At 40.1% G+C, this 288,358-nt stretch overlaps 4 protein-coding genes, 1 long non-coding RNA gene and 1 other non-coding gene across 10 annotated transcripts; 3 read left to right on the top strand and 3 right to left on the bottom strand.

Annotated features, from left to right (window-relative positions):
• Window positions 1-14,928: 14,928 nt before the first annotated feature.
• Window positions 14,929-56,055, top strand: BLMH (bleomycin hydrolase). Its single transcript, XM_037162869.2, has 12 exons — window positions 14,929-15,242; window positions 15,494-15,691; window positions 20,001-20,110; window positions 20,924-21,065; window positions 21,655-21,743; window positions 23,095-23,187; window positions 33,571-33,726; window positions 34,613-34,771; window positions 34,887-34,954; window positions 36,413-36,530; window positions 39,517-39,586; window positions 55,108-56,055. Exons 1-12 carry the CDS (start codon window positions 15,230-15,232, stop codon window positions 55,257-55,259), a joined length of 1,368 nt encoding a protein of 455 aa, XP_037018764.2. The 5' UTR covers window positions 14,929-15,229; the 3' UTR covers window positions 55,260-56,055.
• Window positions 56,056-69,245: 13,190 nt separating this feature from the next.
• On the bottom strand, window positions 69,246-70,769 carry LOC119062036 (uncharacterized). The gene is made up of 3 exons (XR_008391099.1): window positions 70,466-70,769; window positions 70,242-70,309; window positions 69,246-69,825 (listed from the first exon to the last, which is right to left on the bottom strand). It is a non-coding gene; the product is annotated as an uncharacterized LOC119062036 (long non-coding RNA).
• A 2,707-nt stretch (window positions 70,770-73,476) lies between these two features.
• Window positions 73,477-114,675, top strand: SLC6A4 (solute carrier family 6 member 4). 3 transcript variants are annotated; one of them, XM_037162917.2, is made up of 14 exons: window positions 73,477-73,580; window positions 95,310-95,760; window positions 97,632-97,766; window positions 98,218-98,437; window positions 99,215-99,353; window positions 99,908-100,042; window positions 100,405-100,508; window positions 101,824-101,951; window positions 102,182-102,294; window positions 103,017-103,148; window positions 104,216-104,315; window positions 105,775-105,875; window positions 109,384-109,551; window positions 113,463-114,675. In XM_037162917.2, exons 2-14 carry the CDS (start codon window positions 95,418-95,420, stop codon window positions 113,535-113,537), a joined length of 1,893 nt encoding a protein of 630 aa, XP_037018812.2. In that variant the 5' UTR covers window positions 73,477-73,580; window positions 95,310-95,417; the 3' UTR covers window positions 113,538-114,675. The 3 variants fall into 3 exon arrangements, with proteins under 3 accessions (XP_037018812.2, XP_037018811.2, XP_053518668.1); XM_037162916.2 differs by having other exon boundaries at window positions 95,307-95,760; XM_053662693.1 differs by lacking the exon at window positions 73,477-73,580 and adding an exon at window positions 88,168-88,284 and having other exon boundaries at window positions 95,307-95,760.
• A 6,489-nt stretch (window positions 114,676-121,164) lies between these two features.
• On the top strand, window positions 121,165-121,288 carry LOC119062077 (small nucleolar RNA SNORA28). Its single transcript, XR_005084909.2, has one exon. It is a non-coding gene; the product is annotated as a small nucleolar RNA SNORA28 (small nucleolar RNA).
• Window positions 121,289-124,246: 2,958 nt separating this feature from the next.
• On the bottom strand, window positions 124,247-152,344 carry NSRP1 (nuclear speckle splicing regulatory protein 1). 3 transcript variants are annotated; one of them, XM_037162844.2, is made up of 7 exons: window positions 152,294-152,344; window positions 151,027-151,117; window positions 135,355-135,411; window positions 130,036-130,164; window positions 128,952-129,159; window positions 127,678-127,786; window positions 124,247-125,784 (listed from the first exon to the last, which is right to left on the bottom strand). In XM_037162844.2, exons 1-7 carry the CDS (start codon window positions 152,311-152,313, stop codon window positions 124,734-124,736), a joined length of 1,665 nt encoding a protein of 554 aa, XP_037018739.2. In that variant the 5' UTR covers window positions 152,314-152,344; the 3' UTR covers window positions 124,247-124,733. The 3 variants fall into 3 exon arrangements, with proteins under 3 accessions (XP_037018739.2, XP_037018740.2, XP_037018738.2); XM_037162845.2 differs by lacking the exon at window positions 152,294-152,344 and adding an exon at window positions 151,827-151,914 and having other exon boundaries at window positions 124,251-125,784; XM_037162843.2 differs by lacking the exon at window positions 152,294-152,344 and adding an exon at window positions 151,634-151,794 and having other exon boundaries at window positions 124,251-125,784.
• Window positions 152,345-162,465: 10,121 nt separating this feature from the next.
• Window positions 162,466-280,148, bottom strand: EFCAB5 (EF-hand calcium binding domain 5). Its single transcript, XM_037162780.2, has 25 exons — window positions 280,128-280,148; window positions 278,580-278,639; window positions 277,281-277,365; window positions 269,185-269,761; window positions 250,351-250,507; window positions 245,769-245,817; window positions 243,665-243,671; window positions 241,059-241,122; window positions 221,795-221,950; window positions 211,691-211,790; window positions 210,004-210,382; window positions 209,360-209,889; window positions 207,872-207,949; window positions 207,675-207,764; window positions 203,647-203,861; window positions 201,737-201,893; window positions 193,682-193,971; window positions 192,011-192,180; window positions 191,286-191,514; window positions 182,539-182,691; window positions 177,576-177,679; window positions 175,296-175,549; window positions 173,802-174,088; window positions 173,341-173,437; window positions 162,466-162,659 (listed from the first exon to the last, which is right to left on the bottom strand). Exons 1-25 carry the CDS (start codon window positions 280,146-280,148, stop codon window positions 162,466-162,468), a joined length of 4,503 nt encoding a protein of 1,500 aa, XP_037018675.2.
• Window positions 280,149-288,358: the final 8,210 nt, after the last annotated feature.

Below are 288,358 nucleotides of genomic sequence, written 5' to 3'. Positions count from 1 at the left end.
CTTAAGTGCATGCTGCCTTTCTTATTTAATATAAGAAATCAGGGTCTGAGGGTTTTCAAGGAACAACATTGCCCCTTCCCCCCCACCCAGTCCTAAATAGACACCACTGCTTTCATCGACTTTCAGGGTGAGATGCCTGTTATCTTTTTTTAGTCTTCCATGTACCCTGTGAGTGTGTTCAGTTTTACTTCTGTCTGATGAATTATTCTTTTTGGAAAAAGGAAGACAGAAAAATTAAATTTAAAAACATAAGTTGAGAAGGAAAACTGAAAATTTGATAAGAAAACATTACAAAGGGTGTGTGTACATTGGAAAAGGCAGATTTGAGTCACTAGCTTCTGCATGTTAACTTTATTCTGAGATTCTTATGCTTTGTCTCAAGAAAAGCTCCAGAAAAGAGAACAAGAATGCTATAATTATTATATTTAAGTATTTGCTTCAAATATTAAAATCATAGTTCAAAAACAAAATAAAAGAATTTTAAAGAAAATTGTGGGGACTTCCGCCAAGATGGAGACGTAGGTGGAGGAACCACCTTGCCTCTGTGCACAACCAAATCTAAGAACAACTATTTTTAACAGCAGTCACAACCAAGCCACACGGAAAATCGACAATACGGAGTCCAAAGGACAACTAGATACTCAGCTGGACCGGTACGAGGAGCGAGGCCAGCAGCGGAGCAGGTTAGCAAGAAAAAATTCCAGGGGTGGTGCGCAGTGCACGCAGGCAACCGAGGGCGCTGATCGGGAGCGAGCTAGCTACGGGAGCGCACAGGGAAGAGGCGCGGCGGTCGGTCGGTCACACGCATTTACCTGCGGAGAAACCAGTGAGAAGGGAAGCCGGCGCTGGGCAGCAGGCTTGGCGCGTGGAGTGACTGGACGGGCTGGGCTAGCGGAGAGGACCGCCATTGCTCCCTCTCTGACCACGCCCCCACACACAGCGTCACAAACCAGCGACCTGGGTCTCCCCGTCCTGGTAAACAACTAAGGCTTCGATCCGCTTACTTAACAGCACGAATAGACCAAAAATGGCTCTAGGACAACTCAGAGCCCCAGAACCGATAGATCTAAGTGATGAAGAAATAGCCAGTCTTTCAGATGCACAGTTCAAAACACTGGTTCTCAGGATCCTTACAGAACTGGTTGATTTTAGTCACAAATTAGAGAAACATATGGAAGCTAAACTAATTGAAATGAATGGTGATACAAAGGAAGCCAATAGTAATGGAAAGAAAATTGGGACTCAAATCAAGGGAGTGGACCAGAAGGAAGAAAAAAATGATCAAATAGAAAAGAATGAAGAAATAAGAATTCAGAAAAATGAGGAGAAGCTTAGCAACCTCCAGGACATCTTTAAACGTTCCAACATCCGAATTATAGGGGGTACCAGAAGGGGGGAAAGGAACAGCCACCAGTGGAAAACTTATTTGAACAAATAATAAAGGAGAATTTCCCCAATCTGGCAAAGGAAATAGACTTCCAGGAAGTCCAGGAAGCTCAGAGAGTCCCAAAGAAGGTGGACCCAAGGAGGAACACACCAAGGCACATCATCATTACATTAGCCAAGATTAAAATGAAAGAGAGAATTCTAGAAGCAGAAGAGATGAGGAGACAGTCACCTACAAAGGACTTCCCATCAGACTGTCAGCTGATTTCTCAAAAGAGACCTAACAGGCAAGAAGGGGCTGGAAAGAGGTATTCCAAGTCATGAAATCCAAAGGCCTACAACCAAGATTGCTCTATCCAGCAAAACTTTCATTTAGAATGGAAGGACAGATAAAGTGCTTCTCAGATAAGGTCAACTTCAAGGAGTTCATCATCACCAAGCCCTTATTATAGGAAATGTTAAAGGAACTTATCTAAGAAAAGAAGATAAAAAAGATGAACGGTGAAAGGACAGCAAACTCACAGTTATTAACAACCACACCTAAAATGAAAGCAAACTAAAAGGACAGCTAGATCAGGAGCAGAACCATAGAAATGAAGATCTCATGGAGGGTTAGCAACAGGGGAGTGGGAGGAGAAGGGGGAAGAAGGTACAGAAAATAAGTAGCATAGACGGTAGGTAGAAAATAGATAGTGGGGCAAGAATAGTAGGGGAAATATAGAATCTAAAGAACTTGAGACACATGGTCATAAACTAAAGGGGGGAATGGTGGGAGTGGGGGTGCAGGGTGGAGGGGAATGAAGGGGGGAATAGAACAACTGTAATGGCATAATCAATAAAATTTTTTTAAAAAATTTAATTAAAAAATACTTAAACAGAAACAAACTAAGCAAACAACTTCAACAGGAACAGAACCACAGAAATGGAGATCACATGGAGGGTTAGCAACAGGGGAGTGGGAGGAGGAGAAGAGGGGAGAAGGTACAGAAAATAAGTAGCATAGACAGTAGATAGAAAATAGATAGGGGGGAGGGTAAGAATAGTAGGGGAAATACAGAATCTAAAGAATTTGAGACACGTGCTCATAAACTAAAGGGGGAAATGGTGGGGGAGGGGTATGCAGGGTGGAGGGGAATGGAGGGGGGAATAGAGCAAATGTAATGGCATAATCAATAAAAAAAGTTAAAAAAAAAAAAAGAAAATTGTGGGTTTGTTCATTGCAGCTTTAAGTAAAGCCAGTCTAAAGCATTCCTGGAAGGAAACTGGGCATGTGGTCTCCAGTGGTATTTCATTATTCTTTCCTCAAAAGTCCAGTTTCTCCTTAAGCGTCTCTATCATTTCCTCTTCCATTTGCCCTTCTTTTCCTTTTATCTTCTTTTCGATCCTTCTCTAATTCCACAGAATTTAGGTTTTGGTGAGCATGGGTTCAAAGAGAAGCATTTTCAGAGTAGCCCAACCAGGACCTCCTGTGGCTAGCTTCTCATATCTGTTTCAGAACCTCACTGTGCTGTTCACAGGGATGTGCTGTTCACAGGGATGTGCTGTTCACAGGGATGTGCTGTTCACAGGGATCTTTCTTTCTCCCTGGGAAAGAAAAATGGAGGCAGTTTCCCCACCTGTTTCAGAGTATGATCTCAACCCCTCAGTGGGCACAGCCAGCTTTCTGTGTTTGGGCCCTGCCCTTTTACTTTTTAGTTCCCAAACAGAGACTGGCTGCTTTCCCATCTTTGCATAAGCCATTACTAGCATGCCTTTCTTCAGTCCTTATCACTTAACAAAGTTCTAATTGTCCCCGACTCAAGATCTGTCATCTGCTCCAAGAAGCTTTCCCTAAAGCTCCCGGTCTGACTTAGATATTCCTCTTCCATGCTCCACATCACACTGCACAAACCTCTACCAGAACATAATGCTTAGGGTTAGGGTTCAGGTCATTCACCTCCAAAATATATGCCATCTTCATCTGCTTCTTTCAACTCCGCTGCCGCCTTCTTGATCCAGGTTGCCACTCACCTTTCGCCTGGAGAACTACAGTCCCCTAACAAGCCTCTTGCTTACATTCCTGTCTCTCCCCAGTTTACCATTTACACTGCCGCCAGAGTGATCTTTTTAAGGAAAAATATTTCAATTATACAATAATATAGATAATGTATAAATGATGTGTAACAAATAAAATAAACACCCATGTGCCCTTCACTGTTTAAGGTATAAAATATTGCCAATACTTTGAAGCTGATTGTGCCTCTTCCCCAAAGATAAATACTATCTTGAATTTAACATTTAATATGCTCTTGCTTTTTTAAAATTTCATTTTCCACATATATATATAACTGTAAATGACACATTGTTTAAATTTCCTTGTTTTTGAACTTTAAAAATGGCTGCATGCCATTTGTGGTGCAATTTTCTTTTTGCTCTCAACCTTTTATTTCTGAAATGTATCCATTTTGATTTCCACTTCAGTGTACTATTCCATTATATGACTATGTCATAATTCATGCAAATTCCTGTTGATAAACTTGTGGATGTTTTCTAGCCTGCATGCAGTCATCAACAATGCTAAAATAATCAGTCTTGACTCTGACTCCTAGCACAATGCACAAAATTCCTCTAGGGCAGAGCTAACTGAACTTAGAGTGATGATGAAAATGTTCTATATCTGTGCTGTTCAATACAGTGGCCACATGTACTTACTGAGCCCTTGAAATGTGACTACTACAATCGAGAAAGTAAAATTTTAATTTTATTTAATTTTACTTATTTTGAATGTAAATGGCCACAGTAGCTAGTGACTACTAAATTGGTCAGAGCAGCTTTAGAATATATATCCAGGAGTAAAGTTGCTACCTTGTAGATTATGTAAATCTTCAACTTCACAAAATATTGACAAATGTTTTCTAAGGTACTAATTTTAATTTACACTCCCACAAGCAATATATAAAAATCCTCAATAGTACTTTTTAATATCTGCTTTTAAAATGTTTGCCTATCTAGATATAAAGTGACATCTTATCACAATTTTATTTTGCATTTTCATCATTATTGTATATTTACCAGTCATACTTTCATTTTGTGAAATGCCTATTTAGGTATTTTTCCCCCATTTCTCTATCAGGTTGTGTTTTTCCTATTTACATTTAGGAGTTCTTTATATTTTTAATGTTATTTTTCTAATTAAATGTGTTGCAAATATCTGCACTATATGCTTAAAAACATAAATCAGATCATGCCCCTTCACTCCTTCCCATTGCACCTGGAATAACATCTAAACTCCTTACTAAGGTCCAGCGAACATTATGGTTGACTCTCAACATCCAGCCCACTCCCCCTCCGCAAATCCCGACCCTTCTATTTGCACTCAGGAGGAGCAGTGCAATTTGGGGAACTGATTACTGCAGTGGAAATGACTGATATGGGGGTAATCCCATTACCCTAGCCAATGATTGGTTTAGGAAAAGGCATGTGACTTCATTTTGGACAATAAAATTCATGAAAAAATTTACTGATAGCGTTTCAGCAAAATAGTCTTCACTCTTAAGAGGGGTGAGAAAAAGCCAGACTTTTTCCCACTGGGCTTGAAGGAGGAAGCATGAGGACAAGGATTCCAAGGAGGGCGCTAATGCTGTGGGTGGCAGATCCCACTGCCATAGAGGAGCTGGGTTCTTTATGACCTTGTTGGGCCCTGCTTGTTCCTATCCTGAGGTCCTTGCACTTGCTTTCCCCTCTTCTTGCACCTTTATCCCACTGATCCTCATTTGGCCAGATCTGTATTGGCTTTCAGTCTCAGCCCCAAAGGTCTCTTCCTCAGAGGAGCTTTTTATACCACCGCTCTCTCTGGCCAGTCAGTAATGTATTACACTGCTTTAGTTTCTTTATACCACGATTGAAATTACCTGCATACATTTGTTTGTGATGTGTCTCCCCCTTATCTCCAATAAGGATATCGCAGGAGTGAGGGGTCCTAGTCCCACACTAGGATCCCCAGTCCAGGATTCCAGTACCAGAAAGATAAGACTCCGTAACTGTAAAAACCAGGAGGGATCGAGGCGGTGGCAGACAGAAACTTCTGGAGTCCCAGGCAGTTCCTCTTAAAGGGCATACATATGAACTTGCTCAGACTCCCCCCTCCGAGTTCCATCACTAGGGCAGCAGTTTAAAAGGTACCAGAGTCACACGGGGAGGAACTGAAGTGTCTGACATCAGGGTGAGAACTGGGGGTGGAAGGTTTTTCTCAGAAAGAAGTGCTGACAGAGGCCATTGTTTTTTTTCCTGAGCCCTTTCTGCCCAGAACCACAGGGCCAACAGGAAGGGGCCATATCTGAACCTCCAACAGTTTGGCTCATGCTGTTCCCCCCACCCCAGTGATTCTCTGAGGCTCTGCCTCACCCAATTTGCAGGCCACCCAAGCTGTTTCCATTGACTTTTCCCATACAAATGGCTTGTCTTGGCTTATGCTTCAGATTTTCCTAAATTCTCTCAAACAAGCAGCATCTGGCCTTGAGCCCCATACCTCTTGCTAAATGGCTCCAGGCTCAGGACTAGCAGCAGCTGGCCTTGGTTCACAGCCTGGCCTTGCTTGGGCACCTCTAAGCTCATCTGTAGATCACTTTGTAACTTATGCTGGGTGGCCCTGGACAGAACATAAGTTGTGGCTGACCTTGCAATATACCTTCTGGGAGGCCTCAGAGCCTGCCCACCCAGGGGACAGCTACAGGCTGTGTTGGAGCACCACCACCCAAACACATCCACAAGTGACATACTCAAGAGGTGGACTCAGTGGGCATCAGAGCCTTTCTGAAGTAAGTCCTGCTTTGTGGAGTGGGCTCCTCCACAGCTGATCTTCCTTGGTGGTCAGAGGTAAGTGGTCAGTGGTCACAGCCAATCACTGCAGCTCACTGGCCTGAGTAAATCCTTTCTATTGATCTATCACAGCAATCAGTGGTCAACTACAAGAGGAGGGTATACGCAGCCTACGTGGTGGGTGCACCTCAACTAACCAGCTTGGGTGATAGGGGAAGCTGTGTCATTGGACCCTACCAGACACCTACTACATTAGGCCACTCTATCAAGCTAGGGAGTCATAGCAGCTCTACCTAACACATCGAAACAAACACAGAGAGGCTGCCAAATTGAGGAAACAAAGAAACATGGCCCAAAGGGAATAACAGAACAAAACTCCAGAAAAAGAACTAAACAAAATGGAGACAAGCAATCTAACAGATGTAGAGTTAAAAACACTGGTTATAACCACGCTCATATAGGAAATTAGTGAGAACCTCAACAGCATACAAAAGATACAGTCAGAAACAAAGGATACACTAATTGAAATAGAGAACAATTTACAGGGAATCAGTAGTAGAGTGGGTGAAGCTGAGAAACAAATCAGCAATTTGGAACATAAGGAAGCAAAAAACAATCAGTCAGAACAACACAAAGAAAAAACAATCCAAAAAATGAGAATAATATAAGGAGCCTCTGGGAAATTTTTAAGCATCCCAACATTTGCATCATAGGGGTGCTGAAAGGAGAAGAGAAAGAGCAAGAAATTGAAAATCTATTTGAAAAAACAACAACTGAAAACTTCTCTAACTTGGTGAAGGAAATAGACATACAAATCCATGAAGCACAGAGAGTCCCAAACAAGATGGACCCAAAGAGGCCCACCCCAGGACACAGCATAATTAAAATGCCAAAGAAAGAATCTTAAAAGCAGCAAGAGAAAAGCAGTCAATTATCTCCAGGGAGCCCACATAAGACTGTCAGCTGGTTTCTTCTAAGAAACTTTGCAGTCTATAAGGGATTAGCAAGAAATATTCAAAGTGAAGAAAAAAAGGACCTACAACCAAGATGACTAGCCAGCAAAGCTATCCTTTAGAATCGAAGGACAGGTAGAGCTTCCCAGACAAGGAAAAGCTAAATGAGTACATCATTACCAAACCAGTATTATATGAAAGGTTAAAGGATCTTCTTGAATAAGGAGAAGAAGAGGAAGAGTAGGAGGAGAAGAAAAAAGAAGAAGAAGAAGAAGAGGAAGAAGAAGAAGAGGGAGAGGAGGAGGTAGAGGAGGGGGAGGAAGAAGAAGAAGGAGATAAAAACTATGTACAATAAAATGGCAATAAATACATATCTATTAATAATTCAATTAAAAAACAAAATAAACAAGCAGAAACAGAAACATAGATACAGAGAATGTTTTGATGGTTGCCATATGAGGGAACGTTTTGATGGCTAGGGAGATGGGTGGAAAAGGTGAAGGGATTAAGATACAAGTTGGTTGTTATAAATAGTCATGGGGATATAAAGTACAGCATAGGGAATATAGTAGACAAAGAATATATATGCATGACCCATGGACATGGACAATGGTGTGGGGAAGGCAAGAGGGAGTGGGGGGCATCTGGGTAAAGGGGGACAAAAGGGGAAAAATTGGGACTGAAATAGTATAAACAATAAAGTATAATTTAAGTTAAAAAGTGCATATTGTTCAAAGAGCTCCATAATCAGACTATAAACCATCTTTTCAACCTTATTTCTCATTCCTATATGTCCTCTTCCCCCTGCCATTTACTCTATACTCTTGCCACACCAAGTTCCAGTGCAGTTGAATTTTATGCAAAGGATACATTGATGAAAATTTTATACAACATTAAAAACATCCATAAGTCAACACTATTTAGCAATAGTATTTAGCAAGACTATTTGGTGATGAACATAAATTTATTGCAGAAAAGTAGAATTTTACCAGCTGAAATGGCCCCGCCATGTAGCAACAACATAAACGGTTTCTAATTCACCGAGCTTCCAGCGGCTTTGAAAGTGTGCAACTCCCGACGAATGTTAAGCATGCTGAAGGCTTCAATTCACGAGCTTCAAATTTCATGCATATTGTAAGGTGTTATTAATACCTGATCATGAGCAGTTTCAAATTTGCATAATTCAAATACTCATAAAACTTGACCAGATTTTCTCGTTGTGCCTGAGTCATACTCAAGGCCATTCATACCTCTTTGACTATGCATGTGCTGTTTCCTCTACCTGGCATGCTCTGTGAGTTGCTAGCACCAAGAACAATAAATGGAAAAAAGTCCTATCTAGAGATAGAAATGATAATTGCTGGTATAACAATGTCATTCTAGAACACTGGGAAATGCTTTTTTTTTGTAATTTAATTTTTTAAATATATTTTATTGATTATGCTATTACAGTTGTCCCATTCCCCCCTCCTTTATTCCCCTCCGCCCTGCACACCCCCTCCCACCCCCTTTCCCCCCCTTTAGTTCATGTCCATGGGTCATACATATAAGTTCTTTGGCTTCTACATTTCCTATACTATTCTTACTGTCCCTCTGTCTATTTTTTACCTACCATTTATGCTACTTATTTTCTATACCTTTTCCCCATTTCTCCCCCACCCACTCCCCTGTTGATAACCCTCCCTGTGATCTCCATTTCTGTGGTTCTGTTCCTGTTCTACTTGTTTGCTTAGTTTGCTTTTGTTTTTGTTTTAGGTGTGGTTGTTAATGATTGTGAGTTTGCTGTCATTTTACTGTTCATACATTTTATCTTCTTTTTCTTAGATAAATCCCTTTAACATTTCATATAATAAGGGCTTGGTGATGATGAACTCCTCCAACTTGACCTTATCTAGAAAACACTTTATCTGCCCTTCCATTCTAAATGAAAGTTTTGCTGGATAGAGCAATCTTGGATGTAGGTCCTTGCCTTTCATGACTTGGAATACTTCTTTCCAGCCCCTTCTTGCCTGTAACGTCTCTTTTGAGAAATCAGCTGACAGTCTGATGTGAGAACTTCTTTGTAAGTGGCTGTCCCCTTATCTCTTGCTGCTTCTAGGATTCTCTCCTTCATTTTAATCTTGGCTAATGTAATGATGATGTGCCTTGGTGTGTTCCTCCTTGGGTCCAATTTCTTTGGGACTCTCTGAGCTTCCTGGATTTCCTGGAAGTCTATTTCCTTTGCCAGATTGGGGAAGTTCTATTTCATTATTTGTTCAAATAAGTGTTCCACTTGTTGCTCTTCCTCTTCCCCTTCTGGTACACCTATAATTCGGATGTTGGAATGTTTAAAGATGCCCTGGAGGTTCCTAAGCCTTTTCTCATTTTTTTTTGAATTATTGTTTCTTCATTCTTTTCTGTTTGGTTGTTTCTTACTTCTTTCTGGTCTACTCCATTGATTTGAGTCCCAGCTTCTTTCCATCGCTATTGGTTCCCTGTGTATTTTGCTTCATTTCACTTAGTGTAGCCTTCATATGTTCCTGTAATTTGTGACTAAAATCAACCAGTTCTGTGAGCATCCTGATCACCAGTGTTTTGAACTGTGCCTGTGCCTCTGATAAGTTGGCTATCTCTTTGTCACCTAGTTGTATTTTTTTCTGGAGCTTTGATCTGTTCTTTCATTTGGGCCTTTTTTTTTTTTTTTTTTTATCTCCGCACACCTGCTATATGTAAGGGATGGAGCCTTAGGTATTCACCAGGGTGGGGCAACCCAGATCTCTGTGTTGTGGCACTATGTGTGGGTGGGGTCTGAAGGGGAACAGTGTTGCTTTCTCCACTCTGCCAAATTTCAGTCACTGACCCTGCTACCTACAAGCAAATTGGGCCTGATTCCTGGATGGGTGGGTTTGTGTACATTCTAGGACCCTGTGGGTCTCTGCAATGGACTCTCTTGTGAGGCTGGGAGTTTCTCCTGCTGGCTCAAACCCCACAGGTATTTTCAATCAGTGATTTGAGGCTTTATTTCCCCTCGCTGTGGCCCTGAGTTGTGAGGTCTGTCTCACTCCCCAGGTGTTCCTCCCAGTTTATTGGAACATGAATGTGGGACTGCCTGTTCCACCAGCTGCTGCCTTGCCCACCCCAGTTCTCCACTGCTGCTTTGATGTGAGTCTTTTCTGCCCAGCTGCCCATCTCCACCCCTCCTACCAGTCTGGGTGGATGTTTCTTCTTTATCTCCTTTGTTGTTAGACTTTTATACAGTTCGATTTTCTGTCCATTATGGTTGGTTTTGTTTTAAAATTGTTGTTGTCCTTTTTTTTAGTTGTTCAAGGAGGCACAGTGTGTCTACACCTCCATCTTTGCCGGAAGTCCTGGGAAATGCTCTTAAAAAAAAACCCGTCATAATTTACAATGAATGTTGAATACATTGAAACTCTCAAAATCTGAATTTGCAGTTCTCTAAGCAGAGGGAGACACAGGATAGGTGAAGCCCACAGGAAGTATAAGAATGTCAGGGAAGGTTTGAGAAGTCCTGAAGCTGCCAGTGACCAACACTCAGATGGATGTATGCCACGTTCTGGAAGAAACTTATGGTGAAGGGATGGAAGCTTCTCTGGGCCCAGCAAGTCCCAGGATTCAGTATCTGAAAGCCTTAGTGGAGTCAGCTCCTGCCGGCTTTGTTTATTCCAGATGGGCAGGAATGATGGGGTTAAGGGTGGTGTAAGGGTGGAGAAAGAGAGGTAGTCCTCCCAAACCCCACCTAAGTTACTCTACATCAGGGGTTGAGAAACTCAAGTATCCACAGACAAAAAAATGCATTCAGCAAGCTAGACATAAAGAAAAGTACAAGTGCCCCACTGACCTGTCCACCCACCCCCGCCAGGGCCTCTTGCACCCCTTAAGGCAGGAGTGGCCACTGTGAGGACGACCTGATATCCTGAGGTGGTCCTAACCTGTTTTATTGTGAGGTGTTTTTTTTTCCACTTTGATGGAGAAAGGACTATCATGAAGAAACAACAATGTTTTCTTTTAATTTAATGTTGACTGATTTTAGAGAGAGAAGAAAGGAGAAGGAGACAGATTTGTTGTTCCATTTATTTATTCATTCATTGATTCTTGTATGTGCCCTGACCAGAGGTTGAACCTGGAACCCTGGCATTTTGGGTCGACACGCTAACCAAGTGGCTACTTGGCCAGGGCAGAAACAGTATTTTCAAGAGAAGCCAGCAACCCAGATTTGTATTTACAACCCAGTTGTAAATATTGGCTGAAAATTTTAAAACACCTCACAGGCCAAACAGCACAGCTAGGTGAATTTGGCCCAGCAGGACACCAACGTATGACCTGAAATTTCCTATCACGTCTGGTGAAATGTCAGGAGGCTTTTTGACCAAAGCAAATTTCAGAATTAATTGGGGCACAACTTAAACACAAGTACGTTTTATAGAATTGCAGAATTTTTGTGTTAGAGTCCAGTCCGGATTGCCCCCCAACATAAAAATCTGGGGTTTTCCATCAAAGTGGAAACAGTTGGCTAGCACAGGTCAGAGACTGTGGGCAGCAAAGGAGGGAAGACTGCGAGTTGGGACCAGCCCTGTTCCCTGAAACTGGGGGCAGCCCATGGGAGCAGCAGCATTATCTGCAATGGCAGGTGAAGATGCTTCACAGGACTTATAAAGATTTCTTCTCTATTATTGTGGATCTCATACTAGAATTAAGTTTCTGGCTGCTCTGTTTCATGAGGTGTCACAGGGCCCAACAACATTGCTTCTGGATGGAGTCAGATCCTAAGAATTCTATTCTTGGAGAAATGTCTTCCTGGGTAGGTCATTTGGGGTGGACCTACTGAGGAATCAGTTTCTTTCTCCACCTCTTCTTTGTGTCCACACGGGGACTGAGTTGCTAGGTGGAAAGCTAGTAGTACTAAGGGTGCCACCCTGACAATGAGGGCAGAGCGAGAGAACTGCTGAGTTGGCGATAAGCAGCTCTGGTAATGGTGTGAGGAAATGTACTCTATGGCACGTACAGAGTAGCAGTAGGTGTAAAACTAGTCTCCTCCACCTTCCGCAGTGATTCCATCCCTCCTCCTCTCCTGGGCTTTTATTTTAGCAATATAGTTAATGGCATATATTTAATCTCTCATCTGTCCTGGTTTCTGCATTTTGTCCTCTAGATAGACACTTGTTTTCCTTTTCTTCTGAAACAGTTTACCTGATATTTCCTTTCCTTTCAATTTACTAGTGTGGCTTCTGCCTACTCTGCCCTTCCACTGAAGTTGCCCCCTTTAAGGTCACCTCTCACGCAGTTTGCCAAACTCAATCTTATTTTACTGAAGCTTTCAGGCCCATTCACCATCTTCTCCTTGCTTCCTGAGATTCCAGGACATAACTCTCCAGGCCTTCTCCTACCTCCCTGATGCTGTATCTTTTTCTGTGGGCTCCTTTGTCTTCACCCCATCTTTAAAGGTTACTGTTTTCAGAGCTAATACTACCCCCAAATGACATCTTTGTAAGAAGTAGGTAATAGTGCACCATATGGACTGGGCACAGACCTGGGCCTGGGTGCATGGCTTGGCAAGCAAAGCTTGAACTGAAGTTCAGGCCCCATTCACCCCACTCAGCCTGGCACCCTTGTGCCATGAACTCCCTGTGTAACTGCATGCTGCCTCCAAGGCTGCTATTCTTCATCCACGTCTCTTTTTTGTTTTATTCCCTTTCCCTCTTCAAACTTGTTGCTTTCATTGTCCCAAGACCTCTGTGTCCTATTTGATCTCTAGACATCTTTTAATTGGCCTCCTGGACTTTTCCCGGGTGTCCTGTGAGAACTCCAAACTTGCCAAGGCCCAAACTGAATTATCTGCTCACTCACATACTACCAAACATCTATTTTCCTGTATTCCTTTTCTTGGTGGATGATCTCATTACCTATCCTCTCGTTCAGCTGAAAACTTCCAAATTATCTGGCCTCTCCCCCTTCCACAGTTCAAGGCTTTTGTCATCTCCCAAATGGACTACTGGAATAGCCTTCTAAGTAGTTTCTCTATCTCCAGAATCTTTCCCCTCCAAATCATCCCACTACTGCTAGGTTTCTTTATTTACACAGAACTGAGCATATTCTCCTTCGTTTAAAAACTTACTTGGCTTCTAATTAACCATATGATAAAATCCAAATGCTTAGGCATGGCATATAAAATCCTTCACATCCTGACCCAAACCTACCTTTCCAGTCCTACACCTTGCCCCTGATCTCAAAACCTTTGTTGCTCTCAACCACATCAGACTATGATGCAGTTTCTTGAACATGATTTCACCATGTACTTTAATTCCTCTGTGCCTTTGCTGGTGCCTTATACACCTTTCCTCTGCCTCCCCTCCTTTAAAAGCCTATTCACTGTTGAAGATTATGCTAATTTGTCACTTCTTTTCTCAGGCACATTTGGCCTTAGTTAACAGCTCTCTCCTTACTGTTTCTATAGCACTACTGTTATGCTAGTACAGGTTGTCCAAAGTGATTTTTGCATCTTTCTCATTATGTTGTGAGTTTCTTAAGGGCATGATTAAGCTTTGTTAGTCTCCATACCACCAGCGGCTTGCCTGGTATCTGGTATATGACAGATATTGAATAAAATGTTGAGCTGAATTGAGCAGAATGCTTGGACATCATTCTGTGAAAGGATCAATGAAGTTTTTCAGCACAGTTTCAGCCTGTTCCTTTTCTTCAGACATCAGAAGACTCAATAGGACAGTTAACAGGCCCTGACTGTTGGAGATATTTGTTAAGTCACATCCCCAAACTTTAACTAGGTCTCTCTGGGGACATAGAGACTGTGATTTCTCAAATGAATGATTGGGGTCTGAGTGTGGATTTTCCCAGATATTGGAGTTCCTTAGAACCAGTGATTATTTTCAAACCAGGATCTAGATTTTAGGTTCCAGAGAAGACTCTCACTGTTTCAATGATAAGGAAGATATATTTGTATCTGTTTTATCACCTAAGGGTCCCATCCTAACATCTCACTAAGGATTGAGATGCTAGAGCGGGCAAAGGAATATAAAAGGACTAAACATCCCAAAACCTTGTAAAAACAGCTGAGTTATCTTGACAGCCTGGGAGGAGGGTGGGGCGGGGCTCCTGCAGGTTTTGTACAGCGTCTGGCAAAACAACTTGTCTGCAAAACAGCTTGTCTGCAAAATAGCATTGATGCTTAACACTGACCTCTGACACTTCCTTTAGTTGAACCTCACAGTGCCTGCTGGGCTAGGTAGGTGATAGTTACCAACTCCAGGAAGGCCTGAATGGGTCGTTTTCTTGAAATTAGCAGATGCTTATTTGTAAAACCATGGTAGTTATCTTCTAAGAGGGTGGGAAGGAGCTTGGTACCCATTTCCCCTCAAATACAAGCACTTGGTTCTTCCTAGAATCCAAGCAACAAGTTGCCAATGAAATTGCAGAGATGGGTCAGCAAAGGACGCCCCTACATAGGGAGGGACTTGGGTACATTTTTGGGGGGGCGAGTCAACCCGTCTTAAGCCATGCCTGTGCTTAATTTGCGGCCCCTCAGCTCCGCCCTGTCGCCCCCTCTTGGCTTCTGAAAAGGCATAATAGAGTCAATTCCCCAAAGCTAAGGTGTTCGGACTCTGCGCATCCATAGCACCCCTCAGGCTCCGCACTCGGAGCCGGGCAGGTCCGGCTAGGGCGCACTGGTGGCCTGAGCTGGGTCCCAGTTGGCAGAGAGCGAGGTCACCGCCCGGGGACTGTGGGCAGCGGAGAGAGGCTGCGGGGGTGGAGGGTCCTCTGGAGCCGCCCGGGACGCGGGCGCGGGCAGGACAGAGCCTGGCATCGAGCCCGCCCCCGGATACCCTCGGGTCAGCCGGGCCAGACGGGCCGCCGGCCCTGCTGGCGCTGACTCAGCAACGCGAGGGAGGGAGTTTTGTCCCTCCACGGACCCCGTTTCTCTAGGACTCAGCCCTCCGCTGCCTCCCCACCCGTTTCCTCTTTCCGGCGCTCAGCGTACGAGAGGCAGGTCGGGACTTTTAGGCAGCGACCCACGGAGCCACCCGGGCACTCACCAGAGGTCCCCGAGCACTACCGTTCCCCAGCCGGACAGCGCGGGCGCCATGAACAGCGTGGGTGAGACACCGTTCTTCCCTGCCGGTGCCCGGCAGCGGGGCAGGGCCGGGGCAGGAGCCGGGGGTATGGGGGAGATGGAGCTCCCTGCCGCCCAGGGAGCGGCCTTAGGGAAGACAGCATCTTGGGGATGGACCACTGCCATGGTCATTTCAGGATGCCTTGATGGAAGTAGAGAGCCAGGGTGCGGGAGTCCCGGACCAGCCTTCTGCAGCCTCTTGTTGGTGTTACCATCCCATTTGGTCTTCCAACAGGACTGAATGCAGAGAAGGTATCGGGTCTGATTCAGAAACTGAATTCCGACCCTCAGTTCGTACTGGCCCAGAATGTCGGGACCACCCACGACCTGCTGGACATCTCTCTGAAGAGGGCTACGGTACAAGGCAGTCAGCATGTGTTCCAGCACGTTGTACCTCAGGAAGGGAAGCCGGTCACCAACCAGAAGTTCTCAGGTGAACTCTTAAAACTTCTTGCACACTTTACTGGACCTTCCTGACAATGTCCCATTTTAAGAATGGCCTTAGGGGAGCAGAGGTTTGTATTGAACGAACTGGTAGAAAACTCCTGGAGAACAGGAATAGGTAAAGGCAAGTTCAAGAACATTACTTTGTGACTTGTTTTGGTGCTCTGTGGCTTGTTACTGCATTTTATTTGAGCACTAAAGTGACAAGTGCATGGTCATCTGTTTGAATGTAATTCACTGGACTCTGTGCTGAAGTTAAGTGATTTCATGCCCATGTCTTGGAGCTATATACGCTCCTGGTACAAAACAGACCATGCAAAAAATGTTCATTTCCTAGAGGATGCCTCCCAATTGCCTTGAAGGCCATAAACAGTGTATAGAATGGAAAAGACACAATGTAGTCACATCAACATGTCATAGAATATTATTTTTATATGTCCTTGGTTGCATCTTGAGAAAATGTTGGCTCAGTTACCACCAATAGAACAGTTTGTAATATAGGGCACACTTCGGTTCTCCTGTCTTACTGGTCAGGAGCTCTTGTTTTCTTGTCTGTTATCCTAGCCCTGCTGTCAGAAAAACAGCGACAGTGAAAGGAATCTAAATGAGGAGGACATTCTCACAGCAAAATTGTACTAATAAGACATTTTTAAAATATCCCTATCAGAAGATATGTTTATATTGATTTAGAGAGAGAGGAAGGGAGAGAGAAACATTGATCAATTGCCTCCTGCATGTGCCCTGACCAGGAATCAAACCCGCAGCCTTTCGGTGCACGGGATGATACTCCAACAGAGCTACCCAGCCAGGACCCAAAAGGACCTTTATTTTAAAATATTTATTTGTTTCTTAGAGAGAGGGGAAGGGAGGAAGGGAAACATTGATTGGCTACCTCTTTCACACTCTGTGACCAGGGACCGAACCTGAAATGCAGGTGTATGCCCTGACCTAGAATCAAACGGGTGACCCTTCACCCTGTGGGATGACCCCCAGTGAACTAAGCCACACTGGCCAGGGCTCGAAGGACTTTTTAAAGTCTATCCATTTTAAAACTACTCCCAGTCTATTATTTTGACAGACAGCAGATCAGTGCTTGCTTGGAGCTAGTCAGAACTCCAACTGTGCATTTAACATGGTTATATTTTATTATATGTAAATTATACCTTAGTAAAGTTGATTTTTAAATTTTAAGGAAAAAATAATGACCTTGTAATAATTAATATTTTGCTGCAGTCGAAAGTGCATGGGGTGGTGTGTACCATCAAGCTGCAAATTATATAGTTAGTAATGTCACAGTGGCCCTACGTAGTTTAGATTGCAGTAACCTCTTAGGGAAAAACCAGGGAATGTTCATTTGGAAGCGATCAGGTCTTATATATTCTGTAGTGTTACTTTTATTTACTAAGTTTGCTTTTGTTTTTGTTTTATATCATCAAACAAAATTATATAAATAGTACATCAACTATGTAGTTTATTTTCATACAGTTTTTAAAAAAGATTTTATCTATGTATTTTTAGAGAGGGGAAGGGAGGGAGGAAGAGATGGAGAAAAATATCAGTGTGTGGTTGCTTCTTGTGTGCCCCCTACTGGAGACCTGGCCTGCAACCCAGGCATGTGCCCTGACTGGGAATCGAACCAGTGACCCTTTGGTTCGCAGGCCTGCACTCAGTCCACTGAGCCACACCAGCCAGGGCTTCATACAGTTTTTACATTAACAGTTCATACAGATTCTTGCTAGTGGGAAATAATGTAGTAGATACGAGAGAGGTGGCATAGAGATAAACCCAAGGTAAAGGTGAAGTCTGCCAAATCATTAATAACTTTCAGAAGACACTATAGTTACTTATTTTTCTTGTTGTAAACTTACCGTTGTTCACTGGAGAGTATTTGCAAAATACTGACATGTAAATATTTTTTCTGTCAGGTTTTATTGTGTGTGTGTGTGTGTGTGTGTGAGAGAGAGAGAGAGAGAGAGAGACAGAGAAATATGGGTGGATGCCTTAAATATTGTTAGGTGACCTACCTACCTTTTCTACTTATGAATATATTGTAAACATATTTCATGTCAGTAAAAGTTATGCCCAAATGGAAGTCATTTTTTTCCTCTGAATTTTTCTTCCAAAGAGAGGTAATCTATATTTGAGGCCTTACAAAGACTCTCGTAATGAGCACTCTCAGTAATTTATTTTGAAGTAAAATATCATTTGGCAAAGATATTCTGAAATAACCTCAATTCATGCCAGTTTTGGATGCTTATAAAGATCCATTGATTGAATCATTTTTTTAAAAGATTTTATTCATTTATTTTTAGAGGGGAAGGGAAGGAGAGAGGGAGAGAAATATCAATGTATGGTTGCCTCTCATGTGTCCCCCACTGGGAACTGGCCTGCAACCCAGGCATGTGCCCTGACTGGGAATGGAAGCGTCATCGTCTGGTTCGCAGGTCCGTGCTCAATCCACTGAGCTACACCAGCCAGGGCTGAATCAGTTTTTTAAAAAGCAAAAAATCTGCACACAGTGTATTCCTGGGTGTTGTAAATAGGCCTTCTAAAATAGAATTGCTCATGTCAGTGCAGGAAACAGTGACATCATAGTTTGTGATTGTCCACTTTCAAGGCAGATGAAGAATGGGAATGTATAGTTGAGGAATGGCGTAAAATGTTCAGGGATAGCATCGTGCGTGGATTCAAACACTGCTAGACATATCTGATGGGAGGAAAATGATGTATGCTGATTGAAAGTGTATCTAATCATGGCGAAGGTTCTGATGCCACAATGCATATGAAGCATATTTTAATTGTCATTGGGGGGAGGGGGATTGACTTCATTAGTGTTACCTTATACTAAAGCATACACAGTATATTCCAGAAAAAGAGTAGAGTCTTTTTAAAGCTTTACCACATATTGCCAAATTGCCCTCAGATGTTTAGTACCTGTTTGCTGTCCAGAGTGTATGATAATGCTGCCTTGCCAATATTGGACATTAAAATTAAAAAAATAGTGTTTTCCCACATAACAGATATCTTATAATGAATTAAAAAATTTTTTTTGTCTTGACTGGTGTGGCTTAGCTGCTTGGGTGATGTCCCACAAAGTGAAAGGTCGCCGGTGTAATTCCCAGTCAGGGCACATGGCTGGGTTGCAGGTTTGGTCCCTGGTTGGGGTTCTTACAAGAGGCAACCAATTGCTGTTTCTCTTTTACATCAGTGTTTTTGTCCTTTTCTTTCTCCCTCCCTTCCCCCACTTTAAAAATAAATAAATAAAAATCTTTAAAAAAATTTTTTTTTGTGGTTGCCACTGTATCTTTATGGCCATTAAATTATCTATGACCTCTGCTCATGTTTCTCAGTCAGTATTTCTTTTTACTTTCTTTTCAGTTTTTTGACCAAGCTCTGGCTAGTTTTATTTAAAATGTTGCATAATTTACTTTTCATGCTTCTAATGGTATCAGAATCACCGGGATCAATGATAGCCAATGTGCATATTCTATAGTATTTTCCGCACATTACTCCCAGTTCAGTATTCATTGCCACTTTAGTGATGGACACCAGTCTTGGCCAACATGGCATAGTACTCTGTCTCAGATTTCTTAAGACTGGACAGTTGTTGGCAAAGATGACCAGTTTAGCTTTGCCCTAGCTGATCAATTTCAGAGTCTGCTTGAAAGCCAAAAGCAAGTACTTTCCCCTGTTCATAACAAGTTGGAGCCTCAAGAGGATCGACCCCAGTGACTTTTGTCTTCTTTTGTAGCTACTGTCTTCTTAACTGCAGGACAGCCCTCAACCAAGAGCAGCTGTCAGGATGGCCAGGGAGCAAGAAAACTCTCTTATTAGTAGTATTTCCAATGTGGTTTTCTTTTTTTTAATTTTTAAAAATTTCTTGATTTTTGGAGAGAGAGAAACATTGATTTGTTGTTCCACTTACTCATGCATTCATTGGTTGCTTATTGTTACGTGCCCCGTCCAGATTGCGAACCTGCAACCTGAGCATATTAGCATGATGCTCTGACCAGCTGAGCTACCTGGCCAGGGCCTAATGGGATTTTCTTAGGTGGTTTGTAATAGATTACTTATGTGATATGTAAAGAGGTTATTTTTTATGTGTAAAGAATATTATACCTTTGCATGTATATAGTGCAAATAGTAATTATTACTTTTCTTGTTTTTTAAAAGTATTTCTGCTTTTTCTGATTTAGTCTTAAATTATCCAAGATCTTGTCATGGGTTCATTGTTGGGAAATACAGTGTAACCTGTGGGAACACTCATCATCATTTCTTGGTTTGCTTTGTTGTTTCAGGACGATGCTGGATCTTTTCTTCCCTAAATGTTATGAGACTTCCATTCATGAAAAAATTAAATATTGAAGAATTTGAGTTTAGTCAATCATACCTCTTCTTCTGGGACAAGGTATGGGACTGATCGTGAAAGATTTTCTTTGTTTCACTATCAACCTTAAGAGGGACTGTCTCTTCATTTCTTGCGTTTCAAGTTGCATCTTACCTCCATTTTATAGATGTGACACCCTTTGTTCTGATTTCCAGAGTATCAAAAATTGACTTTTTCAAAGGCATAACTGCCTTTGGTTGGTAGGTGTCCATGTTTTGCAATGAAACAAATCTGTTGACTAACCCTACTGCCCCCTTGTTTCTTTCTTAACTGATTTAAAATTTTTAATTTTGTTTTTAATAATTTTTCCCTTTAGCACCTTTATTTAGGTCATTTGGTCTTTCTAGGACCTAATTCTGCTTCTCTGGGTAATACTTGACTGAAACCAGTAAATAATTTTACTCCATTTTTTAAATCTTAAAAATGTATGTTTTGTGAGTGTCCATTAGATGTTTATTGATTGAAGGCTTTAAATAACAGATTTTATTTCAAAATAAAGCAATGCCTTGTTTTGGATAAACTGTTGGAATGTGTATACACAGATATAAGAAGAAACTTTAAATATTTTTATGAGGCCAGATACTGATATTTAGTTACCTACTTTAGTTTAAAAATACCTATTATGTGCACATGAAACTAATATAATGTTATGTCAATTATGCCTCGATAAAAAAGGTAAAAAAAAAAAAAGCCCACTGGGAACTATTATGTCAATTATATTCCATTTTTTAAAAAAAGCAAACCTACTGTATGGGGTCTATAGTAATTCCAAGATTGCTGTTTTGTTGATGATGCAATTAAGGGTATTAATTTTATTTAACTTCTCTACTCTAGGTTGAGCGCTGTTACTACTTCTTAAATGCTTTTGTGGACACAGCCCAGAAAAAGGAGCCCGAGGATGGAAGGCTGGTGCAGTATTTGCTTACAAATCCTGCAAATGATGGTGGACAATGGGATATGCTTGTCAATATTGTTGGTAAGAGCCTTTCCCTGATGGAAATGAAGCAGGATGATTAACAAGGCTCTATAGTTAGGGACAGGCCTTGTCTTTGATGGGTAGGCACAGAGTAGAATTGGTCTCCCAGAAGGTTATGTAGTTAGCTCTAAGAACCTTACTCCCACACTCTCATCTATAAAGTACCTTTCCTAAGTGGGAGGTAAGGAGATAGGTACTGTGAAGGATGGATTGGAGAAGAAAACGTTGTATTTGCTAGAACTAATGTTCTATTAAAAAAAGCTTTTCTCTTGATGTAATTAAGAAACAGTGAAACTTCCAACTGTTTGAAAATGTCCTCATTTTCAAAAGGGTTGTCTTTTGGGAAAACCTCACTGAGCACTTTACAAAGTGTGATAGATAAAAAAGAATAGAATTCGTTCTATGGTAGATGGATAAATATGGAGACTAACCTGTTTAATTTTATGAAGCATAAGATTGTTAAGTTTTCCAAGGCCAACAAAATATGGCTTTGTTTTTAAAGCAATAGTTATTTTTGCCAGGATTTCTAATGCTAGAGTGCTAGAGTTTACTTTTACCTTATTGAACCCTAAAATTTATTTTCTTTTAGAAAAATATGGTGTTGTTCCTAAGAAGTGCTTCCCTGAATCTCATACAACAGAGGCGACCAGAAGGATGAATGATATTCTGAATCACAAGGTACAACATATGGAGCAGGGTGGGCTTGAATTTACTGAACTTACCTTAAAACTTCTAACTGATTTTCCAAGGGGATTTCTGCACATTTCAGTGTACACAGTTTGTGTACAAGATAGCTAACCAGTGTCTCACAAAAGCAATGTAGCTATGTAGTAACTAAAAAAATAATTGAGATTAGGGTATGTTTTTTCTTTTTAAAAATCTTCCATTTTTATTTCTATTGATTTTAATATTTTTTTCTGAGTACTCAAGAAAGAAAGTCTTATGTTTAATTAATATGGGACAGAAGCACACTGGGTACCATGCCTCTCACCTCTCACTTGGTTCTAGTGGGAATGGGCTAGACAGTTTTACGTACTGGTAAAAAAAACAACAACAAAAAAAACCCTACTTGTGAGATTTCCTTAAAGAGTACGCCGACTTCAGAGGCTTCCCCAAACCACATCAGTGTAGTTTATTCATACACTAACGATTTGATGTAGTCACTGAACTGCTTTTTATTGCTTCATTCATCTTAATAAATCATTGTCTCCTTTCTGCATAACCCATTTCCCAAGGAGAATTATAAATCCCATAGAGATGCTGCTTTGCCAGCCAGACATCTTTTTTGAGAACTGGGAGTTGCCAGAATTTGCTCTCCTGATCTTCAAGGGTAAATTGGATCTGTCATTCTTGGGAGAAAGATGACATTTTAAAGTAAACTAGATGTGTTTCTCCGATTAGAAGTAGGTTACTTTCTACCTAGGAAATACTGGGGATTCTTATCCACAGGCTAAAAGATCATTAACAGTATAGCCTTGGGTTCCATTTCAGATGGAAGCAAAATCCTCTTCAGCATTGTAGTTAGATTTCAGGCTCACCTTTGTTTTGGGCATCTCTAAAAATTGAAAACAACAAAAATGAAAGCTATATTGCAGGGGTTGCCCCAGCTGTGGTCATAATGGTTTGGCAGAGAAGTAGACAACCAGGAAAATTCTAAATAACAATCTGTGAGAGTGATTTAATGGCATAATCATCTTAAGTCTGCTTTTTCTAAGCGTCATGAACATTATGGAATCAGATGTTTTCCTCACACCCAGGCAGGTACTGTCACAAAGAGGACCGTCCCAGAGCAGGAGCTCTTCATCCAGTCTGTTTCTGGAATAGTCCATGTGTTTTGTTTTTTATGGAAGGTGTTTTTAGCTATATGTTCTGATAGACTGGTTGGAGAAAAACACATTTGCTTTTATGAACTTTGCCCTGGGCCTTGGCTGAGTTATACTTCAAAATAGAACTAGCATTGGTCTGTTAGGCTCATTTGCAGTCGAATTTGGTAAATGTTGTGGTGCTAATGACTGACTTTCTGCTGTAGTTGAGAGAATTCTGTATACGCCTGCGGAACCTGGTTCACAGTGGAGCGACCAGAGGAGAAATCTCAGATGTGCAGGATGCCATGATGGAGGAGGTAATGATAATTATTCGGACTTTTCGTGATCCTTCTAAAGATCTCTCAGAATATTCCCATCTCAGTTAAACCAGTCAGGGGGTATAGTCATTGCACTAAATGTTGAATTGAATTGAAACTTACTTATTTCACAGCTGTGAAAACTGAGGTATAAACTTTGTATTTTAGCATGGGGCTTGTACATCCCATCTTCTGATTACCAGTTTAGTAGTCTATGTAATTCACTCTTTTATTCATCTCATAAATGTTGAACACCTTCTGGGAGTTTGACACTAGGGATACAAACATAAGAAGACAGTCTCCTCTCAAGGAGCTCAGTCCCTTGGGGGAAAAGAAACACATGGATAATTATAAATCCCACAATAGAGATGTATAAAGAAGGATTTGGTGGTCATAGAGATCAGAGTGACTAATTCACTTCAGCTGACTGTTTCATGTGGCAGGTATTTGAACCAGTTCTTGAAAGAATAGTAGGAATTTGCCAGATGGATAGTAGGGAAGACCATTCTAGACAAAAGGAATAGTATGAACAAAGGTGGAAGAGAGTAGTGTAGCTGAACCATAAATTTTCTGAGTGTGATTGGTAAGCAAATTAAACTAGAAAGGCAGAAATGTGAAGGATCTCAGGAGATCCTGAGACTTTTGTCTTTATTCTGTAAGAATAAAAATAGGAAAGTATTGGTGGTTATATCAGTTCAAATAACCTATGTATAATACAATTGATGGTTATATCAGAAAACATTTTGGAAAACCCAAAATGCATTAAGCAAATTTAAGGTGGTAATATTTATTATAAAAGCATTTAAGAATATAACTTAATACCATCCATAATCCAGAAGAATATGCATGAACCTCTGAAACTGCTTCAAGAAAAGAATAAATATTTCCTTGTTTCATCTAGTGGACTCTTAACTAGGAGTTATAGGAGCTCAAATAACAATTTCCTCTTACTTCAGTAGACAACACTCATATTTTCCTTTGAAGTTTAGAGAGGAAGTACAGTGTATTTGAAAGCATGGTGTGGAGTCAGACTGTCTGAGTTCTAGTCTCATTACTTACCAGCCATGTGACCTGAGTCAGGTACCTTACGCTCTCAAGTCTCAGTTTATTTAAATGCATAGCCCATGCTTAACACAGTAGCTGTTAATCTGAAGTATTTGTTGAATGGGTTAATGCAGAGACTTCATTTTGTCAAATGCATTTAAATTATCTCATACTTAAATCTTTTTTTAAATTTTATATATTTTTAAGATTTTATTTACTTATTTTTAGAGAGAGCAGAAGGGAAGGAGAAACAGAGATAGAGAAACATCAATCAGTTGCCTCTTACACATCCCCAACTGAGGACCTGGCCAGCAACCCAGGCATGTGCCCTGACTGGGAATTGAACCAGCAACCCGGTTTGCAGGCCCCAACTCAATTCACTGAGCTACAACAGCCAGGGCTTAACTATTTTTAAATGTTCTCATTTTGGAGCAGTATCTGGGTGTAGTAGGAAAAAATTGTTGGACAGACGTGGGTTTCAATTTGGGTTCTGTCATTTAACAGCTCTGTGATCTTGGGTAAGATACTTAACCTAAGAATTCAGTTTGGGACTTAAAATATATTCCCCATTGGATTTTTGTGGGAATCAAATAAATATTAAATAGAATGCAAGGCATGGTTTCTGGCACATAGTAGTTGTTCAGTAAATGCTGGTTTTCTTTCTGCTTGGAATGATTTCTCTTCTTGAGGTCATATCTCTTGCATAATTTGCTTTCCTTCATGATTATAATGAGATGGTAGGCTTAGTAAAGTTGAAGTTTCTATAAATAGTTATGGAAAAGGACCCAGATAATACTTCTTGCAAATCATAAGCCTCCTACTGGCTTTTGATGTTTGCTTTAATGATCTTTTAAAGGAGATGTCTTAAGATCTACTCCTGGCCATTAGGGTTGGCTGGTGTGTTTCACATATCTTTCCTCCCTTACTCCTACCTTGGAAAAATAGTAAGACATCATCATACCAAATCCTGAGTATGGACGTTTTTAGGGTTATTTATTTAATGGTTCTGCCTAAACTGTTGACTATGGAATTCTGCATGGTAGGTTTTTAGATTTTACAGTCCTCTAAGAGACTCCTCTTCATTGAACCTGACTCTGGTAATGAGAAGTGTGGCTGTGGTTTTAAAGCCACAGATTGCTACCTATGCTGTGCTTAGCCTTGTGGGTATATCAAAATGATGACTTACCAGCAGCCACGAAGCTTGGAAAGCTTTGAATAAAAGGGGTTTATGCTTAAGGCCTTTTTTCTGAGGGAAGAGAATTACAGGTTGCTTGATGGGATGACAGACAAGTCAGATTTGTTTTAGAAACTTGTTGTCACCTCTGTTGCAATGTTTTCTCAGTGCATCTATTCTTTCCCTCAGCCTCCAGGTGCCCTGAGGATGATTAATGTACTCTCTACCAAAACTCTGTTAAAAACCACACGTAAAACAAAGACTAGAAATCATATCTGTCAGTGCCATGAAAAGAGACAGGAAGCCATTATTCTTTGCTTAGGAAATTCTGTAGTGGTGGCTCTCAGCTCTGAAAAACATTATATGGTTCTGGACTTGCTCCAGACCTACAAAATTGATTTTCTTGAAAAAGCCAAGTTATCTATATTTCTATTTTAAAGACTTCTTTGATTAAAAACTTTTTAAATAAGGGCCCTGGCTGGTGTAGCTCAGTGGATTGAGTGTGGGCCTGCGAACCAAAGGATCGAGGTTCGATTCCCAGTCAGGGCACATGCCTGGGTTGCAGGCCAATTCCCAGCAGGGGGCGCATGAGAGGTAACCACGCATTGATATTTCTCTCTCCTTCTCTGCCCCTCTAAAGATAAATAAATAAAATATTTTTAAAAGCTTTTTAAATATCAAAAATATAAAAAGACATACAATAAAAAGTCTTTTTTCCACCCTGTTCTCCATCCCACACACCCCAAATTAGTTTTATTAGTTTGTTATTATATTAGCAGTTAGTTGCCCTTCCAGAGATCTTTTTTTACAATCAAATCCAAGTGTATATTATTTCCCCCTCTTTTTGGGTACAGATATTAGTCTGTTATTCATATTCTGTACAATGCTGTTTTAAATTTAACAATATATCTTGAAAATCTTTCCATATCGATACATAAAAAACTACATTAAAAAAATATTTGCATGGTATTTCATTGTCTGGATACACCATTCTTAATTTAACTTTTGATGGACATTCTGGTTATTTTCAAACTTATTTTTTAAAAACTGCAGCCCTAGCCGGGTAGCCCAGTTGGTTAGAGCATCGTCCCGACGCGCCACGGTTGTGGGTTTGATCCCCAGTCAGGGCACATATAGGGAGCAACCAATGAATGCATAATAAGTGCAACAACAAATCGATGTTTCTCTGTCTGTCCCCCTTCTATCTCTTCTAAAATCAATCAGTAATTTTTTTTAAAAAACAAAAACAAAAAAATCTCATACGTTCATCATTTTTCATATGTATGTATATACTTATTGGTTATATCTCTACCAGTAGAAGTTTTTATTGACTGTATTGGGGTTACATTGGTTAATAAAATTATACAGGTTTCAAGTGTACAATTCCGTAACACATCATCCGTATATTGTATTGTATGTTCACCACCCAAAGTTTCGTCTCCTCTCATCATTTATCCCCCCTTTAGCCTCATCTCTTTGGGCGAGGTTTGGCCTGGCCAAAAGTTTGTCCCTCCTCTCTAAAGTATTATATTTTCAGACCCTGCTACACTACTTTGCTTTGGAGAGCAGGCACCTTCAGAATGATATGGCCAACACATTGGTGGCTTAACCGCTTTGAATTTCCTCTGGTTTCATCTGGCTTTGTAATGCAACTGCTTTCAGGAGGCTGTAGCCCCACAGCTAATAATTAGTAAAATGAACATATACAGCTAGCTCAAAGATTATCATTTTCTATAAGGAAAAAAGTCTTATATCGATCTTTCACATTGGAAAAGAGCTAAAAAGGATCTTTTCATCATTTTCAGCTATGAAATGGCAAAGAACCTACAGTCATTTGGGGGGAAAGCACTGGAAGAACAGTGATGACATGGTCCTTTCTCTCAGGGACTCTACAACATACAAGTAAATAAGCAAGAAACCATCTGTGACATGTATTCTGAAAACCATAAAATAGCGTGACTGATAGGGCGGTCAAGAAAGGCCTTTCTGAGGTCAAGTCTAAGCTGAGAAGGATCCAGCTACGTAAAGGTCTGGGCCCAGCACACCAGACAGAGGGGACAGTAAGTACAAAAGTCCTAACTGAGAGAAACCCTGGTATTTTTGAGGAATAGAACGGAGGCAGTGTGACTTGAGCCTGGAAAGAAGGTGGAAGTGGCTGGCATAGATCTTGTAGAGGAAGAGAGAACCAGCTTATACAGGGCCTGCAGGCCATGAGAAAGTTGCGTTTTATACTAAGTGGGGTAACCATGGGAAGGGGGTTTAAGCTGAAGAGTGATGTGGCTTCATTTTTGTTTTTAAAAAATTCCCTGTGGGCGGTTTGAAAATGGATTGTAAAGCAACAGGAGAGGAAGTGGGGAGACCAGTTAGGAGGCTGTCGTGGTTGTATAGATGAGACAGTATCATGGTTTGGATCAGGTTTGTGCAGGGGACAAGGAAAAGGAAAGAATTGGTGATGTCGGGAGGTCTTGAAGTGGGGGGCCTTTGGATGTGAGGGAAGGCTTTTGGGGGTTGGGCCGTATGAGGGATCTAGGGTGTGGAAAGGGGTATGTGAGAGGGGGAACTAATCATTGAAGAAGCAGAGTGTGGGAGAGTGAAGGAAGAGATGCTGTCTAAAGTAGGGCTTTCAGACTTGAGTGTGTGCGTGAGTACCCTGGCGGTCCTGTTAACGTGCGGATTCGGTAGTTCTGGGGGGTGGCGACAGCGGCTGTATCTCTGACTATTTCTGTGATTCGAACACCACTCTGCAGTAGCCTCAAGGTCATCATTTGACTGTTAGCATCTCTGTGGAGCTCCCTATGTAAGCTCATTTTCTGTAACAACAGAAGGGCACATGCTTCTTTACTGTACCTTTTCATGTGTTTTCTGTGCCTGAAAATATATTTAATGCCTTCAGAAAGTATCTCCCTAACTGCTTTTGCAAGCACAGGTTTATTTTATTTTATTTTTCTTGTTTTTTAAACAGATCCTTGCCTTTCTTTCATTCCCCACCAGAAAGCAGCAGAGAATTTTCTTCCCTTCTTTCCCCGTTCTCTCTGCGTGTCTGTAGTCACCAAGGTCCCTACTCCTTCCCTCTTCTAACTAGCTCATTATCATCAGCACTAAACTTTCTTCAAAGTTCACTGTTTTCTGTGACCACTTTTGTGTACTAGTGGCCATTCTGTTCTGTGATCAATAGATCATTTTGCCTTTGAGCCTAGTTTCTCCATCAATAAGACTAAGAAGTTGGGATAGATAATTTCTTAAGGACACTGTAGCTTTGCATTTGCATACTAGAAGTAACTAGTATATCTCCAGTGTTTTAGACCTTACTGTACACTCTCAGTAACCCAGTATTGTGTCTGCCTGTGGCTGGCTTTAAACTCTCACTCTTCTAAGTATCTATGACTGCTTGTCAACTATTCTATCCTGCCGTTCTCCTCTCACTTGCTGTCTGTCTGCTAGTTAGCCACGGGTGTGGATACTGATTCAGTCCCACGTGCTTCGTCTTGAAATTGGGAGCTGCAGACTCTTTCCCCGTGTCCCGTGTCTCAGGCGTTCTGTGTCCTTTTCCTTTTTTTCATTCCCTTTCGTCATTCTGTTATTTACCAGCATTCAGTTCTGTACAGTGACTTGGTGTATTCAGTGTCTGGTGTCATTTGTGTTCTGAATGCCAAGGGCATCTTTAGGAGAAGCAGGAGACATTCCCAAGTTGCCCACTAGAGAGCAGACTTGGATATACAAAGCTCACTGCCGATTTTGTGCCTTTGGGAACAGGGAGTGTTATTTCAGAACAGCATGGTCTATTATCAAGAAAATATAGTATCAGGGACCCTGGAATTATACTTTGGAGGTTTTTTTTTATTAGAGTTTATTTAACTATCATTAATTGGCTTGGAGCCAAATATCCTTTCCAAGTGTTACAACCTGACTTGAACGTGAATGATTATGGATGTAAAACAATGCAGTGTGTCTCAAATCACAGTTTTACTAAAATCTAAGAGGAAGGGATGTGATCCTTATCCTCATTTATCCCCTATATGCACCCTTGGTAAAAATTCACGTTTGTAAAACATGCAGGAGGGTATAATATTTGTCCCACAAAAGGATTCACTGCAGAGTTCCTTTAGACAGCAAAACATGCAGCTCTGCTCTGCACCTTCTGGGGGAGAAGGAGGCAGCGGTCCAACACTTACTTTACGTGCGGAGTCCAGTGCGCACTAAGGTGCTATGTAAATTACAGCCTAAGACATTCGTATTTATATTTAGAATGTGTTTACAAGTAAACAGAAATTCATGTTGGTGTCTTAATCTGCACTGCACCTGGGCCTGGCCTCTTCCTTTTTGGGTCAGGGCCTGGCTGAGCTGGGAAAACCGCCCTTGGATGACGGACAATTGATCCAATCCCACAGATATATGTTCATACACATGTGACAACAATTACTAGTCGAAAATACATATCATTTAAATCTATAAAACTTTCCTCATCCCACACTGGCAGCTCAGTTGGTTGGAGCATCATCCCGCACACCAAAAAGTGTCAGGGGGATCACACACACAAACAGGCCCGGGTTGCAGGTTCAGTCCCTGGTCAGGGCACCTGCGGGAGACAGCTGACCGATGTTTCTCTCTCTCCCTTACTCTCTCTCCAAAAGTCAATAAACACGTCCTCAGGTGTGGCAGCTTTCCTCATCTCATTGTCATTGTCTTGACCATAGTTACCAGTGGCAATGTCCTCGTGAGGAAGTTGCCGTTTGTGGCCTTGGTGCTGTGTAGATACAAAACGACTCTCCGGTGCAAGTGAATGAATCCCAGAGCTCACTGATCCATGGCGAGAGCAGCTCAGTTACAGTTGCTGACGTGGTGCCCTGCCTCTTCTTTTTTGTGCTAGGAATCACCTTGACAATGATATAACGCTGACAGAGATGGTTAAGGCAGTTCAGAGTCATAAAACACACAGTAAATCCTAGAAAAGGAAGATTCTGTCTCGGAAACCAGAGCATAAAAGAAAATGGCAAGCATAACTTCTGTAAGCTAGTCTGCCTTTGTTAAAAGACAGTAGAATCAAGGTCTGTCTTCCATAATAACACGTGAATGATGAGTCCCTTCATCCTTACAGTCCCAACATCGTAGGTGGGCCTTCCCTTGTGCCTGCTCTTAGGGTACCTGTGATTAGGTTCAGGTCATCCTCTGATATCTGTCATCCTGCCCTTGTTGAGATCACAGGGAAATAGCCCATAGAATTAGGAGGACATTATTTAGAAGATGAAATAGTTCCACTGCTCCAAGAACGACTACAACACACATAGGATTGGTTACCCTAATCCTACTGTATTCTTCTGGAAATTTAGAAAGACGTAGTTGGGCAGTCAACTTCATCCAGTCCAGAATTTGCCATTGTATAAGATTCTAATGCGTGAAATGAGAAAAAACAATGACTTTGAGAGCCATTGTTCTTCCCTTAACTAGAGGAAAAAGGGGGAAATGGCCTTAATTATAAATGGAATTGATAAGTGATGTTTTGCTATAATCGGCCTGTGGCAGGTGTGACTCCATCAGTCAGAAATGGACTGGAACCCTGACTGGTATGGCTCAGTTGGGTGTTGTCCCACAAAGAGAAAGGTCGCTGGTTCAGTTCCTGGTCTGGGCACATGCCTGGGTCACCATCAGAATGGTTTTGAAGAATGCAGTGCCCAATTTGACTCCTAAATTCAAATTTCACACCAGTCACTGGAGAAGAACTTTTGATTTAAGAAAATAATTTTTAATGTGGTTCTTACAGGGTTCATTGGGGTGTGTCTAAGACCCAGATCTTGTTCTTAATAGATTAAGCCCAGCAAGGGAGACATTAGAGAGACGTAAATGGCACTGTGGAGTTAAATGTTAAATTCTTATGCCAGAAGTATTCAGAAAGGGGAACAGTCAGTATGAGCTTGAACATTTAGTGAAAACTTTGTGGAGGAGAGGCATCTTGCACTGAGCTTTAGAGCATGGGATGGGGATTGGGATCTGAGGACCACAGGAGACAGGGTTACGAAGGCGACAGTGAGCTGAGGGCATGGAGCAGACGCAGTAAGGAGAAACACAGACCCGACTGGAGTTCAGAGTCCTTCTTGGGGGTAAGGTTGGGAGACGATACTAAGAACCTTTAAAGTCCGACCTTGCCTATCAGGGAAATGCAAATTAGAGCCATTACATACCCACCAAAAAAGTGAAATTACAATGCCAGGTATTGGCAAGAATGCAGAACACCCGAAACTCTCTTATTTTGCTGGTGAGTATGTAAATTCCTTCAGCCTCCTTGAAAACTGGTTAGAAGTGTTAGCAGCATTATTGGTAACAACTCCAAACAGAAGACAGTTCACGCATTCATCAGTAGGAGAGTAGCAAAATTGTAATATATTTACACTATGGAATAATAAGCAGCAATAAAGAACAAATTACTGATATAGCACCATGAGTGAACCTTACAGCATCATGTCAACAAAGGAAGCTAGATACAAAAGAGAGTGTGCTGTAAGATTCCATTTATACAAAGTGAAAGAACAGGCAAAGCTGGTCAGTGTTTATAAAAGAATGATGTTTACCCTGAGGGAGGTTTGGGTTATTAACGGCAGAGGGGCCAGGGGACCTCTGGAGGCCTGTTGCTGTTCTAGATAGATACTGACCCGAGTGGTGGATACATGGGTGTATATGTATGTGAAAATTGAATTGAGCTGTATACGTAAGGTTATATGTACCGAATGTAAGTTATGCCTATGTAAAAAGAAAAGAAAGGTTAAAAAAATAAATCAGGTCATAAGAGTTTGGATTTGTTGTGGAACGTGATAAGGAAGTATTAATGACTCTTCAACAGGAAAGCAACTTAAAGAAAGTGGTGCTTCTAAAATTAGCTCTGGCTGGTGTGGTTCAGCGGATTGAGTGCCGTCCTGTGAACCCAAAGGTCTCTGGCTCAATTCCCAGGCAGGGCACATGCCTGGATAGCAGGCCAGGTCCTCACTGGGGGTGTGCCAGAGGCAGCTGGTCAATGTTTCTCTCCCTCTCTTTCTCCCTCCTTTCCCCTATCTCTAAAAATAAATAAGTAATTTTAAAAAATGATCCTGTAGTGAGGTGGAGAATGGAACAGTGTTCACATCAGCTATTATACCCAGGTCAGGTACAGTGCCAGATATTGTAGGAGACATAAAATATCCAGAATTCTTAATATCTCTTAAGTCTTGATTTCCTTTGAAAAAAAGAAAAAAGGAGGGGAAATTATACCTTAAAAGAGTGTTATGAGAATTAAGTGAACCTAGCCAGGTTTACAGTACCTAGCACAAACTAGGTCCACGTAATAAGTATCAGATTCATTTCTCTCTACTGTAATGACATGTACAGATGCGCGGTACAAATAATGCAGGGGCTGAGTGATGTAAGCGGACCACAGTGGCGACGGGTGAGAGAGAAGGGGCAGATCATAGCGTTGTATATTTTTTAAGATATAGCAAATTTGATGTAGAGGAGGAAGTACTTTCTATACTCTAACCGTGTAGGGTATGTCTCTGTATTTCTGTTTTTGTCTTTTTATAAGAGAAAACTAATATAAAAGGGTGCCCTTGGATTGTTATGATGCTGCCTTGAAGGTGTTGTGACATGGTCAGAAAATACGTTATGGTCTCACAACCCGAAAAATGGCACCTTATGGCTCACTAAAAGTCCATTCTTGTTCTAATAATACTTTTAACAGACATTGTCATCCAACTGAAACGTTAGTGACATTTCTCTTAGTGGAGTCCCTGAATCAAAGCAAAGCCTAGAATAAAGGGGAGGAAATCCATTTATGAAATACATGCCACATATTTCAAGTATCATATATTGATATTTGAAATGTCACCAGCAGAGTAGCAACCCAGGTCTTGTTGTGTATCAGTGTGAAGCAGCTTTTTGTCTAAGGAAGTTGAATTTGCAGGGCAAGCACTGAGTACTAATATTTCAGAATTATATTGTTCAGAGCATTTATTTAAGAATTCAGACGTTGGCTGATAGTAAATCCTGGACACCAACCTTCCAATCTTGGGACAGTATCAGATTTCCTGTGAAATTTCTGGCTTGAATTTAGCCACTGATTTCTTGTTTCCCAAGTTTGAGGAAAATGAAAAGGTAAGTAACATTTTCCCCCAGCCATCACCCACCTGTCTCCTTTCTTCCAGATATTCCGAGTGGTGTGCATTTGTTTGGGAAATCCACCGGAGACGTTCACCTGGGAGTATCGAGACAAAGATAAAAACTATCACAAGATCGGCCCCATAACTCCCTTGGAGTTTTACCGGGACCATGTCAAGCCTCTCTTCAACATGGAAAATAAGGTTGGAGACTGGCACCGGCAGCCCCTGGCTGTTTACTCTCACATGCCCTTTGTCTACAGGGGAGGGTGTAAGACTCCTGGGTTGACATGCGAGATCATCAGACTAGAATCGAAACAGACTTCCCCTCCCCCTCTTCCTCTGAGGTATTTTGTGGACCTAATAATAAAGTTGAGCACATCAGGGTCCCCAGTGCCTCTTTGCTGAGGCTTTTCTAACTGTAGGCTAGCAGTCAGTTTAATTCCCACATGCTTCTCTGAGTTTGAGCTCAGAGTGATTCCAGGTGCAAAGACATTAAAAACGTACTGGATGTTTCTCACTGCGGTTTCAGAGTTCCACAGAAATGTACCCCCCACCCTGGGGACTCTCGTAGCAGGAGCAGTGTCCCTTCCTTGTTTTTCCTGCTCTCTTCCGGTCTTCTCCACTGCCCAGCGAGATGACCAGAGTCCCCCCTCCTTTATTGTCGTTTTGACCCTCTTATCAGCAAATGGCTTTGTTTCATGCTTGGAATCCCATCTCAGTTGAGGTATTGCTGGCTGTTGAGCCCATGTTATAACTTGAGAGCAGGGGTCTTGTAGTGATGGGATCTCCCGTGTGCCTTACTCAGTGCATGCAGTTCTTCAGAATTACTTTGGGGGGTAATTCTTGCCAGTAGGAAAGATGCAGCACCCAAATGTGTCCATCACACTAATCGGAACGTGCGAGGACCTCTGCCACTGACTTTGCCACCTTTTATTTCTTTGTTATTCAGCAGTGTGTCTGTAATGCTTCTTCTTGTAGGCAGAGGTGGTGAGCTTTGATGCAGACACGTGAACTTAGAGGGGAGGCATGTGTCTTGCTTGGCATTCCTGGTTTTATGTTCTAATCAACATGTTCTTGACCTCAATAGGTTTGTTTAGTGAATGACCCTCGGCCCCAGCACAAGTACAACAAAGTCTACACGGTGGAATACCTAGGCAATATGGTTGGAGGGAGAAAAACTCTCTATAACAACCAACCCATTGACTTCTTGAAGAAGATGGCTGCTGCCTCCATCAGAGATGGAGAGGTTGGTAGTGTTTCTGTGTCTTCTGCGTCGGGGTTAAAGCCTCTTCTTCCGGTTCTTCAGTGTAATAGGGAGATAGGGTTTATGTTGACTTTCTTGCTCTTTCCTCTATTTCTAGGCCGTGTGGTTTGGCTGTGATATTGGAAAACACTTCAATAGCAAGATGGGCCTCAGTGACATGAATATGTGAGTGCAAGAAATTGAAAATAGAAAGTCGTTTGTGGGTTGTTGCTGTTGGAATGCGCTCTTGGTATGAAATGGCTCCGCTGAGGTTCACCCAGAGTAAGGTTGGCCTGAGGGTGGGTCTTTTTCTTTCCATCTTGGAGAGTTTAAAGACTCTAAATGAAGACTTTGCATACTTTTACGTGCTCCAACCTGGGAAGTCAAGATCATACTTTATGTATGCATTGAAACTGTTGGGTGTTCCTAAAAAGCCGTCCTATATGAAAAAGGCACTTTTAAAAATAACTGATTACTGTGTAAATCTGTTCAGACATTTGGGAGTGTAATGTTTTCCAGACCTCTTATGTGCCATTTGGTCCTTCTGAATTTCTTCTCTTGCTTTGATGACTTATATGTAGTTTTTTAATTTACTGATTTTAGAGAGAGAGGAAGACAAGCATCGATTTGTTGTTCCACTTATTTATACATTTATTCATTGAATCTTGTATGTGCTGTGACTAGGGATCGAACCCCTAATTTTAGCGTATGGGGATGATGCTCTAACCCGCTGAGCAACCCAGCCAGAGTAATGACTTATATATTCTTTGTCTTTTTGACAGCTAGAACTAATTTACATATACACTTTAAAACATTCCTCCTGGTTTTTGATGACAATGAAGGTTTATTTGTGAATAAAATTATATAAGATTTCTTGACTATTAAAATGTACCACTTTAGAGTTAAAGTAATTGTTACTTGTAGGAAGTTGAGTGAATAACTGAACAGTGAACAAGAGAAAAGAAATCTGCTAAAAGAGAGAATTCATGATTAAAAAAATATTTTACTTATTTATTTTAGAGAGAGGGGAAGGGAGGGAGAAAGAGAGGGAGTGAAACATCAGTGTGTGGTTGCCTCTAGCACACCCCATGCTGGGGACCTGGCCTGCAACCCAGGCATGTGCCCTGACTGGGAATCAAACCAGCGATGCTTTGGTTCGCAAGCCTGCACTCAATCCACTGAGCTACACCAGCCAGGGCTTGATTTTTTAACTTTGGAAATATTCTCCATTATTTTTTATATTATTTAGTGAAATTTCACAGTCAGCAATGGTCTAAATGAATTCAGAAACTGGGCACTTGTACCAGCTTTAAAGAAACCATTTCTGATAGCAGTCAAAAGCTTTTTTAAAAGTTTTCTTGCCAAAATGACAGTCCAAGCTCCTCCTGTCAGCCTCTCACTACAGGGATTTTATGTTTAATCACTTCGTGTTTTCTTGAGTGTTCTTGTGGCACATGGAGAAGAGAATGCCGCCGACAGACTAAGTTCTGCATGTGCCCAGTTCTCTGGAGAGCTACAGCCCATGTGTATTTGAGCTATGGGGCCCCTTTGGCTTCTTCTGTTTTTTTTTCCATCCAGAAGCTGTCTTTACCCCTTGATTGTACTGTCTTTATTCTGTATTTTCTTCTTCTTTTTTTTTTACAGCTATGACTATGAGTTAGTGTTTGGTGTCTCCCTGAAGAACATGAATAAAGCAGAGAGGTTGACTTTTGGTGAGTCACTTATGACCCACGCCATGGCCTTCACTGCAGTCTCAGAGAAGGTACGACCCTCTCAGCATGCCCGGCACACGGTTTCCACAGAGGGAGCTCCCTTCTCCGGCAGCCTCTTTGTCTGTCCGAGCTGCATTCAGAGCGTATATGAGTTTGGTTAACAGCTTCCAAGCAAGACACTGTAGGTGCATCACTGGAGGTTTGGCCGCATACACACAGGCAATAAAAACAGCAACTTTCCACGGGGAGCAGCACCGGTCAGCAGGGAGTAAGGAAGGAACTGCTTTTCTGTAACTTTGGAAGTTCTTGGTGTGAAGAGAGGTCGGCAAGGGAACCTGAGAGAAGATAACTTCTGTTGAGTAAGGAATTTAAGTGTGTCCCGAAAGTGTTCATGTCTTGATAACATGTTCAAACTCACCTTCCTTTCATTCGTCGTTCAGATTCTTCTGCAGTAGAATGTCCAACAGCAGTTTGTGGACTGCGTGCCCATCCGCTACTGGATTTACACAGAGCTTCAGGAAATTGCATGTAAAGTATTTTGAATTTCCTGTGAAATACTCTGAATAATAATATCACTGTTTCTAGGACACACTGTCAGAAACCACAGCTGAAACTTTATCTTTCATGAATAAGCCTCCCCAGCTCTGGGCTGCAGAAGAGATGTTTTACATTCGTGCTCAGGGATCATGAGGAAAAAGACTTCAAACTACTGAAATTTTTCACTACCACAAGCAAAAATGTTCTTTTTCTAGCCTGTCCAATTCAGGGAAAGAAAGTCACAGAATAACTAACCTGACATTAAAAGAAACTTTTAATAAAATACCATAAATCAAATAAAATACTGAAGTAAATCAAGTAGAGTAAAATACTACTAAAATGCTACATTGTTTATATTTATATGTTTGGACCTACTAAATTCAGTGGATTTGTAACTAAAGTTTCTTAAATTAGGGTTAAATTTTTTAATTTTTAGGGAACTGTTAAGAAACAAACTAAAAACCTTATCATTTCTAAGAAAGGTTTGGCTTTTTATCACTTTCCATCTCTTATATTCATTTTTTTTCAGAATTAATAATCATGCACACTTATTAAATAAAATCACGTTGAAAGACAAATACCATATGATCTCACCTTTAACAGGGAGCTAAACAACAAAACAAACAAGCAAGCAAAATATAACCAAAGACACTGAAATAGAGAACAGGTAGACAGTGACCAAAGGGGAGAGGGGAGGGAATTTTAGGGGAAAAGGGGAAGGATTTACAGGAACTAGTGTAAAGGACACACGGACAACAACTAAGGGGGGTGGAGATGGCGGGGAGGTGGGGAGCACTGGGGGGGCTGGGATGGGAGTAAAAGACAGAAAACTGTACTTGAACAACAATTAAATAAATAATTAAAAGAGAGAGAAAAGAATAGACTCCCCACAAAGCTTAATAGGAAAACCTGGGGAAAAAATTTTAAAATAATAAATAAATAAATAAAATCATGCATGCCATGTCATATTCTCTGGAACTTTCATTCTTTGATCATTTTTTCCTCAGGAGAAGGGAGCTACCTTACATGTTAATAGTATAAAGCAAAATTTATATTATCACAGCTGGAATTTTATAGTGAGATTTTTCTCTTCCTTCCAGTTTGAGTGTTTGACCACTGAACCTAGCTTGCACTGCAGTTGAATAATAACGTCAGTCGCTGTATTCTGGGATATTCTTACTGCTGCTTCCTTGGGACCCCTGTAAGGGCGGTCCAGATTTTATTCTGTATGTGTAGATGACAGAGAACATCTTGCTCTAGGTCACGCAGGAATTCATTGGCAAAGGAAAGAAGAGGAAGCATTTTCAGATTTACTGTAATAAATGACCATAGGTAATACAGATTCTGACAGCGTTGTTTAACTGGAGAGTAAAGATGGACTGTAATGGGAGGAGCAGAAAACCAAAACCAGCATTTGCTAGGCTAGTCTTAGAATGCTCAGTGATGGAGTTTTGAAGGTATCTGGGACTCAGATAAGGGGTAGTACAGATAAGAGTGTTTGAAATTGTGGGTTTGGTTGTTGGCTATTTCTCAGACTGAAAATTACTGAGATCCAAGAAAACTGCCAAGAATAGAGTCAAATCCCATGTAGATGAGACTCACGTCGTTATATACAAGTGGGAGCTGACAGATGCAGTCATTAGGAGATAGTACGGGAGCCAGCTCTCTTCTCATGCTACGAAGATTTAAGTTGTTTTGACAGCAGCGAATGCCCTGGCTGAACATGAAAGAGAAAAGTCTTTCCTTGAATGAAACCTTCCTTTTGTCCCTCTGTGCCAGTACAGGGCAGCCTATAAATGGAGGTTTTCATGATGCGTATCATTGTTCCTTTAAAAGGATGAAAATTGAGCCTATTTGATTAAGGAAGATAGAAGGGAGAGGACAGTAGTACTGCCTGGGATTTGTTGAAAATAGTCTTTTTGCTTTCACTTTGCCATTCAGTCTCTATTGGGTTAAACTCAGTATTACCTAACTGAGTCAGTAAATCACACATTTGGAGAGTACTGATGCTTGGTTCTCCTAAGCAAGAAATTCAGCCGTATGATGAGAATGTGTTTTTGCTCTTAAACTTTGACCAGACTTCAGAATCATTTCTAAAATAAATACATTGAGATGCCTTTGCAAAGAATGCTGATCAATTAATAGCAAGAGGCTTGGCTTCAAATGGTGTTTACTGCTTTTAGTAATTTAATACTTTGTTTTTCTTAGGCAAGAAGCACTTTAATATGCTTATTTTTCTGTATGGACTGGAGGGTAAAGGAGAAAACAGTATGATTGCTTTGTTAGGTCCATTGCATTTTTACCCCAGGAGCTTTAAACACTTCTGTTGGAGTCTCCCTTTAGCTGCAGCAGAAGCCGCATGGCCTGGTCAGACCTGGAGGCATATGTCCTGGCTGTGTTGAGAAGGCTGTTTCTTCTGAGTGGCTGAAGAAAAGCCAAGATTAGCATGACGCATCAGCAATAGTTTCCAACTGTCCCCTCTTACCCACTCTTTTGCAGGATGATCAGGATGGCGCATTCGTGAAATGGAGAGTGGAGAATTCATGGGGTGAAGACCATGGCCACAAAGGTGAGCTGAAGCTGGTAATACCAGCTCAGGGTGCCTTGAGTCTGCTCTGCTCTCTGCCTCAAGAGATATGGGTAGAAAGCTGCCCTAGTGTGGAGCATTTTTCAGTAATTTATCCCATTGGATAGACTATTTCAGAGAAAAATCTGAGGATCTAGTTTGCTGCCAGGATCCCTGTGACCAAAATAGTGTGCCTGAATCCCCTGAGTTGACGCTGAGACCAGTGTCTGCTGGCATTCGTTCCAAACTGTGCTGACCCTCCTAGACCTCTTGTACCAGAACACCCTGGCCCGTGAGAAGGTTGAGTGCCCTTTGCAGGACACTTGCTCTATAGCATTTGGTGCATTTTCATCTCCTGCACTAACTCTCTAGAAAGTCAGCGTCTCTGAGCGGGAAAATGGGATTGGCAAGAAACTTCACACATTTACTGGAGACTCCAGGAGTTGTAAAGCATGTAGAGTAAGAGAATGCTGTGGTTACTGTTTAGAACTGTGTTATTCTGACAATCGAAACCCAGTCAGAAGTCATAAATAAGTGATAATAATTAGACTTTAAAAAACTCACAGGTAGGAAAATGAAATATGTAGATAAACAAGAAGAAGAAAATAAAAATCTAATAATCTTACCACCCATGGATCACCATTAACTGATTAGGGTATTTTTTTTTTCTTGCAAAATTTTGAGACCATATATTTAAAGACTATTTTGCATAGTAGATAAAAAGCCTTTTAAGGAGGCTTTATGTTTTAATTTTTAAGGTTTCAACCCAATAGTGGTGCTGCTGTAGAATATCATGCATGTGTTTGCATGGGCTCATGGCATTTGTAGCGGTTCTTTCTCAGATTTCCTATCCCTCACTTTTAGCCAGTGGTTCTGGCTGGGAAAGACACACTGGCCACAACTTACTACACAGGATGGAAGACGGTGGGGGAAACAGGCGGGGAGGCCAGAGGTAGATGCCTAGGCACTTGGAATCAAGCTTCCATATACATTTCCCTGAGCGGTAATCTGCCAGAAATTTTCTTCAAAAAAAAAAAAAAAAGGAAAAGAAAATGGAGATTACAGCAACTCTTTGCCTGCCGCCTCCCTCAATGTTCAGAACAGTGATCTTTCCAACTGTGTTCCCAGAACCCCCAGACTTGCAAGGGAAAAGCTGGTGAAGGATGGAGGAGGAGTGTGGAGGTTGGGAAGTGAGCAGGTGGGCCTGCAGCAGTTTATATTTGAAAACTTCTGTCTTAGAGGAGCCTGTTAACCTGAGTTTTGATCTTGACATTATGCCGTGATTGAGCAGCACAGGTCTACAGATGGTGGCCCAAACTTGGAGGCCTAGAATCTGTCATTCCGAGTCTTTTCATCTCCCCATGAAATGATCATTGGTGGGTGTTGGCTAACCATCCCTGGCATCTGCCGTGCAACTCAGCAGCCCAGTGTTTATATGTAAACAAATACAAGTGCTATTAGTGCATTTCTGTTCGTCATAAGGTGGTTGTATGTCCCCTTTCTGTGATTTCTGTTACTGTTCTGTGATTACATGGTGCTTCTTAAATTACTGCTAATGTATTAGAAGGCAACATATTTTTCAGTTGGTGATTTCTTATAAGATGAATTTCATTCTGAGATAAATGCATGTTGGAATCACGTAGAGAGGGTTATAAACCTTAAAACTAGCAGAAAGTTTAAAAAGAGACAATTTACAGTTTACTTATATCTGTAAATTGATGATAGTTAAATGAATGCAAGGGAATAGTATATCTTAAACTGGAAGAATTTCCAATTTGTAGCGTTTTAAAATATAAGATAATCCCTGGCTGGCATGGGTCAGTGGATTGAAGGCTGGATTGCAAAGCAAAGGGTCGCCAGTTCGATTCCCAGTCAGGACATATGCCTGGGTTGTGGGCCAGGCCTCTAGTAGGGGGCATGTGAGAGGCAACCACACATTGATGTTTCTCTCCCTCCCTTCCCCTCTCTCTAAAAAATAAAATAAATAAAGTCTTTAAAAAAACTCCTGTTGGTAGCTTGTTTAATTTTTGGTCTAATTTGGTCCCTGTAGTTGGGTTTGTTATCATAGAAATTAGTGTCTAAGAAATGAACTGAAGTCATGGTTTGTTTAGATGGGCCTGGATTACTTGGCTTGCTTCCGTGACATTTTTCTGTCTTCATTTGTCACTGAGTTTGATGATAACATTGCTGTCCATTTAAGAGAGGATAAACACTTGTAAAGGCAGGCAAATGCTCAGTGTTCTGGGTAGTGTGAGTTACTGTTTTTATTACAGTACTTCGAACAGAAATGCCTACTCTTAAAGAGAATTTTGGCGTCTGCTACTTTTTTGTTTTATTCAGCTGTACCTCTCTACTCTGACTCAATACTGAGGGTGTGCAGGTTTTGCTTTTGCTGACTTACTCATTGTTACTACAGTCGTCCCTCTGTCACCACGGGGGGATTGGTTCCAGGACCCCCCTGAATACCCAAATCTGCAGACTTGAAAGTCCCTTATATAAAATGGTGTATTTATATCTAACCCACATACATCCTCCCCTATACTTTAAATCATCTCTAGATGCTTATATACATAATACAATGTAAATAATTTACTAATAGTTGTTCTACTATTGTTTAGGGAATAATGGTAAGAAGTAAAGTCTGTACGTGTTCCATACAGACACAACCATTGTACACCTAACTATATAATTTACGTCAGCAACAACATAACTTTCCCCTGAATGTTTCTGATGTGCGGTTGGTTGAATTCATAGGTGTGGAACCTGCGGATGCAAAAGGCCAGATATTGAGAGAGCGGGAGTCTTGATCCCAATGATCTGTGTGTAATCCTTCCTAATGAAATCTGCAGCTGTCCAGTTCAGATTAAAGTAACTTGTTTTGTTTTTCTGAATAACTGGAGTGCCTGAGATTATACAGAGCTTCAGCAGAAAGCCAAAAGATAAAGTGACCTGAGTGGAGGTAGGGAATAGTTCATTCATAGCCAAAATAAACTATTCTCATGTATTTCTTGGTAATGAAGATTTAACAGGACAGAAGGAAAGAAAACATGATCTATAACCTAACTGGCATACTTGGCCTGACCTTAAGAGAATGCGTACTATGTTATTTCGCTGGCGATGTGTGTTTATCCCAGCAGGGCCCTCCTTCCTGTCTGTCATCCTGGTGAGTACTGGCTGGCGCGGCTGAGGCAGAGCCTCTGCGTTTCTCTCAGAGACCTGACAGTCTTACACAGCATCGCTGGGGTTTTGTTTCTACAGATAACATTGTTAATAGTTTGTTACTATTCTCCTCGGGATTGCTGCCTGTTAAGATGGATGGTTTCTGAGAAAGCAGTGTTAATGATACAAACGGAGGTAAAGAGAGCCGAGATACACAGGCAGCAGGTACACGGGCAGGGGCCTTTGCCCTCTGCCTGGGCTTGGGCTTTAGTCTTCCCCCGTTGGTCATGTTCATGGCCATAACTTGATTACTTCACAAAATGAACAAAGACTCCTTCTGATCACAAAAGACATAAAAGGAGATTATTAATTCTTGTCTTGCTGAGCCCTTTGGATTACTTCATGTTGGTGAATTCATGTTCCTTAGCTGGACTGAAAATTGGATGCACATCTAACACGTCGTAAACCCCACATGGCTTTCTTCTCCCCCCACTTCTGGAAATACTTGACTCTGCATTTCTAACTTGTTTATGAATCATGTCAGAAACAGATTTTGAATTGGATGAAGGAACAGACCTTGGAACTTGTTACGTTGTCTTTCATTTTGAAAGGTTTATAAGCTTATTAGAGTAAATAGTTTGTAAAATTCAGTCTGAGAAGAATATAATCTTTAAACAAAGATGACCCTAGTCTGATACTAGAGCCTATTTTTTTTTAAAAATTTTTAAAATATATTTTATTGATTATGCCATTACAGTTCTATTTCCCCCCTTCAGTCCCCTCCACCCTGCACCCCCCACCCCCACCATTCCCCCCCTTTAGTTTATGACCACATGTCTCAAGTTCTTTAGATTCTATATTTCCCCTGCTATTCTTACCCTCCCCCTATCTTCTACCTACCGTCTATGCTACTTATTTTCTGTACCTTCTCCCCCCTTCTCCTTCTCCCACTCCCCTGTTGCTAACCCTCCTGGAGATCTTCATTTCTATGGTTCACTCCTGATCTAGCTGTCCTCTTAGTTTGCTTTTGTTTTAATTGTGGTTGTTGATAACTGTGAACAACTGTGAAACAACTGTGGTTGTTTGCTGCCCTTTCAGTGTTCATCTTTTTTATCTTCTTTTTCTTAGGTAAGTCCCTTTAACATTTCATATAATAAGGGCTTGGTGATGATGAACTCCTTGAATTTGATCTTTTCTGAGAAGCACTTTGTCTGTCCTTCCATTCTAAATGAAAACTTTGCTGGGTAGAGCAATCTTGGTTGTAGGTCTTTGGTTTTCATGACTTGGAATACCTCTTTCCAGCCCCTTCTTGCCTGTAAGGTCTCATGAGAAATCAGCTGACAGTCTGATGGGAACTCCTTTGTAGGTGACAGTCCCCTTATCTCTTGCTGCTTCTAGAATTCTCTCCTTCATTTGAATCTTGGCTAATGTAATTATGATGTGCCTTGGTATGTTCCTTCTTGGGTCCAACTTCTTTGGGACTCTTTGAGCTTCCTGGATTTCCTGGAAGTTTATTGCCTTTGCCAGATTGGGGAATTTCTCTTTTATTATTTGTTCAAATAAGTTTTCCACTGGTGGCTGTTCCTCTTCTCCTTCTGGTACCCCTATAATTTGGATGTTGGAATGTTTAAAGATGCCCTGGAAGTTCCTAAGCCTCTCCTCATTTTTTTGAATTCTTGTCTTTTCATCCTTGTCTGGTCATTTTTTTTCCTCTTTCTGGTCTACTCCCTTGATTTGAGTCCCAGTTTCCTTTCTATTACTATTGATTTCCTGTGCATTTCCATTAATTTCAATTAGTTTAGCCTTCATGTGTTCCTCTAATTTGTGACTAAAATCAACCAGTTCTGTGAGCATCCTGATCACCAGTGTTTTGAACTGTGCATCTGAAAGTTTGGCTATTTCTTCATCGCTTAGATTTATTGGCTCTGGGGCTCTGAGTTGTTCTTGAGCCATGTTTTGATCTGTTCATGCCTGTTACTGACGAGGAGGTGTTCACCAGGGCCGGGCCACCTGGGTCGCTGGTTTGTGACACTTATGTGGGGGTGGGTTAGAGAGAGGCCACCCAGGTCACTGGTTTGTGATGCTGTACGTGGGGGCGGGGTCAGAGAGGGACAATGGCGGTCCCCTCTGCCACTTTCGGGCACTGGGTCCTGCACGGTCTGTCTTACCACTTCGCTCCTTCACTGGTTTATCTGCACTCCACTGTGTGACTTTGGTCAGCCCTCAGTGAGTCCACCGCCTTGTACCCTCAGTGGGTCCACCCGCTTCTCCACACCTGGGATCCGCCCACTGCTGCTGGCACACCTGGGTTGCACACCCAGGTTGGTCTGGTGGATCTTTCCTGCCCGACCCCACTCTGCTGCTGGCTCTGCCCCTCTTACTGGTTTGGCTGAAGGGTTCGTTGTTGTCAGACTTCCGTGTAGTTCAGTTTTCTGTGGTTTGGCTGCATTTTTGTTGCTAAAACTTTGTTGTTTTTAAACTTGGTTGTGTGAAAAGGCGCAGTGCTTCTACCTACGCCTCCATCTTGGTGGAAGTCCCTAGAGCCTATTTTCTTAACCACTAAAATGTGCTTCTCTGTTCTAGAAGGGGCTCTTAAAGCACCATTTGGCTGGGAACGTGAATAAGAAAGAAGGGCTAGGTTTGTGTCTGAACTTAGCACATTGTGAGTTGGGTGAGTGAAAAACTGTATGGAGTCATCCCAAATTCCCCAGAATTATTTTGCAAGTGTTGCTTTATGTTTTGCTTTTTGTGTGTGTGTGTGTGTGTGAATGCCGCTTTGTAGGGTTTTTTCCTTATTTTTTTTTATCTTGGACAATTTCAGGTATATATAAAGGATATATGGTACTAAGGGTACCCCCCTTCACATGGGCCCAGCACACAGCTTCAGTAGTTACCAACATTCTGTTGTGCATATAACAAAGTGGCTTTGGTTGTTGATAAATTAAAGTCTTACACGGTCTCCCCAGTGAGCCAGTCTTCCCATGGAACTTCTCTGTGACTGGTTCGCATAGTCACGAGATGGTGCTGCAGTCCTCGTGTCTGATACGGCACAGGTCTGAATTACCATAACACCGCTCTTAATGCTTGTTTACTCTGGTTTCTTAATGTGCTAAATAACAACTTTTTTACAGAAAAAGCCATACTGACTTTTTGGCCAACCTAATCTATTACTTAAAGATAACTGATTATTTACAGATCTGTTTGAGATTCAGTTTTGGATTTCTAGCACAAATAATATAAATTATAGGCAATATTGAGCTGAACTTGGTAAAACAAGAGAAAATTATATGAGCTAAAAGCAGAGGCTTCTGATTTCGTAGAAAAGGGCAAGGTACAAATTTGTTATGTCCCCTCAGGGCTTTCCTGTCTCTGCAGGCTCAGGAAAAGCGCTGCTACCATCCCATGTGGGTGTCTGAGTTCTTACAGAGGGCCCTCTCCTCCTCCCTTTCTGTCACCCAAGGGCCTGCACGACGGGGATAAAAATAGTGCACTTGACTACTAGAACAGGAAGCGTGTGCTCTGAGATTGACCGCTGCTTTCTTACCAAATGGCGTGACCAGGAGAGGCTGCTCTTTGTGAGAGGGGGACAAGCTGTGGGGCAGAGGCCTTAGGACCAGGCCTCAGTTTCAGGGAGGTCCCTTCACGTTTATCAGAGACTTTTGTATGTGTACTTGCTTTCTCCTGCAGAGAGGATCTGTTGTTTTCACCGGATTGTTCCCATCTGTGCTCACATTGGTTGGAGAAGGATAGGGGTTTTGAAGCACAGACCTGGAGCTAAACTTCCTCAGTTCGCATCCTGGCAGTCCCCTCTTTGGTCCGTGTGGCCCTGGTCATGACATTGAACCCATCTAAGCCTTAGTGTGCCCAGCTGTAAAGTGGAGATAATCACTGTACCCACCTCCGTTGTTGGGAGAGCCACACGGGGCATAGAAGTGGTGCTCAGACATGCCGGCCGGCATTGTCACTGTGGTTCATGTACCTGGAGGCAGATGAGGGCGGGAGAACAGTAACGTGGGCTCCTCGGCCTTTCCCTCCTGGAGGAGTGCCGTCCGACTTACCTGTTTGTAGCTTCGCATCTCTAAGAATTCAGGACCCCCATGTGACCATTGCGCTGCATCACGGTTCACTGGAGGGATGACTTGTCCTGTGAGCTTGGTGTCATAAGAGGAGCAGAGGAGGCGGCTAAACTGAGTGCCGAGGGAAAACCGTTAGCGTTAGCCACACCTCACGTTGGTTATTGGGGTGCGGGGAACCGTGCATGGACGGTGGTGAAACGACTGTCTCCGACCGGCGGAGGAATTTACACTCACTCACCCGGACGCAGGCGGGGACTTGAAGAGGGCTGCGATGCGGCCGGCGACATCCATGGCGCACTCCTCGGGGCTGGAGACACAGGACAAAGAGTTGGAGGGAAGTGAAAGCAGAGGTGATTACTCCAGGAAGGCAGATGACGGAGGGAGGAAGGACCGGGGAGGGCTCCCTGAGTGGGAGACAACAGGAAGACGTTAAAGCTGAGGTTATTGGAACAGGCGAGGAGCTGGAAGCCCAGGGACTGGGTGGGTGGTGTCAGGGGGGGCTGGTGGTTAAGTGGTTCTGTAGCAGAGCAGTCAAGTCATGAGTCAAGGAAAAAGGCTTTGGGGTTGGATTTTAAGGCAGTTTTTGGAAATTTTCAGAGGGGTCAGGGTGGAAGCCCATTAGCAGTGTCTTTGTACTTCATTCCTTCAAATGCTGGGGGAGCTGGCGATGGAAACTGGGACAACTGCAGCTGTAAATCTTGCCCCATAGGTGTTAGTAATGCATTGTAAGAACAGATATGTAAAGCATAAACACAAGGATAAGTACAAAATAATATAAGGGATAAACTGCGAGGGAAATGGTGAGTGACCGGAATGTGAAGGCTCCTTAGCAGTTCACCAGTGGTGAGTGGAGTTTTGGGAAAGACGTGTGAGTTGTGCCTTTCGTTTTGGAGAGGAAGTGGCCAGCCAGTGCAGAAGTGGTGTCTGAGGGGTAAGGCCAAGAAAGCATGTGGCCTGCCATGCGTGGAGCTCTTGAGGAAAGATCCAGAAGCGGGCTGTGCCTGAAACAAGTAGGAGTAGTGGTAGTTTGGATGTCAGAAGGCATTGCATGTCTGCCGGAAAACAGAACCTTGGGTGACACCTAAATTCTCCTCTCCTGTCCGGCAGCAAGACCCTTGCTGAACCGCGTACTCGCAGACGTGCCTGGGTCGCACTCACTGGTGCAGGGAAAGGAAAGCAGACTGGTTGGAGGCTTGTCCTCCCTCCCTCAGCCCAGGTGGACGGGCTTCTTCTGTGCTCCATGGCGGAGGACACTGCCTCAGGAAGCGTGGGCTTCTGCTCACCGAATTTCACTGTGATTTGATGGGTTAGAAATACAGCCCACAAACTGAGACAATGCTCTTTCCCTACCACACTTTGCATTCTGCCTTTTTCCTAGTAGATTTATCAGGGAAATGGTATCTTCTCTAGTTTTTTTTTTTTTTTTTTTCGTAGACCACAGTTAATATCCAGCTATAAGGGTAATAACCCTTTTCTTCACAGCAAAAGGTTCAGAAGCATGAATGTGTCCTCACCACGTACTTCGGTATTTACTCTGGAGAAAAAAGAACCCTCTTCTCAGATCACTGTCCAAATGTCTGTCTCATAAATGGGGATTTTTTTAAAAGATTGTTTGTTTTTACACAGAGGGGAAAGGAGACAGAGAGGTTGAGACAAATCAGTGTGTCGTTGCCTACTGTGTGCCCCCTAGTGGGGACCTGACCCACAACCCAAGCATGTGCCCTGACTAGGAATCGAACTGGCACTTAATCTACTGAGCTACACCAGCCAGGGCTCATAGTGGTGGTTTTGGTTCTCTTCTGGTTGTGGATTTTTTTTAGGAGGGAGGGAGTAAACATCCAACCTATGCTGTTCTCCCTTCTTCTAAATACATGCATTTAGAATACATGGCATCTCTTTGATTTAAAGATACGAAAGGTCTCATAAATGGGCCCTACAAAAACTGGGCACATGACTGTTGACATGTGATGTGTGAGCTGATGAAATTGGTTGCAAGCAGCTCGGTGCCTCAGCCAGGTTACATGCTGTTACCTGTTGCTAAAGTCGTTAACCCTGCCTCTTTGCTGTTGAGTGCTCTGTGGGAGGAAGACCTGGATTTCTGTGTGGGCTTTACTTTTGGCTGCGAGACTTCAGACAACTCACGCCAACCCTGCCTGCCTGGTAATGATGCTGTCAGGGTTAAAGTCAAAACAAGGACAGCAGATGTGAAATTGTATTGGCAAGTGTCACCTCCCCACAGATTTTTATGGGGGTGTGTGGTTGCTTTTAAAGTATAATTCATTTAGTAAATAATAAAATTACATTGTTTTAAAATCAAAATGTGAAAAAGCATGTAAAGAGGAATCCTGTATCCATCTCTGTCACTTCCCCCCTCTTCTTGGAGGTAACCATTCCTGTTTTTTTATCTTACATCTCTCCAGCGTTTGTTAGTGCACCAAAGATAGCGTATCTTGTACCCTGCTCTGCATCTTCTTTTCGCTTCACTTAACGATATGTCTTGGAATTTCCTGATCAATATGTTTGCACATCAGCTCAGCTTCATTACCTTCCATTGTCTGTATGTACCATAGTTTACTTAACCAGTTCCTATACTGATAGAACTTGGGTTGTTTCCAGTCTTTTGCTGATACAAACAATATTGCTGTGAATTAATATATGTACAATGCTTAGAACAGAACCTGACACACAGTAAGAGCTAAATAGCCCTGGCTGATGTGGCTCAGTGGATTGAGCGTGGGCCTGTGAACTAGAGGGTCTCCAGGTCAGTTCCCAGTCAGGGCACATGCCTCGGTTGCAGGCTGAGTCCCCTGTAGGGGGTACACTAGAGGCAACCACACATAGATGTTTCTCTCTCCCTCCCTCCCCCTCTCTATAAAAATAAGTAAATAAAATCTTTAAAAAAAGAAATAGTGCCTGACACATAGAACTAAATAAATATGAGTTATTATTGTGCATAAATAAATATACAGTATATAATTCATGTCATGTGCATGCAAGTGCTACGTATCTGCAGGGTGAAGTCCCAAAATGGCCTTACTTGGTGAGAAGGGTAAATATATGTATTTGAAATTTTTCTAGAATTTCTCTAGTGCCAAATTCCATGCTATAGGGATTGTGTTATTTTGCACAGTTGCAACCAACTCTCTATATCAGCGATTTTCAGCCAGTGTACTGCAAGAACTTTTAAAACATGCGTGTTCCGCAGCACACTGGTTGACTGTTTAGTGTCAAGATTGCATGTTTTAAAATTTTTGCAGCACACAGGTTGAAAGTCGCTGCTCTGTGTAAATGTGTGGCATTAGGGCGTGCTCTACAGTGACATGGTGGGTACCTAGCAGAAGTGGCTGATGCATTGTCACTGCTGAGTCATCCATTAACATTGTGTGTGTTCCTGATTGGGACTAGACTGTGTCAAGGCCTCAGTGAGTGATGGGTTTTTCACTGAGACTGTATTTCTAATGCTTTCTTACCGCTCAGCCTACTTTTTTCTTACTTATTTTTTCATTATAATGGCAGAAAAATGTTTACATAATACCAAATTTGGAAGCTAGAAAGGAAAAGACTGATAAGCTTGATTTCATAAAAAAGAAATTTTAGTAGACTAGAAAATATCATAAACTAAATTAGAAGGGAAATTATATAATGGGGGAAATGTTTGCAACCATTGTTATAATTGATAAATATTTAGTTTACTATTAATGATTACTGTGAAAAAGGCAAACACACCAGTTAAAAACAGGCATAAGCCCCAAGCAAGCATTTTACAGAAGGAAACTGTGAGTAGCAAGCAGACTTACATGCACAAGAGGACGCTGGACCCAGAGAGAATGTTGTAATTCTATATACCAAGTACCGATGAGGATATAAGGAAATTAAAAGATAATTAAGGATGTAACAAATATTTAGTTGCAAAAGTATTTGCCACAGGTTGTTCCTAAGCATGAACAGACGGTCCGGTTTCCAGCAGCAGCGGAGTGGCGGAATGCGTTCCGTTTGGCCATGCGAATTCAGCACTTTAAAATTATCACATGAACAGACGTGCTGCTTTTATGTCGGTATGAAAAGAGCATCATTGGAAGACTGCATGTTTAGTAGTTTGTAACAGAGGAGGATGTGTGATAGCTTGTTTTTACTAAATGTATGCAATCTGTATGTAGACACTATCCAAGATGTATGTGAAATTGGAAGAGGGCTTATCCCGAGGTGGTGAGTCGTTCGTGGGCAGGTTCAGAATTTCTGTTTGTCCTCTCCTCCCACCCACCTCTTGCTCCTGCTCCTTGTCTTTCTCCCTCTCCTGTGTTTCCAAGATATTTTATAATGAGTGTGAATTATCTGGGTATCTCTAAGGACTCAGAAAAGCAATATAACATTTTAGAAATTCAGGGAGGAATCACCTACCCTATGATATAAAATTTTCATTTTTTCATGATTTCCCCCTGTATATCTCAGTTTGTAACATAGTTGTAATAATATAGGATACACCATTTTTCGGTGCTGTACTTTTATTGCTTTTTAACTTTTTCCCATTACTACATAGTCTTCACAAGTTTCATTTCAAATGACTGAAACCTCTCTCCAAACTCCAGTTCTCACCGCAGGGGAAAGCCCGGCAGTGACGAGATGGGGCCTCAGCCCCATGCCCTGAGTACGCGCAGCCAGGCAGACCCGGCAGAGCAGAACAGATGGCTTGACTTTCTCACACCCTTCCTTAAAAACAGCAGCAAAAATTAACCACAAATAGCTTGTTGGTGAGGAGAAGTGCTTCATAGAACAAAGTCAGAAAAAAATATAACATACCTTAATTCATAAATGCTGACATACTTCTCACCTTCATCTAGGTTTAGCTCTCTGGTAGGATTCAGAAAACTAGTTTTCTCTGGTAAAGTGGCCCTGAAGCCCTCTGGCCGTTAGAAAAAGGGCGTTCCCCAGGGAAAAAAGAAAAATCTGCTGCAGGGATCCCAAGGTTAGACTTTCCCGTAAACTAACCCACTGGAAGCTGTTATGTCATTGAGTGAATTTGGCCTAACACTGTAGAGCTCCACTCACAGACACTGTTTTCCCTGTGTGGACCGATAGTGCCCTTGCTGGGAACAAATACAGAAGCAGCCCAGTTTCTTGGAGGGTCTGTGTGCTTGTTTGGTTTCTTTCTCATTGTGTGTACACAAGATATTAAAACCGAAACAAAATTTAATTTCACCTTAGTCCCTAAAGCTGACTTGCTTTATTCATTTACCTGTGTGTTTGCCTCAATGTAACCTTGGGATCCAGGCACAGATTTTCCCTTTCTTCCCCTTTTTCCTTAGGGAACGTCTTTTTCTAATGGCCAGAAGGCTTAGAAGCTGCAACTTTCCTTAAGTCAAAATGGCCACATCCTAGCTGCCTAGTGGGTGCTCTGCTGCTCCCTTGGGTGCCAGACATACTGATCCCAATCTTCTCAGTCAAACTCCAGGACACGCAGTATCAACTGTTACAGCAGCCACAAGTTCATTATCTACCCGGAGTGCAATTACTTTGCAGCCCTCAAGACCGTGGGCTGTGGGCCCCCAAGATCTCATATCCTGAAGAGAGAGACTAATCATGGCAGGTCCTCTTGGCAGGGACACCAAAAGGGTGGATTGCGATCGATAGGAGTTTTAATTTGTGAGGACTTAATCTGATCTGCTTTTGGAACAAGATGCGTAGATGTACTTATTGTCCATTTTCTCTGTGTATTCTTTGAAGACTCATTTGATTCTGTGACGATAGTATTGTCATAAGGGCACAGAGCTTTATTACATGAGTCTGCCTCTGTCCTTCACCTGCCTGGCTGTCCAGTGCTATGCCGAGGATTTATTCAGCCTGCATTGCGGTGAAGGGAAGGATGACTAATGTCTCAAATGGTGTGGTGTTAGTAACCAGTCTCTTGCCCACTGGAAGTTCCTTTTTGGGAAGGTGGATTCTGTGTTTCTTAGGATGCAGCGAGAAGTGGAGCAGGTTGGCCCTTCCGGTGACCAGGCTTTGGTTGCTGGACCTCAGTGGCAGTGCTGTGGGTGGTGGTCAGTAAGGGCCAGGTCCTGACCGACCAGCACAGCAAAGCCGGTCGCAGAATTCCGCATAATCGAGACAAACCACAGACGGCACAGGCTGCAGTGTTCGTCTCTCCTTCCCTGTGTCTCCTGCTGGACAGGAGGCTGGCATCAGGGGACAAGGCGGCACCCCCTTGCCTGCTGGGCCAGAGCCCTCGAGCACTTCTCCGGGGCATTTTCTTTTGAGGGTGAGTGTGCGGGGCCTCATCAGGATGCGCAGGCTTTGCCCTCTGTCGGCGGTGAGGCGTGGGATTGGGCGTAGATGACCTCAGCAAAGCAGTTGTGTTTTCAGGTTAAATGATGTCCTCTGTCACACCACTTAGCTTACAAAATTAGACTCACCATCATGTTGCTTTTAATTATTTAAAACGGTCTTGCTTTTAGAGCAGCAGTTCTCTGAGGACCCCTGTGGATCACTGGGACCCTTTTAGGGGGTCTGCAAGGTCTTCCGTTCCCCAGCGAATGTCTGTCTGAGGTCAGGTTTTCTCTGTCTGCTTCAGCCAGGACAACAGCTTGCAATGGACTGAGCACAGAAGGCGGATACCGGAATTCATCCGTCTGCTGTGAAGCCAGACATTAAGTTGTAAAACAGTACCACTTTTCTAACTAAAGTTTATTTTGTTTTGGAAGATAAAATTATTTTTTCCTAAAAAATACATTATTTATACTCTTGTTTTTATGTTTTTAATTCTTATTTTTATAAGCATTAATATTTTAAACTATTTTAAGTTTTATTATGGTAAATGTCAGAACTTACAACCCACAGAAACAGCTTTTCGGTTCTCCACGTACAGTGTCGGCCCTGGGCCGAGAGTTTGAGACCGCCGCCCCAGGGGACCCCTTCGGAGGAGGACCCTCATCTCCTCCCTTCCCCTTGGTCCTGTGTCAGAAGAAATGATACAGTGCAGACCTAGATTTGCACAAACACTTCCAGAGAAAATTGGCTCATGTCTGGTGTGCGGGAGGTGCCAGGCAGTGTGAGGGGTGGTGCCGATCGGCAGTTCCTGCGCGTCCTCGACGTGCAGGTGCGTGTGGTGCCCTGTGGAGGCGCGTTTGTGCTCTAGGCCTGCTCCCTGGCCCAGACTTGTTTTGTTGTTGTTGTTTTTTAAGACTTTATTTACTAATTTTTAGAGAAAGGGGAAGGAGGAAGAGAGGGAGAGAAACATCAATGTGTAGTTGCCTTTCATGCGTCCCCCACTGGGGACCTGACCTGCAACCCAGGCATGTGCCCTCACTGGGAATCGAACCAGCAACCCTTTGGTGCGCAGGCTGGCGCTCAGTCCACTGAGCCACACCAGCCAGGGCCCAGTCTTTTAGTACCCACACTGGAGTCTCGGGTGAAGCACTTTTCCCACTGGTCAAGTTTGTTAGAAGTATCTTCTTGAAGGGGAATTTGTGTTGTCCCAGTGGAGCCTGAGATACAGGTTGATCTTCCTGAAAGGAGCGGGCAGGTTTTTAGGAAGGGCACCTAACGACACCTGAGCTCTCAGCTGAGCTCTCAGCCTGGGACAGTAGCTCGCTGTCTCTGCAGCCCTGCCCCCTGGAGAGACCCGTGCACTGGGGAAGGGAGGAGGAGCAGCTCAGGCTTCCAGTCCTGCCTGCCCCTTACGGGGAAGGTCTCCTCCTCAGAAAGCAAGGACTGTGTTACCGTTTGATCCACGCAGTGTCATCTGCAATGAGTGTCTACCTGGGAATGATGACCGGCCCCTCAGGACTCCCCTAGCAGCTCATTTGTTCGGGGATAGAGAGGAAGGCAGGAGAACGGCCAGTGATGCTGAGCCGGTGGGTAGGGTAAGAATGGAACTGGTGTGCTTGCCCTTCTGACCCTAGAGATTAATCCCCTCAGCGTGGCTGCATGAACAAGGGCATTTCCCCTGCCTTCTCGGGTCCTCCGCTCCCCTCAGGGAGCAGCCTGGACAGTGCGACGGCACTGGATCTGCTCACAGCCTTGGGTCCAAGGCCCAGCTCCGAACTCACCTGTGTGGCTGGGCACGTTGCTTAGTTACTCTGAGCCCCAGGTTTCTAATTGGTAAAAATATAGCCGTGCCTGTCCTGTCTGCTTCACAGAGTTGCTGATAAGACCTAGATTAGATGGGATTGTACATGAGAAAGTGAAAAACATGAACAAACACTAGTTTGGTAAAAGGCTTCTCAATGGCCAGTAGGGTTTCTGCTCTTTACCCCTTGCCCTCTGGACTCATGAGGCTTCCATTCCTCCCTCCAGGTTACCTGTGCATGACCGATGAATGGTTTTCTGAATATGTCTACGAAGTGGTGGTGGACAAGAAGCATGTCCCCGAAGAGGTGCTAGCTGTGTTCGAGCAGGAACCCATTGTCCTGCCAGCCTGGGACCCCATGGGGGCTTTGGCCAAGTGATAGCCTCCAGTTTTTTCCTCCTCCCGTGGCTGCAAAGGACAGATCCAGGAACTGAAGCCAAAGTTAAACATGCGACTGTGTGTTCCCACAGGACACAGTCAGACTCTTGGATTTCTCCTCCAGGAACCTCTCGGGGAAATGTGCTTTATGTCGAAACAAAATATTCTTAAAGAAAATAAAAGGGAAAGACCAGGTCACAATATCTATTCTCCTCACCTCCAGCAGCTCAGGATTGCTCAGCGTTTCAATCAGATGTAACCGCTATTCTCAACTCTGTCAAAAAGGTGTGGTTGGGTGTCTGTTTTAATAAGATGGGAAGGGATGAGCCATCGAGGGCTATGGAAGGAAAATAGACCTAATGCTCCTTGTTCCTAGAGCAGCGTTGGGGGAGGGTCACCCTAGGATTCATGCAATCCAAGCCGCACGCTGCCCAACAGCCGCTGTCCTTCCTGGACGATAGTCACTGAATTCGGCTTTTCCAGGTGATTTTATGTGCCTCTCACAGCCCAGGAGTAGGAGGTCGATCAGTTCCAACCTGATTTCTCCCTGTCGTTCTGAACTGGCGGGGAGCACAGCTCTGCTTGAGTTGGGGTTACGTAGAGACTTAGAGAAACTTGAGTGAGAGAACAGCCAAAACCCATGATCTGAATTATAATTATTAGGAGGCACTTTGGCCAAATGGTTCGATTTCTGCCTCTGGAATTGGGAGCTGGGTGGGCAGGAAAAGATGATACCAATTCTTTCTGACAAATAGATGGTGCTGAGAAGCTTTTAAATAAAACACTTTGCTAAATGAGAGTAAGTTGGCTTATTTGATCTAAGAAGTGTTTCTTTATTTAGCTACAAAGGAAGGCAACCAGGTGACTCATGTTCTGCAAAGTGAGAAAGAGCCAGATGGTTCAGGGCTTTCCTGCTTCTGCTTGTCTCTGGGCTGTGATCCTTCCAGCCTGGACCGATCCTCCCTGCCGGCGGCAGAGCGCTTCCACACACTATAATTAGGAGTGCGTGTGTCCCTCCAATTAACCACTTTCTAATCCTCACCCGAGGATATGTTTGCTTGTTTTTTTGTTTGTTCGTTAGTTTGAATAAGTTTTAGAGAGAGGGAAAGAGAGAGAGGAAAAAACCCCATCAATCCATTGCCTCCCTCAGGCGCCCCAACTGGGAATCGAGTCTGCAGCCTTCCCGTGCACAGGACAACACGCCCGCCCGCTGAAACAGCCGGCCAGGACAGCCACTGACCCAGATCCGGGGTCCCTACCAGGGGGGAAGGGTTCAGCTGCAGAGTGTGCTGGAGATTGTTTATTTTACTGAGATTTTCTCTGGAAGCCAGTAAGTGTAGCTCCCTGGTCAATATTTCCATAGGTGCCTGAGCCCCCTACCTTTCTGACTGTCCGGGAACCTTCTCAGTCCTGGCAGGGGGTGTTGTCTAACAGCACTGTCCAAGATAACATTAGATGAAGGCTCCGGCTGTAACCACAGTGTTACAGGACTCTAGTGATCCTGTCCCAAGCAGGAAAATTCAGTCAGTTTCTAGACACATCATGGCAAAACCTTAGAACACATCTTAGAAGCATCCAAGAAGAAAAGACAGATTACCTCCAAAGAAAAGACAGTTACATTGATAACTAAGTTCTCAACAACTATATAAACCAGAAGACAATGAAATATATCTTTGAAGTGCTATGAAAAGTTAACTGTAAACCTACAAGTCTACACTCAATGAAACGGTCAAGAACAAGGATGAAATGAAAGACATTTTTATTCAAAAACTGTTGGCAGGCTCTCCGGAGCACACCCATGCCTTTCCCGACCCCCTGCTTTCCCCAGGGCACACTCCTTCCACCCCCCAAACCAGACCTCTGCTCCTTTCTTCTCTCAAGGCTTCTCCCCCCCCCCCGCAACCTCCTCTGCCTCCCTCTTTCTGTCTCCCTCTCCCCCTCTCCTGCTCTGCCCCCTAAGCTCCAAGGTAACTTGCTTCCTGAACCCATTTTTTCTACAGCTCACTTTTTCTACCTCTGACTTTCTAAATAAAATTTTTCTTATAATTTGGGCAAAAAACTAATAACTTGCCCAAACAAAAGGGGAACAATCCCATATGGAAGGTCTGAAAAAAGTGATAAATACATGTATCATCTCAACAAAGTGACTGTGGGTGAATCCTTTAGAGTTTAAAACAAGATAAAACTAAAATATGTGATAATAGGTAATTAGATGATTGGAATAAACATTCTCATGGCCTTATGCCATTTAGCAAGAAAAGTATATTGATTAAATTTTAACTTTGGTATGTTTATTATATGTGCTAAAAATTTCTAGATTAACTACCGAAAAGTAGAGGATGTAGTTTCCAAGCAAGATTGATGCACAGAAAGACATGGTAGGGGAGAGAAAGAAAAACGCAGGACAAATAAGAGTGTCTAAAACAAGGTAGTAGAAATAATCTAAATGTGTCAATAAATTGTGTGTGTGTGTGTGTGTGTGTGTGAATGGGTTACATGTTTCAGAAAAAAGCTAAAATATCAAACTGGGTTTTTAAAAGAGATTTAGCCGTAAGTTGAGAAGAGACATTAGCAATTGAGGGTATAATGAAGGATAAGAAAGATATATTGGCATAAACTAACCAAATTAAATCTGTTGTAACTATGCTAATGACCAACAAAATTAAGACCGCTATGAATAGCCCAACAGACTAATTCTAGGGTATGTTATTCACAGCCTTCCTTGAGTTGTACCACACAGTGGTCCTGGAAATAAGCTTTCAAAAAGCATGACTTGAGATAATCACTACATAGTTATATGTTTATTCGACTCTCCAGAAAAAATATAAAGATATTTAGTATGCCCTGACTGGTGTAGCTCAGTGGTTTGAGTTCGCGCTGTGAACCAAAGGGTCGCCAGTTCTATTTCCAGTCAGGGCACATGCCTGGGTTGCAGGCCCAGTCCTCAGTAGGGAGTGCTCAAGAGGTAACCACACATTGATGTTTCTCTCTTTCTCTTTCTCTTCCTCTCTCTCTAAAAATGAATGAATAAAATGTTAAAAAAAAGAACAACAATAAAATAGGTATATTTTATTTTTTTTAAAAAGGTACTTAGAAGTAATAGTTATCAAAAAAAAGGTACTTAGTATGTATCTACTGATGTTACCTCAGAATACATAAAACTAAAACAACTACATGGAAAAATAGGTATTTTAATATCATAATGGAAGATTTTAACATCTGTTATTGAAAGATCAAGAAGGTGAGTATAGAAGGATGCAGCCTTGAGAGAGCAAGGTGTTGAGCCAGGACAGAATATGGAACTGGATGACCCGGGAAAGCCAATGGAAAGAAGGTGGGGAAGGAAACAGAGCCTCCTGAAATGATACTACAACTAAGTAGATGCACCTATAGTTTTAATTCAAGCCATGCATCATCAGCATAATCTTTCAATACCCTTAGTCTGTATTAGAAGTCTTGCGCATTGAGCTGGACTGCTGTCAGTAGAGAGATGATGGTCTGATATTAACAATGATCCTCTTGATTATCGTTAACTGAACTTTCTGCTCCTTCTTGAGCCCATCTTCCCTCACCTGCTCCCTGCCTCTTGTTTCTCTTCCATGTTGGAATCTCAGTTTGAGCTTTCTTCAGTTAAAAATTTAAGGCATTCTGGAAGAACTTCCAGCCAAGATGAAAGGGGTAGGTAGATGACACACTTTGCCTCCTTGCACAACCAAAAGAAGAACAACAACAAATTTAAAAACAAAATATAACCAGAACTGCCAGAAAATTGAACTGTATGGAAGTCTGACAACTAAGGAGTTAAAGAAGAAACATTCACCCAGGTAGGTTAGAGGGGCAGAGACAGGCAGCTGGGGCAGAGAGGACACTCGGCAAATGGTGGCTGGAGGACTGGGGTGGGCCAGGTGGCGGCTGGTGGACCAGGCAGTCCCACATTTGCGTGCAGATAAACTGGAAGGAACAACTGGGGAGCAAGACAGACTGCAAAACCCAGGGGCTGCAAAACCTAGGGTTTCAGCACGGGGCAATAAAGCCTCAAAATCTCCAACTGAAAAAACCTGTGAGGGTTGTAGCAGTAGGAGAGACCCCCAGCCTCACAGGAGAGTTCATTGGAGAGACCCACAGTGTCCTAGAACAAACACAAAACCACCCACCTGGGAATCAGCACCAGAAGGGCCCAGTTTGCTTGTGGGTAGTGGGGGCTGTGACAGAAAGCTGCTGAGAGCCAAAGCAAGCAGCTTTGTTCCCTCTCGGACCCTGCTCCCACATACAGTGCCACAATACAGTGACATGGCTTGCTCCACCCTAGCAAATACCTAAGGCTCCACCCCTTATTACATAGTAGGTGCACCAAGACAAGAAAAATGGCCCAAATGAAAGAACAGATTAAAGTTCCAGAAAAAAATACAACTAAGCAATGAAGAGACAGCCAACCTATGAGATGCACAGTTCAAAACACTGATAATCAGAATGCTCACAGAATTGGTTGAGTACAGTCACAAAATAGAAGGAAAAGTGAAGGCTATAAAAAGTGAAATAAAGGGAAATGTACAGGGAACCAACAGTGAAGTGAAAGAAACTGAGTCTCAAATCAATGGTTTGGAGCAGAAGGAAGAAACATTTAACCAGAAAAGAATGAAGAAACAAGAATTCAAAAAAATGAGGAGAGGCTGAGGAACCTCTGGGACAACTTTAAATGTTCCAACATCCAAATCATAGAGGTGTCAGAAGGAGAAGAGGAAGAGCAAGAAATTGAAAATTTATTTGAAAACATAATAAAGAACTTCCCCAATCTGACAGAGGAAATAGACTTCCAGGAAATCCAGGAAGTTCTGAGTCCTAAAGAAGTTGGACCCAAGGAGGAACATACTAAGGCACATCATAATTACATTACCCAAGATTAAAATGAAGAAGAGAATCCTAGAAGCAGCAAGAGATAAGGGGACAGTCACCTACAAAGGGGTTCCCATCAGACTGTCAGCTGATTTCTCAAAAGAGACCTTACAGGCAAGAAGGGGCTGGAAAGAAGTATTCCAAGTCATGAAAGGCAAGGACCTACAACCAAGATTGCTCTATCCAGCAAAGCTTTCATTTAGAATGAAAGGGCAGATAAAGCACTTCTCAGATAAGGTCAAGTTAAAGAAGTTCATCATCACCAAGCCCTTATTTATGAAATCTTAAAGGGACTTATCTAAGAAAAAGAAGATGATTGAAAATATGAACAGTAAAATGACAACTCAGAAATATCAACAACTCAAACTAAAAAAACAAAACAAAACTAAGCAAACAACTAGAACAGGAACAGAATCACAGAAATGGAGATCACATGGAGGGTCATCAGCAGGGAGGGAGAGGGGGGATGATGGTGGAAAAAGCACAGGAAATAAGAAACATAAATGGTAGGTAAAAAATAGACAGGGTAAGTTAAGGATAGCATAGCAAATGGAGAAGCCAAAGAACTTACATGTACGACCCATGGACGTGAACTAAGGTCGGGGAATGATGCTAAAGGGGAGTACAGGGCAGAGGGGGATACAGGGTAGAAAAAAGGGACAACTGTAATAGCATAATCAATAAAATGTGTTTAAAGTGGTGAGTATGTAAAAGATTTAAACATTGAACAGTTTGGGTATAATGGACATCAATGGAACACTGTGTCTAACAACTGCAGTCTTTTCAAACACATGGCATTTTTTTCAAAAATTGACCACGTACTGGGCAATAGAGTGAATCTCAACAAATTCCAGGGATTTTTATGCAGTGCAAACTACAGTGCAATGAAATTAGAAAACAAAATTAGAAGATAACTGGAAGACCTATATATGTTCAGAAATGAACTCATAGGTCCAAGAAGAAATGATAAAGAAAATACAGCCCTGGCCAGCGTGGCTCAGCTGGAGCATTGTACCGAACACTAAAGGCTGGGGGTTTGATTCCCAGGCAGGACACATGCCTAGCCTGGGAGTTCCATCCCCAGCTGGTATGCATATGGTAGGCAGCCAATCGATGTTTCCATCTTACATCAATATTTCTATTTCCTTCCTCTCTCTTGAAAATCAGTAAACATTTTTTAAAAATTTAATATGAACAATAATAAATATACTATGTATCAAAGTGACAGGGACAGCTAAAGTAGTAAATTTTATTTCTTATATCTATTAAATGTAAAAAAGACTGAAAATTGAGCTAAGCAAGTGTTTCAAGAACACAGAACAGCAAAATGAACTTAAAGAAAATAGGTAATAAGAAAGGTTTGCAGAAATTAAACAGGATCAACAAAGCTACAGATTAGGTCTTTTTTTAAAAGGAAGTAAATGAACAGATCATTGGCAGGACTGATTTTTAAAAAGACAAAAATTTCAAAGGATACAACTATAGATGCAGATACTTGAAAAATAGGAGACACTCTGCTTGTCAAAAGTGACAATAAATTGGTTTGTTTAGAAGATAAATGCATAACTGGGCAAGAGCAGGAGAGAAGAAGCCAGGAGCTGGAAAGCAGGTAGAAGCGTTGAAAGATTTAGCAGAGCTGAAAAAGTTGAATTCCGAGCCAGTGATAAAGCCAATTTGCAGTACATAATCCCCCCAAAAGCTCAGATAGGATAGTGCCAGGTAGCCTTACTCTGGAAACTGGAAAGGATGGGAGGGGTACTGAAGGGTTGAATGTCTGTTGGAGCCACTCCCAACTTTGCGAAGCCATGTTACTCCCTCTGCTGTTCAGTAGCCAACTCAAGATTTATTTTCTTTTTTTTTTTTTTTTTACTATTCTTCTAGGTTTATTTCTGTGCCTCTACACACTTAATTACAAAACTGTGAGCCTAGTGATTACTCTTTCATAATCCTTTTTATATAACTTATGAGTGTTTCATGCATGTCTTTAAATATTCTTGAAGAACATGATTTCTAATATTGCAATGTGTTCTACCATATGGCTGCTCTCAAACTGTATTACAAAGCCACTGTAATCAAAACAGCCTGGTACTGGCATAAAAACAGGCACCTAGACCAATGGAACAGAACAGAGAGCCCAGAAATCAACCCAACCCTCTACAGTCAATTAATATTCGACAAAGGGGGCAGTAACATAAAATGGAGTAAAAATAGCCTCTTCAACAAATGGTGTTGGGAGAACTGGACAGCTACGTGCAAAAAAATGAAACTTGAGCACCAACTTACACCATACACCAAAATAAATTCAAGGTGGATAAAAGACTTAAATATAAGCCATGACACCATTAAAGTCCTAGAGGAGAACATTGGCAAGAAAATCTCAGATATTCCACGCAGCAACATTTTTACGGATATGTCCCCTAGAGCAAGGAATATAAAGGAAAGAATAAACAAATGGGATCTCATCAAAATAAAAAGCTTCTGCATGGCTAAAGAAAACAGTATTAAATTAAAAAGACAACCAACTGTATGGGAAAACATATTTGCCAATGATACCTCAGACAAAGGTTTAATCTCCAAAATATACAAAGAACTTACACGACTCCACTCTAGGAAGACATCGAACCCAATTGAAAAATGGGAAAAGGACTTGAACAGACACTTCTCTAAAGAGGACATACAGAATATCCAGAGACACATGAAGAGATGCTCAATATCGTTAGCTATCAGAGAGATGCAAATTAAAACCACAATGAGATACCACTTTACACCAGTCAGGATGGCTATAATAGACAAAGCAACAAACAACAAATGTTGGAGAGGGTGTGGGGAAAAGGGGACCTTAGTTCACTGTTGGTGGGAGTGCAGACTGGTACAACCATTATGGAAAACAGTATGGAATTTTCTCAGAAAAATAAAAATTGACCTGCCTTTTGACCCAGCAATTCCACTGCTAGGATTATACCCCAAGAATCCTAAAACATCAATTTCAAAGAACCTATGCACCACAATGTTCATAGCAGCACAATTTACAATAGCCAAGAGTTGGAAGCAACCTAGGTGCCCATCAGTAAACGAATGGATCAAAAAATTGTGGTACATATACACAATGGAATTCTATGCAGCAGAGAGAAAGAAGGAGCTACTGCCTTTCACAACAACATGGATGGAACTGGAAAGCATTATGCTGAGTGAAATAGGCCAGGCATTGAAGGACAAATACCATATGATCTCACCTTTGACAGGAAGCTAAAAAATAAAACGAACAAGCAAACAGAATAAAAACAAAGACACTGAAATAGAGATCAAGATTTATTTTCAAGAGGGAAAAATCTACGGTCCGGAGGGCAGAAACCTCACTGAGGGTGAGGATTTGCATTATGATCATTCTCTGTCATAGTGGACTTCCAGAAATCTAATACCCAGAAGATTGAGTGTTTTCTCTGGGAAATCTCAATTAGCCCAAGAGGAAATATGCAAAGAACCATTTTATGGCATAAAGAGTTATTTTGTGAGGCTGGTATGACCCTCACATAGACAGCAACAGAAAAAAATATACATGCACATCTCACCCATAAACATAGATGCAAAAGTCCTAAACCAAATGTGAAATATATAAAAAGCTAATTTTCATAACCAAATATTTTATAAAAGCTATTTTCCCAATAAAATTAGGATCCAATGGGGAGAAACAAAAAATGCTGGGTGTGTCTTCTCTCCTGAAGATAAAGGGAAATGGGTCAAAGTTTTTGCCAGAGATCTGAACTGGCAGAATAATATTTGGGTGACTGGTTGAGCTCAGAAATGGGCAGACATGAACTGTCTTCTGTAATTCTTTGGAATAACTCTCTGACCTCCAGAAAGTCCTGGCCAGCCCCAGGACTCCTCTGGAGATGTGTGGAGTCACGATGACACTGCCCTTCCACGCAGCCAGGACCTATGATGAGGCATGCCTTCAGGATGTGGTTGCTCTGGCTTGCCCTTAAAGAACAGCTTAATTCCAATTTGCTGTTGGCAGGGGCAGGGCACTTGCTTTTTAACTCCCATTCCTCCAGGTGTGTGTGTGTGTGTGTGTGTGTGTGTGTGTGTGTGGGGGGGTGCGCATTGTTCCTGGCTATGGCCACAGTCCTTGGTTAAGTTGGGTTTTCCTTTAAGTGACTCCAGATGAACACCCTCCCATTTAGGACATCTTGTTCAGAAACAGGAAGCCGATTGCTCCTCCCTGGAGTCTGTGATACAGTTCATTGAAAACTGGCCACAGACGGGCCAGAGTTGTTTTGTTTCCTCTTCCAAACACCAGGCCCTTTACACATTCCCACAAAGGGAAAGGGAGGGAGGGAACGAATGTTCTGTTCGTTCTTCAGGAACAGGGGTGTGTGAAGGTGGGAAGCCCTTCTGTACTCCTCTTTCTTGGTACGGTTGGAATACTACTTGCTCTCTCTCTTCTGTAGAAAAACTACAGTTTGGCATCTCCTCTTGAAGTGGATGGAGTGGGCTCTGAAGCCATCTCTCTGGCTACCCCATGGCAGTTTTCCTTTATTTTTAATAATCAGCTGCTGCACAGAATGATAGGGTAGCTGGCAGGGTGGGCATATGGTACAAGGTCCCAGAGTGTGCTTGACTTGCGACTGCAGCCTCCCTGCTCTCACCTGGCTGGGACCTCATAGGTTACCTCGTCAACACCTCTCCAAGTCAGACAAGTCCTTTACCTTGCTCTGGGACGCATTCGGTGACCGGAGCACACAGCTTCTCCCGCTGGTGGTCCCCACCCACTTCTCCACCCTCATCTTCCTCACTTTACCTTCCTGTTCACTCTGCTCCAGCCAACCAGCTTGTCCCTTAGACACAGCAGGTGTACCCCCCACCTCCTTGCTGTCCCCTCTCCTCATGGCTTTGCTTGGCTAGCTCTGTGTAATTTGGGTCGTGGCTGGCCCATCAGGGCTGTCTTAATTACCTTATCTAAGAAGCTGCCATCTTTCCTGGTGGCTCCACCACCTCCACACCTGTCACTTGCTCTCCATACTAGCCTGGGCCTTTTTTCCCCCACCTTTTTGGGCTTTTCACTTTTTTAAAAGATTTTATTTAAAATTGAGCAACTTCCGCCAAGATGGAGGCATAGATGGAGATGCCATGCTTCCTCACACAACCAAGTTTAGAGACAACTAAATAATAGCAACAGAAAACACAGCCAGAACACAGAAAATTGAACTTTTCGGAAGTCTGATAACAACAAATTCTTCAGCCTGACCTGTAAGGGGCAAAACCAGCAGCTGGTGGAGCGGGGTTGCACAGGAGGACTCGGTCAGACGGACTCAGGTACATGGAATCCAGGTGCAGGGTTGGACCTGGTGGGCAACTCAGTGAGCGACCGCGGGGAAACAGCGAGGGAGCAGGGCTGCGGGTTGACTGTGGTCGCGCATTCTTGTGTGGGTAGACAAGCAAGGGAGTGGGCGATTGGACCTGGACCCAGCAGCCCCAGCGGCAAGCTGAGGCGGAGGGCGCCGCCATTTCCCCGCTCTAACCCCGCCTCCACATACAGCGTCATAATCCAGCGACCTAAGTGGCCCTGCTCCAGTGAACGACCTAAGGTTCTGCTCTTCACCCAGCTGCGAGAAACAGCAGAGGGGGATGCCATTTCCCCGCTCTGACCCCGCCTCGACATATAGAGTCACAACCCAGTGACCTGGGAGTCCAAGGCTCCGCTCCTCATACTTAACAGGCGCAAACAGACCAAAAATGGCTCAAGAAGATCTCAAAGCCCCAGAGCCTATAAATCTAAGCAATGAAGAAATTGCAAAACTCTCAGATGCACAGTTTAAAACACTGGTGATCAGGATCCTCACAGAACTGGTTGATTATAGCCACAAATTAGACAAACATATGAAGGCGAAACTAATTGAAATGAATGGAATTGCACAGGAAACCAATAGTAATGGAAAGGAAACTGGGACTCAAATCAAGAGTGGACCAGAAGGAAGAAAAAAATGACCAAACAGAAAAATATGAAGAAACAAGAATTCAAAAAAATAAGGAGAGGCTTAGGAACATTCAGTACATCTTTAAACGCTCCAACATCCAAATTATAGGGGTACCAGAAGGGGAAGAGGAACAGCCACCAGTGGAAAACTTATTTGAACAAATAATAAAAGAGAAGTTCCCCAATCTGGCAAAGGCAATAGACTTCCAGGAAATCCAGGAAGCTCAGAGAGTCCCCAAGAAGTTGGACCCAAGAAGGAACATACCAAGGCACATCATATTATATTAGCCAAGATTAAAATGAAGGAGAGAATCCTAGAAGCAGCAAGAGATAAGGGGACAGTCACCTACAAAGGGGTTCCCATCAGACTGTCAGCGGATTTCTCAGAAGAGACCTTACAGGCCAGAAGGGGCTGGAAAGAAGTATTCCAAGTCATGAAAGGCAAGGACCTACATCCAAGATTACTCTATCCAGCAAAACTTTCATTTAGAATGGAGGGACAGATAAAGTGCTTCTCAGATAAGATCAAATTCAAGGAGTTCATCATCACCAAGCCCTTATTATATGAAATGTTAAAGGGACTTACCTAAGAAAAAGAAGTTAAAAAAAAACATGAACAGTGAAAGGACAACAAACTCACAGTTATTAACGACCACACCTAAAACAAAAGCAAACTAAAAGGACAGCTAGATCAGGAGTAGAAACATAGAAATGAAGATCTCCAGGAGGGTTAGCAACAGGGGAGTGGGAGAATGAGAAGGGGGGAGAAGGTACAGAAAATAAGTAGCATAGACAGTAGGTAGAAAATAGATGGGGGGGGCAAGAATAGCATGGGAAATATAGAATCTAAAGAACTTGAGATACATGGTCATAAACTAAAGGGGGGGTAATGGTGGGGACGGGGGGGTAGGGTGGAGGGGAATGAAGGGGAGAATAGAACAACTGTAACAGCATAATCAATAAAAAATAAATTAAAATAAAAAACAAATACAAATTGAAACAAAGATAAAAAAGATTTTATTTATTTGTTTTTTAGAGCAAGGGGAAGGGAGGAAGCAAGAGAGGGGAGAAACACTGCTGTGCAATTGGTTGCCTCTCACATGCCCCCAACCGGGGACCTAGCCCACAGCCAGGCACGTGCCCTGACTGGAGATCAAAACAGCGAGCTTTCGCTTAGCTGGATGATGCCCAACCCACTGAGCCCACTGGAATAACTCTCTGGCCACACCTACCAGGGCCTTGACTATCACCTTCTGAAATTATCTTCTTTATTTATACGTTTATGTATATTTTCCCCAAAGTCGATGCTCCCTGTCTGTTCCTCAGTGGCAGGGTTTTATCTTGCTCACCACTTTATTCACACATAAATGGTAAATGCAGTTGGCTGAGTGGCTGAAAATGCCCTATATTCTGACAGCTATTCTCAATGAAAAGTTTATACATAGATCCAAAGTCTGCTTCCCCATACCTTGCTCAGCAGGGATGAGTGGAACCAAGACAAAGCCCCCATGACCTTATTTCAATGTTTAGCAGCAAGGTCTAGATTTTGTCAAGGTGACTGGCACTGGGGCAGTCGAAGAGGGAGGGGAAACACAGAGGTTTGCTTCTTTTCTCACTCTGTGCACCTTTCTTGTTTGAAACCAGCCCAGCATGGCGGGAAGCCCAGGGCCTTCAGACTCAGGCAGACAGGCCGACTGTGCCACCCGGAGCCTGTGTCAGTGGGGACAAGTCACTGGACCTCTCTGGGCTCGGTCTCCATGCCACTTGTACCAAAAACCATACTTAAATGTATTAAACTTGAGAACTCACAGCTTGAAAAAGAGGAAATCTATCATTTATTTTTAATAACATTTACAGCAAAATACAGCCAAAGCATTGATACTGCCTATTACCCATATGGTGGCAAAAGTACAGAAGAGAATGCAGTAATGTACCTTGTAGATGCTCAAAAAATGGTAGATTTTATTAATAACCTGTTCACAGAGCTCCTCCAACATGCCCAGTATCGTACTAGTATGGAGGGTGAAAATGATTCCCTGCTCTCCAGAAGTTTACCATTTAGGTGGGAAAATAAGATGGACATACTCGAGCCAGTTGAAAAAGAAGGTGACTTGTGATGAGCAAGGTCTTCTAGTTAAGTGCCGTGACAGTTACGAAAGGGCTTGAAGTCGAAGGACAAGAAGGGCTGACTGGTTGTAAACTGACTTCTAACCACAGGGACCACAAATGTCAAAGACTAGTCAGATTCACGCGCGTCAAAGATGAAGGTCATCAGCTCATCAAAAACAGACTACGGGAAAACCTCCCTATTTGGGGAGGCACGAAGTTATCTGGAAGCTCCGGGGCTGGGCAGAGGGGCAGAGCGGAAGTGAGTGTGCTGTAGTCAAGCTCACAAAACAAAAACTGGCAGTAGAGGTGCGAGGGAGCGGGTGACTTCAACGGCCGGAAGCAGGGGCCTTGTGTTTGGAAAGTAATTTTCCCTCTTGATCAGGCTCCGAGCAAGCCCTGGACTTCGCCTCTTGGTTCACAGCACCCTTGCTAGTAAATGAGAGAAAATATTTCCCTCTTTCTCCAAGGTAAAAAAATTTTTTTACAACAGTGCTGAGTAATTTGGCCTCGTTTGGGAAGGAAACACGCCTGTGCTGTGCCCCTGAGGACTTCAGAGCGCCTCCCTGCTTTGCGATAAGCTTAGGGCCTCCCAGAGTGTCTTCCTGTGTCCATTTTGGTTTTTGCTTTTATAACTTGAAAAAATACTGCTTTTCTGAAAAAGTTTTATAAAATTATCAGCTACTCATGGCAGATATATAAGGAGAAGGGTATACGATGAAAAGGCAGGCTCCCTCCCCCACTCACGCCCTTTCGCTCCAAGGCTCTGACTATTCCCAGTGTCTTCTGTGAACCCAGAGGCTGCGGTACACACAGCGGCCTGTCTCTCTGCATGCCCCACCCCAGACTGGAGGAGAGCTTGTTCTGTGTTTTTCCTTTTTCTCAGTGGACAACAAATCTTGTGAATCTCCCCAAATCAGCCCAGGTAACACTGCCTCACTCTTTTTTTTTTTAAGAAATGAAGTTTTTTTAATGTTTTAAAAAATATTTTATTTATTTTTAGAGAGAGGGGAAGGGAAGGAGAAAGAGTGGGAGAGAAACATCAATGTGTGGTTGCCTCTCATGTGTCCCCTGTTGGGAACTGGCCTGAAACCCAGGCATGTGCCCTGACTGGGAATCAAACCAGCCACCCTTTGCTTCACAGGCCCGTGCTCAATCCACTGAGCTACACCATGCCTCACTCTTTTGCACAACTGTGTGGTACTCCATTGTTGGATAGGCCATGATTTGCCTACCAGTCCCCAGGGCCCTGGTTTTTATGGCACCGAGTCTGTTAAGAGTAAAAGGCACTTTTTTAGCCATTTATTGCCAATATGCATGTTTGTGGGACCTGCCGTGTGCTGACACAGTGACAGGTGTTAAGACAGGGAGACACACAAAGCCCGTCCCCCAGAAACTCAGAGCCTGGTGCAGGGGGCGGGCATTTGGGAGACGCCAAGGGGCCACGACAGGTGGGCGTGTACACGGGGCCTGGGAGCCCTTCTGGTGCTCTGTGCTCTCCTGGCTTCCACTTCTCTGCCGGGGCAGAAAGTGCAAACAGCCATCCTTCAGGACGTGGCCCAGCTAAGGGTATTTACAGTTCAAGGAAAGAATCCTGTAGGAAGAAAGTAAAAATTAAAAAACCCTGGCTCACAGACATTACAGATAGAGCCTGGGGTACTCACAATACCTATAAAATTGGGGGGGGGGCAGGTTTGTTTAGCAAACGCAGTAGGAACATAAGAATGGGAAAGAAGGTGACCAAAGACACAGCTAGTCTACGTGCAAATGTTTTCTGTGCTCCTCAGGGCTGAGCCCCTCAGGCCTGAGCCTGACCCAGCCTCTCCTTCCTCTCCCTACCCTGAGCATGTCCCCCTCCTGACAGCCCTAAGGGGGCTCTCCCTCCCATTTCCTGTGCCTTGTGCCATCTGAATCAGAGATGGCCTGTCACATGGAGGCTCTCCTGTGGACCTCCCTGGGGACAACCCCGGGGCTCACAGTGGCAGCAAACCCTGCCCCGAGGTACCATACTCTGTTCCTGGATGAGCGGGAGTGAAGTCACCAAGAGTTTGTCACCTCCCATACGGGCAGGGGAGTGCCTGGAAGGAATGGGGCAGGAAGACACTGTAAGCACTGGGAATGCTGAGGAAAAGCCCACAGGGTGGGGCAGCCTTGCCTTGCATTATCATGTAAACAGAGCTGAGGAAGGACAGACAGACAGGCCCAGGGCTTCCAGAGGGAGAGGCTTGACTCACACGGCTAGTCCTGGCCTGGCTCCACAGGGGAACAGTGCTGGGCCTTGAGACACCCAGGAAGCGGGTCTTCTTGGTGGCGGTGTTTCGTGTGGTGAGGGGGAGAGGGCGGGAGGGGGCACGGTGGGGATCTAAGCATTAAATGTGCTCTTTATCTCTCAAAGCCAAAGACTGTTGGCAGCCGCATAGCAAGCTGAGGCCCTGCTACTTCTGGGCAAGAATTAGTGCAGCAAAGAGACATACTTGCTGAGCTATGGTCTCCTGGTGCGTCTCTTCACCCAGTTCCCCAGGTTCGCGGCATCTTGGACAGCTAGCTCTATCGCCTCCCCGCCCCCTCCCCCCCACCGGCCAGTCAATGAGCTCCAAGGCTGCCTTCTGGTTCCCAACTTCTGTTTCTCCCCTTTTGTGCTGGGGCTTCCTTCTCACAACTGTACTCACGTCTAAGGCACCCTCCTGCCTCCAACTGCTGCTCTACCCGCAACCCCGTACCTCTCATCCAAGTGGATCAAGCCATTGGCCCCTTCCCTGAGCACGCCCTTCTGCGTGCCTCTGCCTCCCCCGAGCAGCACTGCCCCTCTCCTGACTCCTGCCAGCAGTGGGCTTCCTCGGTACCTGGCACAGAGTAGGTGCTCAGGTCAGGAAGGAGCTACGGCAGAGGTGGACAGCTGGGAAGAGCTGCCCTTGTGGGCAGTAGGTGATGACATCTGTCCACACGCCCTGATTTGGTGGTGAGGATGGGCAGTCAAGTAGAGCTCGACACGCAGTGAGAATAGGCGCCACACTGAGGACCTTCCCCAGCGAGGAGGTCGGAGGTCCGGGTGCTGGAGGATGGCAGGGCGGATGGTGATGCACAGGGGAAGTGAGACAGGGGAGGGGTGGCTTGAGGGAGGAGAGACGCCAGACTGCTGAGGCAAAGGTGGGGCAGCTGAAGCTACAGTAAGTGGTGTCTGTGGGTGGCACCCTCAGGGACAAGAGGGAAAGAAAGCAGAGGAATAAGGAGAGGATGGACCCTCTGGGACAATTTCGTGTGAACCGTGCAAGGGAGGCAGTGAGAAATGAGGCAAAGGTCCAGTCTCTGCAATCCTCCTGTGGTTTTCTGGCTGTGCCTCTCAGCCTAGGAGCAAAAGGGCAGAAGACTGGCCTGGGGTGCTCCAAGGCCAAGGAGAGAGGCTAGGCGGGAAGTCTCCCTGGAGAGAAGAGGCCTCTTGGCGTTATTGCCGCCGTCATCCCCATCACTCTAGCCCTGTGGGTGCTGCCCCCATTTTTACAAAGCCTATTTTACAGAAAAGGGACCCGAATGCCATACAGGCTGAGATTGAGGATCTTACCTGGTGTGGGAACGACCGCACACAGACAGTACTGGCTCAGAGCTGGGATTTGATCCGGCTGGTGGGACTTCCCTCCTCCAGGCACCCGCACTGAAGAAAGCGGTTCCAAGAGGGGCCCTGGGAGGGTGGGCAGGAGTAAGTACTAGGATCTAGAAAGAAGACCAGGAATGGGGGCGTCGACAGTTCGTGAGACTGTGGAATGCTGTTAAAAAGTCATGTTCAGCCAGCGTGGAGAACAGACTGGGTGGAAACAAGAGCCTTAACCGAAGACTCGCCAGAGGAGCCTGCGTGCTCTCCCCTTGCAATCGCCACCCTGATGTCTAGGTGGCACCAAAACCTCACACTGATCCCTCCCAGGCTGGGGAGCCGGCCCACACCCGGGACAGAGTAGTTCCAACCTGGTCTTCGCAGACGGCTGCCCAGCTCGGCTGGGGTGCGAGTTCAGCTCTCCGGGAGCTGATCCTCCAAGTGCACACTGGTCATTGCCATTTCCTCTCTGCCTGCTGCTCTGCTAGGTCCCCGCCTCCTCTGGAGACAGGCCGGGGCTCCTCGCCGCTGCAGGGCCGTCCCCGAGCAAGCACTGCGCCCGTTCTTTTCAAATGCAAAAAAGAAAATTACCGAAAAGACAATGCAATGTGAATTTCCTTTTTAAGCTTAAGTTTTAAAAAATTTATCAAAGTAATTCATTCACAGGGTTCAAAACAATAGGCTCCCGTTGAACCCCTTTGGATATTTAAAATACTATGGCAACTCATCCACTCCACGCCATAAACATGAACGTTTTCGCAGCTCACCACCCATACAGGACGGGGCAAAAGTAAGCTTACAATTGTAAGTACAGGACACACAGAGTTTACTCTTGTATTATTTATTAATCACTGATTTTTTTTTTTCTCTACGAACAACCGTAAATCTACTTTCGCCCCACCCTGTATATCTGTTCTTGACTGCTTTGGACTGTGGCTGGTTCACAAAGTTGGAAAAGAATTCATTCATTCATTCCGCAAGTATTTACTGGCAGCCCCCGGGCTGGGCACCGCTGAGCACCGTCGGAGGCACTAAGGAAGGCGGGGCGTTAAACAAGGCCCCTCGGGCTGAGGCCAGCTGTCGAGCCGGACTCGCCCAGGGAGTGCCAGGTGCTGTTAAGTCCTAGGAAGAAAAATAGGGCAGGTTTCTTTCGGAAGGGGGTGGTGGGGTGTCAGTGGTCAAGACCAATCGCTGGGAGGCAGTGCCGCGGCGCAGAAATTCGTAGGGGAGGAACGATACCTGTCAGCCGTGGAGCGGCCCCTGTCGCCCCTGCAAGGTTCGAGAGCTGCAAAGTTGGGGTTCTCGGCTCTGCTCGGCCTGCTGCCGGCCCCTCCCTCACCGCCCCAGGCTTTCTCTCTTCCTAGAGCACCATCTCTCTTAGGGGAGGAGAGAGAGTGAGTGTGTGTCGGGGGAGGGGTCCTCCACCCGCCCGGCCCCCGCCCCCTCTTTCCACTTACCTCCGCCCTGCAGCCCCCTCCCCCAGTGAGCGCTCCCAGGAAGGTCCCCCCACCCCCCGGAGGAAGGCCGAGCCGAGGTCGTAGGGAAACGTGAAGTTTGTGCGGCTCAAAATGACGCAAAAATTCTTGAAGAGCTCTTTGGCGGCGGTTATCTAGAGATCAGACCATGTGAGGGGCCGAGGGTACAAATACGGCCGCTTGGGCGCAGATCCCGCACAGGCGGCGGTCGCCCCCGGTGCCTCGAGGGCGCGAGGGTCGCCCCGCCTCGGTGAGCCCGGGACCAGCCTCCCCACGGACTCCCCGCAGGTGGGTCCGCTTTCCTCCTTGCTTCTAACCCACACTTCTTTCCAGAACTTCACCCCCGTCTGCCGCCGCGGGCGCCGGCCGGGGCGTCTGTGCGCCTGGGCGGTGGGCGTCCGGATCCGCGGCCGCGCTCCGAGGAGAACGAGCGCGGACCCCAGTCCGTCCGGCCGCCGGGAGGGACAGGCGACCGCGGAGCGGGCGAGCGGGCTCCGGGGGCTCCCTGGTCTGTCGCACGCGCGGGCTTTGCGGTGCAGAGGGCGAGAGGAAGACCCTGCAAAGCGCTGTCCTGCGCTTCGGGAAAAGTTGCTTTAGCTTTTGTTTGATCCCGACTCCCTGCTGTCGCGTGTCGGGGGCTTTGTGCACAGGCGTTTCTGCGGGGAGAGCTGGGGCTGACCAACAAGCCTAACTAGAGAAGTGTCTGAGTGACACCGGAGTGGGACGAGGCTCCGCGCGCTCGGCCCGTGTTCCCCGCGGAGCCGCCGCGCGCCCGGCAGCCTCGCCGGCCGGTCAGAATCTGCGCGGACGCGGGCGCCGGCCCGCTCGTTCTCGCGGCCGCAGCGTGCGGCCGTCGGCGGCGTGAAAAGTGTGTGCGTGCAAATCTGTTTTTGAAAACGCTCTTTGGAGCTGAAGAACACTAAGGATCACATTTCCCTTTGTTCTGGGTCTTTTGCGGCATAAATGTCTTTTTCAGTTGGGGTTTTGAAGAATTTGAGAAGGGTGGGATTTCTAAGTCAGACATAACAAAGGCTTGTGTGTATGTATTTTTAGGGTCAGTTTGGTCCGGAATAAAATGAACTCGGTCAATGAATTATTTATGAGCCTACTAGCTTTCATCATAGTAAGATGAGAGCAAGTCCTTAACATGTTTTGCCTTCAGTTGCAGGGGAAAGTGTCTGAGAAAGCAACATGGGACATGTGTTTTACGAAGCGGAGGAGCACTATGGGCAGTGCTGGTGTTCGGCTTTCTAGGAGCCCAGGGAAACGCACGCCTTGGTTTTCCCTCCCATCACTTTCTTTTGTGCGGAGCCACTGATGCCCAAGGGTTCAAGCCTGGGGTAGAGGCAGGTTCTTCCGGCTGGTGCAAATTGAATCAGCCTTGTGCCGCATGGATTTTTCTGGTTTCCATTGAACCTGAATGAGAGCAGATTGAGACTGCTTCACAATTCATCAAAAGTCCCCTCCACACCCTGGTGATCGATCTAGGACATTTCGGAGGCGTAATACCAGCACAGATATTCAAACTCATTTTTTTCAATCTCCTTGCTTAAGAAATACATATACAAGGGGTGGGTGGTGAGGTGGGAGTAAGGGTGGAATATGTTGGAACTTAAATGATCAAAACCCTCAGAAGTTCCTCTCTGGAGGATTCTGAGTTGTCCCAGCATTTTGATGAAAGTCAGAGAGGCGTGTCAGAAAGTGTCACCCATGGGCGAGATGGCTTCGGAATGGGGTGCCTGGCTGGAGGGGGGTTGTCTCTTACATCAGGCTTACAAAAACTCTGTGGGTGACCCCCCCCCCCCCCCAGAGAAACGCAGGTAATTCCAGAAGTTAAGCCAGTAAGTGTCAGTTCCTTCTTTATACTCGTGGAATGGCACAACTTGAGAGAACAAAGGCAGGGCTGTCTGAAGAAGTTTAATTTGAATTAAGCTTAGTGAATCAACAGGATATAGTCAGGACTTGGCTTTTTAAATAAAGATGCCTAGATGGCCAAAGGGGAAATGCAGTCATTTTTCTGTCACTTTAAGAAATCAACTCATACCTTTGTAATTCTGGGTCACAGAGCAGTTCCTCTGGGTCTCTTGGGCCTCGGTTCTAAGTGAGGAGGAGCCAGGGTCCTGCATAACAGGGCACCCTAGTCCCTGGACTCATTCTGTGACTGGGACTCTAACCTTTCTGCTTTAAGCAAATACAAGTCGAAATGATGGGGCAAAACGCCTGAGGGCCAGGACTCTCTACTCAGATGTTGCCATCAAATCAGGGTCCTCTGGGGACCTCGTGGATTTCACTCTAAGGCAGAGGCTTTGCACACTCAGACACACGCAAGTCGAGTTCTGCACCTCCATCGTGTCCAACCAATAGGCCCAACTTCCCCCACTCCCTCAGTCCCCTTTGCAAGATGCCCAGGGTGTGGCGCAGTGGAAATGGCCCCCAGCCAGGGCAGATGCGGGCTGTGTGGTTTTCCTTCCAAGCACTGGGCTGTCGCCAGTTGGCCACACTGCCCTGAGGCTTGCACAGACCAGGCTGGGCGGTGCAGGCGGAGGCCTGAGGACGGCCCCGTTCTCGTGCCTGGGGCACGTGATGCTGACAGCTGCTCCCGTGGGTCAAGGTGCTGCCACCCCAACCCTGGACCAAGGGAACTTGTCAGTTTCTGTGTTTAACTGGATAAAAGAGCACCCTAAGGAGGGTAAGCTATCATCTTTCTGGGAGGGACCGAGGTAGAAAACAGATGGAACTAGCCTTTAAAAGAAACTCGACAGAAAGGATTTTCCCTGGGCAGAGGGGTGAGCAACTTTTCTTTCCCTGTTTTTAAAAATATTTTATTTATGTATTTTTAGAGAGAGGGGAAGGGAAGGAGAAAGAGAGAAACATCAATGTGTGGTTGCCTCTCATGCGCCCCCTACTGGTGACCTGGCCAACAACCCAAGCATGTGCCCTGACTGGGAATCAAACCAGCGACCCTTTGGTTTGCAGGCGGGCGCTCAAATCCACTGAGTCACACCAGCCAGTAAGACACACTTTCGGCTGACACAGACCCCTTATTTCCCAGGCAGAAACGGGTCCACCCTCAGAAATGGTCTCTGAGTTGCCCTGCTATGAAGGGGGCATTGCCTCCAGCCTGACCTGTGTGCCTTCTCCCTGACTGGAAAGGTGAATGCTCGTTTACTGAATGTCAACAGCACGTTGTTAAACCCAAGTGTTTTCTCAACCCCTTGTCTACTGGGGTGACAGAATGAGTCGAGATGAGGCAAGTCTGACCGCCTCATTTTCTTCTTTCCTTTGGCTTCCCTGGCTGGAAGCTGGCAGCAGCCCCCTCACTGTCACCCCAACCCTGGACCAAGGATGGGTACTTGTTAGTAGGTCTTTAAACCATCAGCTTTTAAAAAGCCACAACCAGAGAGCCCCCTGTTAACCCCAGAAACCTCTGGGCCGCAGAGTGAGAGATGAACCCCAGCAACGTGGAGACATGGAGGTGACGTCCCAGGGCCAGCTCAGTGGCAGGGGGCGTGGGGAAAGTGTCCTGGGACCCTGAGGCACGGTTCTTCTTCCGTTCTTTGTGTCAACATTTGACATAGGGAGGGAAGGGGTGAGAAGGGGTTGGGGACAATGTTAGTGGCAGAGAGAGAGCCCGTTGTGTGCTCTGGGAGAAGCCAGAGCTGGAGGCTGGTGGTGGGTTCGGCAGGAGGGAGCAAGTTAGTGGGCCTTTCCCCTCTTGTGTTTTTATGTGGTCTTTCCGGGCATATTCAAGGAAAAAAGAACATTCCATTTCCTTTGTTACTGAGCTGCTGAATGAAAACAGAATAAACAGAGTCTTTTGCTCTAAGAAGCTCCCTCAATGGAGGGAGGGGCAGAGCTGGGGGTGGCGTTGGAGGGGTCTGCTCCAGCCCGGGAGGTCTCGGCCAGGCCTGGAACCTGAGTCTCCTGCATGCCATTCTTTTTTTTCTTCCCTGGGTGTGTTGTTTTTAACTGCTAATCTAGTTAGTTGGCTCTTTCCCTTGTCTCAGAGGAAAAGAGCTGGGGCAGGGAGGAAAGGGGAGGGAAGGGCCTAGGGGCAGAGAGGAGATAGGCTGTTCTGGGCTGTTCTGGGCACTCCACGCACAGCCAGCGGAGGTGTGACCTGTGGAGGTTTCTCAGCTCCTCTGAGGGCCAGGATTATTTTTCTCCCCCCAATTTTTAATTTTGAAAAATTTCAACTGAAAAGGCAGAGAAACGGTCCAGTGACCCCCTCACCCAGATTCACCAGTTGTTAGCATTTTGTTACATTTGTGCACGCAGTCTCTCTCTAATTCTACACACATCTAAGTTTTGCATGTGTGATGTATACATGATATGATACACTGTGCATATTACATGACATCATATAGTAATTGTATAATTTACGTATGTATATAATTTTGGGGTTGAACCTTGGAGAATTTGCAAACATCCAAGTACTTCTCCAGAACTACTTCAGCCTGTGTCTGCTAAGAACAAGGACATTTTCCTAATAACCAAGCTGCATTATTATCACATTTGGGAAAGTTAACTTTGATAAAGTATAGTATTGGCTACACAGGCCATATTCAAATTTCCCCCATTATTTCAATGATACTCTTTTTAGCTTTGAGGGTTACTTTTTGAGACTAGAAACTCCTAGAGATTGGGAGCCATCCCTTGCCCTTATTTCAGTGTATCTGGCAACTGGATCGGTACTGGGTCACGACGAACTGCTTTCTCACGAATGTCCCCAAACTGCATGTGTGACTCCTTGTAAAGCACATTTCAGAACTTCTTGACCTAAGAGTATAGGCACCCTCAGTTCAAGCAACCACGCTTAAATCACAAACATCTTGTAGCTGAAGAGGTGGCCAGAGGTGGCCTCCATCGCCCTGTCTGTCCTGCTGCCTGACCCCATCTCTCCCCCAACTTCGCTTTGCCACCCAGAGAAGCGGACCCCGTTCCCCTTCTCTCCTGTTCACTGCCCGGGTTTTATTTAATTGCTCCTCAAATCCCTTTCTCCTCCTCTTCTCTCTCCTGCCTCACTCAGCAGCCACAAGTAATTCCACCCTTACTTCATAACACTCTTTCCCTGGGGCTGTTTTTTTTCTCCCTCCTTCCTCCTCCCTCCGCTTCCCCGCTCTTGGCTGCCTTTGTGAGTCTAATCCTGTTTGTTTCATATGAAAGTCTCTTAGTAACATACCTATAGTGAGGAAAAGAAAATCTGTGTTTGGAAATGCTCCTATGTTTTTTAATCTCGATTTTTATTTATTGCATAAATTGCATTATGACAATAATAAAGGAGTGTTGAGAAGGTGTAAGTGACCCTCCTTACCTTGCCTAATCTAACCCATCACTGCTGGAGTTTCCCAGGTCTCTGCCCCAGCTCGTCCACAATGAAACGTACCATGGCGGCAGAGTAAAAGCAGTTTTGTTTTTTGCAAAGTTAAATTGTGAAGTTAAGTGTATTTCTAAAGCTCTTTCTTTTAAGTTATATTTTATTGTTTATACTATTACAGTTGTCCCAATTTTTCCACCTTTGTCCCCCTCCACCCAGACAACACGGATTCCCTCAGCCAATCCCCATACGGTGGTCCATGTCCATGGTCATGCATATATGTTCTCTGACTGGTCTGTTCCCTACGCTGTACTTCACATCCCCGTGACTATTCTGTAACTACCAATTTATACTTCTTAATCTCTTCGTCTTTTTGCCCATCCCCCCACTCCCCTCCCCTCTGGCAACCATCAAAACATTCTCTGTATCTATGATTCAGTTCTGCTTTGTTCGTTTATTTTGGTTTTTAGATTCAATTATTGACAGATATGTATTTATTGTCATTTTATCATTCATAGTTGGGTTTTTCTGTTTTTTTTTTTATTTAGTTATTTAATTGTTGTTCAAGTACAGTTTTCTGTTTTTTACTCCCATCCAAGCCCATCCCCCCTCCCGTGCTCCCCACCTCCCTCCCATTTCCACCCCCCCTAGTTTTTGTCCATGTGTCCCTCATACTAGTTCCTGTAAATCCTTCATTCATAGTTTTGGTCTTTTTCTTCTCCCTCCTCCTTCTCTTCCTCTTCTCCTTCTCGTTCTTCCTCAAGAAGACCCTTTAACATTTTGTAATACCGGTTTGAGAGTGATGTACTCATTTAGCTTTTTCTTGCCTGGGAAGCTCTTTACCTGTCCTTCAATTCTAAAGGATAGCTTTGCTGGGTAGAGTCATCTTGGTTTAGGCCCTTGCTTTCATCACTTTGAATATTTCTTGCCAGTCCCTTCTAGCCTGCAAAGTTTCTTAGGAGAAATCAGCTGCCGGTTTTATGGAGGCTCCCATGTAGGTGACTGACTGCTTTACTCTTGTGGCTTTTAAGATTCTTTGTCTTTAACCTTTGGCATTTTAATTTTGATATGTTCTGGGGTGGTCCTCTTTGGGTCCATCTTGTTTGGGACTCTCTATGCTTCATGGGCTTGTATGTCTATTTCCTTCACCAAGTTAGGGAAGTTTTTAGTCATTGTTTTTTCAAATAGGTTTTCAATTTCTTGCTCTTTCTCTCCTACTTCTGGCACCCCTATGAAGCAAATGTTGGATTTTTTAAAGTTGTCTGACAGGCTGCTTACACTATTCTCAATTTTTTTTGGATTCTTTTTTCTTCTTGCTGTTTTGTATGGTTGTTTTTGCTTCCTTATGTTCCAAATCATTGATTTCATTCTTGGCTTCGTCCACTCTACTTCAAGTATTGTTTCCCTGTAAATCATTCCTTATTTCAATTAGTGTATCCTTTGTTTCTGACTGGATCTTTTTTATGCTGTTGAGGTCCCCACTAATTTCCTATATGAGTATTCTTATAACCAGTGTTTTGAAGTCTACATCTGTTAGATTGCTTATCTCCATTTTGTTTAGTTGTGTTTTTTTTTTCTGGAGTTTCATTATGTTCTTTCATTTAGGGCATGTTTCTTTGTCTCCTCATTTTGGCACCCTTTCTGTGTTTGTGTCTATGTATTAGGCAGAGTTGCTACATCTCCCAGGCTTGATAGAGTGGCCTGCCTAATGCAGTATGTGTTCTGTAGGGTCCAGTGGCACAGCCTCCTCTATCACCCAAGCTGGGAATTCAAGGCACACCAACTGTGTAGACTGTGTACACCCTCCTATTGTAGTTGAGCCTTGATTGCTGTTGCCATGTCCAAGGCCAGCCACTATCTGTGTTCTGTTTGTGGTCACACAGCATTAGCTACAGGGTGATCTGCAGATGGTTGCTACTTGTGCTGGGCTTGGAGGTTCCTAGGAAAGACCAAGCTGTGAATCAAGGCTGGCCACTGCTAGTGCCAGCCTTGAGGCCACTACCAAGAATGATGGGACTATCTGAAGTCAGATGCTGCTTGTTTGAGAGAATTTAGGAAAATCTGAAGCATGGACCAAGACAGGCCTTTTGTATGGAAAAGCCTGGAAACCACTTGGGTGAACCTGAAAGTTGAATGGGGAGGAGCCTCAGAGAATCACCAGGGCAAACAGTGTGAGCCAGGTTGGTGGAGTCTTTTTGGAGGGAGGGCTCAGAAAAGGAACAATGGCCTCTGCCAGCACTTCAGTCTGGGGGAAAACTGCTCCACAGCTCTCACCCTGAAATAATTCAGTTCCTCTCTGTATGTCTCTGATACCTTTCAGTCTGCCGTCCCCATGCTGGAACTCATAGCAAAGTGGAGTAAGTTTGTGCACGGGCCCTTTAAAAGGAACTACCTGGGATTCCAGCAGTTTCTACCTTCTGCGGTCTTAATCCCCGCTGGGTCTGCAGCAAGAAATTATGGAGATTTATATTCCCGGCACTGGAACCCTGGGCTGAGAGCCCAGGTGTGAGTCTGGGTCCTCTCGTTCCTGAGCTATCCCTCCTGATTTTTATCCACCACATATGGGTGTGGGGCCAGCTCTTTCTGTGTCTCCTCCCCTCCTGCCAGTCTCGGTGAGATTTCTTCCTTAATTTCGTAGTTGTGGGACTTCTGGCGGTTCTGAATAACGGTTGTTCTGTAATTTTGATGTGATTGTGTGAGGACGTGAGCTGTGTTTATCTATGCTGCCGTCTTGACTGGAAGTTCAACTTCTAAAGCTCTTTAAAGGTGCCTAAAAGACACCTCCAGGGAATCCATATAAGAGTCTCTATGCTTCCTCGTCTTTCTGTCCTTCAATTTAGTTTCCTTCAAGAACCAGAAAGAGCCCTGACTGATGTGGCTCAGTTGGTCAGGTGTTGTCCCATGAAGCAAAGGGTCGCTGGTTCATTCCCAGTCAGGGCACATGCCTGGTTGTGTGTTTGGTCCCCAACAGGGGTTGTGCCCCCTTTCATATCAGTGCTTCTTTCCTTCTTTTTCTCCCTCCCTTCTTCTCTTTCTAAAAACAAATAAATATTTTTTAAAGAACCAGAAAGAATGTTAAAATAAATAAATAGCTCCTAATCGGCTTTGCTGTCAACCTGTCCCTTTTGTAGTAGGTAACAACGCTGTGTTCTACAGCACACATTTTAGATAATGTTGTATTTTTATGGTTAAACTCAGGTTCTTTAAACTAGCTTAGGAGGCTAACCACCATTTACAACCTTTATTTCTGTGCGTAAAATATGTAAGTTCTAAGCAAGCAGCTCACAAGATAGACATTCGGAACATAGACTGTTGATGGGTGTGTCCACTGGTATTTGTCTCAAAAATCTAAAAAGCACACCTGTGCTCTTTTTTAATCCGAGATGTGTCAGACTTTTCCAGTCCATAGTCCATTAAAATTACTGTTGGTGACAGTCTTCCCTCCACCCCCAAGATGCACGGCAGATCCTTCTGGTGCATGAGAACAGGAGGGGCAGAACCCCGAGAATGGGACCCCGAGGAAGAAAGAGGAGTGTCCCACTTGAGGCTCAAACCTGCCGGCTTGGCATCTGTGCTGGCTGGGAGCTGTGCCGTGTACATGTCGGTTCAGCGAGTATCAAGCACAGAGATGTATAAGCCATGGCCCCTGCTTCCAGGGGAATGCAAAGCCAATGTATGCAAAACAAACAAACAAACAAACAAACAAACTATAATGATACATGAAAACCAGTGATGAATGATGGAGCAGACAGAGATCATCTTGGACTGTGGTGGTGAAAGGAAGCTTCATGGAGAGGGGTGGATAGAAACTTTAGCCAGGCCCCCTCACAGGATGGGCCCTGTTGGAGGGAGTGAGGTGTGGAGTGAGGGTGCTTGCTGGCCCACCTGCCCCTGAGAACCTGGACTGCTTGTGAAAATTCAGTACTGACATGAATCTCTTGAATTAAACTCTCCGGGTAGCAGCCCAGAAATCTGCTGTTTACAAGTTTCCCAGTAGCTCCAAGCCACTGACTGAGAGGAGCCAGCACAGACCAGTGAGTTCCAGTGGAAAGGGATAGAGGCCCCAGCTTCTGACTCAAGCTGCCTGCTTGTTGTGCATGGGGCCGAGAATCACTGAGCCTTGTGGGCCTCTGTTTCCCTGCCTGGAGGGCTAAATAGAAAAGTAGAATTGGTTCCTTTGCACGGTGGCGTAGTGACCATCAACTCACTGAGTTAAGTATTTGTCATACTTTTTAAAAATATATTTTATTTATTTATGTTTAGAGAGACCGGAAGGGAGGGAGAAAGAAAGGGGGAGACATATCAATGTGTGGTTGCCTCTTGCACACCCCCAGTTAGGGACCTGGCCTGCAACCCAGGCATGTGCCCTGACTGGGAATCAAACCAGTGACCTTTTGGTTTGCAGGCCGGTGCTCAATCCACTGAGCCACACCAGCCAAGGCAGCTTGTCATACTTTTATTTAATTTCTACAACTGGTCTATAAAAGACCCCATAAATGGTCTTTTATACACAAGAAAATGGAAGCTCAGAGAGGTTAAGCAACCTTGCCAGAGTCACATAGCCAGTAAGGGGTGCATCTGGGATTCCAGTGCAGATCTGTGAAGCAGGAGAGCTGTGGGGTATGGGCACACAGGAAATAGGAAGCGATACCTCAGGATTTGGCTGTTTGTGTTCACTAGAGGATACACTAGAGGGCTATTCATGCCCATCGAGGCCAAACCCATTTCTTTTTATGAAAGTCAAAATGAATAATCCATTGTACTTTTGACCAGCCTCGATAGGTCACTCCCACTGGTGGGAGTGATCTCAAACCCACCACCGAGGGCTGAGCCTCTAGACTTCACACTCTGTGTAGAAAGAAGCTTGAGCTGTCTTCTTCCAGGCGGCAGAAGTTCTGGACAGAGACCCTTTTTCTTTCTCACAATAACAAGCCCAAAGGGCCCTGGGGATTTTAGTCTATTAATTCCTCTCCAAAAAATTAAACTGCCTGACTGTCTCAAATAAGGAATTTTTTGGATAAAGAGATGGCTGGGTTCATGGAGGTCATTTCTACTTATGTCCAAAAACAAGCAGATTTTCTTTACTCCATTCATATCTTGAAATCTCCTTATTTTGTTTGAAAGGTGAGCAGGGAGTCCCCGTGGCTTCCGACCTACGACACACACGGCCAAGAGCTCAGTAGTCAAAACCAGACATTTCCATTGTACCCTGTACCGTGCCATCCGTTAGCACTCATAAGAATACTAGCTACTACTTCACAATGACAGCTACTTTAGAATTATAGCTATTCCTTGATTCTTTCATGTCGAATGTTTAAGTTCAGAAGTTTTCATTTTGGTCTTGTCTTTAAAAGAAAGTCCCTTCCACAAATTCGAACCCCTTTCTTACACTGCGGTGCTTGTGGGTCAGAATCAACTTAATTCAGGAATTTATGACAGAAGCTGGACAAGAAATACCAAAAAAGAAAGAGTTTTAAAATCTCAGGGCGCCCTGGGTGGGTTGCTCAGTTGGTTGCAGAGTTGTCCCATACACCAAAAGGTGGCGGGTTCAATCCCTGGTCAGGGCATACGCCTAGGCTGCAGCTTTGATCCCCAGATGAGGCGCGTATGGGGGAGGTAGCCCGTCGATGTCTTTGACATCGATGTTTCTCTCTCTCTCACCCTAAAATCAATAAACACATCCTCGAGTGAGGATTTTAAGAAAAAGAAAACAGCAACCACCTGAGGGCTAGACGTGCCACGTCCTGGTTTCAGAGACCTGGGCCCGCAGAGGAAGGCACCACAGCATGGAGAGCAGCACCAGCCTCTCCCTCTTCAAGCAGCCTGCTGTTTTTCCCACCAGGTCTTGGCCTTGGACCTGAACACCAGGAAGGCAGGACTGTGCCTGCCTTGTCTCCAAGAACCTAGCACGTAGCGGGCAAACCTCACATCGCTGCCCGGTTAGGGTAGATCCGTGGCAGAATGCTGGGTTTGGTGTTTACCGTTTTAGTTGGTGCCTGGCCTCTGTAATGCAAGGCTTCCTGTCACCCTTGGTAGGTATGTGTCTTGGGACTTTCAGACTCCCTCCTAATAGTGAATGCAAATTGCCACTTGGCTATATGACCTGTAATTAACCTTATCTCAGTGGTAGACCCATAATTTGTGGTGGGCTTTTTTTGTTTGTTTTTGAAATGGAAATTGAGCATCCTGAGAAATGAACTCACTTTGATCTCCATGTGTGAAGTCAAAGTCCAACATTTCTGTAGTGTTTCTGCTTAGATTGTGCTGATGAGCGCCAAACAGACACAAAGGGACAGGCATTTTCAAACAACTGGGTGGTTACCTGACTAATCATTGTAATGGTAATTACATGCTTGTTCAGGTACTGGTTCCCCTGGCTACAGAGGCAGGGTTTGGGGAAAGAAGAATGGAGGTTTGATCAGAAGTTTAAATAGAAACGATGCTTTTTACTAAGGGAGGTGGGGACAAAGTAGTGCACTCCTTGGGCTGAGAGGAAGGAGTATGAATAAATAGGAAGTCGACTGTCAGCCCATCAACTGCACCTCGGCTGCCTCTGGTGTTCAGGGGCTGGGGGGGAGGCTCCTGCCTGTCAAGCTGTCGTCCCACCCAGGAGCTGGGTCACGTGGCACCTCCCAGCCCTGTTCCTGCTCTGCTTGTCCCTGTGTATCCTGGGACCACGGCACATATTCAAGGTGCAAAGGAAGGCTTCTGGGGCTTTTTCCGGCCACGGAGAAACTCAAAGGCTGCTTGGTGGAGGTCATGGCTGTCCTATTGACCCTGTTTGCAATCTCTCTACCCAGAAGAATAAAAATATCTTTTAAAGAAGAAAGCTTGCAAGAGAGCATTCTTGGAAACCAACCGGAACCACTCTAACTTCTCTATTCCTGAGCCCCTTGCTCTCCATCACTGTCATCTACCCACTGGGGAAAGCTAGTCAGTGCTTGGTAGAATCGGGGACCTGGGCAAGGAGCTGGGATCCACAGGCAGCATCCTGCCGGCAGAAGGGGTTCCAGGCCAGGCCATCTGCCCATGGCTGACCGATTAGGAACTGAGTGACAGAGGCCTGGGAGCGAATTGGAGAAAAGATGTGCCTCTCTGCCAGTTTGGTGGCTTCAAGTGGCAGTGACTTCTGTGTTTGCAGCCCAGGTTCTATGGTCAGGGCAGGAGCACAGTAGGATAACCCCTGAAAGCAGAGCTGGATGGAGAAAGGCCAGCCTCTGGGGAGAAGCAACCTGAAGTGACAAATTGGCTAAGGGATGCTCTTAACATGTTTTCTTACAGCTCAGGCCATTTCAGCCTGCTGGTAGTTGTGTGTGGTTTTGTTTTAAGAGTGCTGGGGATATTTCAGGAATCCAGGCCTTTGTAGTGCTCAGAACAAAAACAGGGAATAGTGTATATTCTTGTCGTAGCTGCTCGTGACAGGTGCCAAGAAACCAAGCTCAGATGCCGTGGGGGCTGAGCCCCTAAGGGTCCTCGTGAACACACATTGTCTCCCAAAAGTTCACCGACACGCACAGTTTCCAGCTTCCCTGCAGAAGACCCTGGGGAGAAAGTCAGTGAAACTTAGAACAAATCAGCTGACCCCTGCAGCAGGAAGGTGACGAGTCGCCGGTGTGGCAGAGTGCCACTGTGTCCTCGGAGGGGACGATGTTTTCCTTCCACAGGCCATGGTGGGTGTGCCGGAGGACGGTTAGGTGAGGCTTTGAGCTTCAATTTAAAGGAGAGGAAAGTTGTGTCCGACAGATATGAAGAAAAAATTTTTGAGTATAATTTTGAAGGTAGAGAAACAAAGATCAGGCCAGGGGACCTCAGCCAGGGGCAGGCTCTGTCGCTGAGTGCCATCTGGGACTCATCGTAAAGCTCCTTATCTCTGCCATCTGGTCTTCCAGTTCTCGGGTGTTTAGTGTGGCGAGCATGTTGCTGATAGAGGCCTTCTTCAGACAACACCGCCAGGGACAGCCACGTGCAGGTGGCATTTAGCTGTATATTTAAACATATTGACGTCTCATAAAATTCCTTGGCCTCACAGCTTCTTAGAGTGAGTGTGAGGATATGTAGTTATTTTAAAACTTCATCGAGTCTAGTTGAGGTCCCGGGGAAGGGGGGAGAAGGGAGAGACTGGATAGCAGTGTAAACAGGGGAAGAAGGGGGGTTTATCGAGACTGTTCTTTGCAGAAGTTTGTATTCTTCTATGAGTGGTGTTTGTATCCCTGTGCCCAGGACAGGTGGGGGCCAAACAGCTGGGTGGAGGAACCCAGGACACCTACTTTACCTCATTACATGCACACGCACTATCTCCATAGCGCCAGTTTCTGTCTTGTTGCTGTAATATTTTTGGCAACAATAAATTCCTTAAACATTTTTATTTTCTGTTGTACAGAAAACAGAACCCAGCAGACATAAAACTCCACTTAGCTGTGTCCCCCAGTGTTCGCGTCTCAGCCCTGCCGATATCTGTGTGCGCGGTCATCAGTATGGATCTACTACTTCGTGTTCCAGTTTTTCACTCATCACATGCTTGTCCCTACATTGCCGTGTGTGGATAGTTCAGTCGTGCTCACTAAAAGCCCAGAGTAGGTAGGACGCATACACTGCCCTCTGTATTAAGCGACCCATTCCTAGCCATCCTCCCAGTTGGGTTTGCAAGGGTAGGATAAACCTTTGCACCATGACTAGGGGTGGCAATTATCCCTGGGTGTCTTTTGCTAGAAAGGTATATGATCTGAGCTAAGCAGAAACGTGCTTCAAATTCCAAACTGTTTGCAGAGTCTGAAAAGGTCAGGCCCAGAAGAAATGAAGTTAGCCGGAAGGTTTTGGTTGTTTACTACTTTGTAATAGGCCATAGGTTTAAAGTCCAAAGGGGCTCGGCTTTCTACCCCACGTTTGACATCTCAGACCTCAGTCCAGAGGAGAGAAAGCTGAGCTGGCTTCCCTGCACCTTTGCCCACGGCAGTGATAAGCTGGGGGCAGAGGGTGGGCTGGGGAGGGTGGCCCTGCCCTCCTCACTTGTGGGGACAGACATACCAGCCGTGCCTGCATCTGTAACCACTGAGCTCCTTTCCCTGGCTCTTTTTCCATGGATGAGAGGTACCCTGCTGCCCCTATTGCAAAATAACAAGTGGATTACCACAGGAGCTGCTGGGAGTGCCAAGAAGAATGAATGGAGAGCAGCAGCGCTGTGTGAGACCCAGTGGGACTTGCAGAGATGTAATGGGAACAAAGAAAGGAGAAGCACAGATTGACTGGACACAGACAGAAGCAGCTAGAAAGTGCTCAAAGGCTTCTAAGAGCTGGATGACAGGGACAGTGAAAAAGTCTGCAGCTCGGGAGCTGGGCTGCCTCAGAAAGGATGGTCTTTTCACTTCTATCATTTGCTTATTTCCTCTTTAAGTCACATCTATAGTTTACATAAAATGTACTTTAAGTGTGCAGCTTAAATGATGGAGAGAACTGTTCTTATCTACTTGCAAGCTGGAACTGCCTCTTCATTTATTATTCTTTTCCCAGCACAGCATCCAGGACAGAGTAAGTCCTCTGGGAAGCCCAGGTGAAGTGAGCACTCTTCTTACGTTCTCCTGAGTTACTGGTAAACTCCAGCAGGAGATTCCAGTCCTAAAGTGAAGCAAATACCTTGTTCGTAAATGAAGCCTCTGCAGGACCTTGGTGGTTTGCCGTGTATTTTTATTTCTTTTATTTTTCAAGTTAATTGATTGAGGTTTGAAAGATGTAGTTGATTTTATTGACTCTCAGACAGAAAATAGGATGTCTCACATTAACAGATGCATTTATAATTTTATTAACTTATGTAGTTTAAAGTGTATGATGAGCAGATCCAAGATGGCAGCAGAGTAGGTGGATGTTACACTCACCTCCTCCCAGGACCCAGCTGGAATTACAACTAAGTTATAGAGCAATCAACCTGAATAACAAGTTGAAGACTAGCTAAAGAGAAGTCTTGTAACCAGGGGTTTATGGAAGAAGCCACATCAAGCCTGGTAGGGAGGGCAGAGATGTGGAAAGGGCTGGCCCCACTCCCATGAGCAGCTGAGTTAAGGAGGCATAGCACAGCTGCAGAGGTTCCCCTGAGAAGTCTGGGGTCTCAACCCCAAGCTGGTCTCCTCCCAGCCCAGAGTACCAGAGCCTGGAAGAGGTGCCCACATGACATCTAGCTGTGAAAGTCAGAGGGGATTCTCTTCGCCAGGGAGAGACAGGAGTCTGGTAGAGACACAGGCATCTTCTTAAAGGGCCAATGCACAAACTCTTGTTTGCGGCCATTCACTCTGGGCTCTGGTGGAGGAAGGATGAGCAGACTAGAGTCATGTGAGGGCAACTGGGGTTTGTGGTTCTGTGGAGAGAACTAAAGAGACAGCTGCCATGATATGTTTGCTAAATCCCTCTCCCACATCACGGATGCCATCTTTCTTGGGTGGAACATTCCCCTCCAAACAGCATCAGCCTGGGGAATGCAACAGCCCCACCCTCCCGGCTTCCTGTTGCCCCTCCCTGCAGAGCTTGTGCCCTGCTGGAAGGGCCAGAGGGTCGAGGTCTGGGCAGACTCAGGGGGTAGTCAGTGACTGAGTCCTACGGCTTTGGGGTGAGGGCATTTCCTCCTTTCCTGTGAACCTGACTGGTGCCTCCCCCTCACAGGCGATCTGCTAGCTCCACTCTCTAGGCTCCTGGCGGCCCCATCCTCCCAACACCTGGTGGCTGCACCCTTCCAAAGTCTGAGCTGTGCCCTGGACAGACTCAGTTGTGTGGCTCTGGGATGGGGCCACTCCCCCCACTGTTTCTCAAGCCTGACCAGTACATGCCACTTATGGGAGATCCACTAGCCCATTTTCCTGACTCCCAGCAGTCCTGCCCTGCTGAGATCATGTCCTTGGCAGAATCTGGGACAAACTGAGGTGTGTGGACAGGGACCATTTCCCCCTCACCCTACATGCCCGAGCATTGCAGAACCCTCTCTTTACTCAGCCAAATCTTGGTCTGTCTGGGCCTCATAAACTCTGTTGGTCTTACCCTGGCAACATTCTAAAATCCCACCCCATCACAAAGGTGTGCAGGCACCCAGAGAGTGGCAGTTAGATTTGGTATACCCTGGGACATTTGCTAAGTGGCCTCAGACCCAGTATTGGCACCAAGTTTTGACCTGTAACAATCTGGTAAACACCAGTCACCCTTACCTAGTGGCTCACTAAGAACCTTCCTCATGCAACTCAAGTACCACCAGAGGCTCTTCCAGTGACTGAGCCTAACAGGCAGCTACAGGTAGAGACAGGAGGAAGGGGAATCTCAGAAGGCCTTGGGAATTTTTTTTTATCTTTAGAGGGGAAGGGAAGGAGAGAGGGAGAGAAACATCAATCAATGGTTGCCTCCCATGTGTCCCCTGCTGGGAACTGGCCTACAACCCAGACATGTGCCCTGACTGGGAATTGAACCTCGATACTCTGGTTCGCAGGCCTGCGCTCAATCCATTGAGCTACACCAGCCAGGGCTCAGGCCTTGGGACTTTTGTTGACCTGGCTCTGGGCCTGGGGCTGGTAAAAGCTGGCAAAAGCTGGCCTAGGTGTAGAGCTTGGTCCTTCCTGTGTACACACAGGTCTGTAGAAGCAACCACAAACTGTGGATCACTTTGGAGCTCCAAACAGGTTGTATAGGGCTAGTTACAGACAGTGTCTGACTTTGGCTGGCCTCAGAGTCCCTGTCCAGAGGCTCCAGAATCAATGCACCCAGTGGTCAGCTTCCGAAAACATCAGAGCAGGATCCAAACAGCTTCACAAGCAGCATATCGAAAGGGAGATGTTAGCAGGTACCAGACCCTGCAGAGGCAAATTCTGTTTCATGATGTCAGCACCTGCATAGCAGCTCATACTGTGGTCAGGGTTGATCCTCAGAGTCAGCCAGTCTGAGGGTTGATCCCATGAATGAGAGATCCAATAATAGTCAAGACTCAATTAAAATAGGAGGGCCCACATAACTCACACAAGGGACATTCCTAGAGTGCTCAGCTCAGCTGATCGAAGATACTGTGCCACTGGGTCCCCCAGGACAACTACTATATAAGGCCACCCTACCAAGACTGGGAGTCATAGAAGATCTACCTAACACATAGAAACAAACACAGAAAGGCAGCCAAATTGGGGAGACAGAGAAACATTCCCCAAATGAAAGAACAGGAGAAGTCTCTGGAATAAAGCTAAATGAAGTAGAGGCAAATAATTGATCAGATATACAACTCAAAAAGTAGTTATAAGGATGTTCAAGGAACTTAGGAAGAACCACAACAGTGTGAAAAAGGATACGGAAACCACAAAAACAAATGAGTCAGAAATGAAGAATATAATATCCGAAAGAAAGAATACACTGGAAGGAATAAACAGTGGTTGGGTGAAGCAGAGAATCGAATTGGTAATTTGGAAGACAGGGTAGCAGACGAGAACACCCAATCAGAACAAAGAAAAAAAGAATTAAAAAATTCTGGGTAGTTTAAGGGATCTTTGGAACAGCATGAAGCATAACAATAACCTTATCATAGGGGTACCAGAGGAAGAAGTAAAAGAGCAAGGAATTGAGAACCTGTTTCAAGAACTAATTAGCACCCTGGCTGGGTATGTCACTTGGTTGGAGCATTGTCCCAATATGCCAAAGTCGTGAGCTTGATCTCCAGTTGGGCACTTACAAGAAGCAACCAGAGAACACAAATATGTAGAATAACAAGTCAATGTCTCTTTTTTTCTTTCTCTCATCCTTCTCCCCTCCCCTCCCCCCAAAATCAATTTCGTTAAAAAGGAACTAATGACTGAAGACTCCCCTAACCTGGTGAAGGAAAAACAGCGAGTCTAGGAAGTACAGAGAGTCCCAAACAAGATGAACTCAAAGAATCCCACACCAAGACACGTCAAAATTAAAATGGCAAAGATTAAAGACAAAGAGAGAATCTTAAAAGCAATAAGGGAAAGATAGTGAGTTACCTACAAGGGAGCTCCCATAAAACTAACAGCTGACTTCTCAATAGAAACCTTCCAGGCCAGAAGGAATTGGCAAGAAATATTCAAAGTGATGAAAAGCAAGGACCTACAACTAAGACTACTTTACTCAACAAGGCTATCATTTAAAATTGAAGGAGAAATAAAGAACTTCTCAGACAAGAAAAAAGCTAAAGGAATTTTTTATCACCAAACCAGTACCATTAGAAATGTTAAAGGGCCCTCTTTAAGAATAAGAGGAAGTAGACAAAAAAGAACAACATAGTTAAAAGAATAAAATGGTGAAATATGTACTTATCAGTAATCACTTTAAATGTGAATGGCTTAAATGCTTCAATCAAAAGATATAAAGTAACTGAATGGATAAGAAAACAAGACCCTTGTATATACTGTTCTCAGGAGACCCACCTCAGAACTAAAGATGTACACAGACTAAGAGAAAAGGGATGAGGGAAGATATTCATGCAGATAGAAAGGGAAAAAAAGCTGGGATAGCAATATTTTATCTGACAAAATAGACTTTAAAACAAAGGGTATAGTAAGAGACAAAGATGGATACTACATAATGATAAAGTGAGCAATCCAATAAGAGAATATAATCCTTGTAAACATTTATGCACCCAACAGAGGAGCACCTAACTATGTGCAACAAATCTTGATGGACATAATAGGAGAAATTGTAGTATAGTCACAGCAGAAATACACACAAAAAAAGTCTAACAATGCAAAAGACCAATGAAAGAAAAAGCTGTTTTTTTAAAAAGATAAATAAGATTGACAAAACTTTAACCAGACTCATTAATTTAAAAAAAAGGGGGGGGCAAATAAATAAAATCAGAAAGAGGAAAAGTAGCAACTGACACCACAGAAATACAAAGTAAGAAAATGTTATAAACAACTATATGCCAATAAATTGGACAATCTGGAAGAAATAAATAAATTCCTAGAAACATACAATCTTCTAAAACTTTTCAATCAGGAAGAATCAGAAAATCCAAATAGACTGATTACAATTAATGAAATTGAATCAGTAATCAAAAACCTCTCGACAAACAAAAGTCCTGGACTGGATAGCTGCACAGGATAATTTTACCAAACATTCTAAGAACTATCACTTATCCTTCTCAAACTATTCCAAAGTGTTCAAGGGGGAAAGAAGACTCCCAAGCTTATTTTATGAGGCCAGCATTATCCTAAACCAAAAACCAGATAAAAATACTACAAAAAAGAAAAAAAGGAAATTATAGGCCAATATATCCCTGATGAACATAGATGCTAAAATCCTCAATAAAGTAGTAGCAAACATGATCCAGCAACACATTAAAAAGCTCATACACAATGATCAAGTGGGATTTATTCTGGGGATACAAGGTTGGTGTAATATTTACAGATCAATCAATGTGATATATCACATAAACACAATGAAGAATAGAAATCATGATCATATTAATAGGTGCAGAAAAAGCACTTGATAAAAGCCAGCACTCATTTATGATAAAAATTCTCAGCAAAGTGGGAACAGAGGAAACATACTTCAATGTAATAAAGGCCAAATGTGACAAACCCACAGGCAATATCATTTCATACTCAATAAGCAAAAACTAAAAGCATGTCCCTTAAGATCGGGAACAAGACAGGAATGTCAATTTTTAGCACTTTTATTCACTAGTACTAGAAATCCTAGCCACAACAATCAGGCAAGAACAGGAAATAAAAGGCATTCAAACTGGAAAGAAGTAAAACTGTCATTATTTGTGGATGATATGAACCCTATTTAGAGAACCCTAAATGTTCCACAAAAAAACTACTAGAACTGAGAAGTATTTAGTAAAGGAGCAGGATACAAAATAAGTATCTATAAACCAGTTGCATTTTATACACCAATAATTAACTATCAGAAAGGGAAACTAAGAAAACAATTTTATTTACAATGGCATCAAAAATAAAATAAAATACCTAGGAATAAATTTATCCAAGGATGTAAAAAATCTGTACTCAGAAAATTATAAAACTGAATTAAAAAACTGGAGAAGATACAAATAAGTGGAAGCACATACTGTGTTCATGAATAGGAAGAATTAACATCATTAAAATATCCATACTCCCCACAGCAATCTGTGGATTCAACACAATTCTTATCAAAATACCAATAGCATATCTCATAAAACTAGAACAAATATTCCCAAAATTTATATGGAACCACAGAGGACCTCAAATAACCTCAACAATCTTTAGAAAAAAATACAAAATTGGAGGCATCGCACTACCTGATGTCAAACTATACTACAAGGTTATAGTAATCAAAACATCTTGGTACCAGTATAAAAACAGACATTAGATTAACGAAACAATAGAAAGCCCAGGAATAAACCCACAACTTTATGGTCAATTAATATTTTACAAAGGAGACAAGAATATACAATGGGGTAAAGATAGTCTATTCAATAAATGATGTTGGGAAAATTGGACCGATAACATGCAAAAGAAGCAAACTAGACCACCTTCTTACACCATACATAAAAATAAACTCAGAATGGATTAAAGACAAATGTTAGACTCGAGACCATGAAAATCCTAGAAGAAAATATGGGTAATCAAATCTCAGGCATTTATTGTAGCAATACTTTTTCTGACATATCTCCTCAGGCAATGGAAACAAACAAAAAAATAAGTAAATGGGACTACATCAAACTAAAAAGGGTTTGCACAGCAAAGGAGACCATCAACAAAATTAAAAGACAACTCACTGGATGGGAGAACATATTCACCAAGGATATATCTGATAAGGGTTAATATCCAAAATTCATAAAGAACTTACACAACACAACGCCCCCCCCCAAAAAAAGCACAACCCAATTAAAAAATGGGCAAAAGGCCTGAATAGACAATTTTCCAAAGAGGATATACAGATGGCCAATAGACATATAAAAAATGCTCAATGTCACTAATCATCAGAGTAATGCAAATTAAAACCATAATGAGCCCTGGCTGGTATGGCTCAGTGGATTGAGTGCCAGCCTGCAAACCAGAGGGTCACTGGTTTGATTCCCAGTCAGGGTGCATGCCTGGGTTGAGGGCCAAGTCCCCAGTGGAGAATGCTCAAGAGGCAACTACACATTGATGTTTCTCTTTCTCCCTCCCTTCCCTAGTCTAAAAATAAATAAATAGAATCTTAAAAACAAAAATAGAACTGCCTTATGACCCAGCCATTCCACTTCTGACATGTATCCAAAGAAACCCAAAACACTAATTTGAAAGAAATACATGCACCCCATATACCCCTATGTTCATTGCAGGGTTATTTACAATCACTGAGATTTGGAAGCAGCCCAAATGCCTATCAGTAGAGTGGATAAAACAACTATGGGACATTTACACAGTGGAATACTTCTTGGCTGTCAAAAAGAAGGCAATCTTACCCTTTGCAACAGCATAGATGAACCCAGAGAGCATTATGCTAAGTGAAGTAAGCCAGTCAGAGAAAGACAAATATATGATTTCACTCATATGTGGACTCTAATGAATAAAATAAACTAACAAACCAAATAGAAACAGACTCAGAACAGATTGACAATTGTCAGGAGGGAAGGAGTAAATGGGGGTCTGGGTAAAAAGTGAAGAGATTAAGCAAAAAAAAAAGATGTATGATGAATTAATACCAAAACCAAATTAAAATGCCTAATTTAATTCTCTCTCTGTGTGCCTTTCCAGCAGAGCCCTCCACCCCATCAATGTAAAGCTGAGGACCCCACAGGTTGTGCACCAGAAAATCGGTTCTGGTCCTCGGCAGATGTGCGTCAGTACCAGCTACTAGAGAGCAGGATGGAGACCACACCTATAAATTCCCAGAAGGAGCTGTCAGTGTGTGAGGATGGAGAAGACTGTCAGGAAAATGGAGTTCTACAGAAGGGTGTCCCCGCCCCTGGGGATAAGGCGGAGTCCGGCCAGATCTCCAATGGGTACTCGGCAGTTCCGAGCCCCAGTGCAGGAGATGACACTCAGCACTCCATCCCGGCTGCCACCACCGCCCTAGTGGCTGAGGTTCACCAAGTGGAACGGGAGACCTGGGGCAAGAAGATGGATTTCCTCTTGTCAGTCATTGGCTATGCTGTGGACCTGGGCAATGTCTGGCGCTTTCCCTACATATGTTACCAGAATGGAGGGGGTCAGTATCTCGGGCCACGAGCAGGGGCTGTGATCTGGGTGGTCTGTAGAGGCTCTTAGGAGGCCAGAGGATAAGTGTATCTTTTCTATCTTGTTTAACTGGTAAGAGTTTGGGAACAAGTTGATTGCTTAGACTTAGAAGCTTATCTAAACAACAAAAAAATCTCCAGTTAGCCAACACTTGTAGTCTGCTTGTCTGAGGCTCTCTGGGCTATGAAGCTGGATGAACTCTCCCAAACCTGGCCACAGCAGATTTTCAACATCACCTGTGTGTTATCCAAGCTCCACCCTCCACCCAGCGAGATGTGGGGATGACCACAGCACTGGGCTGGCTTCTTCACTCCTGCTGGGAGGTCCTGCTCAGAAGAGTCGGAGAGGGTTGATCTGTGTAAGGAAGAATTGGGAGGTAGCTTTAGAGTCCAGGCTCTCCTAACCTTTGGACCTGTGTGAGATCAAAGAAGGGTTTTAACTCAGGTCCAGAGTCGGGGTTTTTTTTAAAAACTTTTATTTATTGATTTTAGAGAGAGAGTAAGGGAGAGAGAGAAACATTGATTTGTTGTTACTCACTTGTGCATTCATTGGATGATTCTTGTATGTGCCCTGACCAAGGACAGAACCTGTAACTTTGGTGTGTTTGGACAATGCTCTAACCAACTGAGCTACCTGGCCACTGTCCATATGCAGCCACAAAGATAGTTCTTGTTCCCAGGGCAGGAAGGGGAGCCCAGCGCTCCCTGCCTGGGAGGAGTGGAGGTTGGAATCACCTTCTCTGCAGTGTGAGAGGACTCACCTCTAGCCTGAGCATTACTTAAGGGGCCAGGTCACCTGTGCCACTTCCCCTGTACTCATTCCCTGCGGCGAAGCCAGGCAAGCAAACCCTTTGGACAAATGCCCCCCTGGCAATACAACATGGTTCTTAATCTCCATCCAGGTATCCCCCCAGTGATTGTAAGATAGGTGGGACCTTTCTGAGTTGCACTGGCTTCAGATTCCTAGGTTCAAAGCACTTCATGGGAAGGAAAGTTTGGGAAAAATCAAGTCAACCCATTCTTTGGACTAAAACTCAGGCTGCAGATGACCGATGTTTAACGTGGCATCAGCCGCGAAAGCCAGGCGACACCAGCATTGCCAGAGATGCAGGAGCTCCACCCTTTCTCAGTCTGACAAAGCACTCTGTCCAGCCACCCCTGCAAAAGTGACTCAGGAGGGAGCCTTCTGGCTTGGTGGAATTATGGGAAGTAGCTAAATATCGATAATCAAGTGTCTGGAGTCAGGGATAATACTGATGGGCAGAGACACCAATTCAGTGACTTACAGATAGATTATCACAGCTATTCAACAGGCTGACATGGGAGATCGGTCCCAAATGCTGGTACACATACTGGTTTCATCAGAATCACCTGGAGAGCCTAATTTTTTTCTCTTCTACCCCTACCTGGAGCCTCTGCTTCAGGAAGGCTGGCTGTGTGGGTGTTTTTAAACCTACCAGTGATTATGAGGGGTAGCTCTTCTCAAGTCCGTGATTTTACAGGGGAGGAGATACTCAGAAAGGGGATGCGGCCCAGGGTCCAGCAGGCGGTTAGAAGCGGAACCGGTCCCAGTGCCTGCCCTGTGGACTCGCACACCCGCTTTCGTTCAGGTTCTCTGCCTCCTCCAAACCTCACTTTGGCCCTGGAGCTGTGCCTCCTCCTACTTCTGGCAAGCACCACTGCCGGGGGGCCCAGTGTGAGGCCACACAGCATAAGGTGGCTTCATGGCACTCCCGCGTCAGGTGGCTCTGTGATTCTCAGTGTGGCCCCTGGTGTGTGGGTCAGTGGGCCCTCCCTGGGATAGATGCCGGCCGCGAGTAAAATTGTCTTTCATCTGCCCCAGGGGCGTTCCTCCTCCCCTACACCATCATGACCATTTTCGGGGGGATCCCGCTCTTCTATATGGAGCTCGCGCTGGGCCAGTACCACCGAAACGGATGCATTTCCATATGGAGGAAAATCTGCCCGATTTTCAAAGGTAACTGAGAGGCCTGAGTGGGTGGGTAGACGGTGGGTTTTCGGGGAAGTGGTGATTTCCATCCATGGCAGGGGATGTGGGGAGCTGGGGACCCCCCGGAATTAGTCAGGCCTTCTGTGACCCTGGGAGATAACTCGAGTACAGTGATTAAGTTTTTGACTGTTCACGTGGTGTAAGTATGTCAAAGGGAAACAGAATAAAGGGCAATTTAAACTAAATAGGAAAAGATGTAAAGCATTAACGGCACACACACACATTTTCTGAAACACCTAACCTTGCAAATTCGGATAACTCACCACGTTGCCACCTTTCCGCTGCCCGCTGGAGCCTTTGGGGAACAAAGCCAGTGGCAGCCCCTTCCCCTCTCCCAGCCGCAGCCCCCGCCAGGGCCGTGTCAGTCTTTCTCCGTAGGGCTGCCGTTCACTCCTGGCCCCCCTCGCCCCTGTCCCAGGGATCGGGTACGCCATCTGCATCATCGCCTTTTACATCGCCTCCTACTACAACACCATCATGGCCTGGGCGCTCTACTACCTCCTCTCCTCCTTCACCGACCGGCTGCCCTGGACCAGCTGCGAGAACTCCTGGAACACTGGCAACTGCACCAACTACTTCTCTGAAGGCAACATCACCTGGACACTCCACTCCACCTCCCCTGCGGAGGAATTTTACACGTAAGTGCCTAGAAGTGAGGGGTGGTCTGTTGAGGGCAGGCCACACCCCCAGCGTTTGGCTTCTTTGGAGGGAGGCCCAGCAGGGACGGTGGGAGCCGGACGTGGAGCTGAGGGACTCTGCCTTGAATGCGTCATCCCTGGCCCTCCGGACCATCTGGTCCTTTCCAGTGTGTCACGCCAGGATGATCCCTACCTTCACATTTCAAAATTACTCCCCTACTTCGAAACTGCCCTTCCTCCTGGGCCCTCCTCTCAGCTGGGTCACAGAAGCAAAGCCTCTGACCTCTTCGACAGTTTGAAACTGTTCACGTGGTTCCTGGTTTTATATGCTCACCTCATGTGGGAGCTACCCTTTGAAAGAAGATGCCTGCAGTGGGATGTATTCTTTAATGCTGGAATTTCAGGCAATGGCAGCCCAAAGGGAGTGCTCGTTTGGGTGGGAAAGGGGCCCACTGCCCACGCAGACAAATCCTCATGTCCTCCCAAGCCAGTCATGTCCGTCAGGTTTCCTGGTTGGCCAGGTCCGGGCCAGGTCTGAGCCAGGACAAATCTGCTTCTGGGCTGAGCATGTTTCCCAGGTTGGTCCGCTGAAGGTGCCGGCCTCTCCTTCAGGACAGGCAGAGCCAGTCCCAGCCCTGGCTGAGGCTTAGTGACTACATGGTGCCTGCAGTGTGGTGGCCACTGTTTCCCTTGGCGCCCTCCTGCAGGTGTGACCGGCAGTGCACCCTGCTCAGGGTTTGGACCATCTCACGGGCCTCTCCTTCTCTTTCGCCCCAGGCGCCACGTGCTGCAGATCCACCGGTCTAAGGGACTCCAGGACCTGGGGGGCATCAGCTGGCAGCTTGCCCTCTGCATCATGCTGATCTTCACTGTGATCTACTTTAGCATCTGGAAAGGTGTCAAAACATCTGGCAAGGTGAGGAGGACTCTGCTGACCCAGGCCAGGGGGCCCCAGAGCATCTCAATCTCAGACTCAGTGGCCCAGACGACTGCAGACAGACAGAGGGACAGTGTTTCCTTCTATACCGGACTCATTCCATGATACTCAGTCTCTCCTCACCAAATCTGGTAGAAAGTTCTAAAATGGGCCAATCCTAAGAACGAGTACATGATGTTTTTTTTAATTCCTTTTTAAAAAAAACCCACTGGTAATGTCACAGTCAATAATGATGGCAATAATTTATTGAAAGCCCTTTGAGGACCGTGTGCAGTGCTTTGTGTGCACTGGCTAGTTGTTCCCTGCTAGGTACGTCCCCCACTCACCGGAGGGGAGTGGGTTTAGAGACAGCTGGTGTCAGCAAGCGGTGAGTCAGACCCCTGGCTGGTTCTAAAGGCTGTGCTCTTTCCGCCACACCACCCTGCCCCCTAAAATTGCAGGGAAAAGGAAGGTGGATCTCCTTCCTGGGAGGTTTCCAAAAATAATGAACACCAGATTCCCCGTGGCGACAACCTGGTTTTCCTCGCTCACAGGTGGTGTGGGTGACTGCCACCTTCCCTTACATCATCCTTCTGGTCCTGCTGGTAAGGGGCGCCACCCTCCCCGGAGCCTGGAGGGGTATTCTCTACTACTTGAAACCCAACTGGCAGAAACTGCTGGAGACGGGGGTAAGGCGATGAGGGAAACGATGTGCACCCGTCTGTCCTTTTACCAAGTGAAGCTAGTCCTCTGAATAGGCTAGTGGCAACAACTAAACTTTGAGTGCCATGGCAGGTCTTGTGACAATGCTTTAAATCAGAAATGCCAGCATGAAAAGTACAGTTGAGGTCACTGGGTCAGTCAATGCCTACACGATGGGAAGAGAAATCGCATTTGCTTGCACTCGGTATGGGGCCGCCCCTGGGATGAGCCTTGAGAGCTGTCTCTCTGTGTCTGCACACAGCCACCCAGAGGTGTGAGCACGCGGGCCCTGCTGGCACCCGGCATCCGCCCAGGTCTTGGCCCTCACCCTCCCTCTGCTGTGTTCCAGGTGTGGGTGGATGCTGCCGCTCAGATCTTCTTCTCTCTTGGTCCTGGCTTTGGGGTCCTGCTGGCTTTTGCTAGCTACAACAAATTCAACAACAACTGTTATCAGTGAGTACCAGGGCACCCTCTCCCCAGGTAAAGCTTAAAGGCGGGTTGTAAGTGAGTTGGTCTAGAGGAAGGCTGGGCTCCGGCCATGTTACCCTGTGACCCTCAGGGGTGCCACCGGTCCCTGACCAGTTCACCCATGGGCAGAGCCTCACCTGGGCCACTCAGGGGTTGAGAGTGGCCCCAGGCCAATTCTGTTTTGTGACAGTCTCTGTATATTTAAAAAAACTAGCCCTGGCTGCTGTGACTCAGTGGATTGAGTGCTGGCTTGTGAACCGAAAGGTCACTGGCTCAATTCCCAGTCAGGGCACATGCCTGGGTTGCAGGCCGGATCCTGGCTGAGGCCATGTGAGAGGCAACCAATTGATGTATCTCTCAAACATTGATGTTTCTCTCCCTCTCTTTCTCCTTCCCTTCCCCTCTCTTTAAAAATGAATAAGTAAAATCTTTTAAAAAAACATTGAAGTTCTCCAAATAAAATATGCAAGGATTTTTTTGATAAGCATTGAGAAAGAAAAATTAAGTAGGAAAATTTAAAGCAGGCTTTACAAAAGTTGCAATAGACACTAAGTGTTTAGACTTGTATTCAACACAACTATAATGTGATAATTTGTGTATGTATATGTACACAAAATATATAATGATTAAACTATTTTGATCAACACAAAATGCCATAATTTTTGTGGCGAAAATCTCATTGCAGAAGTGTTGACAAAACAGAGTGATTTAGGTGTCACTCGTCATCTTTAGAGCTTTGTTTTAATGTTCCATCACAGATGGCAAGGTGCAGCAATGGAAGTAAGCTGCTCGTAAGATAGTTACAGAAGTTTTTTTTTTTAAATTCACATGCAGTGTGGCCCTAAGCAATGTGGCTTTCTGTGGGGACACCAGCCGGAAGTCCTGTGGCGAGTTCTGTTCAAAGTGTCAGGATATCCCTGTGGCAGTGTTGTAACCTCATTTGCATGAAATGTCAAAAGTCTAAATCTGAGGATTTCACCAGCATGAGACCAAGGCCCGCTGCTGGCTCCCACCCCAGCCCAGGCCACGCTGCAGAGCAAGCTGGTGAGAGGCCTGTGCTGGCTCACAACAGGCCCATACTCAACACCACACCCCCCGCGCCATGAGGATGCCAGCTTGTGTGTCTCAGGCTGATGCAATTCATTTGAGAGGCCAGGCACAGGGAGGAGGAGAAAGGGACACCAGGACTAGCTTAGAGTCCCTGTGAGCTCAGCCTGTTCCCCCTGCCTCAGCAGGAGACAGATGCCCCTTAGACCCCTGACTTGCAAATGACTCTGCTCCCTGGGGTTTTCTGCTCCAGAGACGCCCTGGTGACCAGCACGGTGAACTGCCTGACGAGCTTCGTTTCAGGATTTGTCATTTTCACGGTGCTTGGTTATATGGCCGAGATGAGGAAGGAGGATGTGTCCGAGGTGGCCAAAGATGCAGGTAGGCCCTAGGTTCTGTTTCAGTCCCTTGTTCCCACTGAGTTGCTTTGCTGCTCTTTGGATGTTTCCAATATCTAACATTGGGATAATTTCTAAGTGTTTCTTTAAAAAATTTCAAAGATTTTAGAGAACTGTAATGCCTTGGAGATCTTGGCCCTTTCCAGGTGTTTAGGCCGTGGTGCTCGGGCCTCGAGTACACTGTGGGCTCCTCCTCTCTCCCCTCTGTCTCAGGCCCCAGCCTCCTCTTCATCACATATGCAGAAGCCATAGCCAACATGCCGGCGTCCACCTTCTTCTCCATCATCTTCTTCTTGATGCTGATCACGCTGGGCTTGGATAGCACGGTGAGTGAATGGGGGAGGGAAAGCTACTTCTGGGAGGAGGAAGTGTGGGAGGGAGAGGAGGGGGAGGAGGAAGGAGAGAAGAAAGAGGAATTTGTGCCCCTTCCCTCTGGCCACCCTGGGCGGCGTTGGCCACTCCCCACTGGTGCTCCCCCAGCCCCTTGTTCATGCCTCGTCAACTGCACGTGCCACCGTCCAGCACCTGAGAGAGCCGCTAATGAATTAATGGGGTAATGACTGTGTGTACATACCCAGGCACAGGCCAGGGCCTCTGCATATGGCCACTGTTCGTATTGTGCACTGTCCCTTGAGCGGATGACAGCACCTCAAATGTCTCGCTCTCATGTCTCAGTGCCCTGCCACCCAGCATTCACCTCAGCGTCTGGCACTTAGTGTGGAAGGAGTCTCAGCTTGGAGGTGGCCTTTCTGGTGCAACCAAAGCCTCCCCAAGAGACCTCACCTGGAAAAGCCCTGTCCGTGTGCTCTAGTTTCTTTCCTTCATGATCTGTAGGGATTGGTTCTAAATGACAGTGTAAACAGGAAAAGGTATTCCCAGTGAGGGCTGGTGAGTAGGAGGAACAGGTCTCCCAGTGAGGGCTGGTGAGTAGGTCAGCTTGACTGGTCACTGGACAATCTTAGCCCCTCCCTCTTGCTCACTGTCCTGGAAGGTAGGTAACAGGTTTGTCCCAAAGCCTCCCCTGCGACCATTTGTGTGACCCTCTCAGTTTGCAGGCTTGGAGGGGGTGATCACAGCTGTGCTGGATGAGTTTCCGCACACCTGGTCCAAGCGCCGGGAGTTGTTCGTGCTCTGTGTGGTCGTTGCCTGCTTCTTCGGGTCCCTGGTCACCCTGACTTTCGTGAGTACCACAACCCTCAGCCTTGAGTCAGCCTCCCTGGGGGCAACAGAATGTACAGGAAGCCATTCCTTTCCTTCCGTCCCACAAGGTGCTCTGGCTTTGGGGTCAAAGGGAGGGCTTAGAAAAAGTTTGTCATCAAGGATAAAAAGAAAAAGTTGTTTCTGGGGGCATCTGTCTGTAGACTTTCTGTGAGGCATCTGAAGGCTCTTTACATTTTACAGTAGATTCAATTCAATTTCAGGTTTGACGGAATGTCTGGAGAAAAACTAAAGGTTGCTTTTCCAGTTTAATTCCAGTCCTCGGGGCTGCATTCTTGACAACATCGCATCAGATAGGACCCGCAGAAACCTGGGCTATGTCCTGACTCGAGGCAGATGTTGCAGATACGCCTCTTTGAGCCGTGACGCCAGTGTCTGTGAAGCTTCAGGAGGGTGCGGGGCCTCTGAGTAGGACCCAAGGGATTTGGGGGTTAGGACAGAAGACCGAACTGATCAGTGCGCTTGGTGGGTCTGGTGTTGTGCACGGTCCTAGATTCAGTCTTTAGGGACCAGGGTTCTCCAAGGTGGAGTGAGTACACAGCTGGTTTTTAGTAAATTGAGTAAAGTTGAACATAGATCAAGGCCCACTTGAGTTTGTCTCTTACAACTTGGTGGGCAGCCCTGGCTCTGTGGCCCAGTTGGTTGGGGCATCATCCGATACACCAAAAGTTGCAGGTTCGATCCCCAGTCAGGGTGTGTACAGGAGGTACCCAACTGATATGTCTCCTGCTCTCTCTAAAATAAATAAGCATGTCCTTGGGTGAGGATTAAAAACAAACAAACAACTTAGTGCAGAGAGGAAGCAAGACAAGGAGAGTGCCCCTTGAGAAAGGAAGAGGCCTCAGAAGCGGTGGGATCTGGCCCGTCCTAAGAAGGCCAGTCTAAGAGGCAGGCTTTCAGATACTTCAGTGGGGCCCAAAGTGGGATTTTTCCAGAATTATCCTTAGTTTAAAAGCTTCTTTTGGCCCCTATGGTAGAGAGGAGACATGCCCCAGAGGGCCCTTATCCGGGTGGTGGTCTCATTTGCAGGGAGGGGCCTATGTGGTGAAGCTGCTGGAGGAATACGCCACGGGGCCGGCTGTGCTCACCGTGGTGCTGATAGAAGCAGTCGCCGTGTGCTGGTTCTATGGTAAGACACCTCCCCCACCCCCTTGGTCCTTTCCACAGACAGCAGCCCGTAGCCACCAGGAAAGAGAAGGACTGACTTCAGGAAAGGGCAGGGTGTGTCACCTCCCGGAGGGCCTGTAAGGGAAGCTCAGCTTAGTGCCTTCTTTGGAAACATGTCATTGTCTCCTCTGCACTCTACACCACGGATTGCTCAGTGCCTTGGGAAGGCGTGTTTTCCTTCCCAGTTTAAATGTTTCCCCAGTGGAGACAGGCTGAAGCGGTTCCCTTTAGCTCCTCCATGGTGGAGGCTTAAGACCCTGACTGGCTCTAAGAATTGGACCGAATGCAAAGAACTGGTGCACAGTGACTGTGTCTGCAGAGTGGACTGTATCCTCCTGTTCTATAGAGTGGCCCTCAGTTTACGTTTCATAAGCAAGAGCTCCCTCCAGAGCCCTGAGGCAGAGTTTAGGAGCTATGTTCTAGGGCAGAGGCAAGACTGTGCCTGTTTGGATTGTCTGCCCAGGAAAAGCCCGCTCTGACCCTGGGATGGAATCTGATAAGGATGAAACCACCAGGAGCTCAGAGAGTGAGCTGACGCGGGTCTGTGGGCAGGGGTCCCAGGAGCCCCTGGGTGGGGGTGGGAGGGGTGGGGAGGACACAGGCAGCTGAAGTGACAACCAGGTTCTGAGATGGCTGTCTTCATCTTTAAAATCAAGAAATGATTACTTCATACTGAAAAATGTGTTTTTCCCTAGTTTCTATGAAAATTAAACAGCGTTAGCATGTTTGTCGTTATGCATAATGTGAAGAAGAGGCCCCCATATTTTGAGTGGCACATGAGTCCAGTTTTTTAAAATGAAGTCCTCCCCGGCTCCTCAGCGATTCAGATGACAAAGTTCAAGTGTGTGGCTCACTAGAGACCTACCCCAGGTGTTGCTGGACGCTCTCAGGGAGCGAGCGCAGAGCAGCCCTCCTGCCCCTTCTCAGTTCCTCACCAGAGTCTGCTTCTCCCTTCTATGTCAGTTACTTTTATAGAAGAACCTTGACTGTGAACAGGACACTGATTAGGCCGCACTATGGTTAAAATTTTCTCTTGGGAAGTTTTCCATACATGGTTATATGGTCAAAGTCAGTCTCTGTCGAGCGGGTCTATCATTTCTAAACAAAATTTAACTTTTTTTTTCTGCAGTACCAATAAAATAAAGTGTACGTTGAGATCTTAGAAAGGCAGTGTGGGCACCAAGAGGGAGCTTCGGGTCCCTCCCCAAATGTCCACCTACTTGCCCACTGTATAGACAGAACATTGCTTGCTATGAAATGCAGTTCTGTGACAAGCTCCCTGTCCCACGGTCAGAGCAGATTGGCGCCCTGAACCCCCTCCATGAGAACTTTCAGAGCTGACCCTTTCTCTGAGAATCAAGGGATCGGACAATCCCTGTCCCCTCACAGTCCATCAGTCTTTCTCTTCCGGATCATTTTAGGCGTCACTCAGTTCTGCAGCGACGTGAAGGAAATGCTGGGCTTCAGCCCTGGGTGGTTTTGGAGGATCTGCTGGGTGGCCGTCAGCCCCCTGTTTCTCCTGGTGAGTTGCCATTTCCCTTCTCCTTCTGGCCCTGGAGAAAGATCCACTCAAACACTATAAAAGATAAATTTAATTGAAGTATAACATACACACAGAAAAGAGCACAAATCCATGAAATTTTATAAATAGAACATAGTTTTGTACCCAAAACTAAGAAACAAAAACACAACAGAAGCCCCGCTGTGTCCCCCTCAGTTACTGCCCCTGTCCCCGCCACGGTTAACCACTCTTCTAACTTCTGACACCATAACGTCTGGGCTTGAGTTACCTTATTGCTTACTCTCCTGTCCAGTGATAAGGATAAATAACATTTATTGAACATTAAGTGCCAGGCCAGACTCAGTGTAAAACTTAATCCTCAGTTCTAATACACTGTTTACAGTTAAGGAAATTGAGGCTTAGAGATGTGAAGTAAAGGGCCCCACATCACATGACCAGAACCTTTGAAGGCCCAGGAAAAATTCACTGCACTGCTTAGGGCAGGGTCCTAGTGATAATCCTGTGTCCATTTTCTTAAAGATGCCCCAGGCAAAGGCCCTCAAGCGTGACCTGAATCAAAAGTAGAATCCATTTACTGCCAGAAGACCGGGGTGAGAAAGTTCAGCTGCGAGGGGGGCCCATCCACCCAGCTGTGTTCAGTGTTTCATTGCTGCACGTGCCCCTGCGTTCCCTCCCGGTGTCCCCCTGAGGGACATGTTTGCCCAAAGATGGAAACGCCCTGCTAACATCCCAAGTGCGCTTGGAGATGCCTGGGGTGAAGTGACGCTGTGCACATCAGCAGGGACCATGTCTTGCCCTTCCATTTATCTGTGCTTTCATTTTTATGGGGGCAGGGGCGTGCTTTTGATCTTGGAGAGGCAGAAACTTCATAGACTTCCTCCAGTCTAGCTCCAGCCCGTGAGGAGTGTCGGGCCGTCCCTGTGCCTTAGATCATCTCTGCCTTTGGCACCCAGCCGTGCCTTCCCCTTTTTGAAAGCAGCCCTTTTGGTGATGTTTGACTTTCTCAGGGCAGCCCTTTATTTTTTGTACTTTTTATAGCACACGTTAATCTACGAGATGAGTGATAGGCTCACCTTGCCTTTGCAATGCTGCATGTGCCTCCCCAGAATTCCTCCTTGACTTGCTTTCCTTCCCCAGGACTGCGGAGGTTTCCAAAACCAAAGCCAGCCCGAGCCCAGGAAGCCTCAGGGCCCGGTGCCGTAGTGTGGGTGCTGGGCTCCAGCGTCCCCCCAATTCTCGACCCAGTAGTTCCTTATTACCTTGTCAACTCCCTGTTGCTTTTAGATAAATTAAAAGCATATATATTTTTAAGTCTAGAAATTTTAGTTGTTTTCAATGAGCGGGTTGGTCTAAATCACCTCGCCTGCCATTATTAGAAGCAGAAGCCCTGACGTAAATGGGTTATTAATTGATATTATTACCAGTGCTTCTCCGTAATCTACTTAAATCCTTTTATGTGTTTTTCAAAGGAAGGAGAGAAGCACTGGATTAGTTCCTTGAGGGAAGTGTCCTGTTTGTCTCCCGCACACACAGGCTGAAATTCAGGAGAGGCACCCAAGGCACTCAGCGCAGGCATCAAATTTAAGGGGGCGCCCAAAATCTCAGTAATCAAGAGAAAACCTATTTTATTGCGATGTTTTAAAAACCAAATTAATGCAGAAAATATTCCTGATGAACGCAATGTCAACATTTTAAACAGGGACAGGATCTGACGCTGTACCTCACCCACCTTACCCTACTTGGGCCCCGTCGGAGTCTGTCTTTTTACCACGTTGCACTCAAATATTATTTGTCTCGGTTACCGAAGTTTTGCCTCCCACCCCTTGGGAAGTGTTGGGCCTGGGCCGAGTGCCTCACAGGTCTCACCCCGGTCCTGGCTCCAGGCCTTTACTGTTCTCATTTCTGCAAACTGCTGCTTGCCTGGCAGACTGGGTGAGCTCTTGCTGGGCAGTCAGTGAGGTTTGGTGCCCAGCAAAACCCAGGCACAGGTCTGGTTCATGCACGTTACTCATAATTCTTGTGATGTTCCCTTTACTCACTTCCCCTAAAGGCAAGTGCTCTGGGTCACACTGTAGAGGGGGTAAGTCTGTCTCCCGCTTCTGGGTTTACTTAACAGATGCCCTGCTCTGGGCTTTTTATGGCTGCTTTAGGTAAACAATGAGTAGCCTACTAAAAATATTCTTTTTCACCGAAGCCAAGTTACAAAAAAAGAAAATATTGTGTATGAGCAAGGAGAGGCTGGGGCACGCAAAGGGGGTGCCTGACACAACCCTTACTGGCCTTGATGAGAGTCTGGGGCCTCCCTGAATCGTGCCGGGTTTCATGCCCAGCATCAGGATGAGACGCAGGGATGGCTCCTAACCAGACTCTTTTCCCTGTTCCCAAACTATCTTCCTTGGTAGTTGGTGTGGGAGTGGGGAGAGTAAGTCCAGAGAAAGGGCTGTGGTTGGCTGGTCTCCTGTTTTGAAAGCTGCCCCCTGGACTTAGGGTAACACCGCTCAGAAGATGGATGTGTGTTTATTATTAATAATAGTGTCTCATTTTATTACCTGCAGACAAAGAAAAAAAAGATATAAATAGATGTTTAACCACACAAATAATTTACATTACTGTCTTCTTCATGACCATGAAATAAAATTAAATGAAATCAAGAGCAATAACTGTTTCAGCGCAGTGGTTACTAGGCAAAAACCGATATTTACGCTCTCTCTGGAAACCAAACTGAAAGAAGAAAACTCATAAACTGTGTGTTTGGGAGCACACCGTGGAATTTTTCTTGGTCAAAATTTTCACTGAATATTCAAGTAAACAATGTAGTAAACTGCTTTTCCCTTCCTTTTCTTTCATTACAAGGGCCTGTGGCAGGTGGTCATGCCTTGCTGAGCCGCCTCATGGCACAGCCGTCCTTGTTGAAACCCCAGGCCAAGGTGCTTAATGGAGAGAGCAGAGGGCCCAGGGCAGGGCACAGAAGGAACACATGCCCCACAGCCCGAGTCTTCCTCAGGTCTTGAGAACCTTATTATCTCTCCTGGTCTTAGGTACCTTTCCTCTGACAATCACAGCTCAGGAATGCAGGCAGAAATGAAAGCAGAGAAATAGGAAGCCCTAGGCTTGTCAGGGGCTGGGGTGAGGCCCCCCTCCCCCCACTTCTGATAAGAGGGGCCCAAACCACTTCTGATGAAAGTCAATCCCTCTCCCTTTGCCCTGAAGAGGGTGCTGTGGCTTCTTTAAATAGCATTCTGAGGTCTTTGCATCCCCACTGCAGAAGTTGAGGTGGGAGGTAGGGAGGAAAAATCAAAATAAACATCTGGCTATTTTACTTTTTGCAGATAATCAGGCACAGAAATCAGTGAATTTTGTGTGCCAGAGTTGAATTTAAGATATGTCACATTTTGGGAATTTCCCAGAAGTATCTTAGCTTTACATACGGTGTTCATGATATCAGAACTGTCTCGAGCTGCTCAGATATCGTTAAGATTTCTGATGTTTCTTGGAACTTCTGTTTTAGTTCATCATTTGCAGCTTTTTGATGAGCCCGCCACAGCTGCGACTTTTCCAGTACACGTATCCTCACTGGAGTGTCATCCTGGGTTACTGCATAGGGACCTCGTCTTTCATCTGCATCCCCACCTACATCACGTACCGGCTGCTCATCACTCCGGGGACACTGAAGGAAGTATGTGCTAGTGTGTGTGTGCGTGTCTTCAGACTGCTCACTGTTTTGGGAGAAAAGGGGTCCCTTGTTATGTGCTTTTCACAGGAGATAAAAGTCCACCACACGAAACTCACCTTATATATTTCCAGAACATACACCAGGGAGATCTCTACAGGCCGTCACCGTCATCTTAAGGCATTTCCCATAATCCTCTAGTACAGCGGCGAAGGAGCGCGCTGGTCATCTGGAACCGTGGGGTGTGCGTAGCATCCCAAACTTACCAGATAACTAACTCATCAAGTCGGTGGTGCCTGGGGTCCGGCACAAATCTTGATCTAATTGGAGGTTATGGTGGAAAATGTCCATGGTCATCTTTCTAACAGCAATGTAATGAGGGTTATTTTGAAAATCACCGTGAAATAGGATGTTGCAATAATATAGTTTTAGCTCAAGTCATTGGAGTAGAAAATCAAGGTGCCATTATAGCAAGACTCATTTCAGCAATGAATAATGAGCTATAAAATTTTTAATAACAGAAACTTACAATTGGTGTAAAACTTTTTATATTTTTCAAAGCATCTTCATGGACATGACCCCATTTTGTTATCAAAATAGCTCGTGAGCAGATGGGCAGGTATTGTTGCAGACACAGACACTGAGGATGGGAATGATGCTCCAAGTGTCCTTATCTCAGTGACTGGTCCAAGGACACTCAGTACAGGGAGGCTTTGAATCTAAGTCTGCTGATTCCTGGGCCAAAGCCCTTTTGCTTTAGGTGCCATTCCCCTTTTATTCTCAGTTTCCATTAGTAGTTTATTAGTGTAGCAGTTGGTGCTAGAAGTTAGGGAGAGATGAGTTGCCATTTTTAGAAATCCACACCCGAGGACATATCAATTGATTTATTGATTTTAGAGAGAGAGAGAGACAGATAGACAGATACAGTGGTGTGAGAGAAACAACATTAATGGGTTGCCTCCTGTATGCATCCTGACTGGGGATCGAACCCATGATCTTTTGGTGTACAGGATGACACTCTGACCAACTGAGCCCCCGGCCATAAAAAAAAAAAAGGGCGAATTGCCATTTTTTATGCTGTGTTGCTAGAATTAGGAGTTCAGGTCACTTTAAAGTATGTGACCTGAACACTGGGCACTTTTGTAGCAAACTTGTTCAAAAGGGAAGAATGGTATTTTGGGAAAGCTAGAAGGGACCATACTCTCTAATGACCTGAGAACTGAGACGGGCTGGTCTGTGGACTCGTAGAAGCAAAACTCAAACATGAGACCAACACACTCATCTTCCTACAACATTTTGTAAGAGACGTGAAACAAGAAAATGTGAGGCAATGGAGCATCAGCTTTTCCTGAGAACTTAGTTCATTTCTTTTTCCAGACAGGAAAACTGAATGCTAGGTGAACAGAATCTGCAAGGAGTTACTAATTTCCCACACTCAAACCAGTCCTGTCACCACCTCATTTGTCCCAAAGGGCCTTGAACTCTGGAGTTGCCTGAAACACATGCTCAGACATTGAGTCATTGAATTTGTTTCTTCAGGTTGTCCTTCAGGCAGTCAGGATAGTCCACTGGTTCTACCATCACCAATCGGGAGGCCAGGGTCAGGGGTAGGAACTCAGATTAATAAATGCCAGTATTCTTTGGTCACAGACTGTACCTCAAATCATGGTCATTTTTCTTGCAAATTCTGCCTGCTGGCCATGAGGAAATACCACACAAAGGTGCATCATTCACAGCTCAGATCCATTACTAACCGCGGTCAGGCTGATTGTGGGCCATCGTGATGCAGCCAGCCAAGGAGGACGAGGAGGGAAAAGACCTGGTCAGCTATGGCAATTGCTCACCTTCCCTGGACTGCAGTGTCTACATCTTTAAGATGTGTTGTTGGACTGGGTTAACATTTCCCAAATGTTAACGTGGTGTGAAGGGCAGTAGTTCCATAGAATAGCAACAGGCAGTGCTGCTGGAAGAAAAGTTTATGAGCAAGTTAAATATGTTTCTTTACTGTGGCACTTAAAAGCCTTAATATGCCCATGTGTGTGCTTAATCTCCAAGAGGGTTAAAGCATGCCATGTTTTCTGCCAAGAACATTGAGGGACTGTACTTCTTCCGGGAGTACCATACTTGCTGGTCTGTAACATGCTATGAGGGAGGGAGGCCTCACATGAAATTTTGATAAGGTTTAAAAAAAAGACTAAAAGAAAGGTCAGTTTCTTAACTCTTTGGGCCCTGGCCACACAAAGTTGGAGTCTGGGGAGTGAGCCACCACTTGCCACCTGGGATTTGGAGGGTATCATATTCACCTGCAGCCTGGAAGTCTCAACTCAGGCCCTTCACAGAAGTCCCTGGTCCTCTGCACAAAGATCCAGGTCCCTAATAAGGAAGCATCCAACAGTGATCCATTTCTTAGATTATCATCTTGCAGGAGGCCAGGGCCGGGAAATTTTAAGACCAATAATAGTCTGGCAACTGAAATGTGGCCAAAATGTGAAAACGAAGGGGGAACCAGCAGGTAGAGGGGCAGCAGAATGGGTGGGTGGGGGCCAGGGCACAAAAACCAAGTAAGTGTTCTACTTTACAATGTGGTACATCGTGGACCCTGACTCCACCGCACCCCTTAGTGCTCTCTTCTCCTTCCCAACACTTAGACTAGTTACTTAGAATGCTGAGTCCAGTTCCCAATTAGCAAGATGTAATTCTGTGCAATCAGCTCCCATATTCTATCCAATCAGCTTACATAATTCTGTGTGATCAGGTTACACATTTCATCTGTGGGGAAGGATGGTTTGTGAAAAGTTGCTTTCTATGACTTACACACGTCAACTCCTTTTAAATGGGTTTCCAGTGTGAGAGTACAGTGCTTGAATACTAAGGTCATCAGGAACACAACATGTAAAACTTTGTGAATTTCATTAACTATAAGAATGGCACTTTTTGAATTCCACAGGCCCTGTGCCTTAAAGAAGAACAAACTTCCAGAACGAGGAAATAAAAAAGGACTAGCCTGCTTTTCTAATCCCAAATTAAAAGAGCACTTACTAGAGCTTCACCTAAAAGCAGTAAATTAAAAGATGCGTTCAGATCCAATTTTGCCTGCTTACCACATGGACAGACTTTGCCGTCCAAGACCTTACAAAGCAACTGAAAGATTTTTCTAAGCCTCTGCAGTGCTGCTGCTTTTCCTTCTCAGCATCTGGAGCTGCTTCATGTCACCTTGATGCTTTTACAATGCGGACTATACATTTCATACACAATCCCGAGCGTAGTTCAGATCTGTCTTAACACGTCTGCGAGCCTCAGCTGTTTCTAATGTAAAAATTCTCACCCTTTTCCCTGTGATGAGTATTACATCAGCATGAGATCAGGAGTGATTTCAATGCTCGCATCTTTTTAAGTGTAATTATGTGATGATTTGCACCCTTGTATGAACTTGCAATGCACCTCAACAGGTGGATTCATTAAGTCAGTAACATCCTGGCTCTTCCGTGGCTGATGGCACACACACTGTCCCTGCAGCGTGTATGCAGGCCTGAGGGGAGGGTGCCAGAATCCAGCACCCCTTCTGCTCCCCAAGCCCTACTGGCCACAGGAAACCTCCTCCTTCCACAGGAAAACATGAGTTTTCCCACCTCATCAAAGGCACGTGATAGGCCAGCAGAGGTTCTATTGAAGTTTCCTCATTTTCTCCCGTTAGTGATACAATGACTTGCATAATTAGTTTATAGATGCTTATGGTTCCTGAATATTAAATTTTAATTCACACTTGAGAATGAATTGGTAATTCTTAAGGAAAGTCAATAAGACAATTTCAATTTACTATTAATGCTATTTTGAACTTTTAATATTAATGTTGAAATACTTTTCCAATATTGTTAAATTATAAGCATGTTTGTAACACCCTATTTCCTTCCCAACAGCGTATTATTAAAAGTATCACTCCAGAAACACAAACAGAAATTCCCTGTGGGGACATCCGCTTGAAGGCCATTTAAAACCTTCAACCAGAGGAAAACAGCTCCCCAAACCTCCTCCTCCAGTTCTGACAAGTCACGCCTCGCCTTCTCCCTCTGTCAACAAGTTTGCAGCTAAGCCTGACCATGGAAAGGCCGTCTTCACAGGGACAGAGTCCCAAAAGACTATGGTGCCCAGACTCCTAAGGCTCCCAGCCACGTCTTTCTGTGAAATCTCCTGGACATTTACCATGTTAGACTCTGATGCAGCTGAACTGGACTAGTTTGGATGTGTGAGCATGTGTATGGAGGTGATTAAAAGCACCATATAATCAGTTAGGATTTAGTTTAGAATCAAGTCTGTGAACAGCTCCTATATCATTTCTCATGATGATCATTGGTATCTGATATGTTTCCTTCTAAATTTTTCATTGTTCATGGATGCATAAACTGTGTAGGAATAAACAGGGGTGCTGTCTTGCTAGCCACATATTTTCTGAGTAGCATAGAATTCTGTAGCTGGATCTACTACAACTCTATAACCCATGTGCTACTGTGGAGTCAGGAGAGGAAGGTATAAGAAACGTGTACATGTGAGTATATGTGTGTACTGTTTCAGTGTATGCTTATCTTTATTCCAATACTTTGAGTCTATTATAAACTATATGGATTTCTCCTAATTTTTCTTACGTTAATCAATTCGACCTACTCAAATGTGTATGTATGTTATTATTTGAAAAGTATAATTACTACCACATGCTCTGCCACCTTCTCCTTTTCCAGGGACACTACTTGGGCCCACACACCTTGCCTTGTGGGCCAGCCTTCTGAACTTTATTCTCATCTTCTAGTCTCTCTCTGCTAAACATTTAGTATAGTGTTCCACAGGCAAATCTGGTTTATTTCATTAGTCACTGTGGCTTGACCATGAACTACTTTGAAGGTGGATATTGACAAATGCATCTTCAGTGTTCAGTTGGCCAATTTAAGCTCTGTAGACTTCAAATGGCTTGAGTCTAACAGTAGAGGTCACTTTGCTTTGTGAAGAAAGGATGAATCCAATTCTCATATACAAGGTACATAGATTTGGAACCCTGACCTAAGCCAAGGTCATCCTCAATCAGAAAGTGATTAGACAGTCTAGTACCCTAGTGCCTTAAGTGAACACTCATCCTCCCCCCCCCCCCCCCCAGCCCCTTGACCCTTCCTGGTTGACTGCCAGAACTGTGAGCCCTCCGGATAATTTTCAAGACTGAGTCTAAGTAAGGCTGATGGGAGAAGGATCAGTTAAATGAATAACCTTTCAAGTTCCACATATAGCCTTTAATACAAATCAAGTAAATTTGACCTTCAGTGGCTTATGGCTCCCAGATGCATAGTCAGAGAAGCAAATTTTACCTTGTGTGAGATTTCCTTATCAAAATCTTAAGGGGAATAAAGCCTAGTCAATGATAAAACAACTCAGTTACCTAGTTCCATATCACCTGAGTCCTATATAGAAATCAAACTCAATTCTAACAACCTTAGAGAAAGAAGATCCATATAGTAGAGGTCTGGTTTTATTTGTTTATAGTTCTTCCTCCCGTGGCCCCCTCCCCCAGCAATCTTCCCTGGCCTCCTTGTCTTCCCCTACAACCTTCTGTTTCTGATACTTTGTTTTTCCAGCAGGATTTTTTTCTCCTTACAGAGGATAGTGGCCGAGTTTCCAAAACATTACAGGAAAAGAGGAGGGGGATTGAAAAATACTCCGTATTGACCTGCCTTCATTATCTTCCCTCTTTTATTCCTTCTTGCTTCCTCATTTCCATTCTCTTTGCTTTCTAACATGGGTACAGGTTATATAAGGGGCAGCATAATCAGTGTCAATAGCTTTGCAAATTTTAAAACTTGATCTGGATATGGATTCTCACCATCCCACACACACTTATTCTCCAAAGATATTTCTTAAAAATCATCTTTTCAAACAGAATTTAAAAACAAAAAACAGATTTAGATTTTTGCCAATATAGGTATTAAGGGGGTTATATACTTGTTTTCAGAGTTTTTCACCTGGCTGGTTTAGCTCAGTGGATTGAGAACGGGCCTGTGAACCACACGATCGCGGATCAATTCCCAGTCAGGGCACATGCTTGGGTTGCAGGCCGGTTCCCTGCAGGCCAGTTCCCAGCAGGGGATGCACGAAAGGCAACCATACATTGATGTTTCTCTCCCTCTCTCCTTCCCCTCTAATGATAAATAAATAAAATCTTAAAAAAAATAAGTAAAAGTTTTTCAAATTTCACTAGACTTAAAAAAAAAACCCTAAATATCTGTTCTGCATAGTTTGCATTTACCTGGCTCCTATTTATCAATACTACGTGGGCTTTTTAAAAGATTTTATTTATTTTTAGAGAGAGATGGCGGGACATGGCCATCTTTCTTTTAGAGAGAGAAACATTGATGTGGGACAGAAACATTGATTATTTGCCTCTCACACGCCCCCAACTGGGGACCTGACCCTCAACCCCGGCATATGCCCTGACCTAGAATCAAACTGGAGAACTTCTGGCTTGCAGGACCACACCCAACCCACTGAGCCACACCAGTCAGGGATACATGGGTTTTTTTTCTTTCTAAAGAAAGACTTAAGAGTAGGTAGACGGACTTGAAAATAATCTTCTAAGACGTTTACATCTAATGTAGCATTTACATAAAAGTAAAAATAAAAGTAGAATTGAGTTGTAAAGTTACTTAAGTACTGAAGTTAATTTTTTTCTGTTTTTGTTAGTAAGAAATAGACAAGACACAAGACAAAGGAATGGGGGTGATTCACTTGATTGAGGTTATTTCCTATGTTGATGTGCAATGAAGTGCAAAGGATTAAATTCCCTTCCAGGAAACATATAACCCATTTACAACTCAGTCCATTTGTTACATGGAACACATATAACTCATAACCTAAATTCATTTCCATAGCTGCCCCATCTAGAGATGGATGCAAAGATGCTGACAAATCCAAAGTCAATAGAATAGCTCTCAAATCAAATAATGAAATCTCAAAATAAGGCCAAAAGTTACTCTGAGTCACTCCCTCTCCAGCCTCTTTACTAAACTGGTTAATTTGGTGTCGCCGATCTCAAAATTTAAGTGAGTTTCCACCCAACTCACATGCCCACCCCTCAAAAGGGAGATTCTTCTCCTATAATTAGAATTGTATTCTTTCTGATAAGTAGGAAAGACTGACCTGATTTTTCTGTCTGTTCTATAACTGCTTTGGAGTTCACTGCCAAAGCACAGGTTAAAACTATGTAATGCAATGTCTTAACCGTGCTGTTCTCAGACATCTTAGACAATGCTTAGTTACCCAATGGCACCAGCCAAGCCTGGTTCCTTTCTCAGCATGCCTCTTTACTCATAAGTCAACAGCTGGTGCTTAAGATACCATTAAACACAGTAGTGATCAGAGGGCACTTTCACCATCTCCCCCCTCCTTTCTTCTGTTAGGGACCAGTGGAGAAGAGGAGCAGTAGGTTCCTCACAGAAACTATGCTACAACCTGTCATCCCCATCGGTGATGTAATAAAAGCAAAACAGTCATGCTTAGTGAGAAGAAGTTGTGTATTTTAAAGTCATCATGGAGGTCACACATTTAAAATGCAAGGAGAGTTACAAAAGAGGCTCTAAATTAGGAAGGTGAGTTTAGATAATACTTACTCGAGAAACATGTAAGAATGAAATTTTCTTGAGAGAATGAAATTTATAAATCCAAATACTGTGAAAAAAGAGTGTTAAGACCAGGAATATCCCTATGCTGTAGAGTGCTTTTCTGGTCTACTTGAAACAGTCTGAATTTTTCCTTCAATATTAGAGATAGGTCAATGATATTTATTAAAATTTGTTGTTTAGTGGTTTAGTTCCATGGAAGGACTATTTTAAAGCTCTAATTTTTTAATGCTTTTGTAGTATCACCCTTTTCCCTCATCACTGAACTTTCTCTAAATTTTAATGAGAGAACAATATTTGAATGTTGAGATAACAACATTAGAGGCAGAAACACAAACCTGCTGACCAATCAAATTTCTCTGCTCTTCTTAGGATCTGGAAATTTCTAACGAAAGATGAACTTAAGTTTTATTCCTTTACTAGAAAAAATAACACTCCTTTCTATTGGTTTAGTAGGCATTTCCCATACTTAACAAGGTAAGTATTTTAGGATGAGATTGTAAATATGTCTGTCCCTTTGTTCCACAGTTACAATCTACTCAGTATTATTCCAATAGTAGATGTTTCAAAACAACTAACCTTTCAAGAGGAGAGTCTGTTTTGGGAAATGACTCACAACATATTTCAACTGGAATTTCAGGTGGTATTTATCTTACCAACACATCACAAAATCTACATCAAACTGCTGCCCTATCACAAATGCAAGTTTTTGAGGAGTTAACATCGAAATTTCCTTAGAGCATTTGCTAACTTTACAAAAAGGCATTTTGAAAGATTTTTTATTCAAACTCCAGTATTAGAGGTATATCTTAAGAAAACTTGACATATGAAAAACGCATATTTTAAAAGATAAAATTGGGGACTTTAAAAAAGAATTTGCAGTTATTTCTCCAATGGCATTTAAAATATGATTTGATCTACAAAACACTTTTCGGGATACTTTGTGTTGTACAATGAAGTGCTTCAAATTCTAGATTATGGTCAGTCGAATCATATACATGGTATTTCTTTTCCCTCATTTTACTTTCTTCTTTCACAATACTTACAGCTAAGAATAAGTAATGTATTTTGCCATGTATAACGCACATCCACACTTTTGGCCCAAACTTTCAGAGAAAAAAATCTTTTAATTTTTAATTCAATGTTTAATTTATATTTAGAAACACAACCAATTTATTGTATTCTAGGGTATTAATTTGCATACAGATATCATTATGGCTTTCTAGAGTCATACTTTTAACACATAAGCATAAATAAAAGAATTAAAAACATTTATATAGATATGGAACTAGTACTAACCATGTATAATGCTCTTATTTTCCCTCAAAAATTTGGGCAAAAAAAGTGTGCATTATACACAGCAAAATATGGTGTATTTCTTCCAGTATTTCCCTCTGTCAATAGTGGTGGGATAAAAATCACCAATGTTATTTTTACATGAAACATTTTATTTTTAAAATTCAGAATTGAACATGTCTGATTTGTATAAAAGTAGAGTCCCTTTTTAATGCATAGAACACCCCTATATTCATTTATGCAGCAATTAAGTCATAAGTGCTCCTGGTTAGATTTCGAGACTTCAGTAAATGCCTTGTGTGGTGAACTCTTACTGTAATACCTCTTAACATCTTAATACACAGATTTGTTCAGTCTCATTTAAAAACAAATTTCTGAACGCTTGTGGTTAAAATAAAAATCTTAATTTTAACTGCATATTGTTAAAATATTCAGGATCCCCCAAAATATCACTGCAAGTCACTTGCAAATATTTAGATAAAAACTACCTAGAATTAGAGATATTAAATTCCAGTAAAGCTAAATAATGACAGTTTTTGCAATCTGTGCAGAGCTTTAACTTACAATGTGCTTTCATGTATATCATTTTATTTGACTCCCAGGGCTCTGGGTGACAAGTGTTATTTCCCCAATTTACAGATGAGGAGCCTGACGCTCAGAGGTGTTAAGTGATTTGCCCAGGTTCACACAGCTACAAAGTTCCAAAACAGGTCTAGGTTTTCTGTTTGCTGGACAAAGGTTATTGCATGTCTATCTTTAAACTCATCGCCTATAAAAGCCTAAATATACAGATCCTAAATTCGAAAAAAGAAAATCACGAGAGATATGTTCTCAACAGACAAGGGCATACATTCTCCTACATAACCACAACATGATCATAAAAATCAAGAAAATAATTTGATACATTACTACCATCTAACCTCAGACCCCATTCAATGTCCTTCTAGCAAAAGGATCCATTCCAAAATCATACTTTTCATTTAGTTTCATGTCTTGTTTCCTTGAGTCTAGAGGTTTCCCAGTCTTTCCTTGACATTCATGAACTTGACACTTCAGATTACAGGCCAGTTATTTTGTTGAATGCCCTATTCGATTTGAGGATTGATTCCTCATGATTAAACTGTGTATTTTGGGCAGAAATATGATGGGAATTAGGTGTTTGCACTGCATTCTATCAGGTGGAACACAGTTTGACTTGTCCCTGTAGTGCCGTTAACTAGAATCACGTAAGGTAGTTTTTGCCAGGCTTTCCCTGTATTCGTTTTTTTGAAAATAATTAGCATTTTGAAAGGAGGGACTACTGTGAGACTACTCAAATATCCTGTTCTTTTTTACATTATTAATTTCAATGCTCACACTGTCCCATATTTAGCCAGTGAGAGTCCTTTAAATCTGGATTTTGTGTCCTTTTGACATTTCCAATTCTTGGAAAATTCCTTACCTCTGGAATGAGGGATTACAGTAACATCTTACATTTTCCCTGCCACAGCTACTCCTCCAAACAGCCCCGATTCCTTTTCATGAACAATGTATTTAGAAACCAAGATGTAGGTGCTAGGTATGCTCATTGCTATTGGAGTATCATTGATACCAAATCCTCTCACTGGACAGAATTGAAGTGTGTGTGTGTGTGTGTGTGTGTGTGTGTGTGTTATCTACACATTTGCATCTACAATTATTTCTCTATCATGAAAACTATGCCTCAGTTGGTTGGAGTATCGTCCTCTGTAAACTTCAAAGTTTATAGGTTCAATTCCCAGTAAGGGGCACATGCCTGCATTGCACTTTCAGTCCCCTGTTGGGGCTAACAAGCAGTCAATGGATGTTCCTCTTTCCCTCCCTTCCCCCTGCCTCCTCTCCCTAAAAACAAACAAACAAACAAAAAATCCTGCTTATTCCAGTGCAGGGTCTTGGGTGGCTGACGCCTATCCCAGCAGCTCAAGGCAGAAGTGGGGAACCAACCCTGGACAGGATGCTGTTTCATTGAAGGGTACACACTCATACACACTCACACTCATTCAGACTGGAGGAACTGCAGACACACCAACTCACCTAATATGCACATCTTTGGGATGCAGCAGGAAACTGGAGTACAGAGAAAACCCACAGACATGGAGAACTGCAAACCACAGAGTGGCTTTCGCCAGAAATAAATTTTTTCCCTCATCAATGGTATAGCAAAACAACAGAATGAAACATTAGTCAAAGACCTGCTGTACTAGTTTATCTGCCACCAGCAGCACATCTGGCTTAGAATTGCTCCATCATCTCAACACTTGGTATTGTAAATCTAAACATTTCTGCTATTCCTGGTGGATGTATAATGGCACTCATTGTGGATTTAATTTGAACAAATTTTTATTTACTATTTACTATCCATATGGAAAAAAATCTTTATTATATCACACACAATAATTCATTCCAAGCTGCACGGCAGATCTAAACGTAAAAAAGAGACAATAATGCTTCTAGAGTGTTGTCCAGAACTTTCTGCAATGATAAAAATGTTCTGGATCTGCATCTTCCTTTAGAGTAGCTGCTGGCTATGTGTGGCTGTTGAGCATTTCAAATGTGTCTAGTGTATTGAGAAAATGGTCAATTTTATTTAACTTTTAAGTTTAACTTGATCAAAATTAAAGATTTCTGTTCATTAAAAGATACCATTAATTGCAAGCAACACTCTGTGGCAGAAGATCAAAACTGTCTGACACAATCTGAGCTTGCTATAGCAACAAAGTTCAACCTATTGCAGCGTTCTCGCTTCTGAGACAAGCTGTTTAGTGTTTTTTAAAAAAGATACCATTAAGACAGCGCAAAGATAAATGATCTCTATCCATAAATACATAAAGAATCAGTATAGGTGAAACAGACTCTTTAAAAGGACCTTTATACAAATGCTAATAAATATGATAGCCATTAAGAGAACTACAAATAAAACTGTATCACTCCACCCACCAGAATGGCTAAAGCTAAAAGACAAGATGACAAAAGATAAATAACAGGTATAAGGAAGAATGTGAAGCAACTGGAATTCTCATACATTGAGTATACTTTGGTACAATTTTGTAAACTGACCATGTCTACTAAAGCCAAAGCATACCCTCTGGATTAGCAATCCATTCTTAGGAGCCACCCAATAAAAACATCCATTCATACATACCAGAAGACAAGTACAAGATTAATCCTAAACAGGAAATAAACTCCACATCCACCAATAGTAGATGGACAAATACTAAGCAATCTAGAAAATAAACAAAAGTCTATGGTGTGGTCAACAGTGGGGGGCAGGGGAAGGGTGAGGAGGGGTTTGAGGGGAGTTTCAGTGTAAACTACATATTCATGGTACATGCACTTTATTTATGCATGTTACACTATTCTTAAAAGATTAAGAATGTTCTGGCCCTGGCTGGTGTGGCTCAGTGGAGTAAGTGCTGGACTGGAAACAAAGGTCACTGATTTTATTCCTGGTCAGGGCACACGCCTGGATTGCAGGCCAGGTCCCCAATTGGGGATGTGTGAGAGGTTACCAACCCATGTTTCTGTCCCTCCCTTCCCTTCTAAAAAGATAAAACTTAAAAAAAAATGTTCTGTAACTTGGCACAGACTTATATATGTACCCTTGGTGTACTGAATAGAGCTTTTCAGCTATGGTGGCAGAATTCCAATTCAAATTGGCCCAAGAGAAAGCAGGAAAGCATTATTAGTTTAAGTATCTAAAAAATATATATGCCCCATTAGAACCAGAGATTCAAAAGCAATCATTAGGTCTTTATCTTTCTCTCATTTCTGCTTTCTTTTGTGTGGGCTTTATTCTGTCAAGCAGTTGGACACTCATTCTCCCGTGCAACTAGAGACTTACCTCATCTTCACTACTGACTGGCAATACTAATGAAAAACGTCTTTTCAACTCTGACAAATCTCAGAACTGGCCTGAGTCATACTTTTCCTGGAGCCTATGCGGCCCCATTTGAATCACTAGACTATGAGTAGTGAAGGGGTACTTTCCCAAGGGAAATCAAGGTACTGTGCCCAGAAAAGGGTTGGACAAGTGCAAGAGAGGCAAAAACATTTGTGTATCTGGGGAAGCAGACAGAAGAAACCCTTAATTTGCAGCTCCTCCCTATGTCAAACTTAGTTAATGAAAGTAATAGTTAACCATTGAACACAGGGGTGACGGGGTTAGGAGCACCAACCTCCTGTATAGTCAAAAGCCTGTGTATAACTTTGATTCCTCCCAAATTTTACTAGTAGCCTAATGTTGAGTGACCAGAAGCTTTACCAATAACACAAATGGTCAATTAACACCTATTTGTATGTGGCTCAGGGGACTGAGCACTGTCTGTGAACTGAAAGGTTGCCAGTTTGATTCCAGTCAGGGCACCTGCCTGGGTTGTGGGCCAGGTCCCTAGTTGGGGGCGAGGGAGAGGCAACCCATGGATATGCCTCCTGCACATTATTGTTTCTCTCCCTGTCTTCCTCCTTTTCCCTCTTTCTAAAGATAAATAAAAAATCTTAAGAAAAAAAAGAGAAAAAACAGGTTTATAGTATTTATTTATTTAAAAATTTTTATTTATTTATCTTTTGAGGGGAAGGGAAGGAGAGAGGTAGAGAAACACCAATGTATGGTTGCCTCTGTGCTTCCCCTGCTGGGAACTGGCCTGCAACCCAAGCATGTGCCCTGAGTGGGAACTGAACTGCAGTTGTTTGGTTTGCAAGCCCATGCTCAATCCACTGAGCTGCGCCAGCCAGGGCTACAGTATTTATTGAAAAAAATCTATATAAAATTGGACCCATGCAATTCAAACCTGTGTGGTTCAAGGGTCAACTGTACATAGTTTGTCCTAGCTAAAGCATCCAAGCTGCAGCTTTAGAAGTCTCTGAACCACACTGGGAGAGGCTAATCAACAGCTTCTTACCAGATCTCTTAGATCACGGTCTCTCCCTATTAGACTATCTCTTGCAACCATGGTTAAATCAATCTTTCCAACATATGGCTCTAGTTATAACTCTAACAATGGAACCAAATTTAGCCTGTTAACTCATGGTCTTCCATGATCTCACCCTGTTTCATAGTTCATTGTACCATACTATTTACTCTCTATGCATGATGAATCAGTGCTTTTTAAGTATTTGTCACTGTCACTGATCTATTTTAAAGTATTAGGAAGTCATATTAATGTGTCAGTCAAGAGATACAAGCATTAGCTTTGTTACTTGTCCTTTCTGGCTCTAAAGGTATACTATTATACATTTATTTGTAAGTGCTAAATTTGATCCTTAATATAACTTTTTCCTAAAAGTCAATATTCTTATTAAACTAAGTTTATCCTAAAAATAAAACGTGGTTAACTCAAAGTAAGTATGAGATAAATAGCACTTCCTTAATGGGGAAGACCTGTTATAGAACTATTTTCTCCATACCATTGATATATTTCCCACAAATAAATTATATATAGCATTTCATTTCAATGGTTTCAAAGACTTAGGACAGAGATTATAATTTTAGTTTGACACATAAATGGAAGTTGTAATAAACTGTATTATATTTTTTAGCATATATAAAACAAGACATGTTCATAAATAGGCCACCGGGATCTTTAGCTAACTTCATCCAGGCTAAAAATCTCCATGTTTTCACACTTGGCTAAAACTGATTTATGTATACAACCAATTTACTAACTTGTGAGGGTCTCAGAATTAAAGTGATTTTTAATTAAAAAAAGGAATTATGGCATAAATGACATTAGTTTTAAAATAAGACCATGAACTAAAAGTTCAAACATATCACTATTTTTATTTTCATTTAAGCCAAGTATGCCTGAGCTAAAGTTAGACAACATGTATATCTATCCATATTTCATACTAATACAAATTTCAAAACATAAAGTATAATGATATTCTGTACATTCAAATCCACTTACTTTTATCTGAAACAGTATTTATAAAACAAATAGGTCCTGCAACAAAACTACCATTAGGAAAGTTATTTAAATTATTTTTTAATGGTTATAGTGGAGCTAATTTTCCTCATAAAGTACCTCCTAGGATTTAGGACTCTTTAGGTTGCTTGAATACAACCAAGAATGTGATACTGATTAGTATTATATATCAGTTTAGTCAAATATCTGAAATAAAAGGAGTGACTTTTGACTTAACCCTAAACCAAAAATGAACCTTGAAAATATAGTTTACCACTTCTAACACACTCCTTTATGTGTCCACACAGCATGTTCCAGGAAGTCAATCTTCTTCTTTCTCAATGTATGTCTTTGCATTAACCCGTGCCATCTGCCTGGCCAAGTACCTGTCTCTAGCTGACATTACAGTTTCTTCATTGCTCCGTTTTGCAAACTTGCTCAGTGTCTCATGCAGTCTCTCTTGTTCTTTGCCAGTATCTTGGCATTCCTCTGTGACTCTGTGTTTTGTTCCCACTGATGTTTCACAACTAGAGAGTTTCTCTGAGTTTGTCTCTTTGTCCTTTTCCATGTTTCTCATTTTATTGGATCTTTCCTGGTCAGGAAACTTATCTTTTGCTCTAGATTTCGGGCTGCTTTCCTTTCTGTCTCGCTTCCTTTCTGAAGAGTGAACACCTGCTTCTCGTTTTTCTCTATCTCTGTTTTCATATCTTTCTTTCCTTGCTTTCATATGTTCTTCCTTTTCTTTGCTTTTCTCTTCCTTCTCTCCTCCTTTCTCACTGTGTTGGTCATGATCATTTCGTTGCCTATCTCTTTCTTGTTCTCTTGTGGGATATCTCTCTCTGTCTTTCTCCCTTTTCCATTCTCTGTCATTTCTTTCTCTTTGGTCTCTTCCCCTCAGTTTATCTTCTTGTTCATGTCTCTTCCAATGGGCATCTCTATGACCCGCCTCTCTGTGCCTATGGGAATCTTTCTTTTCTTTTCGGTAATCACGGTCAGTGTAGTAGTTCTCTTGGTCCCTGGATTGTCTCTCTTGGTGCTTATCTTCCCTTTTCTCATGTCCCCTTGACTTGGAACTTTTTGTGTGGCTTTTGGTATCATGTTCTCTTTCTTCGCTAGATGACCGTGAATGAGTGTGATTCTTGTGATGCCTGGAGTCATTCTCAGAGGTCTCTATGTTCTTTTCCCTTCTGCACTTCACTTTATTACTTCTTTCCATTTCATTGTCCTCGCTGTCATTATCGAAGTCACTATCTGCATCTGGGTTTTCCTCTACTTTCACAACAGTTTGGAGAATGCATTTTTCAAGTGGTATTCTGTTCTCTGAACTTACTTCATCAGAATAACCCCTTGACTTCTCTTCCTTTATCCCAGACCTTAAAAAAATCATAAATGGCACATTATCATTTATAGTAAGCATATAAAGTGTTTATATAATTTCCCTCAATATTTAAATCAATAAAATTATAATTAGATAAGCTTCCTGATCATCAAGATGTAAAAAGGTGCTAATGTCTATTTACTTTGTAAACATCTGCATAACCAGCATTTTCTAATCATTCAGAATATTTTCAATATTGGTAGAAGTTAAGAAAATGAACCCTTCTGTATTAGATTACTGGAACCTTCAGGCAGGGGTCTGTGATAAGCATAGATGAAGAATAACCAGCAAAAGAAAAATACATTCTGGACCTTAGTAGCACTTTCACAACGTGGAGTTTAAGTAGTGGCTCTTTAATAAATTTTTATTTTTCTTTCTATAAAAATTAAGAGTCATGTTAATAGATAAAGATAAATTTTTCCCACAGCAAAATGGTGGCAAAAATCTAATTCTAAATCTCACTTAATAAACCCTATATGATTAAAAAGGCATCAGCCTCTAGATATACTCCTTAGCACCTATCACAGCAAAATGGAAATATGTGAATCCATCCAATTATTACAACCAGCAACACTAAAATTGTTTACGTCATCTACATTTTCCCAGCTGATACGTGTGGTTCATTTATTTATATTATTCACACACTCATCACTTACTAATCACACTAATAGAACAACTATGGTTCTATAGAAATTGCTAGTACAACTGTCTTGGCTAAATAAATCACTAACAATTAGGAATTCTTTAGACTCTGAGAAGTGCCACTACTAAATGACATAGAGTTTCATGGCTGGCCTCACAACTACTCCAGATGAAACTCTAACAGAAACATTAATTTTCTGTTCAAAATCTCAATCTTCAAATGTACCTTCTTAGACTCATAAATTTCATCATTTTTAAAATCAATAGTTAGCAGTCGGAGTTGGGGAAGTATAAAACTAATCCCCTCTCTTTTATTTTTTTAGAGAGAGGTGAAGAAGGAAGAAAGAGAGGAAGGGAAACATCAATGTGTGGGAGAAACATCAACTGGTTGCCTCTTGCACACCCCCAACTGGGGATCTGTCCTGCAACCCAGGCATGTGCTCTGACCAGAAATTGAACCAGTGACCTTTCAGTTCACAGGCCCATGCTCAATCCACTGAGCTACACCAGCCAGGACTAAACCTAATTCCCTTTTTTAATCCTTAATTCCATTCTCCTGACTCTCCCCTTCACCTAGGAACCCAAGACTCAGATCCTCTTAGCTAGATGCTTCTGTTTCCAAAAAGGTTACTTAAATATAAGTTTAGGATTAATTCTCCCTTTTACTTTTACCTATATACTTATGGCATAATCATTTCACCATTCTTATTTAATATCTTATAATTTTACTTAAAATCCTCTAATCCTTTCTATACTAGTACTAATAAAAATGTCTACATAAATGGTAATGTCCATATCTGTGCTAATGTGGTAGCCACTAGCAAAATGTAGAAACTGAGTACTTGAAATGTGGCTGTTGTGACCAAATTTTATATTTATTATTAAGCAGCCACAAGTGAATAGTGGCTTCTTATTGAATAGCGCATCTCTAGCCCTTGATATATGAATTTTACATTTTATGGAGGCTGAGTTCTAGTTATAAAAGTAAACCACATCTCTTTTTATATACTACCTAACTATGTATGTAAAATTACTACAGAATAAAGACAATCTAAACTAAATCTTAAGATTTTTAAATTAAGAAACTAAATTCCCAGGCATTCCTTCAATTAGGTCAGGTTTGGCCGATAAAACAATATGCAATGCTGCGATCCTCTCTGGAAGAGTTAATGAGTATTAACTCGTGATCTGTAAACCACAGATCATGAATATCTTTTTTCTCATTACTCTGCATGCCACATCTTACCTAGCTTCACGAAAGCTGCATGTAGGTACTTCCTCTTCACCAACTGCTTGATTTAATAGATGCCTATAAAATCCACTGAGGTCTTTCTGCTTGGTTACATCCAAACGTGCTAAGAGAAGGAAAGCAAAAGTGAGAATTTATTCAAAAGGCAAAAATGCAGTTCAGTTTACAGATATAGAATATATAACATATACTGTGTATAAACTATTCTTTTAAGATTTTATTTATTTATTATCAGAGAGCGAAGGGAAGAAAAACATCGAGGTGTGGTTACCTCTTAAGTGCCCCCAACTGGGGACCTAGCCAGTAACCCAGGCATGTGACCTAGACTGGGAATTGAACCGGTGACCCTTTAGCTCGCAGGACAGCACTCAATCCACTGAACTACACCAGTCAGGGCTCGAGTAAACTACTCTTTAGACCAAGAGTTGGCAAATGATAGCCTGTAGGCCAATTTTAGCTGCTGCCTGTCTTTGTAAATAAATTTTTATTGAAAGGTAGCCCCGTTCATTTGTTTATGCATTGTCTAGGGGTGCTTTTGTGTTACAAAGGCAGAGTTGAGAGATCACATAGTACACAAAGCCTAAAATGTTATCTGCTCCTTTCCGGAAAGCCTGCTGACTAGTACTCCAGATGAACACAGAGTATAGGCACAGACCAAGTCTTACAGATTTGATTTTCTTCCACTTAAAGTTGATGAGCCCTTGCCACTTAAGCTGTTTATAAGTACATATTTTACTTAAATCTTGAGAAACGACCATGAGCAGAAAGCACTGAGGCAAAGCACTAACTACAATTTTGTTTGGCCTCTGCACCTTTTTGTTTTTTCTTGAATTACTGTTATTCTTTTTCTAAATGTCCAGTTGATGCTCCTTGGGTGATGTTACTCTAGTTTTCTCATCCCAGAAAATATAAGTAGGATTTAAATCTCAGACATATACTGCTCTGACATATTATGACTTATGTACAATGTTTTTATATTGGAATCATTTTCCACGGCAATGACTTGTAATGAACACAGTTTTAAGCAACCAAACAAGGTCTAACGGAAAAGTCCAATAGAAGTACTAGTTACTAAGAATGCAATTGTTTTTACTAAAAATATCCTCTCTTTTATAATACAACATAATACTCTATTTTGTACCTTCAATTCCTATACATAAATTATGATCACAACATTTATAATCTAAAAGTTCAGTGACAGAGCAAATGGCTAACCACAGGGCAGAATTTTGCTGCCTGTTTCCTTCTACCCTCTCCCTCTTCCATTTCACCTTCAAGTGCAGCAGCCCTCTTTTCTCTTTCCTCCTCTTCAGCTCTCTCTTGCAGTTTTTTCTTATAAGCAGATGTCACAAATGCTTCTTTATCATCAAACTCTCCCTTTTCCATTTCTCGTTCTCTCTGTATTTTCTTTTCCATTCTTTTTTCTTGTTCCTTTTTTCTGATCTCAACTGCTTTTAGTAAGTTGTGAATATACTTGGGCTAGGGGGAAAATACGTTTATTTAAGACAGAGTTAAAGATAATAATTGTTAATACTCTATTTTTTACCATGAATTGATTAATACAGAAATGTCTAGTAAAAATAGGTATGTTTGTCATCTCAGACACTAATATAAATTTATTAGCCAAACTGAACCTAAAATTCTTTCCATAAAAATGTAAGATAAGATATTCAAAATGTTTATTATTATTTTTTAAAACATCAAGCTAAGTTAAGTAATTTTCCCACTGTTTTTCTCACCATTTATAATGGTATCACCTTAACACTTCTGTAACAGGTAAGTGAATCAAAAAGGTCCCTACTCATTTTTCACATTAGTTGAAATAAGATTTAAAACAATAGCTTTAATATAATTTTATACCACATTTTATTTGTAGATACTGTAAAATGCAAAGATCCTTAAAAATCAGTGTGTGTTTGTGAAAGAGTAAGAGTGATGGAAAATCTGAACTTATTTTAATTCCCCTTACCCTTAATTGTTTTCAAACTAAAAATCTTATCATGATGTGTGCAGATGATTCAGTTACCAGGTAGGAAGCCATAAAAAATGAGACGATGGCAAAATACAAATAAACACAAACAAGAGAACAAAAACTTCCCAAGAAAAAGTTTTCACAATATTATTTACAAAGGCTTTAAAGCAAAAACCAAACCTTATAAAATTATTAGATAATTCACTTGTTCCCGTTCGAATACTAAATGTTGGGCTTCCTGGGTTCTATTCTATTTGGAGCTAAGGGCACCTCACACTTCAAATACCAGAAAGCTTTTTCCCAAATCATCTTCACGCTGAAGTAAGATTAAGATATATAATGCAGGTCAGGGTCAAAGAAAGTTTGTATTTTCTGCTACAAACCTTTCGGTCTTTTCCCAAAAGCAATTTGGGATTACTTTCTTCCTTTTTTTTCTGCATTTCATCATAAATACTGTCATATTCATATACAGTGGAATCTTCTGCAAGGGCCTTCTGGATTTCCAGTTTGGTCTTAAAAAAAAAATTAAACATGTTTCAAGATATGAACTAGCTGACAGCACAAAAAAGTTTAAATAATTTTCTTGAGACAGGATCATAAATCAGAAATATATCATAAAAATTATACCAATCACATTTTAACACAAAAAAATAAGAACATGAGTTCTGAGCATGGCTGCCTCAGTTTGAATCCTGGCTCTATACTTCCTAGCCACTTCAGCTAAGTTTGTTTATCACTTTGTGCCTCAGTTTTCCTCAACTAAAAAATTGAGAACTGCATCTATCCTCAAAGTTGTGATAATTAAGTAACAATAAACTTAAACCACTAAGAATGGAGCATCACAGAGAGTAAGTGTTCAATAAACATTAGCTATTATTATTTAATCATCTGACCATAAATAATATTATCCACATCCACAGGTCAAAAAGTCCAAGGTTTAATGTAGACACATCTTAGTTTTAGATGTCTATAGTAAATTACATATTAAGCTTTCATATTATTTTTTAGGCAAGTGGATTTACCAAATAAAATGTTCCGTTTTCAAATGGTAAGAAGTAGTTTTTTAAAAGCTTCCGTCGTATCAGAAAAATGGGGATATTTTATAATTAATATTTTTGCAATATAAAGTCCTCTGCCTTTGTACATCATGTTCCCTCTATGAACTGTTCCTCCTCTTGTTTTCAGGCCATCAAAATCTTATCTAGAACTTCAACTCCTGCTTTTAAAAAAACTATTTTTCAATTCCAATTGATATACAATGACATATTAGTTTCAGGTATACAATATAGTTATTAGACATTTATGTCCTTTATGAAATGATCATCCCAATATGTCTAGAACCCATCTGACATCATACATAGTTATTACAGCATATCGACTATATTCTCTATGCTGTACTTTACATACTTGTGACTATTTTTATAATTGGCAATTTGTACTTCTTAATCCCTTTCACCTTTTCCACCAACGCCCCCCATGACTCTTCTCATCTGGTGACCCATCAGTTTGTGGGTTTTTATCCAAAAAAATCCAAAACACTAATATGAAATGATATAAGCACCCCTAGTTCACTGAAGCATTATTTATGATAGTCAAAATACGGAAGCAACTTAAGTGTCCATCAATAGATGAATAGGCAAAAAGGATAGGGAATAATTACTTAGCAGTAAAAGAACAAAATCTTGCCATGTGCCACAACATGGATGAACCCAGAGGGTGTTATTTTAAGTGAAGTAAGTCAGACTGCGAAAGAAATACCGTATTTTCACTTTGTGGAATCTAATTAAAAAATAATAAACAAAGCAGAAACAAACTCAACCCCTACCTCTTTTCTTTTTTACGATTTTATTTATTTTTAGAAAGAGGCGAAGGGAGGCAGAAAGAAATGGAAAGAAGTATCAATTGGTTGCTTCTCACATGCCCCCAAATGGGGACCTGGCCTGCAACCCAGGCATGTGCCCTAACTGGGAATCAAAGGAGTGACCTTTTGATTCACAGACTGGCACTCAATCCATTGAATCACACCAGCTAGGGCATCCTACCTTTTTTTTTTCTTCTTAAATATTGACACCATTACAACTGTCCTCTACTTCCCCCTTTTGCCCCCTCCACCCAGCTCCCACTCTGGCTTTCATCACAATGTTGTCTGTGTTCATGTGCTATGCATGTTTTTTTGCTAATCTCTTCTAGTCTCCCTTACCCACCTCTCCTCTGAGATCTGTCAGTCTATTCCATGTACCCATGCCTCTGGTTTTATTTTGTTATAACCCCTACCTCTTAAATGAGGACATCTCTGAGGACTTTCACCCACAAGGATCTCTTTCTTTTGAACTCTGATGGCACATTCTATGCTGCAATTATTTAGCTGCAATATAATATCCTTGATGTTATTATTTCCTGTTTCACAAATCTCAGTCTCTTGTCCCAGTTTAAAAGTTCCTGAGGTACACATTACACATTTTCACTTTTTAATTGCTATATTGCCTATTGCATGTAGAATATAAGAGGGCTTTTTAAGTAATGGGCTGATATAATTATTCAAAGAATAGGCCTGACATTCTCAAGTTTTTACAAAACAATGATTAGGCTCTAGAATAATGTACACACTAACTTAAATATTTTTTCTGGAATACTGTTTAGGACATTAAAACATTTTTAATTTTTCTATTTTCAACATTTACTTTAATCTCAGAAGAACAATGATTCCTCCCACCTACATGGTGAATTAGCACTGCTATTCCCTCCCCAAAACCAATCTGGAGAACTCAAAGGAAAACACGGAGTTTAAGAAATAACAACTAAAAAAAAACCTCAGAAAAACCCCCCAAAACCAGGGGAAAAAGGACACTAAAATGTTTTAAATTGATAACATGCTTTTATATTTTTGGGAGTGGCCAGAGAGCACTTGTATGGATTTGTTATTAATTTCAGTCTTAAAATATATAAAGCAAAAAAACTTGAACAACAATATAGGGAAAAGTCCACAACTACAAGGCAACCATAGAGGCAAGTCCACAACTACAGTAGAGGATTATTTTTTTAGTACAGGGTTTTAACATATGCCTCTCAGTAATTAATAGAACAAACAAAAAAAATCAGTATAAATATATATGAATTAACACAACTGGCCCAATGAAAACATACAGAACATTTTTCAAGCACAGTAAGTTTATAAAAACTTTACTGGACCATAAAGTTAATCTCAACACATTTTAAAGATATGAAATAATACAATACATGATCTTGGAGCACAAAGAAATCATGTCAGAAATCATTAAAACAAAGGTAACCCTAAAACCCCTGTTATGTTTAGAATTAAGTTCTAAATAACCCGTGGGTCAAAAAAGCAATCATAATGCAAACCAGAAAATATTCTTAACTGAATAACAAAAATACTTTATCAAAATTTGTGAGATGCAGCTATATTAGAGCTTAAAGTAAAATGTATAGCTTTAAATATATGTATTAGAAAAAAAGGGCTGAAAAACAAGAGAGGTATGCACACACCTCAAAAAGTTAGATAAAATAACAAAATGAACCCAAAGAAGGAGGAAAACCCTAATTTGTGAAGGCAGAAATTAATGAAGTAGAAACAAACTTGTAAAACATGTTTATCGTTAGTTCATTAAGATCCACAGACTGCGTAATTACAGGGTAAGATAGGGAAAATTACAGGCCAATCTCATAATGCACAACTCCTCAACATACCCTTTAGTAAACCAAATGGAACAATATATAAACAGGATAATACCTTATGTCTATTTTGGGTTTATACTATTTATGTAAAGTTATGATGATTGACTTTCTAAAGTTAAACTGACCTTACTTTATTGGTAGAAATACAACATTGTCATGAAATATGATCCTTTTAATATAGTACATTCATGATTAAATAAAGAGTAACAAAAGTTCAAATCAAAATCAGAAAGTCATTCCTTAACTTGGTAAGACGCTATCTACCAAAGACCTATAACAAATTTTATATAGAATGATGATGTATTAAAAGTTTTCCCAGTGAAACAGGGATAAGGTTGTTTTGTCATCATCAGTTGCACACTTAAGGGTCTGACAAAAGAAAAGAATATAAAGAAAGAAAAAGTGGTCTATTAGATAAGTAAGTACATTGCTTCTAAGAGTATTCTCTTAGATTTAGTAAATGCAATCAAACTAGTATTCTTCATGGTAAATAGCCTGGGAATAAAGCAGAAGAGGGGGAACACACAAGTGGGGAATAAGGTGGAAAGTACATAGCAAAGGTAGATCAAGGCAGCAGCAGGCAGGTAAGCAGTATAGAAACAGTAGCAGTTATTTCCAATTTCAAAGCAAACTATGGAAAAGTCCCATGAAATAAAAAAAGTGAACAAGCCAGAGTTAAGAATAAATTTTGATTTTGGATTTATGCTTTAGGTAAGAAAAAGCAGGACAAAAATATCAAAAGAACACTGAAAAACAAGATACCTATACAACCTTTGAGAAGTTACCAGACACTCTGGAACTAATTCCCCCATCTATATAGTAAAGAAGTCAAACTTGATGGTCTCTCTCAAATTCTGCTGAGCTCTAAAATTTGGATTCAAACCAAAAATTTATGTTAAAGGATCATGTTTTTTTAAATGACGTTTTTATGCCCCACTATGAAACTAAGATATAATATTAAAATAATAACTAAATACACAATTCTGTGCCCACTCCCCAAGAAGGCAATAAAACACAGTGGTTAAAAGTTTGGGCTCTGCAATTTCACTGCCTGTGTTGGAACACACCTTGACCATTTACTAAATATGAGACCTCATGAAAGTCACATAAATCCTTTTTGCTTCATTTTTTTCAACTACAAAATGGGGATTATAAAAGCATCTAATTACAGAATTGTTGTAAGAATTAGTTAATTCTTAGAAAGTAGTTTATGCTATCATGTCTGACATATAGGAGACATCATTCTTACCAGATTCTTCTCAGACAAGGGGAAAATAGTACTAAATATTAAAGAAAATGTGAACAGTGAAAGAATTAAAATGAAAAATAAAGGTACTTTGGCATTGTTTAATTGTATTATGTTCTGCAGCAGCTAAATCTAAGACACTGGTGTAGTAGGAGAAAAATCAGTAAGCATTTGTGCTTACCCCTGTAAATAGCTGTGTAATTATGAGGGATAATTTATCCTTTTGAAATTTCAGATTTCATAATCAACACTATAAACAGATTTGTGAGAATTTATAAAATATTACATGTATTTTTAAAAAGGCTTCAAAATATATACAGCATTATATAAAAATAATGGTGCTAGCAAGTCTACTAAAAATCATGACATTTCCCTTTCTTGGTCGGTGATTTTCAAATAGTTACAAAATTGTGAAATACTCTGGTTGCAAAGAAAATTATTTTTGGCAAGTAAGCTCACTAAGCAGGAATTATTAAACTGTATAATCCATCGTCAGACTGCTAAGTCACCAGAAAGCTGAAGTGGATTTAATCTACAACACAGCAGTAAACAGTTAATTCTTCTTTCTATTTTTTCCTTTAAAATTTATAAAAAAGAAATCTATGTAAATCAAAACACACCTTAACATACTGTCAAAAACCAATTTTTTCTCTATGTATACCTTTTTTGTCTCAGCACTTAGATATGAAAACTGACACATAAAAATGTGAGCTGAAATACTTCCTTTACCAAGTGCATTTAACTCACTTTTCTACCTTACCTGTTTCATTGCTTGCTTTTTAGCAGCTTCCCTCTGAAGGGTTTCACTCACGGAGGTCTGTAACACAGAAAAATACTGTCACTGTTTAACACTTCTTTTCTAAAATTCTGGCTGGCAACTGGTTTCTTACTTATTGTTAAAACAGAAAGATAGTATTATTAATTAACATAATCAAGTGATCAAGGTCTTTTCCCTAAACTTCTGGAAACAAATGAATTTTCATTGTAACTCATCAGATTAGGCTATAAACTGAAAGAAAAAAAAAAGAATAGTACAGGACAAAAATGAGGTAACATGGGTTCTTTAGTACCAATTATACCACTAAGTCATTCAACTTCCATGGATTTCAACTGCTTTGTGTGCTCATATGAATGTGTGTCTGAGTGTGTGTATACTAGCTGGGGGTGGATCAGTCCGTTCCAACACTAAAATGTATCATTTCCAGCAACAGAAAGCACATTATTTTAATATTCACCATTAAATTTAGTATATCAAGCTGTTAGTATATGCTTAAGGCTTATGGGCAGTCGAAACTACCTGAAGTGATAATCATTCAATAAAACATGTAGTGAAACACCTACCATATCTCCCATTGTTCTAGTTCTTGAAGATATTGGAAAAGCAAGAACAGTCTTTGTTCTTGAAAGATAAATGGTCTAAAAGGAAGAGAAATAACTAAAGAGATGATTATAATATAAATGTGATAAGTGATGTAATAAAGGGAAAAAAATAGAACACAGGGAAATAAAATATATAAGGAATCAAGAAAGCTTTCCCTAAAGATGACATTAGACCTGAATCAAAAAGAATTTAAGAGAAGGCAAGAGGAATATAATTGGAAATAGTAACCACATGGGCAAAAGACTTATAGCTAAGAAAGTAAATGTAATTAGCATATTTAAGTAAAAATGTTTCCTTAGAGTACAAGGGCTTTGTAAATATACTAACCAACACTGACAGGTTTGCTTTAACAGGGTGAATTTTATGGTGTGTGAATTATCTTTAAAAAATAAAGGTACTAATAAATTTATTTTTAATGAAAAATATAAGCCTCAGACCTAGGATTTATCCATTTTTCTCTAGAGAAAATGGATAAATTCTTAGAATCATATACCCTTCTAAGACTGAATCATGAAGAAACATAAAATCTGTATAGACCAATCGCTAATAAGGAGATTGAAACAGTAATCAAAAATCTCAAAAACAAAAGTCCAGGACCAGATTCACTGGTGAACTCTACCAAATATTCAAAGATTTAATACCTATCCTTTTCAAATTCTCCTCAAAAATTGAAGAGGAATGAATACTTTCTAATTAGATTCAAAAAGTCAACATTACCCTGGTACCAAAACCACACAAGGATAATACGCACACAAGAGAAAACCAGAGGTCAATATCTCTCATGAACATAGATGCAAAAATTCTCAACAAAATATTATCAAATTGAATACAACATATTAAAAGGATCACAGACTATGATTAAGTAGGATTTATTCCAGGAATGAAAGGATGGTTCAACATCCAGAAATCAATCAATATGACACCATACTAACAAAATGAAAGATGAAAATCATATGATCATCTTAACAGATGCAGAAAAAGCAGTCCACACTATACAATATCAATTTAAGATCAAATATCTCAAAAAATGGACTTAAAAAGAAAGCATCTCAGCATAATAAAGGTCATATATGACAAACCTACAGCTAGTATCACACTGAAAGGTAAAAACTTGAAAGCTTTTCCTTTACAATCAGGAACAACACAAGGATGCCCACTCTTACCACTACTTTTCAAAACAATATTAGAAGTCCTAGCTAAAGCAATCAGGCAAGGAAAGAAATAAAAGGAATCTAGAATGAGGTAAAGCTATCACTATTTGCAGATGACATGATATTATATATAAAAAACTCTAATGACTCCACCCGAAAACTGTTAGAAATTATAAACACATACAAGTTGCAGAATATAAAATAAATATACAAAAATATGTTGCATTTCTGTATTTTAACAACAAAAATCAGAAAAAGAAATTTAAAAGTCTCATTTACAAACGCAACAAAAATAATAAAATACCTAGGAATATATTTAACCACAGAGGTGAAAGACCTGTAAGTTGAAATGTGTAAGACATTGTTGAAAGAAACTGAAGACACAAAGAAATGGAAAGATATTCTGTGTTCATGTACTGGAAGAATAAACACTGTTAAAATGCCTATATTACCTAAAGCAATCTATAGTTTCAGTGCAGTACCTATAAAAATCCTAACAGCATTTCCCCCAAAGATACTCCCCCCAAAAATCCTAAAATTTTTGTTGAACTACAAAGACCCCAAGTAGACAAAGCAATACTAAGATAAAGAAAAAAAAAAGAGGTATTACACTCCCTGATTTCATAATATGCTACAAAGCTATTGTAACCAAAAACAGTATGGTATCAGCAGAAAAACACAGAAGGATCAAAAGGACAGAATCAAAGCCCAGAAATAAAATCAAACATATATGGACCACTAATTTACCACAAAGAAGCTAAGAATGTAGAACAGAGAAAGAAAAGTCTCCTAAATAGATGGTGTTGAGCCCTGGCTGGTGTGGCTCAGTGTACTGAATGCTGGCCTGCAAACCAAAGAGTTGCTGGTTTGATTCCCGGTGTGGAGCACATACCTGGGTTATGGGCTGGGTCCCCATTGGGGGTGTGTGCAAGAGGCAATTACACATTGATGTTTCTCTCCCTCCCTTCCCCTCTCTAAATATAAATAAATTATTTTTAAAAATAAAAGAAATAAATGGTGTTGAGAAAACTGGACAGCCATATGCAAAAGAATGAAACTATACCACTATCGTACCCATACCTAAAAATTAACTCAAAATAGATTAAAGACTTGAACATAAAACCTGAAACCATAAAATACATAGAAGAAAACATAGGCAGTACGCCCCCTGACATTGGTCTTAATCATGTTTTCGTGGCTCAGACTTTGATGGCAGGGGGTAACACAATCAAAAATAAACAAATGGGTCTACATCCAACTACAAAGCTTCTGCACAGCAAAGGAAACAATCAAAAAAATGAAGAGACAACCTACCAAATGAAAAAAGACATTTAGCCCTGGCTGGTGTGGCTCAGTGAACTGAGCACCAGCCTGCAAACAAAAGGGTCACTGGTTCAATTCCCAGCCAGGGCACATTCCTGGGTGGCAGGCCAGGCCCCCAGTAGGCAGTGTGAGAGAGGCAACCAAACACTTATGTTTCTCTCCCTCCCTTGCCCTCTGCCTAAAAATAAATAAAATCTTTAAAAAAAGACATTTACAAATCATACATCTGATAAGGGGTTAATACTCAAAATATATATAAAGAACTCATACATCTTAACCACACACACACACTAATTAAAAATGGGCAGAAAATCTAAATAGACATTTTTCCAAAAAGACATAGAGATGCCCAAAAGGCACATGAAAAGGTATCCAAAATCACTAATTATTACGGAAATGCAAATCAAAATGAGTTATCAGTTTACATCTTAGAATGGCTATCATCAAAATGACAAGAAAGAGCAAGATAAAAAAATATTGGAGAGGATGTGAAGAAAAGGAAAGCCTCGTCAGTGAAAGTACAGACACTATGGAAAATAGTATGGAGACTCCTCAAAAAATTAAGAATAGAACTAACATATGATTCAGTTATTCCACTTGTGGGTATTCACCCAAGAATACAAAACACTAATTTGAAAAGATATATGCATACCTATGTTCACTGCAGCATGATTTACAATAGCCAAGACATGAAAACAAACTAAGTGTCCACTGATGGATGAATGGATAAAATAGATTACACACACGTATATATACACAGTGAAATACTACTCAGCCATAAAAGTAGGTAAAATCCTGCCATTTGTGTCAACATGGATGGACTTTGAGGATATTATGCTAAGTGCAATAAGTCAGCTGGAAAACACAAATCCTACATAATTTCACTCATGTGAAATGTAAAATGAAAACAACAGCAGCAAATGAACTCAGAAGAAAGTTCATTCGACCAGGAGAGAGATCAAAACAGGAAAAGGCGATAAACTGTATGGTGATGCAAAGAAACTAAACTCTTGGTACTGAGCATGATGTAGTATATATAGATGTTGAATTATAATGTTGCATACCTGAAACCCATATGGTGTTATACAGCAATGCTCTTACCACAATTAAAGGTCTTTTTTCTTTTAAGGTATTGAAGTAGAAGTGCACATCATACCTTTCACATATCGACTGGCAAAATTAGCCAGTCACATGACTTCAATTAACTAGTGATAAAGTAGAAAATGTAATGTCTAACTGAGCAAGCTGTGTCCCCATCTTAGATTGTTACTATAGAAGGGAACAATGTATTTGTTGACTTAGCTGTCTTCACCATAGAGACTACAAAAAGAGTAATAGACCAAGAGATTTTCAATATCTAAAACCAACAATAGATTGATATATAAAATATAAAAGGAACTCTTATAAGGCAAAAAGAAAGGAAATAAAACAGACAACAGGGCAGTAGAAATGAAAAATTTATAGAAAAGTACTAAGGAATGCCTAATAAATACAAGAGATATTTATTATCTCTTGTACTAAGAGATACTAAGGAGTACTAAGGAATGTCTAATGAATACGAGAGATACTCAACTTCACTAAGCATTAATGAATTGCAAAGTAAAACAATTAAGAATGGAAAATATAAGCATGGGTGAGATGAAGAAACAGCTGACCACCTGGAAAATGTAAACTGGTATAGTCAATCCAGAAAGCAAGTTGCCAGAACTTAGTGAAATAATGTATCTATATGCACTCTGATCCAAAAATCCAACCACTGGATACACACCCCCAAAAGAAACTCTTTGGTTTCTGTTTGGTTTTTATTAAGATGTGTACCAGAATGTTGTGATAGCAGGGAACTGAAAGGTATTAAAAATATTTATCTCAGGGAATGGGATAAAATACAGTAGACATACATGCAAGTAGTCAGAGTCAACTAGGTATATGCAATGTAATGCAGTGTTGACTGAAAAAAGTGAGAACTGTAACAATGGTATTTATATATAAAACATATGTATTCAAAACAACACGAGAGGATACACACATATTCAAGCACATATACCAAACACATCAGGGTAGGTTTAAAGGAAAATGGCATAGAAGACCAGGGATAAAGAGGAAAACTAATAAAACAAGAGACTTGTGCAGGCTAATAGTGTGAGTGTGCCCTGAAATGAGAGGTGTGACTAACAATTCTGTTACATTTCAAAACATTTACTATACACATAACAATACTGTTATTGTCAAAGAGACATCACAGTTCAAGAAGAGTGATGGACACATGAACACAGAGAGATATGAGAAATATCATGAAGACCCTGACTTCAGTGGTAGCTCAGTGGTTTGGGTGTTGTCCCGCAAACCGAAAGCTCACCAATTCAATCACCAGGCAGGGTGCACATGCCTGATTTCCAGGCCAGGTTCCCATCACGGGGTGTGCATGAGGCAACTGATCCATGTTTCTCTCACATGTCAATGTTTCTATCCCACTCTTTATCCTTCCCTTCACCTCTCTCTAAAAATAAATAAAAGCTTTTCAAAGATGTCATGAAGGATGCAGTTCTGAAATAACAGTCTCACTGTTTGGTGTGAGTTTCTCTGTGATGAAAAAAGAAAGTAAAAAGTGGAAGAAGCATAAAGGAGTATAAAAAGAAGGGTGATTTTGGGCTGCTCATAAGGAAAATAGTTCTTTAACTTTCACATATAGTGTAAGATACAGATCAAAGGAAAAAAAAAAACAAAAACTCAGAACATTGTTCTCAATATCCCATGCTGCACCAGTCAAAAAAGTAGAAAAAACTGCCCTGGCTGGTGTGGCTCAATGGACTGAGTGCTGGCCTGAGAACCACAGGGTCTCTGGTTCAATTCCCAGTTAGGGCACATGAAAGCTAGGCCAGGGCCCCAGTGGGGGGGTGCTTGGGGAATAACCACACACTGATGTTTCTCTCCCTCTCTTTCTTCCTTCCTTTCTCTGTCCAAAAGTAAAAGAAATGAAATCTTTAAAAAACATAGTAGAAAACTTTTTATAAGGTTTAGTGAAAACATATTTACTACAAGGAAAACTATACACTTCATTAAATTTCCAAAAAAATATCATTAACCATGTAGGTAATAATAGTACATTTATAATTAACTGTCAAAGGTCTTATAATCCTCCCCACACTAGCCAAATTTTAATGAAATACACTTGGTACTATATTTTTTCAAAAGACAAGTAACAGTTTGGCACCTAATATACCATCACAATGACCAAGTCAGGTGTGCCAAGTCCCCAGTACAGACTTTATTAGAGTTCAGCTATAAATACACAATCTCTTGACATTGAAGATGTAGTTCTTACAGATAAAGTCCAAAGGCAGGAAATGAATCTCCTCCCAAATGCTGCTTCTTATCTTTAAAGTAACCTCAAATTATTACTAAACTAATAAAGTAATTTTGTTTCAGAAAGTGATCTGATCTATTTTATTTTCAGTTTTTGATAAACCCAAGAATGAGATGGAAGATTATTGCTTTTTGTCTGACTACACACATTGAAACATATAGGAAAAAATTTTAAATGATTTTTTTTATTTTAAGAGTATGTTTATTAAAGCTGGGGACAGTGAAGTAAGGGTAGGCCTAGAATAGAAGAAGTAAAGGAGAGAGACTATGCGAAGCTGCTTTTACTCTCTAGAAGTATAAAGGGAAAAAGGTGACCCAAGCTGGGGCTACTGTCAGCTCACTGAAAGGTCAGAAAAAAGGGGGCCTTGAGAACAAGTTCAGGGGGTTAGCCCACAATGGGCTGCTGCTGTCCACTGCTCCTCTGATTGGAAGTATTTGTGGGGTTCCTTAGAGTTTAGGAGATGCGAGCCTATGGGGAACGGTAGGGGGAAGGAAAAGGTATGGACATGCTCCCTGGAGGCAGAGCACACCTTAATGATTTTTACGGTAAAGTTAGGCTGGGCAGTAACAAAGTCTGTCAATATATATATAGTTTTGGAAAAACAGAAAGCTAATTTTGTTATTTAACAGCAAATTTGAAGGTAAAGTTCTGAGTATCTTCTAATCAGAAATTGTCAGTTAAAAATGATGAGCAACTGGGTGCAATGAGATTGTGTACAAATCAAATAAAAAATAATTCAAAAATATTATGGTCATTACCGCCCTCTTTATGAAATGTTTATTTTTTAAGGGAAACTAAGCATATTTATAGAAACTGTTCCTAATGCAACTAAAACAGGCATTTCTATGTAAAGTGTACAAGAAAAATAATTTTGATCATTTCTTTCAGTATTTGTGCTTTGTTGTGATCTACCTTTTCTCACACCAAACCTGGTCCACCCACACTTCTTCCCAACATATACTAAGTGTCAATTCTGTATGAAATTTTTCTAATATAATTCTTCTAATATAATATAATTTCTTAGCTAAGGTCCACAACAAAATAGAGATTAAGATTCTATTAAAAAGTCACAAAAAAGTCAGGCTACCAAATAAGAGTGTCAAACATGAAGTGGAATGGACATAGCACAAGAAACTTTCAGGTGACTAATGATTAATGAAGACAGTTATTGCACACAAAAAGGGTATTTTTATGGTAGCGAAATAGCTATATTTACACTTCTCTGTGCTATGCACTGTAAGATATACTATCTCTAATCCTTAAAATAAACTTTTATTAGATATAAAATTTTTTAATATAGGACCAAAACTGAGATATTAAACAATTCACTAAAAGTCTTAAATCTAGAAAAGCAATGTAAAACTTCTGGTTTAAGTGGCAAATCCATATATGCTGCAGCCTCCTCTTCCTCCAAACTTGTGGAATGACAAAAAAGAAATCCATAATCATGCTAGAAAACAAGGAGTACCTTCAACCTTCAAGGGACTGGAACTTGAGGAAGATACAAGAAACTGAAATGCCCAGAAGTTGAATGTAAAAAAGGTGGGAAAGGGCACTATGCGTTCTGAGGTAAGGGATACAAAGTGCAGAAGACAGAGAAGATAGATTAGTTTTTGCATGAGAAACAGCAATGGAAGTGGATCCTTACATATTGCCTTTTTGGGAAAAGATAAATAACAGACTTTATTTCTGCCCTTAGTTGGTAATAGTAAATACAAGATTAGAGGAAGAAATCAATGGAATAGAACAAAAATTCCAGAGAAACAGACCCGCATATTTATGGCAACATAATATATAGTATGTAAGCCATTATACTGGAGGCAGACACCAAATGATAATTCTCCATCATACTCAATAGCCCTCTTTTATAGAAAGTTATTTGTTAATGTCCCTTATCTATACTGAAATGAAATGCACATATAAATTTTCTACACACAATTTTTAAGTTTTACATATACACACACACACACACACCTCTTCCTTCTAATCCACTTTTGGATACACATCCTTACAAAACTCTAAAAAATAAAGGGAAAGTAATTTATAACAGAATAACATACACTGTATTTGAATATGTAAAAGCATAACCATGTTAGAAAAACAGTTCTCAAATTCTTTAACTATGTATTGCAGAATCACTGTAATCACCATTGATGCTAAAGACACAAATGCTGACTGCAGAAACGGTGACTCAAATACCACAAATGACACTAGAATAGTGACCTAATTTTCTTAGGCAGTAAACCCTTGGTAAAGTTCTAAACAACATGAGATATAACCTTCCCTCGAGCTACAAAATAGTCAAATTAGGGGAAAATTTAGCCTGCATTTTGCCATGCAAAAACAATATTTTTAGAAGTATTTTAAATTGTATTTTATTAAAAATACTTTTACTTAATAAAAATAAAATGTGCAAAGCATATTTTGAGTCTACATGTAAAAAGAACTTACGTCCTATGCTTATAAAGTTATAATAGCTTTTAATCTACATAGAGGTTCAGAAGGATTTTACCTAGATGGGGGTCATGAGATGTAGAATATCTACCATGCCTGGCCCACACCCAAAACTGGTATCAATACTCATTCTCAGTAATTGTTAATAACCAAAAGCCATTCCACACATTTCTTAATGGTCCTCTGGAAGTATTAACACCCCCACTGAAAACCCTTAGAAATGAGACTGTTCAAAAATTGGACAACAGAAAATCCACTTTGTTGCAAATTAATAGCTCCACCTCCCTAAAATATTCCTAAGACACTGGATGACAGAGTTATGTACTTTCAAATGATAAAAACCCATGTCTCTTTGAAGTCTGATCTTTGCTAGTTCCCCAACTAACCCTCTTGCTGTTGCTTCTGAAATCCAATCTCTCAAACTTTTAAAGTTCTATTATAAACAAACTGCCTCTCAGAGGGAGTACATTATGTTTAAAAGCATGGTCTCTGGAATCATGCAGATATTCTGGGTTCAAAATCCACCCCTACTACTTGTTATCTGTGTGTAATATAGGCCAATTTATTTAACTTCCAGATACCTTACTTTCCTTAGCTACAGAATCTCTCCTTTCCTTTTACCTTCTTCCCTTTTAGCTTAAACATGCACAAATTATCTCTATTCTAATAAAACTACAACAAAAAGGAAAATTCTACCAACTCTACCATTACTTCTTCAAACTATCGTTTCCATTTCTTTTTTTCATGTCCCTGTCAAACTCTTTCAAAATAAGACCATAAATTAGCCCTGGCTGGTGTGGCTCAGTGTATTGAGCATCAGCCTGTGAATCAAAGGGTGCCAATTTAATTCCCAGTCAGGGCACATGCCTGGGTTGTGGGCCAGGTCCACACATTGATTTTTCTCTCCCTCTCTTTCTCCTTCCCTTTCCCTCCCTCTAAAAATAAATTCAAAAAATCTTAAAAAAATTCCCTCATATAACAGCAACAAGGGCTATAAGGTACCTAAAAATAAATATAACAAAGGATGTATGTGAACATTATGGAAGAAAATTATAAAAGTGTACTAATGAATATATAAAACACCTGAATAAATAAATGACACTGTTATAATGGAAAAGACTGAAATATCAAAATTCTCTCGTAGTCTATAAATTCAAATTCCGATCAAAATCTCTAGCTTTCTTATGAAAATGAAGATGGCACTAAAGTTCACTTACACAGCCTAAGGCAATTTTAAAGGACAAGACAGGGCACTTCAGTGGAGAAGAGGCTGAAGTAAAAAGCAAGACAATGCATGACTTTATTTTTATAGGTCAAAAATAAAGATGTTGGTCTTTATTCTAAAAGCATTGGGAATTCAACAATGGTTTTTAAAACCAGTAAGGTCCCTGGCTGGTGTAGCTCAGTGGATTGAGCGTGGGCCTGCGAACCAAACAACTGAGGTTTGATTCCCAGTCAGGGCACATGCCTGGGTTGCAGGCCAGTTCCCAGCAGAGGACACACAAGAGGCAACCACACATTGATATTTCTCTCCCCCTCTCCTTCCCTTCCCCTCTAAAGATAAATAAAACCATGGAAAAAAAAAACATATTAAAGAAGCTTAAAAATCACTGAAAAGGACCAAATACAGACCTATAAAAATTCTCATCTCCCTAAAAGTATATAAAACACTGGCATAAAATTTCAAAATCAGCTTTTTTTTTTTTTTAAAAGAACTCTGGAAATTAACCCAATGTTTAGAGTAATCTAGGGAGCATTTAAGCAGTAACTCTTTAGGCCACCAACCCTATATCCAGGCCCACAGTTAGGCCTAGGCACACCTACCAACTTCACTACTGTAACCATGGAACGGCACACATTGCTTTTGTAAAGTGACATCCTTCAGATACTTGGTGGTGTATTAAAATATGCATAACCTTAATGGCCTGGGCAGTTTCACAAGTGTTCTTAAAGTGAATATAAGACTTTTGGACCTCCTGATCTGCATGATTTTGTGGGGCTTTCTGGGTCAAGTGAATAAAGAACCATTTTCAGAGGTCACCTCTGGCCACTTTCAGGAAAAGCTCAACATACTTAACTTTTAAAAGATACAAATCGAACAACTCTTTCTAAAAAGGCACATCAATTCACGTTAGCAAAATTTTACAGCCCTGGCTGGTATGGCTCAGTGGATTGAGTGCCAGCCTGCAAATCAAAGGAGTCGCTGATTCAATTCCCAGTCAGGGCACATGCCTGGGTTGCGGGCCAGGTCCTCAGTAGGGGGTGCTGGAGAGAAACACTGGTGTTTCTCTCCCTTTCTCCCTCCCTTCCCCTCTCTCTAAAAAATAAAAAATCTTAAAAAAAAACTTTGCACACCCATTTCACCAAAACTTTGCCATTATTTATTAAAAGTATTCACTAATATAGCAAACAAACAGCAGCTCACTACTGTCCTAATTTACACTTAACTCTATCTAGTAAGATGAAATATTTTTAACGTTTATTAAATATTTCTATTTCTTCTATTTGTCTATGTTTTTCCCCTCATTTTCTGCTGGGTTTTAGTGTTTTTCTTATAGTTTTTATAAATGTTTTGCATTTTATGAAAATGAAAGCTTAATCTAGAAAATATGCCGTGGTGTCTGAGTGAATCAAAGTGCAGTTACTGCTGTCATCCACAATTTACCTGACACGGTTAACATATATAACACTAAACTAATAAATTTTAGCTATCTAAGTTTAATTTACTACTCTCTTTTAAAAAGATCAAGGAATTTTGTACCTTTATCCAAAATCCAAAATTCCCATATTGTATGGATCATATCTATTCATAGAATATGTACTCAGTTGCAAAACTGGATCTCATAAGAATATTACTGTCTAGAAATAAGCATCTGAACTGGCATGATTAAAAGGAAACTTCATTATGCTCTGCAAAATGAGCAAGTATTTATCATGGAGAAATATCTAAAAAGAAGCCTCGTGTTTCAACTGTCATGTAACATCTATTTTAATCACTGTGAAATGCTGGCTATAACCAGTACTTTTGAGAATGTATAGATCAGCAAGTAACAGCCAAATCCAGCCACCTACCTTTTTGTAAATAAAGTTTTATTAGAACCCATTTATTAGTCATGGTCATTCATGTATTGTCTAATGACTGCTTTCACAATATGAGAGATTGGCCTGCAAAGCCTAAAACATCTACTACTTGGCTCTTTGCAATATAGATAGCTAAAACATCTGAGTAAATAATTTTACTTATTTTTGGAAGCCAACAGATATCCAGATCCTGACTCATGGAGCTCACAGTCTCATGTAGTGACAAAGATTGTGTATAAAAGCCCTGGCTGGTGTAGCTCAGTGGATTGAGTGCAGGCCTGCAAACAACACGATTGCAGTTCGATTCCAAGTCAGGGCACATGCCTGGGTTGCAGGCCAGTTCCCAGCAGGGGACTCATGAGAGGAAACCATACATTGATATTTCTCTCCTCTCCTTTTCTTCCCCTCTAAAGATAAATAAATAAAATCTTAAAAAAATTTGTGTATAAATATATTATAAGGTATAAAAAGATAAATGTTCTAAGAAAGGCAAAAAGTGTTACAAAAGAGAGGAGATTGTTCCCAGTGGGGGAAATCTTGAAAGCCACAGCTTTTGCACTGGATTTTAAAGCATGGCTATAATTCTGACATATAAAATGGAAAGACTTCCAGAGTGGAGAAAAGCAGACTTGTGAAAAAATAGAAACATGACAGTGAGCTTTGCATGGGAGGAGCAGTTATGAGAAAATGCTAATAAGCATTTTGAAGTGAAGCAAAGGGAGGGCTTTCAGTGTCAGGATTAGCAGTTTAAATTTTAAATACAATTAGGTTTAAGAACAAGAGAGTAACAGTGATTCAAACTAAATTTGGAGAGACAGGTGATAAGGAAACTAGTTACAAAACTATTATAATCCAAAAGGGAAGTAATAAAGGTAGTGGCAATGGGACCGGAAAAAATTACTATCACAGCAAAATCACTCACTTATGATCAGACAGACAGCAGCATTTGGATATACTATAAACCTCTTAATCACATGGGGTAAAAACTCTTCATCTCTCCTACCTATGAACAAAATAATGATTACTTCTAATTAGTTCTGATCATTTTTAAAAGAGGAACTATTGAAATAATAATTTAAGATTTTAGACTGTCACTGTCCCATTTGCAAACTAACTCTGGATTAAAGCACATATTCAAACAGGATTCATTTGGTAGGACAATCTCTGATGGATCACTGGAAGGGGGGAAGTCTTATTTTAAATTTGGACTCTTAACTGCTTGTGCTGAATAGCTAAAGACAATAGATGGATCCGTTTCATAGCAGTTCTTTCCATGCACAGCAAATGCCCTCCTCTGGAGGGAATCCATAAGCATAACAATATATGTAAATGAAAATATCTTTCTCTATATTTTCCAAAACACCAATAATTTTATTGCTTAAATTGTTGATTAATTTTTAAATGATTTTCTATTCAAACATGGCAAGTATTTAAATAACATACTCAACTAAGAATTTACTTAGTAATATGAGGGTAAGCTGGAATTCACCAGACTGAATTTTTATAGGTAAGGAAATTATGCTAAAGACAGTTTTATATTTCTTTCATTAAAAACTAAGATGCAGCTCCCTGGTCAGTGGTTTCTGGTGAGGCTCTACCAATCAAAGACAGAGACTGTATACTGGAGAGTAGGAGAAAGGGATAAGACAAAGTTTTTCTCCCTATGTTTCTCTCAACCTAAGACTGAATTTCTCCAGTGACGTCCAATTCCCCCCTCGTAAACCTGAGCCCCTGGCCTCTGGGACCCTTCTCCTACCTGCTTCTCTTAATTTAACACTACTTGCATCTTATTACTGCTAATCTCTGGTTTGCTTCACCACTCTTGTTTTGGCTTCTCACATCTTCTATCACTTATGTAACCAATTCTCTGAGGTAAAGTCCCCTATGCAAAAGGAGGGAGGGAGGAAGAGGAGGAACAAGGTGAAATGGCCTAGCCTTAGCTTTTCTGACTCTAGTGTGCCCACCCTCCAGCCACCACCACCAGTCTCATTTCATAATGGAAAAGAAACAGTAATTCAATAAAGGAAACTTTCTAGGTTATTTATGTAAACCCTTTCTTCTCGAACTGCAGTATAAGCTACTTCGTAGTACATGGTATTCCAGCTTGATTTATGTGAAACGACAGGATGAGCATGTTTTATTTTTCCTGTTGTGTCCATGGTGATTTTAAATTTTACTGTATATTAAAACAAACCATAAGGGTACTGTAAATTCAATGGGGAAAAGTCTTCAACAAACTATGTTGGGGCAACTAAAGTGTCCACAGGCAAAGAAAGAATGAAGGTGGACCCCTACCTCATACAGTATACAAAAATTAACTCAAAATGGATCACAGACTTAAATTTAAGAGCTAAAACTACAAAATTCTTAGACAAAAACATAGGTATAAATTTTCATGACCCTGATTAAGTAATGGTTTCTCAGGTATGACATCAAAGCGGTTAGCAACCTAAGAAAAAAATAAATTGGACTTCCTCAAAATTGAACTTTTGTGTTTCAAAGGACATTATCAAGAAAGTGAAGATAACCCACAGAATGGGAGAAAATACTTACAATTATATCTAATAAGGTACCTGTGTCTAGAATGTGCAAAGAAATCTTACAGTTCATAACAAAGTGACAAATAACTCAATTAAAAATTAGGCAAATGATACAAAGAGACATTTCTCCAAAGGTGATACATATAATGGCCAACATCATTGGCCATCAGGGAAATGTAAATCAAAATCACAAAACAGTGGGGGAAAGAATGTGGGGAAGTAGACTGCAAAGGGGCATGAAAGAACTTTCAGGAGAGGGGGGAATGTTCTACATCCTGACTGGGGCATATACATTTGTCTAAAGTCATCAACCTATATACATTTAAAATCCACATGCTTTATTATAGGTAAATTATAACTCAATTTTTTAAAAGGTGAGCCATCTACAGTCAATTTCTTCAGCAGGAGAGCAAAAAATAGAGTATCAAGTATATCCAATTGCCTGTCTCTGCTATTATATATTGATAATTAGTAAAAACTGAAAGAGAAGCTGTTTTTAATTCCAGAACAAAGAAGTACCAGATCAACAAACACAAAAGTCTTTTAGAAATATAGAAAATGACTTAAGAACTGTATGAGATAAGCACACATGTGGTGCTGTTTCTATTATAAACTATGGGTTTCAGAGGAAAACACTGCTCTGGCCACTAAAATATAAAATGTTCATACCAGATGTTACTGTAGTAACACCTATGGCAACACTACTTACTATGATAACTGTAAACGAGCAATTACATTTAGCAGAGAGTGGATAACCACAAAAGTAGTCTCATAAGAAACTACTAATAAATATTTCTAGGAAACTGGTGACATTCCCACAGCTCATTTTTAGGGCACTTTACACAAACAATTTTGTAACATCAGCATCAGTTGTCTGAAATAACTTTGTGTAACTGCCTAAAAATAACTGAAGTTCATAACTTTTGGGAAGAAAAATCAGATTATCCATGTTCTCTCTTATAAAGAAAATCCGTGAACCTTCTTCCTTTATTCCTTTTGATAATTCTGAAAATTATAATATACTTCATATACACTGTACTGACAAATAACTAAGACAAGCAAAAATATCAAAATCACAAGTTCAAATTAAAAATATACATATATTTCCAATTTGGTAGAAAAATATAGGTTCCCTTACCTCATCATCATCAGAATCATTCCCAAATACTGATGGTTTTTGCAAAACGGGGTGCAAGTGCTGTGTTTTCTTTGGCAAAATAAGCCCATACCTGCATATTGTTTTTTGAAATAGAAATTACACCATTATATTTAAATGTTAAAACATAATACATTCATTACATCTTCCAGATGAAGCTACCAAGTCAAAACATGCCATGGCCTATGAACACATAACAGTTTCTGATCTTCAGAGATCTCAAAATTCTAACGTGTTAAGATGTTTAAATTAAGTGGTTACTGTAGACAAGGCCAAGCCCAAATATCATTTTAATCAAAGAAGTAACTGACAAGTTTGAAAATGTTTTAGATGGTAATATGATAGTAAGGTTTTAAAAAGAACATGTCAGTTGAAAGCTCAGTTCATGTTCATTAAAAATAACGCTCTAAATTATCCTTGTGGCTTAACAAGAGTCAAAAAAATTTTTTCCTCCCCTACTGTGTACTTACACACAGTTTTAAAGAAGTCATTGGGTAACATCACTCACAAAAATTTTTTTTTTAAATTAACTGAAAAACCCAAGTAGCTATAGGGTAAATCCCCATTACACTTTATTAAGATCACTTGCTTTTGTCTTGGAGCATCTGAGAGAACCATCCCATCCGAACCAACTTGTTTAGTTTCTGACATTTTGGCCTTTGAGATGCAGCAATCACAGGAAGCCACATCCAGAACGGATTGTATACCAAAAGTAAAAATTCCAAGCACATACAATATTTTTCTCTTGCAGCAACGTAAACCCCAACTCCCTATATGCCTACCCTTTTCTGTGGTTTCTCAGCACAACATTCCTAAAACGGGAAGGGAGGGCGGGAATCAAGACTTGAGCTGCCAAGGAGAACAAGGCCCTCTAAGGAAGCCAGGGATTCACTCTTCTCATTGCCCCTGAAGGCATCCAAACCGGGAGAAACTCAAGCGCGGGGTAGGAAGCAAGACTGAGGGGCCTCAGACCGAGCTTTTGGAAAATAGAAAAGTCTCGCTCTCTGCCCCTCAGCCTAACTTTCTTTATTTCCTCACAAGTTTCTCCCTCAAACTTCAGGCTTCCATCCTGGAAAATATAGGGGGTGGGGAGGGGAAGTAATTGTTCCTCAGGATTTCTCGCTTTTCCCCGTTTCTATCCCTGATGATACAGCCCCTTCACCTCCAGCGCGCTTCTACTGCTCGGCTAAAGACACAGTCGCCGTAGTTTCTCACTCCCCAGTCTAACACTAACTCCCGGATCACTCACTGCCTGCCCGGAATCGCCATCTTGCTCCAGTCTCCGCTGAACGTGGCCGGCGACGACGTGACCCTGACAGGCGTGACGTCATCACGTAAACTCTCGCGCGGCTTCGGGTGTCCTGGAACCCACCTAGCGGCTTGAGTATTTTTTGAGTGGACTCAAATACTATTTCGAACTAACTCCTTTGGTTTTGGGTGTCTTTTGGAAACTGATTGATTACCACGAAATCACTGGAGGAAAAAAATGACAAAATTCTGGGCCACTGTTTCCCAAGGTCTGGTCTCAGCACCAGCCGGTTAGCATCATCCAAGAATTTGTTAAAAATACGAATTTTCGCGCCCTATCCTAGAGCTACTGAATCAGGAACTCCGGACTGGAGCCGAGAAGTCTGTATTTTAACGAGCCCTCCAGGTAATTCTGATATTCAAGTTTGAAAACCGCTACCCCTAGGCTATCAATTCTTTTTTCCTTTAAGGTATTCAGTGTGAGTATATTTGACTCAGAGTAATTTGGCAGAAGATAAAAGTCTGTATGCAGTGTCTCATTATAGGATCAAAATGATACCGTGGTACCTCTGGGTATAGGAATCAAAATCATATGCCATACTTTCTTTTTTAAATTTTAATTACATTCAATCTGTGCACCCACTTACTCCTGGCCCATTCCAACTAGTCTTATAACAGCCCAAGAAATCTTTCAATGTCTACAGAAAGACGTTTAAATAAATCTTAAACTATAATTGTGGATTTGTCTATTTCTCCTTTTAATTCCATCAATTTTTCTGTCATGTATGTTGAAATATTTGGGATTTATTATGTCCTCTTGCGTTGACCCCTATACCATTAAGAAATAACCCTCTCTAGCCCTGGCTGGTGTGGCTCAGTGGATTGAGTACCGACCTGAAAACCAAGGGGTCATTAGTTTGATTCCCAGTTAGGGCACATGCCTGGGTTGCTGGCCAGTAGGGGGCATGGGAAACAAATTGATGTTTCTCTCCCTTTGTTTCTCCCTCCCTTCTCCTCTGTCTAAAAATAGATGGATGAAATCTTAAAAAAAAAAAAAAAGAAAAGAAGAAATGACCCTCTTTCTTCTGTGTAAAATCTTCATATTTATTCCATAACAATGGTACCTCTCTCCTATCATAAGTTTATTTTCAAGTAAAATCAGGACTGCAAAATCAGGACTACTTTGACCTCATGACCTCTCAAACATGATTAATAAGGAAAGGCAATAATGGTACTAATGATTTGTCCAGACTCCTAAATAATACTTGAAACATTCTCCAAACACTCGTATGTAAAACATTCTTTCTTTGGAATAGAAGAAATGATCCTTTTTTATTATTTTATTTCTTTTATCTACTTTATCTGATATTAACAAAACCAGCTTTGATTGTTAGCACAATACATCTGTTTCTGCCCTTTTAACCTGTTTTAGTCTATTTGTGTCTTTATATTCAAAGTGGATCTCTTGGTGATAGCATATAGTTGGGTCCTGCTTTCTTACCCAGTCTGACAAATTGCTTCCTTTTAATTTGGCTGATTAGAATATTTTTATTGAAGTGTTCATTATTACATGGTGTTAATAATATAAGAAATGTCCAAACCTATAGAGAATTGTTGTGAGTTTATTTGGGCCAAACTGACAATTGCTAGAAGCAAAATCTCAACAGAGAGAAAATGCTCCAGAGAATGCCATTTTTGCAGCTTATCCATTAGAATACAAGGAGGAGATATAAGGAGGGTGGGTTACATGAAATGCATTGGTGGTAGATTAAGGGCTTGGGAGAAAAGAAAGGGGAGACAGAGGACTCTCAGACTGCATAAAAAGTAAAATGGAGAGACATACTTTTAATTGGTGTGTACAGTAGTGTTAATAACATTTACAGCATACAGAGGTGGTGTGTGGGAAACAGGATAATGAGTGCTTCTGTGGTTTCACCCTCTGATGCTGTGGTTGTGCTATGAGGGTCTGGAGAAAGATATTACTCTGACATCCCAAAGGTATGTTATCTTATGCAAAAAGGCAGTAGACAAGCTTACTTAAAGTAAAGATTGGCCTTTCTCCAGAAAGCTACGAGCCTAGGATATGACTACCCACTGTGACTGCTTTTAGTTAGGAGTTTTTATGTTCAGACCATCTTATGTGAAACTTACTTTCAGTCTCTAAGTTTGTTTAAGGCCTGCCATGTAGGCCTTCCCGAAGTTTGCCAGATTTAGTATGTGGCCCCTTTTTCATCCGCAGCATGGTTACAATTTATTTTCTATTTTTCCCATATGTTCTTTGTTCTCCCCTCATCCCCTTTTTTGCACTTCTGGATTAACCAGAAATTTTTATGATTCAGTTTAAGATTTTCATAATTTTACCTCATTGCCAGCTTATTAGACATACTTCTTTGCTTACTTTTTTAAGGTGTTGCTTTAGGGTTTCCAGTACATACCTTTCACTTATCACAGTCTATCTTCAAGTAAAAATGTACACTTTATGTTTAATATAAAAATCTTGCAGCTCTGGCCATGGTGGCTCAGTTGGTTGAAGCATCATCCCGTACACAAAAAGACTGCAGGTTTGATTCCCCATCAGAGCAATACCGGCGTGTTCGATCCCCTATTGGGGGTGCATACAAAAGGCAACCAATCGATGTTTCTCTCTCACATCAATGTTCTACCCTAATTCTCTCTCCTTCCTCCCTCTCTAAAAACAATGAAAAAAATGTCCTCAGGTGAGGATAAAAAAAACCTTACAAAAATATAAGTACTTCCATTTTTCCTCTCTTAGACTTTATGCTATTGTTGCCACATATCTTCAATCTGTGTTATAAATGCATAATATAGTATTGCTTTGATCAATCATCTTTAAAAATATTTTCAAATAAAAATATGGACTTCCGGCCCTGGCTGGTATAGTTCAGTGGATTGCGCATGGGCCTGTGAAGCAAAGGTTCACCGGTTTAATTCCCAGTCAGGGCACATGCTTGGGTTGCAGGCCTAGTCTCCAGCAGGGGACACATGAGAGGCAACCACACATTGATGTTTCTCTCCCACTCTTTCTCCTTCCTTTCTCCCTCTCTAAAAATAAATAAAGAAAATATTTTAAAAAATATATGGACTTCCGGCCAAGATGGAGGTGTAGGTAGACACACTGTGCCTCCTTACACAACCAAAAGTAGAAAAACAAATTTTAAAATAAAAAATAACCAGAACTGACAGAAAATCGAACTGTATAGAAGTCCAACAGCCAAGGAGTTAAAGAAGAAACATTCACCCAGACTGGTAATAGTGGCGGAGACAGGCAGCCAGGTGAAGAGGACTCATGGGAAGGCACTGGCTGGAGGACCAGAGCAGGCAAGGTGGCAGCTGGCTGACCAAGCAGCCCCACATTCCAGTGCAGGTGAAACAGTAGGAACAACTGGGGAACGAGATAGACCAAGCAACCCAGGGTCCAAGCACGGGGAAATAAAGCCTCAAACCTCTGAAAACACCTGTGGGGGGTGAGGCAGTCGGAGAAACTTTCAGCCTTACAGGAGTCTGTTGGAGAGACCCACAGGGTCCTAGAATGCACACAAACCCACCCACCCAGATATCAGCACCAGAAGGGCCCAATTTGCTTGTAGGTAGCAGGGGAAGTGACTGAAAACTGGCAGAGAGCAGAACCAGGGGCACTGTTCCCTCTTGGACCCCTCCCCCACATACATTGCTACCACAACACAGCGACATGCATTGCCCTGACCTGGTGAACATCTAGGGCTCCATTCCTTACTATGTAAGAGATGTACTGAGACAAAAGTAAAAAATGGCCCAAATGAAAGAACAGATTAAAGTTAGAAAAAAAATACAACTGAGTGACGAAAAAATAACCAACCTATCATACACGCTTCAAAACACTGGTAATCAAGATGCTCACAGAATTGGCTGAATATGGTCACAAATTAGAGGAAAAACTGAAGGCTATGAAAAGCGAAATAAAGGAAAATGCACAGGGAACCAACAGTGATGGGAAGGAAACCGGAACTCAAATCAATGGTTTGGAGCAGAAGGAATAAAGAAACATTCAATCAGAACAGAATGAAGAAACAAGAATTCAAAAAAATGAGAGGCTGAGGAACGTCCAGGACATCTTTAAACATTTCAACATCCAAATCATAGGGGTGCCAGGAGAAGCAGAAGAGCAAGAAATTGAAAATTTATCTGAAAAAATAATAAAGGGGAACTTCCCTAATCTGGCAAAGGAAATAGACTTCCAGGAAGTCCAGGAAACTCAGAGAGTCCCAAAGAAGTTGGACCCAAGAAGGAACACACCAAGGCACATCATAATTACATTGCCCAAGATTAAAATGGAGAGACTCCTAGAAGCAGTAAGAGAAAAGGAGACAGTTCCCTACAAAGGAGTTCCCATCAGACTGTCACCTGATTTCTCAAAAGAGACCTTGCAGGCAAGGAGGGGCTGGAAAGAAGTATTCCAAGTCATGAAAGGCAAGGACCTACATCCAAGATTACTCTATCCAGCAAAACTATCATTTAGAATGGAAGGGAAAATAAAGTGCTTCCCAGATAAGGTCAAGTTAAAAGAGTTCATCATCACCAAGCCCTTATTATAGGAAATGTTAAAGGGACTTATTGAAGATAAAAAATATGAACAGTAGAATGACAACAAACTCGCAGTTATTAATCACTGAACCTAAAACAAAAACAAATTTAGCAAATGACTAGAACAGGAACAAAATCACAGAAATAGAGATCACATGGAGGGTTATCACTGGGAAGTGGTTGGGGAGAGAAGAGGAAAAGGCACAGAGCATAAGTAGCATAAATGGTAGGTACAAAATAGACAGGGGGAGGTTAAGAATAGTATAGGAAATGTAGAAGCCAAAGAACTTATATATATGACCCATGGACAGGAACTAAAGTGGGGGAATGTGGGTGGGAGGGGCTGTGCAGGGCAGAGGTGAATAAAGGGGGGAATGGGACAACTAATAGCATAATTAACAAAATATATTTAAAAAATAAAAATAAAATGCTCCAAAAAACCCAATAAAAACTGCTTACCTAATTAAAAAATGTTTACCCAAATATTTACCACTTCCAGTGTCTCCATCTCTTTTTGTTGACCCAGACATCTGTCTAGTTTAATCATTTAAAAAATCACCTTATTGAGATATACAATTCACATACCATACAATTCACCCATTTAAAGTATACCGTTCATTTGTAGTATATTCAGAGAGTTGTGGTACCATCACCAGAATCAATTTTAGAATATCTTAAATACCTGCCCCAGACTATGTATCCATTAGTCACTCCCATTTCTTTCCAAACCCCCAGCCCCTGGCAACAGTAATCTACTTCTCTCTCTACAGACTTGGAGTTTTGTTCCATGTATTTTGAAACTCTGTTGTTAAGTATATAAATATTTAAGCAGCTATGTCTTCTTAGTTGGCTTCTTTTTCATAATGAAATGACCTTTTTGGTCATGGAATTATTCTTTGCTCCGAAATCTTTGCGTGATATTATTATAGTCATTCCAGCCACTCTAAAAGTTTTCTTTTGACATTACCTCCAGGCAAAGCATAAAGATGTTCAGAAAAGAAAAATGCTTGTAATTTCCTATATGTCTGAGCCATAAATAGCATACATATTCATAATAATGCAAACACTTGCCCTGGCTGATGTGGCTCAGTGGATTGAGTGACAGTTTGCAAACCTAAAGGTTGCGAGTTTGATTCCCTGTCAGGGCACATGGCTGGGTTGCAGGGCAGGTTCCCAGTTGGGGGTGTGCAAGAGGGAACTGATTGATTTTTCTGTGCCTCTCTTCCCCCTCCTTTACCTTCTCTCTAGAAATAAATAAATAAATAAAATCTTTAAAAAATAATGCAAACATGGAATATTGATCTCTTCTAATCTAAATTACAATGTAATTATATTGAGGAGAATGGAGGGATGGGAAATATATATATGTATATGTTCTTCCACATGCTGAGGAAGGAGCTAAATCTCTGTATTTTATACTGGGAGGCCAATAAATATTGTCTAGGTGAGAAAAAAACGTAGCCACACAGCATGTTATTTTGCAATATGGAGGCAACTGTCAAAACTAAGCCAGAATAGGTGTTGGCAAACCATGCAGAGGGTCAGATAGTAAATATTTACGTTTGTGAATCACAGGTGTTGTGTCAGCTACTTATCTCTGCCCTTGAAGTGTGAAAGCAGTCAAAGACAATATGGGCATGTCCTCTCCAATAAAACTTTATCATAACAAGCAACAGGCCAGATTTAGCCTGTGTGTCATTAACTCCTGGGCTAAAAGATCAGAAAGTAGTTGCCTCAGAAGCAAGGAAAACAGGAGTGGGGTGGGACTGGGAAATGCTCTGGTCTTAACAAACCTTGTACCACTGGATGATTCTTTAAAGTATGAGCATGTGTTACTTTGTTTAAAAAAAAATCAGGCCTGACTGGTGTGGCTCAGTGGGTTGGGAGAGGTCCGTCAGAGCAAATGATCACTGATTAGATTCCAGGTCAGGGCTCGTGCCTGGTTTGCCTGCTAGGTCCCCGGTTGGGGGCATGCAAGAGGCAAAGGATCAATGTTTCTCTCACACAGAGATGTTTCTCTCTCTCTATTTTTCCCTCCCTCCCCCTCTCTCTAAAAATAAATAAAATCTTTAAAAAATAAATAAAATAAAAAGAATCGATAAAGGGTAAAAATAAAGCCCCCAGCCTGGGCTGTCTCTTGCTTAAAGAAACTGAATGGAGAATTAGTTACACAAAGTACAGCTCAATACAATGTGACCTTTGAAATTGGTGTATTGAGTTCCGTATATTCCCACTGCCTTCAAGAGATTTTTCTCAAAGCTAGAAGGCTGATTTCCGAGATGCAACGTTGCAGAGAATTCAAACTCCAATCACTTGGCAGGGTCTGCGGCAATGGTGGTACTTGTAGCAGAGAATCAGACACAGAGAAGCCTGACATTTTGAAACCAAGTTTGGGAAATTTAATTGAAGATGCCGGAAGGACACAGCAGAGTAAACCAGTAAAAGGTAGTATCATCATTACCATACTCCTGCTTGTTACACAACAGAGCATTCTGACTTTCCTAAACTTCAAGAACAGAATGGACAACTGGTACTGGATCCAAGACAACTGTGAGGACCTCGGCACCCAAACTCCTGGATCATCTATTTAATATTTGGACATTAATGTAGCTAATGTCATTTCCCTACTCTTTAAGTCTCTGCTTTTCTTTGTGTCCATTCTTTTCCCTAACCAAGTAATCATTCTCTAACTTTTTCTCTACCTACAGCTTCTGCTAACTTGTAGTGTCTGGAAGACAGCCTGTCATGACACTTTTGCCCTCTTTAAACAATGTGCTTTTAGACACCACTCCTATTGCTATTTCTAGTTTGATTTGTCCACGGTTTGGGTACCTTTATATGAGTTCATTTCACAATTGGTCTCCCTTTGACAAGGGGTCAATTCCAATTTAAATAGCTGTGGTTGGAGAGTCAGGGTCACATGGAACAAAATGTGGTCACTTGGAGGTGCGTCACCAGTTGTGGTCTGTGGGCTGGACAGTGTAAGCTCAGGCAGTAGATTAAGGAGAGGAAAACTACAGTTATTAACTAGGAGATGAAACAGCCACTGAGGATAATTATCATCCCTAAGGACAAAGAAATAGGCAGTAAGTATTGAGTTAATTGATCTTGTCTGTTGGGAGAGATCTTTGTAAGATCATGTAGGGGAGAGTATAAACACAGAGTTAATAATGACAGGGTGTGAGGTTAGGTGGGAGTGGCATTGCATGAGACATAGGAGTGGAATGGAAAGTCAAAAAATTATCTGCAGAGGATCTCAGTCAGTAAATTGGGGATGTCTGTGGAAGTTAAGGCCAGCTGGTTGTCTGATCACATTTACTTTAAGAAGGAATGGGAAGTCAGTCCCAAGACACCACATATTGTGTGATTCCGTTTATATAAAATATCCAGAATCGCAAATCCGTAGAGAAAGCAAGATTAGTTTTTGCCTAGGGCTGGAGTGGGGGAAAATGGGAATTAACTGCTAATGAGTATGGGATTTCTGATGGGGGTAAAAAAATGTTCTAAAATTAACTGTTATAATGGTTGCAGAATTTAGTATATTCTGTGACTATACTAAAAACCACTGAATTGTACATGTTAAGTGTGCGAATTGTATAGTATGTGAGTTATATTTCAATAAAACTGTTAAAAGAGCCAATAGGAGATTTTTCTGAGATTCCAATATCATTATCTTGAAATCTTATATTGTCCCCAGACCATGGGAATCCATAATAGTGAACAAAAGTGGTCTGCATTGTCTGCACCATACAATATCATTGTTACCTATAAGTGATGGAGAAGGAGTTAATAAAAATTCAACCAGTCAAGTCTAGGCATCTGAGGTATTATAGAAGTAAGTTTAAGTAAATCAGTAAACCTATTTAGTCCAGTGATTTTCAACCTGTGTGCTGCAAGAGTTTTTAAAACATGCAATACCAGACACTAAGTAGTCAACTGGTGTGCTGTGGCACACGTTTTGAAAATTTTTGCAGCATACTAGTGTGCCATGGCATGCTGATACAGTCAAATAGATGTAAATATAGATCTATAACTAAATTTTTATTAGGTATGAGTAACATCTTCTTTACTAAAAGTTAAGTTCCTGGTGTTAAGGGGTAGTATTTTACTTGAATGATGGACAGATGCATTTAACCAATCTGCCTTGCTGATGATTTAATTTTAAAGTAATTTCCAAAAGATGGAATGCATAGTCAATATATTAATAAAAGTTGGAAAGTGTTAGTGAGCTGTCTGGGGCAACGGCAGTAACCAGAAATTAGGACACATGGGTGCCAGCTCTACCCTGCCTCCTATGAGCTATCGTGACCTAAGCTACTCACTCACTCTTAGAAACTTTCTCATTTACAAATGGGGATAATAATATTGAGACTGCCTATCTTACAGGTTATTGGGAGGATCAAATGAGCTAGTATGTGAAAATATTTCAAACGAGTTAGAGCATCATGACAATATATTATTTATTATCATTAAGCTAAGTACCCTTTAGTTAACTTCATTCCCATGATAGTGGTTAAAGGTAGCATTCTACAAAAATGTGTCCTTCTTGCTGCCCAAAGTACCGTTTGTATTCACCATGAATTCCTTATAAGCTTGTTCTGAAGCCATCAGGATATGTGTCTATCTATTTAATATCTTCAAGAACATTGTTCCTAGAAAAGTTGCTGCAAATGCCCTGAAAAGCCCTGTTACCAATACAAAACGTCTTATAGGTTATAGCTGGGCATGCTATCATCCAGGAGATGAGGACTGGTAATAATGCTGCCATCTTATCAGAAAAGGTTTAAAAGGGACCTCAAATCTCAAATTATAAGATGTTTGGGACACATCACATTTTGTCAACCAAATAAAGAAAATGAAGTTTAATTTCCCAAAATTTTATTAAAAATGGACTGTGTCATCAGATATTTTATTGCAAAGATGAAATCTCACAATAAAGCAGTAAAGTTTGCTGTAATAACAAGCCTTAAATAAATACAAAGTCTTTTAGTAGTTCTTGAACTTGAGAGGTTTTTGTTATTCTTTTTTTAAAGGTGATTACTTTTTTCCATGAGTCATGGACAAACATTTCCCCACAAGAATTTATATTCATTGAAATAACTTTTAAGTTGTCAAGGTAAGTGTGTATGGGGGTAGAAGGTGGGCAATGGGGAGGGAGAAAGGGTGGTACTTATATAAGTCTTTCAAAAATTGGAAAAACAATTCCCAGTCTATTTCTTAAAATATTATTTGGCACTATTTTGATGTAAAGACTGCCATTTTTTTTTTTTACTAAAACTACAGTATTTATTTTGTACCTTAAAAAAGTTAACTCTGTCTAATCAACCATGGTAGTCCCATGGCAGATACAAAATTAAAACTAAAAGAAAAATTTTAAATATATGCTGTAACATGCATTTGGTTATGGCTACATTAACTGGATATTTTTTAGATCAAATTTCTCCTTAGGTAGCACTTTTGGTTTCAGAAAGTGCCGAAGTAAGTATCTGGGAACAGAATATGTCTATGTGGCATTCCTTTCCAGTTGGAAATATTTTTTAGTTAACAAAACCGAACATAACAAAAAATATCCCAAATACAGCACCAATTCCACTAGCATTTACCTAGCCAGCTTCCACCTGGCATTTTTGCATACACACAGGAGTCAGTCTTGGAGGGGAAGGGAGGCGTAACAGAATCGTTTAGTTTTTGGTTTATCTCTGTGAGAGCTAAACAGATGTGTGACCAGTGGTATAGGTACTCGATGATGATGTTTCCAAATTTCCATACTTTGATTCGGGAGTGATCTACACCAAAGGAAAAAAAAGTTAGTGTGGATAGTTATGTACTTTTTAAATTAAAATATAAGTTCCAGTATTACGATGAAAATTTATTAGATATGTTTGGAATCAAAACCATAGCAGAATCTTGTTTATCTACTCACAGGATAATGGATTAAAAATTTTTGGCATATTCAGTTAATGCAATACTACACAGCATTTAACAATTAAAGAACTAAAGCTATATATATCATGTGGACAAATCTCAAAACATTGTTAAGCACAAATGTAAGTTGTAGAATAATATGTTCTTTGTATACAATTATTTTATTTTATTTTTTTAAATTTATTTTTTATTGATTATGCCATTACAGTTGTTCTATTCCCCCCTTCATTCCCCTCCACCCTACCCCCCTTCCCCACCATTACCCCCCCTTTAGTTTATGACCATGTGTCACAAGTTCTTTAGATTCTATATTTCCAATACTATTCTTGCCCCCCCATCAATTTTCTATCTACTGTCTATGCTACTTATTTTCTGTACCTTCTCTCCCCTTCTCCTCCTCCCACTCCCCTATTGCTAGTCCTCCTTGAGATCTTCATTTCTATGTTTCTGCTCCTGATCTAGCTGTCCTTTTAGTTTGCTTTTGTTTTAGGCATGGTTGTTAATAACTGTGAGTTTGCTGTCCTTTCACTGTTCATGTTTTTTTAACTTCTTTTTCTTAGATAAGTCCCTTTAACATCTCAAAGCCCCAGAGCATATAAATCTAAGCGATGAAGAAATAGCAAAACTCTCAGATGCACAGTTTAAAACACTGGTGATCAGGATCCTCACAGAACTGGTTGATTATAGCCACAAATTGTATACAATTTTTAAAAGTTTTAACACCTGCAAAATAATATGTTGTTTATAGATTCATAAATGTGAAGTAAAAATAAATCATGCAGGATAAACACCTAGTTCAAAATAGTGTTATCTCTGGGGAGGAAGAAGAGAAATAGGATCAGGGAGGGGTAAGAGTCTCTGCTGTTTCTATGTTTTATTTCTTTAAAAATGTCTGACTAAACATGCACAATTTTAAGGTAGGATATACAATATGGCTTCATAATGACTACACAGGTATTAGTCTCAAACTTCTATGTTTGGAATATTTCCTAATTTAAAATTATTTTTAGGTATATAATCACTGCATGCCATTATGATTTATTTGTTAAGTTGCAAACTATTAAACTGCCATTTATAAAAGTTACATTTTTCCCAGAAGTCAACTGAAAGGATCAAGTGAGTGCCATTTGCTATTGTGGCACCATTTGCTGAGCTGGCCTATGACCCTGTTAAACGTGACTGTTATTTTACTCCTCTGAGCTTCTGTCCCCAGGACCAGAATTACTGGAAAGCAAGAACAGAACTAACCACAGGCAGAAGGTAACACTGAACAAACTGCAGCCTTGGGTTATAACTCCCCAACAACCCAGGGGCCACACAACAGCATTCCCTCCACCCCTTTTTAATCCAATTTTAATCCAATAAAAGCTTAAAGCACCCCCCCCCCCACTGGTATATCACTCCACACTATGCTCCTCTCCTTTCTTGGAGAATTACTTTACTCTCTACACTTTCTTCTCTTTGTGAATTCTTTCATAGCACACATCACTGACCACCCTAACATCAATGACTAAAATTCAGACAGAATGGTCCAATGGAGAAAGAATATACCTTAGGGTCTTAGGGTTGAACAGATCTGGGTCCCAATCTTGACTCTACTCCAACTAGTCCTGTGACCTTGAGCAGGTCTCTTAGTTGTTCTGAGCCCTTCCTCCAAAAACAGGAATAATACCTCAGAATTTTTATGAAGATTAATAAGAAAAGATATGCAAAAATCTGTCACAGAGTAGTTGTTCAAAAAAAGTTAATTTGTCATGTGCCTCTCATCCTCAGGTTTATTTTTTTGTTTTGTTTGATTCATTTTTGTTACTTCCAGTATCTCATGCAATGACTAGCCTAATAAATGTTGGCTAATTTGAGTTGAATAAACCATACAAAATACATATAATGCAATGAGGTTTTAAATGTCATCTATCCATAGTTCTTTAGCAACAATGATAATTATGTCACTTATGGATATCTGTTAAATGACAAAACAGAGAACATAATTAACTTCCTATCTTCCATCAACACGAAGGTACAAAGAATGTGGAAAACATTCACAAGTCTCAATTTTTATTTGAAACTGACTAAAATGTGAACACAATGTTCTAAAATTATCTTTTAATGCACACACACAGAGGCACTGTCTTTTCCTCCAATTGTAAGTATTCAATAAATGTTAAAGCAACATTAAATTATGGAATAATTAAATTAGGTTTTTCAAATAGTAAGTCCTTTCACATTATAACTCAGTAACATTAGTGACAATTATGAATAAAAACGAAAACAAATGCTGGTCACGAGAACGCATTAAATATACCCGATTCATCTCATGTTATGGGAAATACTAGACCAATCAACATACATACTTAAAATATTGAGGTGCATTTGTTGTAATCAATTCTTTCTTGTATTTATTAGTTTCTGGAACAAGGTAATGCAATAAAATGCAAAGATTACTTTGATTATCTTAGTGTTATGAATCAAAATTAAATAAAAGTCTTTAGGACTTCTAAAACCAATCCTAATGATTTTCTGAGATACAACAGCTCTCCTGCTCCCCACAGCTTTTATTCTCTCCTTCCTTAGCCCCCATTAAGAGCTCTGTTCCAATGATGCCTGCCACAGTGCTCTTATCTGACATCCAAATGAATAGACCCCTATCTGCAACTATTATTAAGCCAGTCAGCCATCTCCATGGTGATTCAAGGACACAAGGATGGGGAGGGAGGTCACTCCCTTTCACAAGCCTCTGTTGCTTATTTCCTGTTTTATTGTTACCGGGAACACAAGCTCTGAACCTGTCTGGGCCAAAGCTCCTTTTCCCTGCCCTTTCCAGTAAGAGGTTGATGCATTAACAACTAGCTCTAATGATTCCTCTAATGAAACCTCCCTTGCTCTGTGGCAGAGATTTTAAACCTTTTTTCATCTCATGACACACCTAAATTAATTATTGAATTTCTACAGCACAACAAAATATTTTTTCCCATCTGACAAAAACTGGGAATGATTTTGATTGATAATAATAATAATAATAATAATAATAGTAATTACCTACCATTTTTGCTGCAAAGTGACTTTTAAAAAAAATCAGGTGCCCATATTCATACATAAGGATTTTTGGCACCAAGAATTAACCAATCAGACATAACCTTATTATGAGACGTAACCAATGAGATGCAACTCTATTATATGGCCTATATATTTGTTGTTCAAGATGGCATTTACACATGACGGCTATTGTTGTGTTGGTTATTGTCATTTTTTACTTGACAATCTAAGGGAAAAGAGGTCAGTGCCCCTGACTAAATAGGCATTGCATGTTTTAAAAATTCTTCTGGCACACGGGTTGAAAAATCACTGCTCTGTGGGGTTCCCATTAACAATGGTTGAGTGCTACTGCTCTCTTGTGGTAGAGAGATGCCAGCTCTTTGCAGTAGTTTGCACAGATTTCATGCTTTCAAACAAGTACACTGCTTTTTTTCCCCTTTTCTAACTATAAGAAATAATGCTTTTTTTGCTTTGCCTTTGTTAAGAGTTATAATAAATTACTTGAAGACATCTGAACTAGAATAATTGAGTCAACCTTTGAATCTGTTTATAAACCTATTGATTTTGAAACAGATTCAAGTTTAATCAAACTTTGAATTACCTAGGGAATTCATTTTGCTGAAAACAGAAAATTTCTAGTGAAATCTCCATTTATGTATTTCTGCTTTAACACTGAATTAAGTTAACTCTCTAAAAAATGTTCGTTTTGGCCTTGACTATTAGCGTTCAGTTGGTTGGGCCTTGCTCCACAAATCGAAATGTTGCCAGTTTGATTCTGGGTTGGAGCACTTGCCAGGGTTGCAGGTTTGGTCCCCAGTCAGGGAGTCAGGGCACATGCAAGAGGCAACCAAAAGATGCTTCTCTCTCACATCGATGTTTTTCTCCCTCTTTTTCTCTCTCCCTTTCCCTTCTCTATAAAAATAAATAAATTACATCTTTAAAATAAAACAAAATTTTTTAGTTATCAAAGCTTCAGTGGAAGTTTATTCCAGGCTGAACATTGACTCCCTGTAGGTATATTACTTTTGTTCCTATTTTAAACACAACCTCTGTACAATATTACATTAAATTGTCTTTTTAAAATGATATAGCTATAGATAAAATTATGTACAAGTTGAAATTAATGCAATTTATCTTTACAAAAATTCATACTTATAATGCATGTCCAAACTTTTATCATGTCTATCAGTAACAAATGTTGAACCTGATCCGGTGTATGTATATTTATTTATAAATTATTTATTTAAAAACATTAAAAAATAGAAATTAGGCATTGATGGGATCAGCATATTATAAATAACAGTCCTGCACTATTTTCTTGCACTCCAATAGTATAGGTACCACTTATTTGTACCTTTTGTTTGGTCCTTTTTGAGGGGAAGGTTTTACCTATTTATTTGTAGGGAGAGGTGAAAGGAGGGAGAGAAACATTAATCAGTTGCCTCTCGAAATGCTCTCAGCTAGAGACCTGGCCCACAGCCCAGGAATGTGCCCTGACTGGAAATCAAACCGGTGACCTTTTGGTTTTCGGGACAACACCCAACCCACTGAGCGACACCAGTCAGGGATGTTTGCTCCTTTTTGTTTGCAGCTTCCTGGGGAAAGCCTACAGGTGTCTCAATATTCAGGAGACACACTAATACTCTCCCTGTTTTCACTCTGGTACTCTTCCTCTCAACTGCATCTGATGCCGCCTAACCCAGAGACTTTCTATGTTCCTTCTTGAAGGAATAAATTTCTAGGGTTGTGGAGGGGAAGTCGCCCAGTGGTGTGATGTAAAGAAAATGAGATACAGAGACCAAAACACTGGAAAAGGAGGAAAGAGGAGAAACAACAAGGAGAAGAAAACTTAAAAAAAAAGAGATCATTAATATCTTCAGAGAGATAAGACTTTGCATTCATGAAACTAAACAAGATGTTGTTGAAAGTAAATATTTGAAGAACAACAACATTGACAACAAAAGCTGTTAGACATTAAAACATGCAGAAATAAAAATTTAATAGCAGCCCTAGCAGGGTGGGTCTAACAGCCCTAGCAGTTTGTTGGAGCATCATCCCATACATCAAAGAGTTTGTGGGTTCCATCCCTGGTCAGGGCACATGCCTAGATTGCAGTTTCAATCCTCAGGCGCATACAGAAGGCAACGAATTGACGTTTCTCTCTCACATTGCTGTTTCTCCCTCTCTGCCTCCCCTTTCCTCTAAGGTCAGTGAACATATCCTCAGGTGAGGATTAAAAAAAATTCAATAGACTAGAAGGTTAAGAGAATGTCTCAGAAAGTGAAGCAAGAAGACAAAAAGATGGAAATGGGGAGAGAAAACACACAGATTTTGGAGACTGAATTTAGGAGATCTAATGTCTGAACAGTAGACAAACACCAAAAGACAGAACACCAAAAGACAGAACACCAAAAAGAAAGGGCAGGGCCACCAACCTCTAGATCACCTTTGTGTAAATGAGAAAAACACACCTACTGTGAATGAATGTACTCTGCGCACATAGCTTGATGACTAGAAAAAGATGTGTGAAGAGAGCAATGTCCCTCCTCCAAGCACATGTGGTGTTAAGGTAAAGCATACCGTTTAACGAGTGGACTCCTGGTTAGATTTTGACCCCTTCCACCTCCTTGGCAGAGCATCTTTGTGCGGTGCACAGATTGCACAGCCACAAGTAGCACCCTTTACACCGTGGAGGACATCATCAAGGACTTAAGGACCTGAGTTTCAGGATTGAAAAGGCTCAGTGAGTGCTGCTATCAATGGATGAAAACAGACCCTTATCAAAGTACACCATTATGAAATTTAACAATCTTGGGGGTAAAGATTCTGCAGCTTCTGGAAAGACAAAACAAAAAAGAAAAGCATCACATGCTCAGAATCATATCTCGGAAAGGATTCAGATTTCCCAACATCAACCTTGGAAGTTTCCAAGTTGGGAAGTTTTGGTGACCATGGAGTCATTTCCTCAAGAAGTTAAACGTAGAGTTTGCATATGACCCAGCATCCCACCCCTAGCTACATACTCACCAGAATTACAAACATATGCTCACACAAACACTTGTAAACAAATGTTCATAGCAGCAGTATTTACTATAGTCCAAAAGTAGAAACAACCCATATGTCCATCAATTGATAAATACATAAATATAATGGGTATATCCATATAATAGAATATTGTTTGGCTATAGAAAAGGAATGAAGTATTAATGCATGCTAGGCATATGTGAAACTTGAAACATTATGCAAAGTGAAAGAAGCCAGATACAAAGCCCATGTATTACATGATTCCATTTATATGAAATGTCCAGAATAGACAAATCAATGAAGAGAGAAAGTAGATTACTGGTTGCCAAGGGCTGGGGAGGAGATGGGCATGGGAGAGTGACAGCTAACATGTATTGGGTTTCTTCTGGAGTGATGAAAGTGTTCTAAAATTAGACAGTGTTGACAGCTGCACAACCTGATGAATATACTAAACCCACTGAATGGTACACTTTAAAATGATAAAATTTGTGGTATTTGAATTATATCTCAATTTTTGAAAGAATATATGGGGGGCAATGTCTTCAAAATGATATCACCTGGCAAGCTTTCAGACATGAAAGGTCTCAAAAAATTTACCATTCATGCACTCTTACTCAGAAAACTGCTGGACATACGCTGCCTCAAAATACAGGAGTAAACCAAGAAAGAATGAACCAAGAGAATGGCAAAGTAAATTCCTATGATAGCAATGCCTTGGGAAGGCAAGCATACTGAACAATCTCAATTTAAAGGTGATGCAGCTGCCTGGAAATCCACCAGAATATAAAATACCTCTTTCTAGAAATACAAATAAAAAACACAGTGAGATATTGTAGCACTCTTGTTAGAATGACTATGATAAAAAAAAAAGAAAAGAAACAACAAGTATTGGCGAGGATGTGAAGAAAGTAGAACCCACATTGTTGGTGGGAATGCAAATTGACACAGTCACTTTGGAAGACAGTGTGGAGGTTCCTCAGAACATCAGAAATAGAATTCCCAGGTGACCCAGCAATGCCACTCTTGGGTATATAATGGAAGGAAATGAAGTCACTATCTTGACGTGATATCTGCACCTCCTTGTGCACTGAAGCATTACTATAGTCAAGACATGTAAACAACCTAAGTATCCAACAACAGATGAATAGATAAAGAAAAGGCGGTATGCGAAATGGAATACTATTCATCTGTAAAAAAGAAGAAAATCCTGCAAAGTGAAATTTGTTTGCTACAACATGCATAATCCTTGAAGGCATTGCACTAAGTGAAATGAGTCAGAAAGAAAAAATGCATACTGCATGATCTCACTTATATGTGGGATGTTTTTTTAAAAAACAAAACAAAACTGAATTCATAGAAACAAAGAATAGACTGCTGGTCACCAGAGTTGAGGGTTGGGGGATGGGAGAAATGAGTGAAGGTGGTCAAAAGGTACAAACTTCCAGTTGTAACCAATAAATTCTGGGTGTGTGATGCAAACTTTTGTGACTACAGTTAATACTTTTTGGATATTTGAAAGTCGCTAAAACAACAGTAAGTCTTAAAAGTTCTCATCACAAGAAAAAATTGTAACTGTGTGGTGATGGGTGTTAATTAAACCTATTGTGGTGATCATTTTATAATGTATACATATATCAAATTATGTGGCATACCTTAAACTAATAGAATGTTATACATCACTATCTTAATAAAAATAAAGTGCATCTTTTCTGAACATTAAAAAACGATTCGTTTCTAAAGCTAGGATGAAGTGGGGAAGGAGTTGGCAGCAGAAGTCCTAAGAAAGTGTGGGCACGCCATCAGCCCTAATTCTATCTTCTTGGGAAAACCGTAAGTTTGGGAGGCTTGGCTGGTTAGGAGCTGTGCTAACTGTCCCTCCCCATCCTGAGCAGAACCTACAGATATCATTGGTAGCATTTCATGCTGAGTGGGGTCATTGAGTAGGTGCCTTACTTAACGCTGCTAGGAAGTGCAGACAAACTTGAAGTAACACATGGGGATTCCAGAAGACTTCTCTCTTGCACAAACAGAAAGGTGTACCAAAGATTTCACCTCCCTTTCCCCAAATGAGAAGCTTAGAATTTCCTGATACAATTGCCTCTGAAGGAGAGGGGGTTGGTGTCTGGGTGGTTGACAAACTGTCTTGACTGCTGCAGAGACCGTGATAATGCCCAGGGCTGGGTTTTGGTGGTGGGGTAGTCTAGGGAATGTTGGTTTATGGCTGAATACAGAGCTGGTTACTGCAGTTTGTATTCCTGCCACCTGAGGACACTGTTGGAAAAGAGAAAGTGGTAGGAGCATTGGTGATGAAGGGTGCCCAGGAATTAGCACAGATTGAAGGTGACAGCAAGCCAAGCAAACAGAAATTAGCCTGTTTTCTGACACAAAAAGGCTGTCTGTGACAAGGAGGTAGTTCTGATAAGTAAATCGGAGGTGGAGCCTGAAGAGATTCTCTTGGAACATTGGTACAATTCCACAGAAATTGCCTTTGTCTGGGGATAGGCTTACTAAAGGCTGAGAGCCAACTCCCGAGTACCCCTGCAAGGCAGGGAGTGGAGGGGCCTGCTCCTCACCCCCCATCCCATCTGAGAGGGGACTGGATTGGACAGTGGTGGGTGCCTGAGTCCTCACCCAAGAAGAGGAGCATTAGTTTGAGAGGACACAAGTGGCCCTGGCAGCAGGGTTGGGATCTAGGCCAGAGGCTGGCAGGTTGGGTGGGGACCAAGAAGGGTAAGGGCTTGAGGAGAATATCAGTTTGACAAACCGGTCACACATGGAGAACAGGGGGTACTGGGTCTCACGATGGGGACTAAATCTACTCCAAAGGGAAGAGCAGCAATGAGGCACTGACACAGAAAACCTTTCTTCTGCATTTTTAAGTCCCCAGTGAACAGTGAACAAGTCTAGACCTCATTTATGAAAGTATACAATAAATAAGTTTTCACTTTTATTGCTGCTATTATTGTTTCCTGTGAATCACTTCCTTAGATGAAGTGATACCTGTAACTCCTATGAATCCGGAGGTTACAGAGAATCAGCCCAGAGCCATGAGGCTACAGTAGAAGCCATTCCTAATAAAAACTCTAATCTTTACTCACTCACATGGCTTATAGTCCCCATTAATTCGTGTTAACTTTTATTTGAATCTTGTGTTCTGTCTTATTTTCTGGCATGCCCAAACTTCTGGGAGTATCTTGCCTTCCTAGGCCAGAGACCCCTTTCTCATCCATGCACCTGGCTCACTGCTTTGTGCTTCCCTGTTCTACATGCTTCCGCTGCCACCAACCCTGAGAGGTGTGGTCGTCTTCCTCCAGGTTGCCTTTTCCTCTCTCTTGCCCTAGGAGTCCCTCTGGTTCCGAGCCTCTTGGCCTAATACAGGTATCACAGAAGTCCAGAAACCCTTCTGATTCGATCCACAGTGTCCACAGGGAGCAGGTGAGGGCAAGGGAGAGGAGGGGGATGGTTTAGTGAGCAATTTCTGTTGAGCCATGTTCCCAATTAATGATTAGTTCTTGTGAGTAACAGAAAGGAACACACTTTAATTCTTTACTGTTCCATTCATGTAAATGACCTGAGGTGTCTGGCGGGATAAGGTGTACCCATAGAGGAAAGTGTGCTTGTATATGTACAGGAGTAGGCAGGAGTACGTTTACAGTTAGTTGTTCATGTGGAAAATGCAATGATTAATAAGTAAACAATATTATAAGAATAAACTCTTTGCTAGCCCTGGCTGGTGTAGCTCAGTGGATTGAGCACGGGCCTGCGAACCACACGATCTCGGTTTGATTTCCAGTCAGGGCACATGCTTGGGTTGCAGGCCGGTTTCCTACAGGCCAGTTCCCAGCAGGGGACGCATGAAAGGAAACCATACATTGATGTTTCTCTCCCTCTCTCCTTCCCCCCTTCCCCTCTAAAGATAAATAAATAAAATCTTTAAAAAAAAAGAATAAACTCTTTGCTTTTGTGCACTCACAACTGTAAACCACCTTTTGCCCACCTTTGTGTGTTTGTTGTCATCTGTGGCCCAAGAGCTCATTACCTTCTCCAGCCTGGTAGCCTCATTGCTCTTGATCCCTGCCCACTCTCCTCCCAAAAGTCTGCTCTACAAATCTGTAAGGACTCGTGATCTGTTCTTTTCTTTAATTCTTCATTGAAACCAAAGATAATAGCAACCTTTTGGCTAAATGTATTCGTTTCCTATCCTCACTACAGCCACTATTCACTTTTGGTTTTGAATGAGTAATGCACGTGTAGTCAGTGAGTGAGAGACAGACGTGCTTCTGAACTCTCACACGCGGGGCACAGGTGGCCACTCCGGAGAAGGCGGTAGATGAGAGACAGTGTCCCTCCTTTCAGACAACTATAATCAGAACCATTTTCCCCCAAAATTGAATTTGCAAGCTATTTGTTTTGTTCAAATAGCTCTTGCAACTGTGTTTTACTATTGTTGGTATGATTTAGAGCATAATTAAAGTCAAAATTTACCTTTGATGTATTCAGCAATGAGCTTTGAATTAACTTTCACATCCTTAGCAGTTGGATCGAAGGTACAAATTTTCTCAACTAAGTACCTGTTAATGTGCTGTGAACCAAGAACGAAAGTTATGGGATCACTAGTGAGTGGAACTAGACTACACAATTCACCGGTTTATATAATTTCACTTATATACATTTGAAAGCAGCAAAATCAATCTATGGTGTTAGAATCAGGTGTCTGGTCACTCTTGGGGTGAGTGTGTGTGTTTGAGGGAGTGATGGGAGGTGGTACCCATGAGGGCTTTGGGATGCCACTAAGAATCTGTTTCTTGATCTAGGTGCTGGTTACAAATGTTCATTGTGTAAAAAATTCTCGTACTGGTACACTTATGATATGTGCAACTATTATCTGCGTACCTAAACTTGTGTGGGTTGTTTTTCAATAAAAGGAATACATAACAAAAACTCACCAATTTACATTTATCCCAGTTTCCTAAGTCGCTTGAAAATTCCAGCTCTGGATCAACGAACAAGATAGCCCCTGTCAGGATGTCATGTATTAGTTTGATGTTGGCTTCTACCTCCTGGGACTGGCTGTCGGACAGAGATTCCGGCTCTGCTAGAGGATTATAATCATAGAGCAGCAGGGATATGAAGTGCGTGGAGGCAAGCATCCGCAGGCTTTCCTGCAGCTCTTGCAGCATGATTCGGAAAAAGAGGACTCCTGCCCGCTGGACTTCGCCTGCATTTTCAATCTCTGGAAGAACAGAGTGGCATCCCACGTGGTTGTTCAGTACGTACATTACTTTTTCATAGGATTCTGAGCATAATATAGTAACCTTTTTTTCCCAGGAAAAAGATAATGTCTTACGATTTTAAACAATTTTAGTTTTTCTAGGCATGAAATCAAAAGACAGAAATGAAATTACACCTGGTGAAACTCACAGGATGAGGTCTCAGGAAAGGTACAAACTCATGTTTTGGAGTTAGACCTTCGTTTGAATAACTACTCTCCCTGTTATTTGTTCTGCAGTCCCTGGACCTCTTCTTCCTCATCGGTGAGAATGGGACTGATTTCTACTTCCTTGGTGAGTTGTGGGCATTAAATGAGATGATATGTGTAAAAATGCTTAGTTTGGGCCTTATACATAGTGAACACAAAAAAGACATAAATTTTATTCTTTTTTTTTCCTTCTTATTCCTCCCTACCCTATGTAATGGCTAGAAAACTTTCAGCTTACACATGTATTACTCTTCTAATTCCATCCACTGTCTTCTAGGTAGCCAAAGTTTTCCATGCCGCCTTCTTCCACCCCTTCTGCCTAAATTAGTTTTGTGCTAAGAGGAGCCTAATGGATATAGAATCACAAGGATTGAGGTCTGGTCTTGGCTTTGCCCCTAGCTTGCTATTGGTCCTTTACTTCAATGGGCTTTTGCTTCTTTATCTGTAAAATGAGATGTTCTGATAAGTTAATTTTATGTAATAGAGTGGAAAGAGCACCCAAACTGGAGTTCAAATCCAGCCTCCACCAATTATTAATTGAGTGATTTGGTGCAAGTTAGTTTGTTTCTCTAAACTTCACTTTTCTCACTTATAGTGTAAAATGGTGCATCACCATCACCACATAGAGTTGTGGTAAGGACTAATTGAAATAGCATATTTAAAATGCTTGGTATCTGATGAGGCATTTAATAAATGCTACTTCTACATTATCTTTAAGACTCCTTCCAGTTCTAAGACTGGACATGTGATTGTAGCCAAAAAAAGTGTGATTCCTTACCCTTTACTCTGATTTATACACCACCCTCATTAGTCCAAGACTATATAAGGGAATTTCTTTCATGTGGAAAATCCTTATATTGCAACAACTCATTTTAGAAAACACATCATTTGTTGCATTGTCTGTGATTTTCCCAAAATTTATTAAACCCATAAATCCAGACTGTCACCACATTCACAATACCTAAGACAAGATTTTTCTTTATTTCTCCTGATAATTCGCCCAGTATTTCATAGCAGGCAGCTTGGATCACTTTCATCATCTTCTGTAGATCTTTAAATTCTCGATATAACAACATCTTACTCCTGCCAATGTTAAAATCAAGAGCTCCCATAGCCTCTCCTGTTCTCTCACGAAGTGGAACAACTATGTGGTTTTCTCCATGGACAGAGGCCAAAACAACTTCTGAACTGTCTATACACCTAAAGAGGAAATCTCTGAAACCAGAACCAAATAAGCATAAGCATATAAAACATCAGTCTGCTCGTAACATTCCACCCAAACCTAACTCTCTTTTGTGCCCCCTACACTCGCACCCACCAGCACTTGTTGCTGTTTCGTCTGCTTGGACCACTCCACGCCTTTATCTCACAGAGCTCTCTCCCTCAGCTCACTCACGCATCTCTTAGAGCAGGCTTCCCGACTACACAATCTAAAGCAGCCGCACCTCAGTCATGCTGCATCATGATACCCTGCTTTATTTTCTTTACTTTATTTATCTGATAGATATTATTTTTGTTTGTTGGTTTACTTGTTGTCCAGTAAGTGCTGGTGGAATGCCTGAAGGAACAATGAGTGTGTCAGGTTCTCTAGAAGCACAGCCTGAGCCAGGGAAATGATTTATTGAGGGAGTGCCCTCAGGAGAAACTTGTGGGGGTCTGAGGAAAGCAGGAGAAGGAAGGGGGGAAAAGCCATGTAAGAAAGTGTTCTCAGGTAAAGTCTAAACTCAAGCTTGATCCCAAAGGGAGTTCTCAGAGGCAAATTGTGTTGAAATCTGCCTCATCTTGATGCAAGAATAGGGGTTTTGTCAGTGTTTGACTCCAAGTTGCTCTGGGTGTGTGAGGAGGGTACATAACTCTGAGACACCTCCATCTCTCAGGGGCTCTCCTCCAGAGAAAACTCGCAAAAGATACATAGGGGATCCCAGCTGGGCATCAACAGCACCTGCTTGTGAGGGAACTGAGGTTTTCACATAAATGGAGCAGCTACTTCTTTCTCTAGTGAAGTATAGACATATCTCTTTTCCTCTTCTCCCATCTATATTAATACTGAGATGTCATTCCTTTGAGGTATTTGTAAAAATGTTGGTGATTTGCACAGTCTCAAAAAGGATACTTATAGTTCATGATATCTACTCTATAATGACAACTAAGACTGTATCTTTCTTTTGCTACTCCTATCACTTTGTGTCTTTATGATAACCGTACTAATGATGCATCATGTTATAACTTCCAGGCATGACGATAAAGCTGATTGGTCAACAGAGTTCCTCAAAAGGCACCTACTCTAAGTTACAGGGGTCGAAGTTTATGAGTCTGGGTATGACAAAGACTTCTGTGAAACTCTTTAACACTGCAAGGAATAATTAACATGGAAAAGAGCTTAAAACTGAATGAAAATTCTGGTGTGAGGCTATACTAAAATTTAATTAAATATGTACTTAAACATCAATTCAGTCTTTAGTCTGTGATAGGTTATTGGCTCCTCAGCTACACCGACACCTTCAGACGCAGTTGGCCCCTTTTACAGTAGGTGTGTTCTCAGTTAAGCTCTGTCTTGCATCTGCTCCTTACAGATGCAAAACAGATTCATAAACTTCGACCCCTGTAACTTAGAGTAGGTACCTTTTGAGGAACTCTGTTGACCAATCAGCTTTATCATCATGCCTGGAAATTATAACATGATGCATCATTAGTATGGTTATCATAAAGACACAAAGTGGTAGGAGTAGCAAAAGAAAGATGAGAGGCATTTGAAGGAACCTAGAACTTATTAAATACAACATCCTCTGATTCTTCTCCACTTTTGTCTAGTCTACCTTCTTTAAATAAACTTGTTCATATGCTAGCTAATATTAAGATGAGGACCTTTGATAAGCGTTGTGGATGTATTTGTTATAATCATGGTGGGTTTTGTCGAATTCCTTATTTATAAAAAATCATAGAAAATAAAACACTATCATGCGTAAAAACATGGAATTTAATATAAAATACCAATGAAAAAATATTTTTTACTTTGTTTGAAACAAACCCACATGCTATAGAGCAGACACAATAACTGTGAGGCCAATGAAAAAAATTTTAAATTTGTTATTAAGAAAGGACTTGATATGACCCATGCAGTCAAGAGATTTTCTCTAAAACCCAATCAGAATAAGAGACAAAAGCTGTGTCTTCAGATCTGTCACACCAGGGTGCATGCTCCAGCAATCAAACCAAACGGACAAGAAGATGCCTCTCATACCTGAAGATGCATGTCTTCCTGAAGATGGTAGGGGGATTTCTGTGGATTTCTGTTAGACCCAGGGGCCCCGTGACCATCATATTGCGTAAAACATAGTCTGAACCCTTGAAAAAGAGGAAGCGATTTCATTATGGAAAAGAATAATTAGACCTCATATTCTCATTAAAGCTTTTGGGGACAAATGAATAAGAAAAATTAGAAAAGCTTAGATGACCCCTAGTTTTAAGTACTGGGACATTTTACTTATTCAGTATCACTAAGGAATGAAGTGTATAACAGGAGAAAATTTTCACAATATGAGATTGGTTAAATGCAAAAATGTATTTTTTATAATTGTGATAAAATGCTGGGTTTATGTTATTTTTCAGAAGCTACAAGTGCATTGTAGAACATTTGGAAAATACAAAAAGTCCTCTCCCCCCAAAATAAGTACAATACAAATATTCTCCAGTGAGGTCACTTCATCACAACTGTTCTTGCCAAGTCACTAGTCAGTGACTCTCTCAATGTCAGATCCCTAATCCTTATCTTCTTCTATTTCTTGCAATGAATAACTCTCTTCTTTATATACTTTCTTGGCTTGGTTTTCGGAACCCCACTCACTCCCAGTTTTCCTCCTGCCTCACATAGCACTCCTCTCATTCTCCTTGCTTTCTCTTCTTTGTCTCTCTTACCTCTAAGAGAGTTTCAATCTATAGGTCATAACCTACACATGGGTTCTAAGAATATTTTGATGTTTCCTTTAACAGCCTTATTGAGGTATACTGGATATACAAAGATGTGCATATTCAGTGTCTACAGTTTGATGAGTTTGGACTCATGAGTTTTGGTCAACTTTTTTTTTTTTGGTAGAGACTAGTTTATAATATTAACATGTTCTATAAAATACACTAGACTTTAGGAGTGACAAATTCAACTGGGAGAAGCAAAGAGTGGCCTTTTATGCCCTCAAAATAATTTTTAAAAAATTATTTGGTTAAGAGGATAACTGTGATAACAGGATCCACAGGGGCTACGTGCTGGGTGCTGCTTGGAAGAACAATTGCTTCTCTTGCCTCTCTACACTCCGTGACCGCAAATGTTCTACCAAACTCTTGGGATAAAATGTTTTCAACAGAATACTTAGCGAACTGTAAAGATTATCCCACATTGGCAACTGAACCTCTAGTTTTTTTTCTAATTTATTTCTTCCATGGTTTGTTATTTGGTGTTACACATACTAGACTGATATGCTTTTTTAAGAATCTTTCTGTGATTGTGTTTTTAAGTTTAAATCTTTAGCTAAAACCAAACAACTTCTCTCTTGTCCACCCCCAAACCCCATAGTATAAATAACCTCTTCTGCTGTTAGACCAGAAGCATAATATAAAAAATAAAGGGCTTAGAATAGTATGCCTGAGAAAAAGCTCCTCTTTCATTTATTTTTATTTAGACTAAGAAACTATAAATTCAGCAAGTGCCTCAGCAATTATTCAGTGGTGAGATAATTGTTGCTAGATAAAATATCCTAGGAAATCATTCAGAGAAAGAGCTACAATTGTTTTCTCCCCCATTTTTCTTCTTCTGCTACTGGCTTGTTATTTTTTTCCTTTACGTTTGTAACATTTAATCATTCTTAACTTTCTCATCACATATTATTTATCTTTAGTTCTTAACATCTTATGCTTTTTTCTCTTTTGACAAGATTTTTTAAAAAAAGAATTAAATAACATATAATTCTACAATTTCTAATATAAATTAAATAACAGATAATTCTATAATTTCTAATAGAAAGTATTAGAAAACATTACTGTCGTTTACTAAAAGTAGGTATTATTTTTGGAAACTTCTGTTTTAGTTGTGTGTATGTGTGTTTGTAAGGGGTAAGGATATCAAATGTTTTTACACTATGGTCAAGGTCAAGAGAATTTTGTGCCACTATGATTTCAAACACTTAAAGTACCTCAGGGCTAGGTCCTGACATTTTATTATTAATTTTTTTTCTATCTTCATTCATTGCTTTGGTCACTTCATCCAGTCTCATGGCTTTTGTTTTGTTTTTTATTATTTTGGTAAAATACACATAGTATAATATTATCATTTTAACCATTCATAAGTGCACAATTCAGTAGTATTAAATATATTCACAGTGTTGTATAATCTAGTCTCATGATTTTAAATAACATTTAAAATCTAGGTTAGCTACCCTAGGTTTCTCTGGAAACACTAAGCTCATATACCCAACTGCCTATGTAGTATCTCCACTTAGATGTCTAACTGACATTTCAAATTGTAGTTCCAAAAATCTTTTTCTGCCCTGGCTGGTATAGCTCAGTGGATTGAGTGCGGGCCTGCAAACCAGATGATCACAGTTCAATTCCCAGTCAGGGCACATGCCTGGGTTGCAGGCCAGTTCCCAGCAGGGGAAGCATGAGAGGCAACCATACATTGATATTTCTCTCCCTCTCTCCTTCCCTTCCCCTCTAAAGATAAATAAATAAAATCTTTTTTAAAAAAGCTTTTTCCATTTAGTAGATAAAAGTTATCTTTTACTAACTTTATATTTATTTCATTATGAGAACAGCTGAACATTTTTTCATATGTTTATTGACCATTTGCATGAGTTTTTCTTATAGACTTGTCTTTATTTTTCTTTTGGGTTTTTAAAAAATCTCATGGATTTGCATACAACAATGTTAGCCCTTAGTCAGATATGTGACAATTTCTCCCCAGTTTTTCAAAAGCAATTTATATTTTCTACAACTTTGGTACAAGAAAGTTTTACATTTTTATGGAGTCAGTGTATCAACCTCACCTTCACTGTTTTAACCTTGCATGTAGGTTTAGCCATCCTTTCCCCAGACCAAGGCTATAAAGTCCCTGTCATCCTCAGGGATGTGTTAACAGTTATTCTCATGTATTTGTTCTTCCTCCAGATGAAGAGATAAATCATTTGTTCAATTTTAAAAATTATTTAAGGATTTTTCTTGGAATTTTGTTAAATTTATAAATAATTTTTGGGAGAAATTGTAGTTTTAAAAAATAGCCTTGTGAAAAAATTATGATATGACCTAATTTATAAAGCAATTTTGTGTCCTTTGGTAAAGTTTATAGTTTGCTTCATATAAGACCTCAGAGTGATGGGTCAAAGTGGGGGGAGTGTTCCAGACAAAGTGAGAGCATTTTTGAAGCCCTTGAGGTAGAAAAAAATTTTTTCTATCATATATGATAGGATGTGAAATATTAATTGTGGTGTGGTATTTTTCCTCCTGCCCTCCTTCTTCTGCCCATTTAAGCAGTCCATATTGCCTTAGAAAAGAAATGTGATGAGGTAAAAAGCAGAAAGCACTGGCTAATCTCTAGCTTTTGTTTTTCAAAAGCTTACATTGATATGACTTAAAATAGCAAACCAGGTACAAGTGTTAGTCACCAAAGACCTCAGGGAAATAAAGGACTGAGCTCTTGGTTTCCTTGCTGGCTGTCAGCTGGGAGCTGCTACCCTTGGCTCTTAGAGACCGTGGGTCTTTGTGCATAGCCCTACACATCTCAGAATCAGCAAAGGGGTGTGTAATTTTTCTCCTACTGTCATCTCCCTGACTCTTCTCCCATCCTTTCATCTTTCAGGGACCACAGCCAGAAAAGATTCTCTGCTTTTAAGAGACCACTGATATGTCTACTTTTTGAGGCACAGAGCAGGCTGGAGAAGAGGATAGATCTGGAGGGGCTGAAAAAGAGGAAGAAAGAGGCTAAGAAAATTACCATAGTTGAGTGCTTGAAAAAAGATATCCCTTTTTATATAGCTACCCTCATCCATTTTTAACACCAAAACCTTACCATAGTGCTTTCACCTAGGACAAACCCTTGTGTTTCTCCTTAGATAGCTAGCTGTACTGGTCTCAGCTTGGCTATGACCCCACCCAGACCCTGCTGCTGAGTGGTCCTCCTCTCCAGCCCTTTGGGATGGTCTTCACTTCCATAAGATGGCCTGGGTTAAATGGACAGTGACCTTTGTGGCCTTGTCTGCAGCACTGCCCTTGAAGCCATGCTTCTTGCTGACTGCTATGGGCAATTTTAACCTTTTCCATAGTGCCCCAGGTGTCATTTCCATTAAGGCCCCAATGAGGTGCTTAAGCACAGTGAGACACGGGCCAAGTAGAATTCTCCTTGAACCCCACACATTTCAGCTGCATTGTGGCTGTGGCCTATCAGACTGGGTGGTCTCCCTCCACACTAAGTGATCCTTACGCTTGGCTCCCCACCACACATACATACCGGGTGATCCATCCAATTCCAAGGGTACTTGGAGACTCCCATCCCTTCCCAACCCTAGACTCAGCACTTGTAACTAGCAAAAACTCATCACATTATAGATAGAGGGTCTTTTTAAAAAATGGTGTGACGTAATTGTTCTTCCAAAACAGTAGTGCCTTATCCCTTCCCACTTCACCCATATGATTCTGGTGGGGGCTTCCAGTTACTGTAACTCCCCATCCTGGCCAGGACGGCATATCTCAGCATATTGGAATGAGTTTTCTTTCTTGAGTTTTCCCAATTGTAACAGGAAGGAAAGATTCTTTTTCTAGCTACTAAGCAACTGGTTTGTCCTGTGGAGAAAGCCCATCTTTAGCTAGAAGTACAAAGTCAAAGTGCAGAGGGAAGCAGCCATGAGAACTGGGGAGAGAAAAGGACAAGAGAGAGCCTTATTGGCATTGAATCCCTGGATCTGGTCATCCTGGAAGCCAGCTCAATACCTGCCCTTTCTTCATGTTTGGTCACATGAGTCAATCAATTCCCCCTTTTGCCTAGGCACTGTGAGATGGATTTCTGCCACTCATAACCAAGATTCTTGAGTTGGAGTCATGGGAAACATGTCCCCAGTTAGGCCTAATAGCTAACTAAATATGGTTTTAGAATATCAGCAAGGCAATAATATCTAGAAACTCTATTACCTTGGGAAGGTCTAACACTGCCCAGCCTTGCCTACCTGCTCTGGGCTAGGCTCAGTGAAGTATGTAGTGACAGAGGTAATGCTAGATGTGATGTCGTAGAGCCAACTGATACCAGTGATCACAACATGCAGGATGTGCTCCCGGCTATGGACGTAGTGATAGGCAGTACTAAAGACATTGGCAACACCCTGTAGAGACATAAAATTTTAGTTGGCTTTTTTTTTTTAGAAAAAAAAGCAAAAAAATTAGTAATGCATCAATTAGATTATCTTTCTACTTGCTCTACTAGGAAGTAGAATAACATTCTACTTCCTACAAATTATTCACCAGTTCTCAAAAGACAATGCTCTAGCTTCTACTACGAAAAAAAAAAAGAATTATAAAGAGATCAAAGGTGTGAGAAGAGATCCACCCTAAGGTCCACATAACTTATTACATTTCCTGATAATTATCCAGTGAGATGTGTGATATGTACTATCAGAAAATAGTGCCAAAAGAACAAAGTAAACTTTGAGATGAGAAAAAAATGCTTAATAGCCAAGAATGAATATCAGCCTTGGGCAGATGGGTAGGACCTGTCCTGATCTGATGCAATTGCAATGTCTGCATCCTTACATGGCTGCTGTCACCAGATCAGCAGCACAGGATGTGCTGAGTCCCAAAGCCTGCAACATGCTAGATTACACAGCCTTCTTATAAGACAAAAGATTCTGTTCTACAGCAAAGGAATGGGAACTCCTTAGAACTCATCTGTGGTCTTGTTGTCAAGAAACTCTAGGAACCACAGATTCTTCTTTTTTTAAAATATATTTTATTCATTTATGTCATTACAGTTGTCCTATTTCCCCCCCTTCATTCCCCTCCACCCTGCACACCCCTCCCTCACCATTCCCCCCATTTAGTTTATGTCCATGTGTCACAAGTTCTTTAGATTCTATATTTCCCATACTATTCTTGCCCTGCCCCCTGTCTATTTTCTATCTACCGTCTATGCTACTTATTCTCTGTGCCTTCTCCTCCTCCCACTCCCCTGTTGCTAACCCTCCATGTGATCTCCATTTCTATGATTTTGCTCCTGATCTAGCTGTTCTTTTAGTTTGCTTTTGTTTTAGGTGTGGTTGTTAATAACTGTGAGTTTGCTGTCCTTTCACTGTTCGTGCTTTTTTAACTTCTTTTTCTTAGGTAAGTCCCTTTAACATTTCATATAATAAGGGCTTGGTGATGATGAACTCCTTGAATTTGATCTTATCTGAGAAGCACTTTATCTGTCCTTCCATTCTGAATGAAAGTTTTGCTGGATAGAGCAATCTTGGTTGTAGGTCTTTAGATTTCATGATTTGGAATACCTCTTTCCAGCCGCTTCTGGCCTGTAAGGTCTCTTTTGAGAAATCAGCTGACAGTCTGATGGGGACTTCTTTGTAGGTGACTGTCCCCTTATCTCTTGCTGCTTGTAGGATTCTCTCCTTCATTTTAATCTTGGCTAATATAATGATGATGTGCCTTGGTGTGTTTCTTCTTGGGTCTAACTTCTTTGGGACTCTCTGAGCTTCCTGGATTTCCTGGAAGTCTATTTCCTTTGCCAGATTGGGGAAATTCTCCTTTATTATTTGTTCAAATAAGTTTTCCACTGGTGGCTGTTCCTTTCCCCCTTCTGGTACCCCTATAATTCAGATGTTGGAGCGTCTAAAGATGTCCTGGAGGTTCCTAAGACTCTCCTCATTTTTTTGTTTTTTTATGTTTAAAATTATTAAAAAATATATTTTATTTATTTATTTTTAGAGAAGGGAATACAGGGAGAAAGAGAGGGAGAGAAACATCAATGTGTGATTGCCTCTCGTGTGCCCCGCACTGGGGACCTGGCCTGCAACCCAGGCATGTGCCCTGACTGGAAATCGAATCAGTGACCCTTTGATTTACAGGCAGGTGCTCAATTCATATGTTTCTCCCTTGCTGCCTTTAAGATTCTCTCTTTGTCCTTGAATTTTGCCATTTTAATTATGATGTGTCTTGAAGTGGACCTCTTTGGGTTCCTCTTGATTGAGACTCTGTGTTTCCTGGATTTGTATGGCTTTTCTCTCATTAAATTAGGAAAGTTTTCCATCATTACTTTTTCAAACAGGTTTTCTATCTATCCTTTGCTGTTCTTCTCCTCCTTCTGGTATTCCTATTATATGGAATGATTATGTTTCAAGTTTTCTTGCAGTCTCTTACCACCTGTTCATTCTTTCTTAGTCTCTTTTCCTTTTCTTACTGTATCTGGGTGTTTTTTTCTACCTTGTCCTCCAGCTCACTGATTCATCTTCCGCTTCATCTAGCCTTCTTATAGTTCCTTCTAGTGTGTTTTTTATTTCTGAGATATTATTGTTCATTTCTTTCTGATTTTTGTTTGTTTCTATTTCTTTATTCATGCTGTTATAGTTCTCACTCAGTTTCATGTAGTTGTCTGTGAGTTCCTTGAGCATCTTTCTAACCATTATTTTGAATTCTGTATCTGAGAGTTTGTTTACCTTCATTTTGTTTAGCTCTTTTCGTGGGGAGTCCATTTCTTTTTTTTTAATTTATTTTTTTATTGATTATGCTGTTATAGTTGTTCTATTACCCCCCTTCATTCCCCTCCACCCTACCCCCCCGTCCCTATCATTACCCCCCCTTTAGTTTATGTCCATGTGTCACAAGTTCTTTAGATTCTATATTTCCCATACTATTCTTGCCCCCCCATCTATTTTCTATCTACTGTCTATGCTACTTATTTTCTGTACCTTCTCCCCCCTTTTCCTCCTCCCACTCCCCTGTTGCTAATCCTCCTTGAGATCTTCATTTCTATGTTTCCACTCCTGATCTAGCTGTCCTTTTAGTTTGCTTTTGTTTTAGGTGTGGTTGTTAATAACTGTGAGTTTGCTGTCCTTTCACTGTTCATGTTTTTTTAACTTCTTTTTCTTAGATAAGTCCCTTTAACATTTCATATAATAAGGGCTTGGTGATGATGAACTCCTTGAATTTGATATTATCTGAGAAGCACTTGATCTGTCCTTCCATTTTAAATGAAAATTTTGCTGGATGGAGCAATCTTGGTTGTAGGTCTTTGGATTTCATGACTTGGAATACCTCTTTCCAGCCCCTTCTTGCCTATATGGTCTCTTTTGAGAAATCAGCTGACAGTCTGATGGGGACTTCTTTGTAGTTGACTGTCCCCTTATCTCTTGCTGCTTGTAGGATTCTCTCCTTCATTTTAATCTTGGCTAATGTAATGATGATGTGCCTTGGTGTGTTTCTTCTTGGGTCCAACTTCTTTGGGACTCTCTGAGCTTCCTGGATTTCCTGGAAGTCTATTTCCTTTGCCAGATTGGGGAAATTCTCCTTTATTATTTGTTCAAATAAGTTTTCCACTGGTGGCTGTTCCTTTCCCCCTTCTGGTACCCCTATAATTCGGATGTTGGAGCGTTTAAACATGTCCTGGAGGTTCCTAAGACTCTCCTTATTTTTTTGAATTCTTGCTTCTTCACTCTTTTCTGTTTGGCCATTATTTGCTTTCTTCTGGTCCACTCCATTGATTTGAGTCCCAGTTTCCTTTTCATCGCTATTGGTTTCCTGTGCAATTCCATTCATTTCAATTAGTTTTGCCTTCATATGTTTGTCTAATTTGTGGCTATAATCAACCAGTTCTGTGAGGATCCTGATGACCAGTGTTTTAAACTGTGCGTCTGAGAGTTTTGCTATTTCTTCATCTCTTAGATTTATAGGCTCTGGGGCTTTGAGATCTTCTTGAGCCAGTTTTGGTCTGTTCGCTCCCGTTAAGTGTGAGGAGCGGAGCCTTGGACTTCCAGGTCGCTGGGTTGTGATTCTGTATGTGGAAGCGGGGTCAGAGCGGGGAAATGGCGCCCCCTCTGCTGTTTCTTGCAGCTGGGTGAAGAGCAGAGCCTTAGGTTGTTCACCGGGGCAGAGCCACTTAGGTCGCTGGATTATGACGCTGTATGTGGAGGCGGGGTTAGAGCGACAAAATGGCGGCGCCCTTAGCCACTGCTTGCCGCTGGCACTGCTGGCTCTTGTCCAATTGCCCATTCCCTCGCTTGTCTATCCACACACGAATTCGAGACCACAGTCAACCCACAGCCCTGCTCCCTCGCTGTTTCCCTGCGATTGCTTGCTGAGTTGCCCACCAGGTCCAACCCTGTGCCTGGATTCCGCGCGCCTGAGTCTGTCTGACCGAGTTTTCCTGTGCTACCCCACTCTGCCAGCTGCTGGTTTTGCCCCTCTTACCGGTCAGGCTGAAGAATTTGTTGTTAACAGACTTCTGAAAAGTTCAATTTTCTGTGTTCTGGCTGTGTTTTATGTTGCTGATATTTAGTTGTCTCTAAACTTGGTTGTGTGAGAAGGCATGGCCTCTCCATCTATGCCTACATCTTGGTGGAAGTCCAGGTGTGGTTCTTAATAACTGAGAGTTTGCTATCCTTTCACTGTTCATCTTTTTTATCTTCTTTTTCTTAGGTAAGTCCTTTTAACATTTCATATAATATGGGCTTGGTGATGATGAACTCCTCTAACTTGACCTTATCTGGGAAGCACTTTATCTGTCCTTCCATTCTAAATGAAAGCTTTGCTGGATAGATGAATCTTGGATGTAGGTCTTTGGATTTCATGACTTGGAATACTTCTTTCCAGCCCCTTCTTGCCTGTAAGGTCTCTTTTGAGAAATCCGCTGACAGTCTGATGGGAACTCCTTTGTAGGTGACTGTCCCCTTATCTCTTGCTGATTCTAGGATTCTCTCCTTCATTTTAATCTTGGGTAATGTAATTATGATGTGCCTTGGTGTGTTCCTCTTTGGGTCAACCTTCTTTGGGACTCTCTAAGCTTCCTGGACTTCCTGGAAGTCTATTTCCTTTGCCAGATTGGGGAAATTCTCCTTTATTATTTGTTCAAATAAGTTTTCCACTGGTGGCTGTTCCTCTTCCCCTTCTGGTACCCCTATAATTTGGATGTTGGAGTGTTTAAAGATGTCCTGGAGGTTCCTAAGTCTCCCCTCATTTTTATGAATTCTTGTTTCTTCATTCTTTTCTGTTTGGTTATTTCTTTCTTCCTTCTGGTCCACTCCTAGTTTCCTTTCCATCACTATTGGTTTCCTGTGCATTTCCCTTCATTTCAGTTAGTTTAGTCTTCATTTTTTCCTCTAATTTGTGACTAAAATCAACCAGTTCCATGAGCATCCTGATCACCATTGTTTTAAACTGTGCATCTGATAGGTTAATTATCTCTTCGTCACTTAGAATTATTGGCTCTGGGGCTTTGAGCTGTTCTTGAGCCATAATGTTTTGGTCTGCTCGCTCCTGTTACGAATGAGGGGCAGAGCCTTATGTGTTCACCAGGGCAGGGCAACCCAGGTCGCTGGTTTGTGACGCTGTATGTGGGAGCAGGGTCAGAGAGGAGCAATGGCGTTTTTTCTGCTCTCTCTGGGATTTCGGTCCTCTCTGCTGCTTCCCACAAGCAAACCGGGCCCCTGCACCCTCTAGGACCCTGTGGGTCTCTCCAACAACCTCTCCGTGAGCCTGGGAGCTTCTCCCGGCACCTCGACCCCAAAAGTTTTTCCAATTGGTGATTTTAGGCTTTAATTCCCATCACTGGGGCCCTAGCCTTTGCAGTCTCTCTCACTGCTCGCTCTTTCGCCTGGTTTATCTGCGTGCAAATGTGTGACAATGGTCAGCCAGCTGCCTTGCACCCTCACTGGGTCTGCCCGTTGCCACCCCATGCCTGGGATCTGCCAACTGCCACCTATGCGCCTGGGTCGATCTGGCCGCTTTTTCCTGCCGGACCCTGCTCTGCCTGCTCTGCCAGCTGCTGACTCTACCCCTCTTACTGGTCTGGCTGAATGGTTTGTTGTTGTTGGACTTCTGTACAGTTCAATTTTCTGTGTTTTGGTTGCATTTTTGTTACTAAAACTTTGTTGTTTTTAAACTTGGTTGTGCGAGAAGGTACAGTGATTCCACCTACACCTCCATCTAGGCCGGAAGTCTGATCCTGGAACCACAAATTATTAAAAAATATATGTATTTTATATTAGGGCCCAAGGCATCTAAGGGTAACACAGGAAACTACCTCCAAGGACTAAAGAATCAATTTATAATTCATTTTGACATGTTCTCTAACAAGGCTATATATAATTCATTTATTGACAATCCCATATTACTCCATTTTGCTTCTTAATGTCGTCACATCATTGTGTCAGATGAGAATGAATTGGATTATTAAAAAGATGTCCAGAGAAAAAGATTATACCACTTTCCAGTTATTCATCCAGTAAGTAGGAAGAGAAAATTTAAAATAATGGTAAATAAATATAAAGAGCCAGGGGCTTACAGGGGAACAAATTACAAGGGCATAGCAAGTTCCTGATTGCTACTACATGCCAGTCCATTGCCTCCATAAAGGCTTTCAGTCTTCCTTCATTGCAATTTCTATTCATAATATTAAATTTAAATACATTAGAAATGATCCAGTTACTTTACAGTCTTTAAAAGGGCCTAAAACTAGTAGGTTCTGGCCAAAATGGAGGCATAGGTAGAAACCCTTCCCTTCTGCACACAACCAAAAGGAGGATAACAACCAATCTAAAATCAATAAACAACCAGAAGTGCCAGAAAATCAAACTACATGGAACTCCGACAACCAAGGAATTAAAGAGACAGTCAACCAGACCAACCAGACTGGTAAGATGGGCAGGCTGAGAGAACCCACAGTGAGGCAGTGGACTGTAGTAGGTGGGGCTGGCTGAACTGGAAACAGACTCAGAAGCTGACTGTGGACTACAGTGAGGGTTGCCTGGGTGGGAGAGACTCCCAGTCACACACCAGAGTATGGGAGTTTATTGGAAATTGGGGCTAGAGCCTAGGCTAGCTGCATTGTTCCCTCTCTGGTCCCTCCCCCACAGACAGTGCCTTGCAGCAAGGAGGGTTGCCCTGCCTTGGTGAATACCTAAGGCCCTGCCTCCTTACAACTTAACAGGTGTGCCAAGACAAAGAAATAGGGCCCAAATGAAAAAACAGAGCAAAACTCCAGAAAGAGAGCTAAGCAATAAGGAGATAGCCAACCTATCTGATGGAGAGTTCAAAGCCCTGGTAACTAAGATGCTAACAGAACTGACTGAGCTTGGTCACAAAATGAAAGAACAAATGAAGGATACCCAAAGTGAAATAAAGCAAAATATTCAGGGAACCAACAGTGACAGGAAGAAAACCAGGACTCAAGGCAATGATTTGGAACAAAGGGAAGAAATAAACATCCAACTGGAACAGAATGAAGAAACAAGAATTAAAAAAAAAAAATGAAGAGAAGCTTAGGAACCTATGGGACAATTTTAAGTGTTCCAATATCTGAATTATTGGGGTACCAGAAAGAGAAGAACAAGAGCAAAACATTAAAAAGATATTTCAACAAATAATGAAGGAAAACTTCCCCAAACTAGTGAAGGAAATTGACTTCCAGGAAGTCCAGGAAGCCCAGAGAGTCCCAGAGAAGTTGGACCCAAAGAGGAGCACACCAAGGCACATCATTTATTAAGTTACCCTACATTACAAATAAAGAGAGAATCTTAAAAGCATCAAGAGGAAAGGAGAGAGTTACCTACAAAGGAGTTCTCATTAAATGAAGGAGTGCCCATAAGACTGTTGGCTGATTTCTCAAAAGAAACCTTACAGGCAAGAAGGAGGTTGAAAAAAGTATCTGAAGTCATGAAAGGCAAGGACCTACATCCAAGATTACTCTACCCAGCAAAGCTATCATTTAGAATGGAAGGGCAGATAAGCTGCTTTTCAGATAAGGTCAAGTTCAAGGAGTTCATCATCACCAAGCCCTATTAAATGAATGTTAAAGGGACCTAAGAAATTAAAGATAAAAAACTATGACCAGTAAAATGACTACAAAGTCACAAATATCAACAAATGAACCTAAAAAAAAAAAAAAAGAAAACCAGCAAAAATAAAAACTAAGCAAACAACTAGAACAGGAACAGAATAAGAGAAATGGACATCCCATGGAGGGTTTTCAGTGGGGAAGGTGAAGGGAGGAATAGTGGGGAAAAGTGCAGAGAAGAACCATAATTGGTAGGCATAAAATAGACGGAGGGGTCAAAAATGGCATAGGAAACAGAGAACTCAAAGAACTTATATGTACAACCCATGGACATGAACTAAGGGGGGGCATGCTGGTGGGCTGGGGGGTGCAGGGAAGACGGTGGATAAAGGGGGAAAACTATAATAATATAATCAATAAAATATACTTTTAAAAAAGGGCCTAAAACTTAAACTTTTTTCTTCATTCTTCATCCTCAACAATTATAACACTGATATCAAGAACCATGGGAATGCATATTATATTTAGCACCATTTGTGGAAAGACCAAAGGATTTCTAGGTCCCACTCTTAATAAAACATAAATATATCCTTTCTAAAAGTTCATTCTTACTATGTGGGTATTAGTGATATAATAATTGGATTTCAGTTCTACACCATAAAATTCTGTTTCTATGATTAATTCAATGGGATACATATTAATAATCTTTCCAGAGAGTCTAAAGCATAGATGTGCAACTGAGGCTGAGAGTTCTTCCATGTGTAATGGGGAAGCTCTCCAAAGGCTGACACATACACACAGGGAACTGGAACCTGTATGACGACACTGTCTACATATTATACATAGCTCTACCCTAACCTAGTTTCAGGTTTTGCTTTTTAAAAAGTATAGAAGGAGAGTCCATCCTACCATTACTATTGAAGAATATATCCTCTGACTTACCTGATAGAATCTGATCTCATGAGGCAAGAAGATGTTTATTTTCAGGGGATCTCTTAGGGTGTCAACAGCCATGACCCCAAAAATCCTCATATATGCATCCTGAAGAGGCAGAGCGAGCAATGACCCATTTTGATCAGTCTCCTTGTGGGAATGGTTCCAGAAGAAAATGTTCCCATGGTGCTGAACTTGGGGGACATGTATTGGCTTCCCTTCATCTACTACTGTAAAGCTGAGGAATAGGAACATGAAGATGGGAGAAAGGCACAGAAGGGGCTTTAGAGTAAACCATGCAGGGAACTAGATCAATTCTCCATAATTATTGGCATTATATGTCAGCATAGTGGACTCATAAAATTACCAGTTTGGAGAGTCTGACTTAAAAGATTTACAAATGAGCTCAGATCATAACAGAGATAACAGATATAAACAGGAAACAGGAGACAATTTATAGAGCAGGCAGAAACAACTGAACTGATATTGTGAAGCAGAGTTCCTATCTGGCAGCTCAATGCCTAAGGTGAGCTCTGGAAATGATTAGGTAAAATCACCCAAGACTGGAAACCCACCCCACTCTCACACTTACCTCCCACTCTGGAAGCATTTGGTGACTTGAGGCATCTCTCCCTTAGGCAGCTAACTAGGATTTCAATGCTAGCTTACTTCAGAAAGGGAATTATGGTATTTTTTTTAGAAGGCCAAAACCAACCTTTTCCAGAAATCCTTACCTGATTCCTTTCATGTCCCTGTAGAGCACTTTGTTTAATACAAATGGAGCATCTTCTAAAGTACAAGCTGTATTCCTTAACAGAACAGTCCCTCTATCAGGCAGTAGTTGGTTTTCTTCTAAAAGGGAAATGTGGGCACTGATCTTCTTATTTCCATGGACTTGAGCATCCTATGGCAAAATGTTTCTGATCATGCATTTGCCAATAGCTATTCTCTTGTGTTTCCCTTCATTAGCCACTTTGTGCATCTAACCCCAACAATTTCATTTTTATGAGTAAATAATGAACATATTACCACTCATGGACAATCCCCCAACCTGAGTTTTAGTGAGTGGAATGAATTTACTTTATGCCAACTGGACCAGCTTACTAAACAAACAGACAAAAAGCTCTCAAAGTCTACTCAAATTTAGTTTTAAAGCTTGGATCCCTTTGAACTATAGTCATATTGTCTGGGCTTTAGTAAAAAGTATTTATTTTAGAGAGGTGGGGCAAGAAGATGGCTTTATTCTACTTATTTCTTAACCATCTACTATGATATAAACATGGAAAAATGCTCAAGGAAGTCTTAACATAGCTTGGCTATTAATTTGATTTATGTCATTTTTAAAAAAGGATTTCTTGGGACCCCAGATTGTAGACTTTATGCAACTACTATTTCTAATAGAAATAACAGAAAATTCTCTGTATCTAAAATATTATTATGTCACTAAGACTATTATGTGTTAACACATACATTAAACATATCTATAAATTGGGAAACATGAGAGACACTTTCCTTGAAATTTGTCTCCCCTTTCTATATATTTGAGTTTGCTTGTCATGCCTTTTTTCTTTCTGCATTTATTTCGCTTTTTCTACATAAATGATCCATAGAGTAACTAACAAAACTGTAGTGAGATATCTGTTGGGGTACTGCAGATCTCTGAAGCAAGTTGGAGTAATAGCTCTTTTTCTTGACTGGCCTCCTGTTCCTAGTCACATCATTTCAAACTACATTGGAAACCAGCCATTCAGGAGGTGATTCGAATAATCAAGTGTTGCTATTTAGCTGAGCTGAATGACACAGGTTCCCTGGATCAATGGAATCTGTGATATATGTAGGAGATAGCCATGCTATTACTGTCTGGGAGGAGCAGCAAGCCAGAGTCTGTGAGGGAGTGGCAAAGGTGTGGACAGGGGCCCATCAGGGTAATGTGTTTTAAGTGACAGAGTTCTGTAGTAGACTTAGCTTGTTCCTAGGCAGTGAAAAATTGTGTGATGTTGGATTCCACTTTATAATAACTTTATGATTTAAATAGTTCATTTTTGAACTGACTCCCAAAATATGATGCAAGGAAAATGTAGCTTGACCTGCTTGCGTATCGTCCTGCTGGAATTTTCAGTATCAGTTTGTGTTCTAGGTTTATCTGAATGTCAGCACAAATGAAATTTGAGATTATGTCTTAATTCTATCTTTTACATCTTTCCTCTCTGCTTCTACCTTGCCAGCCTGGAACAATTGCATCTTCCACAGGATTTGAGTCATTGTAATATATTAAAATGAATAAAACATTTATAGCAATACCCGACAAATTTTAACAGAATTTAGTGTGCTCTTCCTTTGCAACCATCAAACATCACCTACTATAAGGAAAATTTTCTTCTTATATATCATTTTAGGAAATATACCTGTGTGAGGGCCTTAAAGGTCTCAGTGTACACTGGCTCCAGGGACACCCCACTTGTCTCTGCAGCCCGTTGAATGTGATGCAGCCACTTCCGTCTGGCACTATTCCTCAGACCCTCAATATGGCTCCTTTCTACAGCAGTCATCAGAAACTCCACAAGGCTTTCTAGAGCATGATCTTCATTGCCGTTGAGTTCAGATACAATCAATTCTATGTATTTCTGAAACTGTTTTGAAGACAACCTTACTTCATCACCAGGGTGTGGCTTTGGGAATTGGATGAACAGTTTAGCTAAAAGACATAAACAAAAAAACCAAGCACTAACCAAAAGGTCATTTACCTGTGGGGGAATTTTCATTCCTCTTACAACAAACTGAAGTCTCTGACAACTGCCCTCCCATGGAAAACCAGGTATATCGAAGGTGTCTAAGCCCAGTGGAACATCTACAGTGATGTCCCAGGCCTAAGGTCAAGATGATTCCTATGTCATCTTCTCTGTTTTTTTTTAAATTCTACCACTTAGGTAAAACTCCAAGGTCAACTTTGATTTCTCCCTACCTTTTATTGGGTTGGCAAAAAAGTCTGTGTTTTTTTCTGTAAAATAAGAGACTCATTTTTCATTTTCACCAATAATTTTATTGATTTGGATTTTTTTACTATGACAGCTACCTCCTGTGTGGTATGATGTTGATTGATCTCAGTTAATATCTTGATTTGATTACTAACAACTTCAGCTGGTCTACCCCACCATGGAGCATCATCTAGCAGGAAAGCTCCAGCACAAAACTTTGCAAACCACTTTTGATACATTGGATCAGTTACAGCACCTTCTCCATACACTGCACAAATCTTTTCTTGCATTTCAGTTGTGCTTTTACCTTTCTTGAAATAATAAAGCATAATATGCCAAAAATGTTGCATATTTTCTTCAATCTTCAATATCAAAATGGCTACACCAAAAATCACCAATTTTGATGATTTTTAATGTATGTTGATATAATAGCTGTCGCAATACAACCTAACAAAATTGTTTTTGAATTAAGTTAAAGGCAACTAAGCACTACTAGAGACATCTTACAGAAAAAAACAAACTTTTGGCCAACCAACTCCTTCCATTTCCAATAGACCAACCTAATTCTATCTTGTTAGTCTTTGACAATGTATCTTCTGCACATTCCTCTCCTTTCCTACTTCCATAGTCCCAAACCAGTATTAAACACTCTATAATTGAATTGCCAATGGTAAGGCTCAATACATGTTTGTAAAATTAAATTAAAACAAAACTTGCATTATGCAATTCCTTGGTCCAAAGTATATTTGGACCCTGTTCATTTTCCAAAAATATTTACCCATACTACCATATAGGAATTATTTGTTTCAGTATCCTCATTTTACTCATGATCCCTGACCATGCCTTGCACACTTCTATACCCACATCTTTTTTTCATATTTTATTCTACAATCATGATCCAGTACCAAATCTAAACATTACCAATAACTTACATCTTCCTCTTTGCCACTACCATTGTTCTACTCTGTGCACCAATATCCTGAAATTTTGCTTTTGCTTTTTTTCCCTTTTTATTTTCCTATTAGCGTTACTGTGTGTATGTGTGTGCATGCACACGTGTACTTCTAAACAGTATGTGGTTTTGTTTTGTTTGTATACTTTAGAAAAAGGACATCATACTATATGTAGTTTTCTGGGACTTGCTTTTTTATTCAATATTATACCAATATATACATCCATGTTGTTCCTGCAGCTGTGACTCATTCATTTTCATCACTATATCATGTCATTCTGTAAGATTACCACCATCAATTTATTTATTCTCTTATCAGTGGGCCTGTAGGTTATTGCTAACATTTTGCTTTTATGAATAGCACTAAGAGTATTTTTGTATGTGTTTTCTGGTACACATGTGTAAATTTAAAGTTCAAAATCTGTCCTTCCTCAAAAAGGTTTGCACCTCAAAGATAAAAGCATCCATTCTATATCAAATATTTGACAATTTACAAGGACTTCCTCTTTTAATCATCTTATCATATGAAAGTATCTTATTTCTAGAGTTGGACTTTTGTTGATTTTTGATCCCTAGTCATCTTTCCCCTGGTAACTGTAACCCAAATTTTGCTTTGGAGAAACTGCTCTAATCCCATGTCAGGTTCTATGTTTGAGTGAGGTTCCACTTGTGCATCTAGAGGTGGAGTATGCATCTCAGATCAAGCCGGTCAGGACATTCTTCTGTTCCCTTGGCCAGAGTAGTTGGTTTAGTCCTGGTGTATGCCAAACTCGTTACTTGAACTATTAGAAAGAAAGCTTTTTCCTTCTTATTCTCATTGGTCTTGAATAATAAATCTGTGAGGATGTGGGTGTGAAACTGGTTACCACAGGGGAAAGGTTATGTGAAAATGGAGCCAACGCACAGAAAAGAACAGGGCCAGAGCGAGAGAAAAAGAGAAAGAAGGAGACACCTGTCCTAATGTCATTATTTGAACTACCAAATCTAGTTGTGTCCTGAACTAGCCATGAACTTTTTCATTACATGAACCACTAAAGTCCTTTTTTGCTTAACCACTTGGTGTCGGGTTTTGTTTTTGTTTTTGTTTTGTTTTTGATTACTTGGACTCAAAGGGTGCTAAATCCTATAGTGTCCAATTAGATTAAAAGTAACTTGTAGGTTCTTCCACTTCCATTTTTTCTTCTTCTCCTTTCATTCCTTTCTTCTTGAACAATTTGGTCCTAAAGCCATTAGGTGGGGTGGAGTAAGGTATCTGCTCCTGATCAAGGGAAGCCATGGTGGCTCAGAGCAGGATATCAGAATCCAAGTGGGATAAGGAGGGCATCTGTGAAGGAAGTGCCTTGGCACGTGTTATCAGAGCCTAAGCAGAGTGAGGGGGTTAGCCATACACAAGAGCAGTAGTAAGTCCACATGAGCAAAGAGGGTAGCCCTGCAGAGAGGGTAGCCCTGCTTAGAGTATCAGAACTCAAGCAGGATAAAGAGGGTGTCCACATGGGGTGGATGTCCAACATGGAGTATTTAAGCCTGAACAGGGTGAGAAGGGATCCAAATTGAGGGACAACCTGGCTTGGGAAGTCAGAACCGAAACAGGGTGAGGAGCGTATCTGTGTGGAGGGGCAACCCAGCATAGGGAATAGGAGCCCAAGCAGAAGGAAGAGGATTTCCAGGTGGAGAGTCTGCTCAGCATGAGGAGAGTCAGACGACTGGGTAAACTGAGGAAGGGCATCTGCATGAAAAGGTGACTTATCATGGAATACCAGAGTTTAAGGAGTGTGGGAAGGGTATCCACATGGCAGGGTGATCTGGTGTGGGATGTCAGAGCCTGAGCAGAGTGAGGACGGAAACTATGTGGGAAGGATTGATGAGTACAGGGTGTTAGAACTTAAGTGTAATGATAACATCAGTGTGGGGGAGAGGACAGTGTGATAGGGGATTAGTTCCATATAAGGAGTTTGATCAAATAAATACTAAAATATCATTATGTGGTACATGACTGTAAGTATATTTAGAATAATATGAACAAGATAGAAATGAGCTACAAAAAAGGGAGAAAACTAGAATGAACCCTGTGGTATTGGACTGAATTTCAAGGTATGAAAGTGAACTTATGTTTTTTCTTTAATAGGTATTTACAGAGATATATACAGATGTAAATATCTGTGTACACACACACAAGCACACATATTCCCTTTAAGAAACTTGGGGTTAGGGACCTAGGAGAAATAAGCATGTGTAGAACCTAGATCTTGGCTTCTAAATACCATTCTTCACTAAAAGAAACCAGGAACAAATAAGTGATTGCAGGGAGCAGGAAGAATATAAGATGAACCTAGAGGATTTCATTGTGCCAGAAAGCAAGGAGATGCTCGAAGAATGATGAGTACATCATAAAAGGACACAAAAAACTGTCTGGCAGTTCCTTGTAAAATTAAAGATACACCTACCCTGGAGCCAAGAAATTCTACTTCTAGGTATTTTATTTAAAAGAAATGAAAATGCCCTGGTCAGTGTGGCTCAGTTGGTTGGGCATCATCCTGCCACTGGGGTATGGGGGACAGGTTTGATTACTGGTTGGGGCACATGCCTGGGTTGTGGGTTAGGTTGCCAGTTCGGTGTGTGCAAGGGGAAACCAATTGATGTTTCTCTCTCACATCGATCTTTCTCTCCCTCTCTCTCTCCCTCCCTACCCCTCTCTCTAGAATTAATTTTAAAAAAGAAAGAGAAGAAAAAGAAATGGAAACACATATTCACAAAAAGATTATTCACACATGATAATTCATAATATCTTTATTCATAATAGCTAAGAAGTGGGAACAGATGTCTATCAAATGGAGAATGGATTAACTATAGTATATTTATACAAGGAAATACTACTTAGCAATAAAAAGAGGCAAGTTGTTAATAATGCAACAACATGTAAGAAACTAAAAAAAATATGCTAAGTGACAGAAGCCTTACTCACTGGTCAAGATGGGGGCATAGGTGGAAACACTGTACCTCCTCGCACAACCAAATTTAAGGACAACAAAGATTTAGAAACAAAAACACAACCAGAACAGACAGAAAATTTAACTGTACCAAAGTCCAACAACAACAAACCATTATCCAGACCTATAGGAGGGTTGGAATCTGCAGCCAGTGGAGAGGCGTCGTGGCAGCAAAAAGCAGTGGTTGGAAGACCCAGGTGCAGGGAGGAAACAAGCAAACCCAGTGAGGCACGCAAGGTGGTTGGCTGACTATGGACACACATTCACGTGCAGATAAACCAGCCAAAAAATGGGCAGCAAGACAGACCGTGCAACCCAGGGATCCAGCAATGGGAAATAATGCCTAAAAGCACTGATTGAAAAAACTTGCAGGGGTTAAGGTGCCAGGAGAGACTCCCAGCCTTATAGGAGAGAGTTTGTTGGAGAGACCCACAGGGTCCTAGAACATACACAAGCCCACCCACCTGGGAACCAGCACCAGAAGGGCCCAATTTGCTTGTGAGAAAAGGCAGAGGGGACTGAAATCTGAGAGAGAGTGGAACAAGTGCCATTGTTCCCTCTCTGACCCCGCTCCAACATATAGCATCACAACCTAGCAACTGGGTTGCCCTGCCCTGGTGAACATCTGAGGCTCCACCCCTCATACGTATTAGGTGCACCAGACCAAAAAATTATGGCACAAATAGGAGAAAAAATCAAAGCCCCAGAGCCAATACTTTTAAGAGACCAAGAGATAGCCAACTAATCAGATGCACAGTTCAAAACACTGGTGATCAGGATGCTCATGGAACTGGTTGATTTTGGTCGCAAAGTAGATGAAAAAATGAAGGCTACACTAAGTAAAATGAAGAAAAATGCACAGGGAACCAATAGTGATGGGAAGGAAACTGGGACTCAAATCAAGGGAGTGGACCCGAAGGAAGAAAGAAAACCAAACAGAAAAGAATGAAGAAACAAGAATTCAGAAAAATGAGGAGAGGCTTAGGAACCTCCAAGACATCTTTAAACGTTCCAACATCTGAATTATAGGGGTACCAGAAGGGAAAGAGGAACAGCAACAAAGGGAAAACTTATTTGAACAAATAATAAAGGAGAACTTCCCCAATCTGGCCAAGGAAATAGACTTCTAGGAAGTCCAGGAAGCTCAGAGAGTCCCAAAGAAGTTGGACCCAAGGAGGAACACACCAAGGCACATCATAATTATATTAGCCAAGATTAAAATGAAGGAGAGAATCCTAGAAGCAGCAAGACATAAGGGGACAGTCACCTACAAGGGAGTTCCCATCAGACTGTCAGCGGATTTCTCAAAAGAGACCTTACAGGCAAGAAGGGGCTTGAAAAAAGTATCTGAAGTCATGAAAGGCAACGACCTACATCCAAGATTACTCTATCCAGCAAAGCTTTCATTTAGAATGGAAGGGTAAATAAAGTGCTTTCCAGATAAGGTCAAGTTAAAAGAGTTCATCATCACCAAGCCCTTATTATATGAAATGTTAAAGGGACTTATCTAAGAAAAAGAAGATAAAAAATATGAACAGTGAAAGGACAGCAAACTCACAGTTATTAACAACCACACCTAAAACAAAAGCAAACTAAGCAGACAGCTAGATCAGGAGTGGAGCCACAGAAATGGAGATTACATGGAGGGTTAGCAACAGGGGAGTTCAGGGAAGAGAAGAAGGGAGAAGGTACAAAGAATAAGTAGTATAGACGGTGGGGATAAAATAGACAGTGAGAGGGCAAGAGTAGTGTGGGAAATGTAGAAGCTAAAGAACTCATGACACATGGACATAAACTAAAGGGGGGGAAAGTGGGTGGGAAGGGATGTGCAGGGTGGAGGGAAATGAAGGGGGGAAATGGGACAACTGTAATGGCATAATCAATAAAATATATTTTAAAAAGAAGCCTTATTCAAAAGAATATATGTCTCATTTATATGAAGTTCTAGGAGAGAAAAAACTAATTGTTGCTGAAAACAACCAGAAGAGTGATTGGTTGTCTTGGGGATTGAGTAGTGGGGACTGAATGAAAAAGAAGCATGTTTTTGCTTTGCCTCTTTTAAAATTTTATTTATTTATGTTTAGAGAGAGAGGGGAAGGGAGGTTCTAAACATCAATGTGTGGTTGCCCCCCACACATCTCCAACTGGGGACCTGGTCCACAACCCAGGCATGTGCCCTGACTAGGAATCTATACAACAACCCTTTGGTTTGCAGGCCAGCACTCAATCCACTGAGCCACATGAGTCAGGGCTGTTCTTCATTTAGCTAGGGGTATGGGATACACAGGTTACACATTTGCCAAAACTCAGTGAATATATACTTAAGAATTTGTCTATTTCATTCTGTGTAAATTTTACCTCAAAAGAAAAAAACTATAAGTATATATTGAACTCTAATTAATGACATTTATGCTGAAGTATTCAGAAAGGAGTGTATTGATATCTCTAATTTAATGTGAAATGTATCAAAAATAAGAGAAATAGAAGGACAGAGAGATGGAGACATTAACAGATAGATAATAAAAATCTGTAGTAAAATGTAGTAATGATAGAAATCTAGGTGGTAGGAATATAGATACTCATTGTAAAATTCTTTCAGCTTTGCTGTATGTTTAAAATTTTTCATAGTAAAATATTGGAGGGGAGGACACAGGGAACAGATTGAAAGGACTTCCATGGGTCAAATCTAGTACAATATGAACATTGAAATAAATAATGATAGTGGTAGATTATAACCCACTGAATAAAATAGGAAACCACGAGTACATACTGTTATGAATGAATAAATAAAAAGTTTGACAAGAAAGGGAATGTTTATATGCTTTCAAAGTACCCACAAAATACTTATTAATTACAAAAGAAAGAAAAGTAACTTTAGAACAGAGCAAGAGATTGCTGATAACATTCAATGAGAACATATCATCACCTATATGATATTCTGCCAAAAATGAACAACCTGAATTTAATCATGAAGAAATATTAGATAAACCTAAAAAAGAAAAGAAAAAATTACAAACAACCTGTCAAAGTATGGAAATCAAGGAAAGATTGAGGAGTTTCTTAGAGATTCCTTTTCCAGAGTGAAGAAACAGCAGTAGTTTTACTAACTACTTGTCCAGGTTTAACTACTTGTCTAATTTATAAGATGAATAAATTCTGAGGATCCAATGTACAACACAGTGACTCTAGTTAACAACACTGTATTATACACTTGAAAATTGCTAAGAGTAGGTCTTAAATGCTCTAAACACACACACAAAATAGTAATTATGTGAGGTGATGGAGGTTTTAACTAACATTACTATGAGAATAATTTCACAATATATAAATGTATCAAATCAACATGTACATCTTAAATTTATACAGTGTTATATGTCAGTTATAGCTCAATAAAGATGAACAATTTATGGTCATACTAGAAGGTGTGAGGGTGGTATCTCATGGTTTTAGAACAACCAGTGTTTAACTCTATGCATGTCACAGTATTGGGAAACTTGAAGCCAGGTTGTTACCCCAACTTAAATAAGAAAAATTCTAAATTTTCACCTGTCTCTATAGATTCTTTTTCCATTCCTTCTTTGTATGCATACAAGAGTTCATCAACTTCCTTCAGATCCAAGAAACCTGAGGCATCACTGTCCCACATCTGGAAGAGGGCTTGTAGGAGAAGTCCCTGTTGAACTCGGGACGCTTTCTGTCTAGCCTGGAATACAAACAGGAAAACAAAGCACAGAAGACATGCTGTTTATTGTACTAGCTAGCATCCTATGTTTATTTCCCCCAAAGTGCAGTGCTTTTTATAAAAATAGCTTTATTTTGGGACTAAGCATGATATTAATGGAATAATGAAGCGTTTAATTTTAATCCTCTAAATACCACTTCTGTTTCACCTCTAGACAAAAAAAACCCAACATTTTCTGCATTGGATTAATGCTGGGGACAACTTTGTGTGGTATCGGGTAGTAGAAACTGTAGCCCCACATGATTGAGGCCTTGCCTGTAAGTCTCCACCAGAACACTGGAATGAAGGTAGCAGGCACAACCTGATACTACCGAGAGAAATCAGGCCTAAAGAATGCATTATACACTTTGAAGCTTGCTTTGCTTTGTATAGCCCTATTGATATAAATCAAATGTTTAAGTTCAAAGCATAAGGGATTGAACTCCTAGTGTCATGAATCAGGCCTTAACAACCTTCTGGTGTCAGCATACCTAACAGGCCCTGACCTGAGGCAGATCTCTGTGTTTCCTCAATTGTTATCTATAGATAATATCTGTTTTTATAACTATAGCCTTTGGACATTGATTGATGAGCTTTGCATGCATACTGTATACCCCTGCAAATAACAATCCCAATAAAAGCCGTTTCAGAGAAGGACTTGGAGCATTCTCTACTAGGGGGAATTACCACCTGCTTTTCCTGCCAGAACACAGATTGTGTTCCTGACAACTTATTCTCATTCGCAGCTGGCAGAGCTCCGAGAGACAGGGCATCCCAAAGATTAAAACACATTAATTTAGGAAGAGGTCTACACTCTTTAAGAATCATTAATTCCTTCCTTTTCACTTCCTCACTGGTAGTTCAGGAATGTGATAAACACAGGGGTGCCCAATCTGGCTTCTTGGTGGGATGTTTTGTAGTGAAGGGGGGTGAATATCTGTGTTCAAATGATTTAACATTTACCTAACTTGACATTCATTACATTTTAGACTTTTATTAGATTAATAATATCAGGAAGTGATTTAACTGATAAATAGATTTAATTGCTAATTAAAAAGAAAATGATAATATAAAGTGCTAATATAAAGAAAGTGAATATATATTGGTTAAATGAAGGGAACTACATTGAGGAGGCAAAAGGGATATCAACTCTAGAATTAAGTTGAGAAGACTCTTATGGCTGATGAGATTACTGAATATGCCAAGTGATCTAACTTAAATATTTCATATAAGAGCACATAAATTGTTTATATGCTAATGTGTGTGCATTTACCTATCACCTAATAGTAAGTTCTTACAAAATATGTACTACCTGGGTGTAATGCACATGAATAAAAAAATATATCCAAGCCCTAATCAAACCCTAGGTATGTGCATTTGTAAATGTACTCACATGGCACAGACAATTCACATACAGACACTCACATGCACACATTCTTACTCATACACATATCTGCTCCTTAGAATCTGCTTTTCAAGCTTCAGTGAAGGAAAAACAAAGCAGTACAAAATGATCTCTTGCCACCAGCAATCATGATATTATTAGGGGAATGAGTTCTCTGGACTATGATCTTACAATATTTGACAATAAAATATTTAATGGACATGCTTGTTGAAATAGTGGTAAACTGGGTTGTAAATTTTTAAAGAAAAGCCACACTAGGAACAACTGAGGTTGAGAAATTTGCTTATAATAGTGACTTCACTTGCTTCATTGATAAATGACAGTACTCACCTCTTCTAAGGCACTCATTTTCTCTTCTTCTGTTTCAACATAGCCTTTCTTAAAAAAGGAGGTGAGGGTCTCACTGACACTCAAAGGGGCATCTTCACCAACAAATGTCTCCAGGAGTTGCACAAATTGGAGCAGATTGAAGGAAACTCCATTGAAGGCACTCCTGCCTTTCACTTCTTTGTAAGACTGAATATTTCTGATAATTGAATGTAGGTCTATCAAGCAGGAAACATACAGTGAACAGTAAAATGAACAATTTTTTCAAAGATTAAGAAAAAAGAGTACTTACTGTAATGGACATCTGCTATTATTTTCCTGTCAGATATCCATGCTCCCTTTTTTAGGACAGCACCGTTCTCTTTCTTTCTTTCTTTTTTCTTTCTTTTTTCTTTCTTTTTTCTTTCTTTCTTTCTTTCTTTCTTTCTTTCTTTCTTTCTTTCTTTCTTTCTCTCTCTCTTTCTCTCTTTCTCTCTTTCTTTTCTCTCTCTCTCTCTCTCTCTCTCTCTCTCTTTCAATTTGACAAAACGTCTCTTCCCTAGTGTCAGTTTAGATAAGCCAGGTGGTACTTAACCTCCCCCACCCTTGCCCCCCAGGTGGCCATGTAATATAGTTCGGGCCAATGATTCATATACAACAGAAACAGGCCATAGGCCAATGATAATTAGACCCAGAACTTTTGGTGGAACTACTGGGGAAAGAACGACTCTTTCTTTACTCTGATTCCCAAAGAGGTAGGATGTAGGCTTAGAGATACTCCCATGGACATTTTTGTCATAGTATAGAAGAAACAACCAAAAATTGAAAGTTACAAAGAGTAGGACAGGGTCAAGGGACAGAGAGACAGTGTCCTGCTGCTATTGGATTTGATTGTACCCAAAACCAGGTGCAATCTGAACCTGCCAGTTAAATAACTCTGTAAATACCACATGGTAACCTCTTCCCCAAAGAGTCTTTACTGTATTTTTCTTGAAGCCCAAGGTTATAACATGAAGCATATTTCATAAACTCTTAACCCAGCACCTATGTTTGATTTATTTGTTGATTTAATCACTCATGCCCTTATGACTTCCATATGAGATTTGACATAAAATAATCACCCATGCATTTTTTCAAATAGTAAAGCAAATTGAAATAAAGATGTAAGATCAGGAGAAGAACATGAACTAGCAGGCCGGAAGAGCTTGACTAATGCCATGTATTTTCACCAAAATCTTTTTTTAAATAAAGAATTCATACATATAAGTTCTTTGGCTTCTCCATTTCCTATACTATTCTTAACCTCCCCTTGTCTATTTTGTACCTACCATTTGTGCTTCTTATCCCCTGGAACTTTTCCTCTCTACTTCTGCTTCCCCTTCCCCACTGATAACCTTCCATGTGATCTCTATTTTTGTGATTCTGTTCCTGTTCTAGTTGTTTGCTTAGTTTTGGGGGTTTTTTTTGTTTGTTTTTTAGGTTCAGTTGTCGATAGCTGTGATTTTGTTATTATTTAACTGTTCATATTTTTATCATCTTTTCTTCTTAAATAAGTCCCTTTAACATTTCATATAATAAGAGCTTGGTGATGATGAACTCCTTTAACTTGACCTTATCTGAGAAGCAATTTATCTGCCCTTCCATTCTAAATGATAGCTTTGCTGGATAGAGTCATCTGGGATGTAGGTCTTTGCCTTTCATGACTTTAAACACTTCTTTCCAGCCCTTTCTTGCCTGTAAAGTTTCTTTTGAGAAATCAGCTGACAGTCTTATGGGCACTCCTTTGCAGGTAACTGTCTCTTTTTCTCTTGCTGCCTTTAAGATTTTCTCCTTATCTTTAAGCTTCGGTAATGTAATTATGATGTGCCTTGGTGTGTGCTTCCTTGGGTCCAATTTCTTGGATTGTCTGGAAGTCTGTTCCCTTAGCCAGATTAGGGAAGTTTTCCCTCATTATTTTTTCAAATAGATTTTTGATTTCTTGCTCTTCCTCTTCTCCTCTGGCACCCCTATAATTCAGATGTTGGAGAGCTTAATGTTATCCTGGGGGATCCTAAGCCTCTCCTCATTTTTTTTTTTTGAATTCTTGTTTCTTAATTCTTTTCTGGTTGAATGTTTACTTTTTCCTTCTGCTCCAAACCATTGATTTGAGTCTCAGTTCCTTGCCTTCACTGTTGGTTCCCTATATATTTTTCTTTATTTCACTTTTCATAGCCTTCACTTTTTCCTCTATTTTGCGACCATACTCAACCATTTCTGTGAGCACCCTGGTTACCAGTGTTCTGAACTCTGCATCTGATAAGTTGGCTATCTCTTCATCACTTAGTTGTTTTTTGGGGTTTTTTTTTGGAGCTTTGATCTGTTCTTTTATTTGGGCCATATATCTTTGTCTCAGAGTGCCTGTTATGTAGTAAAGGGCAGAGTCTTAGGCATTTGCCAGGGTGGGGCAACCCACATCACTGCATTGTGGCACTGTATGTGGGTCCAAGAGGGAACACTGCTGCTTGCTTGTCTTTCAACCAGCTTTCAGTCACTTCCCTCACTACTCACAAGCAAATTGGGCCCTTTGGGTGCTGATTCCTGGGTGTGTGGGTTTGTGTATGTTTTAGAATCCTGCAGGTCTCTCCAATGAACTCTCCTGTGAGGCTGGGAGTGTCTCCCACTGCCACAACTCCCACAGGTTTTAACAGCCAGGGATTTTGAGGCTTTATTTCCTCATGCTGGAACCCTGGATTGTGTGGTCTGTCTTGTTCCCCAGTTGTTCCTCCTGATTTATCTCCATGTTAATGTGGGACTAGCTGGTATACCAGCTGTTGCCTGGCTCACTCTGGTCTTCCATCTGCTACCTTGCCATGTGTCCTCTCTGCCCTGGTTGCCCATCTCTGCCCCTCCTCCCAGAAACAGTCTGGATGAATGTTTCTTCTTTAACCCTTTGGTTGTCAGACTTCTTTACAGGTTGATTTTCTGACAGTTCTAGTTACTTTTGTTTTTAAATTTGTTGTTGTCCTTCTTTTAGTTGTGCGGGAGACAAAGTGTATCTACATATGCCTCCATCTCGATCAGAAATCCTCACTAAAATACTTTGAGAATAGAAAGGTGATTATTCTCCCCAGACTTAAATAAGAAGAATTTTGCAGATAAGAAGAAATAATCTTCTAAGTGGACAACTAGATCAGGTGCAGAATCATAGAAATGGAGATCACAAAGAGGGTTAACAACAGGAGTGTGGGAGGAGGAGAAGAGGGGAGAAGGTACAGAGAATAAATAGCATAGATGGTAGGTAGAAAATAGACAGGGGGAGGGCAAGAGTAATATGGGAAATGTAGAAGCTAAAGAACTTGTGACACATGGACATGAACTAAAGGGGGAAATGGGAGGGAGGGGGTGTGGAGGGTGGAGGGAAATGAAGGGATGAAGGGGGGAAATGGGACAACTGTAATGGCGTAATCAATAAAATATATTAAAATAATCTTGATCTAGTTAGTTCTATTTCTTGTTGATGACAGGAAAAATGATGAAATAGCATTGTAGCAAAATATAAGTACTTGTTGGAACAATCACTGTTAAATACATGGTTTGTCTAAGTGCTAAAAGCTACTGTTTGCTCTCTCTGTTGAGCAGATCTTTTTGTATAAGTCTTCAAAAACAAGCTGTATTCTTACCTGTTTCACATGTTTGGACATGAAACTACCAGGGAGAGGAATAGCTGAAGTAATTTCTACTGAGTAGTAACATCTAATAATATCTGATTCCTTTTGTATACTTGGATCATAGCTTCAAAGCAACTGTTATGCCATGTAATGATTTTTAAAAACTGTATGGTAATGCACATGTTTTTAAGCACAGGAACATTCTTAAATAGCACGTTCCTACTACCACCAAAAACATTAATCTTGCATATTTTTAGATCCATCAGCTCAGGGACAAAATAATGCAAGGTTCACCCTGCTGTTGTGTTTTACCTAAGTCCAGTCTTTATCATGGGGTACCACAGTAAATTAAATTCATCAATCATACTGCAATTTCTCCTTTCTAATTTTGTTGTTAATATGTACCTGTGAACCTGGAGTTACCATAGATTAAGTTTGCCTGTTCCTCATCTTCACATTTGGCATACTTCTTCCAGTTACAAGTGAAAAGTTCACCTATAAAATACACATTCCACAACATAGGCAATTTAACTTCACAATGATTTAACTTCACAATGTTTTTGTTCTAGAGTATTAAATGAAAGGAGGATTAAATGAATCACCTGACCATGACTTTCCTTCTATATGGGGGGACTTGGGTTCACAAGCTTTGTCTTTCTGAACTTTCTCTTCTGCAGTTTCTAAGAGGTACAGAAGAAAATGACTATAAGTTGGACATATTTTCTTAAGTTAACAAACAGGAGAAATGACTTGCATATATTATAGATGCACAGAAAACTTTCAGTACTTTCTCATACATGTTGTGTCATAATCAACCACAATGATATTAGTTAATAACTTTAGTTGTTGAGAGAAGCTCTGTGACAAAAGCTATTTGTTGTATCCTAGTTTGGCCATGCAAAACGAGGGCTACATTTCCTAGCCTCCCTCACAGCTAGGTATTACTACATGCCTAAATACTGACCAATGGTAGATGAAAGGAAATGATGTGGTGCCTACTCATTTTCATTTCTCCTTACCCGAGGGTCACAATGAACACATGGTAATGAGCCATCTTTGACCATGCAGTTGGAGGAGACACAAGACAGAAGTTAGAGCCACTGATTATTTCATGGGACTGAACTATCATGTAACTTCTGACTTTTATATGAGAAAGAAAGATACTCCTATCTTATTTAGACATTGTTATTTTGTGTTGTTTTTGTTTGTATATATTTTAGACACTGTTATTTTTATCACTGTTACACATAGCCAACATTAAGTCTTCACTAACATAACATCTAATTGAATAATAACTTCACTAAATTTTTTTAAAGCTGCACTCCAATATCAGGAGAGGCAGAAATCAGTAGCTCTGTTTTGTGGAGAAATAAACATGACACTAAAAAAATAAAATATTTCAAATTAGTTGATGATAGTGTAGAATCATCTAGAACACAGGTTACCCATCTCTTAGAAGTTTCTTTCGGTACTGTAGAATGAAGAAGCAGAACTTTTAAAAAATTAAGCTTAATTAAGATCTTCAGTTGTATTGAGATTGGACCTCTAAACATCAGAATTTTCAAAAAAGTTCACAAATTGGCACAGGCAATTCAGAGGAAAAGTCTTCTACAGAATAAATATTTGAAATGCAGAGTGCTCTCTGTCTTAAATATGATTTTTCAGAAATATTTCTAGAACATATATCTCATATATAAATGTAAAAAACAAGATTCATTTATAGTTGAAATAAAAGAAAAATTTAAAAAGCAGTTTCTAGTACCAGACACCACATTTAAAACAAAAGGGCTTCTACTGCCTTTTCAGAGGTCCAATGTAAATTTCTTTATGTAACATTACCAGATTTCTTCCTTACAAATGTGTTTCTAGTATAAAGGGAATTCTTGGTACATAGACAATAGAGACTTTCTGGTTTGCATTTACTTGATTGTTCTAAAGTCTAGACTCAGGCTGAGTAGCAAAATATGGCTGAGATATTTGTATGACCTGATATGCCAGAAAATATCTTCATTGAAATGAGTGTTTTCTGAAAAAACTTTAAAAACCACATCACAAAACAGAGTGATGATGTAAGAGAACTTCATTACTACCTGAAAGATTATCTTTTTTACTTGATACTAGATCTTCTTCTTGAAGTTCAGAAATTGTGAATAGTTGCTCTTTAGATATTTGCTCTTCAGTCTTCTCTTCCTGTGGTGGGATTTCAATATGCTCAAAGGGAGTAGCCTCCCTAGATTTTTCACTTTCTGTTAAGATACTATCTTCCTTTGATTGTGATATTGAGTCCATGTCCTGTTCCTCTGGACTTGTCTCTGTGAGTGGTTCTTGTTCTTCAGTTGACCCTTTATATGTTTCTCCTATTGTTGACTCTCTGCGTGACGATCTGCGTGATCCTTTTCGTGATAGTGACTCTCTGCGAGATCCATCTTCTACAACTGACCCTCTGTGTAATCCTTTTGGTGTTACTGACCCTCTGCGAAGTCCATCTTCTACAGTTGACCCTCTCTGTGACCCTTTTGGTGTTACTGACCCTCTGCGAGGTCCTTCTTCTGCAACTGACCCTCTCTGTTGTCCTTGTTCTACTCCTGACTCTCTGTGGGACCCTTCTTCAATCGACCCTCTGTGTGGCCCTTGTTCTACTACTGACTCTCTGTGAGATCCTTCTGCAATTGACCCTCTGTGTGGTCCTTGTTCTATTTCTGACTCTCTGAGAGATCCTTCTTCTACAGTTGACCCTCTGTATGTTTCTTGTTGCATCGTTGACCCTTTGTGTTGTCCTTGTGCTGTTATTGAGTCTCTGTACAGTTCTTGTTCTCCAGTTGACTCTGTGTCTTGTTCTTCAGTTAAAATTTCATTTGGTTCTGGTCTTGCAATTGTCCCTTGCTGATGTTCAGGTACACTTGGTAATAGTGTTGATTTTCTATGTTTATCATGTTCGTGTTGATCTTCTGAATTCTTTAATAATTCACTTTGGGTTTTGCCAGCATGTTTTCCAGACAGTAATCTATTCATCTCTAAGAGCACATTGTCAAAGTCTTCATAAATGTGTTTTTGATTATCCATGTCTCCCCAGAACTCAGACAAGTCCATCTCTTCAAATTCAATGAATGGCCCTAGTGCAGGAAACAAAACATTTACCTAAACAATTGATCTTATAATGCAGAATCAGAACTAGCAAATTAATGCAAAAAGCATTGAGCACAGTGATTATAATATAGGCCTATTTCTTTAAATAAACATCAGTTACTTTTCCTTGTAATGCAATAAAAACCAGAAACATATCCATTTGAACATAAAAGATGCTCACTACTGTAAATTAGAAAGTGTCCCTTCCTAAAAGGTATGGTTTTGAAAGTAAACATTCTTCTTTTGCTAGTTGGAGAGCTGCTTAAACTGCCAAGGCAAATACAACATATTCTCTACTTTTGGTCCTCCCACAATAAGGCTGGCATGGGATGGGGGAGAAGACACATGTTGTCCACCTCAAATATCTTTTCAATATTTTCAATAGAAAAATAAAATCACATCTCTACCCATGACAATCTTTCACTGGGCTACTTTTCCCAATATTCATTTTCTTTCCCTTTCTTCTTGTCTACTTTTCTTTCTTCTTCATTCTTCAATTCTTCTCCTTGACAACTTATGTGGACACCTTACTCAGAATTCTAGGGAAAGACAGAATAGCTTTCACCAGAATCCCACCCTTAAAAAGAAAACCACCAAAGCACCACTGGTGTCCTGGACTACAGAGAGTGAGACCATGCCATCAGACTGCCTCCTCCCTTCTAAAACATGTAGTATTTAAGCTATAAAATTGTGACTCCCATAGTTTTAGGGAATACTCTACATACATCTTCCACAGATTTTTAGTTATCTAAGTAATACATTTTTACACAGAAGTAAAATATTGACATTCTTGGAAAACCCATTCATTCAATGACTTTCTCTTAAAAAAATAAAAATAAAAATAAAACCCCTAGTCCTCTTTTTCTGGGTAGTAATATAAAAATTTCACTGTATAAGATCAGCAAAGGTGTACAAGTAAAAATGCTTTGGAAAAGGAAACATATTTCTTCAAAATGTTAGAATTCTAAATTGGACATTAAAACTAGAATTACCATTACCAACTTATTTCTGAAACATTCGGATTGTTACTAAAACACCTCTTCATTTAAATGAATTTAAAATTGAGTTCTAGTTGAGTTCTCGCTTGACAACTTTCAGTATTGCACTGTAATGAAAAATACATCTGGTTGTGATGAAGAGTAAATTTTGTGGGGAATGAACAAGCAAGTATAGCTATCATGATCTAAGGGAGATATTATGTGAAGAAATTCCACAAGCATAGAATGGCCTTGTATTATCATATTAGTGTGCTTCATCATTTTGGTCTGAACGTACTCACTCTGAGTGGCACTTACATTGTCTTGGGTTTCGGAGTGAACTTCGCAGCATTTTTGAACTTTGGTCATAGAATGTTTCCAGCAAAGCTAATGTCCTCTGCCGATCCAAAAACCCTACCTAAGCAGAAAGTTTGTAGTTAGTTGTTACAGGAGATTTGAGATTTTTATGTAGATGGAATATAGCTTATTAAAACATTCATTATCACCACCACCATCACTGTATAAATAAAATCTGCAGAGTCAAAATCAGGAAAACTGTATCTTTCCTCTTTAGGCTATACTCTACTAATCCATTCTGTGACATGTCAAAATGTATTGCACTTAATAGATGCTTAATAAATATTAGTTGTTACTGACATGATTGCTAAATCTCATGTATTCTACAATGTCCAGTTCTTATCTAATCTTACCTAATATGACATTTGGAACAATTAAGTGCTCACTACTTGTTCTTTTATAGCATTTTTATTTTGAGAAAAAGTGTAATTATAAAAAAATAATAAAATGATAAGACAAACATTTGTATTTTCAATACCCAGAGAAGATGATTGTTAACATTTTGTGTATATTCTTTTTTTAAAGATTTTATTTCTTTATTTTTAGAGGGTAAGGGAAGGAGAAAGGTAGAGAAATGTCAATGTATGGTTGCCTCTCATGTGTCCCCTGCTGAAAACTGGCCTGCAACCCAGGCATGTGCCCTGACTGGGAATTGAATTGTGATCCTTTGGTTCACCGGTCTGAGCTCAATCCACTGAGCTACACCAGCCAGGGCTGTGTATAGTCTTTAAAAATACATTATTAATATCATAGCACATGTCATTAAAAAATTTATGAGTTAATTTGAGCCAAAATGATGACATATGCTGGGGAGCAAGAATTCAAATGTTACTCCCCCTTTAAACATTTTTTTATAAGCATTTCATGTATCTTAAAATTGCTTTTATTTATGCAACCTTTTGATCTGATATATGAGTACATATAATAGAGTGAGTATGTATATAAAGAAATATATTTTATTCCTTTTAACTGTGTGGTATTCTATAGCATAAAAACATTATAATTTTTTAAATCCCTCTTTTGATGGGCATTTAGCTTACTTCCAGTATTTTGATACCAAATATAATGTGTATAATGAATGTCCTTATACACACACATCTCCTGTGTACATGTGTAAATTTTTCCCTAGGGTAAATAAATAGGAGGGCAATGAATTTTGTACTATGTACATTTCCTCTTGTTTAAAATATTTAGTTATTGATTTGAGAGAAAGAGAGAAACATCAATTTGTTGTTCCACTGATTTATACATTCATTGGATTTGCTGGTTGATTCTTGTATGTGCTCTGACTAGGGATTGAACCCACAACCTTGGTACATCAGTACCATGCTCTAACCAACTGAGCTACCCAGCCAGGGACAGTGTATTTTCAACTTTAGTAGTTCTTACCAAACAGCTCCACAAAACACCTATACCAATATGCATTCTTATTATTACTGAATGAAGATATCACTTCTCCATATTTACCCAATACTTGATATTGTTAGAATTTATAATTGTTTTCTAATATAATGAATATAATATATCATCTAATTATTTTAATTTGCATCTTCCTGATTATTCGTGATATATATGCTTTCATGTTTATTGTGTATTGGAGTTTCCTCATCTATGAATGGCTTTTTCATATCCTTTTCCCTTATTTAGTAGGAAAAAGTTGTCTACTTCTTATTAATTTGCAAAATTTTTAATAATGATCATTTTGTTATCTAGATAGCACATATCATTTCCCAGTTTATTTCTTATTTTTAATTAAATTTTGGTGAGTTTAATCATATTAATGTTTTAATTTTGAGGTAGTCAAATGTATTAATCACTTTCTGTATGGTTTGTGCTTGTTTGGAGTATTATTTAGGAAATATTATCTGTACTGAGGTAAAAAGGTATGCTTCTAAAACTTTAAAAAGCTTTCTTTTCTAATCCTCACCTGAGGATACTCTTTCATTGCTTTTTAGAGAGAGAAAGGGAGAGAGAGAAACACTGATGTGAGAAAGAAACATCAATTGTTTATCTCCTGCACACACCTGGACCAGGGATCACATGTGCCAGGACTGGGAATAGAACCCACAAGCCAGGCTTGTGACCCCACCAGGAAATGAACCTGCAACCCTTCTGTTAAGGGATGACACTCCAACCAACTGAGCCACACCAGCTAGAGCTAAAACGTTTGGAATTTTGTTTTCTTTATCAAGGTCTCTGATCAGATAGAATTTATTTTTCTCATTAAGAAGTTGATATCTAATTGTATGTTTTTCTAAATATGGAAAACCAATTGTTCCAATATCATTTACTGAATAATCCATGTCACTGATTTTTATTGCTACCTATGTCATACACTAAATTCCCACAGTCTCCTGGGTCTGACACCAGGTTCAATATTCTGTTATTACTAATTTATTTTTAAAATCAGATAAATTCTCCCAACTTGTTCTTTTTTTACCTGTTTTTTTTTGGGGGGGTTGGGGGAGTTCTTTTCATAATTGTTTTTGCTATATTTGGACCATTATTTTCCACATAACTTTAAAAAGCTAGTACTTTAAAAAATGCACAAATAATATGGGTATGGTTTTATGAATTACCATAATATAAACACAATCAGGAGCTGCTTCTTAAAGAAGAAGAGTTAACTTTAGTAGAGGGCATGATTTTGTTCCAAAATTTGATGGATCAATACTATGATTCTATTATAGCATTTCAATTTGCCCCATACATTCCAAATATTGTAGGATCTTTTAGGTGATAAAGCAAGGAAAAAAGAAGACTTTTTGTACTGCAGCTTACAAAGCCTTTTCTTGCTCTGAGATCCACTCTGGATGCTAATGGGTCAGTTAATGCATGAAAGCAGCACATGTGAGTAAATGTTGTTCCTATAATATAAAAAGGTACAATATGCATAGCACTCTTTCTTACCGGTTGGTGGCACAACATTAGAGCAGTTTGCCTCATACTTGAGAGAGATATCTTGTCATGCCTCAGACTACTTCACTGCTAAAATCTGCCAAGATAGTAAACCCTGAATTTTTATGTTTTTTATGTTTCACCTTCTAACGCACATGTGTATTACCAAGGCATCTAATGCTTCTTCGAGCTTACCAGGTCCAATCACCATGATGGAAATCATCAAAGTGGTGGGCTAGCATGATGTTCTGTGATATGTCAACATAATCAAGATCTCTGCAGCCCTGGCCAGGTAGCTCAGTTGGTTAGAGCTTCAACCAAGGTTGTCGGTTTCATCCCGTCATGGCACATGAAAGAATCAACCAATGAATGCATAAATCAGTGGAAAAACAAATTGATGTTTCTGTCTCTTTCTCCCTTTCTCACTCTAAAAATCAATCTTTTTAAAAAAAATGTTCTCTTGACACTAGATTATGATAGAAAGAAAGAGAATTGCCAGAGCCAATAAATCTAAGCAATGAAGAAATAGCAAAACTTTCAGATGCACAGTTCAAAACACTGGTGATCAGGATGCTCACAGAACTGGTTGATTTTAGTCACAAATTAGAGGAACATATGAAGGCTAAACTAATTGAAATGAATGGAAATGCACAGGAAACCAATAGTAATGGAAAGGAAACTGGGACTCAAATCAAAGGAGTGGACCAGAAAGAGGAAAAAAATGACCAAACAGAAAAGAATGTAGAAACAAGAATTCAAAAAAATGAGAGGCTTAGGAACCTCCAAGACATCTTTAAACGTTCCAACATGAGAATTATAGGGGTTCCAGAAGGGGAAGAGGAACAGCCACGAGTGGAAAACTTATTTGAACAAATAATAAAGGAGAATTTCCCCAATCTGGCAAAGGAAATAGACTTCCAAGAAATCCAGGAAGCTCAGAGAGTCCCAAAGAAGTTGGACCCAAGAAGGAACACACTAAGGCACATCATAATTACATTAGCTAAGATTAAAATGAAGGAGAGAATCCTAGAAGCAGCAAGAGCTAAGGGGACAGTCACCTACAAAGGAGTTCCCATCAGACTGTCAGCGGATTTCTCAAAAGACACCTTACAGGCAAGAAGGGGCTGGAAAGAAGTATTCCATGTCATGAAATCCAAAGACCTACATCCAAGATTGATCTATCCAGCAAAGCTTTCATTTAGAATGAAAGGACAGATAAGGTGCTTCTCAGATAAGATCAAATTCAAGGAGTTCATCATCACCAAGCCCTTATTATATGAAATGTTAAAGGGACTTACCTAAGAAAAAGAAGATAAAAAATATGAACAGTGAAAGGACAGCAAACTCACAGTTATTAACAACTACACCTAAAACAAAAGCAAACTAAGAGGATAGCTAGATCAGGAGCAGAACCATAGAAATGAAGATCACATGGAGGGTTAGCAACAGGGGAGTGGGAGGAGGAGAAGGGTGGAGAAGGTACAGAAAATCAGTAGCATAGATGGTAGGTAGAAAATAGATAGGGGGGAGGGCAAGAATAGTAGGGAAATATAGAATCTAAAGAACTTGAAACACGTGGTCATAAACTAAAGGGGGACCGTGGGGGAGGGGTGTGCAGGGTGGAGGGGAATGAAGGGGGGAATAGAACAACTGTAATGGCATAATCAATAAAATATATTTTAAAAAATGTTTTCTCGATACTAGATTATGATAGAAAGAAAGAGAATTGCCTTGGCACTATGGCAAGGCAGTGAAAGTATACTGCTGTTCATGACAGGTGAAATTTAAACTTCTGTTGGTTCTTATAAACTGTTCTAGAGAAAATAGTACTTGACAGACTAATAGGAGTAAATGAAAGGGGTGTGTCAGTTTGGTCCAATAAAGATTCCACATCTTGGATAGCAGCTGCAGATAGAGTCATAGTAATCTACAAAAAATTCTGTTCTTTGGAAGATAGTTAGAGGAAAATTCCAGTTAACCATGTTTTGTTTTGAACCTTTCTCTAGGCTGATGTGACTACAAGTATATAAGCATATATCTATGTGGTTTTTGTCATTGTTTGTTTTACAAAAACAGGATTGTATTGCACACATTTTTCTGTATTTTACTTTTTAACTCAATAATAATGTACAAAATTTCCTCCAAGTCAACTGGTGTAGTCTTTTCAATTTGTATAAAGACTGCATGATATTCCAAGATACAGATGTACCATTATTTTAAAAACATTTCCCTCTACCCATAAGCATTCCCTTAATCTCTCTCTCTCTCTCATCTAAATGACATAGAAATCATTCTTGTACATGTATTTTCTATTTACTCATGCTTTTATTTCTTTGGAATAAAAATTTTAGGAGTGGGGATTTTAGGTGGGGGGGTGTATGTTAGTTTGTTTTTGTCTTCTGATACTGCAATAAGGTATACTTTGTCTATGATTTTCTTTTTCTTTTGAAAGTATGGAGTCTGAAACATCTGTGATCCTGGGCCATTTTTCTTTTTATTTTTATTTATTTATTTATTTATTTTTAATTTATTTATTTTTTTAAAATTGATTATGCTGTTACAGTTGTTCTATTCCCCCCTTCATTCCCCTCCACCCTGCCCCCCCAACCCCACCATTACCCCCCTTTAGTTTATGTCCATGTGTCTCAAGTCCTTTAGGTTCTATATTTCCCATGCTATTCTTGCCCCCCCCATCTATTTTCTATCTACTGTCTATGCTACTTATTTTCTGTACCTTCTCCCCCCATCTCCTCCTCCCCCTCCCCTGTTGCTAACCCTCCTTGAGATCTTCATTTCTATATTTCCACTCCTGATCTAGCTGTCCTTTTAGTTTGCTTTCGTTTTAGGTGTGGTTGTTAATAACTGTGAGCTTGTTGTTCTTTCACTGTTCATGTTTCTTTAACTTCTTTTTCTTAGATAAGTCCCTTTAACATTTCATATAATAAGGGCTTGGTGATGATGAACTCCTTGAATTTGGTCTTATCTGAGAAGCACCTTATCTGTCCTTCCATTCTAAATGAAAGTTTTGCTGGATAGAGCAATCTTGGTTGTAGGTCTTTAGATTTCATGACTTGGAATATTTCTTTCCAGCCCCTTCTTGCCTGTAAGGTCTCTTTTGAGAAATCTGCTGACAGTCTGATGGGGACTCCTTTGTAGGTGACTGTCCCCTTAGCTCTTGCTGCTTCTAGGATTCTCTCCTTCATTTTAATTTTGGCTAATGTAATTATGATGTGCCTTGGTGTGTTTCTTCTTGAGTCCAACTTTTTTGGTACTCTCTGGGCTTCTTGGATTTCTTGGAAGTCTATTTCCTTTGGCAGATTGGGGAAATTTTCTTTTATTATTTGTTCAAATAGTTTTTCCACTGGTGGTTGTGTCTTTCCCCCTTCTGGTACCCCTATAATTCGGATATTGGAGCGTTTAAAGATGTCCTGGAGGTTCCTACGACTCTCCTCATTTCTTTGAATTCTTGCTCCTTGACTCTTTTCTGTTTGGCCATTATTTGGTTTCTTCTGGTCCACTCCATTGATTTGAGTCCCAGTTTCCTTTTCATCTCTATGGGTTTCCTGTGGAATTCCATTCATTTCCCTTAATTTAGCCTTCATATGTTTCTCTAATTTGTGGCTATAATCAACCAGATCTGTGAGGAAGCTGATGACCAGTGTTTTAAACTGTGCGTCTGAGAGTTTTGCTATTTCTTCGTCGCTTAGATTTATCTCTGGGGCTTTGAGGTCTTCCTTCGACATTTTTGGTCTGTTCTGGCCCTTTAAATGTGAGAAACTGCGCCTTGGAGTCCCAGGTCGCTGGGTTGTGACGCTGTATGTGGGGGCGTAGTCAGAGCGGGGAAATGGCGGCGCCCTCTACCGCCGCCGTGGCCGGTCCAACCGCCCACTCCCTCGCTCGCGCGCAATTAGGCAACCGCAGTCAACTCGCTGCACCGCCTCCCCACTGTCTCCTCTGCAGTCGCTCACCCGGTGGGTTGCTCGGTCACTCACTAGGTCCAATCCTGGGTTTTGAACCCGTGTGTGGATTCGAGCGTCTGGATTCCGCGCCCGGGTCCGACCGAGCCCTCCTTTGCAACTCCTCACCAGACGCCGGTTTCGCCTCTTACCAGTCGGGCTGAAGAATTTGTTGTTAGCGGACTTCCGAAAAGTTCAGTTTTCTGTGTTCTGGTTGTGTTTTCTGATGCTAATATTTAGTTGTCCCTAAACTTGGTTGTGTGAGGAGGCACGGCACATCCACCTAAACCTCCATCTTGGCGGAAGTCCTTCTTTTTCTTTTCTTCTTTCTTCAGGAGTGGGGTCACTTGGTTGAAGGATGTATGTATTTTTTATTTAAATAGGTATATCCAGCCCTGGCTGGTGTGGCTCAGTGGATTGACTGCTGGCCTGTTAACCAAAAGGTTGCTGGTTCAATTTCCAGTCAGGTCAGGGCTCATGCCTGGATTGTGGGCCAGGTCCCTGGCTGGGGGCATATGAGAGGCAACTGATCAATGGATCTCTCACACATCAATGTTTATCTCCCTCTCTTCCCCTCTCCCTAAAAATAAATAAAATATTAAAAATAGATGTAGCCATATTGCTTTACAAAGATACTATAAGCATTAAATTTTTGCCAGCAGTAGTGAGAAAATACTTTTCCTCTGTCTTTACCAGCAATATGTATTATTATTATTTTAAACTATTTTTCTCATCTGTTGAATAGATAATGATTCCATGCATTGCGTGTTCATATCTTTTGACCAGTTTCCTTTGGGGACTTCTTATATAATGTCCTACCTCAGAGAAAGGGGCAGTTAGTTCGGTGCCAGCCATAATACTTGTTGACTCTAACCATGTGGAGTTCATTGTACTGAGTCATTTGGAGGTTTTGTTTGTGTTTATTGTTTATGCCCATGGTTCTTCTTGTACCAATCCCATGTGTCTTCTTGGAGGTACACCCAGAACTTTTACTGCCTCCTTCTCTGCATGCCCACTCCCCTTCACACACAGGTATTTGGGGATGCTCATCACCTTTCCTCTATCTACAGGAGTGGGACTAACCTCAGGCCTGCCTACCTAGACCCCTCCTTCTGCAGCAGTTACCCACCCTCCTCAGTGTCATGTTGGACTCAGGACTTCTCTATGAAGCTTGCAATCTCTGAGCCAAAACCAGGAAAAGAAGTGTAAGTGTTGCTGTTCTTAAATTTTTCCTCAACCTACTTAAAATTTCCAAAAGTATCTTATAATATTGCCTTTAATCTCCAACCTTGATTGGGGGTCAAGGGTAGGTGATCAGATACTAATACTGACTTAGGGACCCAGACAACTTCTAACCACTAGTGATATTTTCTTCACATCCTCCTTATATCAGCTGGTCACAATTTCCCAGGGATAGAAAGAGTGCTTTGATGTCATATTTTGCATTCTCTCTTACTCTGTGGTTCTTCATTTTTTTTTCCTCAGAAGCCCAGGATTTTCAAGTGGAAGTATAGGTTCTGAGCTCTAGTCTCAGCTATTAGTTAAAAATATTCTGAAACTCAATTAACTTCTTTATTACAGACTGTATCTATCTTCCCTGTGTGATCGGAACATAACTTCTATTTGAAAACTGGGAAGAAAAGCAAAAGGCACAAATAAAGCTCAGTTAATTCCCCTAAATATTACCCCACTGTGTTTGTTATGGCACATGAATTGGTACTAAATTGGCCAACAAAGTATAGTTGATATCCAGGCATTTACCAGAGAGTAAAATCTTGACCTCCATGTCATCCAATATTTCTAATAAGCTCTGTTAAAAGAGCCAAAATTCAAGAAGTATTGCCTGAAAGACATGTAAATGCGTCAGATTTTACAAAATACAGTCCTGACTTAAGCCAAATTAGCAGGCATTGAGAACCTAGACTACAATATATCGGCTCCTTCAAGAATTGCTTTTTCTGACTTGCAGTCAGGTGTGATATAATTTGCCTCTACTTAAGGTGTTTATAAAAAAGAACATTCCCTAAGAAAGTCATTGTTTCATTTATTATACGCCTATGATAAAGGAGGTTCACTTCCTTCATGTTCACTTCAACATATAGAGTCCCTTTAGAGAGTACTTGTGGGAGAAACTCTTGACTTTGACCCCCAAGTTTCTGTACTTCTTAAAACCAGTCTGTATTTATCCTGTAAGTTTTGTCAATAGAATGTTTGGCCATGTTTCCCTTTTCACATTCACTGCTAGAAAGCTTAGATTTAAACTCATAGACATCCCAGAACAAATATTTAGGTCATTATAATGTGCATTTTGGGCTTCATTTCCAGCTTTATTTACTATCCTCTCTCTTATTTTTTACTTCTTTCATTCTACTTTTAATTTATGTTTCTTTGTTGCAATCTGTATGGGAACATGGGGATAAAAATGAAGTTCATAAACAGATCTCAGTAAAGTTTGTATCTATTTTTGGAAATCCAGTTGGTATCCTAGCACACCAATATCCTCCCAAATACCACTCTTAGAAATATTTTTGATAAAATCTCTTGGTTTTTTTAAAGATTTATTTATTTATCTATTTATCTTTAGAGGGGAAGGGAAGGAGAGAGGGAGAGAAACATCAATGTATGGTTGCCTCTCGTGCATCCCCCACTGGGAACTGGTCTGCAACCTAGGCATGTGCCCTGACTGGGAATTGAACTGTGGTTGTTTGTTTTGCAGGCCTGTGCTCAATCCACTGAGCTACACCAGCCAGGGCCTTCTCTTGTTTTTTTAAGAAGCAGAATCATAAGATGTGGTAAGCTTTCCATTCCCAGTAGCTCAAGCAAAAACAATCTAAGCAACCCATTCTTAAGAATGGGACACAGATTTAGAGACAAGTTTATACTGTGAAATGCTGTGCCTTGCAAGGTATGGCCTGTAAGCTGGTAAAAGTCTGTGATGAGAAATATACAGAAATTGAAAATAGCATCTAGAAAATTTTATAGCAATTTGAGAAAATAACATAATAAATTAGATTTGAATCTGATAATAAAAATATGAAGCTTGTATTTTATATGTCCTTTCCTCCTCGCCGTGTGCCCCAGTAATCCAATATTCATTGTGTATCAGCTCACAGCAGATTGGAAATGAAAAATATCACCATCAGCAATAAACTTAAAACCGGTCCTTTGCACAAATAGTTTGGGAGGCATGGCTTTAAGGGTCTTACCCTACCTTCCCATAGTCACAATGCAGGAAGAGTTCAGCAAACATCTGCCTCTGCATATCCATTTTTATGACCTCCCGGAATTCTTCAGCGCAGTGGCAAAGGTGCTTAAGGAGTTCCTCAAACATTTCAGTTTTAAAATCCACAATTTGTGAAGAGATGTACTGCAAAGAGAAAGAAGATAAATGATTGATTTGAAACTGTGCTCTTTACTTGGATTTTCCCAAGGATTCAGATGTGTGCGTTAACTTACTGGCTGCAAATCCCCTCCCTGCCCCCATATCATTTGCTTGCCACTTAGATAAAGCTTTTCATGTTAGTGCTAACCTACAGGCTGTGCAGCAGAGAGAGGTGATTAATACAGCCCCCAACGGGGGGGACTAGATATTTTTGGAGCAATTTTCCTCTAGATCACATCAGCACTATATAGGACAGACTTTTTAACTTACTGTATGAAATAAAAACAGTCATACAACAAGGATTGTAAATTACTAGCTCTAAAAGCTGAATTCAGTATTTCTCTTTTGATTTATGGCATAGAAGACTATATGTTTTCCAAGACCAGCTACATTTAATTATTAGAGTGTAAAGGATGGGGATTTTAGGTGGGGGGGTGTATGTTAGTTTGTTTTTGTCTTTTGATATTGCAATAAGGTATACTTTGTCTATGATTTTCTTTTTCTTTTGAAAGTGTGGAGCCTGAAACATCTATGATCCCGGGCCATTTTTCTTTTTCTTTTCTTCTTCTTCCTTTTTTTAAAATGTAAAAAATTTCCAGTCAGGGAACAAATCCCTCTTTCTTATCATGTTCCATTTATATGCTGTGAATTCTTAGCAAGGTGAAAAGTAATGTAGACATAAAAGTCAAAGGATCAGTTATGTCGTGTGCTGGTAACCCGCCCATGGTTGACTTGTTTTGAGATGATATAGACTCAGCTTAAATGTAGTATGTGTGCTGTTTTATCCTGAGGGATCATATTCCTACCACTGCTGTTCCAAACTCATAAGCCCTTGGGCCATTTTTCTTGATCTCTGTTGAATAGATTCTTGGAAGTGTGATAGCTAACTTAGAAGGTAAATGCTTCTGTAATTTTGGTGGGTTTTCATATCAGGCTTGTACCCTTTTATGTTCCCATCTCTCATGTATGAGTGGCTATTTCTCTTCAGTCTTCCAGATTTTTGCTTATGCAATAGGTCAAAAACATTACATTCTTGATCTACATCTGACTATAATATCTCATGATAGAGAGAAATGGATCCAACACTGGAAGAACTTCTGAGTGGACTCCTCTTGAGTTTTTAGCCCAATTCACATCAATAATTTCCTCTTCTGCCCCAAGCACTGCTGTAACCAAATTTATACTGGTAGCCAATTTTTTACTGAATAACCCTCCTTCCTTAGCCATAAATGATTGGACCAGTGGAGGATACTTAACCTAAACAAATCCATTCAGATTCTCTCCACTGCGAATTGGGAATTAGGAGTGGGGAATGGCTAGTTGGTCTCTGAGAGAGACTGGATCTATAAATGTAAACTTAAGAATTGGTGGCTGGCCAGATTACTCCATGTGGACTGAGGATGCAGAGAAAGTCTGTACGTGTAGAGACAGATAAGTCAGAAAGCAGAGAGAAAAGGGTCTTGATATTTTCCAAGTCCCTGTGCTAGCCTCTTCCTGAAACCAGACCACATTTCTGCTCTTGGCTTCTGCACATTTCATTTTCAACTACGTTAGCTCAGATTGGTTTCTGTTTCTTGAAATTAAAGAATAGTTAACTAACACAGTTTGTTAAAATAAAACATTTTGTCGGTATATTTCACTGACATAATTTTTTTATCCCTACCCAAGCACAGTTTTTTTTATTGCTTTTAGATAGAGAGGATGGGAGAGAGAGAAACATGGATGTAAGAGAGAAACATCAATTGGTTGCCTCCCATATGCTCTGGACCAGAGGTTGAACCTGCAACGTAGGTATGTGCCTTTACCAGGAATCAAACGCATGGACTCTCAGTTACGGGATGAAGCTCTAACCAACTGAGCCACACAGGCCAGTGCTGACATAGTTTTTAAAATGAAAGATATAGTTGATATTTTACTTCCTCATTAATGTCATGTAGGCAAATATATGATGTATTATGTAAGAGATAAATAAAGCTTTTATCCATGCTAACACATCATAAACCATTATTCAACTGGCTTAGAAATCAAAAGAAGAAAATTAAAGGAGGGCAAAATAACTTTTCTAAATATTTAGTTTCCTTACCTGCCTAAACCACCTAATTATTTTTAATGGACCAATGACCACAGTTAAGGTCTTATCTATTACTTTGGGAAGCAGAATGGTATAATATTAAAAACTCACATTTGGAACTTGTCTAAGTTCAAATCCCAGTTCCCACATCTACTGGCTGAGTTACCTTGGGTGAGTCACCGAACTTTTCAGTTTCCTCATTTGTGAAATGGGTATTATAGAAATTATTTCTTTAGGTTATGGAGAGGATACTGAGCATAGGTATTTCATGTAATAAGTTATCTGTAGGCATTGCTCTTATTTCCTTTGGAGCTAGGCAAAAAAAAATCAACCAAGAAAGTTTTCCTTATAGGATAAAAGTCCTCTCAGGTGACTTATATATTTAGAAGAAGAAAAAAAACCCCAAACAATGAGATGATCTGTGGCTTATAAAGTGTGGTCTCATGACCATATCACCTGAGGGGTTGTAAAAATGCAGATTATGGAACCCTACTACAGACTTACTGGATCAGAAACTCTGGGAGTGGAACACAGAAGAATCTGTGTTTTTCAAAGCCATGTGGATAATCTCTGGATGACCTCTAAAATGAAGTTTGAGAACTATTAAACCAGATGGCCTGGGGCCACTGGTCCAGATTATTCCAGTATCCTACGATTCTGTCATTTGATCCTTAATCACTTTTTACCTGAATAGCAGGTATTTTTCTAAGTTACTAACGTAGAACTATTGAATAGTTGACATTTTCTGGCAATATTGTGGTTCAAACTTCTAACACTGTAAAAAAAAAAAGACTGATTCATGAAAAAGATCATCCTGTTTCATATTAAGGTTTTGGGAATTGACCCCAAAGCCATACAAGTTTTGGGGCTGTGGGAATGCTATTATAACAGGAGACAGTGCAACATTCTGGGTTTATTGTACCTCTGTTTTCTGAATGGGCACGTTCTGTAAGTGTGGCCTATATGACATGAAGACTACCAGTTGCCAACTCACCTACAAGTCAAATTCCAAGTAAAACAATTACAGCAGTTTGCCAGTGTTTCTTATAAAAACTGAAAACACTTAATAGCTTTTGTGTTTTCATATACTTCCAAAGGTATAAACTAATTAACATTCATAGATCCTGAAATGAGTGCTTAAATTAAGAATGTAATTAACAACTGATATCCTTCAGTTTAATAGCTCTGTGAGCTGTTAAACATTTGAACTACACTTAATTAAGTTGTCTCTATGTGCTGGGTTCCAATGTAATGAATTTGGGGGTGTTTCATTTTTAACTTGAAAACCAAAATATTGAGAACATGATAAATGCCACATTTAATAGCTTGGTAGCTATTATTAGATTCAACAGCTCTAGGCCATTGGGATTCACACTCAATTTAATTGTAGATATACTGGAGAGTTGATGAAGTAGGTGATATAAGAGCTCTAGAAAGAAAACTATGTTTGGACACTATCTTAGGCATTAACTTTCAAACCGCATTTGTAAGCCCTGGTAGTAAATAACATTTTCAGGAATATTTGCAAACAGGTTTTTAAGAATATTGAAATATTCAATATATAGATTAGATTTGCTATCTATCATTGAAGAAGTGATATGTACGTATAGCATTTGGGCAGAAAATTAACTTGCATAACTCAGAGAGGGAATTTTTAAAAACAATTAATGCTAATTACATACTCAACAAAGCAGAAATATACTTTAATCCTTCTGCTTTAAAATTTTTTGCTTAACAAATAAATTGAACCAAGGTCTCCTTGAATATCCAATAATAATAGAAACAGACTGAAACACGCAATTTTACCCCTATTGCCAAAAGATAGCTTAGGCAAGGTTATGGGCTGAGTTCCCCCAAAATTCATACTGTGATGAACTAATCCCTAGACAACCTAATCCCTAGGACCTCAGAATGTGAATATATTTTTGAGGTAGGGTCTTTACAGAGGTAATTAAGTTCAAACGAGGTCATTAGGTTGAGCTCTAAGATGGTATGACTGTGTCCTTGTAAGAGAAAGAACTCTGGACACAGATGTGTACAGAGGGAAGACTACGTGAAGACACAGGGAGAAGAAGGCCAGGTACAAGCCAAGGGAAAAAGGCTCTCAGAAGAAATCAACCCTGCCGGTATCTTGTCTTGGACTTCTGACCTCTGGGACTGTGAAAAATTAAATTTCTGATGTTTAAGTCACCTAGTCTATGGTATTTTATTATGGCAGCCCCAGAAAACTAGTATCAATACAAATAATCTAGAATTGCTCATTGGGTAGTCCCTGAATTTATGTATTTCTTACAGTGGTAGACCACCTACGAAGATACACACCAACTTAGAGGATAGTTTGCCATGGGCCCTCCCATTTCCTTGGCTTAAAATTCCGTCATTTCCCCCCCAGGATTTCCGCATGGAGTTTCACAGCACCTTGCTGCCTCCATCTTCCCCAAAGCCACCATTCTTCCCTCTTCTGTCCTTCTGTGACACAGATCAAAGCACATGAAAAACAAAATGAGCACAACAAAACAAACTATAATTATATAATACAAAATTGCAAATGACAGAATAGTAAACCACTCAGATACATTCTATTTTGGGAAAAATGCAAAGGCTCAATTTAGTAGAATATGTTAAAGGAAAGACACAATTTTTTGGCACAGTTGATGAAGCCTCTTTATTATTTTTAAAACATTTTAATTTTATTTTTTGTTTTGTTTTTATTTTTTGAAGCCTCTCTATTTAAAATTTAAACTTTGAGCCATGTAAGTTTGAAGGCCTCAGAATGTGTAATTAATTAAAAACAATTAAGCATAAGGAAGTGACCACTGAAAGCAGACCACTATGGAGCAAGAACCGAGTCTCAAAGAGAATCCAGGCAAAGGCATGGCCCTTATTCACTCCTGGCCAAGGGTTATACCAATTCCTCAGTACGGTGCAATCAAAAATTAATATCTAAATTCCACCGCACACTATTTGTTGTTTTTGCATGTAATTATTCTTAATTAAGTTCATTATGTAACCTCATACTGCTTGAAGCCCAGGCCTCCTAAAGGATGATGCTCTAGGGATTCTAACCCCCGCTTTACGCAGTTACACAGGAAACAGGAAGGTATTGAATTGTTTTCACTTGTCCTCGGTCAGCAGGTAGATGTTCGGCCAGAGTTACCACAGTGATTGGGTGGGAGATAAGGTCAAGGCAAAGAGAACTCCTCACCTCGCGTGACCAACTGCCTCACTTTGCCTTGGGCTTTCCTGGTTTTAGCACCAGAAGTCCCGTGTTCTAAAAAACCCCTCAGTTCCAGGCAAACCAGGGTGGTTTGAAACCCTATACCTTGATCCATGCCAATGGTCTAATTTCTGTGGGGAACTTAGGGGAATATCTGTTTGGAAACATGCTGTGTTGTACCCTGCTTTATATAGCAAATTATCTCTGTAATTATCTCTATTCTTTGCCATCAAAGAAACTTGACACCTTTTAACTGTGTCTGCAGCATGGCAGCACCTTTCCCATCACCATCCCATTGAGACAACTACACATAAAGCAAACTATATGAGAGAGTTTTATTCTATGATATGTATTCACTTACTCTCAATCCATTTGTTGTATTTATGTAATCACAAAACAAAAATCATCTAAATGTTTGTTATAGATAACTGAGTCAATATTCTAGTACCTAGAATGAGCAGAACTGAGGTGGTCACAATCCCCTAGAGAAAAGCCCTTTAAAAGGATTCACTCTTGTCTAAGAGAGCTATACTTTGTATTACTTTGGAGGCAAGAGTTGGGGGACTAAATGTGAAACCACATCAGGGAAGAATATAACCAAGTCCAGAGCAAACTGACAGTATCAGTGGAAAAAAAAGTGTGGTGTTTCTGGAGCCCCCAAATGTGAGGGAAGAGGATTTGCATTGATGAGACGTCAGCCTCCCTCAGGTCCTCAGCTCCTCAGCCTGGGGTCTTTGGAGGCTCTCCTCTACCTTAGGCCATTCTTACCCCTCACTCCATGAACCCTTGTCACACTACAAGTCTTGTATGTAGTCAACACCAATGGTTTAAAGATTATAAAAAAAATCTCTTTTCCCTGGTAGTGCAAGGTGATTCCCTCTTCTTCAAGTAGCATTTTCCCCACAGAAATAGTCACTCTTATAAAAAAATTTTATTTCAGGCACATTGAAACAAAGAACCCCAACCACTCTATAAAATATTGCTTCTTTTTGGAAAATGGGTTCTAAGCTCCAAACAATCAATCGAGTTATAGAAACTTTTTTGGGGGGAGAGGGGCATACAGCTATTTGTGGGACTGTCAATTAAAAAATTATGAATGCTTTAACAATCCGAGGTAGCCATGGCCATGTGGCTCAATTGGTTGGATCATTGTCTTGTACACCAAAAGGTTGCAGGTTTGGGCCCTGATGGGTGCCTATAGGAGGCAACCAATTGATGTTTTCCTCTCTCTCTCTCTCTCTCTCTCAAATCAATAAACATATCCTTGGTGAGGATTAAACAACAACAACTTAAGGTAACCTTTGCCTTAAGATGTACCAAGAAAAATTTAGACATGCTTATCTCTCAGACTTCTCTTGCAGCAAATTATTAGGAAATTCTTTATAAAAACAAAGGGAATCTGTAGAGCTCAAAAAGTCAAGAAAATTAAAAAAGAGTCTTCCAACTTAAAAGTTAACTAAATTTTGTATAACCACATTAATGGTGTTTAGATAAAATAATTATACTTGAAATGATCTTCTGTTGATAAATTAATCAATCAATCAATTAAAAGGTAGATCCTCTGTAAGATTGAAAGTTGGGAATTTCAGGACTCCTTGGCTTATCAGCACCTATGTCTTTCTGCTTGAACACAGACAATGCAGATAGTTTCATATTGGGAGCCCACTGAAATCAAAGGATTAGGACTTCTGTTCCTTTTTGAACTTCGATAGAGGGCATAATATCTATTTGAACAACTCGATACCAGTATTAAATTATATAGATGGGAAGTTTTGTGTTCTGGAATATGTTGTCTTTTGGGAACCAGAGTGTTCTGAGAATTTAAAACAAGCCTGACACTCTCCCAAAACGTATTTCTTATGTGCCTAAATATTCAACTTACAAAACAAAACAAAAAATATCAAAGAAACCAATACATTATATATTTTTTTCTTTTTTTTTAAAAATAAATTTATTTATTTATTTTGAATTGTTTATGCTGTTACAGTTGTTCTATTCCCCCCTTCATTCCCCTCCACCCTGTCCCCCCAACCCCACCATTACCCCCCCTTTAGCTTATGTCCATGTGTCTCAAGTCCTTTAGGTTCTATATTTCCCATACTATTCTTGCCCCCCCCATCTATTTTCTATCTACTGTCTATGCTACTTGTTTTCTGTACCTTCTCTCCCCGTCTCCTCCTCCCACTCCCCTGTTGCTAACCCTCCTTGAGATCTTCATTTCTATGTTTCCACTCCTGATCTAGCTGTCCTTTTAGTTTGCTTTCGTTTTAGGTGTGGTTGTTAATAACTGTGAGTTTGTTGTCCTTTCACTGTTCATGTTTCTTTAACTTCTTTTTCTTAGATAAGTCCCTTTAACATTTCATATAATAAGGGCTTGGTGATGATGAACTCCTTGAATTTGGTCTTATCTGAGAAGCACCTTATCTGCCCTTCCGTTCTAAATGAAAGTTTTGCTGGGTAGAGCAATCTTGGTTGTAGGTCTTTAGATTTCATGACTTGGAATATTTCTTTCCAGCCCCTTCTTGCCTGTAAGGTCTCTTTTGAGAAATCTGCTGACAGTCTGATGGGGACTCCTTTGTAGGTGATTGTCCCCTTAGCTCTTGCTGCTTCCAGGATTCTCTCTTTCGTTTTAATTTTGGCTAATGTAATTATGATATGCCTTGGTGTGTTTCTTCTTGAGTCCAACTTTTTTGGTACTCTCTGGGCTTCTTGGATTTCTTGGAAGTCTGTTTCCTTTGGCAGATTGGGGAAATTTTCTTTTATTATTTGTTCAAATAGTTTTTCCACTGGTGGTTGTGTCTTTCCCCCTTCTGGTACCCCTATAATTCGGATATTGGAGCGTTTATAGATGTCCTGGAGGTTCCTAAGCTTCTCCTCATTTTTCTGAATTCTTATTTCTTCATTCCTTTCTGATTGATCATTTTTTTCTTCCTTCTGGTTCACTCCATTGATTTGAGTCCCAGTTTTTTTTTCATCTCTATGGGTTTCCTGTGGAATTCCATTCATTTCCCTTAATTTAGCCTTCATATGTTTCTCTAATTTGTGGCTATAGTCCACCAGATCTGTGAGGAAGCTGATGACCAGTGTTTTAAACTGTGCGTCTGAGAGATTTGCTATTTCTTCGTCACTTAGATTTATCTCCGGGGCTTTGAGGTCCCCCTGCGACATTTTTGGTCTGTTCTGGCCCTTTAAGTGAGAGAAGCGGCGCCTTGGAGTCCCAGGTCGCTGGGTTGTGACGCTGTATGTGGGGGCGTGGTCAGAGCGGGGAAATGCCGCCGCCGCCCCCGGTGGCTCACTCCCTCACCCGCGCGCAACCGGGCAACCACAGTCAACTCGCTGCCACCGCCTCCCCACTGACTCCTCCGTAGTCGCTCACCCGGTGGGCCGCTGGGTCGCTCACTAGGTCCAATCCTGGGTTTGGAACCCGTGCAACTGGATTTGCGCGTCTGGATGCCGCGCCCGGGTCGATCGAGCTCTCCTTTGTAACTCCTCACCCGACGCCGGTTTCGCCCCTTACCGGTCGGGCCGAAGAATTTGTTGTTAGCGGACTTCCGAAAAGTTCAGTTTTCCATGTTCTGGTTGTGTTTTCTGATGCTAATATTTAGTTGTCCCTAAACTTGGTTGTGTGAGGAGGCAAGGCACATCCACCTAAACCTCCATCTTGGCGGAAGTCCTACATTATATATTTTAAATTGTTACTGTCATTACATAAATGTTTAAAGCATTGATCTTAAGGTTCCTTTTAAAGTAGGAGATACATGTTATGGTAGGTGAAAGAAATTTAAAACTCAGGACCATCAGATGAGTTTCCTACTTGAAACCTGCCTCACCAAAATCTCATTTTTCTTTCACTATGCATCCCTTGGCAGCAATGAGTATAATAATTCATAATATTTTGCACCCGTTCATTGCTTTGTACTTGTCTTTTCACGGTGTGTGTTCCTAACTTGCTTGTGTTTTGATCTTTCCATTTCTAAGATCCCAGTCCAGTTCCATCTAGCAGGTGTATGTATGCATGGGTGTACACACATGCACACATGGGCATAAATGCCTGCATATGCCTTCATGCACATTCCCAAACAACAATGCATTATTTGGTCCTTAAGGGTAAGAAATACAACTTCTAATTTTGACATCTCTCCTAGCACAGAAAGTAAATATTCAGTATATATTTAATAACCAAGAGACTAGAAGTAAAGTATATTCTAAAATAGTTACTTTTGGTCTTCATTTACTAAAATAAAACAGATGAACAGTGAGAGAGAAGGTATAGTCAACAAAAACATCATCACCTGTTCATTTACCCATCAGAAAACAGATATGCTCGGAAAATAATATACCTATGGGGTCTTCTATGACCAGTCTCCCATTTGTTTCTCTACATTAATAATTACTCATTGAGTCCATTTTCTCCAACCATGCTCCATCCTGACTGTTAATTACAATGCTCATTGCAAACCATCAAGGGACAATTGCATAGTGTATTTTCTCCACTGGGTGGAACCTGTAATATCTTGACTTTAAGCCTGACATTTATTTCATTTTCTTCCAGTTTCATTAAATGAATTTCTGACAAAATAGCCTTAAAACAAATCTATTTAAAAGCAAATGTTTCAAGTACTACTTCTATGCCATATGGCCATATAAGATGGCTCAGTGATTTATTGATTAGATAATGAATACTTTCAATAAATATTTCTATACAAGAAGTACTTTCTTGGTTTCTAACTGATGTAACTAACAGCTCTTTTCTATAAAGAATGTAGCTGAAGGGGGAAAATGGAGGCATTTGTAATAGTGTCAATAATAAAAATAAAGTAAAAACTAAGTACCTGAATATGTGCTGTTTGATTTCAGGAAGAGAAGTTGGGAAATGTGAGGAAAACTAATGATAATAGCCCAACTTATTCATTAAAAGAAAATGATAGAGAGATACATAGATATCCATGAAAGAATTATGTTGAATGCTAATGAATTTATATCAAGTATTATTAGGTGTATATTACCCACTTTCTCCTTTAACTGTATAGATATACATACATGTATACGTGTACACACACATAAAATATTATATATGGATATACACATGTATGTATTCATATGTGATGTGTATATGCACCTATTTGTTGAGTTAAATAAAATGAGTGGAGAAAAAAGTAAAACTAACATTATACTTTACAACATTCAATACCAGAAAACAATGTCTGTATTGTTTTGGAGTAAAAAGAAAATGTAACTCATGCAAGGTGTAATTTTAGAGGCAATCTGCAGATATTTTCAACATTCAAGAACTCAAAATATATTGCATCCATGTGACCTTCCTAAAAAAAACTACTTTACAATAAATTCAGCCAATTAAGAGATGAATCAAAATAAATAAGCTAGGAATAGCAAAGTCATTGTAAAAGGACAGAAAGTGAACCTCAAATCCATTTAAATATTACACTAAGATTAAGCAACAAAGGGAATTGTAATTGCAGAAAAGAAAATGCGTGGCATAAATATGGATAAAATTAAAATTACAAAATAAATAATTAAGACTGGAAATATAAGGAAATAGGATAGAAAAAGATGAAAAATAAGGACTTCCACCAAGATGGAGGGGTAGGCGGAAACACTTTGCCTTTTCACACAACCAAATCTAAAAACAATAAAGTTTTAGCAATAATAAATGCAGCCAAACCACAGAAAATTGAACAATATGGAGTCCAACAACAACGAAACACTCAGCTAGACAGGTAAGAGGGTCGGAGCCAGCAGCTGAGCAGGTCTGGCAAAAAAGATCCCCCCCACCCAGGCGCGCAGGCAGCCAAGGGTGAATCCCAGGTGTAGGGTAGTGACAGGCAGACCCAGTAAAGGCGCAAGGCGGCTGGCTGACTGCAGTCACACATTTGCACGCATATACCAGCGAAGGAGTGAGCAGTGAGACAGACTGGGCAGGCCCCAGCAGTGGGAAGCAGCAGAGGGGACCGCTATTGCTCTCTCTCTGACCCTGCCCCCACATACCAGCGACCTGGGTGGCCCCACCCTGGTGAACAACTAAGGCTCCGCTCCTCATACATAACAGGTGCAAACAGATCAAAACATGGCTCAAGTAGAACTCAGAGCCCCAGAGCCAATAAATCTAAGCGAACAAGAAATTGCCAACCTATCAGAGACACAGTTCAAAACACTGGTGATCAGGATGCTCACAGAACTGGTTAATTTTAGCCACAAATTAGAAGAACATATGAAGCTAAACTAATTGAAATGAAGGGAAGTGCCCAGGAAAGCAATAGTGATGGAGAGGAAACTGGGACTCAAATCAAGGGAGCAGACCAGAAGGAAGGAAAAAATGACCAAACAGAAAAATATGAAGGAACAAGAATTCAAAAAAATGAGGAGAGGCTTAGGAACCTCCAGGACATCTTTAAATGCTCCAACATCCGAATTATAGGGGTACCAGAAGGGGAAGAGGAACAGCCACAAGTAGAAAACTTATTTGCACAAATAATAAAAAAGAACTTCCCCAATCTGGCAAAGGAAATAGACTTTCAGAAAGTCCAGGAAGCTCAGAGAGTCCCAAAGAAGTTGGACCCAAGAAGAAACACACCAAGGCACATCATAATTATATTAGCCAAAATTAAAATGAAGGAGAGAATCCTAGAAGCAGCAAGAGATAATGGAACTGTCACCTACAAAGGAGTTCCCATCAGACTGACAGCAGATTTCTCAAAAGAGACCTTACAGGCAAGAACGGGCTGGAAAGAAGTATTCCATGTCATGAAATCCAAAGACCTACATCAAAGATTGCTCTATCCAGCAAAGCTTTCATTTAGAATGGAAGGACAGATAAAGTGCTTCTCAGATAAGATCATATTCAAGGAGTTCATCATCACCAAGCCATTATTATATGAAATGTTAAAGGGACTTATCTAAGAAAAAGAAGATAAAAAAGATGAACAGTGAAAGGACAGCAAACTCACAGTTATTAACAACCACACCTAAAACAAAAGCAAACTAAGAGGACAGCTAGATCAGGAGGGAAGCATAGAAATGAAGATCACATGGAGGGTTAGCAACAGGGGAGTGGGAGAAGGAGAAGGGGGGAGAAGGTACAGAAAATAAGTCGCATAGACCATAGATAGAAAATAGATAGGGGGGAGGGTAAAAATAGTAGGGGAAATATAGAATCTAAAGAACTTGAGACACGTGGTCATAAACTAAAGGGGGGAATGGTGGGAGAGGGGGTGTGCAGGGTGGAGGGGAATGAAGGGGGGAATAGAACAACTGTAATGGCATAATCAATAAAATAAACTTTAGAAAAAGATGAAAAATATTAAATACCTTCACCTTTTATAATAGGGTATCAAATGTTATTTCTATAATTGATCTATGAGATTAAAACATAATGATTGCAACCTTTTAGCTGTTCATCCTATGGTCTTTTCTTAGAATTAGTTTAGAATAACTTTTTGAAGATATGTTCAATTTCAACAATTTCCTTAATTTTACTTCAATTTCTCTTTCTTGTGCTAGAATAAAGTAGAATAATATGTTTTAAGTAATTAAATTTTATAACAGAATTTATGATCATCTGCAATACCATATACCCATTTACCTGTTGAGACAAAGTACATAAAGTTGTTTAAAATGATGTTCACCTAAGGGTGACAATGATCATTTCTGGGTAATAAATTTAACTGTGATTAGAAAATACCCATTTTCATAATTTCATGTTGTTTAAATTCATTTTTTTGTTCATGATAATTTTCACAAAATTGAATAATTTTTTAAAGAAAATATGCCAAAGTTTTAACAAGAATTAATTCTAGGGCATGGAAATATATAATTATGCAGTTGTTCTATTTTTATATTTACCTGTTTTTAAAATTCCCCACTCTGCCATTTTTAAAAGGTTTAGGACTGTAATTTCTTATCTGAGTAAACATTTAGTAGCATTTCATAAAATTAGTTGTAAAATTTTAACCCCAAAATTATTAGAGTATTTTTAAATGTCAAAAAAGTTGGGTTTAGCCCTGGCTGGTGTAGCTCAGTGGATTGAGCGCAGGCCTGCGAACCAAAGGATCGCAGTTCTATTCCCAGTCAGGGCACATGCCTGGGTTGCAGGCCAGTTCCCAGCAAGGGATGCATGAGAGGCAACCATACATTGATATTTCTCTCCTTCTCTTCCCCTCTAAAGATAAAAAAAATAAAGTCTATAAAAAATAGCCTTTAACCATTAAAAAAAAAAGTTGGGTTTAAAAAATTTTAAATTGTATTATTTTCCACTTTCATTACATAACAAGAGAATCTAACATGTCAGATTTCTAGTTTTTAGAACTTACATGGTTTTCTTGGTGGTCTATTTATAATAAAGTTTTACCAATATTCCATGAAAACTGGGACACAGAATAGGGTCACTGTAGGGATTAAAGTTCAACATACATACACTTATATAATGTCTTACTGATAATACAGGTTCTTTATATCCTTATTTATTTTTTGTCATTTTGACATATCAAATATTTTTAAAGGTTTACCTTACTATTTCATGCCATATACAAAAATGAACTAAAAAATGGATTAAAGACTTAAATAGACATATATGTAAGAATTAAAACTATAAAACTTAAACATCTATCTTTATGACCTCAAATTAGGCAGTGGTTTCTTAGATATGACACCGAAAGCATAAGCAACAAAACAGCAAAGTTAGACAAATAGGACTTCATCAAACTTTAAAACTTTTGTGCTTCAAAGGATACCATCAAGAAAGTAATAAGATAACCCACATAAAAAGGAGATAATAGTTACAAATTATATATTTGATGATGAATTATATCTAGAATACATCAAGTACTCATAACTCAATAATAAAAGACACCCAATTTAAAAATGGTCAAAAGGTCTAAATAGGCTTTTTTTCAAGGAAGATACATAGGCGGCCAATAAACACATATTAATATGCTCAATATCAATTTCCCCATCAGGGAGATGCATTTCAAAATCACAGTAGACTACCACTTCATACTCATAGAAATAGCTATAACTTAAAAGCAAAACATAAAAGACAGAGAATAACAAGTGTTGCCAAGGATGTGGAGCAATTGGAACTCTCATTCACAAAAACTTAAATATTTATAAATGTTCATATTCACAATAGTCAAAAGTAAAAGCAACCCAAATGTCCATCAACTGATGGCTGAATAAATAAGATGTGATATGTTTACACACAGGAATATTATTCAGCAATAAAAGGAAATGAAGTACTGATACATGCTAAAACATGGATGAAACTTGATAACATTATGCTAAGTAAAATAAACCAATAACAAAAGGCCACATAGTTTATGACATTATTTATTTTAAATTTCTAGAATAGGTAAAGCTATAAGAGATGGGAAGTAAATTAGTGGTTGCCTTGGCTGGAGGTTAGGAGGGAAATGGGAAATGACTGTTAATAGGTATGGGTTTTCTTTTTGGGTGGATGAAAATGCTCCAAAATGGATCATTTTAATGGTTATACAATTCTGTAAGTATACTAAAAAGTATTGTGTTATATACTTTAAATGGGTGAGTGTAAGGTATGGGTAGAAGGTTGAATAATGACCCTCAAAGATATTAGATCCTAATCGCTGGAATCTGTCAATATTACCATATATGGGAATAGAGTCTTTGTAGCTGTGATTGAGTTCAGGCAGCAATTTTCAACCTTTTTTCATAAACTAATTACTAAAATTTTGTGGCACACCCCAAAATATATTTTTTGCCAACCTGACAAAAAGAAATAGGTATAATTTTGATTCATTCAGCTCAGATGTCTATTGTTGTATTAGCTGTTGTCATTTTTTTAATGTGACAATCTAAGGGAAAAGAGGTCAATGCCCCTGACTTAAATAGTCAGGTATTGCATGTTTTAAAAATTCTTGCAGCTCACCAGTGTGCCCCTTGAGCTGTGGCACACCAGTTGAAAATTGCTGAATTAAGGCATTTGGGATGGGGAAATTATCCCGGATTACCTGGTTGGGCTGTAAATGCAATCATACATGCCCCTGTAAAGGGGAAATTTCTCACACAAAAGAGGAGGCCTTGTGACCACAGAGGCAGAGATGGGTGATGTGGCCATAAGTCAAGGGATACAAGCGGCCACCGGAGGCAGGAAAGGGCAATTCTCCACTATACCCTCTAGAGAGAGTGCAGCCCCACCAATTGGAACCTTGATTTTGGCCCAGTGGTAATTATTTGGGGCTTCTGGCTCCTCAGAACTGTGAGAGAATGCATTTCTGATTTTTTTAAGGCACCAAATTCATGGATATTTGTTATAGCAGCCATAGAGAAATAAGTAGTTTGTGAATTATTTCTCAATAGAGCTGTTATCAAAAAAGTTTTAATATTGCCACAATTATTGTGGTTTTTTGTTCATTTACTTTATATTTATTTTTTTAATTTTTAAGTGTTTTTTTGAATTTTACTTATTTATCTTTAGAGGGGAAGGGAAGGAGAGAGGGAGAGAAATATCAATGTATGGTTGCCTCTTATTTGTCCCCTGCTGGGAACTGGCCTGCAATCCAGGCATGTGCCCTGACTGGGAAATGAACCGTGAACCTTTGGCTCACAGGCCTGTGCTCAATCCACTGAGCTACATTACCCAGGGCCCATTTACTTTATATTTCTAATGTATTTATATATTCTATTATAATTTCTATAAACTCATTAGATTTAAAAGTGTCCTATCATCTTTATTAATTTTAAATTTTACAAATATAAAACCTTAACACTTATAAATATAAGAAAGTCTTGGTTCCATTAAATTATTTTAAATTTTGAAACCTGCTCAGTTTTGTTTAACTGCTTATTTTCATTATCATGTATTCCTTCAACAATTCTCCTAATTTCATTTTTTTTTTGTTATTTTATATTAGGTATTTTACCTATGAAAATAGCATTTTTTTTCAATTAATAAAAATCACCAATCATAAGACAGACAGTAAGGACAAATTTTGGGGGTTGGAGAAGAGAGGAAAATATTATTTCATTAAATGTATACATTGATTGTAAGACTCATCTTTTAAAAAATACTCTATTCAGGTATGGTGGACATGTAAAAATCTGTACACATTTAATACATACAATTCAAGGGTTTGGAAATAAGTATAAACCCATGAAATCATCATCACCCAGGCCATAGACATCCCCATCACCTATAAGATGCATTTTGATTTTAGAAGTGCAAAAAAACCCTGTTCATCTCAGCACTAAGGAAATAGGAAATATGAAAAGGTCTCCAATCACATGGAAGAACTGAAGATGTTACATTTTAACATGACATTGCTAGAAAAGATCTCCCTCTCTCTGCAAATTGGGAAAACTGAGAGTTCATTTTTAAAACATTACTCTGGTAATAATCCTCTTAACTTAAAAAAATTTACTCCAATGATGTTATTTTGGCATTTATATGTAGGATAGGAGGTCTGAAATACACTTGTTCTCAATTGAACAGGGTTGAGAAGTCACACCATAACTAATCTTTTCATTGCAGTCTGGCAAATTGAATTGCCTTTCTTAAGAAATATGAAAAGACAATGAAAAAATGATGGCTCTGTCAACAGCAGATAAGGTAATTAGAGACCACGTGGAACCAGGATTTTCTCACCAATTCTAGGTAATTTACCAGGGAAACATTGAAAAGATTTTTACTGGAAATTGTTGTATGTTATTTGCAGCTGAGTTTTTTTTAAAAAGGAAAGCCTCTTTTCTATTCTTCTGGTTTTGATTTATCTGATACCAACAGAATAATTCATGCATTAAAACACACACATTCTTTTCCTGGCTGGTGTGGCTCAGTGAATTGAGTACTGGCCTGCAAACCAAAGGGTTGCCAGGTCTAGTCCCAGTCAGGGCACATGCCTGGGCTGTGGGCCAGGTCCCCAGTAGTGGGCATGTGAGAGGCAACCACACATTGATGTTTCTCTCCCTCTCTTTCTCCCTCCCTTCCCATCTCTAAAAATAAATAAATAAAATCTTTAAAAAACACACTTACATTCTTGAGGAAATTCATATCATAGAGAATACTCTTCTTTCTGGCAAAATTGAATTTACATACATGCTGAAAAATTTCAGTAATTCAAATTTTGTAAAATATTCTACTTTTATTTTCCATTGGAAAGAAGAAAGGAATGATGAAAATTAACTACATGTAAAAGAAAGGTTTTTCAATAAATAGAGTGGTATATTTGGTTAGTCATTTTAGGGGAAAAATGAAGTTAGATTTTCTCTTAATTATTTATCAAAATAATTTTCTAATTAATTAAAAAATAAAAAGAGCTAGAAAAAATGGGTGGATATTTAACTCTCTTGGGAAGGAAAAAAGCTTCTAAGCATAGGAAAAGTGGGAAAGACCTCAAAAAAAATCAATAGATTTCTTTACATAAAAATTAACAAAAGACCTGGCTGGTGTAGCTCAGTGGATCAAGAGCAGGCCTGTGAACTAAGGGATCGAGGTTCAATTCCCACTCAGGGAACATGCGTGAGTTGCAGGCCAGTTCTCAGAGAGGGACACACGAGAGGCAACCATACACTGATATTTCTCTCCTTCTCTCCTTCCCTTCCCCTCTAAAGATAAATGAATAAAATCTTTTAAAAAATTAACAAAAAATTTCTGTGAGTTAGAAAACATCTTAAAACAATTTTAAACAATTGAGAGACCTTGAAAAATACTGGGTTGGTGAGTTTGATTTAGGTAAGGCAGTGGTTCAGAGTCTTATTTAGATAAGATGGACTCATAATCAGGGGAAGATATGAACAACTTTGGCTCTGTGACTAATGGGTACAATACAGAATGTAAGAAAACACAGGATATAACTAAGAAAGGATTGCCAAACTCTTATCTATGTGGTAAGCATTTCAAGAAAGATTTCAGAAATCCTTCACATAGAACCCTGTAACTCTATGTAGCACATAGTCATCACCATCAACGGAGCGAGGGTACAGGAGAGCAGAAGGAGAAAGTCACCATGACTCTGGAACTCAGAGAAAAACATGGGGAATTAGCAGAAAGAGATGAAAAAATAAATAAAAACAGGCTATAGAAGATTTAGGACTCTGGTACCGTTAAATTCCTTCTTTTGTTTATTCCATTACAATAGAATCATACTTTCTCAGATGCAGTATTATATAGACTTTGAAACCAAACTGCCTAAATGCATATTTCCCCAACTCCACTAGCTGTCAGACCTTAAGTTACTTAACCTTTTTGCACTTCAGTACGTTCATCCATAAAATTAGGGGTAAGATTTCTGAGAGAATTATCTGAGTTAATATACATGACATGGCAAAAATAGATTTATAGTTTTGTATAAGGAAAATAATGCAATAATTAATCAATAATAATACAAAAATAAACTCTGTCTTTTGCATACTCACAATTGTAAACCTACTTTTGCCCCACACTGTATGGATAGCTTAGGACAGTACCTGGCCCGTAGGTAAGTTTTAGATCTCATTATTATTTGTATAGCCGGATTTCACCGAATACTAGAGGCTGGTTCTTCTTGATCTTACCTGAAGGTGACAGTGGAAGTTTTTCACACTTTTACATCATGAGGGCCACCGATTGGAAGAAATTCTAAGATACCTCTAACTGTAAGATGTAACCTAATTTCAGAGGCATTAAAATATTTCAAAATGTACACTTTAGAATTGATAAAATAAGTTATTGCGCTTTTATTTAATTTAATTCTAAGTTTCTGTATATGTGACATCCCCCAAAAGACAAAAACTGGCAAAATAATTTGAGTCAAATAATAAATAATATAACTTCTTACTTCTGTAAATTCCATTTTGTTCAATCTTTGTTCCATCGAGTCAGCAATATTCAACTGCTTGAAACTTGATTCTAATTATGGAATAAAGTTATTTGCTAGTTAGTATGGTTATAATACATTCATGTTTTATATTCATATTATAGTGCTTTAAAAGATGAACATAAAAGTGCTTCTTAATCAATGTCCATCAGTATTTACAATAAAGAAAATGATATATAGTTGGGTAACATTCCAATCACTACAAAATTATCTTTGTTCCTGGCTTTTATTTAACCAAACAACCCAAACACTGAAAAGCAGTGCCTACCTCTTTAATGACAGGTTGAAATAAAACAAAAACGAATATACACATCAATATTATAAAAGACTACACACACATTTCTTTTGTTATTCTGTATATAAATGTGATCATATTGATCTGCAACTTGTTTTTTTCACTTAACCACTTATTTTATAGATCTTTTGAAACAGAATATGGAGCCCAGGGAGAAGGTTTGGGATGAAAATATGGATCAGTCAGCTGAAGCCATGGGTTTGAATAAGAAAAACTAGGAGTACATGTAGTGTATAAAGTGATGACAGCCGAAAAGTAAACTCTGGCAAACAGCACTTAAGGTGTAAAGAAAAGAAGAACTAGGGGAGTTCGGGCCAAGATGGAGGCGTAGGTACAAACCCTTCGCTTCCTCGCACAACCAAAAGGAGGATAACAATCAGCCTAAAATCAATAAACAACCAGAAGTGTCAGAAAATCAAATTGCATGGAAATGGAAGAAAAAAATCAACCAGAACAAGGTGGACTGCACAGGCCTACTCAGAAAAACCTTGGGGAGGCGGCTGAGGATCGGGGCTGACTGCTGAGCTTGGCAGAGCTGTGTGGGAGGGAATGACTTAAGGGGAAAGCTGAGACTCAGAAATGACTCTGGGCTATGGCTGGGGGTGCCACGGGGGGACACTCCCAGTCTGACGTGAGAGTCTATTGGACAGTGCGCTAGAGAAGAGCAGGTGAGCTGCATTATTCCCTCTCTGGCCCCTCCCCCACAGGCTGCGCAGCAGGGAGGGTTGCCCTTCCAGGGTGAATACCTAAGGCCCTGCTCCTTACAACTTATCAGGTGTGCCAAGACAAAGAAATATGGCCCAAATGAAAGAACACAGCAAAACCTCAGAACTAAGGGATGAGGAGATCACCAACCTATCTGATGGAGGGAGAATTTAAAGCCCTGGTAACCAAAATTCTCACAGAACTGATTGAGTTTGGTTGAAAATTAAAAAACAAATGAAAGATACCCAAAATGAAATAAAGCAAAATATTCAGGGAATCAACCGTGACAAAAAGAAAACCAGGATTCAAAGCAATGATTTGGAACAAAAGAAAGAAATTAACATTCATCCAGAAAAGAATGAAGAAACAAGAGTTCAAAAAAATGAGGAGAGGTTTAGGAACCTCTGGGACAACTTTAAATGTTCCAATATCTAAATCATAGGGGTGCCAGAAGGAGAACAACAGCAAGAAATTGAAAACTTATTTGAACAAATAATGTAGGAAAACTTCCCCAAACTGGTGAAGAAAATAGACTTCCAGGAAGTCCAGGAAGCCCAGAGAGTCCCAAAGAAGTTGGACCCAAAGAGGAACACACCAAGGCACATCATCATTAAGTTACCCAAGATTAAAGACAAAGAGAAAATCCTACAAGCAGCAAGAGAAAAGGAGACAGTTACCTACAAAGGAGTTCTCATAAGGCTATCAGCTGATTTTTCAAAAGAAACCTTAAGGCAAGAAGGGGCTTGAAAGAAGTATTTGAAGTCATGAAAGGCAAGGACCTACATCCAAGATTAATCTATCCAGCAAAGCTATCATTTAGAATGGAAGGGCAGATAAATTGCTTCTCAGATAAGGTCAAGTTAAAGGAGTTCATCATCACCAAGCCCTCATTATATGAAACATTAAAGGGACTTATCTAAGAAAAAGAAGATAAAAAATATGAACAATAAAATGACAACAAATTCACAACTATTAACAAATAAATCTAAAAGAAAGTAAAACCAATGAAAACAAAAACAAAGCAAACAACCAGAACAAGAATAGAATCAGAGAAATGGACATCACACAGAAGAAGTTCAGTGGGGAGGGGGAAGAGAGAAAAGTTACAGGGAAGAAGAAGCATAATTAGTAGGCATAAAATAGACAGGGAGAGATAAAAATGGTATAGGAAACAGAGGACTCAAAGAACTTATATACACAACCCATGGACATGAACTAAGGCGGGGGATGCTGGAAGGTTGGGCGGGCAGGGTGGAGGACCGATTAAGGAGGGAAAACTGTAATAGCATAATGAATAAAAAATACTTAAAAAAAGAAGAACCAAGAAACAAAAATACTAAAAGGTGATCAACGATAGAAGAAAAAAATCTAGAGAGAATGATATCACAAAAGCAAAGTAAAAAGTTTCATGAACAACAAGAGTTAAATAATGGTGAATGTGGGAGTTAGTTTGAATAAAGATTTTTTAAACTTCCATTTAATGTGGCAATTATGTGATCCTTATTGACCTTACCAAAACACAAAAAAGCAAATTGTATGAAAGCTCAAGATGAAAGAATTAATACACTGACTTCCTCTCCCTCTTCTAACAGTAATTCCTCCTGACAACCAGGGACTGGTGCATAAAAACATTCTTTGTCACTCTTGATTTTTTAACCGCTTATTACGAGATGTCAGTTATTATCATAAAAAGACTGCATAAACTTTAGCAAAGCTTACCCATTAAATACTATTATCTCCATCCAAGACCTTCCCCCAGGCTCTGGAAGATTATGCAAGCCTGACTAGTTTTGACTAGTAACAGTTGTTATTATATGCATGTGTCTGTCCGCTGGCTGAACTTTGATTGAGCAATTTAAGGGCAGTGGGAACATAACCTTCCTTTTACCATCTACCTCATCACAGTATCTGGAACTAAGTGAGGGCTCAATAAATATTGAATGAATAAATGGTACAGAAAATAAATACTATATAGAACAGGAGGTAAGAGAAGAAACAATCACCATCAACTGGAGTGTTCTAAATTTCTCTAATTTTATCACAGTCTCAAATAAGAATTCTCTTAACTCATTCCTTCTGTACCCCCATCAAAAACTAAATAAATTTAAAAAGTAACCTCAAAATTTTTCTGAAAGGTTAGTTGAAGTTGTGCCGACTGTGAAGAACTATAGTTTTTAGATAGGCTGTAAAGGTAGAAAGAGAAAAAGCTGATAGAGAAAGCTTGACAGTGATTGGAAGGGTAGAAAGTATATTTTACAGTCATACTTCAGTACTCGTCTGCTTTATAACTTGTCAAGCCCCTTACTCCCCACATTTTGACGAGGAAAAGTTTCAGCACTCGGCCCTTGCTCGGAACTTGTATAAGTCACCAGGCCCGCCCCATAAGAGAAAACGCTGCATAGTTCGGTACTCACCAGTTTCGGCACTCCTCAGAAGTTCCGGGACGAATTAATGATCAGTACCAAAGTACCACTTTATTTTTAAAAGTGAGAACAGACTTCAGACAGTCTATTGCTATCAATGTAATAAAGTGGGCACAAATCAACTGAAAAAATCAATTAGCTATAAATTATGTAAATTTCAGGACCCAAATTCTAAGCAATAAGTTAATTGTTTCTGTTTTTGTATTTGTGTGTGTGCTTAATCGCATACAAGGAAACCTCTGTGAAAACAAAGCATCAAAATATGTGTCTATCTGTAGAAATAGTACTGTCTCCCTTCTCCCTTGTGAGCATGGAGGAAATTTGTAGGTGAGTTTTTGCTGCTACAGTGATGGAGAGTAGGAGTAGGGGCAGAACTCCTGCAATGCCTGCCCAATAAAGGATCTCCCCCTCCTGTCAGACATTCAAGTAGGTGAAAAATTGGCTTAGAATAATTCGGAGTCTAGAACTTAATTTCATTTTACATATAAACATAGAACATTTTTGTTGTTGAGTTTTTGAAGAATGTAACTATTATGAAAATTTGAGAGAGAATTGTACTCTGCTTCATTCTGGAACTTTACCAAGTTATTCACCATTTCAGGAAATTATGTAATGGGAGGTAATACACATTGTATCTGAACTCCAATACAACATGCCTGTGTCTGCATTGTATAATTCTATTCATGGGGATTCTACATACATATACAAATACATTCATTTTGCCCTTATTTCAAACTTTCAAAGAAAAGAAATGGTCGATTAGATACAATTTTAGATATAATTTTACTTTTCTTATGTCTAAACATTTATTATAACTAGGTACAAATATTACTATTCCATTATGTTCTATAATGAAGTTATAACCACTTATATAGTGAAATAGTACATACAATTTTTTATATCATTTCTTTTATTTCTCCTTTGTATCACATGTATGACATTTAATCTTTCCTTTAAAATTCTCTGTAAGAAATACTTTCTAGGTGTTTGATAGGATAATAAAGGGTACTACAGAATATTTGTAATAAAATAGGGCACTAGGCTAGAAGGATCGAAAATCATTCTTTGCTTCTCCACTTTTCTACATACTCCATCTTGTAAGAGAAAAAAAAGCTTTAGTATTGAAAATATATCTATAAGAGCTTTGAATAACATCCATCTCAATATTGACTCTTCATCTTAATTCAGCATCCCTCCCTTCCCCCAAAAAGAGAGAGACATAAATACTGTAGTAATAGGCATGCTTACCAAACTGGAAATCTGGGTTTTGGAAAAATTCATGAAGAACATTCTGAATCTGTAAATCAATAAGAGCATATATTACTTCTTAATTAACATGTATTTAGTATTTTAGACTAAAGCCATCTATAATTCTTCAGTTTAAGTCCTAGGTAATCTTAATCCAGGAATGGTAATAATGAACACTTAGTTTATAGAATACTTCAAGGTATATAAAATGCTTTTACGTATATATCCTCAATGATTCCCATCGTTTTTGTGCAAAAATTACAATGCTCAGAGTAAGCCTATTTTGCCCCCTCCAGGGACATTTCTATCAACCCTTAGACATTGGGCATGATGGAGCTAAGGCACCTTTTTGGCAACCTACTTGCAACCCAAAGAACCCTCTAGAATTTCTCATTCCTAAATTACAAAAAGAAAAAAGAAAGAAATGTTGTCAGAGTTCTCCTTGGTGCACTTATTAAAAATAGTCTCTATTCTTTAGAGCAGTTTTAGGTTCATAGCAAAATTGAGCAAAAAGTACAGAGAGGTCCCATCTACTCTCTGCCAGCTACCACATACACAGCTGCCCCTATTATCAACATCCCCCACCACAGTGGTACATTTGTTATAATCAATAAACCATCATTGAGATATCATAACCCAAGGTTCTTAGTTTACATTTAGAATCATTCTTGGTGTTGTACATTCTATGGGTTTTGACAAATGTATAATGACATATATTCATCAATATGTTACCATACAGAATTGTTTTAGCACCCTAAAACCCCACTGTGCTCTGCCTATTTATCCCTCCTTCCCCTGTCACTCTTGGAAACCACTGATCTTTTAACTGCCTCCACAGTTTCAACTTTTTCAGAATATCATAGCCAACATATTGGAATCATGTTGCCCTTTCAGACTGGTTCCTTTCCATTAGTACTATGCACTTAATGTTCCTCCATGTCTATTCATAGTGTGATAGCTCATTTCTTTCTAGCACTCAATAATATTCCATTGTCTGATGTACCTCAGTTAATTTATCCCTTCATCTACTGAAGGGCATCTTGGTTTCTCCCAAATTTTGACAATTATAAATAAAGCCGCTGTAAATATCTATGTGCATGTTTTCGTGTGGGCATGTTTTTAACTCCTTTGGGTCAATACCAAGGAACATGATGGCTAATCATATGGCAAGAGTATGTTTAGTTCTATAAGAAACTTCCAAACTGTCTTCCAAAGTGGCTGTACCATTTTGTGTTCCCACCAACAATGAATGAGAATTCCTGTAGCTGCATGTCTTTGTCAGCATTTAGTGTTGTCAGTATTCTGAAATTTGGGCATTCCGTTAGGTGAGTAGTGTTATCTTGTTTTAATTTGTGTTTCCCTGATAACATATTTGTAGCATCTTTTAATATGCTTATCTGCCATCTGGATATCTTTGGGGAAATGTCTGTTTAGGCCTTTTACCCATTTTTTAATTGGTTGTTTGTTTTTGCTATTGTTGAGATTTATTAGTTCTTTGTATATTTGGGTTAATAGTTCTTTTTTAAATTTATCTTTATTTTAAAAAATATATTTTATTGATTATGCTATTACAGTTGTCCTGTTTTTTCCCCTTTATTCCCCTCCTCCCTGTACTCCCTTCCTACCATTATTCCCCCACCTTAGCTCATGTCCAGAGGTCATATATAAGTTCTTTGGCTTCTCCATTTCCTATACTATTTTTAACCTCCCCTTGTCTATTTTGTACCTCCCATTTATGCTTCTTGTTCCCTGTACCTTCCCCACCATTCTATCCCTCTCCTGCTGATGGCCCTCTATGTGATCTGTTTCTGTGACTCTGTTCCCATTCTAGTTGTTTGCTTAGTTTGTTTCTGTCTTTGTTTTTTAGGTTCGGTTTTTGATAGTTGTGACTTTGTTGTCATTTTACTGTTCATAGTTTTGATCTTCTTTTTTTTCTTAGATAAATCTCTTTAACATTTCATGTAATGACTTGGTGATAACGAACTCCTTTAACTTGACCTTATCTGGGAAGCACTTTAATTGCCCTTCCATTCTAAATGATAGCTTTGCTGGATAGATTAATCTTGGATGCAGATCCTTACCTTTCATGACTTCAAATACTTCTTTTGAGCCCCCTCTTGCCTATTAGGTTTCTTTTGAAAAATCAGCTGGTAGCCTTATGGGAACTCCTTTACAGGTAACTGTCTCCTTTTCTCTTGCTGCTTGTGGGATTTTCTCTTTGTCTTTAATCTTGGGTAACTTAATGATGATGTGCCTTGGTGTGTTCCTCTTTGGGTCCAACTTCTTTGGGACTCTCTGGGCTTCCTGGGCTTCCTGGAAGTCTATTTTCTTCACCAGATTGGGGAAGTTTTCCTACATTATTTGTTCAAATAAGTTTTCAATTTCTTGCTGTTGTTCTCCTTCTGGCACCCCTATGATTCGGATATTGGAACATTTAAAGTTGTCCCAGAGGTTCCTAAACCTCTCCTCATTTTTCTGAACTCTTGTTTCTTCATTCTTTTCTGGTTGAATTTTTATTTCTTCCTTTTGCTCCCAACCATTGATTTGAGTCCCAGTTTCCTTCCCTTCACTGTTGGTTCCCTGTACATTTTCCTTTTTTTTCACTTTTTGTAGACTTCACTTTTTCCTCTATTTTGTGACCATACTCAACCATTTCTGTGAGCACCCTGATTACCAGTGTTTTGAACTGCGCATATCTGTTGAATCTGTTGGCTATCTCTTCATCACTTACTTGTATTTTTTTCTGGAGCTTTGATCTGTTCTTTCATTTAAGCCATATTTCTATGTCTTGGCATGTGTGTTAGGTAGTAATGGGTGGAGCCTTAGATATTGACCAGATGGGGCGATCCACTTGGTTGTATTGTGGTGCTGTGTACGGGGGGGGGGAGGTCGAGAGGGAAAAATGCCACTTGCTTAGTTCCCAGCCAGTTTTCCTGCCAACTCCTCAGTCACTTCCTCCACTTCCCACAAGCAAATTGGGCCCTTCTGGTGCTGATTCCCAGGTGGGTGGGTTTGTGTACATTATAGGACCCTTTGGTCTCTCCAACAAACTCTCCTGTGAGCCTGGGAGTTTCTCCCACCACTCCCCAGAGGTTTTTTGAGTCAGAGGTTTCGAGGCTTTCTTTTTCCCCATGCTGGAATCCTGGATTATGCACTCATTCCTCCTGGTATATACACACACAAATGTGGGACCACCTGGTTCTGAGAGCTGCTGCCTCATCTACTTGGTCCTCCAGCCACTGCCCTACTGGGAGTCTTCTCTGCCCATGCTGCCTGTGTCTGTTCCCTTGTCACTTTCAAAGTAGGCATCTTGGAACCTCACACAGTTCTCCCAATTGCAACATGATGTTCCTTCTGTTCTGGTAGCAGAAGCTGTGGAATGAATTTTGTCACAACATGTTTCATGCCAAGATCCTGCATCAAAATCTTGGACACAGGAGTTTTTGGAATGCTTCTAGTTCTTTCACTGTCAGTCGCTGATCTTTGTTAATTGTAGCCCATATACATTCAACATTCTCAGGTGTTCTGCTTGTTGCAGGCCTTCCCGAGCATGGGTCACTTTCAACAGATTCTCAGCCATCTTTGAAGCATTCATGCCACATTTATTTACATTGTACTCATTGCATCATCCCCCCAAAACTTCTGAATCAATACAATATACAGATGATATATTATTTTACAACTGTATACCTGAAACTTACTTACTTTTATTAACCAGTGTCACTCTAATAAATTCAATTAAAAATAATTCATTTTGAATAGTTTCTATGGATGAATATTCAAGCTTACAGCAAAATTTGATGCAGATTCATTGTTCTACTCTCTCAGTCATTTTGAACTTAACAGCCACACAGTATACATGCTCAGTGGCATCTACCAACCCCAATGACGAGCACAGTGAAATTGTCATTGTTCACACATGCACATTTCAGTCCACTGCTAGGTTATATTAGTGTTGTGCAAAGTATTCTCATTATATTAACCATGGCTGGACTTTTTCCGGACATACCTCATATACCTAAGAGAAAATATTTAACTCTTAGAATACAGATGTCTTCTGGAGCTAAGATTGTCTCTTAGCCCACAGAAGTAATTAGTCACATGCATACAAAAAACAAGTGAAAGCTATGTCTGTATATATGATTTACAGATATATATCTTATATATTATATATGTATATATCTTATATACTGCATATCAAAATACATATCAAGTATATTCTATAATACATATGATATGTGTACGTATATATCTTATATAACACATATATCAATATGTAGGTATATATATATATATATCAATATGTATATATTATATACGACTGAGCTAAATTCTTCTGTAATGAAGAATTTAGGAGCCTCAGCCAGAGTCAATATATTTTAGAACTCTAACTTAGAATTTTTTAAAATACTAAGAGAAAAATTAGAGAAATCTACTCTCAGGGACTAGATGTGCCAACAATTGACTTACCTTAGCAGGACTGAAAATTTAGAGGCAGGTTTTTAGCACTCCACTTAGTATTCCAGTAATCACCCTCTTATTTTCTACCCCACCTAACCTTCACATGCACCCCCTTTCTTACCACTGTCATAGGAATCATTCCTTTGGGGTCTACAATCCATTCATTGAACTGTTCCTGGAGAGTCTGTTTCCGTGTGTTGGCCACCTTGACTTTGAGATCGTTTATGCTTTCTCTTTGTTCTTTTCTCTCTTTAATCTTCTCCTTCATATTGGATACTCTTAAGGATGTAGAAATAGAAGATATGTTGAGTTAAGACCTTTGAATTTGATTCAGATTGTTCAAATGGCAGAAGAAAAGAGTTCAGAGCATAATATAAACTTTGTTTCTGTCTTTTCTCCATGAAATTGGCCTTGATTCGAGCCTGTAGTGCATTAATCATGGGCTGCCTTCTACTATTATTAGACTTTTTATAGAGGTAGGCCTTATTTTACCTCCCTAAACACTATACTTAAGAAGTACTAAGAACAGCCCTGGAAGCTGCCACATATACACAAAAAGCAAAGTTGAATGTACTAAGGCCTTAAGGTGGTAGGCCTCTCTCTTCCCTGGATGCAGAAATCATGTGAAATGATTCTGATTCAAGGTCTAGGGTGGGAGCCTCTCAGGTAATTCTGATGCCTTTGAACAAACTTTTGGTTTCTGTCTAGGAATTTATATTGCCAGTTTCCTTTATTCAGACAGAATTACAGGCCCTGAGCATAATAGTTACCCTTGTCCTTGGCCAGAGCTGTATTACCCAGGTAGAAAATGGGGAAAGAATTGTGATTTTAGTTGTTTCTATGTTTATCATTCCTATTAGCATTTCAAACCCCCCAGACTGGTTTTGATTGAAACACCAAAATGGCTCAGAATAATAAAAAGTTTTACCATAACCCAAATGGTTCAGTGGCTTGAACACTGTCCCATAAACTGAAAGATTGCTGGTTCTATTCCCAGTCAGGGCACCTGTGTAGATTGTGGGCCAGGTCCCTGGTTGGGGGCATGTGAGAGGCAACTGATCAATGTTTCCCTGGGGCATCAATGTTTCTCTCCCTTTCTTTCTCCCTCTCATCCCCTTTCTCTAAAATAAATAAGTAAAATATTTTTAAAAAATAGCTGCTAGCTTCAAATACAATTTTCTAATAATGTTTAAGGTAGGTCTCCAACTTTCAGAGAAGAAGGACTAGGGTTCTCCTACAGATTTTAAAATGCAAGAGAATTTTCAGTAAGAACTGGTGATATAAATATCAACAACAACAATAATAATAGTAATAAACAACTCTAAAATCTAAGTCATTACTTTATGTCCATGTAAGGCCTTCATAATTCCCTGGGAAAATAAGCCTTCACAAATAAACTTTGAAGTTTGAAACCCAAAATAGGCAAGTGGTTTAAAAGCTTAGAAGGATCTGTTTCTGAACTGCTGGAAGATTAATTAGTATTTTAAAGGAAGTGCTAGATTCCTCCAATACAACTGCTGAGCAGCCAAGCCTCTACCACTGATCTCAGAGCCCCCAGATCCCTTCCTCTGCTGGCTCTTCAGCTCTCCCTATACCCATTCTCCCTCTGCTGCTTTATCTGTGTCTCCCTCTCTCTGCTTCCCTTTCTGTTGCCTCTCTCTCCTTCTCCATAAAGCAGTCTCCTAAATTTCTGTCTTCATTCCTGCTTGACTCTCTATTCTGTGTCTTCTAGATTTTTCTCATTATTCACTCACTTGCTAAGTCAGTCACTTTCTCACTCATTACACAAACATTTATTGAGCACCTGTTATGGATTCTGCTATTATAAAGCTTAGAGCCCAATGCAGAACAGTGAAGTAAACAATATTGTGCAGCAAGTACTGAGTGTCTCCAGATTCTTATGCATATTGATCACTGCACCACAAAAATGGATCAACAAAATTGGGTTTCTGTCATATTTCCATCTGCATGAAATACTTTTATCCCTGTCTTTGGTTTATTAGACCCTCCACATCTTTTATATCTCAGCTCAGATGTCATTTCCTTCCATTTATTAATGACCACATTTAGAAAGAAAACCTAGTTTTGTGCTTCAGGGCTACTGTATGTGAGACTGAAAATATAATGTAAATGACTTTAAATTGATTATGTAACTAATTCAAGGAATGAATAAAATTTCTTTCCTGTGACCTGCATTATCTTATGATGACATCCACATCAATCAACAAAATTCCAAGCATCCAAAACACTTAACTTTGGGCAGTGTAGAGGAGACATAAACTGCAAGCAGTATGAATATAAGTATAAATCCACATTTAAGGATACTGGATAGGAAAATAAAACTAGTATGGTAAAATGCAAAAATGGGCACAAATTCTTCTCATTCCTGTATCCATGTGTGTTTGTATGCAATGTAACTTTGCAGCTCCTCCCATTAAGAGGTGGAGTCTATTTCTGTACCCTTGGGTCTGGCTGTGGACTTGTGACTTGCTTTGGCCAATGGACCATTAGCCAATATATACAAGAAGAAAGTTGAAAAATTCTATCACATTAAAGCTGAAAAAGAAAAAGGAAAAAAACATGCTTGAATTTTGAGGCCCTCTTTTTGAACTTAGGAGCCCTGCCACCACCACCTTGGAAATGAGCCTAGATTAGTCTGCTCGATAATGATCCAGTTACCTCCATTGCTTTTGCTAACAGCCAACTAATAGATAAGTGATTAAGGCTATCAATTGACAATATACTGCAATGCATGAGTAAGTCCAACTGATACCATGTGGAGCAGAGAAGAGCCATGAGCCCAACACAAAGTTACCAGCCCTCAAAATGATGAGTAAATAATGATGATTGCTTTAAGCCAGAAAGTTTTGAGGTATTTTGTTATGCAGCAAAAGCTAACTAATAAAAGTTCCCCCATCTTAACAAGTGTTTTGATATCTTTTAAAGAAAGAATGTAGTATAAATCTAACTAATTAAAGAGAGAAGTAAGTTTCCCTACCCTAATTGTAATGATCCAAATTCCACCTATCCATTCAAGCTGTACAAGGAAAATCCTCCACTTACAGAAGAATTTTGCCTAAATATACCAAAACTAAGCATTGTGTTTCATCAAAACTGGTTCCAACCAGCTTAAGTGGATAGCTGATCTTGAACTTTGAGTGACCCAGTTTACTAGACCATTACTGGACCTAACCGAACATTCTTTCTTGACTGCTGAACAATGGAACTTGTTTTAATCAATCATGTACACACTTTGGACTCACTCTGTCCTATACACTGTGACAATTACCAGTTGCTGTAGTATAACTATTATGATGCTCCTTTCCTAATACCTAAACACCCCTGATTTTTCCTCTTCTGCAAACTATTTGGTGACATCTTCACTGGTCTGTATTCACTTGCCTAGCAAGTTAATAAACTCTGTTTATTTGTTTTTAAGCTCTGGAGGTCTTAGTTTCACAAAGCTAAACTAGACTTCTTGGTATTCCTAGAGCACATCCGTATTATTCTTGAGATGAGTATTCCTCTAAAAACCCACATATGACTTGTGTCTATTTAGTTATTATATTTAATTATTATTTTCTTTTTGTTTATTGAACACAGATCTTACTATGAAATAAAATTCCTAACAGAAGGTGTAATGACTTAAAAATCTAAGTTACTGGTTAATCAATGATATTTGAACAAATAATTAGGCTTATTTGGAATTTTAGAAAGTGATGGAATTTTATAAAATATTTATCATCACCTCCCCATTAAATACTGATGATTAATCCCACAGATTTCAACATTAGTCAATTATCCCACATTAAGACATATCTTATAATAATTTATGTATGTAAAAAAACCCAAACTAACACACAGAAGAATTTACATCACAAGAACAAAAGCTAGATTATAATTTAGTATTCGAACTCTTAAGGATTGGTAGGATAGGTATAGAGGAAGAGGAGTGATAACAGGCAGAGGATGGCATGTGTAAAGATCCTCAGGTGGAAAGAAGAACTTTGAAGAACTGAAAGAAATCCTGTGTGCTTGGAGTATAGAGTATAAGAATGAGAGAGGCAGGAGCCAGGAATAGGGAGAAAATTAGGGACCAGGTCATACAAAGAAGTTCTTATGGGGTAAAGATTTTGGTTTTTATCCTAAAAATAAAGATTTGAAATCTTTCACATTGGAGAAAACACGATAAGATTCATCTTTTTTAAAAAATTACTTCAGATAGAGGTAAAGAATAGATTGAACTGGCTGGTGTGGCTTAGTGGATTGAGCGCCAGCCTATGAACCAAAAGGTTGCTGGTTTGAATCCCCATCAGGGCACATGCCTGGGTTGTGGGCCAGGTCCCCAGCTGGGCATGTGCAAGAGTAAACCAACTGATGTCTCTCTCACACATTGATGTTTCTTTACCTCTCTTTCCCCCTCCCTTCTCTCTAAAGGTAAATAAATAAGTAAAATCTTAAAGAAAAAAAGAATAGGTTGGAAGAGGGCAAGAGTGGATGTAAACATACCAGTTAGGAGACTGTTGCAACAGCTTCAACTAGGATAGCCACGGTGGGGAAGGTCATAAATGAACAGATTAGAGAAGAGATAAAAATAAACAGGACTTAATGATTAACTGGAAGTAAGCTATAAGGAAGCACAAGGTGTCAAGGTTGATCTTTGGTCTTTGGGCTTGAGAATCTAGATGGATAACCAAACAAGACAAAGGCCCTGCCCGGGTGTCTAAGTTAGTTGGAGTGTCCTTCTATACACCAAAAGTCTGCAGGTTCAATCCCAGTCAGGGAAAATATGTAGGTTGCAGGTTCAATCACCAGTCAAGGTGTGAGCGGGAGGCAACCGATTGATGCTTCTCTTTCACAACAATGTTTCCCTCTCTTTCCCTCCCTCACCCTTCTTCTTTCTCTAAAATCAGTTAAAAAAATTCTTGAGTGAGAATAAATAAATAAGACAATGATTTATCAAAAGTGAGGTATTTGTGAAACATCCAAGTGCAAATTTTGAATAGATAATGGCATATACTGGTCTGGAACTAAAAAAAAAACCCACACACAAAAAAATCACAAGGTGTTTGGGCTAGAGCTCTAAGTCATGAATGTATAGGTCATAATTGAAGTCACGTGTTGGAATGAGAGCACTCAGGGATGGATTATGGAGCAATAGGAGAATGACATAGGAGTGATGGCACCATACCTTAATGAACCTTGATCTTTAAAGGTCAGGTAGCAGAAAATAAGCCAGGTCTTATTTTGAGAAGGACTAAACAGAGGTGGAAAGAAAACTGGTAATGAATGATGTCATGGAAGGAAGGGTATTTCAAGGAGAAAATGGTTGACATTATTGAATACTGCTAAGAGGTCATGTAAGATGAGGATTGCAAACTTTCCACTGGGCATAGAATCATGGAGAACATTGTGATCTTGGCAAGTGACATGTATTGAAGAGAGCCAGGAAAAAGGCCAGATAGAACAAGTTGAGAAATGTGTGGGAAGTGAAAAAAGTGCAGAGAGTATATATGAACAACTGTTTCAATAAACTTAACTGTTTTAGTTATATTTCTTCAACTATACTGTACAAGTTCCTCATGACAAAAAACAAACTTTGTATTTTTTCCCTACTAGGTATGGCTCAACACTTAGCAGTCAGCAATTCATTCATTTAACACTTACTGAGCCCCATGCAACTCATGCCAAGCACTGTGCTCAGTATTGCAAATATAGGCGTGATAGAAAACAATTCCTATCTTTGAAGAGATAATGAGGAGCTATATCAACATTTACATAACAGTGTGCTAAGGACTGACATGAGCATATTGGTATTTCAGGAATATATAGAAAGAGTACCTAATCCAGACTAGATGTGGCAGAATGTATCTCAAAAGAAGTGATATTTGAGCTGATTCTGAAGGACAAGGAGAAATTAGCAATCTAGAGAACAGAATGGAAGGATGTTCTAGACAAAGAAGCTGGCACTCTAGATTAAAGGAAAGGATGTCTGGTTGTGGCGGTTTTCATTAGTTGATATGCATAAATCATACATGCAGCCCAGCTTTCTGCTAAACATATTCAGTCTATATGGCCCAGGTGGACTAAATCAAGGCTTGGTTGTCTGAGCTTATTGTCCCTACACACTGGGTACTTCTGATTTAGTGCCTCCAAAATTTGAAGCTGGCCTTGAGGATGAGGATTTCTTATTTCCAAATGAAGTGATTGAGTTCCAATTCTATATTGGAGGGAGTAAGATTACTTCCCCCTGGAGGGCTGGGAAACATCTGTTTTGTTGGTGTAGAACTGAGCTAGCACAGAGGATATTTAACCCAAGGCAACTACACATAAGGTCTTCAGCCATTAGAAACCAAGGCAGTTGCATGTAAAGTTTTCTGTCTATCTTCTCTGTATGGAAAAATAAATCCTATCTTTTTTTGAGGATGTCATTTACTAGATAGTTTAAAATGAATCAACAGAACTGTTGGCAAATATTAAAATTTTCTGAACTTCTTAGATAGTCTTAGATGTTTCTACTCTAGTACTAATATAACTTGTCAGGAATTATCCCAGATATCCAGCCCTAGATGAGGAGAACTTAACTCAGGAACTCTACCTCAGTCTTTAACATTAGTAGTGCTCTATACCTCTGAGGTAGGTAGGACTATAGCTTCACTCAACATCAAGTTGCAGGGGTGTGTGTGTATGTGAGATGTTAGGATAACATCCAGGGAGATCAGGATTTCTTGGTCCTTAAGTACTTGAATTTCTAGGTACCTAATAATGTGATATATAAATATACAACAGAATGTAGTTTAGAAATTAATATGAAAGTAGTCAGTGTATATACATTATTATTATGCTTCAGGATGAACAAAAGTAGAACCTGTTTGGATAAAGTCCTATCACATACATTTGGGTATACTAGTTATTCAAACATCATTTGAAAAAGCATTTCCTTATCTATCCACTCGCTTTTGGCAAAATCTATTTTACTGAATTGATAAAATATGATATTCAATACAGATTGACAAGAAGATTAATATTAATAATATCACCTCAGGAGCAGTACCTATGGGATTTCATAGCATAATGTAAGCACAAGCATTTGGCTCAGTAAAGAGGTGGCAGCTGGTGTGGAGTACGAGCAGAGAGACATCTGTCTAGGAAGTCACCGTCTCCTGGCAACTGAAGAAGCCCCATATCAAGGATGAAACATTCCCTCAGTCTTGCCAACTCCTAGTGCTGGCATCTTGTAAGAATGAATTAGACACTTTGAGGTTTGGGTGTTTTTTTTAATACAAAAGGTAAGTACTTTGAAGTAAACCTTCAAATCCTTTGCAGATACCATATTTCAACAGAAATATACACAATAGATTTGTTACATAATCTGCATGAGTTCCTTGAACATGAGTTAATTTGTAGGGAGTTATTACAAGTAAAATAAAAACATATGTCTCTTTTCCCTTTAGTTTTCACATGGTTTGTGTTTCCTTAATGCTTGAGAATTTATACTGGTTTATTTATCTCCTTTATGTAGATGTGGTAGAGAAAGTAATTCTGTGGAATATTTCTTTGTGATTTTTTCTCTTCATGGATTAAGTGTTCATTATTAGTACAAAGGCTAATAAAAATAGCCTTTGGAAAAATACCCAAAAGACATCTCAAAGATGCAAATTAAAACCACAATGAGATACCACTTTACACCAGTCAGGATGGCTATAATAGACAAAGCAACAAACAACAAATGTTGGAGAGGGTGTGGGGAAAAGGGGACCTTAGTTCACTGTTGGTGGGATTGTAGACTGGTACAACCATTATGGAAAACAGTATGGAATTTTCTCAGAAAAATAAAAATGGACCTGCCTTTTGACCCAGCAATTCCACTGCTAGGATTATACCCCAAGAATCCTAAAACATCAATTTCAAAGAACCTATGCACCACAATGTTCATAGCAGCACAATTTACAATAGCCAAGAGTTGGAAGCAACCTAGGTGCCCATCAGTAAATGAATGGATCCAAAAATTGTGGTACATATACACCATGGAATTTTATGCAGCAGAGAGAAAGAAGGAGCTACTACCTTTTGCAACAACATGGATGGAACTGGAAAGCATTATGCTGAGTGAAATAGGCCAGGCACTGAAGGACAAATACCATATGATCTCACCTTTGACAGGAAGCTAAAGAATAAAACAAACAAGCAAACAGAATAAAAATAAAGACGCTGAAATAGAGAACAAGTGGGCAGCGACCAGAGGGGAGAGGGAAGGGAACTTAAGGGGAAAAAGGGGGAGGGATTTTGAGGAACAAGTATGAATAACACAGAGATGAGGACTGGGGCGGGGGGAATGGGAGGGAGGGGGGAGACCGGGCGGGGGGGGGAAGAGAAAAAAAAATGTACTTGAAAAGTAACCAAATAAAATTAAAAAAAAAAAAAGACATCTCAAGGTTTGTCATAGATGCACAGTGATTGTGAAATAAGCAACAGATGTAGGGATCAAAGATCATTACCAAACCAGAACAGGATATGCATGGCTGTATCTACTATACAGGGAAAGATCCAAGTTTTTGCCTTGGATTTACTTCCTGTTTCAGTTAAATTTTTAGGACTAGTAGAGAAGAGAGAGAAAATTTATGTAATACATTATGGTCCTGCTTAAATTATATAATATAAAACATAATAAAATTTAAATTATATAATATAAAGTACATAAAATATAAGTATATTTTATATTAAATTATAATATAATTTGATTATATGTTACAATATAAATTATTGCCATACAAACTATATAATATAAAATATAATAAATTTACATAATAAATTTTATATAAGTTTATATGATATACCATTTATTTATTTTTGAAATATGATAGGCCCTGCTTCTCTGAAATAGTGTGACATCCTAACACTAATAATCATTCTCTATAATGCTTATTTTTGCTGCTTTTGAAAACATCATACAGTAAGATTGACCATTCAGTGAAAGGTTGTACAAATTTCAACATATGTAAAATATGTCTAACCATCACAATAACCAGGCCATTAGAAGTTTGTAATCCTATATTAACAGCAACTTTTTCACTATCAATTCATAAGGTAGTAGTGACTTATACACTATGTATTCTCAAGCGCTGGAGGAACCGAGTCAGAGGGAAAAGATGCTAAAAAATATGAAGAAAAGGAAAATGATACAAACCTAACCTCTATTGTTTTTGCAAAACTACATGCAAGGATTAAAGTCCACTTAATTCTATACCTCTCTTCCAGGAACGCTGATGAAAAGCAATAAAAGTATTGTATGTATAAAACTTACAAACAGCAGTAATATTTTATTTTTCAGAATAGTGGCTACCACTCTAAAAATTGTTCCAGATCAGTAAGGAGTGTCTTTTCTGTCTACTGTCCTTAGACACTGAACGGAGATGAATCCCCTTTTGTTCTAGGAAGCAGACAGATGGAAACTTCAGCTCAGGTTGAGGCAAATGAACATTTTAACATTATCACCACAATGATATAGTTCAGAGAATTTAAAAGCAGGACTTTTTTTGCTAAGATGCTGGGTATCTGAGCTTCAAGTCAATAGACACTGTGTGGTTGTAAAGCATCCCTACAATTTCTGAATATTCTACAAATGCCTGACACTGTCACATGTTGACACATAGATCTTGGATTTTTGCCACAGAGAAATGAAGTCCTAATCCTGACAATCCAGGGGGGAAAATATCTTTGATTACATTAATTAATTCATAAAATTCCTACAACAGTATTGTTCCAATAGAAACTAGGGTGCTTATCAAACCTCAAATAACCCTAAATATTCAAGCTCCCAGCTCAAGAAAGATCAGTGAACCCTGACGGTGTAGCTCAGTGGATTGAGCTCAGGCTACAAACCAAAGGGTCGCCTGTTCAATTCCTGGTCAGGGCACGTGACTGGGTTACAGGCCAGGTCCTCAGTGGGCAACTATGCATTGATGTTTCTCACCCTCTCTTCCTCCCTTCCACTCTAAATAAATAAATAAATAAATAAATAAATAAATAAATAAATATCTTTTTAAAAAGTCCAAGCAAAATTAAAAAAAAGAAAGATCAGTGAAATAAATTAATCTTATTGTGTCATGCTATTGGTTGGCAATGGAACCTAGACCAGAATCCTACTTTGCCAATTACTATCCTTAAAACGGATGTTGAAAAAATGCCTAAAGTTTTATGTGCTGACTGAGATTTACATATACCCAAGGGAAGAAAGGATTTGTCAACCAATTGGTTTACAGCCTTGACACCAGTTCCCAAATTTTAAATTTTTTAAATAAAAATAGAGCTAAAAACAAATCTAATCTATTGCTCTGCAAGAACAGATGGTGAACACAAATGTTCTTTAAGCTGTTTTATTAAATTTAATGACACTGCTCACTGCTGCCATTGGAATTTTTCACCAATACTAAAACCCTTAATTTGGCTTCACTAAATGATTGGTCTTGAAAATTTAGTGTGCACAATAACCTCCTGTGGAATTTGTTTTAAATGCATTCCTGGAGGTTCTGATTCAGGAGATCTGAGGAAGAAGCTAGGAATCTGTACTTTTAACCAAGCATCCAGGTAATTCTGATATCATTGGGAGGCAACCGAAAATAAAAATTCTATATCTACACATAAAGTAAGGGTTCTGTACATCTCTTACTTTATTCCAGAGAAACATATGTACCCAATTCCAAAAGAATTATCATTCCAAAGTTTCTAATTGGTTGCTTACCTTACAGGAAATACACTAAAACAAGTCGCAAAGAATTTTAGGTTCTTTTATAAAGTTTAGTATAAGTATCCATGCCAGAAGACATTCAAAGGAAACTATAGAGATTCGAGAAGAGAATCAGAGATTACAAGTGTCTTATTTGTTATTTAGATCTAGGAGAGACCTAACAGATATCATGAAGACCAAGGGTCAGCAGACTACAACCTGGGGGCCAAATCCAGCCTGCTGCCTCAGTTTGTAGAACTCAAGAGCTAAGATTGTTACATTTTAAACTAATTTTAAAGAGAAGAAGAATATATTATGGCATGTAGAAACTCAAAAAGTTAATTTTTTAGTACCTATAAATAAAGTTTTATTGGAATACAGCCATTCTTATTCATTTACATATTGTCAATGACTACTTTTGTACAATAATAACAGAATCAAGTAATTGTGACTATTTTTCCAGGCAGAAAACTTTCAATTTTTATGTAATCAAATTTATCAATATTTTCATCATTTTGAGTCATGGTTCAAAGGCTTTTCTCTGGTTATAAAGGAACTTAACCCCTGGTTTCTTCTAGTTTTTGAATGGTTTTCTTCTTTTACATACATGTACTTACTGGTATATATTATATGGCCAAAAAACCTAAAAATAAATCTAAAATTTCAATTAGTAGTTCTATTATTAGTAGACTTGTTGGTATTATTATATGGACCCCATTTTATGTAAATTGTAAGATAAAGCAAATGAGTAATTCTGTCAATTTTGTTAAGAATAAAAATTTCTGAGGACTTCCGCCAAGATGGAGGCATAGGTGGAAGCACTGTGCCTTCTCACACAACCAAGTTTAAAAACAATAAAGTTTTAGCAACAAAAATTCAGCCAAACCACAGAAAATTGAACTATACGGAAGTCTGACAACAATGAACCCTTCAGCCAAACCGGTAAGAGGGGCAGAGCCAGCAGCAGAGCAGGGTCGGGCAGGACCAACCCACCCACCTGACCAACCTGGGTGCGCAACCCAGGTGCACCAGCAGCTGCGGGCGGATCCCAGGTGTGGAGAAGTGGGCGGACCTACTGAGGACGCAAGGCTGTGGACTCACTGAGGGCTGACCACGGTCACACATTGAAGCGCAGATAAACTGGTGAAGGAGCAAGCAGTGAGACAGACCGTGCAGGCCCCAGTGGCGGAAAGTGGCAGAGGGGACCGCCATTGTCCCTCTCTGACCCCGTCCCCACATACAGCATCACAAACCAGTGACCTGGGTGGCCTCTCTCTGACCCACCCCCGCATATAGTGTCATCTACAAAGGATTTCCCATCAGACTGTCAGTGGATTTCTCAAAAGATACCTTACAGGCAAGAATAGGCTGGAAAGAAGTATTCCATGTCATGAAATCCAAAGACCTACATCCAAGATTGATCTATCCAGTAAAGCTTTCATTTAGAATGGAAGGACAGATAAAGTGCTTCTCAGATAAGATCAAATTCAAGGAGTTCATCATCATCAAGCCCTTATTATATGAAATGTTAAAGGGACTTACCTAAGAAAAAGAAGATAAAAAAGATGAACAGTGAAAGGACAGCAAACTCACAGTTAGTAACAACCACACCTAAAACAAAAACAAACTAAGAGGACAGCTAGATCAGGAGCAGAACCATAGAAATGAAGATCACATGAAGGGTTAGCAACAGGGGAGTGGGAGAAGGAGAAGGGGGGAGAAGGTACAGAAAATAAGTAGCATAGACAGTAGGTAGAAAATAGATAGGGGGAGGGTAAGAATAGTATGAGAAATATAGAATCTAAAGAACTTGAGACACGTGGCCATAAACTGAAGGGGGGAATGGTGGGGGAGGGGTATGCAAGGTGGAGGGAATGAAGGGGGGAAATAGAACTGTAATGGCATAAGCAATAAAATATATTAAAAAAATAAATAAAGACCAGCATGAAAGTAAAAAAAAAAAGAATAAAAATTTCTAGTGTAAAAAAAAGAGATACAAACATAAAACTAAGAAATTAGGTAAAAACACCAAAATATTATATTTGATATGAAATTATAAATGTGAACTTGTTATTTTTTAAAATTTATTCATTAGTAATGAAAGAACCTAGAAACAACGATGACACAATATTTATGAGCATTCCTAAATCTCAGATGAATGACATCCACCAAAAGGAACTGGATCCACCAAGAGTCCCTTAAAAAATGCATAAAGCTTTCAAAGACTAAAGGAGTATGTCAGAAGAACACAGGAGCCAAAGATGGGTCAAGTCAAGCATCAGAAAGAAAAAAATGGCTACCCTGGCCATGTAGCTCAGTTGGTTACAGCATCGTCCCCATGCACCAAGGTTGTGGGTTTGATGCCTTGTCAGGGCACATACAAGAATCAACCAATGAATGCATAAATAAGTGGAACAACAAATTGATGTTTCCGTCATTCTCTCCCTTCCTTTCTCTCTCTCTCTAGAATCAATAAATTTAAAAAATTATAAAAGGCAAAGAAAAAATGACCAATATTACATTTAGTGGATAAAAACAAGTGTTTCCTTTAAGATTGAGAACAAGACAGAGATGTCCACTGTCATCACTCTTATTCAACATAGTACTGGAAGTCCTAGCCACAGCAATCAGGCAAGAACAAGAAATAAAAGGCATTCAAATGGAAAAGGAAGAAGTAAAACTGTCATTATTTCCAGGTGACCTGATGATACTATATTTAGAGAACCTTAAAGATTCCACCAAAAAACTACTAGAACTGATAATTGAATTCAGTAAAGGAGTGGGATAAAAAATAAATATCCAAAAATCAGTTGCATTTTTATTAATCACTTATGAAGTATTAGAGAAAAATTAAGAAAACAATTCCTATACTCAAAAAAAGACCTGTACTCAAAAAATTATGACACTGGAAATAAAAATGGAAGAAGACACAAATAAGTGGAAGCACATGACATGCTCATTGATAGGAAGAACTTATATCACTAAAATGTCCATACTATTAAAAAAACCCCTATAGATTCAATGTAATTATTATCAAGATACCAACAGCATACTTTACAGAACTAGCAAACAAATATTCCAAACATTTATATGGAACCACAAAAGACCCTGAGTAGCCACAGCAATCATGGAAAAAAAAAAAACCAATGTTGGAGGAATCATGCTATCAAACTATACTTCAATCTCATAGAAATTAGAACACCATGATACTAGCATAAAAACAGACACATAGATCAATGGAACAGAATAGAAAGCTGAAAAATAAACCCACACCTTTAACATCAGTTAATATTTGACAAAAGAAACAGAAACATACAACAGGGTAAAGATAGTCTATTTAATAAATGGTGTTGGGGAAATTGGACAGATACATGAAAAAAATTAAACTAGACCACCCTCTTATACCATACACACTCAAAATGGATTAAAGACAAATGTTAGACTTGAAACTATATAAATCCTAGAAGAAAACATTAGCATAAATCTTGGGTATTTCTCATAGCAATATTTTTTTCTGATATATAATATCTCCTTGGACAAGAGAAACAAAAGAAAAGACAAATGACAGTACATCAAACTAAAAAGTTTTTGCACAGCAAAGGAAACCATCAACAAAATGAAAAGACAGCCCACTGAATGGGAGAACATATTTGCCAATATATCTGATAAGGGCTTAGTATCCAAAATGTATAAGGAACTTACAAAACTTAACACCAGAAAAATATACAATCCAGTTAGGGAATGGGTAAAGGACCTGAAAAGACTCTTCTCCAAAGAGGACATACAGATGGCCAATAGACATATGAAAAGATGCTCAATGTCACTAATCATCAGAGAGATGCAAATTAAAACCACAATGAGGACTTCTGGCCAAAATGGAGGCGTAGGTAGAAACACTGTACCTCCTCGCACAAACAAGTTTAAAGACAACAAAGTTTTAATAACAAAAACACAGAAAATTAAACTGTACAGAAGTCGGACAACAACACACCATTTGGCCAGGCCTGTAAGAGGGGCAGAGTCAGCGGTGGAGCAGGGTTGGGCAGAAAAGATTGGTGGCTGGCAGATCCCAGGCATGGGTTGGCAACCGGTGAACCCAGTGAGGGCACAAAACGGCTGGCTGACTGCAGTTACACATTTGCGCACAGATAAACCAAGTGAAGGAGCAAGCAGTGAGACAGACCGCTCAGGCTAGAGCCCCAGCTATGGGAATTAGCACCAATTGGAGAGATTTTCAGGGTTGAGGTGCCGGGAGAAGCTCCCAGGTTCACAGAGAATTCGTTGGAGAGACCCACAGGGTCCTGAAGGGTACACAAGCCCATGCACCTGGGAACCAGCACCGGAAGGGCCCAATTTGCTTGTGGGAAGTGGCAAAGGGGACAGAAATCTAAGAGAGAGCAGAACAAATGCCATTGCCCCTCTCTGACCCTGCCCCCACATACAGCATCACACAACCCAGCAACCTGAGTTGCCCCACCCTGATGAACACCTAAGGCTCTGCCCCTCATACATAACAGGTGCAAACAGACCAAAACATTATGGCTCAAGAACAGCTGAAAGCCCCAGAGCCAATAATTCTAAGCGACCAAGAAGAGACAGTTAACCTTTCAGATGCACAGTTTAAAACACTGGTGATCAGGATGCTCACAGAATCGGTTGATTTTAGTCACAAATTAGAGGAACATATGAAGGCTAAACTAATTGAAATGAAGGAAAATGCACAGGAAACCAATAGTGATGGAAAGGAAGCTGGGACTCAAATCAAAGGAGTGGACCAGAAGGAAGAAAAAAATGACCAAACAGAAAAAGATGAAGAAACAAGAATTCAAAAAAATGAGGAGACGCTTAGGAACCTCCAGGACATCTTTAAACACTCCAACATCCAAATTTTAGGGGTACCAGAAGGGGAAGAGAAACAGCCGTGAGTGGAAAACTAATTTGAACAAATAATAAAGGAGAACTTTGCCAATCTGGCAAAGGAAATAGACTTTCAGAAAGTCCAGGAAGCTCAGAGAGTCCCAAAGAAGTTGGACCCAAGAAGAAACACACCAAGGCACATCATAATTATATTAGCCAAGATTAAAATGAAGGAGAGAATTCTAGAAGCAGCAAGAGATAAGGGGACAGTCACCTACAAAGGAGTTCCCATCAGACTGTCAGCTGATTTTTCAAAAGACACCTTACAGGCAAGAAGGGGCTGGAAAGAGGTACTCCAAGTCATGAAAACCAAAGACCTACAACCAAGATTGCTCTATCCAGCAAAGCTTTCATTTAGAATGGAAGGACAGATAAAGTGCTTCTCAGATAAGATCAAATTCAAGAAGTTCATCACCAAGCCCTTATGATATGAAATGTTAAAAGGACTTACCTAAGAAAAAGAAGATAAAAAATATGAACAGTGAAAGGACAGCAAACTCTCAGTTATTAAGAATCACACCTAAAACAAAAGCAAACTAAGAGGACGGCTAGATCAAGAGCAGAACCATAGAAATGGAGATCACATGGAGGGTTAGCAACAGAGGGGTGGGAGGAGGAGAAGGGGAGAGAAGGTACAGAGAATAAGTAGCATAGATGGTAGGCAGAAAATAGACAGGGGGAAGGGCAAGAATAGTATAGGAAATATAGAATCTAAAGAACTTTTGTGACACATGAACATGAATGAAAGGGGGAATTGTGGGGGAGGGGGTGTGCAGGGTGGAGGGGAATGAAGGGGGGGATAGGACAACTGTAATGGCATAATCAATAAAATATATTTTTTAAAAAACCACCTCACACTTGAGATATCACCTCACACTTGTCAGAATGGCTATCATCAATATATCAACAAACAAGTGCTGGTGAGGATGTGGAGAGAAGGGAACACTCATGCACTGTTGGTGAGAATGTAGATTTGTGCAGCCACTGTGGAAAGCAGTATGGAGTTGCCTCAAAAAAATTAACAAAGGAAGTGCCTTACGACCTAGCAATTTTACTTCTAGAAATATATCCAAAGAAACTCAAAACACTAATTTGAAAAAATATATGCATCCCTATGTTCACTGCAGCATTATTTACAATAGCCAAGATTTGGAAGCAGCTCAGTTGCTCATCAGTAGATGAGTGGATAAAAAATCTGTGGTACATTTGCACAATGGAATACTACTCAGCCAAAAAAAAGAAGAAAATCTTACCATTTATAACAGCATGAATGGACATGGAGAGTATTATGCTAAGTGAAATAAGCCAGACGGTGAAAGACAAATACCATATGATCTCACCTATAAGTAGAACCTAATCAACAAAGCAAATTTTAAGCAAAATATAACCAGGTACATTGAAATAAAAAATAAACTGACAGTAACGAGAGGAGAGTTGGGAAGGGATAATGGGGCGAGGAAAAGGGAAGGGTTGTTAAGGAACATGTATAAAGAACACATGGACAAAGCCAAAAGGGGGTAGGATTGAGGATGGGAGATTTAGATGGCTGGGTGAGGGGAGTGGTAGTGGGGAATAAATAAATAAATTTCTTTAAAAAGAAAAAAACGGTGGTACATTTACACAATGGAATACTACTTAGCCATAAAAAAGAAGAAAATCTTACCCTTTATGACAGATGAATGAACCTGGAGAGTATTACACTAAGTGAAATAAGCCAGTCGGAGAAAGACAAGTACCACATGATTTCACTTATATGTGGAATCTAATGAACATAATAAACTATCAAACAAAGTAGAAACAAACTCATAAGTATAGAGAAAAGACTGATAACTATCAGAGGGGAAGGGGGTTGAGGGTTCGGTGAAAAAGATGAAGGAATTAAGCAAAGAAAAAAACTCAGAGACACAGACAACAGTATGGTGATTGCAAGAGGGAAAGGGGGATGGGGAGGTAGAAGAGGGTAAAGGGGGGAATAAATAGTGATGGGAGGAGGCTGGGCTTGGAGTGGTGAACACACAATGCAATGTACAGATGATGTGTTATGAAACTGTATACCTGAAACATACATAATTTTATTAGCCAAAGTCACCCCAATAAATTCAATTTAAAAATTATTATAATAGATTAAAATACATGGAATATGTATTAAAATCCATATGTTCATAATACTGAAAACAACAACTACAACAACCTTCCCCAAATGGGGAAAATATTTCATTGGTTGCCACTGGAGGTGACTATTGATGAAAGAAAGACAGAAACTATATTCAGAAAATCTGTAATTAAGAGTAAAGAATTAAATATTTATTCTGTTTTCACCAGTAGAAAGTATGTTTCAATGTAACCAAATATATAGCGACCAAATGGAATTTATTTCAGGACTTATAAGATAGCTCAAAACTAGGAAATCTATTAATAAAATTCATTATTAATGAATCCAGAGTGAAAAATCCAACAATCATCTCCTTAGATGTTGAAAAAGCATTTGAAAAAATCAACATTCTTGACTTTTAAAGATCACTCTATAAGACAGAAATTAGGTGCATTTTTCCTAAAGTGGTAAAATATATCTTTTTTTAGATCAAATGGAATGGAGTTATGGTATATATAAATAAAACCATTTATGGTAAAGTAGTAATTAATACAGGAGTAATTTTTACTTAAAGTCATAAAAAAGACAAAGATGCCCATATCACCATTCTTATATTGGAGGAATAACCAATGTAATCAGCTAGGAAAAAGATGATAGAAATATAAAAATTGAAAAGGAGGAAGGAAAACTATTGCTGCAGACAGTACGGTTGCTTCCCTAGAAAACCCAAGAAATCAACTAAAAATTTACTATAAACAGTAAGAGAACTCAATAAGATAGCAAAAGACAAAAATATACAAAAGTTAATAGCTTTTGTGTATTTAAAGTACATCTTGATAGAAAATGTAATGAAAGAAGAAAGTCTCATGATTGCAACAAAAAATGATAAAATAGTATTAAGTCTAATAAAAGATGCAAACCCATGGAGGAAAACTTTAAGACAATACTGATGGATCCAAAATAAGGTGAACAAATGGAAAGACATGTTCTCAGATATAAACACTTGTCATTTTTAAAGGTGTCAATTTTCTCTAAGTTAATGAATAAATTTAATCAGATTTCAGTAAAAAATTCCTGGAAAAAAAAGGGAGTGGGGAAAGGTACCAGTGTGCTCCATAGGGGGAGCCATCTTATTTTAAGTTTGCACGAGTACATTATTGTTCTATATGCTTTTCAACTTAAGGAGCTATGTCACCTACTGAAAATACAACAAATTGTACCTGTTGTTGATAGTGTTGGTAACATGTATCTTCAGATCTTCTGTGACTTCTCTCATCACCCTCTGATAACCGGACAATCCTGAGCCTTTGATATAATAAGGGTTGTTTCTCATTAAGTATTCCCCCAGATAATTAATTGGATCAAATTTAGTTGGAATATCAACTTCTGTCAGAAGCTTCTTTCTTTCCACTTGCATTAACATTTTTTCCACTCCAAGAACTAAGGTGGGTAGAAGTTTGTCAAGCAAATAAACACGATCATCTACTCTCATATTTTCAATATTAAACCACTCTTTGGCCAGATTATCCTTAGGGATTTTTTTCTCAGCCTTCTTCTCTAGTTCTTTCTTCAGTTTATCCTTATCTATTATTTTCTGCTGCATTGCCAGAGCTCTTGCCTCTACTCTTTCAAGAAGATTTTTCTTCCATAGTTGGTCTAGGTTTGAATCCTGTACAGTTTGGTCCAAATCAAAAACCACTTTTGCAGGTTTTCTAACCACAATATTCTTTGAGACTCCAATGTTAAATTCCTCTGTTGAATCAGTTGAGGTTTCGGGCTGCCCCTCCAGTTTTAATTCTGAGGGAAAAAAAGGTGAAATGTAAGAAATATCAGAAGTAGATTATAATCTCTACTAGTTTAGAATAGTATTAGGAAAATATAATCTCCTTAAATAGTGTATTCGAACACAGCTGAAAGTAACAGAAAATCAGATAATAATAGTGACTTTAACCATAAGGACATTTATTGTTGACTTAATCAGAAGTCATTAGGCACTCACTGTTTTTCATTAAGTATCTTTCTTGTTTTATTTATTTTTATTCTTCTATTGATGCTAGAGAGAGGGGAAGGAAGGGAGAAAAAGAGGAAGAGAAACATCAGTGAGAGAGAGAAACATCAGTGAGAGAGAGAAACATCGAAGCATTGCCTCTTGCACACATCCCAACTAAGGGCTGAACTTGCAATTCGGGCATTTGTCCTGATAGGGAATTGAGCCTGTAACCTTTTGGTTTGTATGACAATGCCCAACCAACTGTACCACACTAGCCAGGACCTGTTTCATTATTCTTTAATCATTTTTTGTGCTCGTACCTCAGGATAAAAAGATAGCTACTGCAGCTCCAGTCATCCCTTCTGTACCGAAAAAAAGTGTTGAAAACAAAGGGGAGTTTTCCTTTTGAGGTTCTGTTTTATTATCCAAGAAGAAAAGATCCCAGATTCCTGCTCCAACAATTCCTTTACATTTCATTGACCCTAATTAGATTACATGTCCACCCTTAGAACAGTAGCTGGTTGTTCTAATAAATGGTAATAAAGACAAAAGGGACTACTATGGTTTTGACCAACCATATTTCTTCATGTCAGGGTTTAGATCAAGTTTTCTGACATCAGAAAGGTGACTTCCACCTGCTATAATATTGGGGTTCAGTCAGCAGGCATAAAGGTAGGGAAATGTTTGTTGAGTGGGCAATGAAGAAAGTCTACCACGTGTGTATATTTAAATATATTTCTCCCCACTCTCATATTTCCATCCTTTTTCATGTTTTCATTTTTAAAACATAGTATGGAGATATTAGACCAAGATAGCAGAGTGAGAACAGGCACCCACATTCCCTCCCAACCAAAATCTCTATGACAGAAAAGGTTTTGTGGGAATGTATTTAATAGGAATGTAAGAATGCTGGCAATCATGAAGGAGGCCTTCACTAAAAAGAAAATCTGAGAGTCTCTGAAAAATGTATGGTAGGTGAGAATAGATTGACTGAAGAAAATACAGGACTACAAATATACAGATAAAAAATAATGCACTGTGAAATTTGGGAGCAGCTTTAAGGCACCCTAAGTTTAAAGAATTTAGATACGGGTAGCAGGAGAATAGCTGACCTTTTTGTGTGTCTTCATCACAATTTAGGCTATTCAACAGGCACCAGAGGCATTCGCCCCTGCACTAGGATGATGTGGTTTGGGAGAGAGAGGCAGGATAATGCTACACTGACAAACTTCACTGGCTACACATCTTAAAACAAAAACTCCATCCATGAAAGAGCAAACAAGGATTCCCAAATGCAAATGTAAGTATACACTTAAGAATCATGACTATTTAAAGAAAACTGCCTCAGTGGCTAAATTCAACAAATGCAATAATTAATACTACCCAAGGAAATACCACTAATAGACTAAGTGTGAAGCGTCTCTAAAAGAATTGTAATTAATATCCCCAGAACAGAGAAATTAGAGAAAATAAAAAGAATCTTATAAATGTTATTAAAAAACAATTTAGAAAGCTTGGATACCTAGTGCTCAGATCTTGGTCTGATACCATTCTCCAGTTTTTTTAAAATTAGAAGTCACTGGAGAAATGGCTAATTTGAGGACTGGGGCAGGAAATATACATAATGAGCTTTGAGCATCTTGTGCCAGAAAGTAAGAAAGTGCTCAGAAAAACTCTACAATGATTGTGGTATGTCAAAGGGACACAACAGCCAACTGAAAGAACTCCTAATGTCCAAAGATCAAACAAGTTGAGCAATGAATAAAGTAGTATTGGATATAACCAAGTATGAAAGAAATATCCATAAATCCATACTGATATTATAACAGAGTACAGCCAGAGAGGGGGGCAAATAGGGATTTGTAATGGGCCCAGAACTCAGGTTGTTCAGGAAATATTAAAGAAAAATATACGTATGATGTCCTTACTACCATCAGTCTGAGCTGGGGGATGGGACACATGAAGCAGGGCTATTGAGAGCTGTTTTGTACAGCAACAGTTTTGCAGCTAACCTCTGCCATGGTCATTTAACATACTTATAAACCTTTACCTGATTTCATAGATATGTTAAATAGCTGTAGCCATGCTTTGAGCTAGGGGGATGGGAGTGACTTGAGCCCAGGATGTAACTGGGAAGCAACTCCCCCTGATTATAGCACCTGTGTGAGAGCTTGGAGATGACTGGCTCTATACCATGAGACCACACCTGTCCAGACTTACTATGGCAGCCCAGTAAAGCTGGAAGAATACAGGAGTGCTGGCAAGTGTAACTGACTGTGGAGGAGTCAGAAATGGGACTACAGAGGAAGATTGGTGTGGGGATTTAAACCTAGGCACAGCAGCCATACCAGGTTGGGACCATGGGGCTTTGGCAGAGGTTGGGACCACACAGTTTTGGGTGCTCCCTTGTGCCACATGGCTTAGGAAGCAGGAGAGACTTTGCCTGGAAGAAAAGGGGTGAAAGGACTCTTGCTGGTGGGCCATGAGAAGGTGCCACATGGCATTGGATTAACTGGAGATCGTGGCAGCGACACAGCTGATGGTACTGGGAGCCTGAACCATGGACTTCTACTTTTTTCCCTGAGATATGGTACCCCGGACTGGGCAGAGGGAGAAGGGAGGACTGTGTGCGTCTATGGGTATTTTAAAGGACTTGAGTTTTTTAACGAAGACATTAAGTAATTACTCTAAGTCTGTATAACTTTTAAATAAATAATTCCTTTTCTTTTAACCAGTCTCTGGCATCGAGAGATGTCTTTCCCCTGGTGGCGGACAAAGCAAACCTATTACGGGGGGACCCTCAAAGAAAAAGGAAGTGTCCTTTTGGTAATAATATATCGTTCACGCCTCCCCAGGTCTGTTCTGTAACAACATAAACAAATATTTGAATAAGTAAATAAATGGAAGGAAATAGACAAATGTCCTGTGCAGAAATATTCCAAATAATTTTACAGATACTCTGCCCTCAAAGAGGTAGAGCATAATTCTTTTGTCTTTAAGTATGGGCTGCACGTAGTATGGTATGGAAATGAGGTGAAAGAGGTGAATTTATAGTGGACAAACCTGACAAGAACTGTTTCAGCCAGATGAAAAAAATTAACATTAACAGTAAAAAGTCATGCTAATAGCATATACGATATGCTTGGTAGGATACAATGAGAATAGCATTTTACTCCTATAGTCTTCCTCCCCCAAACCCATGACCCCAATCTAATCATGATTTTTTAAATCCCATCAGACCAATCCCAACTACGGACATTATACAAAAATACCTGGTAGTACGCCTTAACACACATTTTATTTCTCTGTATCATGTGACACAGTTGACTACTTCCTCTCCAGTGATAAATATTTTTGTCTGCCCAAATCTCTTTGAGGAGCCACCCTTCTCTCATTCTTAATCCATTTGGTTTAGATGGGGCTGACCTCACCCATTTAGATCCAGGGATGGGTGGTGATCCAAACCTGACCACTGTTAAGGTCATTAAAAAAAAAGAAAATCTGAGAAACTGTCAGAACAAAGGAAAGTATAATTAAGTAATCTATAAAGAAACCCTTGAAAAGCCCACATTTAATCTAAAGAATGTCTAATTCCCACAGTGGATGGTACTTATGAACATCCCTCCTAGTTTTCATTTCCTCTTTGGCTAATTCTGTTATTCCAATATGGAGAAGTGGGGAGGGGAGTAAAACACTCCCCCTTACCTCTCAGTTGGATTTAGAAACAAATTAACCACCACTTTTTGGGGGTTAATTTGGGGGATCCATTCTGTTTTGTAACACTGCTCATTAATATGTATTGTTTATATTTTGGTTTTAAATAAGTGTTGAAGAACAATTCTTTCAAGTCTGCATTTTCAAATGCACTCTTTTTGCTTCTAACCTTTCCATAATAACCCAAGGCAAATAGATATTCCATCTCCTGCTGTAAGAGTAGTGTTCAGATATATAACAAATTAATATTTACCCATCTGTCATCATTCATTAGTAAACTCCCACATGAACTGGGGCACTCTCTATCTTCATTGCAGCCTGCTAGTGTTCCTCTAGTGTGCTTGGCTATTATGGGTTGCTAAGCAATCATCTTAGTATTTACCTTGTCCCCACTGATATGCAGAATAGAAGTAGATGTGTGTGGTTATAACTCTAGCCAAACACTTCTCTTAGGGCCATAAAGCCAAGAAAAGAAAAGGAGGTGCAGCAATAACAAGGTCAATAAATCAGGATTCTGAACAAACCTTTCTGCAACTGTCTTTTGATTGAGTGACCTCTGAATTCAATCATAATAAATTACAGCACTGCCCCAAGGGCAAATTAACCTGGAGATTCAATTGAATAGAGTTTCAAACAGGTATTAGAGTTTTTTAGCATGTCTGTGCTTGGACATTCCTGAACCTCCTACAGATAGATTGATTCATTTACACATTCACTCAATAAAAAATTATTGATGTCTCGCTTTGTGCTCAGCACTGCGCTAAGCACTGAAATTCTTTTTCAGGATTGTCTTCCTAAACTCTTTATAGAATTAAAAGCCTCTCAAATTCTCCCCAACATACACACCTTCCCCCTTACATTAATCCACCTCCTAACATACAAAGATGCATTAATTTATGCACTGTGGGCATAAATGCTTTAAACTAAATAGGTGGGGACACAAAAGAATTCCTTATTCGTGTTTTAAAAGTCCAGCTTTACAAGCGACTTATCTTTTCTTGTACTTAGTGCATGGCTCACTGCTGGGAATGGCCACGTTATAATTATAATAAGCCTTAGTAGTCTCTTTCTTCACAAGAAGGCCTATAACATTAGTGGGCTGGGTCCTGATTAAACTGGTAAAAATTGACCCAGCAGGGTTATTCAACTAGATGTGTGGTGTTCTCTTTAAATACAGGTCCTGTCTGAAACTCAACTGGTTTGGTCTTTTTAGGATTTCTTAACATTTCTACATAATGCAGAATGACTACTGTGAAAGCGGAGGAAAAGAAGCACTACTAAATACTACTAGAATTAAATTCAATAGCTATAGGAAAAGGCATTTTCCTACAAAACTTTGATAATCTTAGGCTGTGTAATGTGAACAGAGGGGAGCAAATTGATGGCTTTAAAAAAGATTTCTCAAAATGCAAGTTAAGCTCATAGCCTAAAAAAGTAAAATAATTAGGGTAAAGTATTGAGAAATTCAAATGGTATATTTAACCACAATATTTTCTATGCAAAGAAATGTACTTGAGCACATTCTGAGAGCTGCCTGGCAAGACAATATCATTTTGAGAAATATGACACAAGGATAAAGATACTTCCTCTGACATGTTGAAATTGCAATAACAGTTCTTCTTCCCACTTCTTATTTGTACATACACACACACACACATTCACAATGGGGGAGTCAGAATATTAGGTTTAATTGTGACTGATAACTGAATAAATTAAGTACATTGCATTGCACTTAATATTACCAAATGGAACTTTGTTGTAATATTTTCAGCATATATCATATTCTGGGATGAACAGACTTATGCAAACAAAACATGCTTCCCTGTACTCTACATGGAAAAGCACTAACAGAAAATGAAAGTACAAGGACAGGAAAAAGCCAAAACTGTCAATTGATATGTTTTCTGGAGAGGCAATAAATTACTTGGGGGAATACGTGTGTGAATTTTTGCAGGTGCAAAGTTGGCCATAACTGATTAATGTGAACACCTAATTAAATTTATAACAAGTTACCTAGATCACAATTCTGTTTGGCATGTTTAAAATGAAAAAGTTCATTTATAAACCTGGCCTGATTCATTAAGAAGAAGGCAAAGTATACGTATGGAGTAGTGGTGGTGGAAGATGGGAGTTAGGAGGAAATGAAATCAAGAAATTGGTATGGGCCGAGGGGGAGACAGGGGAACAGGGACTTGCAAAGAAACTTTTTAAAAGTTAGTGATACTGTGAAAATTGTACTAAGTTTACAATAACAACAGAATAAATTTTGGAAAGTTTGATTCTTAAAGTGTACATATTAATATGTGTATTAATAAGAAGAAATAGTCAATTATTGCTTTTAATTGGTTAAAAAGACAGAGGCCCTGGCTACTGTGGCTCGCCTGGTTGTAGCATCAACCCATAAACTGTAAGTTTGCCGCTTGATTCCCAGTCAGGGCACATGACTAGGTTGTGGGTTCGGTCCCTGATTGGAGTGCATATGAGGGGTTCCCCAGTTGGGGCAGGTACAATCCATGTTTCTCTCTCATATCGATGTTTCCCTCCCGCTTTCTCTCCCTCCCTTCCCCCCTCTCTAAAACCAGTAAGCATGTCTTCAAGTGAGGATTTAAAAAAAAGACAGACAAACACGTTGGAGAAAAGCAAGCACCTAAAAATTATAACTAGTGTCTACAGAGCAACCTATAGTTTAGAAAATGCTTCAATAATTATTACTGTAATTCAGCCTAGTGCAGCTTATCACATACTAAACACTCAACACTTGTAAAATAAATAGATGGGAATTTCAATGAATCAAAATATAAACTGAAATTGTTAAATTGTAAATATTGTAAAGAATTTCTGTTTTATAGGATTTCACGAAGTATCTGCAATTCGAAGAATTAGTGAAAGGGATGAATGTCTTGCTCACAAAGGCAACTTAATCTGTTGCCTTTCTGATCATATAAATTTTCAATCTATTTGCATGATTATGTGGGATTTTGGTAAGAACTGGGCTAGAATTCAAGTATAAATGTGTGGTCGAGTACCGGGGTAAAAAGAAGAAACAGAAAAACAATAGGCAGGCCTAATCACTTGGGCACCTCATTTTATGTTTGCATTAATGGGTTGTTTGGTATGGTCCATCAGCAATCTTAATTCAGTCATAAAATTGACTCAGAAGTGTTAATAGAAGAAAAAGGGGATATATTTTAAACTATTTCCAAAACTGTATTTAAAATATTCCTAGGATTATATTTTTAAAGGGCAAAATCTTGAGGAAGGTATTGCTAATAAAAACTACATAATAGTTTTAAATTCTATTGAGCAGGGCAGCTATTTTCAACATTTTTTCATCTCACAGCACACATAAACTAATTACTAAAATTCTTTAGCACACTAAAAATAAATTATTTTTTCTGATCTGAAAAAAAAGGTATAATTTTGGTTCATTCACACCAGATGACTATTGTGTTGGCTATTGTCGTTTTTTAATTTGACATTTTAAGGGAAAAGAGGTCAGCACCCCTGACTAAATAGGTATCACATGTTTTAAAAATTCTTGTGGCACACAGTGTGCATGCTGCAGCACAAAGGCAGAAAATCGCTGGTGTAGGGGAAAGGCTAGTTCTCTACCTTGGGATTTGATTTCATTTGTTGCTTCTTCTGCCACATTGCTGCTGGTATCTAATGCAGAACTGCCTGGTTGACTCTGTGGCTTCTGAAAAGAAAAAGAAACAACAATTTCAAAATGAGTTGCTTTTCCTCAAAGTTGCAACAACTCTCTCAGTTAAAGAATGCAGATAAATGCCTTGTAGGAGTTACCAAACATTCTTACTTAATTTTGCTAGCATTAAATGCTGTGTATTAGAAGCAATGCAGTAGTCACAGTCTATTTACTACATTCGGAAGATAAAATGTATTGGCTCAATGCATCATCACATCTGGCTATTGCTAACAAGTAATATGCTAAGAATATAATACTTCATGTACATGAATCTTTGAATTATGCGATACTTCCTACAAACATAATTTGAGACCACAGCATAGTGAAATCAGACTTTTGAAAATGTTACTTTCTTTTACTATTGGAATCACCTTTCATGTTTGTGGTGGAAAGAAAAACATTTCATCTTAAATGAAGAAAGTGAAGGTTAGTTTTATGAATAAATAGTGTCCAAATAGATTTTTGTACTCATGACAATGTACTTTTAAAAGAAGAATAATAGAATATTTTAAAGACTTACATTAATCAACTTAATGGTGAATCTACATAGCTATTTTTAGTTGCCTCCCTGTTTCTGTAAATACTTTCTCATGTATCTTGTGTTTACTTAAACACATAGTTACTTAAATGATTAACATGGAAATTACATATTCGGAATGATAGTGAAATTATCCTAAAAACTGGTGCTTATTGTACTTTGGGTAATAGTTCTGATTTCAGAAAGCAATCTTGTATGTGCCCTGACCAGAGACTGCAACCTACAACCTTGCCACGAGTTGGACACTCCTAGGTAGAGCATTGTCCCTATACGCTGACCTGCTACCTTGGCATGTAGAGACAATGCTCTATCTAGGGGTGTCCAACTGGATACCTGTTGGACACCCCTGTGCCAACTATAAGAAGTAACCAATGAATGCATAAGTGGAACAACAAATTGATGTTTGTCTGTCTCTCTCTAAAATCAATTTTAAAAATTCCCAATCTTAAAAAAAGAGAAAGCACTCTTTTATTTATATATATAATTCATAATAGTTCTTCACAAATTATCAATGGAAGGTTCCTGCAACAGCTTAAAATAAGTTAGCTTAATTTTTTTCATTTGCCATGTTATCTGTTTGCGTACTACATCTTTTCCTTCTTTCATAAGAAAATTAATTTGTCCAGTTTACTCTTCAGCATTAACATCAGATTTTTCATGAAAACTCTACCTCACTGGGCTCATTCACTTCAGTTGCTTCCTGTTTTCCTTCTTTGTCTTTTTCATTTTCCTAAAATGGAAACAGTGTTAGTAAGTGGTACCCAAAAGGAACTGGAAATAAACTAACATCACATACTCTAGCATATCAAGCTTTTTACGTTAAAAATTTTCACATAATGAGTGAACATCATACAAAGTAAAATCACACTAAGTACTTGTATTAACAAATTCAAACAGTAACAGGCTCATTAATACATAATGAATGTCAACCAACTAGAAAGAGGCCACTGCTTCTTAGTTGATCCCTTCTGTTTGCAGCATTTTTTTTTTTTTTGGTCAAAACCTGATACAGAATACTTAAACTAAAAAGAGAAATAATTAAATGATAAAATGTGATATTTCATCTTGGTTCTCCCAAGAAAGTTGAATATCAAATCCTCTCTCCTGGTTAAATGGTTAGCAACCTATCTAAGTCAGGTACCTGAGCAGCTTTGGGTTCCTCTTGAGATGCTGACTCACTCATCTGGATCACTAAAAACTATCCCCAAATGGCAGGGGAAAGTATTACCAGATCATTATCAATAATAAAACAGGAGAAAGAAACTCTTAATAAACAACAAAAAGTACTCGGAAAGATCAAATAACCCCCTTCTACATCCCCTCTCCCAACCCCCCTCTACACCCCACAGTTCTATTGAGTGGTAATAAGTTCTCAACTGCTAAATTTTTCAAACTGTACTACTGTTTTTACTGTTATTACTGACTGAAGCTAGAATAATACTAGGGTAGTGCTCAGGGAGATAGGAAAATTCACTCCAGTAATCATCACCATTATCATTTAAAAAATAGCAACAGTAATGTAACTAAAATTTTAAAAACATTATTAGCATCCTTATTAATTTTTGAAATACCAATCAAGGTGAGGTGAAGTGAAACTTTGATGGCTACCTAATTCATGTGAGAAAGGCCGACAGACATTGTAATAATAATTTCACTAAAAAGCATTTTTTGGAAGAAATGTTCTGAGAGAAATATGATTTATCTGGTTTGTTTATTGATATTATGGAATTAAAATGGATAATTATCAGGTCCCCACTTCATTGCAAATGACTATAGATTGCCACAGATTATCAAAATCACTTCTGTGCCAAAACTCATTTGAAAGTGTGTGTAGCCCTGGCCTGGTGGCTCAGATGGTTGGAGTGTTGTCCGTACACCAAAAGGCTGCAGATTTGATTTCTAGTCAGGGCACATACTTAGGTTACTGGTTCCATCCCTGGTTGAGGCACATGTAGGAGGCAAATGATTAATGTTTCTCATGTCCATGTTTCTCTTTCTCTCTCTCCATTTCTCCCTTCCTCTCTCTCTAAAACCAATCCTTAGGTGAGGGTTTAAAAAATAAAAAAATGTGTATATTTAGGCTAGGTGCTAAATGTTATCCATGGCCTCTGCCTCTGGGTGGTTATAATATAGGGAGTCTTTCATCTGAAATGGTATGTTTATACTGTGCTAGAGCAGGGGTGTCCAACCCACAGCCTGAGGGCTGCATGTGACTCACGATGGCTATGAACGTGGCCATCGTAAAGTCGTAAATTTACTTAAAACATTATGAGATTTTTTTATGATCATGTGTCACAATGTATTTAATGTGTGGCCCAAGACATTTTAAAGAAGAGCATTGGGCCAATGCTCTTGGGCCAATGAATGCATAAGTGGAACAACAAATTGATGTCTGTCTGTCTCTCTCTAAAATCAATTTAAAAAATTCCCAATCTTAAAAAAAGAGAAAGCAGTCTTTACATATATAATTCATAATAGTTCTTCACAAATTATCAATGGAAAGTTCCTGCAACAGCTTAAAATAAGTCAGCTTAATTTTTTTCATTTGCCATTTTATCTGTTTGCATACTACATCTTTTCCTTCTTTCATAAGAAAATTAATTTGTCCAGTTTACTCTTCAGCATTAACTCTTCCTCTTTCATGTGGCCCAGAGATGCCCAAAGGTTGGACACCCCTTTTAGAGTATTCACCTTTTTATCAACATAACATGTGTTCTAGTTGAATAAACCAAAAGTACATTCTTTAGAGACAACAGATTCCAGCATTTAAAAATAGCTGCCTAAAAGCCTTTTTGAAGCAGTTCATAAATAAATAATATAAACCAGATTTCTTCGATAGGTCCCAATCGTACATTTTTATAGAGTGCTTTCTTTGCTTATAGTGTCCATCTCCTGAAACTGCTATGAAGCATTTTTCCATTTCTTTAAAAATCTGTTTTGTTTGGATGCACTCAGATAAATTAAACTAATAAACCTTCATTAGGTGCCTTCTATATGCAGGTAGACACAGGGGTGAAGAATATAAATAAGACCTGTCTTTGAGAGTTCCCAGTTTAGTGAGGGGAAGAGGAGTAAACAGATGAAATTGAATCTGCAAAGTGCAAAAGTAAAGGTACATGCAAAGTGTTAAAGAACACAGAGGAATAAATAATATATTTTTGCAGAGAAGTCAGAGAAGTTTTCGCAGAAAAAATAGATTTTCAGGCTGGATTCAAGGGACTAGTAAGAACTTTTGGTGAAAGCAGTGGGGAAGATTATTTGAGACAGAAAGAATAACACACACACACAAGAGGATATGAGAGTTGAAAAACTGTTTGAAGCATTCATGCAGCAGAGCATAGTTATACAAAAGAAAGTAGCAGAAAGTGAGGCTAAAAAGTGTCAGACAATGGTCACTGGCACCAATTGAATATCAACAGAAAGTCCTAATTTGGGGTGCAGTGAAGGAAATTTTATTCAGTGCAAAACAGCTTAATTGTGATACAGCACAGCTGTGAAAACAGCATGGCTGAAAAACAGCTCAATGGTGTCATAGTTCAATTATGAAGCTGTGAAACAGAATGGCTGTGAAGAGGCCCTGAGGCAAGGTGGCCCTGGGGTGAGGCCTCATCTTGGGCTAGGCAGCTCTGCTCTATTCTGGTTAGTTCCATCTGCTCTTTCTTGCTCTGCTCCCGCACCAGTCTGCTTTGCTCTCTGCTCTGCTCCAGCAAAACATCTTCCATGCTTCAGCTCCAGACAGACAGACAGACAGTCTTCAGTGGAGAGGGAAGGGCTGTCCTGGCTGGTGTGGCTCAGTGGATTGAGCGCTGGCCTGAAAACCAAAGGGTCACCAGTTTGATTCCAAGTCACATGCCTGGGTTGCAGGCCAGGTTCTCAGTGGGGGGCATGCAGGAGGCAACCACACATTGCTGTTTCTCTCCCTCCCTCTCTCCTTCCCTTCCCCTCTCTCTAAAAATAAATAAGTAAAATACTCGAAAAAACAAAAAAAGGGAAGGGCTCCCAGAGCCAAAGGAACCAGAGAGGAGATGACTTATATAGACAGAAGGTGCCTGATTGGTCTGTCCACATGCAAATGAGAACTCCAGTGGAGCTGCTCTGAATCTTTGGTGAAGATGTTGATGGGGACATAGCTGCACAGCTCCAATTGAATGGGGAAGCCTCAGTCCTATAGGTTGAAACAGGATTCCAGGAAATCCTCTATAACGGCTGGCTCAGATGGCAGAAACAGTGCAGGAAGACAGTTAGGTCGGTGCAGGAGGCAGATAGCTTAGTGCAGGCTTCTGCCTGAAGTGCTGTTTGCATGAGAGGATGCTGTTTAGAAATGGCTGCTAGGCCTTTTTTTTAAAAGCCCTGTTAAGCCACTAGGAGCCCTTCTTAGTAGGTATTTTCTTTCTCAGTCTCCACAAAACATAACTTTTCAATCTGTAAAGTTATTCATACTAAATCAAGGAGTTAGGACTTCATCTGTGCTTTTTAAGCACTGTACACATGTGATCAAATTGATGTGTTTTAAATGTTAATTCCACCAGCTAAGACTGGAAGTATGAAGGACTGGGGGTGGGGAAAGAGAATAAAGGTAAATTTTGCACCTTAAATGTTACACCTGAAGTGAATGCCTCACTGCCCATCATGGCATAGTGAGGGGCACTGCCAGGCATTGTCAGTACCCTAACCATATTCCTTCAGCTTCACCTTTACAGTACTTGCAGACGTTTCTGATTGTAAGCATCTGCAATTCTGTCAGAGGGCTTTCTGTCAGTCCAAATGTGAGACAGGCCAGAAGATCTTGGAAGTTAGTATCTGACAGGAGAAGCCCTCAGCCATTGATGAATAGGAAGTTGCATATGGTCCCACAGGTGAAACATTTCTGAGGTATGTTCTATACTGTCTCCCAGAGTTCCTCAATAGGATTGAGCCTCAATTGCCCACAGTGAAATCTGCCCAATTATGCATTTGATACCTGCCTAACATTACAGACTTGCTTCACTTCTTGTATTACTTTCCTACTCCCTTACCATCGTTTTCTGGAACCACCTTCCAAATGTACACACACTCAACATCTTGGATCAGGGTCTGTTCTGAGGGAACTAAAAAAAAAAAAACAACAAAAAAACCCGACTACAATGATCAGGATTGGGGCATAATTGAATCTAAGGAGTACAAGAGGAGGTTAGTTAAGGCTGGCTGAGTGTGTTTCTAATATTTAGAAAGCTGAGTAGGTGGTGATGTCATTTAGTAAAATAAGAAAAGGAAAAAAAATAACAGGATTGAAGACACAAGTTTGAGTTTGGAGGTATTACATTTAAGCTACCTGCTTGATAGCCTTATAGAAGTTTCCAATAAGAATCTGAATGCCACTGAAATATGACACATTTGAAGAAACTTAGGCAGAATCAAGTCCACTGGAATATGATAGAAGCATTGTACAGTCTGAATGTAAGCATCTGCATTACATTCAGGCATTAATTAATTTGCATTCTGCACACTTCATATTCCAACCCATGAAATTATAGAATCATTACACTTAGGTTGTTGGCTGAGAACTAATCTTTGTGAATCTAGTTAAGACTTTCCACACACACTCCCATTAGATTTTTAAATTAGTGAATTGTAGCATTTGGCATCTTGGTTGGCAAAACTGTCAATTATATATGAAAGAGTAGCCAATTATGCTTGAGGAAGGAATTTCTCAGTATTAAAAAGAAACCAGACATAATTCTGATTATTCAGACTAGCAAAAGATATGTCATTTACTTGGATTTCTTATCATTCTTGACCTCCTGGATATTAATAGAAAGATGTCTTTGTAGAAGGATGCTAATAGAACTCACCCAATATGAATAACTAGGAGAAAAAATAAGAAGGCTAAAGGTACACCCCTGCTGATGAACACTTAAAAGTAAGGCTGAGCCCTGGCTGGTGTAGCTCAGTGGATTGAGCATGGGCCTGCAATCCAAAGGATCATGGTTCGATTCCCAGTCAGGGCACATGCCTGAGTTGCAGACCAGGTCCCCAGTAGGGGGCACACAAGAGGCAACCACCCATTGATGGTTCTCTTCCTCTCTTTCTCCCTCTCTTTCTCTAAAAATAAATAAATAAATAAATAAATAAATAAATAAAATCTTTTTTTAAAAAGTAAGGCTGAGACAGAAGAGCTAGTGAAAGATACTGGTAACTACTGAAAGTGACAGGAAATTCCCGCAGCTGTGCACCTGCACACCATTAGCCTGACTCCTATTAGAAGCCTTCACTACTGTGCATATTCCTATGTCAATCCCTGGTAGCCCCACGAGTATATTCCAACAGTCAAGGCCCCCACAGCTGCTTTTGGGCCTGGATTTGACCTTGACTCCTGTCATTGGCCTGTATGGCTCTTCCCTCCTCAGTTAACCCTATAGTTGTATACCTGCAAGGTGCCTGCCCTACTCTATCTCTAGCCTCTACTACCAAGCACATGCCTCGGCTAGTCTCTATAGTCATGCAATTATAAAATGACAACCAGAGTTGCTGCAGCTACTTGTGCACCTGAAGTTGGCCTCTGCCTCTGATGCTGGCCCTGGTCATCACCACCATTGCACATCTGCCTGCAACCAGCCCCTGTGCAGCCAGTTCCTGCAAATGTACACACCACTGGTTCTAGCCACCACCACTGCCTAGTATAGTCCGGAGACACTGGACTGGAATCATTAAAGACCCCAAAGTCCTTGCAGCCATTGTGAGCTGCCCGCTGCTCTTACCAATGATCATACAGTTGTTTATGTCATGGACCCCAGCTCACCTCAGATGATTGGATGCTATGCACCCAAATTCAGAGGCACTGCATGCCATCACACTCGGCCCATGTACCACTAGACCTAAGGTCACAGCATGTTCTAGCATGCCTCTACCCATGGGTCAGAGGCAGGTCTTTTGGTAAGGAAAGACCTGTCTGTGCAGTCTTTCCTTACCAAAGGAAATTAAATCTGGAAGAGGTGATGACTTCTTCAAATGTACAGACATCTACAAAGGCTACAGGGATCATAAAGAATCATGGAAATATGATATTACCATAGGAACACAGTAAACTTCCAGTAAAGGACCCTAAAAAAGTGATATTCACAAAATGTCTGATGAAGAGTTAAAAATAATTGTTCTGAAGATGCTTGGAGAACAAAGATAAATAATTTAATAAAATAAATAAAATAATATAAGAATGAAGTAATAAATTTCACAAAGAGATAGAAAACATAAAAAAAAAGAACCAAAGGGAAGTTTTTGAGCAGAACAATACAATGACTGAAATGAAGAATTCAATAACTTCAACAATAACTAGACCAAGCAGAAGAAAGAATCAGTGGACTTGGATACAGATAATTTTAATTAACCAGTCAGAGGAAAACAAATTTTTAAAAAACGAAGATGAATGAAAAAAGCCTTTGGACTTATGGAACACCAATATGAGAAAGAATCTATATATTATGGCAGTCTAAGGAGAGTGAGAAAGGGGCAGGACATTTAAAAAATAACATCTGAGAACTTCTCAAATCTGAAGAGAGATTAAACATTCAAGTTCTTGAACCTCATAGGTCTGTAAACAAATTCAACCAAAAGAGATCTTCTGCAAGACACCTTATAATAAGACAGTCAAAAATTAAAGGCAAAGAATCTTGAAAACAGCCACAAAAAAGAAGCTTATCACTTAAAAGGGAAGCCAATAAGACTATCAGCAGATTTTTCAGCAGAAACTTTACAGGGCAGGAGTGGGTGTTATATTCAAAGTGATGAAAAAAATTGTTTTCAGTCAAAGTTATCCTCAGAAATGAAGTAGAGATAGAGGAGTTCATCACTAATTAGTAATGTAATAAAATATAAAAATATAAAACACACTGGTAAATATAAATATATAGTCAAATTAAAAATATTCCAATACTATGATATGGTAGTATGTGTCACCTAATTCTAGTCCAAAGTTTAAAGGACAGAAGTATTAAAAATAACAATAGCTACCATAATTTACTAATGGAAATACAATATAAAAAGATGTAAATTATGGCATCAAAAACATAAAATGGGGGGCAGAGTAAAAGGATAGAGTTTTTGCATGTGATTGAAGTTACCAGTTTCAAATAAATTATTGTATCTTTGAGACATTTTATGTAAGCCTCATGTTAACTACAAAGCAAAAATCTATAGTAGATATACAAAAGATAGAGAAGAGAATCAAAGCAGGGCAAATATAAAGTATGACCAGGAGGAAAGAGTTTTTATAGCAAAAGTTTTTCACTATTTGCTTATACAATGACAGAAACCCAGGGAATATGTGTGAGAGTATATTATAAGGGAATTAAAGGAAAGAGCACAGAAATACCAGGTTGGTTAGGATTTCTTGATTTGGGTACACTTATCAGAAAGAGATTTAATGTGTTAGCACCTACAGCTGGGAATGACACTAACGATTTGATAAGTTCACTGAAACATAGACTCCATTGTGTTCTATGTTTAATTGAGATACCAGAACTTCCCTGGAATAATGTAAGAACATCCAAAGGCTTATGGAGATGTAATCGTTGCAGTAGTTTGATCACATATGACCTGCACATCCACTACCCTCAAGTACATCTTCCTAGAGGACTCTGGGACATTACTAAGGCATTGAAGAATAAATTAGAGAATGGGAGTATTTTCATCCTTGAAAAGCTTTATGGTGGCTTTCTTCTGTAGGCTAGGCATGATGGGATGATCTGTTTCAAAGTAGGAGAAGCCAATGTCAATGTTTAACTACCAAAGATAAAGTGGGCACATTTACCATAAAGAGAAGTGTAGATTTAGTGGCAATCAGAAATTTTGACCTTTAGTGATATTTGTGGTCCTAGAAATAAAATAGATGGACAGCCTAAATGTTGATCACCTATACATAATATTAAGAATCCATGGCCAAAAATATTACTGTGGTCACCACAGCAGGGAATTCTGACCTCTTACCCAGTTTCCAAACCTAAGCCCCTTACTTGAAAAGAAGGCTAGATCCCCTTAAGGGAGGATTCTGCAGCACTGCCATTAATATATACTGAAAAATTTCCTTTAAGTTTTCTCCTCAGGGATGTCTGGTCATTTCCTAAAGTGATTGAGTGCTAGGGAAAAAGAAATACCTGGGTTTTTCAGGGATTTCTAAACACTGGCACTAAACCGATGTTAATTCCTGGGGGCCTAAAATGCCACTGCAGTATACTAGTTTAAGTGGGACTTGTGATGGACACATGAGAGAAAAAGTCTTTTTAAAAATATATTTCATTGATTATGCTATTACATTTGTTACATTTCCCCCCTTTATTCCCCTCTGCTCTGCACTCCCCTCCTACTTGCATCCCTACCCTGCCCTTAGTTCATGTCCATGGGTCATGCATATAAGTTCTTTGGCTTCTCCATTTCCTATACTATTCTTAACCTCTCCCTGTCTATTTTGTACCTAGCAATTATGCTTCTTATTCCCAGTACCTTTTCCCCAGTCTCCCCACTCCCACTCCCCGCTGATAACCCTACAAGTGATGATCTCCATTTCTGTGATTCTGTTCCTTTTCTAGTTGTTTGCTTAGTTTGTTTTTGTTTTGTTTTGTTTTGTTTTTGTTCAGTTGTTCATAGTTGTGAGTTTGTTGTCATTTTACTGTTCATAGTTTTTATCTTATTTTTCTTAGGTAAGTCCCTTTAACATTTCATATAATAAAGGCTTGGTGATGATGAACTCCTTGAACTTGACCTTATCTGAGAAGCACTTTATCTGCCCTTCCATTCTAAATGAAAGCTTCACTGGATAGAATAATCTTGGATGTATGTCCTTGCCTTTCATGACTTCAAATACTTCTCTCTAGCCCCTTCTTGCCTGTAACGTTTCTTTTGAGAAATCAGCTGATAGTATTATGGGCACTCCTTTGTAGGTAACTGTCTTCTTTTCTCTTGCTGCTTTTAAGATTCTCTCCTTATCTTTAATCTTGGGCAATGTAATTATGATGTGCCTTGGTGTGTGCTTCCTTGGGTCCATCTTTTTTGGCATTCTCTGAGCTTCTTGGACTTTCTGGAAGTCTATTTCCTTTGCCAAATTGGGGAAGTTCTCCTTCATTACGTTTTCAAATAAGTTTTCAATTTCTTGCTCTTCCTCTTCTCCTTCTGGCACCCCTATGATTTGGATGTTGGAATATTTAAAGTTGTTCCAGAGATTCCTAAGCCTCTACTCATTTTTTTTGGATTCTTCTTTCTGCTCTCAACCATTGATTTGCGTCCCGGTTTCCTTCTCTTCACTTTTGGTTCTCTGTACATTTTTCCTTATTTCACTTTTCATACCCTTCTCTCTTTTTCTCTATTTTTCGACCATGCTTAACCATTTCTGTGAGCATTCTGATTACCAGTGTTTTGGACTGTGCATCTGATAGGTTGATTGCCTCTTCATTGCTTAGTTCTATTTTTGGAGCTTTAATC

Source organism: Artibeus jamaicensis, unplaced genomic scaffold (assembly GCF_021234435.1).
Source record: "Artibeus jamaicensis isolate MK-2021 breed Jamaican fruit bat unplaced genomic scaffold, CSHL_Jam_final contig_2790, whole genome shotgun sequence".
NCBI classification, from domain to species: Eukaryota; Metazoa; Chordata; class Mammalia; order Chiroptera; family Phyllostomidae; genus Artibeus; species Artibeus jamaicensis.
The sequence above is the reverse complement of the archived record's forward strand: the minus strand, read 5'-3'. Positions and strand labels throughout refer to the sequence as shown.

Excerpts from the sequence above, each read along its gene's own strand:
- BLMH (XM_037162869.2), top strand. Across the intron at positions 15,692-20,000 it reads CACCAACCAGAAGTTCTCAG|GACGATGCTGGATCTTTTCT; the intron begins GTGAACTCTTAA and ends TTGTTGTTTCAG. Across the intron at positions 39,587-55,107 it reads TGAAGACCATGGCCACAAAG|GTTACCTGTGCATGACCGAT; the intron begins GTGAGCTGAAGC and ends TCCTCCCTCCAG.
- SLC6A4 (XM_037162917.2), top strand. The coding sequence starts at position 95,418 with ATGGAGACCACACCTATAAATTCCCAGAAGGAGCTGTCAGTGTGTGAG. Across the intron at positions 98,438-99,214 it reads CCTGCGGAGGAATTTTACAC|GCGCCACGTGCTGCAGATCC; the intron begins GTAAGTGCCTAG and ends CTTTCGCCCCAG. Across the intron at positions 101,952-102,181 it reads CGAGGTGGCCAAAGATGCAG|GCCCCAGCCTCCTCTTCATC; the intron begins GTAGGCCCTAGG and ends CCTCTGTCTCAG.
- NSRP1 (XM_037162843.2), bottom strand. The coding sequence starts at position 151,695 with ATGTCAGAAACTAAACAAGTTGGTTCGGATGGGATGGTTCTCTCAGAT. Across the intron at positions 135,412-151,026 it reads ATGATTCTGATGATGATGAG|ACCTCCGTGAGTGAAACCCT; the intron begins GTAAGGGAACCT and ends TCTGTGTTACAG. Across the intron at positions 129,160-130,035 it reads TTTTGGGAAAAGACCGAAAG|CCCAAGTATATTCACAACTT; the intron begins GTTTGTAGCAGA and ends TTTTCCCCCTAG.
- EFCAB5 (XM_037162780.2), bottom strand. The coding sequence starts at position 280,148 with ATGGCCACGTTCATAGCCATC. Across the intron at positions 269,762-277,280 it reads AAATGAAATCAAATCCCAAG|AATTAAAACTGGAGGGGCAG; the intron begins GTAGAGAACTAG and ends TTTTTCCCTCAG. Across the intron at positions 182,692-191,285 it reads ATGAGATCAGATTCTATCAG|GGTGTTGCCAATGTCTTTAG; the intron begins GTAAGTCAGAGG and ends ATGTCTCTACAG.